A 243793-nucleotide genomic window follows, 5' to 3' on the forward strand; every position below is an offset into this window, starting at 1 on the left:
TGGAGTAACAGTGTCACCCACTAATAATACGATTTTATTTGGATTCATTCATTCATTCAAAACAAAACCTGCGTCCAAGATAATAACGTTACACTTTTGAGCGAGCTGAGAACGGTCTCTGCCTTCACAGTAGATCCTATAGGGGAAGATACTGAATAGACAATATAGAGAAAAATGCTACGATTTGGGAAGTCCAGTGTTTATCGAACCACTGGCAGGAATATCTAATTAAAGTACAGCAAGATTCAGGCACAATTTTCTTGGAAGAAGAGATATTTAAACTGAAACCTGAGGACTGAGTAGCTTTAAGCCAGAAAAAGAGGAGGGGTAAAGTTTTCCAGGTAGAAGGCCCAAATCAATATAGTGGGTGTATAAAGGGCCAAGAGGCAAGTGCCACAAGTGCCAACGTTGGATCTGTTGTTATGAAGGGCTAGTTTGGCCCTTAGGGCACTAGTCAGATTTGTATTGAAAGATCATTCTGGATAAACGAGGTAAAATGTGGGAGCAGAGGGAAGGAAGAGACAGATGGAGTCACACCATTTTGGAAGCTGTTTAGGACATCAGATTGGGAAATGGAAATGGTTGTAGCCTGGATAGCTCAGTATTCCATTTTGTTTAGCAGGATTTAAGAAAACAAAAGAGAAAGGTAATTTTCTGTACATTGGAGATAAAGAATTTGGGGGACTGAGTAAAGAGAAGATGAAAGAAAACGTAGCCAACAGTTAACAGTGAAGTGCTTGAAAAGTTCTTAAAAATGTGAAGATCTGGGAATATTTAATATTCAACTAATATGTTCTTTATGTTTCTATGATGTAAACTCTCTTCCATATCCCCCTCCAATCTTCACTAAACTCTTCTGCAAAGTCAGAGGACTTGGTGTGAGCAGTGGGTTTTGATTTTGTTTTTAATGGTATATGTGTGGAAAATAGAGGGAAGGAGCTGAGTTTCCCTTCTAGATTGATACTAGGCTAGATAAAAACAAAGAGCCATACCATTCAGAATGGAGATCCAGAATTCAGAAGTGCAAGTTGAAGATAGAGGTGATCATAAAATGGCAACTCCTGCATGTATTCACACACATTTTGTGTAGAACATTAGAACATTAGATTTTTCCAAGAGAAAGAGAGGACCAAGTCAATTTTGTGTATATCTTAAGGGGGTAGAGATGCCAGCAGTTAATTGGGTTATAGTTTGAAATTTAGGGCTAGGCTTTAAAAGTCTCTAATAGAATCTGATTAAACATGGTGAATTGAACACTGTCTTGAAATCCCACTAAAATAACAGAGTCAAAAATATTTTTTTGAAGTATAAACATACACACAAAAGAACAGGAAAGGAAGTGAGATAAGTTAATAAAATTTTGGAAGATGTATAGTGATCAGGCAAAGCAGAGTAAGCTGAAACCCAGGCCAGCAAAGGATGACGACAATAAGTCTGTTCCTGTCCCAGAACTCCAGTTAGTCTCAGGAATTAGTGTACAGGAACCTCTGAAGTCAGAAGAGGAGAATGGGACTGAGAACTGGAGAAATGGTCAAAGTCTGAAACAAGGAACAATTAGATCCTACATCTCTTGTCATACTTAGCATAATAGCAGGCGTTTACAAGGTGAACCAGAGGATTGAGACTCAACAGAGTAGAAATGAGAAGTCATACTGAGTTTGGGGGTGGGGGTGGAAGTGGAAGATTATGTGGGAGACTAGGAATTTTCTCTTGTTTGGCTCCCAGAGCACTGGCAACTAATCATTTATTTAAACACTTCTTCAGAGGACTGATCAGAAGATGAGGAGGCCCCAGTGGGAAAAGCCAGTTGATCTGTTGATCCACATTGAAACCTGCTAGCTGATAATCCCTGCCCCTGCAGGCAGACTTTCCAGTCAATTTTTGCTTCACCAAACTTGAATAAAGCCTCAACTCTGAAAGAGACAAAACAAATAGACCAGGAGCAAAAAGATTATGTAGGAACCAGAAGAAAATTTATTCTGAACTGTAATTACAAATACCTCAGAGATAAAGACTTTATGAAAGAAGGAATATAAAAAAGAATGTGGGTCATCAAGTTTAGATTTCTAAAGAAATAACTTAAAATTTTAATTTTTAAACAGCAGACTGCAGCATCAAGATATCAGCTGCACAGTTTTTTTCACCAATGATCTCATTTGTCAGCACAACAAATCAGAATGTCTTTATGTATTTCTTCCTCAGGAAGGTGACTGAGTTAAAAAATGTGAAATCATTTTTTCAAGTTTAATTATTTTTATATTCAAACAAGAGGTTTTTACCCAAACCATATTTTAGAAGATCAAATTCAAGAATACCAGTTCCTATGTTGCAAATTGAAATATAACTTAAATAGCTGCATAGATGTCAGTGAAAGATCTAGGTTAATCAACCAGGACCAGGTAGTTCTTGCGGACAAGTTAAGAGATATTTGCATTTGTTCCTAAATTTGGGAAACTCAATTAACTTTTGTTTTTATTGCCAGTCTTATGAAAAGCTTTATATTGATACTTTTGCTGTTTGAAAACATCCATTTTGTCTTTGGGTCTTCTTTTTTGAACAGTTCAGTTTAGTCAATGAACTCTGAGCGCCTACCTGTACCAGGAACATAGCGCCCAGGTATGTCCCTTACCCTTAAGATTCTAGTTGGGTAGAAGGAATCAGATAATTTCAATACTAAGGTGTTAAGTGCAAAGATAGAATTTACTGAGAACTGCTAGGACAAATACCATTTAGCTCAGGCTGGTGGGTAAGTGAGTAAGAGGGTGGGGTAGCAGAGTAAAGGCCATTCCAACTTTAAACGGTAGAGAACAGGGGTGGAGAAGGAATTTCAGGAAGAAAGTATGGTAATAAAACTGGGTGTGGTAATACAAAGTTTGGTGTTACTTAAATCTTAAGTGTAAGTAAGAATGATAGGAGAGGGACTTCCCTGGTAGTCCAGTGGTAAAGAATTCGCCTTACAATGCAGGGGATGCAGGTTCAATCCCTGGTCAAGAAACTAAGATCCCACATGCCATGGGCAACTAAGCCTGCATGCCACAATTACTAACCTCATATGCTGCAAACTACAGAGCACACGTGCCCCGAAGCCTGCACGCCACAACTAGAGAGAAGCCTGAGCACCATGTCGAAGAGCCTGCATGCTGCAACTAAGACCTGACACAGCCAAAAATAAATTAAATAAATAATAAATAAATCTTAAAAAAAAAAAGAATGATAGGAGATGGGTTGGGAGAAGTAAAGGCCAGGCTAAAGAACATAGAATTTATCCTCTGTGATGGAACGATTGAATAATTGATAGGAGTTTTATATTAATCACTAAAGAAAGATAAATTTGAGAGGAGCATGGGGTCTAGTTAGGAGGCTATCAAAGCAGTGTGGATATGAAGTAAGACATGAATTTGAGCTGTAGTAGTAAAAGTTGAGAGGAAATGATGGATTTGCAAAAAAAAGGCAAAGTCAGCAAGATTTGGAGACTGGTTATAGAGGTAAGGGAGAGGAAAGATATAATTCCCAGGTTTCTGGTTTGGTTGCTTGGGTATAAGTTCCCAATTGTGCTATGAAAGAGAGATTACAAATAGAGGGAAGGAGTAGAAGAATTGAGTTTAGCTTGAGGCATCTTGACTTTGAAGTGCCTGAGGGATATTCAAACATCCTGCAAACAGTTGGATATGAGTTTGAAATTCATTCAAGAGGTCAAGGCCGAGAGACAGAGAGAGAGAGAGAGAGAGAGAGAGAGAGAGAGAGAGAGATATCTAGGGGTCATTAGTGTATAGATTAAATCCAAAGGGGGAAAATTAAGAATTACCCAGAGATGTTGAGTACAGTAAGAAATTAAGTGAGATACTTCATCTTTTGAGGCAGGCAGCAAGGAGATGAGGATAGTTGCAGATATAGTTGTTCTTTGAAGTGGTAGGTGAAAGAGGAAATTAAAGAGTGTTCTAGCTTGATGACCTCCATTTTATGGAGGACGCAAGAGTTGAGGCTGCTGAGAAAGTGATACTTAAAGTGATAAAGCTTTGGGACAGAAACTGAAAGGAATAGAACTAGGGCAGGCCAAGAAGTACAAGGACCTCAAAGTGTTGGGGGCTTAAGTTTGGGGCCAGTGAAATTGTATTGATGCCCATAGTGTTCAATGGCCTGATTAAGGTATTAGAGAAGGCAAATTGCAACATTGATATAAAAGAATATTTTTTTAATGAAATGGATTACTGCCTTTCTTATATTGTCATTACTGTTTTATATATTTCTTTAGGAAAACATTCTTACTGAGTCAGTGGTTCTGGATGGAGGAAGGAAAGTTTAGGTATGAATGCCAGAAGATTGTCATAGGATTAAAGAGAGTCTTCAATGATGACTGCACATGAGAATTACCTGGGGAGCTTTTAAAACTACTGATGCTGGGCTTCCCTGGTGGTGCAGTGGTTAAGAATCCACCTGCCAATGCAGGGGACACAGGTTCGAGCCCTGGTCCAGGAAGATCCCACATGTCATGGAGCAACTAAGCCAGTGCACCACAGTTACTGAGCCTGCACTCTAGAGCCCGTGAGCCACAACTACTAAGCTCACGAACCACAGTGACTGAAGCCCACATGCCTACAGCCCATGCTCCACAACAAGAGAAGCCACCTCAATGAGAAGCCCACGCACTGCAACAAAGAGTAGCGCCCGCTCACCACAACTAGAGAAAGCCTGCATGCAGCAATGAAGACCCAACGCAGTCAAAAATAAAATAAATAAAATAAATTTACTTTAAAGAAAACAAACAAACTACTCATGCCATATCCCAATTCCAGAGGGTCTCAATGTGGCCTGTTCATCAGAATTTAAAAAAGAAATTCCCAGGGACTTCCCTGGTGGTCCAGTGGGTAAGACTCTGAGCTCCCAATGCAGGGCTCCTGGGTTTGATTCCTGGTTGGGGAACTAGATCCTGCATGCGTGCTGCAACTAAGAGTCCCCATGCCACAACCCTGCAGGCCACAGCAAAGATCCCGTGTGCTGCAACGAAGACCCGGTGCAGCCAAAAAAAAAAAAAAAAAAAAAAAATTCCCAGATGACTTTAATGTTCAGATAGGGGTGAAAACCACTGAGCTAGGGAGAATGAAAACTGGCAATAAATTTTTATCAGATATGAAGTGACCTAGATGCTATGCATTAAACACACACTTGATAGGGGTACAGTAGGTCTAGAATGTCAGTGGCAGATGCCTCAGCAAGTAATTTCTACTGAGATATATTTAAAGATATCAATTGATTTTAATCATGCTCAGGAAACAAAAGTGATTACCTCTTAGCGTCTAGGAATAAAAGAATATGGTAACCAGAAGCTATTTTATCTGCAGGATTTTCTTGAACCAGGGATAATGAGGCCTTCATAAATCACACACAAATTAGCAGTGAAAGATTTGGCAGAGTAAGCCCTAAAAAATGTGCACACAGTAATTCAAGTTCTGGGAAACTAGATATAGACTATAATCTTCGATTCAGAAATAATTTTACAGTGTGCATAACACCATTATTTGTAGCAGTTGATAATAAATTAATGTCTATAGATTTCTTAAAATCCTGTGATTAATCTTTTTGAATGTAATAGTGCTTTTTAGTTAAATTATACAGTGATTCAGAACATAAGATTGTACTGGTTAACATAACCTGTCATAAAAAAAAGTTTTCATCATTCAATGTGTACTAAACATTGTTCCCTAAGACAAAGTGCCAAAAGTGATTGGCCCTTCAAGTTTTAAAAGTCAGTACCACCCCTTTCTGATATAACATCTTGAACAAAACTAGGGCTGTTACCACAGATTATATCCATCCTATTTGGATTATGACCTAGGACCACAGTTAGACCTTTAGAGGCCCTAAACACAAAAGACTTTTATTTCTACCCTCTCCCATGTAGTTTAAAATAACATTAAATCATAAAATAATTTCAAGTAAGTCTAACAAAATACTGATTTCTTCCTAAGTTACCTGGCCACTTTTTTCCACGGTGGTTGGGAGGAAGGAAGTAAAATATTTTTAGGTTCTGTATTTTGGGAACCTCTTCTTTTTTTTTTTTTTTGCGGTACACGGGCCTCTCACTGTTGTGGCCTCTCCCGTTGCAGAGCACAGGCTCTGGACACGCAGGCTCAGCAGCCATGGCCCACGGGCCTAGCCGCTCCGCGGCATGTGGGATCTTCCCAGACCGGGGCACGAACCCGCGTCCCCTGCATCGGCAGGCGGACTCTCAACCACTGCGCCACCAGGGAAGCCCTGGGAGCCTCTTCTTAATTATGGTCTAAACCAGCTTTTCTCAATTGAGGTTCCTCATATGAACCACAGAAAGACTATTTTCTCATTTCTCCAGAGAATGGTACATAATTAAGGATAGTACACAATTAGAACCATTGTATATATGTAGGAGAAAAGTTTATTTATAACTATGGATACCTAGGGTATTAGGACTCAATTCTTTCATGGATTTAATTTGCCTGTTAGTTATCTAGCTCTACTGAGGTCAAATCTCCCCTTCCTTCCCAACTCCCACAGGGGCCTTGGCCTTGTGGGGATAGGGCAAGTGTACCAATAGCTGACAACAATCAACATTTTATGAAGCAGTATCTTGATAGTTAAGTGCATAAGTCTGTGAGCCTGAGTGTCTGGGTTCAATCTCAGCTCTACCATTTACTAGCTCTGTGACCTTGGACAGATGAACTTTCCTTTTCTTATAAAGGAAGAATAACTACTTATCAGACACTTGTATTAACTGAATATTGAATTGTGGCACTTTCATCAAAGTGTTTAGAACGGTGCCTGGCACATCCTAGCACTGAATAAATGTTGTTTTTGTTTAATACATCTTTGGACCATAAAGTATTGTGACCTGGACCAGACTTGTATGTGTGTGGAGGGATAGTACCTCCATTATCTTATTAATATTCACTATTTTATTACAGTACCTTAAAGTGACTTTCCCCTTTGTACTTTCTCTGTATTTTCTAAGGTTTTCAAAATGAGCAAGTAATACTTTCTTTTTTTGGCTGCACTGCATGGCATGCAGGATCTTACTTCCCCGACAGGGATCAAACCCACGCCTCCAGCAGTGGAAGTGTGGGGAATTAACCATGGGAATGCCAGGGAAGCCCCAAGTAATACATTTTTAATAAAAGGAAAATTGAAACTGTCAACTGGTAAAACTCATTCTTCCTAACTAATGCAGAACTAGAGTCGAGGAGAAAAAAACCAGGCTTGGTGAGTTGCCTTAAGCCACTCTTCTGGAACTGCTAATCTACACCAGCAATTTTGGATTAAGGCATAAGATATAAAAGAGAAAACAAAGTTTTGGTCCATCAATAAGGAATAATAGCCGTAAGGAACAGGTATAGAAGAGATTTTTCTAGGGAGTGCATGTAAAGGGAAGGGAAAAGGAGGCCTGGGGCTCAGCCCTTCATTAAACCCATATTCCAAGAGAAGGCTAAATAAAGTATTACCTTCAGAAAACACAATGTGGGAAAGAGTGAAAAGTTTATTGATTAGAGAACTAACTGCTGGTAAGACTGTCAGGAAAACAGGCACTTTCATACATTGCTGAAGAGTGTAAATTGTACTGTAATAATGATGGCTCCTCGTATAAGGACCCAGGAAAGAAAATTAGTCCTAACGTCTCAGTATTAGAAACAGTCGTGCTTCACCTGAGAAGTTGATTTGTTCTATCTTAAGGATATCTGAAAATCACATGACTAATCTATGCCTCTTTGTATTTGGCTGCTATAAAGTTCAGAGAGAAATTTGTATCTCAACAATAACATAAAAGTATGAACACATTTATGTATTAATTTCACACATGCCTACATGTTATTTCTTATTTTGGGTGCTATATGTAATTTTATATATTGCCTTAATTTTATAAATTTCCTTAATAGGGTATCATATAAATTAAAAAGTTCAGGGAGATAGGTTCAAGATGGCAGAGTAGAAGGACATGCACTCACTCCCTCTTGCGAGAGCACTGAAATCATAACTAACTGCTGAACAATCATCGACAGGAAGACACTGGAACTCACCAAAAAAGATACCCCATATCCAAAGATAAAGGAGAAGCTGCAGTAAGATGGTAGGAGGGGCACAATCACAATAACATCAAATCCCATAACCGCTGGGTGGGTGACTCACAAACTGGAGAACAATTATACCACAGAAGTCCATCCACTGGAATGAAAGTTCTGAGCCACACGTCAGGCTTCCCAACCTGGGGTCTGGCAATGGGAGGAGGAATTCCCAGAAAATCAGACTTTGAAGGCTAGTGGAATTTGATTGCAGGACTTTGACAGGACTGGGGAAAACAGAGACTCCACTCTTGGAGGGCACACACAAAGTAATGTGTACATCAGGACCCAGGGGGAAGGAGCAGTGACCCCATAGGAGACTGAACCAGACTTACCTGCTAGTACTGGAGGGTCTCTGCAGAGGTGGGGGACGGCTGTGGCTCACTGTGGGGACAAGGACACTGGCAGCAGAAGTTCTGGGAAGTACTCCTTGGCATGAGCCATCCCGCAGTCCACCATTAGCCCCACCAAAGAACCTGTATGTAGGCTCCAGTGCTGGGTCACCTCAGGCCAAACAACCAACAGGAAGGGAACTCAGCCCCACACATCAGCAGACAAGGGGATTTAAGTTTTACTGAGCTCTGCCCACCAGAGCAACATCCAGCTCTACCCACCACCAGTCCCTCCCACTAACAATCCTGCAGCCTGTGGAATGAAAACCACACTCACAGAAATATATACAAAATGAAAGGCAGATCACTATGTACCAGATGAAGAAACAAGATAAAACCCCAGACAAACAACTAAATGAAGTGGAGATAGGCAGCCTTCCAGAAAAAGAATTCAGAATAATGATAGTGAAGATGATCCAGGATCTCGGAAAAACAATGGAGGCAAAGATCGAGAAGATGCAAGAAATGTTTAACAAAGACCTAGAAGAATTAAAGGACAAAAAACCAGAGATGAACAATTCAATAACTGAAATGAAAACTACACTAGAAGGAATCAAGAGCAGAATAACTGAGGCAGAAGAACGGATAAGTGACCTGGAAGACAGAATGGTGGAAATCACTGCCGCAGAACAAAATAAAGAAAAAAGAATGAAAAGAAATTAAGACAGCCTAAGAAGCCTCTGGGACAACATTAAATGCACCAACACTCGCATTATAGGGGTCCCAGAAGAAGAGAGAGAAGAGAGAAAGGACCTGAGAAAATATTTGAAGAGATTACAGTCGAAAACTTCCCTAACATGGGAAAGGAAATAGCCATCCAAGTCCAGGAAGCACAGAGAGTCCCAGGCAGGATAAAGCCAAGGAGAAACACTCCGAGACACATAGCAATCAAACTGAAAAAAATTAAAGACAAAGAAAAATCATTAAAAGCAACAAGGGAAAAATGACAAATACATACAAGGGAACTCCCATAAGGTTAACAGCTGACTTCTCAGCAGAAACCCTACAAGACAGAAGGGAGTGGCAGGATATATTTACAGTGATGAAAAGGAAGAACCTACAACCAAGATTACTCTACCCAGCAAGGATCTCATTCAGATTCAATGGAGAAATCAAAAGCTTTTCAGACAAGCAAAAGCTAAAAGAATTCAGCACCACCAAACCAGCTCTACAACAAATGCTAAAGGAACGTCTCTAAGTGGGAAACAAGAGAAGAAAAGGACCTACAAAAACAAACCCAAAACAATTAAGAAAATGGTAATAGGAACATACATATCGATAATTACCTTAAACATGAATGGATTAAATACTCCAACCAAAAGACACAGACTGGCTGAATGGACACAAAAACAAGACCTGTATATATGCTGTCTACAAGAGACCTACTTCAGACCAAGGCACGCACACAGACTGAAAGTGAGGGGATGGAAAAATATATTCCATGCAAATGGAAATCAAAAGAAAGCTGGAGTAGCAATATTCATATCAGATAAAATAGACTTTAAAATAAAGAATATTACAAGAGACAACGAAGGATGCTATATAATGATCAAGGGATCAATCCAAGAAGAAGATATAACAACTGTAAATATATATGCACCCAACATAGAAGCACCTCAATACATATGGCAAATGCTAACAGCTATAAAAGAGGAAACTGACAGTAACACAATGATAGTGGGGGACTTTTACACCTAACTTACACCAATGGACAGATCAACCAGACAGAAAATAAGGAAACACAAGCTTTTAATGACACAATAGACCAGAGAGATTAGGTGATATATATAGGACATTCCATCCCAAAACAGCAGATTACACTTTCTTCTCAAGTGCACACGGAACATTCTTCAGGATAGATCACACATTGGGTCACAAACCAAGCATTGGTAAATTTAAGAAAATTGAACTCATATCAAGCATCTTTTCCAACCACAGCGCTATGAGATTACAAATAAATTACAGGGAAAAAAACCGTAAAAAACACAAACACATGGAGGTTAAACAATAGTTACTGTACTTCCATGTTAGCGCAGTGGTTAAGAATCCACTGCCAATGCAGGAGACATGGGTTCGAGCCCTGGTTCAGGAAGATCCCACATGCCATGGAGGAACTAAGCCCATGCGCCACAACAACAGAGCCTGCGCTCTAGAGACCGTGAGCCACAATTAGCGAGCCTGTGTGCCACAACTACTGAAACCCATGCACCTAGAGCACATGGTCTGCAACAAGAGAAGCCACTACAATGAGAGGCTCACTCACTGCAGCGAAGAGATTCCCCACTCGCCGCAACTAGAGAAAGCCCGTGTGCAGCAACAAAGACTCAATGCAGCCAAAAATAAATAAATTAATTTAAAAGAGATCTTGCAGCTTCTGCTTTAAAAACAAAAAACAATCTGTTACTAAATAACCAAGAGATCACTGAAGAAATCAAAAAATACCGGAGAAAAATGACAACAAAAACACGACAATTCAAAACCTATGCAATGCAGCAAAAGCAGTTCTAAGAGGGAAGTTTTTAGCAATACAATCCTACCTCAAGAAACAAGAAAAATCTCAAATAAACAATCTAACCTTACACCTAAAGGAACTAGAGAAAGAAGAACAAACAAAACACAAAGTTAGCAGAAGGAAAGAAATCATATGGATCAGAGAAGAAATAAATGAAATAGAAACAAAGGAAGCAATAGCAAACATCAATAAAACTAAAAGCTGGTTCTTTGAGAAGATAAACAAAATTGATAAACCATTAGCCAGACTCATCAAGAAAAAGAGGGAGAGGACTCAAATCAATAAAATTAGAAATGAAACAGGAGAAGTTACAACGGACACCACAGAAATACAAAGCATCCTAAGAGACTACAACAAGCAACTCTATGCCAATAAAATGGACAACCTGGAAGAAATGGACAAATTCTTAGAAAGGCATAACCTTCCAACACTGAACCAGGAAGAAATAGAAAATATGAACAGACCAATTGCATGTAATGATATTGAAACTGTGATTACAAAATTTCCAACAAACAAAAGTTCAGGACCAGATGGCTTTACAGGTGAATTCTATCAAACACGTAGAGAAGAGCTAACACCCATCCTTCTCAAACTCTTCCAAAAATTTGCAGAGGAAGGAAAACGCCCAAACTCATTCTATGAGGCCACTGTCACCCTGATAGCAAAATCAGACAAAGATACTGCAAAAAAAGAAAATTACAGACCAATATCACTGATGAATATAGATGCAAAAATCCTCAACAAAATACTCGCAAACAGAATCCAACAGCACATTAAAAGGATCATAAACCACAATCAAGTGGGATTTATTCCAGGGATGCAAGGATCCTTCAATATATGCAAATCAATCAATTTGATACACCATATTAACAAACTGAAGAATAAAAACGATATGACCATCTCAATAGATGCAGAAAAAGCTTTTGACAAAATTCAACACCCATTTATGATAAAAACTCTCCAGAAAGTGGGCAGAGAGGGAACCTACTTCAACATAATAAAGTCCATATATGACAAATGCATAGCAAACATCATTCTCAATGGTGAAAAACTGAAAGCACTACCTCTAAGATCAGGAACAAGACAAGGATGTCCACTCTCACCACTCTTATTCAACATAGTTTTGGAAATCCTAACCACAGCAATCAGAGAAGAAAAAGAAAAGGAATACAAATTGGAAAAGAAGTAAACCTGTCACTGCAGATGACATGATACTATACATACAGAATCCTAAAGATGCCACCAGAAAACTACTAGAGCTCATCAATGAATCTGGTAAAGTTGCAGCATACAAAATTAATGCACAGAAATCTCTTGCATTTCTATACATTAACAACAAAAGATCAGAAAGAGAAATTAAGGAAACACTCCCATTTATTACCATTGCAACAAAAAGAATAAAATACCTAGGAATAAACCTACCTAAGGAGGTAAAAGACCTGTACTCAGAAAACGAAGATGCTGATGAAAGGAATCAAAGATGACACAAACAGATGGAGAGATATACCACGTCCTTGGATTGGAAGAATCAAAATTGTGAAAGTGACTCTACCTCCCAAAGCAATCTACAGATTCAATGCAATCCCTATCAAATTACCAATGGCATTTTTTTACAGAACTAGAACAAAAAATCTTAAAATTTGTATGGAGACACAAAAGACCCCGAATAGCCAAAGCAATCTTGAGGGAAAAAAATGGAGCTGGAGGAATCAGACTCGCTGGCTTCAGACTATACTACAAAGCTACAGTAATCAAGACAATATGGTACTGGCACAAAAACAGAAATACAGATCAATGGAACAGGATAGGAAGCTCAGAGATAAACCCACGCACCTATGATCAATGATAAAGGAGGCAAGGATATACAATGGAGAAAAGAGTGTTTCTTCAATAACTGGTGCTGAGAAAACTGGACAGCTACAGGTAAAAGAAAGAAATTAGAACAGTCCCTAACACCATACACAAAAATAAACTCAAAATGGATTAAAGACCAGACATATAAAACCCTTAGGGGAAAACACAGGAAGAACACTCTTTGACATAAGTCACAGCAAGATCTCTTTTGACCCACCTTCTAGAGTAATGGAAATAAAAACAAAAATAAACAAATGGGACCTAATGAAACTTAAAAGCTTTTGCACAGCAAACTATAAACAAGACAAAAAGACAACCCAAGTATGGGAGAAAATATTTGCAAATGAATCAACAGACAAAGGATTAATCTCCAAAATATATAAACAGCTCATGCAGCTCAATATTAAAAAAACAAACAACCCAATCCCAAAATGGGCAGAAGACCTAAACAGACATTTCTCCAAAGAAGACTTACAGGTGGGCAAGAAGCACATGAAAAGCTGCTCAGCATCACTGATTATTAGAGAAATGCAAATCAAAACTACAATGAGGCATCACCTCACACAGGTTAGAATGGGTGTGCTGGAGAGGGTGTGGAGAAAAGGGAACCCTCTTGCACTGCTGGTGGGAATGTAAATTGATACAGCCACTATGGAGAAGAGTATGGAGGTTCCTTAAAAAACTAAGAATAGGGGCTTCCCTGGTGGCGCAGTGGTTGAGAATCCTCCTGCCGATGCATGGAGCAGCTAGGCCCGTGAGCCATGGCCGCTGAGCCTGTGTGTCCGGAGCCTGTGCTCTGCAACAGGAGAGGCCACAACAGTGAGAGGCCCACGTACCGCAAAAAAAAAAGAAAAAGAAAAAGAAAAAAACTAAGAATAGAACTACATATGACATATAACCCAGCAATCCCACTACTGGGCATATACCCTGAGAAAACCATAATTCAAAAAGACACATGTACCCCAATGTTCACTGCTGCGCTATTTACAATAGCCTGGTCATGGAAGCAACCTAAATGCCCATCGACGGACGAATGGATAAAGAAGATGTGGTACATATATACAATGGAACATTACTCAGCCATAAAAAGGAACGTAATTGGGTCATTTGCAGAGATGTGGATGGACCTAGAGACTGTCATACTGAGTGAAGTAAGTCAGAAAAACAAATATCGTATATTAACGCATATATGTGGAATCTAGAAAAATGGTACAGATGAACCGGTTTGCAAGGCAGAAATAGAGACAGAGATGTAGAGAACAAACGTATGGACACCAAGGGGGGGAAAGCGGGGGGTGGGGTGGGATGAATTGGGAGACTGGTATTGGGAGACACATTTACACTAATATGTATAAAATAGATAACTAATAAGAACCTGCTGTATTAGAAAAATAAAATTAAAAAGTAAGAAGTTCAGACATGCATAGATAAGATTGCATGCTTTGAAAAATGCAACGAAGGACAATTTTAAGCTATGAAACTTAGGTAGATATAAAATTAACTCCGGGAAATCCAGTCAAAAGCCAAATAAAGCTGTATTTTATACTGTACAAAAGAAAATGTACATTCTTAATATATCTAGATACATCTAGGGAAAAAGTACACATCTCTCAAGAAACACAATATTTAACATCTTAGATATGTTTCTGCATTGCAGACTGTTAATGAATTTTATACATCTTTATTTACAATAACTTAAAATATTTTTTCATCTCTGGCAGATATTTACAAGGTCAACAGTGACTACATTTCACATTTCAACAATCAACAGCATTAACCAGTTCAGTAAGACAGTTAAGATAATGGCTTACATGCACCAATAAATATGATCTTAAATGTACGGTTTTTTCTCTTCAGTTCTGGAAAAAAATGAATGTTTTCACTAGTCCTAGTTTGAAAGGACGTCAGTCAACAGAGATCATATTTTCTTCATGCCTAGCCTATTTAAATTTTAACCAGCACTATTCTCTGAATACTTGAGAAGTTTATACCAAGCAATAGGTTGATGCTCGTTAAAAGACAAACAAAAATGCAAGAGCTGACCTATACAATCTATATCCTTTTATGAAGCAAACATGTGCAAGTGGGATATTTCCTGTATACTTGTCCATTGTGACAGAGATCAGACTACCTAATGTTACAGCAGTAAAAACTTTTCAGAAATTGTAGCTCAGGAAAGCCAAATTATTATGAGAAAGTGGGGAAATAATCTGCATCATAAAAACTTTTCACTTAACCAGTTAAACTGAATGTAAAGCCAGCATTATTTTTAGAATAAGAATCCACTGTAGTTAATGAACTTACTACAAATATTTTAAAACCAACAAAGAATATTGAACATATCTCTCAATTCAGTTTGGATGATAAAACTTAAAAAACCCCACAAAAACCTACATCAGTAATTGTTAGAAAGCCAATCTTCTTTTCTAAGATAGCTGATCAACACATTCATTATTTTTTAATTACCACCTGATATGAAAAAAAAATAATACATATAGCCTGTTTGGAACATCAGTTAATATACTGTTTTATATTTTCCCCAAAAATCATTATTTAATAGTTTAAGTAAATCCATTAGTTCTTATTAAGCTATATATTTAAAAATGAGCGTTTCAGCTTTCTGAACCCAATCCTGTTTTTCTGCAAAGAAAAAAAAAACAATACCCAGAGTGATCATGTACATAAATATGTAAACATACTGTTTTAGCCAATATCATATTTACTAGATATAATTGACATTGCCCATTTAAAAAGATACATTTCCATAATTTACCCAATTTTATTTTTTAAAAGTCACAATATCATACAATATGCCAATTTTAGGAATTCCTCCCTCCTCCTTTTATTTAATACTGATGAGCAGAATCCTCAGTCTGAGTTAAGGAGACATGAAAATGTGCCATAAGAAATAATATTTGGACTTAACCTTTCACTGGTACTTTTGCTGGAAGTATAAATGTTGACATTTTACCAACATGATAAGAAAACCTCAAATGGAATCTTGTAAGTACTGTATATCTGTTCCAGATGGAAGGACATTTCCCCCAGGGCTAGAAATCAATCCTTTATGTTAATGGGGCCTCATTCCTTAACAGTTAGGTACTCCGAAATTCGTATTTGGTTAATACATTTTCTTTGGTAAATTTTGTAATTTATGAAGATGTGAAGAACTTCCTCTGATATAATTAACACGGCACTTTTGACACTCAAATACAGCAAACCAGATTGATATCAATTCTGTAGTTGGGGATGGATTGTCCAATTAACTTCATTTTCTTTGAAAACAAAAGACTTTCTTTTTACTAAACCTACCTCCAGGTATGCAATTATGAAAAAAAGACTCATTTATACTTTAAGCTACACCTAATTCTAATTTTGGGAGTAAAATCTATATTAAACACAATAGCATAATAGAAGACATCCGAATGTGACTTAATTTGTAAACAATTTCTTAAAATCCAGAAACAAAACATAGAACTTACATATCTGTACTATGCTGCCAGTTATTTCACATCATTCCCAGCTTTGTGCTAATGTCTATCCTGAACTGTTTGCTCTTGTGTGTATTTCTCATGTGACTAATGGCAAAGACTACAAAATACTGAAGAGATTGAAGTTAACCAAAATTCTGTTGTTGTGTGGTCAGGTTCAGAAGGAATGTACCTACATGGGTAGGGGAAGGTTGGATGATATGACTCCTCTAATTCTAATGGGTTGAGATCACCACACAAATTTCTGGCACCGCCAAAAATCTAATATAGTTTAAGTGCACATTGGTTGACTCTTTGAATAATATTTCCTATGTATGTTCAGTGCCAATGATATACCCATTAGGTACACAACACAGGTAATACTAAAATTTATGTCTTACATTTATCAACATGACCACCTTGGCAATGGAAAGTTGTAGCAATCTGGTGACTCATGATTTTTTTTTTAGCATGTTAACAGTTTTACACTGCATTTCATCTTCTTATAATCTGGCAAATATTCTAATATTTAGAGTTTAAGCTATCAATTATTTCTAATTGGTTTGCAAACAATTTGTTTCTAAAAAGCACTTTAAAAAAATTAAAGTATTACAAGTAAGTGTCTCAACCGACTTCGTGGTTTGAAACATGACAATAATCATTCAACTTGAAAGAGAAAAAGTCTCAGGTTCAGACTGTTTAACATAGCCATAGTATAGAAAAGTTGCTCTGAAATTCTTGTAGATTTTCTGACCACTGGCATGGCCTTTAAACATTTTTAAACTGAAAAACAAGTATGTAACTGAATACTGATTTAAAAAAAAAACAAAACCATAAACCTCACTTTGTAATCTAAGATCAGAAATGGAGAGATCTTCCTTGCCAGTGTTTGTATAAATAGTGTACTACCCACTAAAGACAGATACTAGTGTTTCTATTTACAAATGAATATGCAGAGAAGTAAATGAGACAACTGATTGTCAACAACTAAAGTACTCAAAAAATGGACCCATACTAACCTATCCAAGTGAGGCAGCAAAAACACCCCACTTCATTAAAATAGTCACAAAAATAGTGCAAACAAAACAATCTGAAAGAAGTTATTCTCAGTATTCCAGTGTCTAATAAATAATTATAATTACTTTAAAACTACTAAGTGGAGTTTGAGAATGTAGGTTGGAAATATTGAGCTTATATAGCTGAGACTACTGCAACTAAGATATTTTATCCTGTATATACACTTTAAATGACATGGTCACCATTCTGTTATGGAACCGTAAGCTTCACACTATATACCTTTTTCAATTACATAAGGAAATACTGCTGTTACCTATCTGCTCTGGGCACAAATAAGGTCCAATCTCTTTACATTAGAAATTGTGGAATCAAATTTATTTAATCTTTACTTTGTAATACTCCACTGTGCAATACAACTAACTTGCCATGTAGGTGACTGTGAAAGCTGGCTGATTCAAAAATTACTTAAGATAGCTAGAAACACTGATCAAAGTCATTTCATTGGGTTTATTTTTGCATTTAAATAAATCCCCAGAAATATAATCAACTATAAAATGGCAGCATTCAACTGCTATGTGGCAGAAAATAGTAAGGCATAAATTAGAATAAGAAAAATGTATCTATCCTTATATCTGTGGTATAGATACCTACATTTCCAACACTTCCCCATCTATGTTTACTACTCTACATTTTTTTCTGGATTTAATACCTTTCTTCACATGCTGTATTCACCAACTACTAGACCAGAACTGTAAAGAAGCTACAGAAGTGGAGAGTGTTACATTTACCATAGGACAAGTAAAAGGAGGCAGTGGGGTGTTAATACGCATTCAAAGGGAGACAGGAGTTTAATTCTGGCTCTGCTTCTTAGTTACGTGACTCTGATCACATTACAACCTTTCTGAGTCTCAGTTTCCTGAGGATGGATATGGAGGGGTGGGTGCTGGGAGACTGGCTAGATTATCTCTACAGGCTCTTTAGCACAAAAATTCTGATTCTATAATAAACAGGCACAGGAGCGTCATCAGGAGGGTAAGAATGGTGGTAGGGGTCAGGATTTCAAATTAGAACCATCAACCCCCTCCAGATTCTCAAAATATTTTTATATTTAAAAATCTTACTTCCAAGGTAGCTTTCACTTTACACTTGGTTTGTTCTAGAACACGTAAATGTTCTAGTAACATGATTTCAAATTAATGTCATAGGGAAGAGTTCCCAAAGCTTTCAGATATTTCTTTGTATTTTTAAATCAAACCTGGCATAGATGGCATCAATCAAATTGTTTTTTATAGAAAACAAGTATTTTCTCCCTAACTAGCTTGTCCATAAATGGAAGAACTTTTTAAAATGGAAATTAGGAAGTATAGAAACAAAAGGTTGTTAAAGGATAAAGCGTGAATATTGCTGGCATATATTTGTAACAGCTGTATATCTGAAAACTATTTTACATTAAATGCCAATAAATAATGCAAATGAATATCAAAAATCTCTTAGAAAATGTGACTATGGTTTATGACTGACTCATTCCATTTTAACTATATCTTGCACAGGAAATCTGTTCTAAGACCCCGAATGCAAAATTTGAACTAAATGAAATGTTTCTTCTTTGGGGCCAAATTATATCACTTAAAAGAATGGAACACAAATGTTAGAGGATCATGAAATATTAACAGCTATGTATATGTACAAAATATATACGAATACACATAGAAATAAATGAAATTCTCTAAGGTGAAAGTTTTTCAGAACCAACTTTTCAGGTATAATATAAGATTTCTAACAAACCAGAGGGAGAGCTTATTATATTTATTATAGCCTTTGTTGTAATCTGGTATTATTTGGTATTTTTTTGTGCTTTAACTAAAATCATGCTAGATTTAGATGCCAATAAATGCACAATGTGTTGAATTAAAAACAACCCTTCAGTCTCTTAAATCAACCAGACATTTCTGCCATAAAGTGAGTGATCTCCAGCCATGGCCAAGACCTCACCCCCTGGTAAGTACAATGCTCTTTTCCTTTCACACCTGAAACTCCGTATGTTACAGACCTTTACACCTCATTTATTTTGTTGCTTTTAATTCATTTACCTGACATCCCTTAAATTAAAAGAAGTAAGGGATATCTAAAATATTCTTTGTGATTTATACATATACACACTATACACACACACACACACACACACACACATATATATATATACACAATCAACAAATCTCTGTTTATCAACTTTTAGCTTTCCCCCGGACTTTGGCAATGTTGTAGGTAATAGTTCAGGTTCTAGTTTTCCATTTTCATGTGAGCTGAAAAATATTACACACCACCAAATTCAAACAAGCATCTCACTGTTCTTATAAAGATTCTAACAGAAAGTCCCTTACAAAAACCTCTTACAATAAAAGGTGGGGGGGGGGGATGGGTAGATTTTTAGGTGTGAAAAAAACAAGAGGCATTTTTCTGGTTATTTTATTTATCAAAATCTATTGTAATTTTAATCAGTAGAGATAATATTTTAAACTTTGTTAATTAGGAGAATACTTGCTTTCTATAAATTCAGTATATTTTTCTTTCACAACAATAAAATAAAAATGTCTAAATGTACAAAGCACTAATCACTCTGACATACTGTGTGGAAGAATGTATAGCAGTTCAAGTCACAATACACTGATTTTCAAAAACCAATATATTTTCTTCTATTTCAATCAAGCATTAGAGCCTGAGACCCAAAAAAGGTCATAAAGAAACCTTATCCAACCAAATCAGAACTAAAAAAAAAATTTTTTTAAACCAATAATGCACTTTTGTAGCCTCTTAGTACAGTTACCAAATGCTACTTACATACATTCAACATCTAGCTTACTGGCATGATTTTTTATAAAAATGAGAAACTTTTGCAGATATATGATTAGAAGGTACACAAATTGCATTACATTAAACACAAAGGCAGTGTGGTCCTTTTAGGAGAAATCAAGTCAGTACCCCCTGGTAGAAATGTTCTATAAAAATGTGTCACATTGAAGCGTCAGTGTTTTCAGCCAATTATCTGTCCCTGATGTATTTCCTTGGAGTATATGATCTATCAGGACTTCAGGTTTCTTAATCCAAAATATCTGACTGAATTTAGGTACATCTAGAAAGCAGCTGAAAGGGTTTCTCCAATAGTCTGACATCACAGAAAGTGGGTTGAGAAATCCCTCTCTTTACCTGAAGACGTACCTGTTCTACTTCAGTCATCAACAGCTCACAAAGGAAAAGAAAAAAAACAATCAAAACTTCCCCTCACACACAATCCCACACAAGCTAAACAAAAACTACCCCCTCCCCCCATAAAACCCCAGCACCAAAGTGTCAATCATTCCTGGGAAATAGAACATGCCCCTTGGATTCTCTGATTTATTAGCTGTTCAAACTTGAAGGACAGAAATGACCTTATGTCCTTGGGGGGAGGAGGGAAGACATGTTAATAATGACTATAGAGCCATTGAGAAAGTGCATTATCTATTACACAATCAACTTCGAGCCCTGTCCTCCAACAGAGGTGGCTACAACTTGATTTAAATGCCTCAGTAATTGAACATTGTGTCCTCGAGATAAAGGAGATGGGGGAAAAAAGAGCCACCCTCGTTTTAATGAAAAAGTGCAGCAGTCTACCACCTTTCCCCATGCTTCTCAAGAAAATAATTGCACAGACTCAGAGAAGTCCAAAGTCATAGCAGAATCTCTGAGGCACTCCTGGTTAAGAGAGAAAAAATATGACCCAGTAATCTTCATAGATTATGAGAACAAACCCGTTTTTTTTTTTTTTTAAACAAAAGCTGAAGAATCATTCATAGGGATCATATACACCATTTCCTCTAACATAACCTCAGTCTCACAGTGTTGAAATGGGACCGATCAGCCTACGATGGATTGCACTTCACCCAAGGAGAAAGGAAGGTGTGGAAAACACAAACATTTTCTACTGCTTCACAAACACATTTACAAGGAATAGGTGAAGAGAAGATATAGGAAGGAGGGAAAAGAAAACCTTATTGCTGTTTCCATACAAAATACAGTATGAAGATACCTAAACTAAATCAAATCTGTTTATGATGACCAATATTTTCACAAGTGGGATGAAGTGTCTTCTTGCACATGAAATGTTCAGTTTAGAAGGTAAGCAGAAAGATGAGAGAGGATGTCAAGACTACACCTGGGATATTAGCTGCATATTGAAACTTGGGGATCGAGACTGCTTGGTTAAGGGAGCCCCTGGGCTGAGGAGCTCTTTACCTTCTCCAGCTTGACCTAGCCGGTCTTCCTGCAGACTGACAGTTGAATATCGATTAGCATTGTTAGCTGCTAAATTAGTAACACCCTCAGTGCCAACCCCAATGCTGGTACTTGCTTGACTGCCATTTACATAGTCAAACGATTTACTTGAGGAAGCACTGGCTGTCCGGATTAGACTTATACTATTAGTTTTTGGCACCACCTGGCCAGCAGGCAGGCTCAGGTGTTTCTTCATCGGCGTCAGCTCAATTGAATCTACACTAAGATCAGTTGGTTGCTGTACATACTGCCTGCGAACTACTGAATCTCGAGGGCTCTCACTGGATTTGATAGCAGAAGTTGTTTCTTTATCCTTGGCTGAACGCCCAGTTGCTACTTTCCTTAAGTTTCCCCTCTGAGAAGAGGAGGATGGTTTGGTCCCAATTGGCTGGCTGCTGAGGGAAGCCCCTGATGAAAATCCTTCATCTGCATCATTCAGGTTTACCGACTCCTCTCCTCCATTTACACCCTCAGCACCTAAAAAACAAATCAGACAGACTCAGCAATAGCTAAATTAAATAAGAAGTAGCTGTGAATAACAACTCAACTGACCTTATCTCCTAGGTAATGTTTGCTATAGGTCAGCAATGGCCCTTGCTATCAACACTTCCCCTAAATAATTTAGGGGAAGAAACCTTAATCTAGAATTCTAATGTTATTCATTCTATTCATTTAGCTTTAATTAGGCTAGCTTTTGTAAAACTATCCACAAACAAACCTAGCATACTATCAATATTTAGACACACAAAACAACTTAGGGTAAAATACATTTTGTTACATAAATCTTTATGATACACCTTGTCAATTTGAGGTGACCATATCTATTTAAAAAAACAAAAATTTTTCCTCATATCTTCCTTAACCTATCATAAAATAGAACTTACAAATGAGACCCCCTTCTAATTTCAGTCACCCAGAATAATGTCAAAAACTCATCCCCAAACCCTTTTTAACTACAATGAAATTTTATATTTATTCAACAGCTAAGTGCTTCTAAATGGCTTTAAAACCTTTAACATGGAACTAGTACATTTTCTAACTCTAAACTAAAAACTCTAGATTGCTTCCAGTAACTTCATATTCACATTCTGTCTTATGAAAATCTCTACTCACTGGTTTCCATATTTTCTTGATCGATTAATGTGAAAATATTTGATTATCAGAGAGCAAGGGTAGGGAACCAGCAGGGATACTGAGGAAGAATTTTTACTATTTTATAATATATAAATAATATATACAATAATTTTTATATGATGTATTTCTATAATATTTTTTAGTATTTAGAGATATATTATTGTCGGGATCACAAAATACTATAGTGTCTCATTACGTTTCATGCAGAAACTGCAGTTAATGAAAGAATCCTTATCTTGGGATTTTGTAAGAAAGGAAGCATATATAATATATTTAGCTTGGGGTTTCCAGAAAGCCCAATTCTCTTACTGAAAGTATGATCAACATTCTCTTAGAAAGTAGAACATTTGTTTCTTTCAAAAACTGATAGCAGTTTGCTACCTTTTAAATATGTTTACCAGACTGTAAGAAAGTTAAATCTGAATCTACATACAGATATCAATATTATAGTTAAGGTAAAATGTTAGGAAAAAAATCTGAAAAAACATTACTTTGAGATACAAGTTACCTAAGTAAAATATACATGAAATAGTTAAACACAATCTTTATTTAACACAGTACCTGAAAAAAATAAAAATGTTTTCTCATATGGATTAGTTATTTCTTTGTTTCAAAAGAATAATGAACTAGGCTATCCTTAAAGCAAAAGGCATCTTGTTATTTCCAGCAGTTTAACAATCTTTATTCATCATGCAAAGCCATATGAAAATGCAGCTGACACCACTTCTCTCAACCCCTTCTTCAAAAGAACCGTATATAATATACAGCAAAACAAAACCTTTATATTTATATGACATAATCTTAGCAATTTATTTACAATTACTCTAAAGAACTCCACAATGCCCAAGAAAAGACAGTTACTGGTTCAGAATTAATATCAGTAAATATAAAACTAGGAGTGAACAGAAATGTATCATTGGGTATATATATGGTTAGGAAAGGAGACTGAGAGACTTAGTGCTAGCTTCTGAATCTTGCCACATGCAGATCTGACGCCCAAGCAATATGGCCATAAAGAGATGATGATAACATAAAAACCACCATGCAAGAGAATCTACTGATATTTTATATACTAAGAAATGCTATTTCAGTATAGTGGAACACTGAATATACTTTAATCATAAGCGTTGTCCTCAGTTTAGTAATAACTTTAAATTCAGCTTTTAAAAGTCACAACATAAAATGTTACTTCACAATCGGGATAAAGGTAGGTGATGGGCTCATATTCTCCCTTCAATTTCAACATATAATAAATACAACTTTAACTGTAAAACTATTTAAAACCATTAGAAAACATGTTTTCTTTTCCTTTTTCTTTCTTTCTTTTTTTGGCTGTGCCACACAGCTTGTGGGATTTTAGTTCCCTGTCCAGGGACTGAAATTGGGCCCTCGGCAGTGAGAGCACAGAGTCCTAACCACTGGACCACCAGGGAATTCCCTTCTTTTTCTTTTAGAAGACCAATTATTGATGCTAATCCAAAAGCTCCAGAAGACTTCAGAATTACCAAAACTTTTCATAGGTTTTAGCAATTTCCATATTTCTGTTTAAAAAACCTCAAGGAATAAAAAGGCAATTGTGTCTAACAACTTTTTTCCTTTCTAATTTTCCCCCTGGGTGATAATACTATTCATGATCCAAAGATGAGGCAACCAAAAAGGATTTTTAATGAACTTTTCTATTTATGTCTGCCTTTCCTTATAAATTAGCTTTTACTAATATTGATTTAAAGCTACAATTAAGCTAGATTAAAAGGGAAAATAATTTGAGAAATTTCAAACACACCAAAGGGACTCATTCCTCTTTCTTTGTGGCTACACCCCACCCTCACAAAGTGAAACTTTACCAGTAATAGGAGATATTAAAATAGGATGTTTTAACATTTAATAGGATATTTTAAAGGAATTCTATTTTGATTTCTTTTTCAAAGTGTATGACTTATGATTAACAGGAAGAAATGTTTCTACCTAATCCCATACTTTTTAGAATTTCATCAAGTGTTAATGTACTTCCGTTTAGCACAAATACTCCAATATTCTAACAATGGTAGTAGATACACGTCAAGTGTCTCATTTAGGCATCAAGAATGTGGAGAAATAGACTGTTGTTCAATTTAGGCCAACTCTGAATTCGACATCTATTCATATACTTATTTTTATGCATTATACAAGATAAAACTGACTCCCAGGGATAACATAAAGAGATACAGAAGAACGAAAAGGGAAGGCTGCGTCTTTCACACGATTCTTTTCATAGCACCAACTTCTTTGTGTCCCTAGATCATGCACATGCAACAATGTTAAATGAAGTAAGGCCAATCTGGGCAAATGGGCAAGGGAACAGAGGGTAGATTTAGATTCTTACTGAGCATGCTCAAATTTCTAATGCACCAAAAAGCAAGAGATTTCCCTAAGGTGGAAGGTAACTGCTTCATGTATGTTTGGTCTTTAAAATAAGTAAAAATATGTAACCTATTTTAAAACTTCTTGCTATATTTCATAAATTAGTGTATAGCTTCCACAGCAGCAATATATTAAATAATGAAAAACTATCAGGCCACAGTTCCCTCTTTCACAAAACCACCTTCTATGGCATCACATGTAAAACTGCAAATACTTTCCTATCAGAGAGAAGTATTCTTTTCCAGATAGTGGTCATGGGTGTGGTGGCAGGGGAGGGGTAAAAAAAATTCTCATTTGAGATACCCACACTGTAGAAAAAAGGATCTGCTAGGATTTATAACCTCTAAATAATACATTTCAATTCTGTTTGGGAGCTTTATAAGGCAATCATTATTTACAATAAATGATAAAATGTAGTGTGCACCAGGACAGCACATTTATAGAGGAAAGATGTAAGTAGTTCACTAGTTAGACCCAGGCAACCTGACTCAACGATTATAAAAAGCCAATCAATACTTGTTTATTCTGTCAAAGAGATAAGAAATTCTTGTTAATTGACCACCCTGGGACTAGAGACAAATCAGCTGGCTCCACTTTAGTCCAGTTTCTCAAAGATAATGTGTTAGTGCTTTACAACTCTCCTCACATATTTTCAAAAGAATACATTACTATATAAATGAAATTGATGCATACTGACTAATAAGGCTCATGTCCATTGGGTGCATTTTTCCTTTCCTGATGTTAGAATAAACATGCTCAGTAATGAAAAAATCCCAAGCATTTGCAGACCTTTTGGAGACAGGCCTCTCCCTTGTTAGTAGCCATGCCAAGCTGTTCTTTAGTTACACAGGGATGCAGACTCCAGGCCAGCACAAATGGTAACTAAAGATTGTACCTGACCTGGTGCTAGCCATATTGGGGGGGGGGGGGGGTGCACTTTGCAAGGAGGAGCTAATATACCCTGGGGTAGTGGAAACACACACTAGAATGGAAAGATGTTCTGCTTGGGGACAGAGAGCCAGGATCCTTCTCCAGCAACTGCCTCACTGACTTTTGCCTCCTCATCTCTGTCCTACCCTCTGTTGTGGCTGCTGCTGAGTTGGGCTCCGGTGAGCCGTGCTCAGGAGTCCTGCGCACCAGCACCTCCCCCTCTTGCACACGTTTGATCCCTAGGTCAGTGGAGCCGTGTTGGATCGGGGAGCCAGGAATACTCGAGTCAGCCTCGTTTGAGAAGTCAAAGCCATCTGGGATTCAACATATAAAATTTTAGTGCTTTTGTGCTGCTCTATTCTTTTCTGAGCATTTTGACCCAGGCAGATAAGAGAATGTATATATGGATATGATATAAACGCAAACATTACTTATATAGTTACATGTGTGTGCACAGCATGCACACACATAAGGTAGCAGATGAATAATGTGAGGTTTGCAAATGAATAGGAGAGAAAAATAGAGATCATTAAAACGGCAATTAATATCTCTTAGGCAAGACAGCTTGACTATTCAAGTACCATACGCCTATGAAATACTGCTGGACACAGCACTTATATGAAAAGAAAAAGAAAGATAAAAATCAATTCTTTTGTGGATGGCTGTATTATACCATTAGTTTGGCCAGTTATATAGTTTTCTCCCACAATTCTCATACAGGCACCTTTTTTCCCAGTATGGTAACAGGCTTACAGAAATTTCTTTCCTATTGTTATTACTAGTTCAAAAAAAGACAAAAATTAACTTGATCTTATTTTCTGTTTTAACATTCATAAAGCAGTCTAAATAACATCTTTCTGCTTTATAAAATATATATACATATTTATATTAAAATGAATTCAGGTATTTAAACCATTTTCTAGTGCTATTTTTAACAACTAAACAATTTTACTGTAATTACATAAAGTACTATAATATCATGTGCTAATATAGTCTGTAAAAACTTACTTTAATCCATGAGTGGGCTGCAGGGATTTCGTACTCACCTTCTCTCCTCCATCTATGGCGACGGATTGAAGCTGTTGTAATCGCAGTCCGAGAAATCCTCGGCACTGTTGGAGTGACTTCGACTTTAAGTACTTTCTGGCCTTCTTGTGAAGAATCAGGAGCATCAAATGGTAATGAGTTTTTCATGGCATTGGCAACCTAAAATGATAACATAAGTCTATATATATTTACACCCAATATACAATTTATGCTTATTTTACACTTCATGTTTCCCTACTTTTTAAAATATGTACTTAAAACATCTATTATAAAATATACAAGCATAATGTGTCAGAAATGTCTGTATCTCCACTGGTGTATATTCTTTTAGGCAGGCTTTAAAATGAGAATTCATTTAAAATAATGTGAGTCACACACCCCCATCGATTACTTGAAGTTGTTGACTTTCAAAGAGAAAAAACACTCCAAAGAAAGAAAAAGTGTTTTTAACATTTGAACCCTGATATAAGAAAATTTAGAATAAGTTTCTGATTATTCAGATGATAAATAACATGCAAAATTTAATCTATAATAAAAAAATTAGCTTTGTTTCCATGAGGAGAAATTTTCCCTAAACACGTCTGGCATTTTGTTCCACCACTTTCTGTTCTCCATGGAGGAGAGTGAGATATGTGCCTGGAGCGTAATCACCATTGGCTGCTCCATGTTTCCTGATTGGGTAGTCCTAATCTAGCAAAGACCTTAAGCTAGAGGACTGTTTGCTCCCTCCCTCTCCACTTGGAAAGGACAAGTGAAATGCAACAACCTGGATACCTGTGCCTGCTCTGCCAACTCTCTCCAGTGGGCTGTTCCAACATCCAGACGAAAGTGTAGGGAGTGAAGTCTTTCAATCTAGCCTTTATCAGCAATAAAGATGATGCTTGCTTTTCTATCTACCAACTATTTTATCTATATCACCGGGCTCTATTTTAGAGAAAAGGAGTGTTACTCACTGGGTCCCTTGGAGACCCCTAACAATAAAGGATTATTCTAGAACTACAGATTACTAATCTCTCTACTTATATTGCCTTGGAAATGCCACCTCTAGTTAATTTATAAGACTTACAAGGATAAAAGTATGAATTTAAAGAGGCTCACATGCATGGTGTTATTATCATGATATAATTTTTTATCTTGTTGTCCATTTGTTTTTTGGTGTTCTTTTTGGCTGCACCGTGCAGCTTGTGGGATCTTAGTTCCCCAACCAGGGGTCGAACCTGGGCCCTCGGCAGTGAGAGTGCAGAACCCTAACCACTGGACCACCAGGGAATTCCCTGTCCATTTGCTTTACAGTAACCTTTAGGGTTAAATTAGGGATGCTGACATGAGGAAAAAAAATTCAAATATGAAAGAATTAATGTAAATGTTACTTCAATAAATTTATATTTAGCTTAAGATATAAAAAATGATATGAAGAAAAGGCTTTAAAAATTGTACTCTTAAATTGCTGCAAGTAAAAATACATAAATAATATTTAAAAAATACCATTATAAAATACTACAAAAAGCTTAGAAAACACAGAAAATTGCAAAGAAATAAAAACTATCCATAGTTGAATCACCTAGACAATTATTAGCATTTGTTTTGTTTCCTTAGTCCTGTCTAGATTTAAAAAATAGTTGTATACTGCTTTACCACTTAACACAGCTAAAATGAATTTTCAAACATATAACTTCATCAAGTAAATAACATAACTTAATCATTCTCTGCTGTAAAATGTTTAGAGTTCTGATTCCTTTGCAGTTAAACTAACATTGATCTAGTGTTCACAACTCTTAAAAAAAAAATTTAAGTAGTTTCTTGGGAAATGTTGCTAGACATGGGAAAGAAAATACGCACACATTACCAAACTGCTTCTGCAAAGGGATGATCAGAGTTGTGTCATACTGTTACTGGTAACATAGAGAATGTCTTCCTTACTCTGCTACTGGATGTTCACATTTATTTTTTGATTGATCATTTATCCTTTGGAGACATATTTATTTTGTGGAAGAGTATGAAATTTTTATATAGAACAAAATATTAATTGGCTTTTTCGTCATGCCTGTTGATAATATTTTTCTCAATTTGTGTACCACATATTAATTTTGGTTTTAAAAAACTGATGGTTTAGGGAATATCCGGTGGTCTAGTGGTTAAGACTCCGCACTTCCATTGCAGGGGGACATGGGTTCAATCCCTGGTCAGGGAACTAAAATCCCAGATGCTGCATGGTGCGGCCAACAAATCAAAACAAAACAAACAAACAAACAAAAACTGATGGTTTAGAATTCAGATGTTTATGTAAGGAAAAAAAAATCAACCTTTTTTGGTGATGTGTCACCATCACTAAAGCTTAGAAAGTCCTTCCTTCTCTAGAAATTTGAGTAAATATTTATAACTTTTCTTCTTTCTTTTCTTAAAGGATTTTAAGACATTTAATTCTTTAATTTATCTGAACTTTATTTTGATATGTTATAAGAGGACAGGATCTAAACCAATTTTGTTTTCTCTCCAATTGTTACTATGGAATAAATCTCTTTCCCTCAATGATTTAAAATGCCTCATATATTACATATTGAATTTTAAACCTACTAGTGCCCTTTTCAGGCACAGGAATGTTTAATAAAAACTAAATATAACAACTTACCAATAACGGTTGAGAAAAGAGTTCTAGCTGAGCTCTATAAATGATGTCATCAAGGACTTCCTGGCCAAGGTCCCATTGTCCATTATACCTATGGAGAAGCAGATTATTTACTATCTTTAGAAAATATCTCTAATTTTCAACAACCATCTTTTCTATTCTTCTATTATTTTGGTTCTGTAACAAGATTTTCACGTTAATTTGTGCATCATTTCATTTCTTGGTTATAAGAACAAAATGAAGATTTCAATACTAACATTTAAAATATTTTACAGGACTTCCCTGGAGGCTCAGTGGTTAAGAATCCACCTGCCAATGCAGGGGACATGGGTTTGAGCCCTGGTCCGGGAAGATCCCACATGCCGCAGAGCAACTAAGCCCATGTGCCACAACCACTGAGCCTGCGCTCTAGAGCCTGCAAGCCACAACCACTGAAGCTGCATGCCACAACTACTGAAGCCCGCGCACCTAGAGCCCGTGCTCCGCAACAAGAGGAGCCACCACAATGAGAAGCCCGCTGCAACGAAGAGTAGCCCCCACTCGCCACAACTAGAGAAAAGCCAGTGCACAGCAATGAAGACTCAACACAGCCATAAATAAATAAATTCATTAATTAAAAAAAAGAAAGTCATGAAACTTTCTAAAAATAAAATATTTTACAGATGTCTCTACATATTAATTGGTTTTTATCATGTGTTGATATTTAGGGTGATCTATTTAATGCATTCATGAAAACCTGGGTTATGAACTACGTAGAAAGACATAGAGTTCCATACAGAAAACCTGACAGTTTTTAGTCTTCAATTTAAATGATTACTTATATTTTGGCTATTTTAAAAGTACTGAAAGGACTATGAACAATTATACATCAACAAACTGGACAACCTAGAAAATGGATAAATTCCTAGAAATATACAACCTACCACGACTGAGTCATGAAGAAATAAAAATCTGAACAGACCCATCACTGTACCCACAGGAGATTGAATCGGTAATCAAAAACCTCCCAATAAGCAAAAGTCTGGGGCCAGATGGCTTCATGGGTGAATTCTACCAAACATTTAAAGAAATAATACCAATCTTCAAATTCTTCCAAGAGTGAGCACTTCCATATTCATATCACAAGGCCAGCATCCCCCTTATACAAAAATCAGACAAGGACACTATAAGAAAATTACAAGCCAATATGCCTGATGAACATAGCATAAATGCAAAAATCCTCAACAAAATATTAGCAAACTAAACTCAACAATTCACTAAAAGGATCATACACCATGGTAAAGTGGGGTTTATCCCTGGGATGCAAGGATGGTTCAACATCTACAATTTAATCAATCGTGATACACCATATTAACAAAATGAAGGATAAAAATCACACAATCATATCAATAGATGTAGAATAAGCATTTGACAAAATTCGAAATCCATTCATGATTAAAAAACTCTCAAAAAAGTGGGTACAGAGGGGATGTAGCTCAACGTAATGAAGGCTATACATGATAAGCCCACAGTCAACAACAAACTCGACAGTGAAAAATGGAAAGCTTTTCCTCTAAGATCAAGAACAAGGATGGCCACTCTCGCAACTTTTATCCAACATAGTACTGGAAGTTCTAGCAAATCAGAAAAAAAGAAGTGAAACTGTCTCTATTTGCAGATGACATGATATATAATACAGGTGACCCTTGAACAACTTGGGCTTGAACTGCACAAGACCACTTATACGTGGATTCTTTTCAATAAATACCAACTACAGTAATACACAATCTGTGGTTGGTTGAAGTGTAGATATGGAAGGCTGACTTTAAAGTTATACTCATATTTTCAACTGTGCAACTGGCACCCCTAACCCCTTTGCTGTTCAAGAGTCAACTGTAGAAAACTCTTAAAACTACACCAGAAAACTGTTAGAATAAACAAATATGGTAAACTTGTAGGTATAAAAGCAATAACAAAAATCTACTGCATTTCTTTAAAAAAAAAAAGAGAATCCCCCAGTGGTCCATTGGTCAAGACTCTATGCTTTCATTACTGAGGGCGTGGGTTCAATCTCTGGTCGCGGAACTAAGATCCCACAAGCCACGCGGTATGGCCAAAAAAAAAACCAACAAAAAACTGCTTTCTATACATTAATAACAAACTATCAGAAAGGGAAATTAAGAAAATAATCCCATTAACAATTAAATTAAAAAATACCTAGTAATAAATTTAACTAAGGAGGTGAAAGATCTGAGCATTTTCTTAATTGTGCACTTATGATTTTTCATATAATACCTCAATGAAAGAAACTGAAGAACACACAAATAAATAGAAGGATATTCCACGCTCAAGGACTGAAAGAACTAATATTGTTAAAATGTCCATACTACCCAAAGCAATCTACAAATTCAGTGCAATGCCTATCAAAATTCTAGTGACATTTTTCATAGAAATAGAGCAAACAACTCTAGAATTTATATGGAACCACAAAGGACCCTGAATAGCCAAAGCAATCTTGAGAAATGACAAACCTGGAGGCATGATACTTACTAATTTCAAACCGTATCACAAAGCTTTAGGCCTAAAAACACACAGAGATCAATGGAACAGAATGGAGAGCTGAGAAATAAACATATGCATATATAGTCAATTAATTTAAACAAATATGAGAATATAAAATAGGGAATGGATAGTGTCTTTACTAAATGGTGCTGGGCCACGAAACCAGCTTTACAACAAATGCTAAAGGAACTTCTCTAGGCAGGAAAACACAAGAGAAGGAAAAGACCTACAAAAACAAACCCAAAACAATTAAGAAAATGGTAATAGGAATATACATAATGATAATTACCTTAAATGTACATGGATTAAATGCTCCAACCAAAAGTCATAGACTGGCTGAATGGATACAAAAACAAGACCCATATATATGCTGTCTACAAGAGACACACTTCAGACCTAGAGACACATACAGACTGAAAGTGAGGGGATGGAAAAAGATATTCCATGCAAATGGAAATCAAAAGAAAACTGGAGTAGCAATACTCATATCAGACAAAATAGACTTTAAAATAAAGACTATTACAAGAGACAAAGAAGGACACTACATATGATCAAGGGATCAAACCAAGAAGAAGATATAACAATTGGAAATATTTATGCACCCAACATAGGAGCACCTCAATACATAAGGCAAATGCTAAGAGCCATAAAAGGGGAAATCGACAGTAACACAATCATAGTAGGGGACTTTAACACCCCACTTTCACCAATGGACAGATCATCCAAAATGAAACTAAATAAGGAAACACAAGCTTTATGATATATTAAACAAGATGGACTTAATTGATATTTATAGGACATTCCAGCCAAAAACAACAGAATACACTTTCTTCTCAAGTGCTCATGGAACATTCTCCAGGATAGATCATATTTTTTTTTTTTTTTTTTTTTTTTTGCGGTACGTGGGCCTCTCACTGCTGTGGCCTCTCCCGCTGCGGAGCACAGGCTCCAGACGCGCAGGCTCAGCGGCCATGGCTCACGGGTCTAGCCGCTCTGCGGCATGTGGGATCCTCCCAGACTGGGGCATGAACCTGTGTCCCCTGCATCGGCAGGCGGACTCTCAACCACTGCGCCACCAGGGAAGCCCCATAGATCATATCTTGGGTCACAAATCAAGCCTTGGTAAATTTAAGAAAATTGAAATCGTATCAAGTATCTTTTCTGACCATAACACTATAAGACTAGATATCAATTACAGGAAAAAAAACTGTAAAAAATACAAACACATGGAGGTTAAACAATATGCCACGAAATAACCAAGAGATCACTGAAGAAATCAAAGAGGAAATAAAAAAATACCTAGAAACAAATGACAATGAAAACACGATGACACTACACCAAAAGCAGTTCTAAGAGGGAAGTTTACAGCAATACAATCCTACCTCAAGAAACAAGAAATATCTCGAATAAGCAACCTAACCTTACACCTAAAACAACGAGAGAAAGAACAAAAAAAAACCCCAAAGTTAGCAGAAGGAAAGAAATCATAAAGATCAGAACAGATATAAATGAAAAAGAAATGAAGGAAACAATTGCAAAGATCAATAAAACTAAAAGCTGGTTCTTTGAGAAGATAAACAAAATTGATAAACCATTAGCCAGACTTATCAAGAAAAAGAGGGAGAGGACTCAAATCAGTAAAATTAGAAATGAAAAAGGAGAAGTAACAACTGACACTGCAGCAATACAAAGGATCATGAGAGATTACTACAAGCAACTATATGCCAATAAAATGGACAACCTGGAAGAAATGGACAAATTCTTAGAAATGCACAACCTTCTGAGACTGAACCTGGAAGCAATAGAAAATATAAACAGACCAATCAGAAGCACTGAAATTGAAACTGTGATTAAAAATCTTCCAACAAACAAAAGCCCAGGACCAGATGGCTTCACAGGCGAATTCCATCAAACATTTAGAGAAGAGCTAACACCTATCCTTCTCAAACTCTTCCAAAATATAGCAGAGGGAGGAAGATTCCCAAACTCATTCTACGAGGCCACCAACACCTTAATGCCAAAACCAGACAAAGATGTCACAAAAAAAGAAAACTCCAGGCCAATGTCACTAATGAACATAGATGCAAAAATCCTCAACAAAATACTAGCAAACAGAATCCAGCAGCACATTAAAGGATCATACACCATGATCAAGTGGGGTTTATCCCAGGAATGCAAGAACTCTTCAATATACGCACAGCAATCAATGTGATACAACATATTAACAAACTGAAGAATAAAAACCATATGATAATCTCAATGGATGCAGAAAAAGCTTTTGACAAAATTCAACACCCATTTATGATCAAAACTCTCCAGAAAGTAGGCACAGAGGGAACCTACCTCAACATAATAAAGGCCGTATATGACAAACCCATAGCCAACATCATTCTCAGTGGTGGAAAACTGAAACCATTTCCTCTAGATCAGGAAGAAGACAAGGTTGCCCACTCTCACCACTATTATTCAACATAGTTTTGGAAGTTTTAGCCACAGCCATCAGAGGGAAAGAAAAGAAATAAAAGGAATCCAAATCAAAAAAGAAGTAAAACTATCACTCTTTGCAGATGACATGATACTATACATAGAGAATCCTAAAGATGCAACCAGAAAACTACTAGAGCTAATCAATGAACTTGGTAAAGTAGCAGGATACAAAATTAGCGCACAGAAATCTTGCATTCCTATATACTAATGATGAAAAATCTGAAAGAGAAATTAAGGAAACAATCCCATTTACCACTGCAACAAAGAGAATAAAATACCTAGGAATAAATCTACCTAAGGAGACAGAAGACCTGTATGCAGAAAACTATAAGACACTGATGAAAGAAATTAAAGATGATAGAAACAGATGGAGAGGTATACCATGTTCTTGGATTGGAAGAATCAACATTGTGAAAATGACTATACTACCCAAAGTAATCTACTGATTCAATGCAATCCCTATCAAACTACCACTGGCATTTTTCACAGAACTAGAACAAAAAATTTCACAATTTGTATGGAAACACAAAAGACCCCGAATAGCCAAAACAATCTTGAGAAAGAAAAACGGAGCTGGAGGAATCAGGCCCCCTGACTTCAGACTATACTACAAAGCTACAGTAATCAAGGCAGTATGGTACTGGCACAAAAACAGAAATATAGATCAATGGAACAGGATAGAAAGCCCAGAGATAAACCCACGCACATATGGTCACCTTATTTTTGATAAAGGAGGCAAGAATATACAACGGAGAAAAGACACGCTCTTCAATAAGCGGTGCTGGGAAAACTGGATAGCTACATGTAAAAGAAGGAAATTAGAACACTCCCTAACACCACACACAAAAATAAACTCAAGATGGATTAAAGACCTAAATGTCAGGCCAGACACTATAAACATAGGCAGAACACTCTATGAAATAAATCATAGCAAGATCCTTTTCGACCCACTTCCTAGAGAAATGGAAATAAAAACAAAAATAAACAAATGGGACCTAATGAAACTTCAAAGCTTTTGCACAGCAAAGGAAACCATAAACAAGATGTAAAGACAACCCTCAGAATGGGAGAAAATATTTGCAAATGAAGCAACTGACAAAGGATTAATCTCCAAAATATACAAGCAGCTCACGCAGCTCAATATCAAAAAAACAAACGACCCAATCCAAAAATGGGCAGAAGACCTAAACAGACATTTCTCCAAAGAAGATAGACAGATGGCCAACAAACACATGAAAGGATGCTCAACATCACTAATCACTAGAGAAATGCAAATCAAAACTACAATGAGGTATCACCTCACTTGGGTCAGAATGGCCATCATCAAAAAATCTACAAACAATATATGCTGGACAGGGTGTGGCGAAAAGGGAACCAGCAATTCTCCTTCTGTTATATATCTGAAGGAAACTAAATCACTATCTCAAAAGAATATCTGCACCCCCATGTTCACTGCAGCATATGTACAATAGCCAAGACATGGAGACAATCTAATTGTAAATGGACAGATATATAGATAAAGAAAATATGGTGTGTGTGTGTATATATGTAATGTATGTGTATATATAGTAATGTGTATACATACAATTATATACACATATGTGTAAGTATATGTACGTAAGTGTATACATACACATATATATACACACGCATATACATACACATACATACACACAATAGGATATCATTCAGTCATTAAAAAAAGGAAATCCTGGGACTTCCCTGGTGGTCCAGTAGTTAAGACTCCACGCTTCCAATGCAGGGGGCCTGGGTTCGATCCCTGGTTGGGGAACTCCCGCATGCCGCGCAGCACGATCAAAAAAAAAAAATAACAGAAAAAAGAAAAAAGAAAGGAAGGAAATCCTGCCATTTGTGACAACATGTATGGATCTTGCGGGCATTATGCTAAGTGAAATAAGTCAGACAGAGCAAGACAAATGCTGTATAATATCATACTTGTGGAATCTAAACAAAACAAAAAAAACCCAGTAACTGAACTCATAGATACAGAAAGATTGATGGTTGCCAGAGGCAGGGGCTGGGGGGTAGGCAAAAATCGTGAAGGTGGTCAAAAGGTACAAGCTTCCAGTTATAAGATAAAATCCTGCGATATGATGTACAGCATGGTAACTATAGTTAACAATCCAGTATTGTATATTTGAAAGTTGTTGAGAGAGCAGATACAGAAAGTTCTCATCAAAAGAAAAATATGTAACTATGTGTGGTGATGGATGTTAACTTGTGGTAATAATTTTGCAATATAACATATATCTAATCATTATGTTGTACACCTTTAACTAATTCAGTCTTACATTTTAATTATATCTCAATAAAACAATCGTCTGTTATTATATAGCTTTCAAATAAAATGTGTAATTCATTTTTTAAAAAGTACTAAAAAAGAGAGTTCGACTTGCAGACGAAGGCGGCAGCCACGCACCGCATCCACCCCTCCTGCAAGCCCGCAAGGCGGTGCGCCCAGCCCGCCTGCCCTACCCGCCGCCTGTGTTCTTTCGCCTGAGGAAGCCAGCCAAGAGTTCACTGATGCACCCATTCCAGTGGTGTAATGGGTTTTTCTGCGGCCTGGGACTGGTGAGCACCAACAAGTTCTGCTCGATGCCACCCATCAGTTTCCAAGACCTTCCCCTCAACATCTACATGGTCATCTTCAGCACAGACATCTTTGTCTTCATACTCAGCCTCATCTTCTGCTGCTATTTTATCAGCAAACTCTGGAACCAGGCACAGAGCAAACGATATGGATATAAAGTGGTGGTGCTTAAAGGTGACGCCAAGAAGTTACAGTTATATGGGCAGACCTGTACAGTCTGTCTGGAAGACTCCAAGGGGAAGGATGAGCAGGGTGTGCTCTCATGCCAACATGCCATTCACCACAAGTGTCTGGTGAAGTGGCTGGAAGTACGCTGTGTCTGCCCCATGTGTAACAAGTCCATTGCTGGTCCCTCAGAGGCCACCCAGAGCATCGGGATCCTATTGGATAAGCTGGTGTGAGTGCTGCCTCCATACCAAGGCCTGGGGAAGACCTCTAGCCTCATGGGTGCCTGGTCCTTCCACAAAGCCGCAGTGAACAAGACTGGTGGGTGGTGATGGGCATGCTCACCTGGAGGGGCGGGGGTGCAGGTCTGGTCTTCCAGCATCAGGGTGAGACTAGACTTGCCCACCTCTCTGCTTCCTGAAGCCTTCTTCCCTGCTACTCAGTTTTGATGGACTTGCCCATCAGGAACACTCTATCCTGGTACTGGACTATCTGCCTGCCTTGTCCCTGCTCTGGGAAAAGAAATCCATTCCTATTTGGCCAAGAACTTAGAGCTCTCTCCCTTGAGGGTTCTGCTGAGGAGGACAAGCTGCCCTGACCTAGAAGAAGGGATGAGGTGGGCTCTGCCCCACTTGTGACCTCCCCACCCCCTCCCCACTCCTTCCAGAGGAAGGTTAGAAGGGAAGGAAAGATGGAGGAACCAAGTGCCTCCAGTGGAAGCGAGGAAGGCTCTGTAGGAAATCGGGAAGAACAGAGATGAACAGAAGAAAAGTCAATGTTTACATGGGACCTATGGAAACAAAGGCTGCCTGGCCGGCCTGCTGACTACAGGTGGGTAGAGGGCAGCCCCCTCCCCCTCCTAGATCTGAGGTGCTATCCGTTCCCTGTTCTTTGGTTGATCTCAGAGCTTCCTATTCCTTGTTGGGGTTTGAGTATCCACCGCTCCAGAGGAAGGGTTTGGTCTACACTCAAATGGATTCCCAGGGTTTTTTCTAAAGGAGCAAAAAGGGGCCTGGGGATGGGGATGTCTGAATATTAAGGTCACAGTGGACACCCTCTTCCCCTTTGTAAATAGTATTTTTATACTTCACCCTCACCATCTCAGGCTTTATACATGGAATCCCCCAAATGGAAGGGGTAGGGGTTTTCTGTTCCTCCCCCAAGTGGGTGAGGGTGGGAAAAAGGTATGTATTTAAAGAAAATTAAATTTAATAACAAGTTTCTCTAAAAAAAAAAACAGTACTAAAAGAAATTCATATTAGAAAAACAAGATAATGGGTCCATAATGGAACAAAAAATTCAGTGTTGTGCAACTAATAAGGAAAAAAGAGAAACGTAAGTTTCCAAACACTAGAAAGAATTCACCCAATTTCACAGTACACCTACTTACATGGCATAATAAACTCCTGTGAGAAGTTGCACCATAAATTCGGGATCCAATACTATTCGACCACAGAGTTCTTTCCAGTGTTTTTCATGTTGCCGTGGAAACCCACTCACACAAACCCTAGGAAAATACATTATTTATCACATGTGATTTCCTGATACATTAAATAAAACATTTTTGTTTCCATAAATTCACTTATTCAACGACTCATTTCTCAAATATTTTTTGAGTACTTGCTATGTGTCAGTCACTATCCTGGGCCCATGCATACAGTTGTAAACAGGCAAAAAGATAAAAATAAAATCTGTGCCCTCATAAAACATACATTCTAGTGTACTAAATCAATAAAAGTAATAAGTTTTCTCAAATATGTATCTCTTTCATAATCATCCTTCTCCCTCTTCACAAAAGAAATGCATAACTTTCATTCATCCCAAATTGAATCAGGATGGAATTAGTGGAAGATACAGAAATCTCCAAACAAATAACCAAAGTATCATAAACAATTCTGTTTTCCATTTCATTAAGAGATGCTTCCAGAAAAGTTACCCTTAGTAATTATCAAAAACTGGTATGTACTTCTATTATTTTAAGAAATTAATTTATTAGAATAATTGTAATGGTGAGTTCAGAAGAAATTTTTTAGTGTTTCGTGCATTATGGTCAGGAAATATTTTAAAATTTTTAATTTACGCATTTTTTTGGTAGCAGAGACGTATAATTAGGAGATCAATAAAAGATCTGTAAGTATAATATGGCACGATATTAGGATAAAATTATGTGGATAAAGTGGAACAGAAATTCAATTTTAAGGAGATAAAGAATGTTAGACTATTAAAAGCTTGTTCATTTATTCCACACATGGGATGAGGGTGGTTATCAATCAGATCACTGTGTATTTACATTATATACATTTACAATAGTGATCAACAATTATTTATTATGTCAATATTTACCTACTGTAAATCATATAATTTACAACTATTTAAAACAGAATAAAAAATTTAAATGTTAACTTAGAAGTGTACAAAGGCTACACAGTTTTTCGAAATTCCTTAGGGGATATGTGAATAAAATTCTGAGGAATACTAAATTCTATCATCACTTTTGTTATTTTTTTTTTTGCGGTACGCGGGCCTCTCACTGTTGTGGCCTCTCCCGTTGCGGAGCACAGGCTCCAGACGCGCAGGCCCAGTGGCCATGGTTCATGGTCCGCGGTACGTGGGATCTTCCCGGACCAGGGCACGAACCCGTGTCCCCTGCATCGGCAGGCGGACTCTCAACCACTGTGCCACCAGGGAAGCCCCCACTTTTGTTATTAAGAAACTCTATTTCATGCCACAGTAATAATGTTACCAATTAGAGATATGGCAGATTTGTTTTAATGAGCCCAAAAATAGTCATTTATAAATAAATTTATCTGTAGATAGGCAGCAAGTGCTTAAACAGTATACTCTCTTGATAACAGTATCTAGGTTAGAGAATTTTTTTTTTTTTTTTTGCGGTACGTGGGCCTTTCACTGTTGTGGCCTCTCCCGTTGCAGAGCACAGGCTCTGGAGGCGCAGGCTCATCGGCCATGGCTCACGGACCTAGCCGCTCCGCAGCATGTGGGATCTTCCCGGACCAGGGCACGAACCCGTGTCCCCTTCAACGGCAGGCGGACTCTGAACCACTGCGTCACCAGGGAAGCCCGAGACAAGAATTTTGTTAGTCATTAATCATGTTATTATAGGCAAGTGAACTTTAAGATAATCTATAAATCAATCTCACAGCTAATTTAGATCGGCCTTCCTCCATTTAGCAAAACTGAGTTTTGGTCTCTTCCCAATAATACAACAGCATGAACTTGTGCAAAGCATTTGCAGTGGGCAGACTCTTTGGAGGGTGGGGTCAGGGGCCCTGATCCCTATGATCCCTCCTTCCTGGTGTTCACACCCTTGTGTCATCCTCTCCTCTTGAGTGTGGGTGGAACCTGTGATTTGCTTGTAACAAGGCAAAGGTGATAGGATTCTCATGCATACATGTACACATTATGTGATTATATTATGTAAGAAGAACTGACCACTGGCCTTCAGCAGACAGTCAACAAGAAAATGAAGCCCGTCCTACAACTATAGGAACTGAATTTTGCCAAGAGAAGTGTATAATTCCTCAAATGAACCACAGGTAAGACTGCAACTCCAGCCAACATCTTAACTGCAGCTTGTAATACCCTAAGCAGAGGGTCCACCTAAATGATACCTAGACTCCTAACCCCAAGAAACTGAAATAATAAATGCATACTATTTTAAGCTACTAAATTCATGGTGTAATTTGTTATGAGGCAATAGAAAAACTAAAATAGCATTTAACTTTTGTGGGGGCTTAGTTTCCTCAAATAAAAATCAACTGGGCAGGATAAACTGAGTGTTCCTTCTATAATTAAAATTCTGCTCCTCTGTCTCCAAACTCATTTATATTAATTTTTTTTCAACAGTGGAAATTTAAAATTTCAGCTCGGGTTTGTCCAAATTATTAGAAATTCTGATTTAGTAAAGATTAGAATATACAAATACAAATGAGACATACACATAATTAATGTCACTGCTAATCTTATCCAAAGCAGACAGTTATTTGTGAGATATATAAAGGAAAAAGTTCATGTTTCTTACGACTTTCTCTACATAGAGGACTATTTATTCAAATCACTCAAAGTGATTTATAAAAATTGGCATTCAGGCAGTGACTAGGTATATCACTAAACCACCCTAAACCTAAAACATCTTGGCTTAGCTCAATGTTGAGGTAGAAAATGCTTCTTTAGTAACTGAAATATTTTCAAGAAATCATGATGCATGAGGGATGATAGGATTCCTATAGGAATGTAAGTTCCCTGAGTTTTGTTTACTGCTATATCACCAGAAGTTAGAACAGTGCCTACCAGAGAGAACGTGCTCAATAAGTATATGTGAAGGTTAATGATAATTATTCTTCTTACCTGGAGCCCATTCGGCAAAGAGACTGGTAAGATGAAGCAGGCATATACACAATAGCAGAATTATAACATAACATAAGAAAACTCAGGACTTCAAACCTAGAAAAAACAAAAACAAGGAAAAAGGATTACAATTATTTCTACTTAGAGACTGTAGTAAATGATTTCTTCGTTTGATGGTTATAACAACAATGCCTTAATATTGACCTTCATAATTTCTCAATCAGATTACTGTAATATCCTCCTCAATAATTTCCCTATTTCCATTTGCCTTATTAAAGGTCACAGCTCTTGCTGCTATCTATATTTTCTTCCTCAGGAAAACCCCCATCATGCTTGAACAGATGACTCCTCTATGCTACATTAATCCACTATTCCTACTGACTGCATGATAAAGCCCAAACTCATCATGGCATACAAAGTCCTTTAAAATCCACCCTCAACCTACTTCTCCACCTCTACTTCCCTCTACTGTCTACCACATACACCACACTACATCAGTCTTATACCATTCCATGAATATGCCATAACCTTTCATAATTCCTTGCTTTTATGGATGCTACCCTTTCTTATTAGAACACACTTTCCACTTGGGAAACTCCTGCTAAGGTTTCAAATCCTGGCTCAAACTTTAATCTCAGACATAAAGCCATTCTTAATTCTTCTAACTAAAACAAACAAACACTGTTCCCTTTATCTGTGTAGCTCTAATACAGCATTTATCCCACTAAATCAACTCTGTCTTTACCTCTGTTTTATCTATTTAGTAATAAGCAACTTTAGGACACAGACCCTGATTTATTCATCTCTAACTCTAGTGTCCAGCATAGTGTTTAATACATTATTACTGCTCAATTAATTTTTATTGAATGAATAAATGAATGCTTTCCTAATCTTTATGATCACTAAGAAAGTGGCTCCTAAGCCTGGATGCACATTATACTTATTTAAGGACATTTTGGAATAATATATTCCTGTGTCTCAACCCAGACTGACCCAATTAGAATCTCTGAGGGCAGGACCCAGGAACATTGTTTGTCTAAAAAGCTTCCCATAGGTGGTGAAGAGTATATGGAAACTCACTGTACTATTTTTGAAACAAAAAAGCCAGAAATTATTTCAAAATGAAAAGGTAAAAAGTGAGTTGAAAGTCTGACATGGAAGCAGGCACATCTTCAGATCCTTTCTCCTTCTCTATGCTGCTAGGTTTATTGAAGATTTATTTTCTGAAATTGAAGATTTATTTTCTGAAAGGATAAAAGAGAAATTTCTACCTGGGAACCACCAGGCACAATTATGATTTGGGGTCAGGGCGGGGGGTGGGGGAGGAAGGGAAGACACTGAAAATAGAAAACTTAAGTGAAATAGGTCTTATTGGATATTGAGACCTCAAGTCCTCCTTCCCCATGTGGTCACAGAATGCTAGCAGCAAGCCCTCTGGTTAAGAGACTAGAAGAGTTTTCTTTGGGGAATTTGACCAACCTAAGAGGAAAGACTTAACGATATGGACTTGGGAAGTTCCCCAGCTGGATGGTCCAGTGAGAAGTTGTGAAGTTCACCGTCAATTAGCCCTACCAACATGGTCATAGCTTCTCATTTCTTTTATTCCCCTACTTTTAAACATAAGCAGGAAAAAAGGATTACCAGACACCTGAGGAACTTCACTAACATGAAAATGAGATCAAAATAAAGAAATGGGGGGTGGCGGGGGCACAATTTGGAGGACACAGAGAACACAGAAGAGGAAAAAATAAAGCTAATTATCATTAATATTCTAAAAGATGAGATGTTGTTTCAAAAAAAACCAAAAACACCAAAAAGGATCTATTTTAAAAGACCATTCAGAAAACAAGAACACCTTTTAGATATACAAAATATGATGACAGAAATTAAAAACTCAAGAAAAGGATTGGTGGATGAAGTTGAGGAAATACCACAGTAAGTGAAGCAAAAGGAAAAAGATATGGTGAATGGAAGAGGAAAGAGGACCACAATAGGAGTTCCCACATTCAAATAATAAAAGCTCCAGAAGAAAGATAATAAAAGACGAGATAGACAAAAGATAAATAGTAAAAGACCAGATAAAATGGGGAGCCTAAACTAACTAACAAAAATAATTCAAGAAAATTCCCAGTCTGAAGGACATGAGTTTCTAAATAGAAAAGGTCCACATAGTGCTCAGCACAAAGGAGAAAATAAACCCACACCAAGAAATACCACCATGGAATTTCAGAATACTAAGAACAAAGAATGAGGATATAGGGTGCAGGAAACAGTGGATCCATCCACAGAGGAAAAAGACAAAGAGAATTCCCAGGATAAGAGTGAGGGGAGATCCCAAGATAATGTGTACACCAGGCAAAGAGGGCAACACAGTCCAGATTGGAGTAAGTCAAAAGGTTCTGAGATAAAACTGAGAAAATAACTGGTGTAAATGAAGTCTTGGAAGGCTATATAGAAAACTGATAGAAAATTTGCAGGGTTGAGTTACAAAGCACATAGTAAACAAAGAAAACAAAAGGCCAACGATGAACTTCAAGGAAAACAAAAAGATATGCAGGAAAGGAAAAGTAATAAACTAATCACAAAGCTCAGCCTGAATAGCTCTGATGAACAATGATCATTCATAATGATGAGAAATCTAAATAATGAGTTCCCCATAATTACAACATAAGATAGGACAATGAGAGAGGTAACAACCTAAATTTTTATCTTTCCTAGAGATAAGTTATTAGATAATGCCCCAAAGTGAAACATTAAAAAGCAGTAAATTACTCAAAGAAGTGGAGGTAAATATTAAAAGCAAGATTTCTCAACCTCAGCACTATTGGCATTTGGGGCTAGATAAGTGTTTGCTGTGGGGGGCTGGCCCAGGCATGGCAGGATGTTGAGCAGCATCCCTGACCTTTACACTTGAGATGCCTGTAGCAGTCCTCCCTCCCACTCAGTTGTGACAACCAAACAAGTCTCCAGACATTGCCAAATGTTCCCTGGGGGGCAGAAGTGCCCTGGCTGAAAACCGCTGGTTAAAAGTTGTTACATCTGGGAAGGGAGAAGTGGAAGGGAGAGGGAGCTGGAGATTGCAGTTCTTCTTAATAAGCTCTGTAGGATTAATGCATATTTAACTGAAAAAAAAAAGGGTGTGTGTGTATGAGTATTACTGATACAGTCGGCTATACAAAAAAGTAAAATATACAGCAAAGACAAAACAATAGCACAATAATGAGATACCAATTGTCATACCCACTAGGATGGATATAATCAAAAAGATGGAAAATAAGTATTGGTGAGGATGCTGAGAAACTGGAACTATCATACACTGCTGGTGGGAATGCAAAATGGTATACCACTCTGGAAAACAATATGACAGTTCCTCAGAAAGTTAAGTATTAAGTTAAATACCATATAGGGACTTCCCTGGTGGTCCAGTGGTTAAGACACCGCACTTCCACTGAAGCGGGCACGGGTTCGATCCCTGGTCAGGGAAGTTCCTCATGCCATGTGGTGGAGCCAAAAAATAAAAATAAAATAAAAATAAAATAAAGTAAAATAAAATGAAATAAATACCATATAACCCAGCAATTCTACTAGGTATATGCTCAAAAGAACTGAAAATGTTTACACAAAAACTTGTAAACAAACAAATGTTGACAGCAGTATTATTCATAAATATTCCAAAACTGGAAATAACCCAAATATCCATCAATTGACGGATGGATGGATAAACAAAATGTATATTGTCATAATGGAATATTATTCAGTCATACAAAGGAACTACACACTACCACATAAACGAAACTTGAAAACATGTTAAGAAACCAGACACCACAAAAGGCCACATACTGTATAATTCCACTTATATGAAATGTCGAAAATATACAAAACCATAGAGATAGAAAGTGAGATACATGGTGGCCAGGGGCTGGGGAGAAAGGAAAGGGGAGTTCTTTTTAGTGTGATGAAAACATCCTGGAATTAGCTAGTGGTAGTGGATGCACAAGCTTGTGAATACACTAAATATCACTGAATTGTATACTGTAAAGGGGTGAATTTTATGGTATGTGAATTATATCTTAATTTAAAATAAATTTAAAAGTCAGTAATTAACTTAAAATGTACAAGTATAAAACACAGTGCAGTTTCCTCAATATTTAAAAAACTCTCGGGGAATTCCCTGGCGGTCCAGTGGTTAAGATTCCATGCTTCCACTACAGAGGGCACGGGTTCAATCCCTGGCTGGGGAACTAAGATCCCGCAAGCCTCTCGGTGCAAACAAACAAACTAAATAAATAAATAAACAAATAAAATCCTTGCCAATCACTAGAAAAAAAAATACACAGTTCAATAAAAAATATGAAAAAAAAAAGAAATATGGACATAGGACATGAATATGCAGTTCACAGGTCAAGAAAAATACTTAATGAATTAACATATTAAAAGCATTCAAGCCTAGTCATAATTAAAGGAATGCTAAGTAAAATAATGTGACATCAATTTTTAATGTTCAGATTAGCAAAGATTAAAAAATTTGAAAATATCCAGTACTGGGGGTTAGTATGAGGAAAGAGGCACTCTCAAACTACTTGTAGGAGATTCAATTAGTCCATTGGTTTAGGGGAGGGTAATTTGGCAATACTAACTCAAACTGAAAAAGCAAACATTCTTTAGCACAGCAATTTCACTGTTAGGAATTTATTTTACAGATACTTTGGTGCTCCCATGCAAATATTTATACAAAAAATATTGTGTTCCTTATAAGATTGTTTAAAAAAACTGGAAAAAAATCTAAATTTTAGTCAGAATGAGAGTGGTTAAAAACTGATAGTATGGGCACTTCCCTGATGGCCCAGTGGTTAAGACTTCATGCTTCCACTGCAGGGGGTGCGGGCTTAATCCCTGGTGGGGAAAACTAAAATCTCGCATGCCACGTGGCATGGCCAAAAAAAAAAAAAAAAAAAAAAGCAAGTTGTACAACATGTACAAATGAATCCAGTGTGTATGGGTCTGCAAGTGTTTAAGGCTGAATATATGCTTTTGCATGCATGAAAATTTTCTGGAAGGACACATAAAAAACTGCTAATAATTTAACTACTGAGAGTAGAAATGGGTGGTTAGAGGGAAGAGGACATATACTTTTCTCTTTGTACTCTTGCTTATTTTTACTTTATACTCTGTTCTATTTTAAATGTACCACAAGTATATATTGTTATACTTTAAAAAATTAAAATGAGAAAACAAAAAAGGAATCAGGTAACCAGATGATTTATGCAAACTAGTCTGCAAACAGTACTTATGAACCACTATTCTAATATACATTTTCTATTATTAAATGATTTGAGTACCCCAACATAACTGTATAGAAAAAATTAAGTTGTTACTTTAAGTTGGGATAAGGCCTTCTCCAGGTGTTATACAGCACCCTGCTGGCTAATAAAGAACAATCACTAAAGCTAATTCCAATATGTTAGGAAACAAGGGAAGCCACTGTGTTTTCTATCATATGTGTAATATTGGAAAGACCCTTAAGAAGAACTGGAATTCCAGACTGAAGCACTTGATCAAAGGTCAATAATTTAGAAATCTGCTTGATCCTATAGTCCTTCCATAACTCTAATATTATAACCAATAAGATAAGAGTACTATTTTACTATGAACATAAAATATTATATAACAAATAATAGTATCGGGACTTCCTCGGTGGTACAGTGGCTAAGACTCTGCACTCCCAATGCAGGGGGCCTGGGTTTGATCCCTAGCCAGGAAACTAATCCCACATGCCACAACTAAGAGTTCACATGCCGCAACTAAAGATCCCCACATGCCACGACGAAGATCCCAAAGATCCCGCAGGCCGCAACTAAGACTCAGTACAGCCAAATAAATAAATAAACAAACATTTTGTAAAAAAGAATAATAATAACAGTATCACTAACATATATTATGTTCCAGGCACTGTGCTAAGCATGTTTTAAGCATCATCTCATTTACTGCTCACAATAACCATGCAGGGCAATGTATGGTAAAAAATTTGGCCTTGCCCAAAGAAAGTTTTAGCCTTTGCCCTCAGCTTCTGGGAAGTAACCTATGTCATACCTGATAAGTTGTTTAGAGTGGAGGCTGGTGACACAGGCTCTCTTTGTTGGTAATGGCTAGATTGAAAGGCTATAAGACTGCGATGATTGATAGGATTAAGGTGAAAGTTTGGGTGAACTTTATGTGAAGTGACTGTGTCTCATTTACCTGAATGCATTATGGGAACAGATACTGTGTCTGTGTCTGAGGAACACTTCCCCTATCTAGTATTGTAAAACAGAAGCCATGTAAATCCATCCATCCTTCCTCTAATATTAATAGAACATGCTAAACTGGGATCAATAAGATTGTCCAAGCCTACAAGGTCATTAACTTGCTGAACAACAGCCCTGTGTGGAATACAGACTTGAGCTTATGGCAGAAGCCAGTAAGTGCCACCTAGCAACAACTTCTGGGATTTGGGACCAGAAAATTTCCATTTGAGAGACAACCTGCTTACTAATGGGTATGAAGTGAGACTGCCCCCATGACTGAAACATAAAATAATCCTGAAATGTGAAATACCCATAATATCTTGGGTAATGTCAGAAAAACACCAGAAAAGTTCCATAATAAGTGCCAGAAGAGTTCCATTATAAGTGCCAGAAGAGTTCCATAATAAGGTGCAAATGGTTTGTGCAGAAACATGCTACCAAGGGAATGGAAAGAAGTACTTATAGTACTCATAAGCAGGGAGGCAGGAAACCTCTTTTTCCCTAGGGCCAACTTTGGCACCACCTGATAATCTGCCAGATTCTATCTATCACCTAGATGGGCCCCTGTGAACAACTCTCTATTGATCAACAAAGAGCTGCTACGTTTATGGATGAGTATTTCACTGCTATGATGTATTTCACTAGTATGACATATTTAACTTTTGTCTTTTATCACACCAAACCTGAACCAAAGTAATTGTAGATAACTATTAAGCATAAATTAACAATTTTTACTGTCTACAGTTTGTTTTTGTTTTTTTTTTTGCGGTACGTGGGCCCCTCACTGTTGTGGCCTCTCCTGTTGCAGAGCACAGGCTCCGGATGCGCAGGCTCAGCGGCCATGGCTCACGGGCCCAGCCACTCTGCGGCATGTGGGATCTTCCCGGACTGGGGCACTAATCCGTGTCCCCTGCATCGGCAGGCGGACTCTCAACCACTGCGCCACCAGGGAAGCCCTACTGTCTACAGTTTTGACCATTACCGGTTTTGTGCAGTGAATGTTTCCCTCTGTGGATGAAGATCACTGTAAACAACCCTGATGAGATCATGCTGACACAATGCCCCTTCTGTCAAAGCCATGGATCCAATTGTTGAGGGCTACAAAAACAAGGTAAAGTATGAGACTGTGTCTCTAAAATGAAGTAAAAATCTGTATCACGTGAGGATATTTAATCCTGTCTCAACAAAAGACAGTTTCAGACCATTTCTTCCGTTTCAAAACCTCTTCCATTTTTCTATTATATACATTCTACAGCTCCTTTTGAAAAAGTATTTATACAATATATAAAACTAAAAATACAGTGCTTCGTTTTTTGAAATATTATGGAATGAATCTATATTTAGGACAGAATAAGAAAAGTCGCTGAAAAGAATAAAGGCTACAAATGAATCAACTTTAATTTGTTTGTTTTCAGAACTCAGAGCACTCTTGGGGACTATGCATTCAAACCTGGAGGTCTTTCTAACTTCAGGAAGGTTGGTGCTCTCATTAATCTCATTCCACACTGAAGGAAGCAAGGTGCAGAGAGTTATAATTATGGAACACAAACAAGAATACTATGATCAAATGTCTCTTTAATAGTGACATAATTGATTTCATGTTTCTAAAGTTAGAAGAACCATCCATTTGTAAACTTTTCACTACTTTCCATTTTATTTTGTAACTTGATACATGGAACACAGTTAAAATCTATTACTCAGAAATGTTCTATGCTAAAATCAGCCCTGGTTAAATAGGAGGCATTCTATTTTCAACACAAAACAAAGCCCCAGGAGAATTAATTAAGAAAATAAATAGTTGCACAGAGCTATGAGGCAACTGGATACTGTTTGTTGGTAGGAAAATGGATTTCAATTTTTAGACTACTGGTAAAGTTTCTTTAAGCGCTTTCCTCAAGTTTATGCACTGAAGGCCACTACAGACAAGAAGCTTGCTTCAAAGCCTATGTCCTTAAAGAGAGCAGGCAGAAGGAGTTCAGCTCAACAGGAGTCATCTACCTATATAATTATCAGTGTTCTCACAATCTTCAACCGAACAAATATAAGCAAAAATCAGAAGTGTAATTATTTTCCTAAAAAATAATGAAAATAAATCAATCTAACATAGATGATTTCTAATTAATATGGAAGACAAAAAAATTAAAAGAAGATTTTTGAAAATATTTTTGAAAAAAAAAGGTCAAAAATGATACTGGTAGAAGAATGAAAAAGAAATAAACCAGAACTAGAGGAAAATTTTCCATTAATTACATTCTCTCTCCCTTGACAACAGCTCAGCTTTATATCACTAATAACAAACATCTCCATTAAGAAACAAATCAGTAAAGATGTGTTAGGAATATTTATCTCTAGTAAGAAATTGACTTTTACTCAACATAATTTTTTAAAATTCTACCTTTCCAGTCTTACTTACCTCATGGTATATTGAAGGCTTGGATAAGGAAGGGATAGTAAAAGACAGAACTTTATTGTTCCCATCTTTATCAGCTATTTCCTATGGTTAAAATAAAAAAGCAGAGATAATGAAATAATCACAGGACTATATTAAAAGAAATAATAATTACTTTCTTAACAAATATATCACTGGCAATTGAGGAGAATGTTTAGAAATAGTAATATATAAAAATATTATTACCCTAGTGTATCTTTTCTAACCTATTAGCAGATTTTGTACACTTTGGTAGTTGAGTTATCCTTTGAGAGACACTGAAAGATATAATACTACAATCAATCAAATACACCATGACAACAAAGACATGAAGTAGGTGCACAAATTTCATGATAAATTTACATACAGGCTAGGGAGATTACAAGTGATCAGATCTTTTAGTTGAAACATGACTGAATTTAAAAGATTAAAATCACTGCTCGCTTCGGCAGCACATATACTAAAATTGTAATGATACAGAGAAGATTAGCATGGCCCCTGCACACGGATGACACGCAAATTCGTGAAGTGTTCCATATTTTTGGAATGGGAGAAAATATTTGCAAGTGATGCGACAGACAAGGGCTTAATCTCCAAAATATACAAACAGCTCATATAACTCAACAACAACAAAAACAACCCAATCGAAAAACGTGTAGAAGACCTTAATAGACATTTCTCCAAAGAAGACATACAGATGGCCAGTAGGCACATGAAAAGATGCTCAACATCATTAATTATTAGAGAAATTCAAATCAAAACTACGAGATACCATCTCACACTGGTCAGAGTGGCCATCATTAAAAAGTCTATAAATAACAAATGCTGGAGAGGGTGTGGAGAAAAGGGAACCCTCCTACACTGTTGGTAGGAAGGTAAGTTGGTATAGCCACCATGGAAAACAGTATGGAGGTTCCTCAGAAAGCTAAAGGTAGAATCACCACATAAAAAATTAAAATGAAAGGTTTTAGCCAAGAAATCCACACTTATTAAAATATGAAACACAGGGCTTTCCTGGTGGCACAGTGGTTAAGAATCTGCCTGCCAATGCAGGGGACACAGGTTCGAGCCCTGGTCAGGGAAGATCCCACATGCCATGGAGCAATTAAGCCCGTGAGCCACAACTACTGAAGCCTGTGCACCTAGAGCCCATGCTCTGCAACAGGAGAAGCCACCGAAATGTGAAGCCTGCACACCTCAACGAAGAGTAGCCCCCGCTCACCGCAACTAGAGAAAGCCTGCGGGCAGCAAAAATAAATAAATTCGTAGAAAAAAAAAAAAAAGGAAAAACACTGTTGTAACACAGGATGAATCTTAACTAAAAGAAAATCTTACAATTATTCAGCAATAAATTAATGACCTGAAATAAGCTACATATTAACATAATTAATAGTAGTCCAAGTGATTAATCATAAGTTCATACTTAAGTGGTTTTTACTGACTACAAAAACATTCCTGTGATTTTTAAAAGCACTTTATCTTTCACAGAAAAGGTCAACAGCATCTATTTCTACAGTCTCTGGCACCGCCAATCTTCTACAGGTATCAATGAAAATCTGCCTACAGACTTCCCTGGTGGTGCAGTGGTTGGGAATCCACCTGCCAATGCAGGGGACACGGGTTCAAGCCCAGGTCTGGGAAGATCCCACATGCCGCGGAGCAACTAAGCCGGTGCGCCATAGCTACTGAGCCTGCGCTCTAGAGCCCGTGAGCCACAAATACTGAGCCCACGCGCCACAAATACTGAAGCCCACATGCCTAGAGCCCGTGCTCCACAGCAAGAGAAGCCACCGTAATGAGAAGTCCGCGCACCACCAACGAAGAGTAGCCCCCTCTTGCCGCAACTAGAGAAAGCCTGCAGGCAGCAAGGAAAACCCAGTGCAGCACTCCCCACCAAAAGAATAGATATGAGATCCTATAAAAAAAAAAAGATCTAATAATGTTTAAAAAAAAAAAACTGCCTACAGACGCCAGCAATTAGAGAGGTGAAATGCTCCTCCTGCATCACTCCTTTTCTGTACTGTCTTTAGCCTGTTTCTTTTAAAACTCATATTAGTATACATAACTGGCATAAAATACAGACAGAGAAGACTGCCCTAGAAGGAAGGTAGTCAGAGAGAGACTGAGTAGTTGCACAGCATAAGAGGATGAAACAACAGGGAAAAAAACCAACTATCATCACCAAGACACAAACCCAAAAAAACTTCCCTATAGGGCTAGTTTTGGGGTTTACTATGTCACAGGAGAGTACCAATTACATGTGAACAATGGCCATACCTCTAATTTTGGCAGGAAAATGGTTTAAAAATCCCTAGAAAGATCATTTAACTACTCTGTAGGCAAAATAGTTACCACCACATCTGGGCCACTGTGCCTCAGAGAACATCTATGCTAAGATGAATGGGCCTGATTTAAGTTAGGCAATAAAATTTTAATTTTTACTCCTGAATTTCAAATTAAGCCAAATACTTTTTATTTATATCTGTGTATACATCTGTGGAGAAGGGTGTTATGAAATTTTTTTAAGTTGAGGGCAATATAAAACTCTCTCTTGGGCTAGTGAAGCAAGGGAGAAATGCTGGAGTGAGAAAAGAAGAACAAAAGAGAAATTAATATATAAAAGAAATCCAGTGTGGTAAGAAAAATCGAGAACCACAGAGAAGAGAGAACACAGGTATCAAGGGAATTAAAAGAAGACAGAAACCTGACGTTACATTTCTGATATATAATTGAGCATTTTTAAAACAGTACACTATTTTTTTTTTTTTTTTTTTGCGGTACACGGGCCTCTCACTGCTGTGGTCTCTCCCGTTGCGGAGCACAGGCTCCGGACGCACAGGCTCAGCGGCCATGGCTCACGGGCCCAGCTGCTCTGCGGCACGTGGGATCCTCTTGGACCAGGGCATGAACCCGTGTCCCCTGCATCGGCAGGCGGACTCTCAACCACTGCGCCACCAGGGAAGCCCAAAACAGTACACTATTTTTGAGATACCAAAAGATAATTAAACCATAGCACCAACAAGTACTGTCAAGAACTTGTCAGGCATCCCACTATACAAAATTTTTTGCTTCATTTGTCCCACTACTGAATTTTATTACATTAAACAAGACAAATGACAGCTTAATGTCAAACATAATCTAAAACACTAAACTCAATTTTTAAATCAACATTTACTAAGTGCCTTGCTAAGCACTAGAAACACAGTGATATGTGAAACAAATTTCTTACTTTAAAAGAAAAAATCAGTCAAGGTAGCAAAATAAAGAATTTTATACCTACACCAGCTTTTCATTAAAAAAACCCATCTTTAATTATGGTATACCTATTACTACTACTATTTATAATAATAGTGGTAAACATTCGATAAACACCTCAGGAAACATGTTGGGTTCTTCTAATTGCTTTCAATCCTACTAACAATGTTTTATTTCTGTTTTACAGGACGAGGCAACTGAAGTCAAGATATTAAGTAACCTGCTTAAATTTAAAACAGCCAGTAAGTGACAGTACCTGATTTTAAACAAAATACAAGTGATTCCACAGGCCAGGCCCCGTCCTTCAGATTCTAGTGATGGAAATGTTTTTTAATGATTTTTTTAAGGGATAATACTTAGAGGAATGAGCACTGGTGCAGAAGAATATTTATTTTTTGTGAGATTCAATGTTTTGTGAGGTACTTTGGTTGAGGTACCTCTCAACTACAAACTTAACTTTAATATGTGGAGCGTCTGTTTACAGGGAATACACAGAATATAAGAATTCAAAGGGCAGGAATTTCAATACCAATGTTCTAAACTGGGCACCAGGAGGAAAAAAAAAAAACAACAGAATAATAACGTTTAAGGTATTTAAGAATTCCTTAGAAGAAAAAAGTTTCATAAATAATGTATCAAATACATAATGTTTTATCAAATGATTAAAAATAAATTTAAAAAAATTAAATGTAAGGCATTCATAAATATCAATCAAATAAAATAATTAGAAAAATAAGCCATAAAATATTAATAATGCTATCAATTATAAGTTTCACCTACTTTATAAAATGCATTACCAGCAATTACTTATTAATTACTGTACTCAATTACTGTACTCAATTTAGTTAATTCAAATAAGTTATTCAAGAGACATTTAAATTTATTTTCCTCTAAATATTCTTCAAGTATTATTTCAGAGGACTTTAAAAAATACTTAAAATTTCCCAAACTATCATTTTCCACTTACCAAATTGTAAATTCCTAAAAGTAGTGCTTCAATGCAACCATTACTCTGTCTGTCTCGGCTAACTGTAAGCCGTAAATAAACCCACATCAATTCTGGCAAGAACTGCAGTGTGAACCTCTTAAGTCGAACTTCAGAGCTACGGTAGAGCTCAAACAGCTGGTGGCAGACAGGCTCCAGGAGCTAAGAAGAAAATAAAGTGCATCAGTTATTTCCATTCTTTTGGCTGTAACTGTAATTTTTTTTTTTAGGCACATATACTTGTATAATATTTTTAAAATAAATTCTCAACATTAATTTTTGCTTATTCTGAATCAATGCAACCAAAACCTCAATCTCTATTTATACTCAGAGACTACACATTAAACTGACCAATCCAGTAACTGCAAGAAGTACTTTGTGCCCAGATAATAACAACATATCTTTCAATACACTGTGCTATTAAACTTATTAGATAATTAGTTCTTTAACCAATGTACTACTTTATATTTAGTGAGTTTCCTTTTCTGTTATTACCAAACCTTACTATTCTCCATTTTTAAAAGTTTCTATTGGAAGAAAATAATTTCAAATAATCTTGTTGGAAATAAACTTTAAATCTCAACTTAAGACTATGATTTAAACAAATTATATACCACTCAGTAGATAAAGGGACTTGGCAATACATAATATTTGGACTTCCAAAATGCTAGTTAATATTTTAAATACATACAAGTAAAACAGATTACCTCTATGTTTTAAGACTGACAAATTCTACTAATTATATTTATTGGAAAGATTTTGAAAAGGAGGAAGTATAAGTATACAGAAATAGCTTTTCCAATGTTTAACTGGATAATTTTTCATATGATATCATACAATATGACTTATAAGGAACTTCATAATCTTAAAAACTGAAGAAAATGAGCAGTTTAAACAAACCTCCCCTTTTCCCCTAAACTTGTACTGCTAATTTAGACTGGTTTTGTTAGAATAACTGCAGACTTCACAAAACTGGCTATGATTTTAAAATGCAGATAAAACACTGAGAGGAAACTATAAAAAAATTTAACACTAGCTTTTGTTTTGTTTTGTTTTTTAAAAATTTTTATTGGAGTATAGTTGATTTACAATGTTGTGTTAGTTTCAGGTGTACAACACAGTGAATCAGTTATACATATACATATATCCACTCTTTTTAGATTCTTTTCCATATAGGTCATTACAGAGTATTGAGTAGAGTTCCCTGTGCTATTCAGTAGGTCTTTATTAGTTATCTACTTTATATATAATAGTGTAACACTAGCTTTTAAAAAAAAAGAACGATTCAGTAATTTATATGCTTACTTCTATTCTGAATGATTATAATAATATATATATACACTTGTATATCTGCTTGAATGTAGTTATATATGTCTGTAATAATCTAGCACTCTAGAATAAAGTCATTACTTTCAAAATTTTAAATTAAAAGTCAACAAATCCTATGTTGATTGTACAGTTAATATACTTAGATGACTTAAGCTTAGCTCTTAACAAACAACTTTAAAGCTAAAAAAATTTACACACCTAGTCTAGTAACTACTAAGCTCTTTATATGAAATCACTCTCATAGTATTTAAAGTATTAAAAAACATTCCAACTCTCCCCTTACACGGAAGTCTAGACCAGTCAGACAATTTGCCCAAGGTTACAGAAATTAGTAGCAGAGAAAGACACCAGAATTCAGATCTTCTGACACCAAGTTGATGTTCTCACTATACCGCATTTCTTATACCAGGATGGAAGTGGAGGAGGAGGTGAGCATTGTTTAATTACAAATAGTGTAGTCCATGTAGTGCCAATAACGAAGTAATAAACTTTTGAAAATGGTCAACTGCTGGCAACTTTGTAAAGTACTGACAACAATATTCAGCTCCTTAGGACAATTAAACATTGTTGCTCTCATAAATTTATGTATTAAAAATATATGTCCATGTTTCAAATCTACTTTCCTCTTTAGTAAAAGACTCTAAAATTGCCTTCTCTAAATTTCACTGGCCATGGTACAATTACAATTTGTCTACGTCATAAAGACCTTATTTTCCTTCCTCAACAGCAAGTACATTGGCATGTAGAGACTACACTTTAATAAGCATTGCAAAGATATACAGTTACCAAAATTATTACTCTGCTTTTTTTTAAAAGGAGGGAGGAGTGGCTGGCAATCCAGTAAATTTTCATCAACTCCACTGCAAAATAAGACTGTTAAAAACCTGCCAATGTGCTCTGTTAAAATCTTTAATTCTAAGCATATGTTATCATGCCATCATGTTCTCAATTTTTCAGTGTCAGAAATGACCTCCCCTAAATGGTGCTATCACCCACAGCAAAAGGTGTTAAAAATCATTATCTTCTCGTTAAATAAAAGCTTAAGAATAATTTACACCTTCCCCAAACTTAGCAAATAGTTTTGACATGATAATTACTAAGAGGCATGCCATATGATGAACGCATTGAGAGCAGTTTAGGTGGAATAATGGAGACTGAACCCAAATATGAGTGGGTCAAAGAAAAAATATGAGGTGAGGAAATTGGCACAAGTAGACAGAGACTATGAATAAGCAATACTTTATAAAGTTCATTGGGAAGAAGGACAGAAAAATGGGGTAGATAATAAAATAGGAGGCAAATCAAAGAAGGTTTTTTAAAAAATAGAATATGGTTGTTTATCATATTCCTTTCATCAGAAAGGAAAAAAAAATCAGTGACAGGAACTTCCCTGGTGGCACAGTGGTTAAGAATCCACCTGCCAATGCAGGGGACATGGGTTCGAGCCCTGGTCCGGGAAGATCCCATGTGCCACAGAGCAGCTAAGCCTGGGTGCCACAACTACTGAGCCTGCACTCTAGAGCCTGCGAGCCACAACTACTGAGCCCGCATGCCACAACTACTGAAGCCCGCACGCCTAGAGCCCATGCTCTGCAACAAGAGAAGCCACCATAATGAGAAGCCTGTGCACCACAATGAAGAGTAGTCCCTGCTCGCCACAACTAGAGAAAGCCCTCACGCAGCAATGAAGACCCAACGTAGCCACAAATAAATTAATTAATTAATTAAAAAAAAAACACTGCTGTTTTAAGAAAAAAGGAATCAGTGACATAGGAAAGGGAGGGGATAACTGCAGTAGCAATCTTTGAGGTAGTTAGAGAAGATGGGATTCAGGCCTAAGTGGAAGAGATGGCCTTTGATACAACCTGAGACACTTCATCTACCGAACAGCAGAAATGGCAGGAGAGTGTGGGTAGAGATGCTGGTAGAGTGGTAGATTTGAATGGGAGAATAGAGTTTCCAACTATTTTCTTCTTTTATAATGACACAGAAGGCAAACTGAAAATGAGGAGGAAGGGCAGTAAGTGTGAGGAAAGAGAAGGTATAAAATGAACACTGGGACAGTTGTACCAATGAAATATTATGTGCTCATTTATGATTTTTAGTCCTGCATTTAAATGGAAAAAGTTAACAAAATTGTGTTTTTTTCCAGGTACGTTCAGCCGCTCAGGTACAGGCATGAAGTGGATGGCTGGGTTTTATCCAGTGTTGAGATTTTGCCCAAAGAATATGAACTAAGGGAATGACAGGCAAAGGAGCTCAGAATGTTTGCAAGGGAATGACTGTAATGATGGATCAAGAAAATTTAGCTAAGAAAAGAGGCAAGTGAGACATTTGAAGGAAGTGAGACATTGAAGGGAGGCAAAAGGACAACCAAATCATAAAAAAGCAATAGGGTTAATGGTCTCCTTGAAGTGGAAGAACTGCTAGAGTGACTAAGGGATCTGGAAGGAGGGAAAGGAGAAAAATAAAGCAACATGTTGGTCTAGAGATTAAAACTTGAGCTGTAGTACAGGTTGGCCATGATATGTAATATTAAACTTCTTTGGGAATTCCCTTGCGGTCCAGCGGTTAGGACTCAGCGCTTTCACTGCCGTGGCCCGGGTTCGATCCCGGGTTGGGGAACTAAGATCTCTCTTGTGCAACATGGCACGGCCAAAAAACAAAACAAAACAAAACAACAAAAAAAGAACTTCTAGGAAATATACTTTCTTAAGAACTTTCATGGTGTTTAAGGCAAATTTGTTTCTTATTAAGTAAATAATACATTTATGTTTCAGAATATAACAAAATCAGGACTAAAAGCATTCTCCTTCTAGAACTGAAGTCCAGAATTGCTTTGAGATTCTACGGAACTTAACACTCTGTTTTTCTGAAGTATGAATGCATGGTTAGAATCTTATGACCTGACAGGAGAAAGGACGGAAAGACAGACCTTTTCTAGTAACTGGTTGATTATAATGACTGCTGGGTCTTGAGCTTGAGTCTCTCAAGTTGCAATTTTTCTATTTCTAGCCTTGACAAAGTCTCACACATTAGTATTATGAAGTATGACAATATACAGTGAGTTAATTCTTATAATATCACAGCTTCCAAAGCATAAAAGAAAAAATAGAAGCCAATACATTTCACATACTTGTGAGTCCTAATGAAAACGACAGCATTTTAGAATCTCATTTTGTATTTTACTACTCTTTTTTTTCCCCCCGGTGATTCTTTTTTGGCCGCGTGGCTTGCAGGATCTCACTTCCCCAACCAGAGACTGAAACCGTGCCCTTGGCAATGAAATCGTGGAGTTCCAACCACTGGACCGCCAGAGAATCCCATGTATTTCACTATTCTTCTAATCAATATTTATTAAGTGTTCATTATGCACATGATAAAATACTGGATTCTAGGGAATTAACAGATATATATGTTAACAGATATAGAATATACGACCACTGCCCATGAAGAGCTTACAATTTAAAGAGAAAGCATGAAACAAATGCATTTTAATAAGCAAAGCTTAATGTTAAGACAGTGCAAAACAAGGGATACATACATTCAATATTCACACAGAATTTTGAAAACTCCTGACCAAGAAGGATACGCATATATGTCCATTACCATACCTAAAGTTATAAAACATTCAAAAATACATAGCAAGAGAAAAAGAAGCAAATGAATCCTGCGGTTGCTGCTACAAATAGCAACAGATGCAAGCCCAACTGAGAGCCAATCCAAGTTTAGGAGATAGGAAAGAAAGAGGTCAATAAGCAAGCTTTTAGTGATAGTACAAAAATGAAGATGCACTTTAAGTTAAGCTGCTGGTTAGGAGATGATTACCTGAACTTCTTCAAACTCACTCCAGTACACAGCAGAGGCACTCTTGGAGGCTGTATCTGGGAAGATAAGAAGCTACTTTCCTGTGTGTTCCTTTCATTTCATTTTAAAGCATACATGAATCCAGTGGTGATAAAACTGTATGTCATACTATTGTGTTAATGGAAAGAAAATGTGTGTATTTTGTGTAAGTTAACACATAGAGCCAATAGCTGCACCTTTTTTCCCTTCTAGCACAGGCTAAATAATAGGAAACTGTTATTCTAAGTTTACTGATCCTGACTATTTAGGCTTTCTCTGATCATTTTCAAACTAAACTTACAGCAGCATCATTTCATGTTACCAGTTTGACTGAATTCACTAATTAGAGTGATTACCCATAGTTCTTTACCGTCAATAAAAGGACTGCAAACAATACTTAAAATTAATAAATCTCAATCAGTATATGGTTAAAATTTGGACTCCAGGAAAGGAAACATTCCAGAACAGGAAACAGAAAAGTTGCAAATTAAATAAATAATCTACTGAGATGGTGGTCACTCAAATCAAGAATCAAAACATACTGTCCTCAACAGGAACAAATTTAATCAAAACATTAAAAAATATGGAGAGGGAGGTCATGGGGAAAGCCAAAGCAACTATCAGAATGAAAAATAGCAGAAAGAAAGTTTTCCAGTCCCACTGGAAGGATTTAAAAAAAGAAGGAAAACTGCAAAACTTATATATATGTGTTTTAGTGCACATATTTCATTATGTACTACATTAAAATTACTTTTCTTATAAACTCTCCTACCTCATTATTCGAATCTTGAATAACTTTATACAGGGCTGGTACCAGTGTTTTTTTCCGGTGTAAAGTTGCTGCATAATTGGTGATCTGAGTGTCAGGTAATGCCTAAAAGAAAACATCAAAGGAAACCAAAAATGAACTTAATATTTGAGAAGTTAGAAACTTTATTTTATATGAGTTCCTCTTGAAAAGATTTATAATTGAGTCAACTAAGAAAAGTAAAAATAATTAATATAAGAAATAACCATGAGAGTTAATAAATCAAATTAGTTAGGATGTTATACAATTCTTCTAACTACTCAACAATGAGAAATGATTAGAAATCACACATTACACCAAGATATGCTGAAATGAGTCACCTTATAATCTAGTCTAAAAAATTAGTGTGCAATAAATACTTTTGTTTTTAATGAGATGTGCATTTTTTTAAGTCTTTTTATTGAATTTGGTACAATATTGCTTCAGTTTTGCATTTTGTTTTCTTGGCCGCGAGGCATGTGGGATCTTAGCTCCCCAACCAGGGATCAAACCCACACCCCCTGCATTGGAAGGCGAAGGCTTAACCACTGGACCGCCAGGGATGTCCCTGAGTGTGGGATATATTTCAATTCTTGTATTTTATGTTCACAAAACACTTATTTCCATAGTGTTTATAAATTATACAGTTTTCAATCAAATTAATGAGTGAATTTTTAATCACAGGAAATAAAAATATAAGGCACAAATCTCATTTCTGTGCCTTATTAAAACTTGGAGGCTTCCCCTCTTTTACTGAATATATCTTAAAATTTATATATCACCTTATCAATCCATTGATATCAATCCATATCAATTATACTCCAAAGTAGCAAAAACAAGTTTACTAGCTTCATTTTTACATTACCTTCTAGCCATTATTCACATTAGTGCCTAAAATTTTTAAAGAGGTGCAGCTATAGAAACATGTTATTTCATATTTTGCCATTCCTACTTCATAACTTTTGTTTCAGTTTTTCCATGAACATGTATAACTGAATTACTGATATATAGAATCATATGACACATTCTTATCCTCAATCCAATCTACCTTGAATTCTGATAACCATTCTTCCACAACGCCACGTTCAGATCCCAGCATCTTCTTCTACCTTCTATTCCTCTTTTCTCTCTGAAAGAAAAAGGCACTGAACTTGAGGACAGTGTTACTTACAGGAACTATCAAAGGTAAATGATGTGTGCCTTTCACTAAAGGAGAAACTCATCTAGTGTATATTTTAGATAAGGAGGCTTACTTTTAGACTAGTGTTCAATTAAAACAGAACTGTTTATAAGAAATAAGTTCTATTTTTAATGATACGTTTGAAATCTATTTTCCTAATGCTTTTCTATTTTCCAATTATACTCCAAAGTAGCAAAAACAAGTTTACTAAGTAAAATCAAACTGCACATTACCCAAGACAAATGCACAGTCTATGCCTAGAGCTTTTACCAAATATACAACTGGCACATACAACTGGAAAAAGTTATACATAATAGAACACTGTGACAGATTTTTACAAAGGTAAAAAAATTAGAAATCAAGGGTTATATGTACAGCTATAAACATATATATATATATTATATGAAATAAGGCCTTTGAAGTAGGTAGATTTATATGTTTTCTAAAAATGGAAAAATAGCCAGATAGAAAAAGCAAGTTGTACAACAGTATATAAGCTATAATAATTCCACTAAAAATTATATAAATGTGAAAAAGCTGGGAGGAAAAATATATATGCTAAACTATTAAGTGTTGGCCTCTGAAGGAAGGATTACTGAGGATATTCTAATTATGTAACTTTGAATTATAAAAAAAAATAAAAATTGGTATGTATTATTTTTTAAGTGAGACAAACAACAGAAGGTTTTTGGTTTTAAATTTAAGGCTCAAAAGGTAACCAAAAGAAAAAAGGAATTTCTTGGGCAGGGAGGGAAATGTCTCCAGAGCAAATGAAATGAAAGTTCCTTTATTAAAAAGACATATTTATCAAAAAGACGATATGTGTCATATTCCATAATAAATTTCTATCTAAAAAAAAGAAATGAGATTTTCTAAACCCCTTCCTTTCCCTAAATATCCATATATAATACACTATACCAAGTATTATATAAGCAAGGAGTACAAAAAGGAGTAAGAAATGCCCCTTATTCTCAAGTAGCAAATGCTCTTAAGATGGACTGGTGGATTTATTCAAATAAATTGCAAGAGGAAAAAAGAGACAGCAGATTAAAAGATATGTTAAGAAAAATCAAGAACCAAAGTATGAATCTTATTTGGATTGATTCAAACAATAAAAAAGAGCATAACACAATTGGAAAAGGTTAAACATGACTTATTGTATGACTTATTACTTAATATTGGATGACACTAATTCAAGGAATTATTATAGGTTACTTTTATATTTGATAATGGTATTATAATTAGGCTTTTTACTTATTTATTTTTTAAATACAATTTATTTATTATTTTGTCCACATCGTGTGGCACGTGGGATCTTAGTGCCCCAACCAGGGATCGAACTTGTCTCCCGCCCCACCCCACCCCGGCAGTGGAAGCGTAGAATCTTAGCAACTGGACAGCCATAGAGGTCCCTATAGTTAGGTTTTTTAAAATACTGTTTATCGCTTGCAAGATTCACACTGAAATATTTACTGGTGAAATGATATCTGGGATTTCCTTTTTTAAAAAATATATATATATTTAAATTTATTTATTTTTGGCTGCATTGGGTCTTCGTTGCTGTACGCGGGCTTTCTCTAGTTGCGGAGAGTGAGGGCTACTCTTTGTTGTGGTGCTCGGGTTTCTCATTGCGGTGCTTTCTTTTGTTGCGAAGCACAGGCTCTAGAGCGCAGGCTCAGTAGTTGTGGCGCACGGGCTTAGTTGCTCTGCGGCATGAGGGATCTTCCCAGATGAGGGCTCGAACCCGTGTCACCTGCATTGGCAGGCGGATTCCTAACCACTGCGCCACCAGGGAAGCCCTGGGATTTGCTTTAAAATAATCGGGATGAGGGTAGCCAAAGGAGGAGAGTGCATTGGGTATAGATAAAATATGACTGGCCGTAAGTTGATAACCACTGAAGCTAACTGGTATACAAGTTTCATTACACTACTCTACTTTGTTATAGGTTTGAAGTGTTCCATAATGAACTTCAAGGGGGAAAAATAAAGGATCGATGAACTAACTCTACATATAAATCATAATATACATGATATAAAACAACGGTTCTTAACCTTTTTTGGGGCGGGGCAAAAGCACAAAGTTACAGACCCCCTTTGATAGCTGAGCAAAACTATGTACTGATCCCTACTTCAGAAAAAGATAAATATGATGCCTGCACGTACATGATTTTACAAATAATTTCAGGAAGTTCACTGATTCACTAAAGCCCATTAATAGATATGGACTCCCAAGTTATAAACTCGTGAAGAAATGAGACTCTTAAAAACAACTTTATGAAATAGAGCACAACTACACTTCCTAATGATAATGTCCTTCAAAGAAGTCATTTTGTAAGGTTCCTATATTTACTACAATGATTGTTCAAATCAGTCAGAATTTTCTTTTTTTCTTTCAAGTACCAATTAGTTAAGTAGTACTAAGTACTCTGTATAACCTAGTACTTCACCTAAAAATGGACTCCATGACATAATTATCATTACTGTGTATCTTGCTCTATGCAAATTACACCTCTTTAAAAAAAATTTAACTATAAAAAATAAAATAACAAGCCTAGATCCATCATACATTATAACTTTCAGTTATAAATAATGGGCTAAATATCCTAAGGCAGTTGCCCCTGGAAGCTTCTCAGAAAGAACTCAAGGAGGCAACTGACCAAAAAGCAAAGGAATGATTCAGTCAGAAATTCATCAATCCATTCCATAAATATTTCTTTCTTTCTTAATAATAATTCATTATTATTTTTGGCTGTGTCGGATCTTAGTTGTGGCACGCGGGCTCTCTAGTTGTCCCGCAGCATGTGGGATCTTAGTTCCCTGACCAAGGATCGAACCCACATTCCCTGCATTGGAAGGCAGATTCTTAACCAGACCACCAGGGAAGTCCCCCATAAGTATTTCTTAAGCAAAAACTATATACCTGCCATTATGCTAGGAGCTGGAAGTACAATGGTAAACAGAATCAGATGTAGACTCACTCTAATGGGGCACTTCCCTAGTGGAGGAGGCTAAACACATTTTTGCAGAGACAAGGAGTAAGAAGGAAAGGTACACGAAAGCGTAAAAGTGCTGATGAAGGTTTCTCTGAGGTAGCACTTAAACTGAGATATCAAAGATCAGTAGGAATCAAGGGGAATAGTGAAGGAACATTCTAGAAAGAGGGAACAGCATATAAAAAGGTTCTGTGGGGGCTTCCCTGGTGGCGCAGTGGTTGGGAGTCCGCCTGCTGATGCAGGGGACACAGGTTTGTGCCCCGGTCCGGGAAGATACCACATGCCGTGGGGCGGCTGGGCCCGTGAGCCATGGCTGCTGAGCCTGCGAATCCGGAGCCTGTGCTCCGCAACAGGAGAGGCCACGACAGTGAGAGGCCCGCGTACCGCAAAAAAAAAATAAAATAAAAAATAAAAGGTCTGTGGCAAGAAAATAACATAGGAAGATGTAGAATCTGAAAGAATATCCAAGTGGTTAGGAGCACAGAGAGCAAGGGGCATGGTTGAGGGCAGAGAGAGAGAGGCATGGGCTGATGTTATAATAAACAAGATCTTCTAGTCTACATTAAGTATGGAAAGTGACTGAGGATAAGATTAAAGGTTTGAAAGGCTTACCTGGCTATGATGCAGAGAACACTCTTTCAAAGCTAGCTGCAAAATTCCCATTAGCAAGAAGACTAGGGGCTTCCCTGGTGGTGCAGTGGTTGGGAGTCCGCCTGCCAATGCAGGGGACACGCGTTCACGCCCTGGTCTGGGAGGATCGCACATGCCGCGGAGCAGCTAAGCCTGTGCGCCACAACTACTGAGCCTGCGCTCTAGAACCCACGAGCCACAACTACTGAAGCCCACGCACCTAGACCCCGTGCTCTGCAACAAGAGAAGCCACCGCAATAAGAAGTCCACGCACCGCAACCATGAGTAGCCCCCGCTCGCCACAACTAGAGAAAGCCCGCGCACAGCAACAAAGACCCAAGGCAACCAAAAATAAATTAAAAAAGAAAAAAAAAGAATTAGGTGAAGAATACAAACAAGAAATTCAAAAAAGAAAAAGAGAAAAAGAAGACTAAAAATATTCCAGGCTTGCTATATATAGCACTTGCTCTGAGAGTTCCTACTAAGTCAAGTCTCTGGAAGTTAAAAAAAAAAAAAAAAACAAAATAGCTACTGATAATAAAAATGGTTTTTATTTACAAAGTACCTGAAAAATAAAGTAGGTTCCATTTTTATTAAGCTTCAAATAAAGTATAAAAAGTAAAAGCAATGCCTACATTATTTTCTCTGGAAATAATTTTTTTAGGGATAAATTCTAACATCTGAATCTCCCTTTAATATTTCCCTTTTAACCCAAGTCTCTTATGAAAGTATAAACAAGAGGGGCTGTTTTGTTGATATTACTTACAACATCTCCTTCTACCACCTCATTATCACTAATGAGTTCAGCAGGCCACAAGACTGAGGAAAAATAGACTGAATTTTACGTCCTCTTTGAGAAGTACTCCAGAAAAGGAGGTAAATACTTTCAATAAATATACTACCATGTAAAGAAGAAAACCACAATTTCATTCTAGTGGTGACAGAAAGGACTTATTTTCCGAAATAAAGAAAATAGGAACTTAAAAAAAACACACAAAACTCCTTTATTTCCACGGCTGAATTTTAATAATGATTGATTTTTGCTTTTTATTTACTGGAAACTTAAAAAGCTATTCTTCCTCTGTACCACAACTATTACCTCTAATTTTACAAATATCCTTAGCTATAAATATGAATAGTTGATATTCAATTATTAAATAATTTTAAAATAGTTATTATAAATAGTATATGTCTATTAAAAAAAGGAACTTAACCTAACTACCTCCCCCACCCACAAAGATAAACAGAGTTAACCATTTGGTATGTATTTTTCTTCACATACATGTTTACGTATATGCATGTATGTATATGTGTGTGTATACAGTTTAAATATAGTTGTGTTCATTGTACATAGTATTCTATAATTGCTCTTTCAATTCTCAAAAATATATGAAAGACCTATAGTTCAAGCTCACTCTTTTTAATGGGTGTAACTAATTATAAGTATAATCCCATAACTTATTTATTTACTAATAAACAAATCTGTTTTCAACTTCCTTATATTACAAAAAAATGCTGCAATACACATCCTTGTACATACTTATGTTTTCTATTGTTATCTTCTGTAGTATAAATTCTAAAACTTGAATTTGAATTTTTTTTTTTTTTTTTTTTTTTTTGGTACGCGGGCCTCTCACCTCTCACTGTTGTGGCCTCTCCTGCCGCGGAGCACAGGCTCTGGACACGCAGGCCCAGCGGCCATGGCTCATGGGCCCAGCCACTCCGCGGCATGTGGGATCCTCCGGACTGGGGCACGAACCCGTGTCCCCTGCATCGGCAGGTGGACTCTCAACCACTGTGCCACCAGGGAAGCCCTTGAATTTGAATTTTTAAGGTCACAGGATATAAATATTATTAATAGCATATGCAAATACAAATAAATTCTCAAAACCATAATCCATCATATAATTTTAAAGAGCATACGATTGTTACATATACAAAATAATTTCTTCCTGCTCTATTTATAAAGTTAATACCTTAGCACTGAAATCTAAAAAAATCTAAATCTAAATAACTCAATTTTTCTACATTTGTTTATATGATGTATATGACTTTTAAAACTAGAACAACAAAAATCGGTATCAGAACATTCAAGTGAGTACTAGTTACCAAAACATTAAAAATTTAATACACAGAATGCTGTAATGTATTTGAAAGAGGCATGGCAAAAAAGATACCACAATATATTTTACTGTATTTTAAAAATCAGTCTGCTTGTTTAGTAAAGGCTTGAATCTTCTAAAGTTAAAAACCACATCTAGGGCTTCCCTGGTGGCGCAGTGGTTGAGAGTCTGCCTGCCGATGCAGGGGACACGGGTTCGTGCCCCGGTCTGGGAAGATCCCACATGCCGCGGAACGGCTGGGCCCGTGAGCCATGGCCGCTGAGCCTGCGCGTCCGGAGCCTGTGCTCCGCAATGGGAGAGGCCACAGCAGTGAAAGGCCCGCGTACCGCAAAAAAAAAAAAAAAAAAAAAAAAAAAAACCCAAAAAAACCCCACATCTATAGTTTACTCTTTAAACAACCTGAAAGTTATTTTAGAATGCAATATGAGATTAAGATCTAACAATGTTTTCTCCCAATAAAAACTGTTTTCTCAGTTGTTCTAACACCTTGTTTGCATGTCCATTTTTTTCTAACTTGCAACACTATTTTTATCATACACTAAAAGTCCCACGTATATTTGGAACTATTTCTGAGCTACTTTTCCCATTAATTTGGTACCAGGACTATAATATTTTAATTACTGTGGCTTTATAATGCACTTTATAATAGTACAAGTCCCATAATAATTCTTTTTCCTAAAAATGTATTTTATTATTATTGCCTGCTTATTCTTCCAGTTGATTAGACTTCTAATGATAAGTTTCTTTCCCATACTCTATCCTTATTGGAATTAAATTTACAAATTAATTTCAAGTGACATCTTCACCTAATTGAGTTATCCAATACAGAAGCATGGCACTGCTCTTTATTAAAAATCTTCTTTTAGGAATTCCTGGTGGTCCAGTGGTTGAGACTCCATGCTCCCAATGCAGGGGGCCCGGGTTTGATTCCTGGTCAGAGAACTAGATCCCACATGCCGCAACTAAAAGATCCTGCGTGTTGCAATGAAGACCCGGCATAGCCAAATAAATAAATATTTTTTTAATAAAAATCTTCTATATGTCTGTATAAATTTTGTGTTTTCTTCATATAGATCAACACATTCAAATTAAATTGATTCCTAAGTATAATCTTCTGTGGACAACTGGTTCCAGACCCATTGCAGATACCAAAATCCAACAATACTCAAGTCCCAGAGCTGGCCCTCCCTATCAGCAGATTCAACCAACCATGCATTGTGTAGCACTGCATGATTGATATTTATTGAAAAGAAATCTGAGTATAAATGTATCTGCACAGTTCAAACCAGTGTTGTTCAAGGGTTAAAAGTTTATATTTTCCTGCTGCGACTGTGATTCTTTTTCATTATTTCAAATTAGCTGTTGTTACACACATAAAAATAAACACTTTCTTAAAAAATCAAAACGAGGGCTTCCCTGCTGGTGCAGTGGTTGAGAGTCCGCCTGCCGATGCAGGGGACATGGGTTCGTGCCCCGGTCCGGGAAGATCCCACATGCCACAGAGCGGCTAGGCCCGTGAGTCATGGCCGCTGAGCCTGCGGGTCTGGAGTCTGGCTCCACAACGGGAGAGGTCACAACAGTGAGAGGCCCACGTACCACAAAAAAAAAAAAAAAAAAAAACAAACAAACAAGTTTTTAGATAAATATTTAAAATACTGAAAATCGCTTAAATTAAGACTTCTATGTTTTAGGAAAAATTTATAAACTAATAAGTTATCTTTTTACTAACTACAATGAATTAGAAGGTTTTTTAAAATGTTGACTACGTTATAGAAAGGGATAAGAAAAAGCAAGTACAATTAATCAAAAATGTTTTTCAAACTCTTTACAAAAAACATCAGCACAGATCTTAAAATAAAAAAGAAAACCAAACATTATTTTTTGAAAGAAACACAAAATTTTTAAATGTAATATATACTGCATCAGAATCCTTATCTGATATAGGGCCCAGAATATATATTTTGAAAAAGTTTTCCAAGTAATCCTGATGACCACCCTTCAGTTAAAAAAAAAAAAGTATCACATCCAGGTTAAATTTCTTACTTTAAATTCCTGTATGATCTCTCCTATAACCACAAATTTGGCACACCAAATCACTTTAGTTTCTACCAATACCATTTTTTAAATGACTGCAAGTTAATTAACTTTAGATAGAAGAACATAGTGGTGTTAATAATAATTATAACCAAAACACTAACGTATTTCCCCAATTTTAATGATACTAATTTTAAGACAGTAATTTATTAACAAATTTAAGTAGGAAGTAAGACACAATCCTTTATTAAAATGAAACAAAATGTTTAAAGGATAAGAGCATAAGCATATCCATATAATCACATAAGACTTTTAAAAATTATTCTTGGGCTTCCCTGGTGGCACAGTGGTTAAGAATCTGCCTGCCAATGCTGGGGACACGGGTTCTATCCCTGGTCCAGGAAGATCCCACATGCTACGGAGCAACTAAGCCCATGCACCACAACTACTGAGCCTGCATGCCACAACTACTGAGCCCACATGCCACAACTACTGTAGCCTGTGCGCCTAGAGCCCGTGCTCCGCAACGAGAAGCCAGTGCAATGAGAAGTCCGAGCATGGCAACGGAGAGTAGTCCCCGCTCCCCGTAACTAGAGAAAGCCCGTGTGCAGCAACAAAGACCCAAGGCAGCCATAAGTAAATAAAAAAACTAAACAAGACCAAAAACCCTTACTTTAAAAAAATAAATAAAATAAAATCTATGGTTGAAAAATGTAACGTGGTCCCTTTCTTACAGCTCATACTTCTCCCCTACCACAGTTTCCTATGTTCTGGCCATATTCTCATTTCAGTTCCTCTAGAGCTTCATGCACACCTTCACCCTAGGGATTCTGTGTGGACTGTTCCAGCCTGGAATGCTGTCCTACAATCGCTATTTAAATAACTGGCTCCTTCCAATCCTGTTAATCTCAGCAGGCCTTTCTTGATCACTTTATCTAAATAGGAGCCCTTTCTCCCTTCTCCAGTATTTTCCATTCCAACATATATGGTTCATTTCCTTCCTAGGGCTTTGGATTTTATACCTTGTATATTAAACCTTATTGTCTATCTTTCCCATCAGGTCACAAATTCCATGAGAACAGGGTCCTTTTCTGTTCTGCTAGCATTTGAGGGCTCACTATGGACTCAATGCTAACAAGTATATTATGGTATCTAGACATATGACAGATACTTAATGTATATTCATTGAATCAATGAACCACATAGCTTATATGACCTTGGACAAATCGCTTAAACCCTTTGGGCTTCAGGTCACTACAATGATAAATTACTTTCTAAATCTAAAATCCTATAAATATATTTTAGTACCTTCACTTGGAAAACAGAACAGTACTGGTTACAGAGAAATTTTTTAAATATATGTTTTCTAACTAGAATCAGCATCTTTTAGTATTTAGAGGTAGCTACAAACACAGTTATAAACATACTGCAAGCCCTCTTTTTATTTAAACAGACAATATGGAATTCTGAAAATCATTTCTTCTACTGTGTTACACCCATCCCATCATCTGATGTATAAAAGCTATATTTATTTATTTTATTTGTTTATTTATTTTAACATCTTTATTGGAGTATAATTGTTTTACAATGGTGTGTTAGTTTCTGCTTTAAAACAAAGTGAATCAGCTATACATATACATATATCCCCATATCTCCTCCCGCTTGCGTCTCCCTCCCACCCTCCCTATCCCATCCCTCTAGGTGGTCATAAGCACCGAGCTGATCTCCCTGTGCTATGCAGCTGCTTCCCACTAGCTATCTATTTTACATTTGTTAGTATATATAAGTCCATGCCACTCTCTCACTTCGCCCCAGCTTACCCTTCCCTGTCCCTATGTCCTCAAGTCCATTCTCTATGTCTGCGTCTTTATTCCTGCCCTACCCCTAGGTTCTTCAGAACCATTTTTTTTTTTAGATTCCATTTATATGTGTTAGCATACAGTATTTGTTTCTCTTTCTGACTTACTTCACTCTGTATGACAGTCTCTAGGTCCATCCACCTCACTACAAATAACTCAATTTCGTTTCTTTTTATGGCTGAGTAATATTCCATTGTATATATGTGCCACATCTTCTTTATCCATTCATCTGTTGATGGACACTTAGGTTGCTTCCATGTCCTGGCTATTGTAAATAGAGCTGCAATGAACATTGTGGTACATGACTCTTTTTGAATTACAGTTTTCTCAGGGTATATGCCCAGTAGTGGGATTGCTGGGTCATATGGTAGTTCTATTTTTAGTTTAAAACCTATATTTAAAAGCAAAAGTCAAGCTGATATTCTAGCATGCAGATCAATTCGGGCCCATATTGCCTCACTTCCAGAGTATGAAGCAAAATAAAGAGGATATCACAGAAAATGATTATCTTTTTGGTGACCATGGTAATGGCAACCTTTATTAGCAAGCCCTGAATAAAACATAATGAAAAAAATAATAAATTGCTGGAACATGATCTGAAAGAGGTCAATAACTACTTGCCAGGAAGCAAACTCACAGTACTTGCACAAGTACAGTAAGTTCTCCATTAACAACACTGGTAGAAATTGTGTCTTAGCTGATAGTCAGCATATATATTCTTTTTTAGGAATTGTCAATTTAGAGAGAAAAAGGATATAACAGGCAGTACGGCCTAATGGTTAAAGAAGACAGGCTCTTGCTCTAGACTGCCTGAGTTTGAATTCTACCTCCTTGACCTACAAGTTGTGTTTCCTTGGGAAAGTTACTTACCTAACCTGTGGCCTCAAATCCCTCATTTATAAAATGGGGATAATATAAGTACCTATGTCAAAGTTTTTTTTTTTTTTAAAGATTAAATAAATTAACACATCAGTGAGCAAAATTATAACTGCTCTCAAGGGTTTCTAATGGACCAAAATTATTGTATAAACAAACCTATACAATGATCAAGCAACATATGACAGTAAAAAAATGGCTATGCTACTGAAAATTTTCAAACTAGACCAAAAACTATCTAGATATTTCAAGGTATAAATCAAAAACAAAGCACTTAACATGTGCTATTACTGTACTGTAAATACCAAATTCCCTAAGGAAAAAACTAGAGCTGCACTGTCCAGTTAGTTTTAATTAATTAAAAAAAAATAAAATTTAAAAATCAATTCCTGGGAATTCCCTGGTGGGCCAGTGGTTAAGACTGCGTTTCCACTGCAGGAGGCCTGGGTTCAATCCCTGGTTGGGGAACTAAGATCCCATAAGCCGTGTGGCACAGCCAAAAAACTGAAAAAAAAAACCCTAACATTGTATTAAAAAAAAAAATCAATTCCTTAGTTGCACTAGCCACATTTCAAGCACTTAGTAGCTACATGTGGCTAGTGTCTCCCATATTGGACAGCACAGATGTAGAACACAGACATTATCAAAGAAATTCTATGATCAGCACTGATCTAGATGTAGCTAGATAATACAATTATGCTGAATAAACTCAGTAATTCAAGAGCTGTAATATTTAGGTAACAAAAAGTTAAAAGACACAACTATTAAAAAGGAAACACTTTCAAAAGTAAAATTCAAAGGCAATAATTAAGATGTGACTATTCTCCTAGGTAAAACTGCTTAATATATAGAAGCTACCCACAAAAAATTACCAAAAATTCTAACATGTCTGACTATGGGAACTTCATTCTTTACCCTTCACAAAGTTAAATTCTATAATTTTACCTCCGTTCTAAGATCAGTGTTCCAATGGAGGAGGTGGCACAGGAATGCGGCAGAGTTCAAGTGTGGAATTCATTTGTTGAGACTTAAATGTTTTCCAACTCTATAAAAAATGAAAACAAAAAACTGTGAAATAGAGAGAATATCCTCAAGAATGTAATATAAAGGAGAAAGAACAATTTTGAAAAGGCATTTATAATATAATCTAATTTTAAAAATAATTGGGATTATTTTTATATTTTCTATAATAACTAGGCTATACTTATGTACCATTATCAAACCTATTTTAGAAGACATTAGATTTGGAAAAAAGAAGTCTGAGTTTTAGTTTCAAATTTACCATTAAATATCTGTAAAGACTTCGAGTAAGTTAAATTTTCTGGAGCCTCACCTGAAAAATCTACAAAAATAAGTACTTCCCAGCCAAAAATTCTGAGTCCAACTTTTGAAACATATTACAGTGATCACACACACACATACACACACACACGCAACGATCATTAAAATTTTAATATGCACTATAAAACCAAGCTTAAATAAGTATCAATGGCTACATTATAATTTTGGATAAGTTTCACAGACTGAAAATTTTACCATTTTGAGAAAGAACATAGAAAATGCTGTTACTTGAACTTTTGGCACAAAAAATATTAAAAATCATTTTCAAATTGATAAAAGTATACTTTTCTCATAAAGTAATAACTATTATCATGTAGTTGTTGACCACATTATACTCTACTTCTTTGATTCAAAACTTATCACAACTTTAAAAGCTAAAACACCAAAAGAAAATTAGCATTTTAAAATATGTCCATTAACAAAACTTTTTTTTTTTTTTTTGCGGTACGTGGGCCTCTCACTGTTGTGGCCTCTCCCGTTGCGGAGCAACAGGCTCCGGACGCACAGGCTCAGCGTCTACAGCTCACGGGCCCAGCCGCTCCGCGGCATGTGGGATCTTCCCGGACCGGGGCACAAACCCGTGTCCCCTGCATCGGCAGGCGGACTCTCAACCACTGTGCCACCAGGGAAGCCCACAAAACATTTTTTAATACAAAGAATACTGCAATAATATTCTCTTGGAGTTAAACAACATTATCACTGTAAAGTCTCCAATGTTTTCCAAACTGAAGATGTGTCAGGACCTCCTACTCCAACCATCTCGTATATACTGGGCTATCGCATGGGATTTTTATTTCATGAGAAGTTCTGCAGTGGGGAAAAAACTTGAAAAGGACTAGCAAGTTTTCTCTGTTAGTCTCTGGAAAGATACACAAGAAATTGGTAACACTCTGGGAAGGGGCAGCTGGTGCCAAGGAGACTGTCTTTTTGTACCTTGGGAATTCGGAACCACCAAGACAATCACCAGATTTTGAAGCAGTGCAGGCAGGCAGACTTGAGAGCTATGCTGGGAAGACTGTCTCTGACAGTCTTTCAAGGCTAAGGATACAGATACTAGGCTCTCAATTGAGGAAAAAGCCAAAACAAAACAAGGAAACCCAACAGGGCAAATAACAGGAAAACTGAGCCATTCAGAGTATGTTCTTTAACCACAACCAAAGTAACCTAGAGATCATTAACAACAATTAATAAATAAAAACCTTAAAAAACCCCAACTACCTGGAAATTTTAAATTATACTTCTAAATAATCTATGGGTCAAAGAAGACAGTAAAACCAAAATTAGGGACTTCCCTGGCAGCCCCGTGGTTAAGACTCCACACTCCCAATGCAGGGGGCACAGATTTGATCCCTGGTCGGAAAACTAAGATCCCACATGCTGCACAGCACAGCCAAAAAAACCAAAAAAACAACCAGAATTAGTAAAAATGCCGAACTCAGTGCTAAGAAAGATATATTAAAGCTTGTGGGATGTAGTTGTAGCCTTATTTCATATGTAGAGAGTTCTTACTTTGCATGTATTAAGCAAAGACATAGTTCCTATATGCATTTAGGAGTTTCAGTTAACCTGGTACCTTGCAAAGCTAAGATTGCCTATATTAGCAGAGAGGCTGAAAAAAAAAATCAGTGGTTTTATCTATTGACAGATATCTATCTCTAGAGGTCAGAGAGGATAGCAAATGAGTGAAACAGAAAACAAGCACACAATAGAGGGAAAAAATCAACAAAGTCAAAAGTTGGTTTTTTGGAAAAAAAAAAAAGTTGGTTCTTTGGAACTTCCCTGGTGGTCCAATGGTTAAGAATCCGCCTTCCAATGCAGTAGATGTGGGTTCGATCCCTGGTCAAGGAACTAAGATCCCACAGGCCACAGGGCAACTAAGCCTGTGCGCTCTAGAGCCTGAGTGCCACAACCAGAGAGAAGCCTGTGCGCACCGCAACAGAAGACCCCGCATGCCGCAACAAAGACCCCGCATGCCGCAACTAAGACCTGACGCAGCCAAATAAATTATAAAATATTTTTTAAAAAGTTGGTTCTTTGAAAAGATTAATAAAATTGACAAACCCCTAGTAATACTTATTAGAGAAAACACAAATTACTATGAAATTTTTAGACATCAAAAAGACAAGAAGTTATGATAAACTTTATGCCAATAAATGTGACACTTGGCATGAAATGAACACATTTCTTGAAAAATACAAATAACCAACACCGAAAGATACAGAATATCCATACAGCATCATGGATATTAAAGAAATGTAATCTATCATTAAAAATCTTTCCATAAAGAAAATCTCAAGTGCAGATGGTTTCACCAGTGGATTTTTCCAAACAGTTAAGGAGGAAACAACACCAAGGTTGTACAAGTGTCACAGTCAATGATAAAATATTGAAAACTTACTTTCTGAGGTTGAAAACAAGAAAGAGGGACTTCACTAGAGGTCCAGTGGTTAAGACTCCACGCTTCCACTGCAGGGGGCGCTGGTTTGATCCCTGGTCAGGGAACTAATATCCCACATGTCGCAGAGTGACGCCAAAAAAAAAAAAAAAAAGAAGAAAGAGATAACCATTATCACCACTTCTATTCAACACTGTGCTGGAGGGCCTAGCTACTATAGCAAGTCAAGAAAAAGATATAAGAATAATAACCAGAAAAGAAAAAAGGTCATTATTTAGAGATGATATTATTAATAGACAATATAAATATGTACCAAGAAAATTCAGAAGATTCTACAGAATAATTATTAGAATTAATAAGTGAATTTATCTAGGTTTCTGGATAAAAGGCTAATATATAAAAATCAATTATATTTCTGTAAACTAGTGTTTTTTAAAAACACAACTTCAGGCTTCCCTGGTGCAGTGGTTAACAATTTGCCTGCCAATGCAGGGGACACGGGTTCCAGCCCTGGTCTGGGAAGATCCCATATGCCGTGGCGCAACTGAGCCCATGCACCACAACTACTGACTGTGCTCTAGAGCCCACGTGCCACAACTACTGAAGCCCACGCGCCTAGAGCCCGTACTCTGCAACAAGAGAAGCCACCACAATGAGAAGCCCGCGCACCACAACGAAGAGTGGCCGCCACTCGCCGCAACCAGAGAAAAGACCACGCACAGCAGCGAAGACCCAACACAGCCGAAAACAATAAGTAAATAAAATAAAATAATCAAATAAATAAAGAAAATAAAAACACAACTTCCAACAGCATTTTTTTTAAAAAAAGAAAGACATCTAACAAAAGATGTGCAAGACCACTACACTGAAAACAAGAAAACATTTTTGAGAGAATTTAAGGGTCTAAAAAAATTGAAGGACATACCATGTTCACAGGTTGAAGACTCATAGTAAAAATGTCAATTCTCCCCCAATTGATTTCTAGTTTCAAAGCTATCATAATCAAAATCCCACTCTTCTCCTTTTAAAGAGAAATTGACAAGCTGATTCTGAAATCCCTAGGGAACTACAAGGAGCCAAGAATAGTCAAAGCAACCTTGAAAAACAAAAAAAATTGGAGGACTATACTGTAAAATATTAAGATCTGTTATAAAGCCATAGTAATTAGCTGTACAAGTATAGTAACTAAAACTTATCAATGAAAAAATAGAGCCTAGAAAGTCACACACAAATAAGACTACTTTATTTATGACAAAGGCAAATTGCAGTGCAGTTGGGAAAAGACATTCTTTTAAACAAAAGACGCTTGGTCAACTGGATATCCCTATAGAAAATAATGAGTGTATCACGATCTCTAACTTTACACAACTCAACAAAAGTAAATTCCAAATAGAATGCAGGTCTAAATGTGAAAGTAAACAAACAAAAAACCATAGCAAAACATCTTTATGTCCTTGAAGCAGGCAAATATTTTTTAAGCAAACACAAAAAGCACTAACCATAACCATAACAACAACAACGATAAATTGGACTGTATCAAACCTGTCATCAAAAGAAACTGAGAGTGAAAAGGCAAGCCGAAGACCAGAAGAAATCAACAATACCTACGCCCGATACCTAGAGAGAGATGTGACTGCTTGGTGGGGGGGTAGGGCAGGAAAACTGTAAGATCCATAACTTCTCCAGGACAGGGAGGATGTCTCAGATGTATCTGTATTCCCAGTTCCTGGGACAGGGCTTAGCACAGTTAGCACTTAGTTCATGACTATTGAGTGAAGGGCCTAACAGCAACAAGCAGTCAGTCAGCGGCGGACTCAGCTGAGGAGACAGGCAGCAAGTATGGTAAAGACTACTAGTTCCCATCCGATAGAGAGCCACACCTCCACTTGCAATGATCTAGTCTATACAATCAGCTAAAGCCATTTCTGACTCTCACTTATAGCTAAGTATGGCCAAATGACTAAGTTCTGGTCAATGAGATCAGAGGAAATACGGTGTAGGGAATTCTAGAAAGGCTTCTTTCCTTCTTTTTTTTTTTTGTCATTCACATGTGGCTTGCAGGATCTTAATTCCCCAACCAGGGATTGAACTCAGGCTCACGGCAGTGAAAGCATGGAGTCCTAACCATTGGACTTCCAGGGAAGTCCCTAGAAAGTTTTCTTAAAAGATGGAAGGTATGCCCCTTTTGTCCTCTGCCTTTCTTCCTCCTTCCTTCTGCCTAGATCATGGATGGATATCCAGCAACCATTCTGTGATCTTCAGAATAGAAACCACATGCTAAGGATGGCAAAGGAAAGAGAGAAAGAGAATGGGTCCTTGACAAGTCTATGGAGTTGCCGTACCAGTCTTAGACTATTTCTGAATTTGTTTTTACAAGACAAAGAAATGAACTATTATCTTATTTAAGCAACGGTTATTTCTTATCTCTGTTTCTAGCAGCCAAACACTATTCCCACCTGATAAGGTAAGAAAGAGACTGCAGGAACAAATTTATGGTCTAAGATGCCAACAAGCCATCTCAGTTATGCTTCAATTTAATGCTAAGAATAAAGTGTTTAGGATATTCCACTGTAATTGGGATGGTGGGGAGTGTAGGAAGCAAGACTGACCAAAGAATGTACTCTGTGAGGGTGCACCACCATTACAGTTCAGACAGAGGGGTTTTTATAATAGTTCAGTACACGGACAAGATTTCATAATGCAGTACTATAATTTCTTGCCAACAGTTGGGAGTTATGTTCTAGAAAAGTAATGTGGCTTACTGTGACTGGCCAAAACCAAATTATATGAAAATGAGAGGTTAGGAAAAATAAACAGTTTAATGGAAGATGTTAAATCAGCTGTTTAAAACCTGTTCAAATAAAAACCCAGTGAACTTTCTACAGATTAACCTCCTTCAAGTTTTCAGGAAACACTACTGTAGCACAACAGTTAGATAAGGCTGATTCTCCCACATATTATGCACATTATTCTACTTCATGAAGATTTTGAACCTGTCCTTCTTGGCTTGCTATCTAATGTCTTTGGTACTTGTGTTTTTACTTTTGTTAGATCTCAGCAAACATTTTCAAATTCTTATAGTGACTGTGTCACTTTTTGGACTGTTGTTCATCCTTACATTAAGAAAACAGAAAATAATCTGATCTCTCTGTGGACTATTGTTATAGACTGAATTTTTGTGTCTCCCCAAAATATACTGAAATGCTAACCCCCAGTGTGATGGTATTAGGAGGTGGGGCCTTTGGGAGGTGATTAGGTCATGAGGGTAGTGCTCTCATGAATGGGATTAGTGTCCTTATAAAAGAGATCCCCAGAGAGCTCTCTCACATGTTATAACACAATGAGAATGTAGCCATCTCGGAAATAGGAAGTGGGTCCCTAGTTGACACAAAATTTTCTGGCACCTTGATCTTGGACTTCCCAAGTTCAAGAACTGTGAGAAATAGAAGTTTGTTGTTTAAACCACCCAGTCTATGGTACTTTATTATAGCAGCCTAAATTGTCTGCGACAAAGGTCCTTTTCCATTTTTCCACTCCCTTGAATTTGGGCTAGCTTGGTGAGTTGCTTTGATCATCAGAATATGGTGGAAGGGCTGTTATACAATTTCAAAGCCTAATCCTCAAAGAGGCCTTGCAGCCTTACAGCTTCCCCCTTCACCTTTATAGAATGCTACCCTGAGAATGCCATGTAAGGATGCCAGACTAGTCCACCAGATGAGAAGTCACACTGAGAAGAACTGAAGCACCTTAATGGACAGCCAGCACCATGTGCAAACATGTGGGTGGAGACATCTTGGACCTTCTAACTCAGTCAACCCTCCAGGTGGATTCAGCTACATGAGACAGCCAAGTGAAACCAATAAAGGAACAATTTAGCCAACCTACAGAATCATGAAAAATAACAATAAATCTTTTTGCCCTGAGTCATTTAATTTTGCAGTAGTGTTTCAGGCAGCAATATCAAATAAACTTTAAGATACCACTTAAAATAACAGCTTCTTGAAGGTGAGAACAATCACTTTAGATTTTTGTTTTTATCTTTAATTCATATGTTATAGCACCCTGGAAGCTATGCCGACTCCAATGCTGCTTTCCACTATGATTGAAAAAAAAGAAATTAATGTATGAAAATACAATGGGGAGCCATTAAAAAATTTTGTATGAAGTAATATGTAATAGGCACTTTAGAAAGAGAACTCTGGTTACACTGTAGAGTGGACCACAGGGAGGAAAGACCTGTGAGGGCAGAGTGACCAATATGAATACTGCTGGAATAGTCCTAGGGAGAGGCTTAGTAAGGTTAGAAGGCTAGACTATCATTACTACTGCTGCTGCTGCTACTATTATTTGCATTATATATTTATTTTATTTGTTTTAATAGAATGTCACCTTGGTGACTTTTTAAAAAATTATTTTTATTGAAGTATAATTGATTTACAAAGTTGTGTTAGTTTCAGGTATACAGCAAAGTTATTCAGTTTATATGTGTGTGTGTATATATACATATGTATATTCTTTTTCAGATTTTTTCCGTTATATGTTATTACAAGATATTGAGTATAGTTCCCTATGCTATACAGTAGGTTCTTGTTGGTTATCTATTTTATATATAGTAGAGGTATTATGTATTTATGATGAACCAAGCAAGTACTATAACTAGAACCTCATATGTATTTGCTCATTTAATCCTTAATACAACCCTTTTTAAAAACTTTTTATTTCGAAATAATTACAGACTCATAAGAAGTTCCCAGACTACATGCCAGGAGGTCCCATGTATCCTTTGCCCAGCTTCCCCCAATCGTTAACATCTTGCATAACTATAGTAAAATATCAAGATCAGGAAACTGACATTGGTATAGTGCACAAAGGGTTACTCAGATATCACCAGTTTTACAAGCACTCATTTGTCTGTGCATGTGTGTGTAGTTTTATACAATTTTATAACAGATGTAGATAATGTGTAACTACCATCACAATTAAGATATAGAACTGTTCTATCACCGAGAGGCTCCCTTGTAGCCACCCACTCCCTTCTCCCTGATCCTTAACTCCTGGCAAACACTACTCTGCTCTTCATCTCTATAATTTTGATATTTCAAGAGCGCTATATAGAGGAAATCATACAGTATGTAACCTTTTTTTTTTTTTTTTTCCTTTGCTGTACGCGGGCCTCTCACTGTTGTGGCCTCTCCCGCTGCGGAGCACAGGCTCCAGACGCGCAGGCTCAGCGGCCATGGCTCACGGGCCCAGCCGCTCCACGGCATGTGGGATCTTCCCGGACCGGGGCACGAACCCGCGTCCCCTGCATCGGCAGGCGGACTCCCAACCACCGCGCCACCAGGGAAGCCCCAGTATGTAACCTTTTGAGAGTGGCTTTTTTCACTTCAGATCCATCTTAGTTGTTACATGTATCAACAGCTCATTCTTTTTATTGCTGCATAGTATAAACGTGCCAGTTTGTTTAACCATTCACCTGTTGAAGAACATTTGGGTTGTTTCCAGTTTTTGACTATTAGGAATAAAACTGCTATGAACATTCAGGTACAGGTTTTTGTGTGAATGTAAGTTTCAATTTCTCTGGAATAAATGCTCAATAGTGCAACTGCTGGACTGTACAACTCTGTTTTTAAAGAAACTGAAGCTATAAATGGCGGAGCTGGGATTCTAATCTAGATATCTGCCTCTAGGTCCTAACTCTTCACACAATTTCCAGTGGTTGTAGAAATTGAGAGAAGTAAATACAAAGGTAGAGTCAACAGAATATAGCATCGCTCAGATGAGGGGTATATGAATAAAGTGTCAAAGATAACACCAGGTTCCAGCTTCAGCACATTAGACAGATGACAAAATACGAATTCACTTTTATATATACTGTATTTGAGGTATCTGTAGGTCATCCTCAACTAGTAGGCAATTAGATTTATAGAATAGGAACCAGAGATTAAGAAAAAGCTCTGGATTAGAGATTGATTTGAGTAAATAACATCAGACGGACAGGGTACAGAATGACAAAGAGATTTGACAACAGAACCATGAAGAACAGAAACATTCATTTCCTCTAGTTTTTTACCACAAACAATAAAACAGCAGGTACTGTGACAGACTGCAAATTCATATTAACTTTAGGTATTATAGCACATCATGTCTACCATATGAGTTTTACAATCATAGTATAAAGTATAAAGGGAGTAATATATGCTCCCCTCCCCACTCCCTTTTTCATTTAAAAAGAAAGAACTACAAAAGGAATACCTGCTGATTAAAAAGGCTTAATACTACTCCGTATGATACTATAGTGATTATATGTCATTATACATTTGTCCAAACCCATACAACGTACAACACCAAAACTGAATCCTAATGCAGACTATGAACTTTGGGTGACAATGTGTCAACGTAGGCTCATCAATTGTGACAAATGTACTATTCTGTGGGAGATATTAGTAATGGGGGGGTCTATGCATATGTGAGAGGGTTTATGGGAAATCTCTGTCCTTTCTACTCAATTTTGCTGTGAACCTAAAACCACTCTAAAACGTCCAGTAAACAAACAAACAAAAACAATTAAGCCTCAGTATAAAAGAATATGTAAAAAGCATAAGTTTCACTCCCCGCTCAGCATCCAACTCCCTCCACCCATTTTTCAAAAAAATACATGGGGAAAGGAATTTAAGGAGGTAAACTGACAAATCTTAGTAGCTAAATAAGAAGCAAGCAATATCAAGAGTCAAGGGATAGGGACATCACGGGTGGCACTGTGGTTAAGAATCTGCCTGCCAATGAAGGGGACACGGGTTCAAGCCCTGGTCCAGGAAGACCCCACATGCCACGGAGCAACTAAGCCCGTGCGCCACAACTACTGAGCCTGCACTCTAGAGCCTGCAAGCCACAAGTACTGAGCCCGCGAACCACAACTACTGAGCCTGTGTGCCACAACTACTGAAGCCGGTGCGCCTAGAGCCCGTGCTCCACAACGAGAAGCCACTGCAATGAGAAGCCCGCGCACCGCAATGAAGAGTAGCCCCCACTTGCCACAACTAGAGAAAACCCATGCAAATAAATAAATAAGGGCTTCTCTGGTGGTGCAGTGGTTGAGAGTCCGCCTGCCAATGCAGGGGACACGGGTTTGTGCCCCGGTCCGGGAAGATCCCACATGCCGCGGAACGGCTGGGCCTGTGAGCCATGGCCGCTGAGCCTGCGTGTCCGGAGCCTGTGCTCTGCAACGGGAGAGGCCACAACAGTGAGAGGCCCGCGTACCGCAAAAAGTAAGTAAGTAAATAAATAAATAAATAAAATTGAAGGGAAAAAAAAGAGTCAACGGATAATGTCAATTATACCTCAATGAAAAGAAGCCAAGGATTCCTAATGACAAAAGTGATAGATAAGTTTGATTCTAACCTTTTTTGAAGTTCAGTTTTTGGAATAGAACAAAATAACTATTATGTAATCCATGCTTTGCCATTTAATAATTTAAGTGCCACTTACCATATATATATATATTTTTTGCGGAACACGGGCCTCTCACTGTTGTGGCCTCTCCCATTGCGGAGCACAGGCTCTGGATGCGCAGGCTCAGCGGCCATGGCTCACGGACCCAGCCGCTCTGCGGCACGTGGGATCCTCCCGGACCGGGGCATGGACCCGTGTCCCCTGCAGCAGCAGGCAGACTCCCAACCACTGCGCCACCAGGGAAGCCCCCACTTACCATATTTTATGACCACATTTTTGGCAGCTGTATTTCAAACTTAGAAAGAACTATAATCCCATAAGTAATCAAAGTCACACCCTTAATATATTACATAATTGAGTTTTTTACTCCTTTCTCCAAAATTAAAGTCTACTCATTTACTTTTTCTCGTAATTGTCTCCATGGCAGACAAATACCCAAACAGAAAGTCTAGGATTCATAAGAATGAACCATGAATTTCTAAACAAGACCTGTGTCAAAGTCAACACATTCACAATTTCAAGTTTTAATATATATTATTTGTTTACAAAAAGATAAATGTATACCTTCATCATATCATAGCAATATTGCAAAAAAACCCTTTTATCAAGAAAACTTCCAATTCTTATTTTCCAATTCTAGTTTAATTTAGTACTAGATAGCTTTCAGAGACATTGAGAGAACAGGTACAAGTAAATATCTGTGCAAAGCACAGGTCTGAATTATGAAAGAAATTAGCTTGGTTTATGTAAAGCAGCTAAGTGCCAAGTAAAAAGTAATCCCAAACAAAACATTCAGCACAATTTTTATTTCTGGCAACTTTAGCTCCTGGTTAGAAAATCCATCATCTCAGCTATGACATTAAATGGTGAAAATTTATTGAGCTATAATATATTGATAGATTTAGAAGTCCTTTTTCTCGAGCTAAAACTACTGTTCTGGTTCACACCACAGTGTGAGAGCCTTGAATTAGATCAATGATTCTCAAGTAGAAGCCCATTATAAACCATATCATCCAGGGAATTTTTTTTCCTTCAAAATATATCTGCCTCCCTTCATATTCCCCCTACCACTAAGATTCCGCAGGGAAGTGGAGATGATATAATAGATATGCATGTGTGCCTTTTTTTTTTAACTCCTAGATTATTCTGATATACATGGAACTCTCTCAGAGTTACTCACTTTTATGGAGAATGCCTGAATTAGGTCCAACTCTATTTTTTAACATTGTATCAACAGCAGGCAAAAGGAGCAGAGCTACATAGTGATAAGAGCACAGCAGAAAGCTCTGCAGGTAAGGGGCTGTACTAATAGCAGCCGTAATCTTTCTGTGCCAGCTCCCTCCAGAATCCATTATATATTTTAGACAATGACAAATGTTCAGTTCATCATCCTGAGAAAAGCACACTGTCTACCAGTCAGATAAAAATGTAAAAAGAAGCTATTTGGGACATCAAAAAAACTAAGCCACAGAAAAAGAAAGACAAAAATTCCTCTATTCTTTAAAAGAACATAACAAAGCATTAAAAGAAAAATAACAAAGTATTATTTTGTGCAGCTGTTAATTTGTTTGGAGACTTTCTGCCCATATTTTATCATTTTAGTTTTTCATTATGTAGCATTGATTTTTCTATTACAAAATTCAGTCAAGCTGAAAATCTTAACCATTCTAGAACCTAATAAACTACAATTAGATGACAAAACTGTATTAAAAAACAATCAAACAATCCTAAATCCATATCGCATGTCAAGATAGCTTAAGAGTTGGATTAAAAAACAAGCTTTCAAAGCCCATTTTAGGGCAAACAATTACTTCTTTACAGTCATTGTTTCAAATTCCTTATAAACAATACTGAAATGTATCAGAAAAGAATTTCTAATGATGTATAAATAATCAGCCAATTATTATTATATTCTAATTTGGACTAGCATTCCTTAAATCACTTGGTAATTTCCTACTCAATGTTCAACTTTATTGCATTCTACAAGGACACCTACTGGCCATTCAAAATCAGCCATTAGTTCTCTAAGACAACTCTAGTAGGCTGGTTACATAATAAGAAGAAACACATACATACACACACAGAGACACATATACCCTACATGAAAGCAGAGATTTGTTCACAGGTACTCACACTACAGAACTGCACCTAAAACAGAAGCAGAACTGTTCTTTGGACTGAGAGTATTATTCTTGCCAAAAGATAAAACGACCAAGAATGAAACACCAAGTATCAAAATTTTTATCTGAAACACTGATAAATATCTCAGTATGCTAAACATTTCAGAACAAACTCTAATGATCCAGCTCTCTTTACCAAATGACATATAGAAAAAAATTTTTTTTTCAATTTAGTTTCTGGGATACACTAATATAAATCATCAATAACAGAAAAAAATCACATTTTAGAAAGTTTTTCTGACATGCAGTATTAAAATAAGCTCAGGAAAATGATACACTTGTTAATAAATACTACATGAGTCTTTATCTTCTAAGCTAAAGGCAACATTTCAATAAGCTCACATTTTAGAAATTTATAACACTTCCTTTAAAACTGCTTTCCAGTGAGCTATAAAATCAAGTTTTTAATGTAGTCTGTCATTCCATAATACACACTGAATGGAATTCCTATTTTAATTCTGTATTTCATTGTGCAAATAATGAATTATAAAAACTTAGAAAAAACATGATAATCTACAATTAATTATGTCTGTAAATACATTTTACCTCTACCGGAGAGATTCAAAGAACATACTTTTTAAATCTAAGAAATAAATAATTCAAACTGGTTTCTCAGACTCATAGAGCAAATTTCTTAAAAAGACGACTCTCCCCCCACCAAAACCAGACCACCACCTAATTTTCACAGTCTCTAACATCCACAATATTTAGGGGGTAAAAAAATCTACCAACTAATTTTCTAGTCATTTTCCAACTTGCACTTACCTCCTACTATAGATTTTTGAGGGTCTCCACTTTCCTGAAGATTAAAAGAAAAAAAAAAGATTTGTAGTCAGCCTTGACCATCAAAACAAATAAATTCACGAACTACAAAACGTGAACCTGGCCACGCTCATCTCAGACTAACACATCTCTCAACCCAAGTCCATATTTGGGATAAGCTCTTCGTGACTATCGTTCATGCTTCTTCGCCCACAGAGCCGGCCGGGGTACAAAACAGTCAAACAAACGAAAAAACTATCCTCACACATCAAGAGGTTGCAAGACCTCCGCTTCCAGGAGGGGCAACCTGATTGTTTGGGTAAATAACGGCCAAGGATTACATAATATACAGCTACGAAGACTTTCAACGATCTGGCCGCCAATAAATATCTTTCTTCTCCGCTTCCTCCGTTCCCACCCTGAGAAACGGCCCTAAGAAGAAGCAAGCCCTAGGATTTCTCTCAGGTGCCTGCAATGCCGCGCGTCCTCTTTTCTCTCGGAGCTCCGTGCAAGGAATTCTTCCAGCCCTCACGACGCCGTCTTGCTCCGGCCTCTCTCCCGTCTCCGCCGGCGCCACCGCAGCCCCCCACGCCTGAGGCCCCTACGTCGCCCCGCAGGGCTCAGCCTCCACCCGCCTCGGCTGTCTTCTCCTCACGACCCTCCCAAGCTGCTAGCTGGTCTCCTAGAGGTTCCGAAACCACCAACACCCAACACTCTGGCTACCGCCTTCCCAGACCACCCTCGTCAGATCCCCTCTATAGTTCCTGTAGCCGGAGAAGAAGAAAATCCCTCCTATCTGGCACTCCACGTCCCCCAGAGACAGCGCCGCTGCCTACCTGTCACCCCTCTGCCTCTAGCTTCTTACCGCCACCGCCTCCCGCAGCAGCCTGCCAACTGCAGCGCAACAACCGGCCCTCCCATTGGGTGAGTCCACGCTCCAACAACAGCACCGCTGATTGGCAGCAGTATGCCCGCGGCCCTCCCCCTGTGCAGAGTCTAAAGATTCCGGTCTCGAGGAAGGATCACGTTGCTTCTTCCCCGCCTTCTGTCCTCCACAGTTTCTCTTAGTTCGGTCAGACTCCGGATGCACAGATGTGCGGGGAAAAAGCCCACTTTCAGCCTCCTTCATGTCACCTCCACCTGGTCCAGGAATCTGTGACCCAGGACAAGAATGTTAAATTTCTCCTCTGCTTTCCTGCCGTAAGATACTCGAGGTGACAACTTCCGTTTCCGGTTGCCTCCGGCTGGTGGGTTGAATCTTGAGTGTCCTGAGAGGTCAGATTGCTGTCAGGTAAATAGGGGAGCTGGTGGTAGATCTCTTGATGGGAATGAGAATGAGACTCTACTCCGGGGATTGTCGGAAAGGAGAGACTAAATAGAGAAGGGTGATGAGAATGAGTAGCTCAAGAGGGAAGGAGATCGAAGAACTAGCAGGAGAGAACTATGAAGTCCTGGGGTAGTGAGGGGAGGTTGTAGAAGGATGCTGTGAGGATCACTGTGGTTGTTAAGTCCAGATGCTTTTTTTCCTCCTGTGTCACCCGCAACACCCCCCGCCCCCTGTTTTTTGGTTTATCTTTAGTGGAATGAAGGCACAACCGCACTCAAATCGAAAATTTGTAAAATAGGAAGACTTGTAATGCCTGTGTCACGAGCATTTATAGTACAGTTTTAAATAAGATTTTTCTGGTATGAAAGTTTATGACACAATGTTAAAAGGGTACAAAATCACATCAATTTTTAGTGTGATTACTATTAAATTGAATATACACGGATACAGGGACTGGAAGGGACACTAAAGGGGAAAACAGTTAATTTGTCTTTTATTTTCTAATGTTCTTATGGTACAGTTTTTTAAATGAGGAGAAATTGGAATATATACTTCAAAGTCTTCGGTAAACTGTGAAATTACATACAGTGTAAGCGGCATTACCCTTTTATTTCCTTCTTAGGGAAAGTATGCCAACACTGTTCCTGTACTAGAGCCAGCTCCCGTTAGTGGAGGTTGATATCCAACAAACTTGTAGGTTCACTCCAAACATAGGTAGATAGAAGGAGCTGAAAAAAAATTCATGATTACATACTTTTTCCTTGTTGAACTTATTTCCTTGCTGTTCTTGTTTGAAAAGCTCTGAAAGGGAAATAATCACCTCTTGTTGAGTCCTTGGCATGATTTAAGTCACTTTATCTAATTTTAGTTTTTATTGTGATGTATACATAACAGAAGGCTGTATAAAACATAAGTACATTTTTAAGAATTATAATTAAGCAAACACTTGATCACCACCCCTCAGGTTAGGAAATAAAGCATTGCCAAAAACTTAAATATGCATTCTCAGCAGAGGTGATTGCCTTTTAAGGAGGTAAAAAATCGTTCTTGTTGGGTGGGGGTGAGAGGGCAAAAAAACCCTTAGATAATACAATAGTTTGTGGCCCTCCAAAGAGCCATAGTACATAAACTGTGGTATTAAATTTTCATGTGGAGGGGTAGGGTGAGAACATGATTAGGGGAAAAAAAAGTCTTAAGAAAGCACCTTTGGGGTACAGTAATTACAATACGTTGAAAAACACTGCCTTAGAAGCTCCCTGAATGAGTTTCTGTGATTCCATCTCCTCCAGCAAGAGGTAACCAGCATCCTAACTTGTAATAATCAGTTACTTGTTTCACTTAAATTTTTTTCCTAGAAAATGAATTGTTAGGTTTTTCCATTTATATCAATGGGATTCAAAGTGTGTATTTTTTTCTGACTCACCCCTTGCTCAATCTTATATTTGTGAAATTCATTCATACTTTTGCATGTTGTTTTTCATTGTGTAATATTCCATAATTAATCCATTCCATAGTTGGACATTTGAGTTGTTTACAGTTTGGGGCTAGCATAAATAATATGGCTAGAAAGATTTTTTTTTTCATCGTGTGTTTGGCAGTTTTGTGGAATTTTTATTTTAACAGTTTTTCCACCTGATTCTCTTGCATTCTTTTTTTTTTTATTTATTTTTTATTTTTTTTGGCTGCGTTGTGTCCTCGTTGCTGCACGCGAGCTTTCTCCAGTTGTGGCGAGCCGGGGCCACCCTTTGTTGCGGTGTGTGGGCTTCTCATCGTGGTGGCTTCTCTTATTGTGGAGCGCGGGCTGTAGGTGCGTAGTTGCAGCACACAGGCTTCAGTAATTGTGGCTTGCAGACTCTAAAGCGCAGGCTCATTAGTTGTGGTGCACGGGCTTAGTTGCTCCGCGGCATGTGGGATCTTCCCGGACCAGGGCTCAAACCCGTGTCCCCTGCACTGGCAGGCAGATTCTTAACCACTGTGCCACCAGGGAAGTCCCTATATATTTGCCTGTTGATTATAAAATATATCTGTTATACAGATGCAAGAGTTTCTCTAGAGCAGTGCTGTCTAGTGCAAATATAATACAAACCGCATATGTTATTTAAAAATGTCTAGTAGCCATATTAAAAAGGTAAAAAGAAACATAAAATTAATTTTAATAATGTATTTTATCTAACCAAGTGTATTATTCAAAATATTATAATTTTAAGGTGTAATCAGTATTAAAAGTTATTAACGAAATATTTTACATTTTCTTCATGCTGTCTTCAAAAGTGATGTGTTTTACAGAATATGCTGTTTCCATAAATGCAAACACTTGATCTGCATTTATATTTCATAAAATTTACAGTTGATAAAGCAGCTTTGCATGCCCAGTTTGTACCAAACACACTTTAAAATTTTCCAATAACTGGCTTGAAAATCCGTTTTGAAATTTAAATTAATTAAAATTAAATTAAAATTTTTAGTTCCCCAGTTGCATAGGCCACATTTAGGGAGCTAGTGGCTACCATATTGGACAGTGCAGATCTAGAGTATATATGCAGTACCTATGACTGGAATTGCTAGGCCGTAAGATATTCAAATGTTTAACTTTTCTAGGTCATACCGAACAGTTTTTTATAGTGGTTTTGTTAAATCACATTCTCACCACCTGGGTGTGAAAGTGGAAGGCACATCATCACAATGTGTTTTCCCCAATTTTCACAATCTTGCAAGGTAGGTTTTAACCTCATGTTAGATGAAGAAACTGAAGTTGAGCAAGATATAAATGATTTGCACAGGATTTTACAGCTATTAATGGTGCATTCAGGGTTTGATGCCGGATCTGTACAGCACCAAAGTCTGCACTTCAGTAGGATTCCAAACTCTTCCTTCAAGTGATCAGGATATCATTGTTTGATTTATGGCTATTCTGAAGTAGAAATAATTTTTAGGAGAAAATGAAGCTTCCCTAAAAATAGTGTTGTTCAACTTTTTGTTCTTCTTGAAAAGTCATTAAAATATTTAGTAAATGCCTATGAAGGGACTCTTACTGAAATATTTTAATTAGAAGAGAAAATACATTGAATTTATTAAAGGAAATTTGTTTAGGAGAAATGAGTATAGGTATACTTTCATGGGTTTTTTTTCCAGAGATATATCTTCCAAATTACTTAATATTTTGAGCATAGTAGTATTGTAACTTTGAGATAGCCTTCATACCATGGTAATATTTCAATTTTCATTTTCAAAATCAAGCTATTTAATCAAAAATGTTTGACCTTTGTTTTGTATTCTCTTCCAAGTACATTGATACTCAAGTACGTTTAATGTTCTAGAATTGACATTTGCCAAAATAAGGGTTTTCTTGTAATCTAAAGATTCTTGGAATGAAACATTATTTTAAAAATATTTTTTGGAAAACATAGAAGCCAACACTTTATCATTATAATTAAATGCTTCTAGAAGTCTTTCTTTTGTGATAATGTATTGAATCTCAAAAGTCAGACTGAAATCTGAAACCATAATTTGTTTCCTTTATATTATTGAATCCACCAAATAATAATGAAATAATGGATTAAATGTTTCATTCAAAGTTGTGAATGTTGTAGTTTTAACTTGTGTTTGGTAGGTGTTCATTTTTATTCTCTTTTAAATGTGAAAATCATCAACATAATGTTTTTTGATATCTTAACATGTCTATAAATAAAAATATTAAATGTTGGCTAATTTGTCGGAATTACTATGTACAGTTTTGTCCCCCATATTCTGGGAACTATTGTTTAATGAAATGAGCACTTCACATAATGTGTCTTTAGTATAACTATCTAATAATTACCTCTGTCTTCTAAAATTCAGTGTAAGAATCCTGCCTTATTATTGGACTTGTTTATAGTTATAAATGCAGACAAAGTGGTAATAATTATTTGGTTTGGTTTTATTTCTGGAAAGCAGTGATTATAGAATTGCTACTGCTAACCTTATACAAATTACAGTATAGCATTATTAATTCATACCCTGTTAATTTGAAATTCATAACAATATAACGGGACTGAGCTCAAGTTTATTTTTGTATTATCTATAAAAATAACACTAGAAAACTGAAATCTTTATATACCCATTGGGGGCATATTTTATTAAAGCAAATTTATCGATTAAAAAGGGGTCCTAAGGACTCTGTTAATGGAAGAGAATGTTAAAAAAAAAGAATACCTACACTTAATATATGTATATCTGTATCAGTTTGCTGTACACATGAAACTAACACAACATTGTAGATCAACTATATTTCAATAAAAATTAAAAAAAAAGTCTCTGTTGATCTACATCAAGAGTTAGCAAACTAGGGACTTCCCTGGTGGCGCAGTGGTTAAGAATCCACCTGCTAATGCAGGGAACATGGGTTCGAGCCCTGGTCTAGGAAGATCCCACATGCCACGGAGCAGTTAAGCCTGTGAGCCACAACTACTGAGCCTGTGCTCTGGAGCCCGCGAGCCACAGCTACTGAAGCCCATGCACCTAGAGCCTGTGCTCTGCAAAAAGAGAAGCCACTGCAATGAAAAGCCCACACACTGCAACAAAGAGTAGCCCTTGCTCGCCGCAACTAGAGAAAGCCCGTGCACAACAATGAAGACCCAATGCAGCCAAAAATAAATAAATAAATTTATTTATTAAAAAAAAAAAAAGAGTTAGCAAACTACAGCCTGCTGGCCAAATTCAGCCCATTGCCTGTTTTTATGTGGCCAGTGAGTTGAGAAGGGTTTTTACAGATGAACATTTGCAATCAATTTGATACTAAGGAACACTAAACTTTGAGCTCCAGTTAAGCAAAATGTTATCCCCCCAAAAAGGAATTGCATTTTTTCATCAGAAGACTTGTATTATAAAAAATTATACTTAGTTGTTATATTTTGAATTTTATCAATAAATATTTATGGAAATTTTTTTCTCCTGTTATATAAAGTACCTACATAATAACCTTGATTTCACCTCTTGGCCAACAAAGCCTAAAATATTTACTATGTGACTCTTTACAGAAAAAGTTCATGTGATCCATATGTATTAACCACAGTAATACCGCATTTTTAAAGAATCATCTGAAGAAAGCACGTAACAAAACTATGTACAACATTTTTGTTATAGATATTCATGCATTACGAAAGACTGAAAAGAAGGAAACAGTATTGCTTAAAAGTTAGGAGCAAGGGCTCTGAAATGAAACTGCAGTGTTCAAAACCCAATTGTACCATTAACTATTTTTGTTGCCTTCAGAAAGTTACTCATTTTCTTGGAGCCTCATTGTCTTCATCTATAAAATGGGGATAATAATAGTAATTTAAGTTCAAAGAGTTGTTTTAGGAATAATGTGGAGTCAAGACAGTTAAAGCACTTTATCATAGTGCACCTGGCACATAGGGCATGGTAAATATTTGCTATTATTATAATGAAGAAAGAAACCAAATAGTAAATGGTTATCTCTTAGTGATGGGATTACCGATTATTTTTCTTTTTTATATTTTGCATATGTATATTTCCAAACTGTGAACATATACTAGTATGTAAAGAGACACCGTTTTATAAAATTTCTTAGCTTCGAATTTTCAAGTATTTATATTGCTTTTCTTTTTAAAACATTAAAATTTTACCTTAAAACATAAATAGTAAACTTGGGTATTTGATATCTACAATATATGTATTTCTCCCTTAAATTAATCTTTTCCTGTAGACATGGCCCATGGACATGGACATGAACATGGTCATAGTAAAATGGAACTTCCAGATTATAAACAATGGAATATAGAAGGGACACCGTTAGAAACTGTCCAGGAGAAGCTGGCTGCACGAGGGCTAAGGGATCCATGGGCCCGGTAAGAATAATTAAATAATTTAAATAGAACTTATCCTAGAGAAGCAGTATCTATGTTCCTTTTCAATGTATTCTCTTTTTTAAAAAATCATTAAAAATGGCCTTTTACATTTAAGTTTTAAAATCAGCTTTATTAAAATACCACTTATATACAGTAAAATTCACCCCACTTTAAGTGTATCATTCCATGAGTTTTGACAGATGTGTGCAGTTACCTGTGCAGTTATGTGACTACCACCACAATCATGGTGCAGAATATTTCTAGAATACCAAAAAGTTCCCTGATGATCCTTTGCACTCAGTGCTATCCTACCCCTGGTTCCTGGCAACCCTTGATCTGCTTTTTCAATTGTAATCATACAGTCTGTAGTTTTTGTTCTGGCCACTTTCACTTATCATAGTGCTTTTGAGACTTATGTACATTGTTAACTTATATCCATAGTCCCATCCTTTTTTATTGCTGAGTACTACTCCATTGTATGCATATACCTCATTTTGTTTACTGTTCACCAGTTGATGACCATCTGGCTTGTTTCCAGTTTTTGGCTATTATGAGTAAAGTTGCTTTAAACATTCAAGTACAAGTCTGTGTGAACATATGCTTTCATTTCTCTTGGGTAAATACCTAACAGTGGGATTTCTGAATCTTTTGAAAAGTGTATTTTTTTAAATAAAAAACTGCCAAACTGTTTTACAAAGTAGTTGTACCATTTTGCATTCCCACCAACAATGCATGAGAATTTCAGTTGCTCAATGTCCTCATCAATACTTAGTATTATCAGCCTTTTAATTTTAGCCATTCTAGTGAATGTGATAGAAATATTTCTTTGGGTTTTAATTTGCATTTCCATGAAGAATGAAGATGACAAGAATCTTTTCATATGCTTATTTGTCATTTGTATATTTTCTTTGGTTTAATGTTTATTCAGATCTTTTGCCCATTCTATTTATCACAGTGTTTGTCTTTTATTGAATTATAAGAGTTGTCTATATATTTTAAATATAAGTCCTTTATCAGATAAAAGTTTTGCAGATGTTTTTCCCAGAGTGTGGCTTATCTTTTCATTTTCTTTTTTTAAAATAAATTTATTTATTTGTTTGTTTGTTTATTTGGCTGCGTTGGGTCTTCGTTGCTGCACGCAGGCTTTCTCTAATTGCAGTGAGCGGGGGCTACTCTTCATTGTGGTGTGCAGGCTTCTCATTTCGGTGGCTTCTCTTGTTGCACAGCACAGGCTCTAGGTGCGCAGGCTTCAGTAGTTGTGGCATGCAGCCTCAATAGTTGTGGCTTGCAGGCTCTAGAGCACAGGCTCAGTAGCTGTGGCACACAGGCTTAGTTGCTCTGCAGCATGTGGGATCTTCCTGGACCAGGGATCAAACCCGTGTCCCCTGCATTGGCAGGCAGATTCTCAACCACTGTTCCACCAGGGAAGTCCCTCTTTTCATTTTCTTAGTGATGTCTTTAAAAGAGTTTAAAATTGTGCTGAAGTCCCAATTTAGCATTTTTTTCTTTTATGGTTTGTGCTTTTTGCATCCTAAGATTTTCTCCTAATCTTCTGGAAGCTTTTATAGTGTTCTTTCTTACATTGAGGCATATGATCCATTTGAGTTAATTTTTATGTCATATGAGGTAAGGATGAAGGTTAATGTTTTTGCATATGGACCTCCAGTTGTTCTAGCACCATATATTAAAAGACTGTCTTTCCCCATTAATTGACCTTGACACCATTGTCAAAAGTCAGTTGACAATATCTGTACAGTCTACTTCTGGATTCTTTTCTGTTACCCTGATCAATATATCTATTTTATGTCAATACCACACTGTCTTCAAATCAGGTCGTATAAAATAAGATGTCCAACTTTAAAAAAAAACTGTTTTAGCTATTCCAAGTTCTTGTATTTATATTTAAATTTTAGAATGAGCTTTTCAGTTTCTATAAAAAGCCTGCTTGGAATTTAATTGGGATCACCTTGAATCCTTAGCCTAATTGAGGATAACTGCTGTCTTAACAATATTGTCTTCCAGTCCATGAACAGTTTAGATCCTCTTTAATTTTCTCAGCAGTATTCTTACAGTCTTGTACATATTTTGTTCAATTTATCCTGACTTATTCCGTATTTTTTATGCTATTGTAAACAGTATTTTTAAACTTCAGTTTCCAGTTGTTCATTGCTAATATATAAAAATATAATTGCTTTTTATATATTGAATTTGTATCTTGTTACCTTGTTAAATTCACTTTTTAGTTCTAGCAGACGTTTCTTACAGATTCCTTAGAATTTACTTCATAGAAGATCATTTCGTCTACAAAGACGTTACTTTTTTTTCGATCTATAACCTTTTAATTTCTTTTTCTTGCATTATTGCATGGGCTAACATTACTAGTATAATGTTGAATAAAAGTGGTGTATTTGAACATCCTAGCTTTATTCCTAATTGGGGAAAGCATTCAACCTTTCATCATTAAGTGTAATGTTAGTTGTAGGATGTTCAGAGATGCCTTTCATCAAGTTGAGGAATTTCTCTTCTATTCCTGGGTTACTATGAGTTACTATTATTATTGTTACTAATAGGTGTTGAATTTTGTTAAATGCTTTTTCTACATCTATTAAGACGCTCACCTCTGTTTTTATTCTGTTAATATGGTGAGTTAATTTTATTCATTTTCAGGTGTTATACCAATCTTGCATTCTTTTGAGGTAAACCCTACTTCATCGTGATATATTATCCTTTTAAATATTGCTGCATTCAATTTTCTAAAATTTTGTTACGAATATTTGCATCTATGTTGATGAGGAATATTAATCTGTAGTTTTCTTCTAATGTCTTTGTCTGGTTTTGGTGTCTTAAATTAGATTTGATTAGCTTTCGTAAGTCAGATTTTTAGAGTTAAGTGGGTTTTGTTCTTTAAAACCTGATTTTTTTCCACTCATTTATCCTTACCTGCGAGAGAAGACTTTTTTTCACTAGAGCGCTCTGATTTGTTTCCTTCTCTGTTCAGGATACTCAAAAGAATGATTGCCAGAGCATGAAATTAGTCTACTAAAGTTCCGGCTTCTATGACAGGGAAAATCAATGATCCTCTTGAATAGTAGTAGTATTATCGAGTGTTACGTACTCTTTGTGCCAAAATACATCATACATTACTCTGTTTAATCTTTATAATAACGCTATAAGGTAAATAGTAATCGTTATTGAGTAGAAGAAACAGGCCTCCACAGGTTAAGTAACTTGCCGAGCCTAAGTTGTGTATCTAGTATGGCAGAGCAAAGATTAATACCCAGATCTCTTAACTTCCTCTTTCCATGAAGCTGTAATGACTAGTATGAGCAAAGCTACACAACTGACCTGTGATGGATAGGCCAAGGTGAGCCTTGCATTTGAGAATTCTGTAAAATCCTGAGTACTATGACTGTGAAATATGAAATCAAGTGTTTTTTCTTGTATTTCATGTACGAAATGTGGGCATATAGATCTAATTATCTTATGCCAAAGAAAGATTCCTATTGTGATCCACTTAGATTATCTTATATAAGGTTGCATTTAAGTCTGTTAGAAAGATGAAATCAAATATATTTTACTCAATGAATGTGTGTCATATGTGAATATAATTTTCCCCTTTTTTTTCCTCTAGCAATGAAGCTTGGAGATACACGGGTGGCTTTGCAAATAATGTTTCCTTTGTTGGTGCATTATTAAAAGGATTCAAATGGGGATTTGCTGCATTTGTGGTAGCTGTAGGGGCTGAATATTACCTGGAGTCCCAGAAAAAAGATAAGAAGCATCACTGAAGATAATACCTGGAATTATCTTTTAATGTCTTCTTAACTCTCTTATAAAAAGAAGATTTCTTCACTGTAGCCTACTCATCTGTGTGTTTGTTCCTTACTTGGTTCTAGTAAGATTTAATAAAGTAAGAGAACATGTACCAGTCTGCTTTGTCATTCTTTAAAAAAAAAAAAATGTCTCCAGCCATATCAGATTTGGTTTGGAATACTTGGGGGGTTGAGCACTGGCAGCAGTCCATTCTGCAAATAGCAGACAGCCAGCGTGTATTTGAACAAATGGGTATGTTCTAATAGTTTTTTTTTTCTTTAAGTTTTAAAATTGTGATAAAATTTGCCATCTTGTTTTTAAGTGAACAGTCAGTGACATTAAATATATTAATAATGTTATGCTACCATCACCACCATCCGTCTCCATAACTCTTCTCATCTTTTAAAACTGAAAGTCTATGCCCATTAATTAATAACCCCTCATTCTGCCTTCCCCTCAGCCTCTGGCAACCATCATTCTACTTTCTGTCTCTGTGATTTTTGACTACTCTAAGTACCTCATATAAGTAGAATCATTCAGAATCTGTCTTTTTGTGACTGGCTTATTTCATTTCACATAATGTCCTCAAGGTTCATCTGTGTTGCGTGGGTCAGAATTTCCTTTCTTTTTAAGGCTGAATAATATTCCATTTTATGTACATACCACACTTTGCTTATCCATTCATTCATTGATGGACACGTGGGTTGCTTCCACATTTTAGCTGTTGTGAATAATACTGCTATGAACATAGGTGTACTCTAACAGATTTTTTTTTTTTTGACTGCACCTTGCGGCATGTGGGATCTTAGTTTCCCGATCAGGGATTGAACCTGTGCCCCCTGCCATGGAAGCACGGAGTCTTAACAACTGGACCACCAAAGAAGTCCCCAGATTTTTATTTTTAATTTTTAAAATATTTTTAACAATATTTATTTATTTGGCTGCGTCAGGTCTTAGTTGCAGCATGTGAGATCTTCATTGCAGCATGCGGAATCTTTCCTTGCGGTGTGTGGGCTTCTCTCTAGTGTGGCGTTCAGACTCCAGAGCGTGTGGGCTCAGTATTTGTGGCACACGGGCTCTCTAGTTGTGGTGCATGGGCTCTAGAGCGCACAGGCCCAGTAGTTGCAGTGCACGGACTTAGTTGCCCTGTGGCATGTGGGATCTTCAGTTCCCTGACCAGGGATCGAAACTGCATCCCCTGCATTGGAAGGCTGGACCACCAAGGAAGTCCCCAGATTTTTTTTAAATAAATTTATTTATTTTTGGCTGCATTGGGTCTTCATTGCTGTGCGTGGGCTTTCTCTAGTTGCAGAGAGCCGGGGCTACTCTTCGTTGCCCCTGTTTTGATACACCTAATGAAACAAATTTAGACATTTTTTAAAGTAACAGAACTTTGGAGAGACAAGTTGGCACAGAAAATGTGTACAAAGACAAAACCATGGAAAGAATAAGAATTTATCCAAGTGGGCAATGAATATGATGGAAGAAACAAATTAGAAGAACATAAAAAAGGAAAAGAAGGGGTTGTAGGATTATGGACCTGATGAAAGCAGCAGAGACAAGCAGAACTTGCACAATAGGACGTATTTACAATCATCCACTCACTGCTTCAATCAAATATAGACCTTAATGATACTGTGAAAAGGAAGGTACTTTACATTGGGTTTTAACACAGTCAGTCTACATATTAACATAAATTTGTTTAAGTTTGGAGAGAGAGGTCATTGGCAAGGCTTGCTTGGTTAGGGACTAGATAAAACTATTCCAGTAGAAATAAATTGAGTCTTACCCTTCATTCTTCTCTTTCTCTTCCCTATCACTGATCATATTTGTCATTTTTCTGTTTAAAAATTTGGGTATCAGAGACTAGACAGACATTTTCTAACACGGTGGTTCCCCAAATGGGATACACACAACTCATGGGATGTGCGAGACTATGCATTGATGTGAGAAGAGAATAAACTTAAACATATTTATTTTCATGTTTAATAAAAATGAATTCAATTTTGCTAATGTTTAACGTACAGACAGTGGGGTTTCCCCTTATTTGGTGGCTACCAGGTGATCACATAGAATTGGTGGTAACTAAGGTATCCTGAGGGGAAAGTGGGAGTTCTGCCCTCCAAAGGGGAGAACAAAGGGACTTTTCAGTGGATTGCTACAGATTGTACTTTATGTGTACTTGGTTCTTGGAATGTATTATCTACTAGTTTTACTAAACTAAACTTCATGGAATGAGTACGTGCCTTAAAAAGATTTTTTACAAAGAAGCTGCTAATAGTGATATGCATGAACAAGCAAACAAGAAGAAAATAAGTTATGAACTCTTCATCAGTAACATTACCAGGTAAATTACAATGAGCTAACCATGAAAAAAAAGTCAACCAAAAAAAAAAAAAAGATCAAAATATGGATTGGACCCACTGTTAGTACAATAAACCTTGCCCTAAGAGTATATAAGTCTGATATATTAACTAATGATGGCATGTAGTCCTTTTTTTAAAATATGTATTTATTTATTTGGCTACTCGGGTCTTAGCTGAGGCACGCAGGATCTTCGTTATCACGTGTGGGATGTTTGTTGCAGCATGCGGGATCTTTACTTGTGGCATGTGGAATCTTTAGTTGCTGGCATGCTGGCTCTTAGTTGTGGCATGTGGAATCTAGTTCCCTGACCAGGAATCGAACTCGGGCCCCCTGCATTGGGAGTGCGGAGTCTTAACCTCTGGACCACCAGGGAAGTCCCCATGTAGTCTTCATGATTAGGAAAACATTTAAAATTATGTTTGACAAAAATTACTAAAATCGGGGACTTCCCTGGTGGTCCAGCTGTTAAGGCTCTGTGCTTCCACTGCAGGGGGCCTGGGTTCCGTCCCTGGTCTGAGAACTAAGATCCCACATGCCGAGCGGTAAGGCCAAAAAAATTACTAAAATTGACTGTAGTGATGGTACACATATCTGTGAATATAATAATAACCACTGAATTAAACACTTAAAAAATTGTGTTTAATCTTTGTGTTACCCTTAATTTCTATATTTGTGTATTCTTAATGTCGATGATAATAGTTACATATTACATATAAAATGTTAAGACAAAGACGGGGATTTAATGTACTTTCTCCTCAGAGTATTCAGCTGTCATTAAAAAATAGCATTCAGAGAACTCATCAGATTTTTAAATTTTTTTTATGTATAGTTTATTATATAAAGCCCGGGTAGTTTAGCAACAAAAATTAAATGTTATTGCACGATGGCCTCTCACTCAGTTGGCAACATGAGTTTCAAAATTTGATATAATCCTCATGGATCCTCAGAATCTCTAGAATTTCAAGTTATTCAAATTAAACAGCTATACTATTGAGAGTAGAATCGTCCACTTGTGTCCTAATTTGCCTCAATATCAGTTAGCAGAGAGAAATGGGGTGTTTTTTTTGCTTTCGTTTTTATTTTTGTTTGGGGTCGGAAAATCAGCTTCAGGAACTCAGAAACTAGACCACACAATGGAAATTGCATTGCCTGCCAATAATTATATTAAAAAGGATCTATTGCAGAGTGTTATTTTAACACATATGTTATATATAAAATATATATTATATACTTTATTTTTATATAGTATTACATTTATCATATATTATAAATATAATATTCAAAATGCTTAACTCATTAAATTATTAAATGCCATATATTGTATTAGATTGAATTAACTTTGACACATATAACAATTTAAAACTGGCTTTAGCTGTTCAAAAACAACAACAACAAAATTCCTTGTCTCAAGGTCTGTATATTTTTCTGTTGAATCTCACATAAAAAAAATTAAAAAAAAAAAAACTCTTGAAATGTGGCCCCAAGTTACAAAACTACCTAAAAAGGATTGCTAAAGACTTACGTTTCTGGAAATCCATTGCAAAATAAGAACATTAAGTACATTTAAGATGTAAATCAGAAGATTTTGTGCCATTTGGAAAAGTCATGTATTTTCATTTTGTGTTTTAAAACTGAAAGAATAATTCTTAATAATGTTCCAAAGAGTGCCCTGCAAAGCAAATTATGACTAGAAAGAAATATTTTACGTTTAGATTTTTACCAGAGTATTTGTAAATTATTAATTAAATCTCATTATAAATAAAGCATTTAATACCCCATGCAAATGTTCCACCTACTTTAATTTTAATTGCTCAGATCCCAAACTGAATTTGGAAATAATAACAGCATTTAACTTGCCTTTTCCTACTGACTTGATAATTAACCAAACATCTTTCTAAATGTACTTATTTTAAATACATTGGTCAGACATTTTTACTTATTGTAGAAGAGCAAAGGGATTTTTAAAAAATCTTTACACATTTGAATGAATGACACAGTTAAGTGAATGTTTTGTGATTATAGCTCTTCTTGTGTTATATGTATGATATATTTTATTTCATTTATTCTCTATTGCTACAAAATTTCCTGGGAAATACTGCTCAGGGACATAGTACTGAAGGCCAACTTTGTGGTTCACAGTAACCATGGCAATAGCTGTCCTAAAAATAAAGAGTCCCTGTATCAGCACAGATGGAATCATCTTACTGGGGAAGAATCAGGTTCACAGGCAGTGGTATCACCTGGACCTGGGAATCCCATGTGATAGTAACATGAGGGTTTAATACAGATAGAAAAGTTTAAAATTAGATCTTATATTTAGACCAGGATTTCTAGTGAAACAATTAAAAATTAAAACCGTATCTGTAGATGCTATATAAGTTCCAACAAGGAAACATGTCACAATTCATGTATTTAACAATACAGGGAGACTTCCCTGGTGGTCCAGTGGGTAAGACTCCGCACTCCCAATGCAGGGGGCCTGGGTTCAATCCCTGGTCGGGGAACTAGATCCCACATGCATGCCGCAACTAAAGATCTCACATGCCACAACTAAACATGCCGCAACGAAGATCCCACGTGCTGCAAGTAAGACCTGGCACAGCCAAAATAAATATAACAAATAAATAAATAAATATTAAAAAAAATACAGAGATTAAACTCAAGGTATTAATTCCTTCATTCATGGCTTATAAATGCTCCCTTATATTTGGCCTGGGTTTATCAGCAATTATAGTTCTAATAAATCAATTTCTACGTTTATAAGTAAATGAAAGAAATTTTTACAGCCTTAAACCCTAAACACATTTCTATTATAGCACTAATCATAATGTGTCTTAATTATTCACTCAGTGTCTGACTCCCTCATTAAATCATGGCCTTCTTGAAGACAGGGACTGTACCTTTGCGATAGGTGTTTAGGCAGTGTCTGTTGAATGAATGAATTCAAAATTAAAGATCTAGGGCTTCCCTGGTGGCACAGTGGTTAAGAATCCACCTGCCAATTCAGGGGACATGGGCTCCAGCCCTGGTCCGGGAAGATCGCACGTGCCAGGGAGAAACTAAGCCCGTGCGCCACAGCTACTGAGCCTGTGCTCTAGAGCCCATGGGCTACAGCTACTGAGCCTGCACGCCATAACTACTGAAGCCCACGTGCCTAGAGCCTGAGCTCTGCAACAAGAGAAGCCACTGCAATGAGAAGCCCGCGCATCACAACAAAGAGTAGGCCCCACTCGCTGCAACTAGAGAAAGCAACGAAGACCCAACGCAGTCAAAAATAAATGAATAAAGTAAATAAATGTATTAAAAAAATTTATATTAAGAAAACAAAATTAGAGATCTCAATATACAAGTGAGGTAATAGAGATGATTAGTCACAGATTAACACCTTATCTATGAATCAATAAAGGGTTAGTGGGAATGAAGGATTGGAGAGGGTCACATATTTTCCAATGTCTAAGAGGCTTCATTGGTTCCAATTGCCTACAAGAAAACAGATCACTTACAAAAGGCCTGTGATGGTAACCTGGGCACATTTTCCAGGACTGGGAGGCATTTCCCCAATCCCTTGGCGAGGATGTTAGAACTGAGCTAAGCCTAAGCTTTCTGACACATGCTATGTAACCTTCCCCTACTTGCTGATGAGTTGGTAATAAAAATACTAACCATCAGAGGTCAAGACTAATTTCTGGCAGCCGTTCCGCGGAGGGACGCGGCACAGCCGCGGAACCGCCGCCAGATTCGCTCTCTGTCCACGCCGCCTGTCGCACCGGCCGTTGCGCCGCCCGCCCGCGCACCAGCCCCGCATCCGCCGCCGCCGCCGCCGCCGCCGCCGCCACCGCCATGGGAGTGCAGGTGGAGACCATCTCCTCCGGAGACGGGCGCACCTTCCCGAAGCGCGGCCAGACCTGCGTGGTACACTACACCGGGATGCTTTAAGATGGAAAGAAATTCGATTCCTCCCGGGACAGAAACAAGCCCTTTAAGTTTGTGCTGGGTAAGCAGGAGGTGATCCGAGGCTGGGAAGAAGGGGTTGCCCAGATGAGCGTGGGCCAGAGAGCCAAGCTATCTCCCCAGACTATGCCTATGGCGCCACTGGGCACCCAGGCATCATCCCACCAAATGCCACTCTCGTCTTTGATGTGGAGCTTCTAAAACTGGAATGACAGGAATGGCCTCCTCCCTGATCTCCCCATTCTTGGATGTGCCATGGAAGGATCTGGCGCCTCCAGATGCGCACAGCGAGCCCGTAGGGAACTTTTCCTGATGTTCCACTACACTCTTCGTATAAACATCTTCCCTGACTGAATATGTTCTGTCACCGGCTTTGCTCTTCCCCTTTCTCCTCGTGTGTGTGTTGACCTGAACTATATGCCATAAACCTCAAGTTACCCATTTTAGTTTGTTTTCATTTTGGGGTGAAGATTGAGTTTCAGTCCTTTGGATCTAGGTTTCCAGTTAAGTACTAGTCAAGTATTAACAGCACAAATAATGGGTTAACTTTAGAATAGGAATTGGTGTTGGGGGGAGTGCAAGAATCTTTATTTTGTTTTATTTTTGGATGAAAGTTTTATCTATTATATATTAAACATTCTTGCTGCTGCGCTGCAAAGCCATAGCAGATTTGAGGCACTTTTGAGGGCCGAATTAGTCTCCAAGTTGAGAGATGTCCTCGGGTTGAATTAAAAGCCCTACCCAAAACTAAAGTGGGAAGGGGAGAGCCTTTGCCTCCACTGTCCCAGCCCCACCCTCCCCTTAACCCTCTGCCATTTGAAAGCAGATCATTTTCACTGAGATGTTGGACACTACAGGTGTGTGTCACTGGGCCAGCAGGGACCTCTGAAGCCTTCTTCATGGCCTGGCTTTTTTTTTTTTTTCCATCCTGTGGTTTTTCTAATGGATATTTAGGACTTTTGTAATCTCATAGCTATCCAGGTTCCACTTCCTAAATTTTAAGAACTTTAATCGAAAGTTAAATTGAAGGTGTTGTTTGTAGACACTTAACACCCATGAAAGCCCAGCCATCATGACAAATCCTTGAGTGTCGTCTTAAGAAAATGATGCTGGTCATCACAGCTTCAGCATCTCCTGTTTTTTGACGCTCAGCTCCCCCTGCTGATCTCAGAGTTTCCTGGCTTCTCCTTCCTCCCTCTCACCCTCTGCTGTCCTGTGTAGTGATTTGGTGGGAGAAATTGCTGCCTACTCGCCCACCCCTACCCCACCCCCTGCACTACATATGAGTTTCAAGTTTTATTATTGCAATAAAAGTGCTTTATGCTGGCTTTTCTCAAAAAAAAAAAAAGACTACTTTCTGCTAAATGCAACCAACCAATTACCCTATGGCTGTTGTATGCAATAAATATTTCTCATTCAATACATTGGTCATTTTTTGTTTTGTTTTCTCAAGATTACAAGGAACATAACCCCTGCATGCAAATAAGGCATGCTTGCCCAACCTTCCTCCAAAGTCCAAGTCAAGAAGCTTCAGGGAGTTACAACTAGAAAAAAGACATCTCAGCTCCTTTTCTTCGAATTTTATTCATTAACTTAAATATTTAGCGAGCACCTCCTAGGTACCAGGGATCTTTATGGCACAAAGTATACATCAATGAACAAAACAGACGAATATCTCTCCTCTTGGTACTTACATACAGGTGCAGGGTTATCATTACTAATAGTGGGTCTATTCTCTACCTGGCAGGCATGAGAGACATTTTGTCCACATGCAGTATATTTTGCCAACCAAACTTTTTTTTTCCTAAGACTATAAATCTGATATTGCAGTTTGTCGGTGAGTCTTGATTCTTGATAATGACCTTTCCCTCCCATAAACTGCTCAGAACTTTGTACCCTCCTAGTAAAATATATCTTGCCTTACCTTGTAACTCAGTTATTTTTATACTTGCTTTATTCTCTAGCACGTTTTAAATTCTTGAAAATCTTACCTTGTTTATTCTTTTATCTCCTACACAGTGCCTTACACATGATAAATGTTCAACAAATGTTTAATTTGGACTTAATTCTGGTTTTTAAAATGGAGGCATAGTTAACATACAACATTACATTAGTTTCAGGTGTACAACACAATGATTTGATATTTGTATATATTGTGAAGTGATCACCACAATGTCTAGTTCATATCCATCATCATACATAGACACAGAATTTTTTTTCTTATGATGAGAATGTTTAAGATTTACTCTCTTGTGGACTTCCCTGGTGGTGCAGTGGTTAAGACTCTGCGCTCCCAATGCAGGAACCTGGGTTTGATCCCTGGTCAGGCAACTAGATCCCACATGCATGCTGCAACTAAAAATTCACATGCCACAATTAAGGGGCTGGCGAACTGCAACTAAGGAGCCTGCCTGCTGCAACTAAGACCCAGTGCAACTAAATAAATTAAATAAATAAATAAATATTTAAAAATTTACTCTCTTAGCAGCTTTCAGATATACAATACAGTATTACTAACTCTAGTCACCATGCGGTACACCACATCCCCATGACTATTTATCTGATAACTGGAAGTTTGTATCTTTGACCCCCTTCACCCATTTTCCCCCATCCCCCCACCCTTTGCCTCTGGCAACCACTAATCTCTTCTCTGTATCTATGAGCTTGGCTGGTTTGTTTTTCTTTCCTTTTTGGATTGCACATGTAAGTGAGATCACATGGTATTTGTCTTTCTCTGTCTGACTTAATTCACTTAGCATAAAACCCTCAAGATCCATTTCTATTTCACAAATGGCAAGATTTCATTCTTTTTTTATGACTGAATAATGTTCCATTGTACATATACATACCACATTTTCTTTATTTATTCATCTGTCAATGGACACATATTATTTCTATATCTTGGCTTTTGCAAATAATGCTGCAATGAACATGGGGGTGCAGGTATCTTTTCAAGTTAATGTTTTTGTTTTCTTCGGATAAATACCCAGAAGTAGAATTGCTAGATGATAGAGTATTTCTATTTAAAAATTTCTGAGGAAACTCCACACTGTTTTCCATAGTGGCTGTACCAATTTACATTCCTACCATATGTGTAAGAGGGTTCCATTTTCTCTCCATCCTTGGCAACACTTGTTATTTCTTGGTTTTTTGTTTGTTTGTTTTTGATAATAGCCATTCTAACAAGTGTGAGTTGATGTCTCATTGTCTGATTTTCATTCCCCTGATGATTAGTGATATTGAGTATCCTTTCATGAACCTGTGGGCCATCTGTATGACTTCTCTGAAAAAACATCTATTCATTACTTCTGTTTTTTAACAAAGACTTTATCACAATTCTTATAATGAGTATAATTCTCATTTAAACTAGTTACACACAATTACACTACTTTCCTTTCACAGTGCTTTGTGAAAAGGAAACCTCAATAAATATTTGCCGAACAGAATTGAACATGTTTAAAGTAATTTTACTTACTTAAAATTTTTTAAATCAGTTCTTATGAGGACTGTAAATTCCTCTTTTGCCTAACCACCTAAAATCAATCCTTTAAAAAGGAAATAAAAGAGTGACTGAGGAAATAAAAACATAACCATCAGATTTTTTAAAATTGTGATGGTTGCTTTATAATGTTGTGTTAGTTTCTCCTGTACAACAAAGTGAATCAGTTATTTGTATGCATATATCCCCTCCTTCTTGGACCTCCCTGCCACCCACCTAGGTCACCACAGAGCACCAAGCTGAGCTCCCTGGGCTATACAGCAGGTTCCCACAAGCCATCTGTTTTATACATGGTAGTGTATATATGTCAGTCCCAATCTCCCAATTCATCCCAATTCCCCTTCCCCCCTCCCCCCTCTGTGTCCACACATCCATTCTTTACATCTGCGTCTCCATTCCTGCCCTGCAAATAGGTTCATCTGTACCAATTTTCCTAGATTTCACATATATGCGTCAATATATATTTGTTTTTCTCTTTCTGACTTACTTCACTCTGTATGACAGACTCTAGGTCCATCCACCTCACTACAAATGGCCTGATTTCATTCCTTTTTATGGCTGAGTAATATTCCTTTGTATATATGTGCCACATCTTCTTTATCCATTCATCTGTCGATGGACACTTAGGTTGCTTGCATGTTCTAGCTATTGTAAATAGAGCTGCAATAAGCATTGTGGTACATGACTCTTTTTGAATTATGGTTTTCTCAGGGTATATGCCCAGTAGTGGGATTGCTAGGTCATATGGTAGTTCTATTTTTAGGTTTTAAGGAACCTCCATACTGTTCTCCATAGTGGCTGTATCAATTTACATTCCCACCAACAGTGCAAGAGGGTTCCCTTTTCTTCACACCCTCTCCAGCATTTGTTGTTTGTAGATTTTCTGATGATGCCCATTCTAACTGGTGTGAGGTGATACCTCATTGTAGTTTTGATTTGCATTTCTCTAATAATTAGTGATATTGAGCAGCTTTTCTTGTGCTTCTTGGCCATCTGTACGTCTTCTTTGGAGAAATGTCTATTTAGGTCTTCTGCCTATTTTTTGATTGGGTTATTTATTTATTTTTTGATATTGAGCTGCATGAGCTGTTTGTGTATTTTGGAGATTAATCCCTTGTCAGTTTCTTCATTTGCAAATATTTTCTCCCATTCTGAGAGTTGTCTTTTTGTCTTATTTACAGTTTTCTTTGCTGTGCAAAAGCTTTTAAGTTTCATTAGGTCCTATTTTTTTGTTTTTGTTTTTACTTTCATTACTCTAGGAGATGGATCAAAAAAGATCTTGCTGTGATTTATGTCAAAGAGTGTTCTTCCTATGTTTTCCTCTAAGAGTTTTATAGTGTCTGGTCTTACATTTAGGTCTTGAATCCATTTTGAGTTTATTTTTGTGTATGGTGTTAGGGAGTGTTCTAATTTCATTCTTTTACATATAGCTGTCCAGTTTTCCCAGCACCACTTATTGAAGAGACTGTCTTTTCTCCATTGTATATCCTTGCCTCCTTTGTCATAGATTAGGTGACCACAGGTGCATGGGTTTATCTCTGGGCTTTCTGTTCCATTTATCTATATGTCTGTTTTTGTGCCAGTACCATACTGACTTGATTACTGTAGCTTTGTAGTATAGTCTGAAGTCAGGGGGCCTGATTCCTCCAGCTCTGTTTTTCTTTCTCAAGATTGTTTTAGCTATTTGGGGTCTTTTGTGTTTCCATATAAATTGTAAAATTTTGTGTTCTAATTCTGTGAAAAATGCCACTGGCAATTTGATAGGGATTCCATTGAATCTGTAGATTGGTTTGGGTAATAAAGTCATTTTCACAATACTGATTCTTCCAATCCAAGAACATGGTATATCTGTCCATCTGTTTGTGTCATCTTTGATTCTTTCATCAGTTTTTTTATAGTTTTCTGAGTACAGGTCTTTTGCCTCCTTAGGTAGGTTTATTCCTAGGTATATTATTTTTTTGTTGTTGCGATGGTAAATGGGATTGTTTCCTTAATTTCTCTTTCTGATATTTCATTGTTAGTGTATAGGAATGCAAAAGATTTCTGCGCATTAATTTTGTATCCTGCAATTTTACCAAACTCATTGATTAGCTCTAGTAGTTTTCTGGTGGCATTTTTAGGATTTTCTATGTATAGTATCATGTCATCTGCAAACAGTGACGATTTGGGTTTTTTTAGAGATTAGGAAAGTAAGTTTTGTTTTTTGTTTTTTGTGTTTTTTTGGCTGTGTTGGGTCTTCATTGCTGCATGCGGGCTTGCTCTAGTTGTAGCAAGTGGGGGCTACTCTTCATTGTGGTGCACAGGCTTCTCATTGTCGTGGCTTCTCCTGTTGAGGAGCATGGGCTCTAGGCACATGGGCTTCAGTAGTTGTGGCACGCAGGCTCAGTAATTGTGGCTCACGGGCTCTAGAGCTCAGGCTCAGTAGTTGTGGAGCACAGGTTTAGTTGCTCCACAGCATGTGGGATCTTCCCAGACCAGGGATTGAACCCAAGTCTCCTGCATTGGCAGGCAGATTCTTAACCACTGTGCCACCAGGGAAGTCCCAACAGTGACAATTTTACTTCTTCTTTTCCAATTTTTATTCCTTTTATTTCTTTTCCTTCTCTGATTGCTGTGGCTAGGACTTCCAAAACTATGTTGAATAATAGTGGCGAGAGTGGACATCCTTGTCTTGTTCCTGATCTTAGAGGAAATACTTTCAGTTTTTCACCATTGAGAATGATGTTTGCTGTGGGTTTGTCATATATGACCTTTATTATGTTGAGGTAGGTTGCCTCTATGCCTAATTTCTGGAGAGTTTTTATCATAAATTGGTGTTGAATTTTATCAAAAGCTTTTAACCATCAGATTTTGAAAGTTTCATAATATGTCAGAAATCTTCATCTTGATCAAACTAGAGAATTTCACCCAATTTATGCATTCATCTCCTCTCTCTTTTTTAATCTACTTAAGCATTTACCATGCTTGCTTCATATATTACGTCATTTCTTCCTTCTTTCCATTATCCTTCAAAGTCAATTGATTATTCTTGCTAAGTAATAATAAAGACTATAATAAAATGTATAATTCCAAAGAGTTACAAAAGCTAAAATAACAAAGTGGCCCACATTTGCAGATATGTAGTGGGTTTACGTGGCAGTCTGGGCTACATGAGAAGTGGCCTGAGTATGTCAATCTTAGAGTGGGGCTGACCTGGTCATGTGGGTTAATAGGAAGCATTCTTGTCTGTGCTCAAGGTCCTATGGTCACCATAGGCCACAGGAGACACTGAGACATCTGTTTGCTAAGCCATGAACCACAAAGATTTAGTTGCAATGCCACAAGCATTCCAAAGCTCAACATCTAACAACTGTTTGAAGCCCCAGGCTGTTTTCTCTGATGTCCCACATTCCTTTTCACTCCCTGTCTTACTTACTGGAACCTAATTCCTGCCACAAATGTAGTAAGTCCCATTTCTTCAAGCCCTCAGCACAATGCTTATACTCAATTTACAATTTATCTCATTCTACTTTGCATGACTCTTATCTTGCCTCTAGATTAACTCCTTGAGACTAAGACTAGGTATTTTCATCTTTATCTTCTCACTACTTCCCTGTCATCCCATTGTAGGTCCAGATGGTCCAGATGTTCACCAAAATAAAAATAAAGTTGTGTTCCAGAACTTCTTTGGTTTTATCCTCCTTTGGGACCACTAGAGCTGCACCACCCATTCTGGTTTATTTTAGGGTTGAGCACATAAGCCACATATGACTACATAGACATGTAAGCATTGTTTATACAGCAGAAGGGTGTCCACGTGTTTTTAACGAAGAGCAATATGATTAGAAATCCATGTATGTAGAAGGCTAATTTTTTAATGACAACTATAGAAGTCAGCACTTCCAAAAATTAATTTTTTCAGCAGCATAAAAGATGTCCAAAAATACTTTCTTCAACTTTATTTATACAAAAGTGCCCTGCTGTAGTTAGTATTTGTGCCAATAACATTAGCAGTTATTGCTCAATTGTGACTGAGGCAGCAAGAATAGTTATTTCTCATAAGGCATATTTGATGTGAGGATATTTCAATTCAGGTTCCAAATTTATATGGCAAATGCTACTGAAATTCTCAACTTTCAACTTGATGAAACTTTCACAGCACCCAGGTGGATCCCAACATTTCCTGCTTAGAGTTTGGTCAGATGGTTAGAAAGTTTAAATTAATTCTGTAAATAGTTTTATTGAGATATAATTGACATATAACATTGCATTTGTTTTAGGTGTACAATGTAATGATTTGGTATATGTATATATTACAAAATGATTACCAGAATAAGGTTAGTTAACATCCATCATCTCACATAGTTACACTTTTTTTTCCTTGTGATGAGAACTTTTAAGACCCATTCCCTTAAAATTTCCTGGAAATTTTTCACAGGAAAACTGGTGGGAATGGCGGGTGGCCTATCTAGTATAGCTCCTGAGGACTGGGGTAGAGGGCATTTACCAAGTCAGGTCTGAAGAGCGTGCTGAAAGCAAGAGGCAGAAAATCCTGTCCAAATGGATTGTGCAATTACAAAGAATGTGTGCATAAATTAAAATTCAAGGGGATTGTCAAGCCAGGCAGGCAAAGAAAGTAAATGGGACAATTCTGGACAGTAAATGACAGGCCATCTGAATGAAAGCTGGTGACAGCTGATATTGCCTGAGGCTGGATCTCACATTTTAGGGCTGATCTGATTCATTTAAAGAGTCTGGAATGGAGCAGACACTAAACTTCATATTCTGGCAAAGTTCCAGCAATACTGTGTCTGTAGTTCGGTCAGTTCCAGTCCAAATGGAAAGTTATGGGACAGATTGATCGGTCAGTCATTTCATATCAATGGTTTAAAGCAATTTATCATGTTATTTGGTATTATTTTATCCATCTTTCTTGCACTTGGGTTTCATTGAGTTTCTTTGCTCTATGGGTTATAGTTTTTATCTAATTTGAAGTTTTCAGTCATTTTTTTCTTCAAGTACTTTTTTCTGTCTCCCACACCCTTTTTTCAGAGACTCCAGTTACATGTATGTTAGGTTGCTTAAAGTTATATTACAGCTTCCCTGACACTGTTTTTTTTTTAATCTGTGTGTTTCATTTTAGATAGTTTCTATTGTTATGCCTTCAGATTCACTAATCTTTTCTTCTTGAGTATGTCATCTGCTGCTAACTTCATGCAATATATTTTTCACCTCAGACATTGTAGTTTGCATCTAGGACTTTAATGTAGGTCTTTTAATCTTTCATATATTGACTTAACATGCTCAATTTTTCCTCTGTCTTCTTGAACATATGGAATAGTATCTGTTTTAATATCCCTGTCTACTACTTCTATGATCTGTGGTATTTCTGAGTCTAATTTTAGTAATTGATTGTTGTCTTCATTATAGATTGTATTTTCCTGGTTCCTTGCATTTTTGTAATTTTCTGATTAAATGCCAGGCATTGGGAACTTTACCTTGTTGGGGCTGGATATTTTTGTATTCCTATAAATATTTTTGAGATTTGTTCTAGAAATGCAGTTAAATTATTTATAAACAGTTAAATCTTTTTGAGGCTTGCTCTTCAACTTTGTTATGTAGGATTAGAGTTGCCTTTAGTCTAGGGCTAATTTTCCTCTACTACTCAGAACCATGAATTATAAGATTTTCCATTCTGTCTGGTATGAACTTGAACTATTCTTGTCCTTGTATGAGCTTCGAGAATTGTTTCCTTTGCTCCTTTCAGGTAGTTCTTCTCCAGACTTGTATGGTTTCCTTCCTTGTATGCACTGATTAGTATTCAGCTGAAAACTTGAGGGAGACTCTCAGAAATTCCCTAGAGCAGTCTCTCTGTGCAGGTCTCTGACCTCCGAAACTTCACCCTGTGAACTTTAGCCACTGTGGCTCCCTGGACTCTGTCTCCTCAATTTAAAGAGACTGCCAGGCTCTGCTTGAGTTCCCTCTCCCTGTGTAATGACCTGGAAACTCTTTCTAGGCAGCATGCTAGGGTAATCATAGGGCTTACCTCTCTGGAGGATTACTGTCCTGCACTGCTTGATGTCCAATGTCTGAAAATTATTGTTTTTTACATTTTGTCCATCTGGTTTTTCAGTTGTCTCAGGCAGGAGGGTACTCCAGGCCTTGTTACTACATTTTGCCGGAGAACTTATGAAGTCAACAGAACCACCAGTGGTTGCATGGACTGCATCTGAGCTCCTCCACATCCTGAGATTTACATGGCATTACATTTGCAAAGAATACAGCAGACCTAGAAACTTTATCCATTCATTCAGCAAATATTTAAACACTGATAGAGATGGCTAGCTTTCCACTACAGTCTGCCACCTTTCTATCTTACAGGATTGTCCTTGGGAAGTGGCTGCCAGGCCAGGGACTATGGTTTTCCAGACACCCCCCCGCCACACACACACACCTTGCTTTCTCAGTGGCCATATGTCTAGTTTTCACCAATGAAATGTGAGTGGAAATGAGGTGTGTCATTTTTAGGGCAAGGATGTTAAGAAGCAGATATGTTTCTTCACACTCTTTCCCCTTCTGCTGACTGAATGCTGAGGATAACAAGTACCCTTGGAATGGTGAGGCCAAAATATGAAAGGAGTCTCAGTCCCTGAAATCACTGCATGGAGGGAAGCTGCCTGCCAGAAACACCTGTATTGATCAGCTAGGTGATGACAAAATAAACTTCCATTGTGTTAAGCTACGGCTATTTTGGGGTTACTTTGTTAAAGCAGTGAGTGTTATCCTACTAATACAGGGACCTACTGTGCACCAAGCAGTGTGTTAAATGCTGGATGGTCAATGAGAAACAAAAATGTAATGATCCCTAGCTCATGGATCTTAAAGGTTAGTCAAGAAAGATAAACAAGGAAAGAAACATATATATAGTTACACCCTGCAAAGCACCTCCTTAGTTCATGTGTTCCTAGTAGAATACATCTTGCTTTTAATACCCAAACTTCAAAGAATATATTTTCCTTTATACAGTGTTTTTGACTAACATTTATATAGGAAATGTTTATACTTGTATCCTCCCCAAAGTCAATACAACATTTTAAAACAAAATGATGTGTGTGAAAAATCTTGTATTGCATTTTGAATACAATTGGTAGGATATCAGAATCACAAATAGATATTTTCCCAGTGTTTTATTTTCAAACATTTCAAATATGTAAATCAGAAAGGTTTAAAGAATACACATATATCTTTCACCTAGAGTCACCAATTGATAATATTTAGCCACTTTGTTTCATTTTTCTTGAGACAGACATACACACACACACACACACACACACACAAACCTTGCTAAGCCATTTGAAAGTAACTTGCAGGCACCGTGATACTTTACCTCTAAATACTTCAGTATTTATCTCCTGTGAACAAGGACATTCTCCTACATAATAAAATTACCACTATTACACCCAAGAAATTTAAAATAAATACACAGTACTATCTAACACACAGTCTATGCTAAAATCTCCCCTTTGCCTGTAGCTGATTTTAATTAACTTATTTATTATCTTTTAATCTCCAAAATAACTCCTACTCCCCAATAGGTATAGGTCCTCTCCAGAACTAAACCAATCCCAACTTGATCTATAGATTCAGTGGATTCCCAACCAAAATACCAGAAAATTATTTTATGAATATCAGCAAACTGATTCTAAATTTCATGTGGAGAGGCAAAAGACCCAGAATACTCAACATAATATTGCAGAAGAACAAAGCTGGGGGACTGATGCTACCTGACTTCAAGACTTACTATAAAGCTCCAGTAATGAAGACAGTGTGGTATTGGCAAAAGAGTAGACAAATAGATCAATGGAATGGAATAGAGATCCCAGAAACAGACCTCCATAAATATAGTCAACTAATCTTTTTTTTTTTTTTTTTTTTTGTGGTACGCGGGCCTCTCACTGTTGTGGCCTCTCCCGTTGCGGAGCACAGGCTCCGGACGCGCAGGCTCAGCGGCCAGGGCTCACGGGCCCAGCCGTTCCGCAGCATGTGGAATCTTCCCGGACCGGGGCATGAACCCGTGTCCCCTGCATCGGCAGGCGGACTCTCAACCACTGCACCACCAGGGAAGCCCGTCAACTAATCTTTGACAAAGGGACAAAGATAATACAATGGGGCAAAAAATAGTCTCTTTAACAGGTGCTGCTGGAACAGTTGGACATACACATGCCAAAAATTAATACAGATACAGACCTTACATCTTTCACAAAAATTAACTCAAAGGATCACAGACTTAAATATAAAAAGTAAAACCATAAAACTCCTGGAAGATAACATCAGAGAAAACCTAAGTGACCTTGGATTTGGCAGTCACTTTTTAGGTACAACACTAAAGGCACATCTATGAAAGAAATCATTGATAAGCTGGACTTCATTAACATTTAAAGACTTCTGCTCTATAAAAGACAATATTAAGAGAATAAGAAGAGCAATCACAGACTGGGAGAAAATATTTGCAAAAGACACATATGATAAAGAACTATTATTCAAAATATAAAAAGAAATCTTAAAACCTAACAACAAGGAAACGATCTGATTTTAAAAAGGGCCAAAGATCTTTTTTAAAAAAATACTTAATTTATTTTGGTCATGCAGTTTGCAAGATATTAATTCCCCAGCCAGGGACTGAGCTCGGGCTACTGCAGTGAAAACATGAAAGCACCAAGTCCTAACCACTGGACCGCCAAAGAATTCCCATAAAAAGGGCCAAAGATCTTAGCAGACATCTCACCAAAGAAGACATACAGATGGAAAATAAGCATATGAAAAGATGCTCCAATATATACAATGGAATAATAAAAAAGAATGAGATAATGCCATTTACAGCAACATGGATGGACCTAGAGATTATCATACTAAGTGAAGTAAGTCAGAAAGAGAATGACAAATATTATATGATATCACTAATATGTGGAATCTAAAATGTGATACAAATGAACTTATTTACAAAACAAAAACAGATTCACGGACATGGAAAACAAACTTATGGTTACCAAGCGGGGAAAGGGGTGAGGGAGGATAAATTAGGAGTTTGGGATTAGCAGATACAAACTACTATATATAAAATAGATAAACAGGGACTTCCTTGGTGATGCAGTGGTTAAGAATCCACCTGCCAATGCAGGGGACACGGGTTCCATCCCTGGGCCGGGAGGATCCCACATGCCGTGGAGCAACTACTGCCGTGCACCATAACTACTGAGCCTGTGCTCCAGAGCCCACGAGCCACAACTATTGAGCCCAAGTGCCACAAATACAGAAGCCCGAGCGCCTAGAGCCAGTGCTCTGCAATAATAGAAGCCACCGCAATGAGAAGCCCACACACCGCAACGAAGAGTAGCCCCTGCTCGCTGCACTAGAGAAAGCCCGCGCACAGCAACAAAGACCCAATGCAGCCAAAAATAAAATAAATAAATACATAAATTTATAAAAAAATAGAATAAAATAGATAAACAACAAAGTCCTACTATATAGCACAGGGAACTATATTCAATATCCTGTAATAAACCATAATGGAAAAGACTTTTCAAAAAAGAAGAAAAAAGAAAACCTGCTCCACATCATATGTTGGGGAAAATGCAAATTGAAACAATAATACGATATCACTACATACCTATTAGAATGGCCAAAATCTGGGACACTGACAACACCAAATGCTGGTAAGGATGTGGAGCAAGAGGAATTCTCATACATTGCTGGTGAAAATGCAAAATGGTACTGATACTTTGAAAGACAGTTTAGGGGTTTCTTAAAAAATTCAACATACTCTTGCCATACCATCCAGCAATTGTGCTCCTTGGTAGTTACCCAAAGAAGTTGAAAACTATGCCCATACAAAAACCTGTACATAGATGTTTATAGCAGTTTTCATAATTGCCCAAACTTGGAAGCAGCCAAGATGTCCTTCAATAGGCGAATGGATAAACTGTGGTACAACCAGATAATGGAATATTATTCAGTGCTAAAAAGAAATGATCTATTAAGTCATGAAAAGACATGGAAGAACATTAGATGTAAATTACTAAGTGAAAGAAGCCAATCTGAAAAGGCTACATACTATATGATTCTAACTGTGTGACATCCTAGAAAAGACAATGGAGACAATAAAAAGATCAGTGGTAGTGGTATCTCTGTATGAGGTGGGAGTAGGTGGTACCTGCATTCCCAACATGGCCATCTCTTTGGTTAACAGCAGGCAATAGATCTCTCCTACAGCCTGGGCTTGAGAGTTAGACTCCCTGCTTGTGAACCCTAACTCTGCCAATTATTACCTGTATGACTTTAAACTCGTTACCTAATTATTTAGCCTCTCTAAGCCTAAGTTTCCCCATTAGTAAAGTGGACTCAATGGTCCATACCACAGAATTACATGAGTTGATGTACATAAATAGCATGTTAATAGGTCTAGGATAAAATAATAGCTACCACTTACTGCATGCCTACTTTCTTTTTTTAAAAAATAAATTTATTTATTTATTTGTTTGTTTTTATTTTTAGCTGCGTTGGGTCTTCGTTGCTGTGCATGGGCTTTCTCTAGTTGCGGCGAGCAGGTGCTACTCTTCGTTGTGGTGTGCGGGCTTCTCATTGCGGTGGCTTCTCTTGTTGCGGAGCACGGGCTCTAGGTGCACAAGCTTCAGTAGCTGTGGCTCGCGGGCTCTAGAGCGCAGGCTCAGTAGCTGTGGCACTGGGACTTAGTTGCTCCGTGGCACGTGGGATCCTCCCGGGCCAGGGCTTGAACCTGCGTCGCCTGCATTGGCAAGCGGATTCTTAACCATTGCGCTACCAGGGAAGCCCCTGCATTCCTACTTTCAAACGATGGTTCTCCTTGTCAATGTCTCCTTGCAGGCCCCAGGAGGGCATATGTGCATGACAGATTCTCCCCTGGAGTCTGTGCCCTGAGCTACACTTCATTTTAGGTATTGAAACAGTATGTATTCTTTGGTGTCTGACTTCTTGCACTTAGCCCAATGTTTTAACATTTTATTGTAAAATGTTCAGTCATCAAGAAGGGAAAACCAGGGTGCCCAAGCATTTATTTTGTGCTGGGAGAGGGCTCCTTGCTGTGGAGCAACAGCACAGAAATAGCTCATCACAAGTAAGGAACAGCAGCAGGATAACAGAGAAGTAATACATCTGTACCTAGGCTTGGCCTCCATCTGTGTCAGCATCTTCCTCCAAGCCTGGGACATTGCTGAACCAGCTGGTGGCCTTTGGGCTCTGATGATTTTTCTCTCCTCTGACCTCTCTCTGTCACATTCTGTACTCACACATTTCTTTAGTGCTTCACAAAGGCAGATGACAGATAGAACTCCAACAGACCATGGAGGAAATCAGATGTACGTGGAAACTAGAAAAACACAGTAGAGGGATGCATGATCATTAAAACAAAGATAATTAAATCCTGGTTGACAAAAAGAAGAGAGTCAAAGACAGAACCAATATTTAAGGGGCGAACAAAGGAAAGGAAGTCTGTAAAGAGACTGAGAAGGAAAGATCAGAGAAGTGGGAGATAAATCTGGAGAGAGCTGGATCCTAGAAGCAAGGGAAGTAAGGGTTTCAATAAGAGGGACGTGTGAAGAGTATCCAACTAAGATGAGGTATGCCTATTGGATTACCTCATCAATCTTCTCTCACTCCACTCCAGAAGCTCTCGCAACCAGGCCTTACCTCTGCAGGCAGGAGATTAGAAGAGTCATCTCTGCTAAATCTGACAAACTGAAAAGGAAAACTTTGAAACTACTGGCAATGGGGGTTCCCCAAGGACATAGCTCAGCCATATCATCCACTGAGACGCTCAGAATGGATTAGACCCACTTAGGAGCTCAGTGCTTCCAATTCACTTTGGCCTGTTTTATTTACTTATTTATTTAACATTTGTCTTTTTTAAAAGATTTATTTATTATTTATTTATTTTTGGCTCTGTCGGGTCTTAGTTGTGGTGCATGGTCTTCTCTCTAGTTGTGGCTTATGGGTTTTCTCTTCTCTAGGGCGCCTGGGTTCTGTAGTCTGCTCATGCAGGCTCTCTAGTTGAGGGGCGTGGCTTAGTTGCCCCACGGCATGTGGGATCTTAGTTCCCTGACCAGGGATCAAACCCGCATCCCTGATATTCTAAGGCGGATTCTTTACCACCGGACTGCCGGGGAAGTCCTTGTCTTTTTGTTTTAAAATCAACTTTATCAGGATTCTCTGGTGGTCCACTGGTTAGGACTCTGTGCTTTCCCTGCTGAGGACCCAGGTTTGATCCCTGCTCGGGGAACTAAGATCCCCGCAAGCTGTACCATGCGGCAAAAAAAAAAAAAAAAAAAAAAAAAAATCAAATTTATCAAAGTGTAATTTATATAAATAAATACTTTTTTTTTTTTTTTGGTACTTGGGCCTCTCCGGCTGCGGAGCACAGGCTCCGGACGCGCAGGCTCAGCGGCCATGGCTCACGGGCCCAGCCGCTCCGCGGCATGTGGGATCTTCCCAGACCGGGGCACGAACCCGTGTCCCCTGCATCGGCAGGCGGACTCCCAACCACTGCGCCACCAGGGAAGCCCAATAAATACGTTTTAAGGATACAGTTCAGTGACTTTTGACAAATATATATTCCCATGTAACTATCGTACAATCAATCTACAGAATATTTCCATTACTCCAAAATTTCCTCATGACTTTTTACAATCAACACTTCTCCCAGGCAACCACTGATGAACTTTCTGTCACTATAGATTTGTTTTGTCTGTTCTAAAATTTTCTTTTTATAAATAAACCATACAGTGTATACTTTTTGTGTACCTGGATTCTTTCACTCGCACAGTGTTTTCTGCACAAACCTTTTGTTATAAATTCATCAATCACAAAGCAAAGCTGCGAGAATTTTACAGTGACATATGTCTACAGTTACATATATCTACCACTAGATTAGACCATTACATCCTACAACACTTGCTTTAACACATCCATTTTTCCATGTGTCTGTCAATCCATCTTATTTTTGATGTATTTTAAAGACATCAGCACAATTCCCTTAAATACTTTAGCATGTATGTTGGGCATAATTATCCATGTTGTTGCATGGATCAGTTGTTTCTTCCTTTTTACTGCTGACTACTATTCCATTATATGAATATATTTAACATAGTTTATCCATTTGCCTGTTGTTGTTTTTTTAATATTTATTTATTTATTTGGTTACACCCAGTCTTAGCTGTGCAGGCAGGCTCCTTAGTTGTGGCATACAAACTCTTAGTTGCAGCATGCATGTGGGATCTAGTACCCTGACCAGGGATTGAACCCAGGCCCCCTGCATTGGGAGTGAGGAGTCTTAATCACTGCACCACCAGGGAAGTCCTTATCCATTTGCTTGTTGATGAATATTTAAGTTATTCCCAGTTTTGGGTTATTATTAGCAAAGCTGCTATAAACATTCATATGCAAGTCTTTGTATAGATATATGCTTTTATTTCTCTTGAGTAAGGACTTAAGAATGCTTTTGCTTGGTTATATGCTAAGTGTACTTTACAGCAAATAGCCAAACTGGTTTCCAAGTTGTATTATGTTACATTTCTGCCAGCAATGTATTAGAGTTGTTATTTCACATTCTCACTGATTCTTTGTATTGTCAGCTGTTTTGATTTTAGCCATTACTGTAGGCTTTTAATTTTTATTTCCCTGATAACTAATGATAATGAATAGATTTTCATGTACTTATTGGCCATTTTGTATCCTATTTTATGAGGTGTCTGTTCAAATCTTTTGCCCATTTATTTTATTTTATTATTTTAAAATATTTATTTATTTATTTATTGGCTGCGCCAGTTCTTAGTTGCAGCACGCAGGATCTTCGTTCAGCATGTTTAGTTGTGGCATATGGCCTTCTTAGTTGCAGCATGCATGTGGGGTCTAGTTCCCCAATGAGGGATAGAACCTGGGCCCCCTGCATTGGGAGCGTGGAGTCTTACCCAATGGACCACCAGAGAAGTCCCCTCTTTTGCCCATTTTAAAAATGGGTCATTTGTTTTATTATTCAGAGTAAGAATTCTTCATATATTCAAGCTTTATGTCCTTTGAGAGATATATATTGAAAATATATTCCCCTAGTCTATGGCTTGCCTTTTCATTTTCTTAATGAGGGTCTTTTTTTTTATGGACAGGAATTTTATTTTTTATTTTTAAATTTTTATTTCTTTTTATTTTTTGGCTGCACCGAGCAGCATGAGGGATCGTAGTTTCCCAACAAGGGATGGAACCAACCCTCTGCAGTGGAAGCACAGAGTCGTAAATACTGGACCACCAGGGAAGTCCTATTTTTATTTTTTTCATGAGGGTCTTTTGAAGAACAGATTTTTGATGGATACCAATTTGTAAATGTTTTCTTTCATGATTTGTGCTTCTTTATGTCCTAAGAAACCTCTGCCTACCCCCAAAATTTCAAATATTTTCTTCTAAGAATTTTGTAGTATACAGCAATGAAAATCAATTAACTATACAGACATACAGCACAATAAATCTCAATGAACATAATGTTGAGCATAAAAAGGAAGGCACAAAAGAATATGGTTTATTTTCATTCATATAGAGTGCAAAAATAGTCAAAACTAAGCTATACTGTTTAGAGATGCATATGTAAGTGGTAAAACTTGTAAAGTCAAGAAAATCATTATCTCCAAAGTTGGGATAGTGGTACCTCTAGGGGGAGGAAGTGGGTTATGATCAGGGAGGGACACACAGGGGACCTCTGAGATGTTTCTGTTTTGTGCCTTGGGTGGTGGTTACATGGATGTTTGATTTATAATTCTTTATTAATGTGTGTATTTGTTTCATACACTTTTCTGAATTCTTTTATATTTCACAGTTTTTAAAAATTCAAGGAGCCCTAACTTCATTATAATTCTTAACTCTGGGATTAAAAAAAGAAAAGAAAACCTCAATAGAAGGGTTAGAAAATAGAAGTGTCCCAAAAAGTAGAGGTAAAAGACAAAGAAAAAAGGAGAAAATAGAACAAAAAATACAGAGCAAGTTAAGGAGGGACAATATCAAGAAAGAAAGAAAGAAAGAGGAAAGGGAAAAGAAACAGAGAAGAAAGAGGGAAAGGGAAAAGAAACAGAGAAAAATGGGTAGGACAAATCACCAGCTAAATGCTTAAAGTCTTCTAGAACTGAAGGATGTATTTCCAGATTGAAGACTGAGTGCCCAGCACAGTGAATGCAAATTGTGGATGTACAGCATATACTGTGAAATTTCAGAATACTAAGAACAGTGAGAAGATGCTACACACTTCTTATTTTAGTTGGGGTTCTCCAGAGAAATAGAACCAATAGGGTATAAAGAGATTTAAAGAAAGAGATTTATTATGAAGGATCGGCTCATTGGTTATGGAATCTTCGTCCCACGATCTGCAAGCTAGAGGCCCAGGAAAGCCGGTGGTGTAAGTCCCAGTCCAAGTCTGAAGGCCCAAGAACTGGGAACACCAATGTTTGAGGGCAGGAGAAGGTGGACATCCCAGCTAAGGAAGAGATAGAACTCATACCTCCTCCGCCTTTTTGTTCTATTCAGATCCTCAAAAGATTGGATGATGCCCACCACTCTTCTTTACTGAATCTACCAATTCAAATGCTTATCTCTTTTAGAAACATTCTCACAAACACACCCAGAAATAATGTTTTGCCAGCTATCTGGGCTTCCCTTAGCCCAGTGAAATTGACACACAAAATTAACGATCACACTTCCAGAGAGGGGAGTGGGGGAAAAGTTCACATATAAAAATAGGAATGAAAATGTCTTTGGATGATTCAATAGCAAAACTGATAGAAGACAATGGGAGAAATGTTTTCCTCATTCTGAAAAAAACATATTCCCAGTTTAGAATGTCTATGCCCAGAATGAAGATAATAAAGACATTTACAGACTGTAAATTCTCACCCATTTTCAGGAGACTACGGTGGGATGCTGCTGAAGCATAATGAGGGAACAAACCAAGAAAGAGAAAGACATGGAGTCCATGATACAGAAGATACACATAAAAAGGAGATAAAAGGAATTTCCAGGCTGATGGTTAAGGGAGATCCCAGGATGACAGCTGGGTACTCTGTGTAGAGGGTAACAGCACAGACTAGAGCATATCCAACAGCTTTGGAAGTCACTTCTCCAGGAAACTGACATTAATTATATACCTTATGTGTCAATAAATTGAAGCAAGGTTTGGATAAGTGACAAAGAGTCTAAGGTTGAATTACTTAGAAAACAAAACAAAACAAGACAATTATTAACTCCAGGGGAAACTAAAAGAAATGCAGGGAAGGAAAAGTAATCATAGGTTCTTACCTGACTTTGCTGTGACTATCATTTGTATGATTATAATAGCGAAAAAAAATTAATATAATAGCGTAAGTACTAAAATTGACCTAATCAAAATCAGAATATAACTATCTTGGGAACATGGTGATATTAGAAAGGTTGGAGGGAACATTGAGTGGAGTTTATGGAAAAAGAGAGCTATAGTCTCATCTTGTATAATACGAAGTCAATAGGAAATACCAAAACCTAAAAAAATCGAGAAGTAACAATGTAAGCATGTTATTTAGAAACACAAATAAAATAATCATCTAAAAGAAGTGAAAGGTTGCCTCTGGAGAAAGGCTAACTAGATGCAGGAAAAGCACTTTATTAAGTTCAGCATTCATTCATGGTTAAAAAAATAAATTCTGTTCCTTCTTTTCTTCCCCTCTTCCTTCCTGATAATCCAGCCTTAAAGCCCCACTATGTGGGGCAGAGCAGAATAGTCATCCAAGCAGAGTGGCTGTCTGGTGTGCAGTACTAGAGCCCAAACAAGCTGTGGGGGTATCTATGGGGGGATAGAGGGGAGGCAGGAGTGGTTATCTCATATGTATTTTAGCCATTTATGCTTCCTCTTCTGGGAACTGTCTATTTATATATCTTTTCCACAGCCTCCATAATAAGCATTTCTCTTTTTAATTGTAAGAGTTTATATAAACTATACACACACACACACACACACACACACACACACACAATTAGCAGGATTTTTCAAGGTTCATCCATATTATGCCATGTATCAGTACTTTATTCTTTTTCATGACTGAATTATATTTCATTGTATGAATATAACATGTTTTGTTTAAATATTCATTAGTTGATGGACATTTGGGTTCTTCTTGGCTATAATACTATGATAAGCATTTGTGTATAAGTATTTGCATGGACATATGTTCATTTCTTTTGAGTTTATACCTAGGAGTAAAATTGCTGGTTCATATAGTAACTCTATGTTTAATCATTTGTGGAACTGCCTGGCTGTTTTCCAAAGTGATTGCTCCATTTCACATCCCCACTAGCAGTATATGAGGGTTCCAATTTCTCCACATCCTTACCAACACTTGTTATTATCTGACTTTTTGATTCTAGCCATCCCAGTGAGCATTAAATGGTATCTCATTGTGGTTTTGATTTGCATTTCCTTGATGACTAATGATGTTGAACATCTTTTCATGTGCTTATTGGCTATTTATATATTTTCCTTGGAGAAATATCTATTCAGATCCTTTGCCCATTTAAAAATTCTTTTATTTGTCGCTTTATTATTGAGTTGTAAGAGTTCTTTGTATATTCTGGATACAAGTCCCTTATTGATACAGGGTTTGCAAATATTTTTTCCCATTCTGTAGGTTGTATTTTCATTTTCTTGATTGTGTCATTTGAAGCACAAAAGGTTTTGATTTTGAGGAAGTCAAATTTGTCTATTTTTTCCCTTGTTGCTGAGGCTTTGGGGGTCATATCCAAGAATCCTTTGCCAAATCCAATATCATTAAGTTTTACTCCTATATTTTCTTCTAAGAATGTTATAGTTTTAGCTCTTACATTTAGGTCTTCGATTCATCTCAAATTGATTTTCATATATGGTATGAAGTAGTGGTCCAACTTTATTCTTTGGTATGTGGAAATCCATTTGTCCTAGCACCATTTGTTGAAAAGACTATTTCCCCCCATTGGATAATCTCAGTACTCTCATCTAAAATCAGTTGACCATACATATATGGGTTTATTTCTGGGCTCTTAATTCTGTTTCATTGATCTATATATCTATCCTTGTGCCAGTACCACACTACTTTATACTTCTTATGTTAAACTTATTCCTAAGTTTAGATGCCCTTTCTAAAGTTGTGGAGTCCCTTTCTGTCCCTAGTTTGTTGAGTGTTTTTATCATGAAACCATGCTGGAATTTGTCAGATGCTTTTTCTGTGTCTATTGCAATGATCATGTGAATTCTATTTTTTATTCTATTGATATAATGTATTACATTAATTGATTTTCAGACATTAAACCAATCTTGCACTCCTGGGATAAATCCCACTTGGTTATGGTGGATAATTATTTTTACATGTTGCTGGATTCAGTTTGCTAGTATTTTGTTGAGGGCTTTTGCATCCACATGCACAAGATATTGGTCTGCACTTTCCTTTGCCTGCGACATCTTTGTCTGGTTTTGGTATCATAGTAATAATGGCCTGATGAGTTGGGGAGGGTTCCTTTCTTGTTATGGGCTGACTTGTGTCCTACCCCTCTACCCCTACCCCCAGTTCATATGTTAAAGTCCTAACTCCTAGTACCTCACAATGTTACTGTAGTCATAGATAAGGTCTTTAAAGAGGCAAAGTTAAAATGAGGCTATTAGGGTTGGCCCTAATCCAATATGACTGGTGTCCTTATAAGAAGAGAACACATAGAAGGACACTAAGGATGTGTGCATACGGAGGAAAGACCATGTGAGGACACAGCAAGAAGACTGCTATCTAAAGTCCAGGGTAGAGGCCTCAGAAGAAACCAAACTTACTGATGTCTTGACTTTGAACTTCTAGCCTCCAGAATGGTGAGAAATAAATTTCTGTTGTTTAAGTCACCTAGTCTGTGGTATTTTGTTATGGCAACCCTAGCAAACTAACACACTCCTCTTCTGTTTTTTGAGAGTTTGTGAAGAATATTCTTCTGTAAAAGTTTGGTAGAATTTACAAATGAAGCTGTCTGGGCCTGGGCTTTTCTTTGTGGGTAGATCTTTAAATTTTTTCACTTTGTATAGGTCTACTCAAATTGTCTATTTCTTCTTGAGTCAGTTTTGATAGTTTGTGTCTTTCTAGGTATTTGTCCATCTAGGTTATCTAATTTGTTGTAGTACAATTATTCATAGCGTTCCTTTAAAGTCCTTTTTATTTCTGTAGGGTCAGTAGTAATGTACCCGCTTTCTTTTTCTTCTTTTTTTTAAATATATAATTTATTTTTTAAATTATATTTATTTATTTATTTATACAGCAGGTTCTTATTAGTTACCTATTTTATACATATTAGTGTATATATGTCAGTCCCAATCTCCCAATTCGTTCATTCTCTCTCTTTCATTTCTGATTCTAGTAATTTGAGTCTTCTTTTTCTCTTGGTCAATGTAGCAAAAGGTCTGCAATTTTGTTCACCTTTTCAAGAAATCAGCTTTTGGTTTAATTGATTTTCTCTATTGTTTTTCTATTCTATATTTTATTAATTTCCACTTTAATCCTTTAAAAAATTTTATTTATTTATTTTTGGCTGCACTGGGTCTTCTGTTGCTGTGAGTGGGCTTTCTCTAGTTGCAGTGAGTGGGGACTACTCTTCGTGCAGTGTGCTGGCTTCTCATCCTGGTGGCTTCTCTTGCTGCAGAGCACAGGTTCCAGGCGCGGGGGCTTCAGTAGTTGTAGCACGTGGGCTCAGTATTTGTGGCTCGTGGGCTCTAGAGCGAAGGCTCAAGTTGTGGCGCACAGGCTTAGTTGCTCCGCGGCATGTGGGATCTTCCTGGACCAGGGCTCGAACCCATGTCCCCTGCATTGGCAGGCGGATTCTTAACCACTGTGCCACCAGGGAAGCCCCTTCCACCTTAATCTTTATTATTTTCTTCCTTCTGGCTGCTTTAGGTTTAGTTTGCTCTCCTTTTACCAGTACACGTATATTAATTTCTATATGTTATAGGCACAAGAATCCATTATATTATTTTATACAATTGCTTTTAAAATCAGTTGAGTAGGAAAAATGTTCATTTATACTGTCTCATAATTATATAACTGCCTTTTCTTTTTTTTTAATTAATTTTTATTGGAGTATGGTTGCTTTACAATGTTGTGTTAGCCTCCACTGAACAACAAAATGAATCAGCCATACACATACAGATATCCCCTCCCTTTTGGACTTCCCTCCCGTTTAGGTTACCATAGTGCATTAGGTAGAGTTCCCTGTGCTGTACAGTATGTTCCCATCAGTTGTCTATTTTATATATAGTACCAATAATGTATATGTGTCAATCCCAGTCTATAACTGCCTTTTCTGATGTTCTTTTCTTTTTTTCGTGTGAATTTGAATTACTGTCTGGGGTTATTTGCTTTCAACCTGAGGAACATCCTTTAGTATTTCTTGTGAGGCAGGTCTGCTAGCACAAATTCACTCAGTTTTTGTTTATTTGGGAAAATTTCACCTTATTTCACCAACTTACTTTGATAACATTGTTTCTTGGATGGAGCACTTTGAATATGTTATCTCATTGCCTTCTGGTTTCTCTTGCTTTTCCTGAGAAGTCAGTTATTAATCTCACTGGCATTTATTTGTAAGTAATGAGTCATTTTTCTTTTGCTGCTTTCAAGATTTCTTCCTGTCTTTGACTCTCAGCATTTTTTTTTTTTTTTTTTTTGTGGTACGCGGGCCTCTCACCGTCGTGGCCTCTCCCGCTGCGGAGCACAGGCTCCGGACGCGCAGGCCCAGTGGCCACGGCCCACGGGCCCAGCCGCTCCGCGGCACGCGGGATCCTCCCGGACCAGGGCACGAACCCGCGCCCCCCGCATTGGCAGGCGGACTCCCAACCACTGCGCCACCAGGGAAGCCCGACTTTCAGCATTTTTTCTCTATTGTGTCTGTAGATCTCTCGCATTTATTTATCCTATTTGGAATTTGTTGAGCTTCCTGGATATGTAAGTTATAGTTTTCAATAAATTTGGAAAGTTTTCAGCCATTATTTCTTTGGATTTTTTCTGCTCCTTCTTCACTCTCCTCTCCTTCTAGCACTCCTATTATGCACATGTTCGTGTGCTTAGTGATGTCCCACATTTCTCTGAGGCTCCTTACATTTTTCTCTGTTCTTTGGCTTGCATAATCCCTATCCATCTACCTTCAAGTCAGCTTATTCTTTCTTCTGCCAGTTCAAGTCTCCTGTTAAGCCCCTAATGAACTTATTTCAGTTATTGTACTTTTCAACTCCAGAGTTTCTATTTAGATCATTTTTATGGTTTCTGAGTCACATCCCTGTTCTAGGGGCTGAATATCTATTGATATGTTCTATTTGGTATGACATTGTCATCATACTCTAACCATGTTTTTCTTTAGTTCTGTGAACATGTTTATAATACTTTGAATTTTTTTTTCTGATAAATCTAACATCCTGTTGCTCTTAAAGCAGTTTCTGTTGCCTGCTATTTTTCCAATGTATGGGTCATACTTTCCTATTTGCTTGCATGCCTCATAATTTTTTGTTGGAAACTGGACATTTTAGATAATGTATTGTAGCAACTCTGGGTACTTGTTTCCTCCCCACTCCCCACCCTCTCCACCCTCTCCACCCACCCCAACCTCCTTATCGTTATTTGCTTGTACATATATTGTTCTACAAATAAATCTAATCAAAATCTGGCCCCTTTGAAGCAAAAGTTTATGAGGTCAGTGTCTAATATTTGTCTTACCCCAGTAGGGCTTCCCTCAGCTGTCTTTATCTTTGATTCTTTCCTGCAAACTAGCCAGTTTACAATTTAGCTCATATCTTGAATCTCCTCCCAATTGCCTATCACCACAACCTCCAGGTTTTTGAGAGCACCCTTTGGCTTGTTATTTCTCCACGCTCTGTTGCAAATGAAGTCAGTGTCTATGGGAAGAGATTAAGAGCTATCTGTTTTATGGACCGATCCATAAAACATGGCGGGGGGGGGGGCACAATCACTGAGTCTGGGCTTTGGAGCAGGAGGTGGAACAATGGCAAGCTTCTCTCAGACTCACATCCCTGTTCTAGAGGCTGAATTCTAGGTGAGGATGCGTAGCAGCCCGAGGTTTTCTTGGCTTTCTTCTTCTGGCTTGAACCACTACTACAGCAGCTGAGGTAAGGGTGATTAGGACCCCAGTATTCTCAGCGCTCCAGCCCAAGGTAGAGCCTCTGGTGCATGAGTGGGGCTGGATGGAAGAAAGAATCCTCCATCTCTCAATCACATTTATACAGGACTTAGGCTCAGTATCAGGTAGCCAGGGCCAGGCAGGGTGAGAATTGTTGACATCTGCCCCTCCCACTGGGAGCCTGGGAAGAGGAGGCCCAGTGCTCCCGGTTTAAAGACAGAGTGGGGACTCCGCCTTGCAGTTGGGAGGGCAAAGAGAGGAAGAGGGCTTGGTTGAAATACCACAGACTCTCGCCTTTCTTACCAATTTTTCCTAGATTTTCTTGAATAGCTATTTATTTGCTCTTTTAGGAATATTTCCAAGGCTGTAAATGGTTGTTTTTGCTTGTCTTAAAACGATTTTCATCAGTTTCATTAGGGAGTGGGTCAGCAGAGCTCCTCATGCTGTCATGCGGTGGTGAATTTTTCTTGGTATTATTTTTGCAACTTTCCTGTAAGTTTAAATATATTTAAGAAAAGTTTAGAAACTTTAAAAAAATCACAAGAAAGTCGTCATGAGGAATGAAGCATAAAGCGCTTTTACATATGCTCTATTATTTTTCCAAGGCATCCGTAACAAACACTAGAAGTGCAGTAAAGAGCAGGACCCCATGGGGGCCTTCCCGTGGGACAGGCCTCCCCCGCCATGTCCTCTGCTGTAGCTCCTCTCTGAAAGTACCTAGATAATAGTATTTGACGCACATTTCCTGAGTTGTTTTGCAGATGCAAACCCCCCCCCACTTCAACAAACGGAAGATGTTAACGGACGACCATGAGCACAGAGCCCCAGGCCTCCTGAAGCCTAGAGACTGATCATGTTCACCTCTGTGACACCAGCCCACTACCTCACCATCAGCCAATCAAAGAATTGTGCAAGAGCTGATCACGTATCCCGCGACACCTCCACCCCCTACTTGGCTTTTAAAAGTGCTTTGCTGAACCAGGCTTTTTAGGGCACGGGCCACCTCCTCTTCTTGCACGGCCTCACCAAAAACCTTTCTCTGCTCCAAACTCCAAGGTTTCCGTTTGTTTGGCCTCACTGTGCTCTTGGGCACATAGAACTTGCGTCCACAGTTTGTTCTGTCCATAGTGACAAGTAGATCTGCGTATTTAGGCAAACACCCAGAGTTCACAGCAAGCCCAGTCAGAGCGGGTGTAAACAGGAAACAGCAGGCAGGCGGGTTGTTGAACAGCACGGCAGTGTTTCAATTCAAAGGGCTGGTGAGTGGGGAGGGGTCTCTGGGTCTAACACAGTGAATGTCAGACCGTCAACCTTTTAGAGGGTTAAAGCTTTTGTACGATACGAGAGAAGACCAAGGTGAGCAAGGCGAGCGCATGCGGGACTGGCCAGCAAAGCCACATCCGCTTTCAGGCTTTCGGTTTCTTTGCCTCCATCTTGCCTGCGATTTTCAGGTATCAGAGGAGTGAAGTCTTGACGGGTCGCAGCCAAAGGAGAGCCTAGCCGCGGGCAGGACGGTACGTGCCCGCGCGGGACCCCGCAGCTCCCCACCCTCCCCAGCTCCCCGCCGGACGCCAGGCCCCGTATCCTCTCGCGTTCCCGGATTGGCGCTTCCTTGCACTCGGCCTGGGCAGGGGGTGCCTGGCAGGGGCCAGGGGAGGGGTGGGACTTCTGGTAGGTGACTCAGTCCCGCCGATCTCTTACCTCCGATTTGCCCCGCGGGCACCAGGCGGGCCGGAGCGCCCCCGCCCCGATTCTCTGGAGGGGCGCTTGAGTCTTCCGGGATTCCGGTGCGGTCGGAGCGGCGGATCGCCCAGACCCAGTGACTCTCGCCCCAAACTGAAGCACTAGAAAACGGGCCGTGGGCTTTATGGCAGGTCCCCGGTGTCCTGCCTAAGGACACCGGGGACCTGCCTAAGAACATCCTGAGGGTTGCCCAGTTCCGGGGGTGACCTGCTCAAAAGATCTGGCAGCCTTCCTTTGGCAAAGTTGAGAACTAGGACATTTTGTGCAGTAGTGTGTCTTGGCGGAAGCAACAGGAGAGGCAAGAATTTTTTTACTCTCTCTCCTTCCCGCTGCCACCCTTTTCCCCTTCAAAGCGTCTGGGGAATGTCTGGTCAGGGCATATTCTTTTAAAATATTAACAGTGGAATGCAATAGAACAAAGACCATTGAAATTAAGAACAAATTTTTGGTTCAGGTAACAGGAAGTAAGTTCAAGGACTCTAAAGCTCTCGAATATTTTCATTTGTTGACATTTGAAATTTATTTACGAAACGAGAGGTAGTGCCAGTAGGGAACCTGTTGGACACCGACAGACCATGATAATCTAAAACTAAGACCAGACCGGTCTCTGGCAGGCTTGGCCTGCTTCAGATAAGAGATTTCAGATAAGAGAAACTGAATTTTTGGTAATTTCCCTCCGGTGGTTCCCCTAAATGATCGTTAAAAAGTTTCATGGGGAGAGGCTAAAAACTTGGGCCAACTCCAAAATTTAAAAAAAAAAAAAAGAGAGAGAGAGATTCGGGTTTGGACGGACTTTTTTTTTTTTTTTTTTTTTTTTTTGCGGTACGCGGGCCTCTCACTCTTGTGGCCTCTCCCGTTGCGGAGCACAGGCTCCGGACGCGCAGGCTCAGCGGCCATGGCTCACGGGCCCAGCCGCTCCGTGGCATGTGGGATCTTTGCGGACCGGGGCACGAACCTGTGTCCCCGGCATCGGCAGGCGGACTCTCAACCACTGCGCCACCAGGGAAGCCCTGGAGGGGACTTTTAAATGTGTCTGCCCTACAGAAGTTGCATTTTTAATATTAATACTTATTTTACTTACAGCTTCTGGGTTGGACGTCCTGATTAAAATGGCTTTTCCTAACGACTTCTTGTTTTACATTTGTTTGTAACTGACATTTACACTTCATTTAACAGTATTACTACCTGGCACCCGCTCTCGAAGGTGAATCCACCTGCAGGGCCGCAGGGGCTGGGTGCCCCTTGCTCCCTGCCCGCTGGGAATCTTGCGCGACTGGAGTGTCGGGAGGGTAGTCGACGGCAGTTTTTTTTGAGCGGTGGCCGAGGGCCGATTGGCAGCTGAAATGGAAGTAGGTTTGATCCCGGGGGGGCAGGCGGGTCCCAGCCCGGTTCTTAGTGGGGTGGAGGAGCGCAGCGGCCACGCCCGCTGGTTCCTGACCTGACGCAAGTAATTCCCCGCAATGCCAGGTGGGCTCTTTGCCCACACAAGGGAGAGTTTACTTTCTGGAGGGACACCCGTGTGTTCCTGTGGAGTTTTTAAGGTGTAGGGGCGGAGGGTTCTGGAGCAGGAAGTTTTGTTTGGGCTGTGCGTTCCTGGCGGGCTGCTGGGAGGAAGCGCACAGAGGCTTTATGCCTGGCTTGGAAGCCGCCTCTTGGCGCCTGCGATGCTCTCCTCCAGTTCCTGGTGCTGTCTGGAGTACAAGTAAGTCCCCCACATACAAACCGGAGCACGTTGGTTAAGTCCAGCATTAGCCTAGGTACCCAACTAACACAATTGGGTATATAGTACTGTACTGTAATAGGTTTATAATACTTTTAACATAAATAATACATAAGTACGATCGTGTCCGGCAAGGGTGGGCGAGGTTCCCGGCGGAAGCCATTCGGAAGAGCGGGCGGCTGCCCGGGGGTGAATGGACGGAGAACCCTTTCTCCCGACCTGCGCCCCCTGCTGGCGTCGCCCTCAGCTCTGGGGGCGTCGGGGCACTGTCCCCTGATCCCGGCAAAAAAGGCTTGAGTCTCCCGTTTTCAGCCCTTCCTTGAGCCTCCTTGGGACTCACCCACAGCACTCCAAGTCGCCAGGAGTGTCTTTCGCTTTTTACAATCTCAGGAATGAATTCTTTTTGGTTATTTCTTCCTTACAGGACGCCAAAGGCTAATTAAACTCGTGTTTATGGACTGAAATGCCTCCTTTCCTTTAATTCAGTATAATTCAGTATAAATATATATTGCACTCTTCAAGGCCAGGCAGAGTTCTGGGTGGTGGGAACATACAGATGGATCTGAACTTGTTTTTTTTTCCCCACACAGAAAAAAATCACGGAGTGGTTGGGGAGACCCAGCAAAATTACCTGCAAAGTTAACTTGGATTCAAGGCAGCCTAGAAAAGGGTCTAGAATCAACAGTCTAGAATGGGAGGAGGCCGGTTGGGGCAGGTTGGGGAAGTGGTAACGGATTACAGAGTAAATCGGTTATGTAAGAACACTATGATTGAAATGACCTATTTCTCCTTTATATTCGGCTACTGCCACCTCCTCAAGAAAAACTTCACAACCCTCCATAGAGGAAGTAAGGATTCCCTTCCTCTATACTTTACTATACTCAAGGGCTATCTTTGCACTTACCATAGGATTGCATTTAACGCTCTGTATTGTAATATTTTTTCTCTTAAAAAATTTTCAGTCAAATTGTATTATAATTATCTGGGTTAAAATACATGCAAAGTAAATAGAGAAAGCCTGCAGGGGTCCATTCCCTAAGATAACCAAAAGTTGCAGTTTATTGTCTTTTCCAGACATTTATGCACTTAAATACAGTCTAAGTATTTTTTTTAAATATGTAGTTTGCTCTCTTTTATTTTTCTTATTTTGTATGATGCTATCAGTAATCATGGGGATGTCAGAGGACTGTCCTACTTGAGGAAAAACTACTTTAAATTTTAGGCATTTTTGAGTCCATACTACACACAGAGGACTGGCCTGGAGGTTTGGCAAAATGAAAACTCTCACCCATAAATCTTAGAGTTTTAGAACTTGTGATAAGTGCAAAGGATACATTTTTAGCCACATGTACTGGGGAGATGTACCTTTTGCTAAAAGGCCAGGGGATGTCTGGTGAGCTTGGCTGGAGACATTGTATTCTGTCTGTTCATGATGAGGTCCTGTCTGCTCCCAGGAAGCCCTGCATGGTGCGTCACCCAGCTCTTAAGCAACAGCATTGTTACCCCCTAGAATTGCAAAAACTTCCTTTCACGAGCTTTGTTTCCTGGATCTAACAATCAGGTTCCAAGTACGGTTCTTACTCCATCACCAGCTCCATATTCATTGTAGATTATGAAAGGATGAGTAGGCGTTACACAAGTACAGGCCTGCTGGAGCTCTGTAATGATGACCAGTCTGTTCAAGACCTAGGAGGGTGAGCTTGGTGACCGTGATCAGCACCCACCACAGCCTAATGCAGATGAGTGGGAGCTTACCATATATGACAGTACTCAAGAAGAAAGTAAAATCAGTGATATGAAGCAGGAGGAGATGACCTGATTTAGGAATCAAGACAACTTTAGGAAGAGATGCCTTGAAAGATGGTATAGAATTTCAATAGGCAGAGACTGAAAAGAGGGAAGGGGCTTTCCAACTGGAGGCAAGTGCTTGAGCAAAGATGTTGGGACAGAAAAACACTGTCCAGGGAACACTGAGATAAGAGTCTTGAATTAGATTATGGGTTGGGCAGAGGAGGGGAGGTACTCTGAGGTGCTTGGGCTCTGTATGAGAAGTTTGCCTTAGTGAAAATAACTTTGATTCAGGAGGAGTGGGCCACTGCATGAAATGGATTTCTCTAGTGACTCTGCTCGTGTTTCTGTATCCATCTAGATGATTCATGATCTCCTTTCAATCTTGATCTTTTCTCCTTCTGGGGTTCTTTCATTCCTTCATTTTCTGCAGCCCGTATGTAGCTGTTACGAAACAGGGACGTTATTTGAGGTAATGTTATGCTGAAATTTGTGGAAGTTTCCCTGAGAGTCATGGGGCTGAGCCTCATCAAAGAACTTTATGCCATTTTATAATTGGGATCATCTATAGTTTGTGGGCAATTTGCTATAATTGAAATGCAGTGCTTGGGAAGCCAAATAATTTTTTAATGCATACTTTTAGCTGTTGATACATTATGTATCAGTAGCTAAAAGTGTGCATTAAAATTATTAAATATTAAATTTAAAAAACAGAAAAATATTAAATTAAAAACTACACATTAAATCTCAAATTGGAATGTGTTTACGCTTCAGCCTCAGTACCTGGTCTTCTAGACTGTGTTTCTGCAGCATTGCAGAAATCAGAACCTACATGATGATCTATTACTAAATACCTCATTTTAAATATTGGGGGAAAAGGGCACAAAGTGGTACTTTGTACACTATCTTAGGGTTAAAATGCCCACAGATGTAGTAAAGGGGGGTTCATTATTTCAGCTGCTCGAATTGCTACACACAGAGCCCACACCCACAGGTTCCGTACACGGATGGAGGAGGAGGAAGGTGGGTCCTGTTATGTTCAGGGATGCACTGAGCTCCTATGAGGTGGTCACATTCTTTTTGCCCAGGATCATGTAACCCCTTCTCCTTTATCTTTTTAGAAACTTCTGGGTGACTCCCTCAGGGCCGTCAACTTCATATCTCAGTGGGGATTTCCGGACACCTGAACGTTCCAGGTTTACATGCTGGTTTCTGCAGCTGGCAAGGCAGGCTTCTCCCCACTGCGGCTCAGTTTTGTAACGTTGCTGGGAAATTACATTTGCTTGCAGGCTGTGACTCAGTGAACATGACCTTGCTTTCAGGCATGCCATGACCAGAGCAGTACAAAGAATGGAATATTAAGTATGTCTATCCTTGGATAGGTTTAAGTATGATGGGAACCAGTCATGCTGGCAGCTATCTACTGGGAACGTTATGTGTTTTCAATACCAGATGGTTGGAGGCAAAGTTGACATTCTGTGAGAAAGGCTGAAAAGCCTGATTTAACCACATTTTACTGTCACCTATTGGAGCTATGCTGGGTGCCACGGAGCTAGGTACACAATATGGTGGTGGAACAAAGAAGCTACTAACCAAGTCTGGATGAGTTCTTCCCAGGAAAGCTTTACACTTAGGAGACACTTCAGCTGGCCCTGCAAACCGAGTACGGTTTTGCCAGGCAGGTAAGTGGAAGCGAGTAATCCAGGCAAATGTGCAGAGGCACGGGAAAGAACTCCTTGTTGAGGTTTGTTTGAATCCGAAAGTGCAACGTGTGTGTTAATGAGAGATGAATGCAGATGCTAGACCAGGAGGGGCCTTGAATACAAAGAAAATCGGAACCTGCAATGGGCGATGAGGAATCACTGAAAGGTCTGAATTTAGGAAAGTGATTTGGTTCAAGCAAGAGCTTCAGGAAGTTCATTCTGATAAGATGTGTTTGGAGAGGGTGAGGCCATAGGCAGAGGGAACAGAAAGGCCAGGGTGAGAGGTGGATGCTAGGTCACACCCTCATTTAAGAAGGAGGTGTAGGGGCTTCCCGGGTGGCACAGTGGTTAAGAATCTGCCTGCCAATGCAGGGGACATGGGTTTGAGCCCTGGTCCAGGAAGATCCCACATGCTGCAGAGCAACTAAGCTCGTGAGCCACAACTACTGAGCCCGCGTGCCACAACTACTGAAGCCTGCGTGCCTAGAGCCTGTGCTCCGCAACAAGAGAAGCCACAGCAATGAGAAGCCCGCACACTGCAACAAAGAGTAGCCCCTGCTCACCACAACTAGAGAAAGCCCGCGTGCAGCAACAAAGACCCAACGCAGCCAAAAATAAATAAATAAATAAATTTATTAAAAAAAAAAAAAAAGAAGCAGGTGCAGAAAGGGTGCTGAGGAGTCAGGGAAGGTTAGAGGGGGACCGTGTAGAATATAGTGGTGTGAGATCAGCTAAGGGAGAAGAGTTTCAAGGAACAGGTCAGAATGCTTGGGTAAAAGAAGACTTCCATGTGACCTTGGATGTGGCCACTAGGAGGTCACCAAGGCCTCTAGAAGAACACTGTCAGGTGAGGACACTAGGGTGAGGAGAGTTAGGCACTCACCTCAGGCACAACATTTAAGGGGGTGGGAAAATCAAGATAAATAATATTTTAATGCAAAATTTTGAAAAAATTGACATGAATGCAAAAGACCCATGATGAACAAAATATCAAAATTTTAAATAAAGACAGTATCCGCATTACTGATTCTTCCTTTGCCTCATGTTCCAATATGGCACTGAGTGTCATTGTGTAAAGGATGTGGGGCAGGGAGGATGCAGGTGAAGCCATATTGAGGAGGGAACTGAGAAGTTGAAGGAGTTGAAGTACACATTACAGTCTGCCTTTCTGAAATCCTAGCTTCACATGAAAGAGTGAAAGGCTGGTTGGTCTAGGGGATCTCAGGCTGAAGGGGTTTTTTGTTTTCTTTATTTTTAAAATGGAAGAGACTGAACATGTTTACAAGCTGAGGGGAGGAGTCCCTGAAGGTGGAGAAAGGTTGATGAAAGGGTAAGCGCAGGGGCTTATGGAGACAGGAGGGCACAGGGGAAGTGGATGGCCCTGGAGGATGAGGAACAGCAGGGGAAGGTAGCGGGCTGCCGGAGCTCACTCTCCCCGCCCCCCCCCCCCAACCCGGTATGCTGGCCTCTCACTGTTGCGGCCTCTCCCGCCGCGGAGCACAGGCTCCGGACGCGCAGGCTCAGCGGCCCTGGCCCCCCCGGCCCAGCCACTCCGCGGCATGTGGGATCTTCCCGGATCGGGGCACGAACCCGCGTCCCCTGCAGCGGCAGGCGGACTCTCAACCACTGCGCCACCAGGGAAGCCCCCGGAGCTCACTCTTGATTAGTGGCAAGCTCATCGATGAAAAGTGGCCCCAGTGCGTGGTGTTAGGATGGAAGAAAGCTGTGAGAGGGTGTTGAAAGGAGCTGACCGCAGTCCTGGAATAGCATGCCGAGCAGCAGTAAGGGGCCAGCTGAGGTTGAAGACTACAAGCGTGTGGGGTGATCTTTCCCCTGCGTTCAGCACGACTTCTCCTCTAGATGTATGAGTGGTGGAGGCTCACCATCTGAGGATGGGATGTGGAGGTGATCATCCCAGTTTGCCCGGGACTGAGGAGTTTCCTGGAACATGGGACTTTCAGTGCTCAAACTGGAAAGTTCTGGCACACCAAGGTGTTGCAGAGCTGGCAGTCAGGCGGCAAAAGGGCAAAAAAGAATTGAGGTGCTGGCCAGAAGAGGGTTTGTAGCACATGCTCTAGGTCCCATCTGGGGAGCAAAGGAAGTGAGGCCGTCACCTGGTAGCGACTTACAGAACTCCATTTATTCGTTCATTCAAATACTCATTGAGTGCTTACTAGGAGTCAGGCACTGGGGTCTGTGCAGAAGATCTAACCACAAAGAGGATAAAAATATTCTCATGGAATATCCTTCTCTGGTGGCTAAGGTCAGTTGGTGCCCCAGACCCACTCCCACTTCCGTCTAGAGGGTAGCAAACTACAAACTGCCTTTCCCAGACTCCTTTACAACCAGGATGTGAATTAAGGTGCATTTGGGCAAGATTTGTAAACAAGTGGGGTAGAGGCCAATAACTGGCTGCTTTTGTTCAATTATCTGCTGGCAAGCATGGTGGTGGTGACGTGGGGATTTGGGCAGCAGCATTATGAAGTCCAGTCACCCGCTTTGGAGGAGTGGAGGCAGATGGGGTGGCAGTTGGCCCTCTGATCTCGGGGTCACTGCCCGAGGTGTTCTTGAGCTCTGTGCTACCAATGATGGCCTCCTGCTTCCTCGCTGCCTTGGCTGAGACAAGATCTTTCTGGGAGCCCTGGGAGTCTTTCTCAGAAACTCACTCAAGGGCCCATTTCTCCAGCCCTTACAGCAGTTTTGTAAGCGCCTATTTCAATGTATTTCTACTCAAAATAACTGAAGTGGTTTCTGCTTCTAGCACCTGACACCCTTTCCATTAGCCAGTGGAAATGAACCCTGGTGACTTACATCTGCTTTGTTTGGTGTTTTCAGTGATCACTGGCAACTGCTAGAGAAATGAAACTGGAGCTGCTCTGGCTGTGAAGGTGGGGGACAGTTTGTACCATTGTGGAAATTCTGTGGGGGTGGAAAAGGAGAGACAGTCATTAAATTACAGTTTGCCAGTGAGGGGGTACAAGAACAGGGGAATTCCTTAAACATTCTAAACACACACAGCTGCCGGTTTCCCCCAGTTAGGGAAGATAGTGGGAGTGGAAGGACACTAACAGAAATAGCAGTCCATCTGAAGGACTGGGTGTTTGAAAGCAGGAAAGAGAAAGAATTGGGCTTGGACAGCTTCTTTGTCCCTGAGTGAGGTGAAGCCCTTGACTTCAGAGGAGGTGTGTGGTGCTGAACTAGGAAGTTCAGGTAGAATGGGGCTGGTAAGTGGTGGGCACTATCCTTTCACCAAACTCTAAAGAACTTATTCTACCTGCCCTCCCCCTCCCCACTCCTTCTACCCTATCTTTTGAACCATGTTAAGTAAAATCTGACTTGTTCTTTTTGATGATAACTTTGGGATGCCTCTAGGCTTTCTTGTTCTAAGGATTGTCTATATATACATCAAAAAAGCTCTAAAAGCATTTTGAATGCTGTGAGATAGTTTCTATATGGCATACTCCGGTTGTTTTTTTTTTAATGTAGTACTTGTTAACTGGACTGTAAATGCTGAGTGCAGAAGAGAGAGAGAGAAGTGCCTTTTTCAGTTCAAAAACTTACAGGGTTTCCTTTTGGCTAATTATCGTTTTCTAATTTTATTGTACTGTGGTCAGAAAATATGGTCAGAGGTATATTTATTTTACTATCTATAGACCTGTTGCTGAGTTTATGAAGTAAAATGTTACAAATTCAGTCATTTCCCCTTTGTATTTTTATCTAGTCACATTCTGTTAATCCCTCTTAATGTTTTCAGTATACACACACACACACACACACACACACACACACATATCCCTAAACAATATATGGTGTTATTATTAACATTTAGGGCCTTAATGTAAATTAATTATATGGTATGCATGCTTTAGCAACTTTTTGCCTTAGCAAAAATATTTGTTTTGTTGTTTGGTTTTTTGTTTGTTTGTGAGATTCATTCATGGTTTTTCATTTTCAGGGCTGTATAGTGTTTCGTCAAAGGACTGTGACATTTTATTCAGTCTCTTCTTGGTAGACTTTTAAGTGGTTTCCATTATTTTGCTATACCATCTATTGCTGCTTGGAACATTATGTACATGTCTTGGTATATCTGTGTAAGAGTTTTAAAAGGATATTCACTTAGGAATCAAATTTTCATGTCATGGAGTAATGAGTGCTTTCATCTTTACCAGGTATTGCCAAATTATTCTTCCAAGTGGCTATGTCAGTTTATAATTCCTCCAGCAATGTAAAAGGTTTCATATTTCACTGTATTTTCTCCAACATTTGGTAACAGATACTAGCATTTGGCCAATGTGAAATAATATCTCACTGTAGTTTAAATTTGCATTTCTCTGAATACTGTTTTGGTTTGAATATCTTTTCATATGGTTTATGGCTGTTTGGAGCTTTCTTTTTTTCTGGGAACTGCCTATTGCCTATTCTTCCCTTGAGTTGCTTGTCTTACGCTTATTGATTTGCAGAAATGCTTTCTACATTGTGGATACTAGTTCTTTGTTAATTAAATATGACGCGTTTGTCTTCTGAGTCTGCTCTTTATCTTTTTTTCATTTTTAAAAGGATGTATGCTTTTTATGTCTTACAAATTCATTTTTGTAATTGTAGGTTATAATAATATTCTTGGAGAATCTCTTCTAGAAATTTTATGTCCAGGACTTTAGTACATGTGGAACTGACTTGTAAATGGTGTGAGGAAAGGATACCAGTTTATCCTCTCTATATGTATGGATACCCAGTTGTCTCAGCACTATTTCTGGACATTAATGTCCTTTCCCTGTTGATTTACAGGAACACCTAGACATCTGTGTGTGGATTAATTCCTGAGCTCTCATCTGTGTATTAGTTGTTTTATTATCTATTCCTTGTCATATTACTATACATTTGTATTAAATCTTGATATCTGCTAAGGCAACTTCCTCCAACTGGTTGTTCTTAAAACTTATACTGGTTATTCTTGGCCTTTCTCCTTCATATCAATTCAAAATTAGCTTGCCACAGTCCATGGCAAAAGTTTTTGGATTTGGATTTTTGATTGGGCTTAAATTTATAAATTCATTTGAGAATTGATATCTTGATGATACTGAGTCTTCTGTTCATGATTATTGTTCATTTCTTCAATTATCTGTCTTAACTGAAGTCTTCAATAAAGTTTTATAATTTCTTCTTTAATGTCTCATGTATCTTTTGTTAGATTTATTCTGCATACCTTACAGGTTTTGTTGCTGTTGTAAATAGTATCATTTTTTCTTTGAAATATACATTTTCTTCCTGTTTTTTGCTAATGTACAGAGATATAATTGACTTTTATTTATTAATCATATATCTCAAAACCTTAACCTCTTATGAATTCTAACATTTTGTCTGTTGGTATACTTGGGTTTCCTATCCAAGTAGAAAATCTTATTGCATGTGAAGAATGATAGTTGCTTCTTTGGTTCCGATGCTTATACTCTGACTAACCTTTTTTTCTTATTTTAGTGCTAAGCTCTGTCCTCTAGTACAATGTTGAATAGAAGGGATGATCATACATATACTTGTCTTGAGCCTCATTTTTAAAGGAATGCTTCTAACATGTCACCATTAAGTACAATATTTGCAGTGGACTTTTCTCTTTTTCTCATAATTACTATTGGACTGTGTATAGATTGCTGCCTCATAAGTCCCTTGCTTTTAATCCATAGAGCATCGTTTTTAGAGAACTCATGTCTTTATTATATCGAATCTCCCTATTCATGAGCAAGGTAAAGCTCTCCATTTATCTAGATCTTTATTAATGTCTTTCCAATAATATTTTATAGTTTTTTTTCCTGTTAATGTCTTGCATATCTTTGTTAGAATAATTCCTACATGTTTTAATGCTATTGTATATGGCAAATCTTAAAGAACCAGCACTGTGGTTTTGAGTTGTTTTTTCTTTTTGCCCTCCTACAAGTTTGCTTACTTTCTTAAATGCTAAACTATATATTTGAGCAAATGTTTTTTATGTTTTATTTAGCATTTCAGTGTGTATTATAGGCATTTTTCTTTTTCAGATTGTCTCATGCAGCGTTTCTCAGTTTTGGCACTATTGCCACTTAGGGTTGGGTAATTCTTTGTTGAGGGGAATATGCATTGTGTAATGTTCAGCAGCATCCCTAGCTTCTGTTCTCTAGATGCCAGTAGCACCACCTGGTTATGATGACCAAAAATATCTCAAATTTAACCCAAAATTGTCAAATGTCCCCTGAGGGGCAAAATTGCCCCTGATTAAGAACCATTGATTTGGCCTGTCACGTTTCAGAAATTGCCCTTATCGTCTTGAAATTTTTTTTTTAATTTATTTTTTTTGGCGGCATTGGGTCTTTGTTGCTGCACGTGGGCTTTCTCTAGCTGCGGCAAGCGGGGGCTACTCTTCGTTGTGGTGCACGGGCTTCTCATTGCGGTGATTTCTCTTGTTGGGAGCATGGGCTCTAGGTGTGTGGGCTTCAGTAGTTGTGGCACACGGGCTCAGTAGTTGTGGCTCACAGGCTCTAGAGCGCAGGCTCAGTTGTTGTGGCCCATGGGCTCAGTTGCTCCGCGGCATGTGGGATCTTCCCGGACCAGGGATTGAACCCGTGTCCCCTGTATTGGCAGGCGTATTCTTAACCACTGTGCCACCAGGGAAGTCCCTTGAAACTTTTAAGATGCTTATTTTAAACTCTTTCAGGTGTAGGTTCCTAGGATGTGAGTTTTGTTTTGTCTACTGTCGTGGTGATTTTTATGTTTATGCATGGTGATTTTTAATCATGAGCTCACCTCCAGCAGAATAGATGTTTCATATACCCTGGGTTGGGAAGTTGACCTTATAGGGTGGTTTGGAGTTTGCCTCTCAAGACCTTATGGGCTTGACTTCTAGTAAAAATATTGCAAGGCTTTTATAAAGGATATAACTTATATTACTGGAACCATAACAGATAATAAAATAAAGCTATAAACAAAATTATGAATAAAATGTATGTAATGAAGACATATACTTACATGATGGTTATATGTAAATTATATATTTTAAATCTTTTTGTATTGTTTTTGCAATATTTATTTTTTGCTATTTATGGTATCTGAATTGTTAAAAGCACCTCAAAAAAAATTTTGTATTCAAAAAAAAAAAAAAAAGACCCTTAGTCTGAGAGTAATTTTTACGTTAATTTCTTGGTTTGGGCTTAAAAGAAACCCCAACAAAGTAGTGATTATTTGGACTGTAACCCTACTTCTTCCTTTCATGCTCCCCTCTCTCAAGTGCCTATCACCTCTAGTCCCAATTAACTGTCCCCAACACCACCCCAACATATAAGCACTGGTATTTTGCTGCATCTGGTTGGCCTGGGTCAGCACAGGATCTGTAGTTTTCCTTTTGATATTTTCTTTGACTATGCCAGATGCTACCACCGAGTAATTTGGATTTTACTGCCAAACTATACCTTTGTTAGTACAGAGGGAAGACAGCATGCCTGTTCTCTTGCTGATTGTGCGTGACTGGCAGAAGGCAGCCTTGGGTATAATGGCTGGAGGAAATGAACTGAGCAGATGATATATTTGGCTCTCACTGTTGTGGCCTCTCCCAGCCACTCCGCGGCATGGATTTATTTTAAAGTCAAATATTTAAAATTTTTAAAGACCAAAATTTAAAATAAATATAATTTTGTTAATTTCAGACATTAAAGTACTCACTAATATTTTCATTGATGGGGAACTCTGGGACTCTAGGGAAATTATGCTTCCTCTAAGAATCTTTGAATTTTTCTTTCTTTTTTTTTTTTTTGCGGTACGCGGGCCTCTCACTGTTGTGGTCTCTCCCGTTGCGGAGCACAGGCTCCGGACGCGCAGGCTCAGCGGCCATGGCTCACGGGCCCAGCCGCTCCACGGCATGTGGGATTCTCCCGGACCGGGGCAGGAACCCGTGTCCTCTGCCTCGGCAGGTGGACTCTCAACCACTGCGCCACCAGGGAAGCCCAATTTTTCTTATTTTTGACAGCAAGAGCTGTTTAACATCCCCTATATCCCTTTCTGCTTTGACTGCCAGGAAGCTCGGGACAAATTCAAGGTCTACTAAAATCTGTTTAGGTCTTTCTGGCCTGCATATTTGCATTGTATTCTTTATCCCTCCATCTCATTTTGACTTTCTACCTGATATTTTTCCCCCTTGTTCTCATATAAATTTTTTTCTACTTACATGTTTTTATTGTAAGATGCCTCATCTTTTGTGAACTGAGATTGTATATAAATATATAAAATAGATTCAGTGTTCCTTTGAGTAAATCCTGATATATAAATACATAAATATGCTTGTACACAAATATGTAGCAACAGTTAGCAACTTACAGTTAGGTTCTTTTCCTTTATTTTCCTTTATTTATCTTTTTATCTATTTATCTTTTTATCTATTTATCTTTATCTATTTATCTATTTATCTTTTCCTTTATTTCCTTTATTTTCCTTTATTTATCTTTTGCTAAGATTAGCTTTTAACCTGAAATGCTGTCTGATAGAAACAGATAGGGTACTCTCCTAGAACATAAGAGCTTATTTAACATAAAATATAGCTATGAAACTTTAGAGTAGACAGTGACTCCCATTTGCAACTTAAATTTTGAAAGAAAATAGGTTGAGTTCCAATGCAAGAAGTTAAGAATAGACCCATGGCATGAACTCCCCACCGTTCCCACCCAATTCCCAGGTCTTTCTGCAGATCTGCTCAACCTCCTTCCTTCCACTGATACCATCAGGAACTCTAGTGATACTTGCTGTCCAGCAGTGTGTTGTGAGTGCAGACTTCTGACTCTTCCAAGGGGCTCAAGGTCCAAAGAGGTGATCAAAACTTGACAAGGCCTAAGTTCAGCTATGGTGGCAGGTCCTATGAGCATTCATGATGATGCTGTGTAAAGGGCCTGGGTTTTGGGAGGATGGCAGCAGGTGTGAATGAAGGGTTTCAAAGTAGAACAACTGGAAAAAAGGGATGGGGTAGGGACAGAAACCTGTTTTCTCCCATCATTTTTGACACCTTGCAGAGGGTTCCCTTTGCTAAGATTTGTATTTGTTCAAGCCTACCGGGTGGTCACCGAAAAGGAGTTAACCCCTGTGACCTCAGTTTCTGTCATCCAGAAAGCAGCTTAGTCATTGGGCTTTTCCTCTGCCCCCACCAAGGTCAGTCATTTGCCACTTCATCATTAATTCCCTAGCAGTGATTTCCCCCTTACCACACTTTACATTCTGATAAGTTCTGATAAAGCACATGGGGTTTTTGGGAAATAATTTGTCTCTGGTCTCATTTCCTTTAAAATGTAGGTTATCTTCTTTGTCATCTTGAATTTGGGGTCAGTCTCTTTGTCTACTGAGAGGATCGCTTTCTGTAGACTTAACAATATGAATTTAATCTGCTAGTTTAGAGAGACCATCAAGAAAGGAAGAGCCTATACCTAGAGTTTTAGGCAAAAGTTACTTTGATAGAAGGATTTAAAAAAATTCCCTTTTAACCACAGAACTCCTCCATTGGAAAGGATTCTGAAAGAAATGAAGAAAACCATCAGAAATGCAATCGGTAGCTTCATGGCCTTCTGTTGACTGGACTAGACTTTTCTTACCGCTGTTCCTTGGAATGACACTGTACAGGATGTCTGCTGAGGTTATCCATCAGGTGGAAGAAGCACTTGATGAAGATGAGAAGGAGCTGCTTCTTTTTCTGTGCCGAGACGTTGCTGCAGATGTGGTTCCACTTAATGTCAGGGACCTTCTGGATGTTTTAAGAGAGAGAGGAAAGCTGTCTTTTGTGAGCTTGGCTGAGCTGCTCTACAGAGTAAGGCGGTTTGACTTGCTCAAGAGGGTCTTGAAGATGGACAGACCGACAGCGGAGGCCCTCCTGCGCAGGCACCCACATCTTATTTCGGACTATAGGTAATTCATCAGGCCCTCCTGAGGCTGGACTGGTGGGAGGGAGGGAGGAGGTCTAGACTTCAGAATCACAGAAATGAGGACAGTAAGAAAAGCAGCCTCATTACTTTCTCTACCCACTGATCCTCTTGCCACATCGATGTTACTTCATTCCTCTGAACTCTGAATTCTTAGAACATGTCTGCTTAAAGTAACTGCGTAGAAGATCAGAATGAAAGTGGAAGAGTTGGATGGTGTGTGTTTGCCTGATGGGTAGAATGAGAGAGAGAGGAGTGACTAAGAGCTAGTACTCTTGCAGGCCTCTCTGAGTGTGAGATCTGCTGTGTTCTTTGCTAGCCTGTGATGTCAGAGCCTGGTAATTTCCGGTTACTGAGAAAGGAAATAACAAGCCTGACAGCAATCTTCCTGACCTTTGTAGAGCTCTGTGATCCTTCCTGAACCCCCTCCGGTCTTTCCCCTGCTGAGGAAACTAGTGGGGTGGGCTTGCTTTCTGTGAGGTCCCTGCTCCCGGAGGCTCTGGGGAGCCCAGATTGAACGTTTCTTCAATTAACCATCTCTAGACCCCCTTCAGTTCAGGAGAGGAATGGCCACTGGAGTCCCCTCTAGTTCAGACAGCCTTTGAGTTGTTCCTCCTGTTCACATAATATTCTCTTGGAGATTCAGAGGAGCACAGAAACCAGGCGAAAGGCTGCGTTTCTGGGGAAAGAAAGATAATTTGTAACCTTAAATCAGTGATTCCTTTTTCTCCAGACCAGCAGCCTTTAGTTATATTGATAATATATATTTGGAGGGGATGTACATGATTAAAAACTATATTAAAGAGAGTTGCAAGCAGTGTGGCCCTTGGAACGTATATGAGATTTGAGGTCTAAAGTCCTGTTTGAAGCCTCAGAATTGTCAGTTACAAGCCACGTAGGCTGAGCCAGCCACTGACATCAGTTTTTCTACTTCGTTTTTCTACTTGTGAAGCTAAAAATAATAATATCTGATTTCACAAGTGTGTTTGTGAGGATCGATTGTGATCGCTTAGTATGTGAAGTACTTTTTAAAAATTATTATTATTTTAAATTATGTGAAGTACGTTTTAAAACTGGGCAGCACTCTACAAATATAAGGGTTTAGTATTGTTGTTGCTGTTATTCTTGATCATCTTCCACCTCTCCAACCATCATGATGTCATAATCTTCTTAAAACTTTTCGGCAGGCACTGACTGGGTTTTTGTGAATAAGTCAGGGGACTCTCTCCATCTCTTGTTTCCTTGCTGTGGTGAATGGAGGTGGTTCCTTTGGGCCTCTGAGTAGAGAGGCCCGGGAGTGCTAGATTCATTGATTCTTCTGTTGAGTGGGCTTTATTGTGGGTTGACTTATGCCAGGCGTTTGGTAAGCCCTAAAGCAAAAGGAATGAAGACTCTTCCATCCTCAAGAATATTAGAGTCTAATTGGGAAAACAGGCTTCTAAGTAACGACGGCAATGTCAAGGTAATGATGACAATCGTGAGGTGTCCCTGGGAGCCCTGATAAAGCATGATGGTAACTCCAACTGGAACAGAGGTGGCTAAGTCAGAAGGGGCTTTCTGGACAGAGATATTTACAGTCACAATCCCCGGGATCTAGATGCCTTTTAACCTTCGAGTTCGGGCGTGGACCAATAGCCCAGGTGTTACTTGGCTTCACAATCTTGTGACTCAAAGTATTGTCCCTGGCTTAACAGCATCCGTATCACTGGGGGTTTGTTAAACAGAGAAGACAAGATCACTTTGAATTCTATTTACATCTTGCGTCTTAGTCATTTAGGTTCTTCATTTATTTCATTATTACTTCTGGGGGAGCTAGCGGATTCTTTGGGGAAGTTTTTACTCTCTTTTTCTTTTCATAGCAGTTGTAAAAAGAGGTACCATCTCCTATTGAAAACTGGGGAAAGGATAAATTTGGTTTTTGACTTCCCTTAAGATCTCCTCCTGGGGTGATCTAAGCTTTCTGTTTTCTTGGGGGCGCATTCAAATGGGGGCAAGAATTAATCTTTTAACCAATTATTGGCATAGAGGAGGCCTAGGCTCTTGGTGTTCTCAGTAGGACTGATCTCTGAATTTACTGAAGAAACTTATCTGGTTTACAGGGTGCTGTTGATGGAAATCGGTGAGGGTTTGGATAAATCGGATGTGTCCTCATTAATATTCCTCATGAGAGATTATATGGGCCGAGGCAAGATAGCCAAGGATAAGGTGAGTTTTCTTTCTTTTTCTTCATTCATGTTCCCAAGAGCCTATCGGAAGTTGGAGGGGTGCTCTCTATGGTGTGACGAGAGGGAAACAGGTACTTAAGCAGGGAGGACCAAGTCGGGGGTGAAGGTGGGAAGGGAGAAGAGTATGGGTTTTATTTTTCATAGTAACATTGATAGGAAGAAAATTGGTTCATATATTGAGAGGCAATAGAGTGATATCGGCTGGTGTGGCCCTGGGTGTTTCTTTCATCTTTGTATTTTATCCTTTATTTGCGTAAAATTCATAGGCCTGGCTTATACATCAGCTTCTCTCCCTGGTTTGACAGATCATCTGGGAGGGTTAGGGAGTCCCTTCTGCTCATGCTGAGTAGAAACAGGAGGAAATGCCGGTCCACTCCCATCTTGCTCTCTGACTGTCATCTATTTCTCCTCAGCGAGCTCAGGGTCAGTGTGGAGTCATTAGGCTACAGGGTAGCTGGGCAGGGGTAGGTCCTTGAGACTGATGTATCCAGGGATGGCAAAAGTACAGATTTGGGGTTGAAATGAGGTAGGGGTGAAGATCTTAGGGATGCTGTGATTGCTGGAAAAGTATATAAATTCCAGCTGGCCTTATATGGTACCTCTGACCTATGGACAGGCCAGGGAAAGCTTGGGTCTCTAGTATGTGACAGTATGTCCCAAGGACCTGCTTCTGAGGACTCTGGTAAATCATTGCTTAAGAATTTCCTCATGTTCCTTAATGATTGTTGTTTCATTTCTGAAATTTGGAAATATAGGGTGACTGTATGCCCCCACCATCAAATGCAAAATCGGAAGGAAAATGAAAAAATACAACTCCTTTTATGGTGTCCCCTAATCAACTTATTTCCCAATCATTTATGTAGATTTAATTAGCATTATTAATTTAAAAATAAAGCTAGCACATTAGTAACCAAATGTTAAACAGAAAGGAAATAACACCAAAAGCAGTGCCTATTTCTGAAATATAGTTCTTTCACAATCCCTATGGTCCAGGGTGAATGAGTAGCAAAATACCCTAACCGTGTAATTTCACCACCTCATGTCTGCTGTGTCAGAATGAGTTGGAATTTCCAGCATTGATTAAAATATTTTAGGGACTTCAAAACTGTATCATGAGAATTTTTCTAGTAAAAACTTTTCCCCAGCTACCTTCTCACTTCCTTTTTTCAGTAAAGCCCTCAGAGTTTTTCAGTATAACACCAACCTGGCTTTTGGGGAGAGACTGAACTTGGGAGGATTTTATTTTCAGGCCTGCTCTCTCAATCCTTCATGACACAAATGGCCCATGTATCTATCCCCAACCTAGGTACAGGTTGGCCCCCCAAAGACTTACCTCTTTTCTGAGTAAATTCCAGGAGCGTAATTTGCTCATGGCTTTGGAGGGACTATAAAACAGAGAGGTCTGGTTTAGGATCACTGGAGGTCACTGAAAGGGCTCCTCTGGTCACATGTTCTTGCTCTAATAAATTACACAACCTGAGGTTTGCATATGAGGCCTAATAGTCAGCCCTACTGACATTTGTTTCTTGTTGGTGGTTCTCTTAGAGTTTCTTGGATCTTGTGATTGAATTGGAGAAGCTAAACCTGGTTGCTCCAGATCACTTGGATTTATTAGAAAAATGCCTAAGGAACATCCACAGAATAGACCTGAAGACAAAAATCCAGAAATACAAGCAGTCTGGTAAGCAGCATTTTGGCCTCTCTGTGGCCTAAGGAAGTATCTGTGCACTGTGGGTTTCATTGGTAGAGACCCATGTGTTGGACGAGTGGATGGAATAGAACCCGAAGGTCCACAGCTCCCACCAGCCTGTGGCTAGAGATCAGAACCGTTTATATCCTCCATACCCCCCCATCTGCTAACTTCATCACCCAGCACCCCTGACCACACAGTCTTGGCCCTCTGCAAAATGCCGCCAAGCAGTTCTTAACATTTTGGTCTTCAGGAAAGAGTCTGCACCCCCACTTTCTGTACTGGCTGGTGGCGCTGTGGGCACTCAGGGCTTTTGAGTCTATGCTGAGCCCTGCTGCCTTGCTCCAGAGTTTGGCCTGACTTGGGATGATATCCTATCGCTGGGGTCCTATAACTGCCCTGCATATGTCTCCAGTTGCACAAAACCTCCTCATGCAAAAGGGCATCTTTTCTGCTGAGAACCTCTCCTCCCATAAAGGGGACCAGCTCACCCTGGCCTTCTCTCTCATGGCACCCCTACCCGTTGTCTATTAGACTCACACTCAACGTGGGCTCTGCTAGCAGTCTACTACCACCACAGGGCATGGCTGATACTCAGTGATCTACACACAGCCCTGCCCCCATCCCCCCAATGGCTGATTCAAGATCAAGAACAGGAGTAGAATTTTTAGTCTGTTCTTAATGACGTTGATAGAAGAGTCATCTGATCTGATATTTTGAATTCAGTAAGGGGGCTGGAAAGTTTAGGGTATTTTGAAAGATCATGATTGACCATGAACTGAGCCACTGTTGAAGATTCATTTGATGATAGTTTGTAAATCTTAACTCAGAGCCTGTCTTCTGCTTGCAGCTCAAGGAGTGGAAACAAATTATGTAAATGCTCTCCAGGCATCTCTGCCAAACTTGAGTGTTAAGGATCCTTCATATAACCTAAGGGTGAGTCTGGAGCAAATGTGTGGAATCCCAGCATGAAACAGTTTAAGAACTTTGATAAAAATGTACATATTCTCCCAGCATGTACTTTGTTTAATATCTGAAAAAAATTGTGACAGAAATGTGCATTTGTTTTAAAATGTGTATAAATTCTTATAATTTCAAAGCTAACATGTGTTCATTGAAATAATTTGGAAAATACAGAGAAATATATATAAAGGGAAGAAAATAAATCACCTCCATGTTAACAGTTATTCCCTTCTAGTCTTTTTGTTTTCCTGTGTGTGTATCTACATATACAAACATTTTTTTCATTGTTCACTTGTCCCTTTGAAAATCTAACTTCTTAAGTAAAAATAGGTAGGATATGCCCATGGACAAAGAATTCAAAATGTGCTAAAAGAATTTTTAGAGTATATTTCCTCTTACCCCAGTTCCTTTCCCCAGAGGCAGCTATTGTTAACCATTTTCTTCTATCCAAAGATAGTCTATACACATATCATATTTAATTTGTATTTTTTTCTTCTGTACAAATGCTAATACACTATGTCCACTTCCTGATCTGAGAATTCTTAGAAATTGTTTCGTATGAATCATACGGGACTGCCTTTATTTAATCATTGTTTTTAATGATGGAACATAGTTTCACTTCCTAGATGTATCAATATGTTTAGCCTTTTCTTGTATATGTGGACTTTTAGATTATCCCCAATCTTTTGTTATGAAACAATACTTCAAAATAAATAACCTTGTATTTACCTCTCTGTGCATTTGCTTTTCATTGAGCTTATTTTAATGATTTCAACAAATGTGTTTTTGTTACTGGGTGATGTTACTGAGTGATCGATTTGTGACCATAAATAATATGTAGTCACTTCTGGTTGTTGTGTTAGTCAGTGGTGCAAGGTTATCATCAGAATTGTGCTTTGGTTAATCTTTTATCTTGAGAAGTTAACCTTAGTGTAATCTCATCCTCATCCTAATTCCATATAAGGATATGTGGAATTTGTAGTCAGGACTTAGACCACAGTTTATAATCTGTGATTAAATCATCAGCACTTTCATAAAAGTGTGTGATGAACATATTGACTATACCTGTAATAAAAATAGTTTTGTGGAGAATATAATCTGTAAGAGATACCACTAAGCAATAGAATTTCAGAGCTCAGATGGATGGTAAGCATTATACTGTCCAACACCCTCATTAAATGAATAAGGACATTCAGGCCTAAGGAACATTAAGTGACTGCCCACTGCTACCTACCGCCAGATCTGGGCCAGTCCATACTCCTTTCTCTACACCATGGTGTATTTAATAAACTACATGGTATCAAGTCATAGCTTAGATATATCTGTCATGCTTTTCAAGAATTAAATATGCTTTTTTTTTGTCCTTCTGAATCTCTATGATACCAAATCATGAGAGAAAACTGATTTAGGCTTCAGATCCAGATTTTCTGGGCTTTCTCTGCTATTGTCTATCTAACATAAATTATACTGTCATTCTTAGTTAAAAGCCTGCCATATTTTTGTTATTGTCTTTCTATTTTGTTAATGCAAGTAATTGTATTCACTGTCCATGTAGCCTATTAGGAACCCACATGCTCTGTGTGTAAATTTTTCTTTAAATTTGCTATATTAATCTGTGACCCTGATCATTCATTCATTTAGTTAGCAGGCACTGTGGCATATGGATTCGGTGAATTCCTCACAAGATTTGGGAACTGAATACCTGCATGTTAACTCATACAAGGCTGCAAAAGTGCTTTAAAAATTACGGTGGCATTAAATAACACATGATACCAACATACTATAGAATAAAGAAGTTGTGGGAATTCCTTGGCGGTCCAGTGGTTAGGACTCCGTGCTTCCACTGCAGAGGGCACGGATTTGATCCCTGGTTGGGGAACTAAGATCCCTCAAGCCGCGCTGTGCAGCCAAAAAAAAGAAAGTTGTGACTCTGTAATATAACGCTTTTTATATTTATCTGCAATAAATCTAGCTTTGATTTCATGTTATATCTCTTTAATAGTATGTAAAAGTGAACGCACACCTATGTGGGGTTCCAAATTCTATCTAATATCATTATCCTCTGGATAAGTCATTGGTTATTAGTGATAAAAGCAACTTATATGTTTTTCTTTCATTTAGATGCACAGACTTAGCTACAGACAGAGCTTAATAAATAGTGTACTTCTCTCTTTTGGCTAGGATAGCTTCAGAGGAGAACTGTCATTTGAAAGCTGAGCGTATCAGATGGTTGACAGTGTATGCTATGTGTACCTTACACAGGACCTGTCATCTGAGAAGAGAAAGGGTCTGTTCAATCTTTCATTCTCTGATTCATCCCATTCTGGCCCTCAGAAAGGGTAGCTAATTTTCAAGAACCACTCCCACATGTGGCTTTTGTGTAGCTAGGCATTATAGAAAAAGAATAACTGGACATTTATTAAGCACTTCCGTGTGCTTAAAAGTCACTGTGCTGAGTGCTTTGTGTACATTTCATCTTCAAAAAAATTATCAGGTAAGCACTATTATTATCCTCATTTTGAAGATAAAGAAACAGACATATAGTTAAAGAACTTGCCCAAAGTTACATAGCTAGTAAGTGGCAGAATCCCACTCCCACTCTTAACCATACTGTACCTTGCCTCTGTGTTAAAGACCAGGTTGAATGTCACCTGCATGTTCCAACAGCTTGTTCTAACTTGGAGCTATTGTAGCAACTCTCCTATACCATGTTCTAAATGCTAGTTGAGCATATTTACACATTCATTGTATTTTCACTTTGAATTGCTACTTTGGCCATAGAATATGGATTTATGGAGTTAATGGCTCTTGCTAGCCTTCTTTAGATAATTTAACAGTGAATGTGATATTTTTATTTTTTCCTGGGTAAGAATGCTATCGAGATATTTAAAGAGGTGTAATATAATATCTCTGAAAAATGAACAGGGAGTGTGACCTTGTTTTTTATATTTGAAGTTCCAGAATGGGAGGAGTAAAGAACACAGACTCATGACGGGACAACCTGACATTCAGAGTAAGACCAGCTTTTCTTTATAGTCATTCTTTATAATTGATTGATAATTCAAGTACAGAATGTTGCATTTTTAGAGTTGCCTTTCTTTTATCTACATATTTTAAGTTCTCAAAATAAAATGTATTCATTGGCATTTCTAGTTATCCATCAAATTAGCTTATTTGAATTTAAACACCTCTTACTTCATCAGCTTCATCATCTTGACTATATTTTTTAAGAGATATAACATTTATACCTGAAATAGAACTATATAACCAGGCCATGTTAAACATTAATCTAGCCATGGTAATGAGCCATGTTAAACCAAATATCTAGCAGCAGGAAGAAGAAAGGTTACTAGGATCTTGTTTTATAGCCCATTTAATAAATCTAGATACTGTACAGATGACATTCCCCACCCCTACAAAGAAAGGAAGAAAAAAAAAACACCTAGTCATTTCAACCATAAGATTTAAGGGATTTAAGATCTCTCTCATCGCTCTTAAAACATCAGTACTTGATCCCATCATTTTCAAGAAGTGTATTTTTTGCTTGTCTTGAGTCCTCCTTGAAGTGAGGGCTGAGGGTCAGTCTCTTACTGTAGTACTTAAGAACTCCCGGAGGTGGGGCTGCAGAGACAGGTAAGGAGGACTCAGTCTTCCCTGAGGAGCTTGGAATTTGTGTGCAGGGGCGATCCTGAAGGTAGAGAGCAGGGCAGTGGCCTGATGGAAACCTCCTCTGTATGGCAACACCTCATGACTCAGCCGACATGCTGTCTGTGTGCACCTGCAAGCATTCTGCCCAGCTCAGCCAGATGGAGCAGCTCATGCCCAGCCTTTCCTATGGAAAGGTCAGCTCTCCAGCAAAAGCTGTTGAGGAGCAAATTAATTTCTGAGGTGACAGTATGTTTCTTAAAACACTGGTGAGGTGGTGAGAATTAGCTGTTTAAAATGGGAGACCTGGTAGATTTGGATAGGAATTTAAAATAATCAGTGTTTTTTCCATTGGGTTCCCTGATGACAGGTTTACCCTTGATGGTAATTAAACAGGTGAGGTAAGTGAGGCTCCCAACAGCCCTGCAGGTCCTTAGGAGAGCTAGTTGCCTGCTTTGGCCCGGATGTGGTTCATTTGCTAGTAAAAGAGAAAAGCATCCTGATAACTTGACCTTAATCTAATAGAAGTTTAAAATAATCAAACCAAGTATTCATATTATTTTGGACTTCCAAATAGATTTCAATTGGATGATGATGATAATAACTACAGTTTATTAAGCACTTTTAGTAAGGGCTAAGTGCCCTGAACTGAGATGGACATATTACATATATTATTTTGTGTGTTTTTTAAATTCTGTTAAGCCATGATTGCTAAAATACAAAAAGATAAAGTGAAATTTCCTCTTAATTCTGAGTATCAGACATAGCCACCGTTAATATTTGATCTGTGTACCTCTAGTAAGTATATGTAGGCGTACGCACACAAACACATGTAAAATTTTTAAGTACGTTGGCTCCATATTATACACATTATTCAGTAATCTGTTTTTCACTTAATACATCCTGCATATCTTTTCTTATCAAATACATAAAGATTTCTCATATCCTTTTTAACATTGCGTAGTATTCCACTGTATGTATCATAGTTTATTTAACCAATTTCATGTTGGTAGACTTCTAGTTTCTTTCTAGCTTAGGGCCATTACAAACAGTCCTTCAGTACATCTCCTTGACATTTTTGCACACGTGCTCTATTATTTCCTTAGGATAAACTTCTAGAAGCAGAATGTTGGTTTAAAGGGTATTGCTAATTGTCCTTTAAAAAGACTGTTTCAGGGCTTCCCTGGTGGCACAGTGGTTGAGAGTCCGCCTGCTGATGCAGGGGACACGGGTTCGTGCCCCGGTCCGGGAAGATCCCACATGCTGTGGAGCGGCTAGACCCATGAGCCATGGCCGCGGAGCCTGCGCGTGCGGAGCCTGTGCTCTGCAATGGGAGAGGCCACAGCAGTGAGAGTCCTGCGTACCGCAAAAAGAAAGAAAGAAAAAAAAAAGACTGTTTTCAACTTATACAGCATTACCATTTGAAAGTATTCATTTCCCCCAAACCTTACCAAATATTGGCATTTTCTTTTCCTGTCTTTAGACGTTATTTCTCATTTTTGCAGCAGTCATAAATTAGATGCTCATCTCCGAGATTAAAAAACAAAACAAAGCAAAACAAAACCCAACACACCCTGAGACTTCAGAAACTTGCCCAAGATCACAGGACTTGTTAGTGATGGTGCTAGGGTTTCAGCCAGCCCTTTATGGCTTCAAAACTGGTGGTTTCTCCACCTCCCTGGGACTAGTAAAGTCATTTTTTATCTACAGAGTTTGCTCTAGGTTCATCTATATTTGCTAAGCCCACTGTCCCCTATCTTACCATTGACATTTTATTTTGTGATCTCCCAATATCACTGGACTAAGAAAACATGGCCATCTGTTCTATAAGTGGCAAACCCACAAAAGCTTTCCCTTCTCTGTGTCTCTAAGGTTGTTCCCTTGAGGCACTGTGCACAATTTCAGCACATGCAGTAAAGCTATTGATATTGTTGGGTGGTTAGTTTATTAAATTCTCCCTATCAGGTTAAAACCTCACCGGTCACTGGGTCCTTACCTGGAGAAGGGCAAGGGAGAGCCTTCTTTTACTTCTATTTAAGCAGTTTTTCTACATAACCCCTGTTTAGCATGGGGACTTGTGTTTTCTTATCAGTTAGGTTTTTCAGTGTGAGGTTAGAAGCTTGGGGCTGAGTATAGCTGGGGAAAGAAAAGACAGTAGGGGGAAGAAAATAGGGAAAGAAAAATGGTGTGACATAAAGAAACGCAGCCCGCAGGAACTAGGATTAGGGCTAGTTCTCCTTCAGCTTTGTAAATGATTTCTCTCTCATCCCCCAGGAGAACCAGTGAAGACATCCATTCAGGAATCAGAAGCATTTTTACCTCAGGTACAGAATTAAATGATCTGATTTGGTATTGTATTGTAAGCACAGTATCTGTGGAGAACACTGATGGCTTTAAAAATATCTGTCCATTAAGAATTCTTTGTAACAATAGGATGCTGAGGGTGTGCTATTCTGAGAACTCTTCTGTTCTAAAGGGGAACCTTGGATGTAGCAAAGAGAAAGATGTTGAAATGGATTGCATTAGTGAACTTTGCAGGAAAATTCCAAAGTGGCATTTCTCTTCTCAGCTGAGTGATTGCTGAATATATAAGTAAGCAGTGACACTGAACCTTGACTTGTTCTGACTTTTTCTACGCTGATACCTCTTCTCCGTAATAGAAAGGCCTCCTTTTGTATTGGTTTGGAAAGATATCACTTGTACAATCTCAGGTTACTGTGGAAACATATGACCCATCTTTTCTCTGTGTTTTAAATTATCTTTATCCCACAAAGCTAAGACATGCGTAAAGAGACTGCAATTTTTATTAAAATTAAATAGAAACTGAAATAACGTGTTGATATTGAAGGGAAATGTCAGCTGTGATGACTTCAGCCTGTGTCTATTGAGTGAGTCACCTGCCAAAAGGAAATTTAAGGAAATCCAAAAGAAAAGATCATATGGGTGGAACCTTGAGGAAAAGAACAATGTTTAGGGTCTTTAACAATCCCTGCTTTCCTTTCCAGCACATACTGGAAGAGAGATACAAGATGCAGAGCAAGCCCCTGGGAATCTGCCTGATAATTGATTGCATTGGCAATGACACAGGTAGGTGTGAATGCTCCAGATGAACTGGTGCTCCCACAGTGAGATCACAGTGAGATCACGGCACACACAAGCTGTATCCATCGAGCGAGCCACGCTAGCTGCTGTAACAAACCGATGCCAGCATGTGGTTTCACACATGAAGGGTAGTTTCTCACTCTTGTTGCAGTCTGGTGCGGGTGGTACTGTAGAGCTTTGTTCCATGTGCTCGTGAGTAGCGTCATCATCTGAGGGCTTTGAGTTTTCCTCAGGATCCTCTCTATCTGGCTGGTGGAGGAAGGAAGCGAGTGGAAGATCTCACAAGAGACTTTAGGGACAGGCCTGAAAGTGATAGGCATCATTTCCACCCTCATTCCTTTGGTTAGAACTCATGTGCCCCATCCAACCACAGTAGACAAGTTGTGTGTCAGGAAGAAAATGAAAGGAGGTTGGGGGAACACATAGCGTTGTCTCTGGCACAAAGGCAAACTTTGTGAAAGCTGGTGAGCTTCAGTCTTGTCTTTCCAGGCTGGATGCTGTGGCGGGGAGGGGTCCTGGGATCCAAAGGGGGGTTTAAAATGGAACGTTTTCTGGGCTTCAGTATTATCAGATACCCCATCATTTCACCTAGATAGACTCTGAAAGCGCTTCTGGGGAACATTAAAAATAGGCTAACTTTGTGTTCACTTAGAGGCAATGTGTTCCTCAGTTCTGTCACCCTGGACTTTGGTCATTGGCCTGAGTGTGTACTACCTGTGTGTCAACTTTGGATCTGAATCGATTCTTTTGTTCAGTTTTTGGATGTCTGATTCGAACTGAATTAGTCACTGATGATGCATCAAAAAAGAAGGAGAAGAGCCTAGATAAGTACAATAACATTCAGTTTAATTATTTATCTCTTTCTTTTCAAAAAAATTAATTTATTTTAAATAAATAAATTTATTTATTTTTGGCTGCGTTGGGTTTTCTTTGCTGCATGCAGGCTTTCTCTAATTGCAGCGAGCGGGGGCTACTCTTGATTGCGGTGCGTGGGCTTCTCATGGCGGTGGCTTCTCTTGTTGAGGAGCACGGGCTCTAGGAGCACAGGCTTCCGTAGTTGTGGCTCGCGGGCTCTAGAGCGCAGGCTCAGTAGCTGTGGATCACGGGCCCAATTGCTCTGCGGCATGTGGAATCCATCCGGACCAGGGCTTGAACCCGTGCCCCCCGGCACTGGCAGGCGGATTCTCAACCGCTGTGCCACCAGGGAAATCCTTCTCTCTTTCTTGAAAGGATTGCTCGTTCTATTTCCACAGTTGTCCAGCTTCTCAATATTCTCTTAGAATGAGTCAGAACTGTCTTCTAGGCTCACTTAGAATGTTACCGTGGGGGGCTTCCCTGGTGGCACAGTGGTTGAGAGTCCGCCTGCCAATGCAGGGGACACGGGTTCGTGCGCCGGTCCGCCAAGATCCCACATGCCGCGGAGCGGCTGGGCCCGTGAGCCATGGCTGCTGAGCCTGCGCGTCTGGAGCCTGTGCTCCGCAACGGAAAAGGCCGCAACAGTGAGAGGCCCGCGTACCGCAAAAAAAAAAAGAATGTTACCATGGTGAGCTTTATGGGAGGAGAATCCAACAGAAGATCAAGTTAGCAAATATTAGGCTGAATTTCCCAGGATTTCAGGTATGATCTCACTTTCTCATGTCCTATATTTGGTTGGATGTGAGAAATGCTATCTCCTGAGCTATAGATGTGTCCTTTATTTATTTATTTAATTTTATTTTTCTTAAATTGAGGTGTAGTTGATGTACAAGATGTGTTCTTTCTGTTTTAGCCATTAGTATTCACATAAGAATGAGAAAATATTTTCTCAGTGAGTAACTTCCTGCTTTAAAAGAGATTGTGTAATTGTCCTCTTTTGGTTGTAATCAGTTCTGCTTCATGCGTTAGCAGGAAGTTCCCCACTGGACTTGGTGCAGGATGTGTAGCTGTTGTATGAGGAGAATCACAAAGATAAAGCCATGACTTGTGAATTTGTGGCTATAATCCACTGTCTGCTTCCCTTGCTGAGTTAGGGGCCTCTTTTAGGCAGGGACTGAGTGTATATTTGTATTTTTCTGTATTATAGGATTGAGATCAGAGTTGAGCCCTGGAATACGACTGTGTGGGTATGAATCATGGCTTTGCCATGGCCTAGCTTGTTACCTGTGGCAGTTTTTCTAGCCTCTCTGTAGCTCAGTTTTTCATCTGTAAAATGCGTTAATAACAGGACCCACCTCATAGGGAGGTTGGGAGGAATGAATGAGTCCTACCTGTAAAGAACTTTGGGCAGTGCCGGACACACACACTGTAAGCACGTACTAAATGCCAGTTAATGTTATTTGTCCATTTTGTTTGTTTAATTTTAGTTGCAAACCACTGAGCTAGAACTTGCCATGGCTTTGTGCTTGGTACATGGAGCCTGACCCAGACAAGTGAGGGACCAGAGAACTGGAGTCCTGAGGCCTGCTCTGGGCTCATGGGGGAGTGGCGCAGGTCCCCATAGCCTGGGGCTAACTGGAATAGAAGGGGTAACCCCAAGAGGGGGTAACTTTTGGGGACATACGCAGGTGGATAGCTGGGGAGACTACTACTAGTCATGGTATGAGCGGGCATGACAGAGAAAGAGAATCTGAACACAAACGCCAGGGGGAGGGAGGGCAGAGAGTGGCAAGGCCTGATGCGAGAGAAAAATGGAAAGGAGAGTAGAATCAGAATCTCTAGGAGCTGGAGCAGCGGCATCTTTGATGAGGTAAGAACAGGTATTGGCCTGAGGTGCATTTGTACATCTGCTTCCTTGACTCAAGCTCTCCCTGCCTCTGGGAACAATACAAATAACTGGGCTTGAGGCCACATCTAGATGATTGTCTAGATGATTCGTCTAGACAATTCGTCTAGACACCAGTTCGTCTAGATGATCCTGTGGGGTTTCCTTTGTCTCTTCCCTAGTTAACTTTCTCACTTGGTTAACGCTGAACATTTGGAAGGAGTGCAGGAGTCTGGCAATAAACATTATTACTAGAAATGAGGGCTCTCACTTCTTGTAATAAATCTCTTATACATATCACTGTATTATCTTATTGGTTCTTTTCTCTGGAGAACCCTGACTAATACAAGTTTTTGTGTGGACATATATTTTCAATTCTCCTGAGTGGGATTGCTGGTAAATACCACCCCTTTCACCACCTTTTTTTAAAACTGTCTCAAATTCTCTTCCTCTTCACAGCTTCTTGCCCAGGTTCACTTCACCAGCCCACTAATTGTTCTCTCTTCCTAAGGATCTAACTCTCTCAAACCCATTTAAAAAAAAGAAAGAAAGAAAGAAAGAAACTAACAGTAATATGGTAAGACTAACTTGAGGGTGGTAGTGATCAGGGTGTAAATTTTTTTTTTTGCTGTGTTGGGTCTTCGTTGCTGCGCGCGGGCTTTCTCTAGTTGTGGTGAGTGCGGGCTACTCTTCGTTGTGGCATGTGGGCTTCTCATTGTGGTGGCTTCTCTTGTTGTGGAGCACGGACTCTAGGGCACGCCGTCTTCAGTAGTTGTGGTGCTTGGGTTCAGTAGTTGTAGCTCTCGGGCTCTAGAGCGCAGGCTCAGTAGTTGTGGCGCATGGGTTTAGTTGCTCCACAGCATGTGGGATCTTCCCGGACCAGGGATCAAACCCATGTCCCTTGCATTGACAGGCAGATTCTTAACCATTGCGCCACCAGGGAAGTCCCAGGGTGTAAAATTTATTAAAAATATACTATGTGTCAGGTGCTTTGCTAATTCCTTTACAGGGATTCTCACTTAATTTTCATAAGTATTACTGCAAGATAGGTACTATTATCCCCATTTTCAAGGTGAGCAAGTAGAGCACAATAAACTCCCTTTCTAACTTCTCTAGTTAAGTAATAGAGCTGGGATTTGAAAGCTTGACTGCAAAGCCTCTGCTTTTAGCTGCTTTGCTGTAAGTTCCATGCGGGTGGGGGGCTTTTCCTATGTGTCTCCAGAACCTGGAACCATGCCTGGTACGTGGGAGCTCAGTACATATTTGTTGGGTGAATGAATGAAGGAGTAAGCTCTACTGGTCTTGGTGTGTTTCTAAAACCATTCCTTTGTACCTGTAGAATTTGGAAGACTCCCTTATACCTATCTTTTCCTGTCCTCAAAAAAAAAAAAAAAAAAAATCAGACTTTTATCCAGAATATGTAATTTCCCCAAACCTTTATAGATTTATACTTCCTTTATCCCATAAATGTTTATTGCACCCCTGCTATTGCAGAACACCATGCTTAGGACTTCCCTGGTTGCCCAGTGGTAAAGAATCCGCCTTCCAATGCAGGGGTTGTGGGTTTGATCCCTGGTCGGGGAACTAAGAAAAACAAATACTGTATGCTAACACATATATATGGAATCTAAAAAAAAAATACATGGTTCTGAAGAACCTAGGGGCAGGACAGGAATAAAGACGCACACGTAGAGAATGGACTTGAGGACGTAGGGAGGGGGGACTAAGCTGGGACTAAGTGAGAGAATAGCATTGACATATATACACTACCAAATGTAAAATAGATAGCTAGTGGGAAGCAGCCGCATAGCACAGGGAGATCAGCTTGGTGCTCTGAGACCACCTAGAGTGGTAGGATAGGGAGGGTAGGAGGGAGACACAAGAGGGAGGGGATATAGGGACATAAGTATACGTTTAGCTGATTCACTTTGTTATACAGCAGAAACTAACACACCACTGTAAAGCAATTATACTCCAATAAAGATGTTAAAAAATCATTTAAATATAAAAAGCAGTGAATGGTATAGTTGATACACCAAATCATGTTACTGCAGTAAAAGATAAGTTTGGTAGAGTACTGAAGCAAAAAGAAGTAAGTTCATATTAAAGTTTGGACACATTAATTATTCAAATTAAAAACAAAAACAAAAACACCCCACCATGCTTGGCCCTTGTGAAGCAGGTATGGAGGCCATGAAATAGAGTCTGGCCTCAGAGCCACATTGTGAACAAAGATAAGGTTATAAGGTTATTGCTTGGTGGCTCATTCTTGAGAAGAATCCTTGGAGAAGTCAGTAACCTCTTCTTGGAGGAGACATGGAGACTTAAGGTTTTGAGGCTAATTAGTTCAGTAACTTTGTGCTTGGTGTCCTCAGTGTTGCGTCACCTGTGTCAGAGACCTAGCAAAGCTAGACCTATGCGAGGCCCTGCTTTGAGGTGCCCTGACATAGCACTGGACTTTTGCTCTTGTTTGGAGCCGAGAAGCGAAAGCCTCACATCACAGACACTTGGACTCTGGACCTTGACCTAGGGCTCTGGCTGGTTTTTAGGCTGCTGAATGAAAGCTGGTGTTTGCAGATTTTCAGAGGACGTGTTTATTCCTCTCTTCTCCCTGCTCGTTCTGAAAAGCTCGAAGATTTTTCTATACTTTTAACCAGACTAAGGCTTAGATTCTTCTAGCAGATGCTGTGTGTTTCCCTGGGAAACCTTGCATAAGTAACCTTCCTCTTCTAACAGAGCAGCAGTAGTCCTGAAAGCCCGGAGTTGATCGTAGAGAGCTTTGCACTGGTGTTGATTGCAGCTTGGCTGCTCGTTGGGATTTCCCAGCCTCCTTTCCTCATTTTCCCTTAGTGGAATGGGCAACAACCCAAATCAGTAGCATTTTCCTGCGCTGATGGATGTAAACAAATCTCAGCAAGGGGGATCGGAGCAGCCCCTGTGGCCTCTGCTCCTGAGCTTTGAAGACACGTGGTAAGTGACGCATGAGATGGTGGATGGAGGCTTTGTTCCCATGGAGCGGCTACTGCTGCCTGCCAGCTCGAGTGCCAAGGAAGTGGGGTCTCCCCTCTTAACTCCTGTGGGATTAGCAGACTATTAGAGATAGCTTCCCTGTGGGCAAAAGACCAGGAAGTCTGTGGTGGTCTGCTTTTTTTTCTGGGCATTCTTATCCTCTGAGATTAAGCAGCCATTCAGTTGGAAACCTAGCATCACTAATGAAATTTCCCTTTAAATCAGTGCTACACAGCAAACCCTTTTTTCACAGACAGCATAAAGCTAGGGTATAAAGAATCACAGGTCCACGATCCCTTATTGGAGACCCTTGCATTTCAAAATTTTAAAGTTTTAAGAGTTTAGAAAGATGACATGGCCCACATACCGTAATTTATAGAACATTCCAGTGGGGTCTAGGGCAGTACCCCATAATCAAATATGTGACTATTTCTACAGCAAAAGGAATGGATATTTACACTAAGTAGAATAAAGACTATAAATAGCTTCTTATCAGTTCAGGAAAGGTTTTGCCACAAAATGAGTCAGGGAAAAGAACCTAAGTTTTTCAGAGCTTTTGGGGCCTTGGAATTGTGGATAGGAGCGGTGGGTATGTGGAAAAGCAGAGGACTTTTAGGCCACCTGAGGGACCACAGAAGCCTCTCTTGACATGTTTATTATTGATAGTGTTTTCTCCTAAGAAAAGCTAGTCCAGAAGGAATTACTAGTGATCATTTGTGCTTAAAAAAAAAAAAGACATTTATAAAGTAGTTTATAATTTTGAGTGTATATGGATTGTCCAGTAACACCCCTGATTGTTGGTGTCCCTGAACAAGTGGAAAGTCAGATTTATACAAACCCCACTCCCCACAACCCTGCTTCCTCCCTCACTCTTTATTCTGTCTATATTCACCATCATCCTTCCACTTGGGGGCCTTTCCTTTGCCCTGTTTTTTTGGAGCCGCAGCTGAATTGCACCTTTCCCATAATCTTCTCTCCAGGTGTCTTAGACCACACTGATCTTCCCTACTCTGATTTCCTATTTTACCTAAAATCCTACTGTTCTATGTGACATGTCAGTCATTGTTTTGTGCACATTTATACACTTTGCTTCTCTAGCAAGATTATGGGCTCCTTGAAGAACAGGAACTGCATTGTATACTTCATCTGTATCCCCTCATCACAGTGTTTCTGTAACACAGGAAGAGGAACTTTGTAAAACATGAGTTTTGGGGTCAAGTGAGTTTAAGAAATAATTTGTTGGGCTTCCCTGGTGGCGCAGTGGTTGAGAGTCCGCCTGCCGATGCAGGGGACACGGGTTCGTGCCCCGGTCCGGGAGGATCCCACATGCCGCAGAGCGGCTGGGCCCGTGAGCCATGGCCGCTGAGCCTGCGCGTCCAGAGCCTGTGCTCCGCAACGGGAAAGGCCACAACAGTGAGAGGCCCGCGTACCGCAAAAAAAAAAAAAAAAAGAATTTGTTCCTCTTTAGGAGATTTGCAGTGCATGTTGGCCTTAAAGTTTCCGATCAGTGTTCCTGTAACGAAACCTGGTTAAGTCTTGTCAACCTTGCATTTCTCATTCACATTTGACCTCAAAACTCCCCTTTCCACTAAGAATATCCTGCCCGCTTGTGTTCCATTCATGCGCCTTATAGTAACTTGAGCTGGGCTTATTAAAGGTACTCAATAAGTGATCATAAATAGACTGATGAAGCATCCCCTCTTTTTTATTTATTCTATACATTTATTTAATGAATCCTTTTTTTTAGATAGTGTCAAGATAAATGTGAGCTCATTTTCGGTCAAAACACATTCTAAATGAATGAGATCATGACATTTTATTTAGTTCTTTGGATTTCATCTCAGTAGTCCCCAAACGGGTGGGTAATGCTGATCCTAGCCCTTCACTAACAGCCCTGTACTAATTTCAAGGCCAGAAGAAATCCCTCGTCATTTCAGGAAGTTAATAAAGGAACAGCTGAATTTTAGAGAGATAGGGCTGGGTCAGGAGTGGGGTTTCCAGGGTGGGTAGAAGGAGAAGTGGGATTAATGCAGTTGGTTGAAGCTTTATTTTCCAAACTCAACACCCATGTTTTTCTTCCCCTATTTGCAAGTAAGGACAAGGAAGTTACTGTTGATACATGGGACATAGAATCTGGCTGCTCTGAGTCCGTTTTAGTTTAGACTGTAGAGACCTCCCTCTGGTTTCTAAGGAGGTATATTCCATGCAAGAGACGCATCGCAGGCAGGCTCCATGATTTGTGGTGCAGTGGCTGCCTCTATATTCTTTGAAACTAATATATTTGAATAAGCACTCACAGTTTGCAAAGCATCTTGACAGAAATCTCAATGGGTCCTCTCTGCCACCTTCTGGAGGACACGGTATAGGCATTGGTATTGATCCATTTTATATATGAATAAACTACAGATGTACTTTGTTCAAAGTCACACTGTCACAACCCCCTTGATCCTATAAATTAGACTGGGCTATATCTGTGTTCTTGCTGGCCCGAGAAAGAACAACAGCTAGCATCAGTCCTCACCAACTGATAGAGGAAAGATGTGCTGTTATTGGGAAGTGCCAGCTGTGATGACTTCAGGCTGTGTCCATCGAGTGACTGTTGCCACAGGGATATTTAAGGGATGCTCCATCTTGGTCTGAGGCCCATCCAGATTTGGTGCTCTGATTGGCCTTGGGGACCTGTATGGCTTTTGGGTTCCCCTCCAGCTTTTAGCCCTTTTCCTTCTGTTCTATTAGGTAAGGACTTCCTGCCCTAGACCTCAGATTCCCATCTCCTTCTTAGCTCTTCTACTAATATAAGTTAGTTTTTTTTCAGGACCAGGCAAGGTTCAGACCAGTAAGTGGGTGGAAGAGCCAGGACTGAAACTCAGATCTTGTGATTCCAAGACTGTTCCTCTTTCACCCGTATCACGCAGCTGCCTGCTGACTGCCTTGTGGCAGCCCAGCTGCTGCTCCAGCCAGAACCTGTGGGGAGGCCAGATAAAGAAAAGAGATTAAGGCACAGGACAGCATGTGTTCTGTCCAGACCTCTGCATATCAGGATGGAAAGGGAGACTGTGGCTTTCTTTCAAGGACTTTGATAAGGGACTAAATCTATCAGTGAAAAGAGGCTTTTGAGGGGAGCAAGCCAGTCTGAGATAACAAGTAAACAAAAGAGCTTTGCGTCTGGTGTTTCTCTGTTTGCTTCTGCCCCCTAGAGGAGAGAATGCTCCATGACTGGAGAGTGTGACTCCTGAAAGGGAGTTTGGACTAAAGCAGTGGGGATGGCATTGGGGTCCTAATCCAGGTTCTCTCACATGGTACAGCGCTTTGTTTCATCCCGAGCACAGAACTGGGTACTGAAGCCTTGCCTACACCCTCAGAAGCCATGCCTAGTGGGCGGTGCTGCTACGCCTTTTCTACCACTCTGAGATCCTGTGTGGACAAGTGAGGTATTTAATAGGTTTTCAGCAACTGTCATTTCCTGATAATACTTACTTATCACAGGGTTTTAAGGAGGTTGGCACCTTCTTTATATCTCTTCATTATGACGTGACATATATATATACACAAATTCATTTTTTCACCCTTACCTACGGGCCAGGCAGAAGGAGAAAAGTAAGTAGCCTAACTACATTCTTAGGGAATGGTTATTATCATTCCCTTTTGTTGACTTACCTGGTGAAATATTTATCTGATAATGTGTACAAATCACTCCAAAATTTAGTAGCTTAAAACAACAGTATTAATTTATTTATATCTCTCACAGTTTCTGTGGGTCTGGAATTTAGGAATGGCTTAGCCAGGTTGTTCTGGCCCTGAGTCTCTTGGGAGATTGTGGTCAGATGTCAGCTGGGGTCATCTGAAGGCTTGATTGGCTTTGGAGGGGCTTCTCAGGTACTCAGTCACGTGGCTGGTTGGTGCGAGGCCTAAGTTCTTCTCCATGGAGGCCTCTCCACGTGGCATTGGGGACCTGTATTGAGTGTTCTCAAGACATGGCAACTGGCTTCCCCCAGAGTGAGTTGTTCCACAGTGACCTGGCTTTGGAAGTCACGTTGTATCTCTTCTGCCACATTCCATTCATTAGAAACGAGTTACCAAGTTGGTCCACATTCAAGGGGAGGGGAATTACACTCTATCTTTTTAAGGGAGGAGTGTCAAAGAATCATGGACTTATTTAAAACCGCCATATCTGGCAGGATGTGGGTCTCCTGGGTGGAATGTTCTACAAGACTCTATGTGATTGTGTCCAGATACTGCTCATAGGCTGGGTGAATTAAATTAAGAGCACACAAGCCAGCTCTTATTTGTCCAGTGGCTGCTTAGATTCCAGATTTTTGTTAACCCAAGGCTGTGTTTCTTTTCCAACTTTTAATCTTCTTCCTGTTTCCTGCTGAGAAGCCGGAAGAGAAATTGTGATTGCTTACTTTTACTTTTATAGTTTACTAGTGGTTGGTAAAGTTGGCAAGACAAGACAGTTGAAACTATTGGTTGAAGCTGTGAGTCTCTGAATTATTTGTCTATCCATACTTCATATTGTTCCCATTTAGTGTCGAGAATTGAGAATTTGTAGTAAACTGTTATATGTACCTTCAGTTATTTATCTCCCCTTGACCCCTTTGTGTGATGCCTAAACTGGTATGAGATAGGACCCCTCTGTTCCTTGGTGGAAGTTATAGGTACTCTGATTACTACCATGTTTGGTTTGGAGTGAATGCAGTCGTAGACTTCTGGAAGGTCATACCCCAGGGGAGGAACAGAAGTGGGTACATAGTCATGAGACAGGGAAGCAAATCCAGAGAAGTGGCTAATAGTTTGGATGACAGCCTGAATTAGGAGATTCTTGTTTAGCCTCTGGGCTTAGGACAGAATGGTTTTTCTGCTCTGAAAATGGACTAAGAACTGGAGGCATCCCTCAGACAAGGAGTAGAAACTTAATGGGTAGCTCAATAGGATGTGGACTTTTTGAATGAGGAAGAGAAAGATGTCTCTCTTTGCTATTAGAAAGATGAAACAATTCGGTACCTACTTCTCCAATGAAGGCAAACTGAGCAGATGGGAACAAAGTAGATGGGTAGGATTTCTAGGGTTCCAAGGCCATAGAAACTTCTAGAAGATGAACAAAAAGATTTTTAAAAAGAGAACAAGGAATATTTTTATTGAGCACCAGGAGCTTTATTTGTATTATCTCATTTAATCTTCATAGCATCCTCATGGGGTGGGTATCTTCACTTCCACTTAAAGCTAGGGAGACCCACTTCCTTAAAGCAATGCAACCTGTAGGTGTGGTGAGGTCAGTGTTAGAAGGCAGGCTTGTCTGCTTTTTCCACTGCTTTACACTGCTTCTCGAGGCAAGGTCAACCCAGGATTCCTGGAAACTAGGAGAAGAATCTCTGGGGGCCCTGTAGGGCTGGGGTCCCCAACCCTCCAACCACTGACTGGTACCGGTCCGGGGCCACACAGCAGGAGGTGAGTGACGGGTGAGCAAGCGAAGCTTCATCTGTATTTACAGCCGCTCCCCATCGCTCGCATTATTGCCTGAGCTCCGCCTCCTGTCAGATCAGTGGCGGCATTAGATTTTCATAGGAGCGCGAACTCTGCTGTGAACTGCGCATGTGAGGGATCTAGGTTGCGTGCTCCTTATGAGAATCTAATGCCTGATGATCTGAGGTGGAGCTGAGGCAGTGATGCTAGCGCTGGGGAGCGGCTGCAAATACCGATTATCATTAGCAGAGAGGTTTGACTGCACAGTGACCATAATAAATCAATTGCTCGCAGACTCATATCAAAACCCTATCAGTGAGGGGCAAGTGACAGTTAAGCTGCATCTGGTGGCAGGCTTTAAGTCAGAATCCAACACTTACTTTAGTCCATGCGTGGCCCACCCATTATTTTATTTACCGTTTCCGTCCATACCTCTTTCCCGTACTGCACACTTGTCTCAGTCACAGTTTTGGTAAGCCCTCAAGCTAACCCTAGCCAAAATAGGTAAAAAACAAACAGTGCTGGAGAGCTTCTTTGAAAAGAGGAAGGGCTTCCCTGGTGGCGCAGTGGTTGAGAATCTGCCTGCCAATGCAGGGGACACAGGTTCGAGCCGTGGTCCGGGAAGATCCCACATGCCGCGGAGAAGCTGGGCCCATGAGCCACAACTACTAAGCCTGCGCGTCTGGAGCCTGTGCTCTGCAACAAGAGGGGCTGCGACAATGAGAGGCCCGCGCACCGCGATGAAGAGTGGCCCCCGCTTGCCGCACCTAGATAAAGCCCTAGCACAGAAACGAAGACCCAACGCAGCCAAAAATAAATAAATTAATTAATTTTTTTAAAAAAGAGGGAAAGACCCAATGATGAGACAGCAGAAGACTCTAAGACTGCCAACAAAAAGAAAGCTTCATTTTAAAGGAAATACCAAGAGTCCTACTTAAATTATGGGTTCATTGCAACAGGTGATTCACATTCTCCAAACCTGCTTTGTATAATTTGTGGCGACTGGCTATCCAACAGAGCCATGAAACCTTCAAAACTGCTTCGCTACATGGAGACCAAGCACCCTGCGTTAAAAGACAAGCCTTTGGGGACTTCCCTGGTGGTGCAGTGGTTAAGAACACACCTGCCAATGCAGGGGACACGGGTTCGAGCCCTGGCCTGGGAAGATCCCACATGCCGCGGAGCAACTAAGCCCACAACTACTGAGCCTGCGCTCTAGAGCCCGCGAGCCACAACTACTGAGCCCGCGCACCTAGAGCCCCTGCTCTGCAACAAGAGAAGCCCGCGCACCGAAATGAAGAGTAGCTGCCTCTCGCTGCAACTGGAGAAAACCCGTTCGCAGCAACGAAGACCCAATGCAGCCAAAAATAAATAAAGAAATAAATTTATATATAAAAAAAACCCCACAAGCCTTTGGAGTTTTTCAAAAGAAAAAAACGTGAACACGAAGAACAGAGACAATCATTGAAGGCTACCACTTCATCAAATGTGTCTGCATTGAGAGCATCATTCTTAGTGGCTAACTGCATTGCTAAAGCTAAGAAGCCCTTTACTATTGGTGAAGAGTTGATCCTGCCTACTGCTAAGGACATGTGTCGTTAGCTTTCAGGAGTGGCTGCAGTTCAAAAGGTGGCACGTGTTCCTCTTTCGGCTAGCACCGTAACTAGACGAATTGATGAAATAGCAGAAGATATTGAGGCACAGTTGTTAGAGAGGATTAATGAGTCACCGTGGTACTCAATCCAGGTTGACGAGTCTACCGATGTTGACAACAAGGCAACAATGCTTGTTTTTGTGCAATATATTTTTCAGGAGGATGTGCATGAGGATATATTATGAGCACTTTTGTTGCCAACCAACACCACAGCTGCAGAACTATTCAAGTCTTTGAATGATTACATATCAGGAAAACTGAATTGGTCATTTTGTGTTGGTATATGCACAGATGGAGCAGCTGCCATGACTGGACGGCTTTCTGGTTTCACTACGGGTCAAAGAGGTCGCTTCTGAATGTGTGTCTACGCACTGTGTCATCCACATAGCAAAATGCTGGCTAGCCGAAAAATGGTACCTGAACTTAACAATGTTTTGCAGGACATGGTTAAAATTATCAACGACATTAAAGTACATGCCCTTAACTCACATCGGTTCGTGCCCCTCTGTGAGGAGATGGACCCAGAGCACACACGTCTTCTCTTATAGACAGAAGTGAGATAGCTTCTAAAGGTGGATCACCGGCCAGAGTTTTTGAGTTATGAGAGCCACTCCAGGGATTTCTTGTAGAAAAACAGTCACCACTGGCAGCACATTTCAGTGACACAGAATGGGTTGCAAAACTTGCTTACTTGTGTGACATATTCAACCTGCTCGACGAACTCAGTCTGTCACTTCAGGGGAGAACGACAACTGTGTTCAAGTCGGCAGATAAAGTGACTGCATTCAAAGCCAAACTGGAATTATGGGGGTGACGAGTGAACATTGGGATTTTTGACATGTTTCAAACATTAGCAGAGATTTTGAAAGAGACTGAACTGGGGCCTTCTTTCTCCCAGCTGATGCATGATCACCTATCTCAGCTTTCAAAAGAGTTTGAGCATTGCTTCCCAACCACAAAAGACTCCCGAACTGGGAAGGAATGGATCTGCCACCCATTTGTGAATAAGCTGGGTGAATCGACTTTGTCTGCGCTAGAAGAGGATCAATTGCTTGAGATCGCAAATGATGGTGGCCTTAAAAGTATGTTTGAGACAACTTCAGACCTCCATACATTCTGGATTAAAGTCAAGGTGGAATATCCTGAGATTGCCACAAAAGCATGGAAAAGCCTGCTTTCATTTCCAACATCCTATCTTTGTGGAGCAGGGTTTTCTGCAGTGACAGCAACCAAAATGAGATCATGGAGTAGACTGGACATAAACAACACACTTTCGGGCTTCCCTGGTGGCGCAGTGGTTGAGAGTCCGCCTGCCGATGCAGGGGACACGGGTTCGTGCCCTGATCTGGGAAGATCCCACATGCCGCAGGGCGGCTGGGCCTGTGAGCCATGGCCACTGAGCCTGCGCGTCCGGAGCCTGTGCTCCGCAACGGGAGAGGCCACAACAGTGAGAGGCCCGCGTACTGCAAAAAAACCAAACCAAAACAAAAAAACACACTTTGGGTGTCACTGTCTCCCGTCACCCCCAGATGGGACCATCTAGTTGCAGGAAAACAAGCTCAGGGCTCCCACTGATTCTGCATTATGGTGAGTTGTAGAATTATTTCATTATATATTACAATGTAATAATAACAGAAATAAAGTGCACAATAAATGTAAAGCGCTTGAATCGTCCCAAAACTTCACCCCACCCCACCCCCAGTCTGTGGAAAAAGGGTCTTCCACGAAACTGTTCCCTGGTGCCAAAAAGTTTGGGGACCGCTGCTGTAGGGCATCTTGGCCAAGGGCCCTCCCTTGCTCAGTCAGAGGCTACACTGGGAAGTAGGTCATCAGAGGAGCTGGGGAGTCTGGGAATGGTCCCAGCTTAAATCCAGGGGCCTCCGGATCAGCTCACAGCAGGTGGAGGTGAGGGAACTCATGACCTGGGTCACCCTTTCTGCGGCCATTGGATCTAGGTTTAGATCTCCGTGCTGCAAATGCACCCATTCCTATGAACTTGTGAGTTATTGTAAGAAAGAGCCCTTTGAACAATCCCCAACTTTGGTTTGGCTAAAAGGAAAAAGTATTTCCTCTCTTGGTTCGTTTAGACTAGAGGTGGACTCAGTCTCTGCCCGTGGCCAGATGCGGTGGTGGCCTCAGGCAGGGGAAGTGGTATAACAGGGGACAGACCATAACTGGGAACCTGGGACATGAAAGTCACACATTTCATGTTTTAGGCTGATTCTATCCCTCCTGCCCTGTTCTTAGGTCCTTTAAAGCCTCAAACTATGACACAAAAGCAGAAACAGACAAGTAATTAGACCATGTTTAGGATTGCTACCCAGTGTTTCTTGAGCTTTTCTTACTCCTGTGGGTTTTTTTGTTAATTTCTGGCCGCGCTGGGTCTTCTTTGCTGCGCACATGATTTCTCTAGTTGCGGCGAGCAGGGGCCACTCTTTGTTGTGGCGTGCGGGCTTCTCATTGCAGTGGCTTCTCTTGTTGCAGAGCACGGGCTCTAGGCACATGGGCTTCAGTAGTTGTGGCTCGCAGGCCCTAGAGCGCGGGCTCAGTAGTTGTGGCGCACGGGCTTAGTTGCTCCGCGGCATGTGGGATCGTCCCGGACCAGGGCGCGAACCCATGTCCCCTGCATTGGCAGGTGGATTCTTAACCACTGCGCCACCAGGGAAGTCCCTCCTGTGTTGTTTTTCATGTTTGTTTGTTTTTTCCAGACATTCTTGAGGAAACCTTCACTGCCCTGGGCTATGAAGTCAAGCGTTTCTTACATCTCACTGTGGAAAATATAATGCACATTCTTGGCCAAGTTGCGCACATGCCCCAACACCAAGACTACGACAGCTTCGTGTGTATCCTGGTGAGCCGAGGGGACTCCCAGAGCGTGTTTGGCGTGGATCAGACTCACTCAGGGGTCCCTTTGGATCATATCAGAAGGATGTTCATGGCAGATGCATGCCCCTCTCTCTCAGGGAAGCCAAAGGTCTTTTTTATTCAGAACTATGTGACGTCAGAGGGCCAGCTAGAGGACAGCAGCTTCCTGGAGGTGGATAGGCCATCAGTGAAAAGTGCAGAATCCAAGGCCAGGCAGCCCGGGGCCTGCGTGATTCACCGAGAAGCTGACTTCTTCTGGAGCCTGTGCAAAGCGGACGTGTCCCTGCTGGAGCGGTCCTCCCCTTCACCGTCACTGTACCTGAAGTGCCTCTCCCAGAAGCTGGGGAAGGAAAGGTGAGCCACCCAAGCTGTGGCGGATCCTGGCCCCAGTTGTTTATTTTCTGCTACCAGGATGGAAGTGCCACTGTGCCATATTTGATGCCCTTTTCTTCAGGGGGAGGGATTTTTCATTCCTTGTTGGGGTTGCCTTAGGAGTATGATAATAGACTCTGCACAGTTTATGAATGCTTTGTACTTCAGAAGGTCATATAGTAGTCAGCTTGTGGTTTGGATATTTTCCTTCAAAATTAAGAAATGGTTTTTTTTTCTTATTACAAAAGCAATACATACTCCTTACTGAACATAGATCATGAGATATAGATGCTGAAAGCAGAACATAACAAGCAGTTATAATCCTACTTAGTGGAACTAATCTGTTAACCAAATCTTGGTGTGTTGCCTCCCAGATCTTTTTTGGATACCGATACAATCATATATAAAGATGTTTTTTAAGCCAAAATAAAATCATAATCTACTGTTACTTTATAACCTGCTTTTAGTTTGTGCAACAGTATATTTTTACATGTCAGGAATCACATTTTTATGGCATCATTTTATTTTATTTATTTGCTTAAAAATTTATTTAATTATTTATTTATTTTTGGCTGAGTTGGGTCTTCGTTGCCGTGTGCAGACTTTTTCTCTAGTTGCAACGAGCGGGGGCTACTCATTGTGCAGGTTTCTCTTGTTGCGGAGTACCGGCTCTAGGCATGCGGGCTTCAGTAGTTGTGGCATGCGGGCTCAGTAGTTGTGGCTCGCGGGCTCTAGAGCGCAGGCGCAGTAGTTGTGGTGCACGGGCTTTGTTGCTCCACGGCATGTGGGATCTTCCCGGACCGGGGCTCGAACTCATGTGCCCTGCATTGGCAGGCAGATTCTTAACCACTGAGCCACCAGGGAAGTCCCTATAGTATCATTTTAATGTCTACAGAGCAGTCCCTAATATGGCTATAGCATAATTTACTTGGCCAGTCTTTAGTTGTTGGGCAATGTTTTACTTTCACAAAAAAGAAAGTGTTCAACGTCTTTGTAGCTCAGTATTTGTGCTTATTCTTAATTGTTTTCTTGAAGGGAAAATTCCCAGAAGTGGAATCACTGTGTTGAACGACAAGCATTTTTAAAGCCTCTGATGCATCTTGTCAGATTGTCCTCTAGGACAGTTAGACCAGCTTTTTGTTTTTTGACCACGCCATGCAGCTTGCAGGACTTCAGTTCCCAGACCAAGGATTGAGCCCGGGCCCCTGGGAGTGAGAGCGCCGAGTCCTAACCACTGGACCCCAGGGAATTCCCATAGATCAGCTTTTATGAGAGAGTCTGCATCCCTGAATTCTCACTGATACCGTGTGCTCGTTTATTTCCCCAAGTCTTGAGGTTGATAGGTGAAAAATGGTACCTAGCTATGCAGGTCTGCAAGTCTTTGTAACTTAGACATTTTTTTTTTTTTTTTTTTCTGCCGCACGCGGGCCTCTCACTGCTGTGGCCTCTCCCGTTGCGGAGCACAGGCTCCGGACGCGCAGGCTCAGCGGCCACGGCTCGCGGGCCCAGCCGCTCCGCGGCATGCGGGATCCTCCCGGACCGGGGCACGAACCCACGTCCCCTGCATCGGCAGGCGGACTCTCAACAACTGCGCCACCAGGGAAGCCCACTTAGACATTTTTGATGTTTATTGGCAAGGATACTTTTCTAAGGGAAACGTTGGTGACCTGGTGTCCATCTGGGATGAGGGAAGCCTTACTGTACCTCAAATGTAAGATTAGCAGTCCCTTTTCTGTTGCCCCCTAATTACAATTTAGAATTTCTCTGAGTCACCTGTGAAAGGCATCTGTTGTAGCTTGGGGGACCCCAGGAATAAATCTCAGGGCCTGGGACCCCTAGCCTCCTCAGGGATGGCAGAGCAAAAAGGGAGGGCTAGAGCAGGGGCAACTCAGCCTTCCAAGGTACATACGCCATGGGCCAACGGTATTATTGGCCTTTTACATCCATCCTGCATTTGCATGGATGATCCAGATGGGTTATCATCTGGCTGGTGTGTACCCAGTCTAAAACTCAGTTGCCCCTGTGGGTGGGGACTGTGGTCATTGGGTCAGAGTGCTGCGAACCTGTTTGGATCACTTGCTAAGCAGCTTGTAGAATATTTAGAAAGGAACAATTTTAAAGCACTTTCATATCTGTTAGCTGATTTCAACCTAATGCTAATCTGTCTCCTCATTGATATTTGCGTGGAATTAATTTTTGCCTTTCTCATTCCCTCCAGAAAACACTCACTCCTGGAACTCCACATTGAACTCAACAGCAAGGTGGAAGATTGGAACAGCAGAGTGTCTGCTAAGGAGAGGTATTGTGTCTGGCTGCAGCACACTCTGAGAAAGAAACTCATCCTGTCTTGCAAATGAAAAGCCAAAGACCCTTCCTAGCTTTGCAGTCTCCATCGCTAGCAGAAAGACAAACATTTATTTCTCACAGTTCTAGAGACTGGGAAGTCCAAGATCAAGGTGCTTATAGATCAGGTGTCTGGTGAGAACCCGCCTCCAGGTTGGCAGATGACCCTCTTGTTGTATCTTCACATGGCAAAGAGAACAGAGAGAAAGCAGGCTGTCTTGTGTCTCTTCTTATCAGGGCACTGATCTTATTCATAGGGGCTGCCCTGTCATGAACTAATCACCTCCCAAAGGCCCACCATCTAATACTATCATATTGGGGGACAGGATTTCAACCTATAAATCTGGGGGTGGACACAAACATTCAATTTAAAACAGTGGCTTTCTGATCTGAGGTTGCTTCTCTGTCTAGGACTCACATGGCATTCTACAGTAATCAGTATACCTTTCCTCCTTGGATTTGAAAGCATGACCTAAAAGAATATTATTGTTTAAAATGTTATTTAAAGGGACTTCCCGGGTGGGCCAGTGGTTAAGACTCCATGCTTCCACTGCAGGGGGAATGAGTTCAATCCCTGATTGGGGAACTAAGATCCCACATGCTGAGGCACGGCCAAAAAAAATCACTTGACGTTAAAAGAAAACTTATTTATATATTTTTAAGTTGGTTTTAAGTGGTATGTATCTGTGTGGGTATGTTTATATGTGTTTTCACATGATCACTCAACAAAGGCTGAAAAGTATGAAAGGAACAGTTTTCAGACACTTCATACACTTATTTCTACTTTAAAGGTAATTTTCTATCCTTGTATTAATGAATGTGGGACTCCTGAGGGCGTCTTTGAATTTCACATTGCTGGGGTCACCAGCAGGAACAATGTATATGCCTGGACTCGTGAACCAGAACCCTGTGTTAAGTATTAGAGAGGGAAACTGTTTGTGAGGGATCTTAATGACCTGGCAGCTTTTGCATCCTTCTCTGTCCCATCCTGACCGGGTGACAGGCATTTTCCATATTCTGTTTCCTATCATGGATGGGAATTGCACCTTTTCTTTTACCTTGGGAATGGGATCACCACCCCTCTTGAAAAATGTCATTTATCTTCTTTGACTCACAAAAAACTGAAAACATAAAACAGAAGCATAGTATTTATTTATATTACTTTTTAGTTTTATATATTTTTATATATTATTAAGATAACTTATATTTGCATTAAATATAAAAATAAGAGGGACCTTGAAGTCATTATGCTAAGTGAAATAAAAGACAAATACCAAGCATTATATGCTCTCATTTATATGTGGAATCTATAAAACAAAAACATAAACAAAACAAGCCAAACTCATAGAAAAAGAGATCAGGCAGTGGTTACCGGAGGTGGGGGAAGGGAGTAATTGGAGGAAGGTGGTCAAAAGGCACAAACTTCCAAAAAAAAGAAAAAAAAAAAAAAGACTCTCTAAGCACAGGTAAGCACCTGCAGTGCATTGTCCAATGTGAGGCTGAAATATCAGATTCTTGATGTAGGCCCTGATTTCTCCCACACCTAAGCTATGTTTTACAAAAACTGAACATGATGAATATGAGAGTTTTAGTTAGAGAGGGTTTAGGAGCAGCTACAGTCTGTAATCCCATGAGCTATAACCTGTGAAATTGATAGAGAATATGGTAGAGGTAAACCAGAGATGGAAGAAAGGCTTTAGAAATGGAATGAGAGAGAACAAAAGACAGTCAGCTATGTGATATACAATAATAAGACCTACAAGACGGGTGTGATGGATGGAATGCAAGCAGGTTTAGTGTGTAAGTGTGATTGACGGTGAAGAATTAAAGTTTAGGATATGGCATATTGTGACATTAGGTTTTCAATAAGTAATATAATGACACCTGACAGCTATAATCTCTCGAAAATTCACATCAAATGATGTTCATTCCAATAATTAAAAATAAATTAAAAATTTACAAAAAGAAAAGGGGACAAACTTCCAGTTGTAAGATAAATAAGTACTAGGGGTATAATGTACAACATGATGACTAGAGGTAACACTGCCTTGTGACACGTAGGGAATTTGTTAAGAGAGTAAGTCCTAAGGGTTCTCATTACAAGGAGAAAAAATTTTTTTCCTTTTTTCTTTTCTTTTTAGTGTATACATATGAGACAGTGAATGTTAGCTGACCCTATTGTGGTAATCATTTCACAATATATGTAATCATCACCTTGTATACCTTAAACTCATACAGTGATGTATATCAATTATTTCTCAGTAAAATGGGGAAAAAAAGATTTGAAAAACGCAATCATATCAAAATGTTTTAGACGCAAGTAACAGAAGACCTAACTTAAAACAAAAAGTTTTTAAAAAATTTGTTTACTCTTATTAAGCAACAGGTTCAGAGGTAGGGAGGTAGTTGCTGGCTTGGTTAATTCATTGGTTCAACAATGTCCTCAAGGGTTTGATGCTTTCCACCTTTCTTCTCTGTAGTCTCAGGGTTTGGGCTTTTATTTTCAAATTTGTCATCTAAAGGTCACAAGAGGGCCACAGGTCCAAGTATCATACCCAAACACACAAGAGAAAACATCTCTTCCTTGTGTGGCTTCTTAAGATCAAAGGAAAAATCTCCCAGAAGCTCTCCTCCCCAAGAGTTCCCTTCCCTCGCTTCTCATTGGCTAGAATCACATGATATGTTCTTCCTTAAACCAACCATTGGCAGAGGGAATGGGATTACCATGGTTGGTTTATACCAGCCCAGACTCAGTCCCCTGGGACTGGGGTTCAGTGGCTTCAGCTCCCTTGGGCACATGGTCTCCAAAAGCTGGGGTTCTTTTAGGGAAAAATGGGGCATGGAGCTTCCCTGGGGAGTAGTTAACCATAACGTATGCCAAAAAGAATGAGAACCTCCATTTTATGATTGAAGAAACTGAGGCACACAGCTTTTAAGTGAGCTTTTCCCAAATCTCAGAGAAAATCATTGGTAGTGCCAGGTCTAGAATGTTAACAACCAGCCTTACGATCTGGTGTCCTCCAGAAATTAGAACAAACTTCGGAAGATGTGTAGCATGCATTCCAGGGAAGGCATCATATTCCTCTCTCAGCTGTTTGTGAGAGTCATTACCCTACCTTTCCAGCCCCACCCTTTCCCCCCCCCGCAGAGAGGCAGCATGGCTACATAGCTTTCCGTATCCCATCTGATGGACACGGTGAAAATACAGAGCCTGTTAAATCACCATCTTTTCTTTCCTCCTCTTTTAAAAAGCGGTTATTTATTGGGACTTCCCTGGCGGTCCAGTAGTTAAGACTCCGCGCTTCCACCACAGGGGGTTCAAGTTCAATCTCTGGTCCCTGGTCAGAGAACTAAGATCCCACATGCGCCCCCCCCCCCAAAAAAACCCCCAAACAAAACAAACACACAAAAACAAAAAATATATATTTATTAAATTATATTGTGCTGTTTACTTTTGTCACTTTTCTGTCTTTAGATTACATTATTTTTATTAATACCATTCATCAGTCAACCCGCAGGTGCCAAGGAAAAAGAGTGCTAAGGGTTTCTTGTGTGTTTTGCTCACTGGCAAGGGGTATGGGGTGGAGTAAAGAGGGACTTTGATTCCAGGAGCAGGCCAACAAGATGGGAGGAATAAAGCCTTGCCTTCCCTTGCCTACTTCGCAGAATTGTTCTGAGGATGAAATGAGAGAGGCTTTATGGTCATACCCAATGAGAGTTTTTATGACTGCATTGGTGATGCCATGCGAACATAGCTGTTATTATTATAGCACACTGTGGAGGAGTTATTTTGAAAAGGTTGAATCAAACCTTGAAAATTGGTAGGATTTTGGCAGGTTGAGGTGGAGAAGAGAATACATTGCAGGAGAAGAAACAAAGCAAACGAAGGGTCAGATAAGGGAAATGTAAGGCATGTTTTAAAAACCATGAGTGTAACTTTTATCTGGAGCAGAGAGAATGTGAGCAATGGTGAGTGATAAGCCAGGAGGTGCCTGTGGTTTGGCATGTGAAGAGCTGTAAAGACCCCCATCTCTGTCTTTTAGTCAGCTCTCATGTAAGTTATTTTGTGAGTTATTTTTCTCACTTTAATAGTGGAGTCTACAGCTACTTCTTTGACATTTTTGTGTATATGAGCAATTTGATTACTAAATGCCTTATTCTTTTTCACTGAGTATAGTTTTTAAATGAAATATTTAAGGCATGCTAAAGGAGAATTATATTAGGCAACAATATAATGAATACATACCCACAACCCAGCTTAAATGAAATGTTCTAAAATCTATATGAAGACTCTGAAGATACTGCTTTAAGTCATAGCCCTAAATATAAAAGAGATAAATGTATTAAAATATTTAAAACTTTATAATAGCCCCCAACTGAAAATTCGTCAAGTGTTTAGTAACAGGAGCATGGTTATGATAAAACATCCACTGGTTGGAATTTTATGTAACCGCTAAACTTATATATACAAATAATAAAGGCTTACATAAGCTGTTCTTAGCTCATTACATGAATTATCTCATTTAATCCTCAAAACAGCTCTTTGAGGTAGGTATTATTTCTTCCCATTTTATAGATGAGGAAAGTGAGCAAAGGGATGCTAAGTAGCTTGTCCTTGGTCACCCCAGCCTAGGATAGAAACTCAAGCCATAAACAGAGCCTTTATTTTTATAGCTAAGTACGTTTAAAGCAAAACAGGACTTCCCCGGAGGTCCATTGGTTAAGTCTGTGCGCTTACAATGCAGGGGACATGCGTTCGATCCCTGGTTGGGGAAGATCCCACATGCCGTGTGGTGTGGCCAAAAACAAACAAACAAACAAACAAAAAAACCCCAAAAAATATGTCTCACAGGAAAACAAAAGGCTGGAAAGAAATATTCCAAAATATGGATGACGGAACTATGGCTGGTATCTTTTCTTTCTGTGTTCCAAATCCTCTTTTCTGTCTCTGTATATTTAAGCATACTGGTTTCTAAAGTAACGTCTAGGTAATTCCTCCAACTTTTTTAAAAAAACATTTATTTATTTATTTATGTATTTGGCTGTGCCAGGTCTTAGTTGCGGCATGAGGGATTTTTAGCTGTGGCATGCATGCAGGATCTAGTTCCCTGACCAGGGATCAAATCCAGGTCCCCTGCATTGGGAGCGTGGAATCTTAACCACGGGACCACCAGGGAAGTCCCTCTATCAGCTTTTGACTAGCTAGTTCTTTGGTGCTGAAGAGATTACTCTTTCCTATAGTTCTGCCTTCACTTCTCTGTCTCATCTCTAGCCCTTCTTTTCAGTAGCAGGACCCGTGGTCTCAGGGCTGCTTTTCTGGGCCACTGGTTAGGAGGACTGTCTCGTCAACCCCAGTTCCATTCCAGTCCCCAACGCCTTCCATCCTCTTCCATGAATAGGCCATGGTAGGGGTCACTTGACAGCTTTTTCTGTCTGCAGTGTTTGAAATGGGAATCTCTTCTTCCATATTCTAGGAGCAAGTTTTCAGGATTAAGCATGTTACTTATGCCACCAAGAGGTCACAATTTGAGGCCAGCCTTGTCAATTTGTCTGTGTGGCAGACCCTGCTCACTGTCCCAAATATCCATTCTCTTTTTCTCTAGTAATAGAAGTCTTAACTTGAAACTGGGCACACAGCCTCACAGAATACAGTCTAGCTGTCCAAGCCTTAACTTGTAGCAAGATGTGGTCATGTGTCTAGTCCTGGAAAATAATATGTAAGCAGTGGTATTGTTTGGCAATTGCTGAGAATTTTTCTTAAAAGGCAACTGTTTTTTGCCCTTCACCTCTTTGTCCCTTTTTCTGTCTTAGTGACTGGACTGCATATGTGATGGCTGGAGCTCTAGCTGCCATCTTGAATTGTGAGGGTAAGAGCCACACTGTAGGGATGACCAAGTGGTGAACAGGAAGGAGCCTTGTTGGGTGAAGACATTAAGAAGCAGAGTCACCATACCAACCCTAGATTACCTACATCTGGACATTTATGTGAGAGAAAAAAATGTGGGGTTTATATTTCTTTTAACCTAACCTAGTCTGACTGGTACATTGTTATTTGATTAAAGTGTTTTTTTATGTTTATGCATGTTGTAAGTTTAAAATAAATATTTGCCTAGGCGATCATTTTAATTTTTTAATTATTGTTTAAAAATGTATGTATGTATTGTTAAAAAATGTAATGTTAACACCTGAGCTGACCTAAGTTTTTAGTATGTATGATGCTCTCATTTATTTCCTTTTATAGTTTTGTGGTTTCTGTTGGAGAGATGGAGACGCTTTATTAAGACAAGTAGGATTTGGACACTGTCCTCATAAGAGATGTAATCCACAAGGAAAAGTTCTGACTGAATCATCAGTATAGACCAGCTTTTGGACCTGGTTTACAGTGAATAAGAGTTTGAAAGATACATACACAAAACTGAATATAAAGAAAAAACAGTAGCACTTCCCTGGTGGTGCAGTGGTTAAGAATCCACCTGCCAAGGCAGGGGACACAGGTTCGAGCCCCAGTCTGGGAAGATCCCACATACCGCAGAGCAACTGAGCCTGTGCACCACAACTACTGAGCCTGCGCTCTACAGCTTGCGAGCCACAACTACTGAAGCCCGGGCACCTAGAGTCCGTGCTTCACACAGGAGAAGCCACTGCAATGAGCAGCCCATGCACTGCAACTAGAGAAAGCCCACGCACAGCAGTGAAGACCCAACACAGCCAAAAATAAATAAATATTTTAAAAAAACCAACAACAACAAAAAAAGAAGAAACAGTAACTCTGCACATATGTTTAGGATCGCCACAGATAATGACTCCAAAGGACTCACTGCTTGTAAATCCACAATTTCTTGTTTCCCAGCCAGACCCTTCCTTGCCTACAGTAGCCCCAGAGATGGAAATGTAGGATTCAGTCAAGGCCATTAAACGTAATGACTGATTTTTCAAGAACCTGCCCTCTCTATTCCAAGCAACACTTCCTCTGCTTCTCCTTCTTGTGCCGTACCAAAGCTGCAAGACCCATGGGTCCAGGCTTTTCCACTTTGGCTCTATCACACGCTTAATAAGCAAACATTCAAGAAATACAAATTCTTTTCAATAAATGCCTCTGCAATATCGGCTGGTATACACTGAGTATCACAGATTAATCCAACTCCCCACAAGGGTCACCTAAAAGGTAGATTACAGGTGAACAAGTAGTCCTATATACATGCTCATAGCCGTAGGCACAGCAGACAAAAAGTGGAAACAACGCAAATGTCCATCGGATGAATGGATAAACCAAATACGGTATATCCGTACAATGGAAAGTTACTTATCTATAAGAAGGAATTAAGTACTGATATAGGCTACAATGCAGATGAACCTCAAAAACGCTATGCTAAGTGAAAGAAGTCAGACACAAAAGGTCACATATTGTATGACAGTATTTATATGAAATGTCCAGAATAGGTAAATCTATAGAGACAAATAGCAGATTGGTGGTTGCCAGGGACTGGGGTGAGAGGGGATTGGGGAGAGACTGCTTAAGGGGGACAAGGTCTCTTTTGAGGTTCTTGAAATGTTTTGGAACTAGATAGACGTAATGGTTGCACAACATTGTAAATGTACTAAAAGCCACTGAATTGTACACTTTAAAATAGTACATTTTATGTGGATTTCACCTCAGTTTTTTAAAAAAGGGAAAAAAAGAGAAGATTAAGATAATTTATTAATTGCTCCACAAACATTTCTCCCCAACCTTTTTTCTTTTTAATAAACATTATGTTTAAGAGTAACTAGGTTTGCAGAAAATTTGTGCAGAAAGTACAGAGTTTCCGTATAGTCCCCCATGCCCCACAATTCTCCTCCTATTAACACTTTGCATTATTGCAGTACATTTTTACAGTTGATGAACAATATTGATACATTAGTATTAAATGAAAGTCTACTAGGGTTTACATTAGGGCTCATTCCATGTTGTATAGTTCCTGGTTTTGACAACTGCATAATGTCATGTATGCGCCATTACTGTATCATACAGAATAGTTTCACTGCCCTAAAAATCCTTTGTGCTCCTCATATTCATCCTTCTCTCTCCCTAAGCCCCTGGCAACTGCAGATCTTTTTATTTTCTCTATAGTTTTGCCTTTTCCGGAATGCCATACATTCTATAGCCTTTTCAGACTGACTTCTTTCACTTAGTGATATGTGTTTAAAATTCCTCCATGTTGGGTTTCCCTGGTGGCACAGTGGTTAAGAATCCACCTGCCAACGCAGGGGACACGGGTTCGAGCCCTGGTCCAGGAAGATCTCACATGCCGTGGAGCAACTAAACCCGTGAGCCACAACTACTGAGGCCCACGTGCCTAGAGCCTGTGCTCTGCAGCAAGAGAAGCCACCGCAACGAAGAGTAGCCCCCGCTCACCGCAACTAGAGGAGGTCTGTGTGCAGCAATGAAGACCCAATACAGCCAAAAGTAAATAAATAAAATAAGTTAATTTAAAAAAATTCCTCTATGTCTTTTTATATCTTGATAACTCATTCCTTTTTATTGCTGAATAATACTTCATTATATAGATACACCAGAGATTGTTCATTCACCTACTGAAGGCCATCTTGGTGGTTTCCAAGTTTTGGCATTTTGAATAAAGCTGTTACAAACACATTTGTGTGCTGATTTTTTTTTTTTTTTTTTTTTTTTTTTTTGTGCTGTACGCGGGCCTCTCACTGTTGTGGCCTCTCCCGTTGTGGAGCACAGGCTCCGGACGCACAGGCTCAGTGGCCATGGCTCACGGGCCCAGCCGCTCCGCAGCATGTGGGATCTTCCCAGACCGGGGCACGAACCCGCGTCCCCTGCATCGGCAGGCGGACTCTCAACCACTGCGCCACCAGGGAAGCCCTGTGTGCTGATTTTTGTGTAGATGTAAATGTTAAACTCATTTGAGTGAATACCTAGGAGAGCAATTTCTATATTGTATGGTAAGCCTATGTGTGTGTAACTTTGGAAAAAACTGAAAGCGTGTATTCCTGAGCGGCTGCACCATTTTGTAGAGTTCCTTTGCTCCACATCCTTGCCAACGTTTGGTGGTGTTAGTGGTTTGTATTTCAGCTATTTTAGTAGCTATGTAGCGATATCATATATTTTTTATTCTTTTTTTTTTTTTTTTTTTTGTGGTACGCGGGCCTCTCACCGTTGTGGCCTCTCCCGTTGCGGAGCACAGGCTCCGGACGCACAGGCTCAGCGGCCACGGCTCATGGGCCCAGCCGCTCCGCGGCATGTGGTATCTTCCCGGACCGGGGCACGAACCCGTGTCCCCTGCATTGGCAGGCGGACTCTCAACCACTGCGCCACCAGGGAAGCCCGGAAAGTCAGTGATTTTGAATAAACACATCTGTATTCTTTGTTTCATTTTATACAGAGCACATATTATTGTAACTTTAAAATGTAAAATAAAAATTACTTATTGTTAAAAATGTTCATTCTCTTTTAATATATATAAACACAATATGTTCATTTTAAACATAAATGGCATAATATTTTAACACTGTTTTCTCTCTTTTCATTTATGTGGTCATGCCTATACCTATATGTCTCTGTATGATAAGTCATTCCCAGTTTTTCACTATTTGAATGATGATATAAGAAACATCTTTTCTTCTTTATTTGGTAAGGACTTCCTGCCCCAGACGTCCGATTCTTAGTCCCGCTGTTGGCATAGGTCAGTCCTCTTCCAAGACTGAACATTATTTCAAGTCTCTTGTATCTTTAATCTCTTCCTCTCTCTTTGAGCCTTCAGTCTGAAAACAAGCTCTGCTTCCCCCTTCAAATAAAGTCCCTCTCTTTCAAGCCACTGTCTTATGTGAATTTTAGGCTAGTCTACACCCTCTCCATTTCACCTTTCCCATTCACTCCATACTTCCCTGCCATCTGGATTTCACCTTAATCATTTTACCAAATCTACAAGATCCATGGATCACATGAACCAAGATCACATGAACCATAGTTACCAAACCAGTGGTCCTTGGACCCTGGCGTCATAGTTTTCTTACTTCTCCAGGGTGTTCCACTGTGAAGTTCTATCAAGGACTTCCTGGCCAAGTCTTCCTGGTATCTTTCTCCTCCTCATCCTTAAATGTGGATATCCCCAAGGATCACTCTATTGTTTTCTCTTTATATATTTTTCTTTTGACAACCTTGTAGCTTCAATTACTGCTTCTATGCCAATAACAAGAGGGATGTTCAAGCCCAGACTCTTCAAGTTCAAATCTCACCCTCAACCTCCTGGTAGACTTTTCCACTTGATTTTCCCTCTGGTACCTCAAACTCAGTATATGGCAAACATAAAAAAAAACCTCCATTCCCAATCTGCTCTTTTACCTGCGTCTCCAGTTTTAGGTAACAGCATCACCCCAACATCAGTTTCATCCTGGTCTCCCCTCTCCTGTGTTTCTACATCTGGCTAAATCTAAATCAGGTTAGTTCTGCAACTACAAGGTCTTTTCCATCTATCCCCATCATTACACTTCCTCTGCGCGCTCATTACTCCTCCACTGAACTATGACGACAGCTTTCTCACTGATATTGCCCCCAGCCTATGATCCTATGATCATGTCATACACAGCAACCCAAAGAATCTTTCTCAACATATCTTTATCATTTTCCTCCTTAGAAGCCTTCAAGATTCTCCAATGCATACACAATAAGATTGTGGCTGGAGGTTGGGATGAGGGACAGGATGGGGGAGTGGGGTGTTGCTGGTGGAAGTCCTGGAGTCCAAAGGCCCAGAGAACCAGGAACTCCAAAGTCTGAGAGCAGAAGAGGATGTCCCAGCTCAAGAAGAGAGAGAGAGAAAATTCACCCTTTCTCCTCCTTTTTTGTTCTATTCAGACCTCAGTGGCTTGGATGTGATGCCCACCCACTTTGGTGAGGACAGATCTTCTTTACTTAGTCTACTGATTCAAATGCTAATCTCTTCTAAAAAAACATCCTTACAGACGCACCCCAAAATAAGGTTCACTTGATCTCTGGGCATCCTTTAGCTTAATCAAGTTGACACATGAAACTAACCATCAGAAAGTTGTTTGTGACATATCCTAGATCTTCCTTTTTTTTTCTTATTGAACTATAATTCACATTTCATAAAACTTCATCCTTTTAAAGTGTACAATTCTTTGGTTTTTAATGTATTCACAGTTGTGCAGTCATCACCATGACCTAATTTCAGAACATTTTCATCTACCTACAAAAGAAATTCTAGGACTTTCCTGGTGGTCCATGGGTAAGATTCCACGCTCCCAATGCAGAGAGCCCGGGTTCGAACCCTGGTCGGGGAACAAGATCCTGCATGCGTGCCGTGACTAAGAGATCACATGCCGCAACTTAGAAGCCGGCATGCCGCAACAATGAGCCCACATGCCGCAACTAAAAGATCCCGCGTGCCACAACGAAGATCCCGTGTGCCGCAACTAAGACCCCGTGCAGCCTAAATAAATAAATAATAATAAAAAAAGAAATCCCGTACCTATTAGCCATCATTCCATATTCCTCCCTGCCTCCTAGCCCCTGGATTACCACTTTCTGTTTCTACACATTTTCCTACTCTGGATATTTCATATAAACAGATCATTCAATACACGGCCTTCTGACTTCTTTCATTTAGCATAATGTTTTCAAGGTTCATCTATGTTGTAGAATATGTAAGTACTTCATTTTGTTTTATGCCTGAATAATATTTCATTGTATGGTTATACCATATTTTGTGTATCCATCATTTGATGGACATTTAGATGGCTTCTACTTTTTGTCTATTATGAACGAAGCTGCTATGAGTATTCATGTATAAGTTTCTGTGTGGATATATGTTTTCAATTCTCTTGGGTATAGACGTAAAAGTGGAATTGTTGGGTCATAAAGTCAGAATTGAATTGCTGGTAACTCTATGTTTACCTTTTTGAGGACTGCCAAACTGTTTTTCTCAGTGGCTATACCACTTTACATTCCCACCAGCAGGGTATGAGGGTTCCAATTTCTCTACACCCTCTCCAACACTTGTTATTTTTTGTCTTTTTTATTATAAACATCCTAGTGGGGATGAATTAGTATCTCATTGTGGTTATGATTTGTATTTTCCTACTGACTAATGATATTGAGCATCTTTTCATGTGTGTATTGGCCATTTTTACATTGTTTTTGAAGAAACATCTATTCAGTACTTTCCCATTTAAAAATTGTCTTTTGGAACTTCCCTGGCAGTTCAGTGGTTAAGACTTCGCCTTCCAATGCAGCGGGTGCGGGTTTAATCCCTGGTCGGTGAGATAAGATCCCACATGCCTCATAGCCAAAAAAAAAAAAAACAAAAAACCCCAAAACATAAAACAGAAGCAATATTGTAACAGATTCAATAAAGACTTTAAGGACAGTCCACATCAAAAAAAAAAATCTTTAAAAATTGTCTTTCTGTTGTTGAATTGTAAGTATGTTTATATATCCTGGATACTAGTCTCTTATCAGATAAAGATCTGCAAAATTTGTCACCTATTCTATGGGTTGTCTTTTCATTTTTTGTATAGTATCCTTTCCAGCACAAAACTTTATATTTTGATAAAGTCCAATTGATCTGTTTTCTTCTTTGTTGCTTATGCTTTTGGCATCATATGTAAGAAACCATTGCCTAATCCAAGGTTATGAAGAGTTACACCTATATTTTCTTATAAGGTTTTATGATTTTAACTCTTACATTTCAGTCTTTGATCAAATTTGAGTAATTTTTTGTATATGGTATGAATTATGGGTTCAACCTCATTCTTTTGCTAATGGATATCCTGCACCATTTGTTGAAAAGACTATTTTTCCCCCATTGAATTGTTTGTCATCCTTGTTGAAAATCAACTGACTGTGAATGTGAGGGTTTATTTCTGGACTCTCAATTCTATTCCACGGAACTGTCTATCCTTATGGCAGTACTACATTGTCTTGATTATTGTACTTTGTAGTAAGTTTTAAAATTGGGGAGTGTGAGTGTTCCAACTTTGGTTTTCTTTCTCAAGATTATTTTGCCTCTCCCAAGTCCCTTACATGTCCATGACTTTTAGGATCAGCTTGTCAATTTCTGTAAAAAGGGCAGTGAGGGGACTTCCCTGGTGGTCCAGTGATTAAGACTCTGTGCTTCCACTGCAGTGGGCGAAGGTTCAATCGGTGGTCAGGGAACTAAGATCCCACATGCCGTGGGGCACAGCCAGAAAAATAAATAAATAACATTTTTTTTAAAAAAAGGGCAGTGAGGATTTTGACAGTGATTTCACTGAATATGAAGACCAATTTGGGGAATACTGCCATCTTAACTGGACTCTTTTTGCACACATTGATATCAGGGACATTTTATGTCACTTGCCTCATTGTAAATTTTTTTTTTTTTTTTTTTTGCGGTACGCGGCCCTCTCACTGTTGGGGCCTCTCCCGTTGCGGAGCACAGGCTCCGGACGCGCAGGCTCAGCGGCCATGGCTCACGGGCCCAGCCGCTCCGCGGCAAGTGGGATCTTCGCGGACCGGGGCACGAACCCGGGTCTCCTAAGTCGGCAGGCGGACTCTCAACCACTGCGCCACCAGGGAAGCCCTGTAAATTTTTATCAACATGGCTGTCTTGTGCTGCCTTTTCGAAAAATTAGTGAATCAAAGGTCAAAGCAGCTTTCTCTCTATTTTTCTTCTTTTAAACGACAAACTCTCCTCTAAATGGAAGACCTTTCAGCTTCTTTTGATTCTTTCTTTTTTCTTTTTGCAGCATTAAAACTCTTTTACCCCTTTAACCACATCCGCCTAGTTCCCTAACCAATCTAATGCTAGTCTGTTGGACTCTTTTAGGAAATATCACCATCTTGTGGAACTTGGAGGTTTTGTCACCCCCGAATTCCCTGGCTTCTTGCTTCAAACCCAACGGATAAGAAAGTGGGATGCAAGACCTTTGGGGTTCACAGAATGGGGAAGGGTGAATTTAAAGATTAGCTTGCTAATTCTACATTGGGTTTCATCCTAAGGAAATCATTATAAATACGTTCAGAGATCTATTTGTAAGAATCTTCAATGCAGCACTGTTCACAATAGTAAAAAATTGGAAATGAGTTAAATGTCCAATAACTATAAATTAGTTAAATAAATATGGTATATCCAGGGAAGAGAATCTCATCTAACCACTAAGCATCATGTTGTCAAAGACTATTTAATGATATGAAAAAAAAGGTATATGTGTTGTTAAGTGAAAAAAGCAAACTGTACAGCTTATTCCAATTTTTGAAAAATAATTACACAGAGAAAAGTGAAAGGATATACACTAAAATTTAAAAAATTGAGATATAATTGACATATATACAACATTGTATAAGTTTAAGGTGTACAACATATTGACTTGATAAAAATTTAACAGTATAGGTTATAAATGACTCTGTGTGTTTCCCTATTTTCCAGCCTTTCTACATTAAATATTGGAAGTTTCTCACCTCTTTTTTTTTTTTAAACTGCTTTTTTATTAAGGAAAGAGACACGTTAAAATAGATCAGTCTGGGGACTTGGCTGGTGGTCCAGTGGTTGAGACTCTGCGCTTCCACTTCAGGGGGCATGGGTTCGATCCCTGGTCGGGGAACTAAATCCCACATGCCGTGCAGCAAGGCCAAAAAATGTCTTAAAAATAGATCAGTCTGTAGTATAACGAATACAAAATGGGTCACATTTTACTCATCTAGCTATAGTCTCCTGCCAGTGCACCATTTGGAGACCTCTACTGGGATCCTTACCACAAAAAACATTCTCCTTTAGAACTTAGCTTCATCATGCTCCCATATACCTAGATAAAGACCAGTTCTGAGAAGGTCTGAAGTGTGTGAATAAAGGTATGGAGCGAGGAAGGGAGGGAGTCCTAGAAGTTGGGGATGGGATAGCTAATCAAAAGAACCTGCTACCATAGGAACAGGAGTTGGAATGAAAGTTTCAGGGCACCAGGGTTTTTTCCAGCTCCTACATCTATCTTCCCCATCACTGTGTCCATTCTTTAGTTCACGAGTTTTTACTTTGGCGGGGGGTGGGAACTTGGACCAGACCCTGGATGTAAAGGAAAGCCAATTACTGACACCACCGCCCCCTCCCAAGGCCGAACTAAATAGGAACCATCTGGTGTTTCCCCTTTGTCACCAGGGCCGTGGTAGGTTTTGATTGGCTCTTCATATGGACCAAGTTGACTGCAACCAATCAGGAAAGAGGCTGTAAGACATGTTTATTCTTTCCACTACTATCAACTCACCATCAGCATGCCCTCAGTAATTGTGTTCTGAATGGGAAGTATGAAATGCCGAATGCAAATAACATAGCACACGATCTCCCCCCTTTAACTTGATTCAAGCGTTTCCCTTGAGTACTGGGAGTCCTAGGATAAAAGTTCAAGTTTTACTTCAGGTGTCTCTATTCTACTTCTGCCTTTCAGGCTTAGCTCAGATACCTCCAAGGCATCACCATCTGGATTCCTGCCTTGCTCTGTGGGGCTCCTGTGGCGCTTAGGTGAGCCCCACTGCAGCCTCACCCTGCCCAATAGTTACAGAAATTACATTACCTCATATGGAGTTAGTGGCAGTAGCAGCCTTGAGATCAGGAGCATAGGATTTGGAATTAGAGAGACCTAGGTGTCAGTCCTGAACTCCCAACTCTTCCTAGGGTTGGGATGATGGCAAAATACTTTTCCTCTCTGAACTTTGATTTCCTCATCTATTGAATATGGATAATAACACTGACCTTAGAGAGTTCATGCTTTACACATAGGAAGAGCTTGCTAAACATTTAATATTATTGAACAAAAGTTGAAAAAGTTAATATATTTTATGAACAAGGTGAGAAGCGATAGTTTCATCAAATTGGCTTCCCAGATGGTCCAGGGAGTGAAATATGTATAATTGAAGAAATGAATAGAAGACCAACACTTAGAGCTTCTCTGTCTTATCGTTATCTTTTTTAAAAAAAAATTGTGGTAAAATATACATAACATAAAATTTACTACTTTAACCATTTTCAGGTGTACAATTCAGTGGCATTAATATAGTCACATTGTTGTGCAACCATCACCACTCAGGCTTGTCTTTTTTTTTTTTTGCTGTACGCGGGCCTCTCACTCTTGTGGCCTCTCCCGTTGCGGAGCACAGGCTCCGGACGCGCAGGCTCAGCGGCCATGGCTCACGGGCCCAGCCGCTCTGCGGCACGTGGGATCTTCCCGGACCGGGGCACAAACCCGTGTCCCCTACATCGGCAGGCGGACTCTCAACCACTGCGCCACCAGGGAAGCCCTGGGCTTGTCTTTCTTAAACACAGAATTTCATGCCTAGGATATGGAAATGGCACTGTAATACGTTTGCTAATAAGGCATCCTAAATCTTTTTTTTAGAAATAACTTTTTCAATGACCAAATTTATATATGTATGTATGTATTTGGCTGTGCCAGGTCTCAGTTGCAGCAGGCAGGCTCCTTAGCAACTCTTAGTTGCAGAATGCATGTGGGATCTAGTTCCCTGACCAGGGATCTAACCTGGGCCCCCTGCACTGGGAGCGTGAGTCACCAGTGAAGTCCCCCATAAATCTTTTTTTTTCAGAGATAAAATATCTTTCTAAGATTCTGTACTTCTTTCAGCCCTGTGCATTTGAATTAGCTGAATTATAGTGTAGTGGCTTAAAGCTAAACTTATTGGTTTAAATCTTGGCTCTCCCACCAGCTCCCTGTGTGATCTTGGGCAAATTACTTAACCTTTTGTGTTTTAATTTTCACGTCTTAAAAGAGGGGTCATAGTAATAGTATTTTTTTAGAGAGTTGTTGGGATGATTAAATGAGTAAATAGTACCTGGCACATGGTAGTTGGGATACAAGTGTTAGGTATTGTTTTTATTATGTGAAATAATGTCTTTGAAGTCTTTTTCCTGCTGGACTGAATGTGCTGGAAGGGCAGAGACTTCACCAGTTTTGCCTACTGTTAACTCAGTTCCTTGCAAATACTTCCAAATGGGCTTAGAGCCCAGCCCCCTCCTTTTTTTTTTTGCCTTAGATTTTTTAATTGTTTATTTGCACATGTACTTACTTGAGAAAGAGTTAAGATGGCCGACTAATATTTCAGGAACATTTTGAGTTTTATTTTAAAGGTTAGTGTGTTTGGGGAAGGAGATGGTTAGGAAGAATCGACACTTCCTTTTTTAACTTACGAGGGGAGTGACCCCAGGGAAACACTAGAGCACTTAGTGCCTTCCAGGAGTTCCTCTGTTAGCCCTCGGCTTTACGTGGGAGTCCTGAGCTCTACAGTGGGAAGGTTAGGCATCTGCCTTTAGCAGACGCTGTTTGTCAGCATTGTCCTAACCCCAGGAAAGGGGAGGAGGCAAGGCGAGTGAGTCAATGATGACATCATCAATTAGCATAAGTTTCCCAAATCGGCTGACCGAGTTTTCATTTGCTAGGCCAAGGCAATTTGAGTTCTCTTACCGCGCAAACGGGAGATTTCTTGGAACTTGGACTTGGAGCACGAAGAGGATTCTAATTTCTTTAAAGCTCTGTTTTCAGGAAATTTTTCTGAGAACTTTTTACCTCCAGAGGATCAGTGGAATTTGATCTGAAGGTATGTAATTAACACCTTTTCTCTGCTGGGGACTCAGGCACCAGCCTTTTTTTCCCCTTGCTTTACTTCCTGGATACTTGCACAATCTCACATTGTCAGCAATGGCACTGTTTCGCCTGGATTTACTAGGTCTAACATGGAAAAAGAAAGGTTAGACCAAGGAAAACTCCCACACAGCCCTTTCCTGGTAGAAATATGCTAGCCCATAAATAGAGACAAAGTCTGGCAGACTTGCCAGAGCTAGAGATCAGAATTTTCAGGAAACTGCAAGACAAATGTATGATGTTGGAATAAGATATCTCCAGGAATCCAGTCATACTGTTTCTAGTATCACAGAGCTACTAGAAGGTAAGACCCAATAGATACTCACATTAAAGATGACATTTTTCTTCTTTTTCTAACTATAAAAGTACTATACGTTCATTGCATAAAATTTGAGAAACTCAGACAGGAGCCCAGAATAAAATTTATGGTATCTGTAATTATACCACTTATATATAACCACTCTTTGTTATTTTTTTGTTGTTGGTATGTTCGCCTTCCCTTAGAAAGTAGTTTCTTGTTTCTAAATAGCTCAGTGTTGCATAGTGAATATATACCTCAAGTCCTTAAAGAATGAATAATTACATTGAAAAAATATTATCGATTCATTGCTCCTCTGATTAGAATGAAATTTAGTGTGGAAATACATTTAGTGTGGAAATACTGACTTCGGTAATTTGTCAGTTCCTACGTTGATTTGAGCAAATGTCGTCTGAAACCACTCTTTCTGGGGTCTGGGATTGGGACTTTTCTTTCTGTGAGATAAAGAAAGGCCTGCCCTGGTATGGTTAGCAATGTTACCTTGTTGTCCTTGGGTTGGTAGATACTTCAGAAATGTACCCCCCCCATTACTTTATTTCTAAAATGTAAAAGTGTTACTTCTGCCATTTGGTGGGAATGATTTAAGAGCTCCAGGCGGGAGAAATTGTGCTGTGTCGTCCTCCCTCTTGACTAGCTCCCAATGGGGGCATTTTGATTTGGGGGAACTCGGGGTCAATTGAGTTTCAATAAAAGCTCTCTTCAGACCTCCTAAAAGGTTAACATGCCGGTGTTGGGGTCACGTTTTCTGGGCTATAGGTTTTTGAAGTGACCTCGCAGTGAATTTCATTTTTCAGCATTTCTAGAAACATCTAAGGCCTGGAACAGAGGAGGCTGGAACTGGAGGAGGGCCTGGGAAGATGGGGTGCCCTGTTGTCCTCACTCTCTAAGCTGTGGCCCCCATATCCGTATCTCTTTCAGGCTGGCCATGACATCGCAAGGCCAAAGTCTGAATTCCACTTTAGATGATAACTGTCAAGGGAACTTTCGAGGGACACTTCTGACTATTGATTCGTACCTGGGGGATCAAGACGTGGAGCGCCTGAAGTTCCTCTGCCGAGACTCCATCGCCCCCAAGAACCTGGAGAAGTGCGGCTCAGCCTTGGATATATTTGAGTACCTGTTGGCAGAGGAATGGCTGAGTGAGGAAGACCCCTTCTTCCTAGCGGAGCTCCTCTACACCATCAAGCAGAAGGTCCTCCTTCGGCACCTCCGCTACACCAAGGAGCAGGTGGAGAACTGCCTGCCTTTCCGCCGGAAGGTCTCTCTGTTCAGGTGATCGACACGGCAGGGCCATTGGGCTTTGAAAAGAGGCTGCGATTCATGATGAATTAATTTTTAAGGTTGTTTTTCTTTACCGCCCCGCCCCCATCTACCTCCTTGGCTGGTATGGTGATTCTAAAGCAGGAGATTTCTTAACTTCAGGTGCTAATGAGAATGGAGGCTGGGAGGTCAGCAAAGTTTCAAAACCCAGTCCTGTGCCTGGGGGTGGCTTCCCTTTGTTTTGCTTCTCACTGAGGAAGGAGGCCCAGCTCCGTGTGCAGCAGGCCAGCGCCTTCCTCATTGCCAGCCTCCACGCTCTCAGCCTCCTGCCTCCAGTGAGTCACTGGTGTGTCAGCCTATACCTAGCCATTTGAGAAGAGAGAAATGAATACTTGGACCCAAGTGAGCAAAATAAAAAAGGAGATGTGCCTTTGGGGTAGGGAGGGACATCATTTATGCCATGTCCAGTTTGTCCAGTTTTGGGGTGAAACCCAGACAGGTAAAATATAGGTATTTTGCCCAAAGAGGTAGCATAAAGGCATCAGACCTTAAGCAACGCTGTTTTAAACGGTCCACTAACATAGTATCTACATCAAACAGCCTCACGAAGTGGAGCCTTCGTAATACTATTTTACAGCCTGGACGGTTAGAATCCTTCAGGCCTTAACACTTGAACTGGCTCCTACAACCTGAGCTGCCCTTGGGTCAGTGAGGGAATTCTGGAGATCATTATTTCCACTCTGCTGGTTAGACAGCTGAGGAATGGTCTCAGGCATGCAGAGCTATTAACCTGTGAATGAAGTATTCAGTTTTTCTTTTCTGTTTTTTTTTTTTGCTTGTGCCGCATGGCATGTGGGATCTTAGTTCCCCAACCAGGGATCGAACCCTCGCCCAACCACTGGACCGCCAGGGAAGTCCCCATATTCAGTTATTCTAATTGTCGACTGTATGGCTCTCCAGAATTTGGGATAGTTTCCTTTCTTTTTCAACAGTGAACTCCTTTTCAACGGTGAACTTTATACTCACTGGCATTGAGTCCTTCCTGATGAGGGCCCATAAAGTAAGCCTGATTTCTAGAATGGAGTCTGGAGGAGGGCAGGCATGCCGACATTTTGTTTCATGCCTTCTTAGTGGAATTTGAAACAGCACTGGACTTGGAATCAGAAGGCCTGCTCCTACTGCTTACTGTGTTGCTGTCATTTAATAGGTCACTTTGAAGCTCAAAGTTTTTGTTTTTAAATCTATGGGATTAATAGTTGTCTACTCACAGGGTTGTGGTCATTCAAACGAGAAATAACGTACGATAAAAGCACTCAATTTCCTGCCCATCCTCTGCAAATGCGAAACTTTAATTTGTCTCTTGGGTGTATGTCTTAGAAACCTGCTCTATGAACTGTCAGAAGACATCAGCTCAGAGAACTTAAAGAGCATGATCTTCCTTCTGAGGGAGTCGGTTCCGAAAGTCCAGATGGTGAGTGGGCCCTATAGGATGGGGTCTTTGTGAACATTGCCTTAATCAGTGTTTGGGAAGATGTTAGAAAGGGATTTCAGGAGGGCTCATTTTTTTTTGCAGGAGACAATATCAGACAAGGGTTAGCAACATTGACTTTTAATGGGCCTGGAGTCTAGTCCTAGACTAACTCCTGGATGTGGGGCAAGTGATTGAATGTTTCTGAGCCTCCATTTTCTAATGTGTCATATTATAGACAATTATACTACTTCCTTCCAGGACTGTTAAGAGGATTAGATGAAATAATATACATCAACTATTAGCTGGGGCCTGTATTTTGCACATAGTAACCATGCAGTAAACAAGTGCTATTGACATCCACTGTGTTTTATGATACAGAAATGTGCAGGGCACCACAAAGAAATGAGGAGGTGGTAGCTAATGGCAGAATGGGAATTAGTTGTTCCTCACATCCATTAGTTGAGGTTTCTGAGGGAGCCGTGTCCTTTTCAGTGGACGTTGCAGTGTCTCCCATGTAGAGTTTTGTGAAAATCAAATGAGACAAATGTTTGAGGATGTGCTTTCTAAAGGGCTATACAAGTGCTTGGAACTAATAGTAATGTTTTTAATATTAACATAATGCTGTCGGCTGATATTCTTGCTAGATTGGTCACAATTAAGCGCAGGAAAGTAGCTGCACATCTCTCTTCCAGGCCTCAAAACTTTATATTTTTTCTTTTGATTCTCATAACAGCTTGTGACAAGCAAGTTAGTTAATTTGGGAAGGGGCCAATTTTCAAATTTTACCCTATAACATTAATTTTGTTATTCGACAGCTATCTTTATTAAGTTATATAATGTTTGATAACACCAAAAAAGACATGTAACATGTATGGAAGTTATAAATGTAGAACTAAGTGAACAGCCATGGATCCCCCGTCCAACTTACAGATGAGCACATCACCAGTACAAAGAGCTTACATGTGTAGCCCTCCCATATCACATTCTCCCCAGACTAACTGATTTTATTGACAAATAAATTCTTTTTTTTTGTTGAGATACGCGGGCCTCTCACCGCTGTGGCCCCTCCCGTTGCGGAGCACAGGTTCCGGACGCGCAGGCCCCGGACGCGCAGGCCCAGCGGCCATGGCTCACAGGCCCAGCCGCTCCACGGCATGTGGGATCCTCCCGGATCCGGGGCACGAACCCGTGCCCCCCGCATAGGCAGGCGGACTCCCAACCACTGCGCCACCAGGGAAGCCCCAAATAAATTCTTTTTGAAAGAAAAATCACTGAGGAGTAGGAAGCTGTTTTACATGTGGTAGGTCTTATGAGGACCATGTTTAACAATTCATTAAACATATTTCCTGGTGTCAGACCTGTAGGTTAATTAACCTGCAGGTTAATTCTCTGTTTTGGTTACAATCTTTGAGTCCTTTTTTTCTCCTTTTCAGAGCCCCCAGGGATTTTAGCCTCTTGCGTCTTTCCATTGGTTCTCTCTCCAGGCTCCTTTATCCTAAGGATTGGTTGTGGGATCCTTGGGAATGGGGACTGAGTCTTACTTATCATTATAGCCCCAGAACATTGCAGAATTACATAATGGTGCTCCGAATGAAAGCATGAATGAATGGGATGATGCAATCTCGAGTTTATGTTGGTGCAAAGTGGTTATATACTCAAATGACAGCATTTTGCTTTAAATGTAGAATTTCTCAACATCAGAAGAGATTCTTGTAGTTTGAAAAACCCTCCAGCATATTCGGATAAAATTATCTCCCAGCTTTGGGCATCTTCTCATAATTTTTCCAGTCTCTGGGTTTATAAATAAAAAGAGACCCCTTTCTATTGTTACACCTATTGTCATGCACAGAAGTCCTCACTCCCCACAGTGTGGTGGAGGATGAGAGGGGCATTTGATATGCTCAACACTGAGCCATGATTTCCCACTAAGAAAAGCTGGGGAATGTATTTCTTCCTCTGGGCCTTTCCACAGGTCCTAGACCTCTGCTTAAAGGCATCTGTGGCTTCAGAAACATTTTCATTGTTCAGGATCATTCCAAACATTTCTCCCTCCTGCTAAATTAGCTTTTAAATCATCAAAGGCCCGTGCCCAAGTAGCCAAATGATTTTATGCTTTTCTCACTCCGTACAACAGTAAATAAGAAGTTACTGTGTTTAGCTGTGGCATAAAACTGTGGAATGTCCTGGACAGATGCATGAAAACTGCACTTCCTTCTTGGATTCCAAATGATCTCACTGTATTCTGAAGGAGATCTAACTATTTACGCCAGAACTGTGGCTGAGTTACACACCTGATAATCCAGGTTGATCTCTACTAGGCTTTGTGATCAGGCCAGCCTTCTCGAGTGCGTAAAGGACAAACTCTAAGCAACCCAGATGTGTTTCCATACCAGGGCTTAATGGGGCTGCATTACCTGCAATTGCAATTGCAAAAGACTTTATCCCGGAAATAAATTCTTTACCAGCCAGTGGAGGAGGGCCTGAATTCCTCTCAGCCAAAAAGGAAGAATTGTGAATTCACGTGATCTCTCTGGATGAACAGAAAGGACCTTTGCAGGGTGTTCTAGGTTTCCTCTTTGATAGCTTTCACAAACTTAGAGCAAACATAGCTGCCTTCACACATCCTGAGTGACCCAAACAACTGTCAGGATATCCGTTCTCAATGTAGCAATCAACATAGAACGTTAGTTGTAAAGGAAACCACACCCAAACTTATCTTTTTAACAAAGATGCAGAGCAAGAGAGTTTCAGAATTTCTGCTAATATTTGCCAGGGTGGTGTTCTTAAACTAATGTGCAGACTCCATTTATATTGTGGGTGTTCGTGTGTGTGTGTGTGTGTGTGTGTGTGTGTGTGTGTGTGTGTGTGTGTATGGAGGGTGTCATTTACTCAACATCTAATACACTTTGTACAAAGTATAATGGGTTTCCAAAATTGCTTCTGGAAACATGCTTTAGCCCTTTTTCTTCCTCCTGGTAGGATGCAGTCAAGATAGGAGTTTCTGTTTTGAGCTTCAGCGGGAGCTCATTTGCACATAAACCGACTGTAGAACCTTGTTCGGGGATTCCCTCTGACCCCTTTGCCCAGCTGATCAGCTCTGGTTGAATCTTCCTTTACCCCCTCCTCCCTCCTGCTTTATTTCCTGGGCAGATTGTTGGTGTGCTGGCGCTGCAGGTGAGGACACACACATTTCTTTGCCTTTTTGGTTCTCTTATGTGTCTCTGGAATGTCTTGAAAATTTATAATCTCTTTTTTGATCAGATTAGTACAGAACTCAGTTAAGACTTTGTAACTCTGGCCTTTCCCTTGGTTATTGGCATTTTGAGTACCTTGTTTGAAAACACATTTCGCGCGCGCGCGCGCACACACACACACACACACACACACTCTTCCATTAACCCTTTTTCATCCTTCTGTTACTGCTCTATCTTCTTTCTCTTTACTGCCAGACTTCTTTTTTTAAAAAATTTTATTTATTTGTCTTTATTTTATTTATTTATTTATGGCTGAGTTGGGTCCTCGTTGCTGTGCGGGCTTTCTCTGGTTGTGGTGAGCAGGGGCTACTCTTCGTTGCAGTGCGTGGGCTTCTCATTGCAGTGGCTTCTCTTGTTGCGGAGCACGGGCTCTAGGCGTGTGGGCTCAGTAGTTGTGGCTCGCAGGCTCTAGAGCGCAGGTTCAGTAGTTGTGGCACACAGGCTCAGTAGTTGTGGCGTGCAGGCTCAGTAGTTGTGATGCACGGGCTTAGCTGCTCCGCGGCATGTGGGATCTTCCTGGACCAGGGCTCGAACCCGTGTCCCCTGCGTTGGCAGGCAGATTCTTAACCACTGCGCCACCAGGGAAGTCCTACTGCCAGACTTCTCGAAAGAATTGTCCACACACACTCTCTCTCCACTGACGCGACTCTTAGTCACACTCCAACGCATTCCAAGATGGCTTCAGCCTCCTTCATTCCCACGAAACTATTCTTGCCGAAACTACCACGAGCCTGCTCACAGCCAGATTTTTAGTTTCTCATTTTCCCTATCTGATTTTCTTTGCTTGGAAGGCCCTTCTGCATGTCGGAAGTGAAGGCGTGGTGATCTTTCGAGACGCGATTCACGTTATCACCTCCCATGTGCAGCTCGTGTGACACCTGCTCTGTGGAGCCCGTGAGTCATGCAGAAACGAGGGGCATCAGCATTTGAAGTCATCTTCGACTTGTCCTTCCTTTCTTCACCCACTCCAGTTGACCTCCCAACTCACCAAATTATACCTCAGAAAAGTCGCCCAAATCCAGTGCCTCCTCTGCGTTTCCACCACCAGCTTTAGACCAGGCCGTGCTGATCTCTTCACTGGAGCATTTAATCTTCCTGCTGATATTTTCTCTCTAGCCCACTTCCTCCTCTAACCTATCCCCAAGACTTCTATTTAAAAACAAACCTGTTCATGTCACTGTTCTCCTTAAAAATTCCTGCTGGAACCCCTTCATCCATGGGATACTTGCCCAAACCCCTCGGTGTTCGTTCATGGCCTGATACCAGCCTGCTGTTCCAGCTGTGGCCTAGCTTTCACTCGGAGTTTGTACTCAGGTCTCCTCCTCAATATTCCTGACCATACAGTCCCTTTTCAACTGGCCAGCATGTCTGGAGACTCCCCAGCCCCCTTTTTCCATCCTGCTGATGCTTATGTATGCAGTTAGCAAGTGTTTAGCTGTTCACTTTCTGATTAGTTATTTTATTTATTTATTTTTTGGCCGCTCTGCGCAGCATGTGGGATCTTACTTAGGTCCTCGACCAGGGATCGAACCCGTGTCCCCTGCAGTGGAAGCATGAGGGTCTTAACCACTGGACCTCCAGGGAAGTCCCTCTGATTAGTTATTCTTTTCTGTGGGCTCTAACACAATTTTATTCATATACATATTTTCATAACCAGGTTAATACATTGGTTGAGAAGTCCTTATCACTGAAAAGATTATGGTGACTTCCACCTCATACGTAATTCAATATTAAAATAATACTAGCCAATTTGCAGTTTTTCCCAGGAGTGCTTAAGATATGTTTTTCTTTTAAAATACCAAATATAAAATTCTTTCAAAGCATTTTCTTCTCTTTTCTTTGGTACTCCTGTTTTGCTGCTGCCCTAATCTGTTAATGAGACAGACTTTGGCATCAGGCTGCCAGGACTCAAATACCAGCTCTGCCACTTATTGGCTCTGTGACCTTGGACGACTTACTGAACCTCCCTGTGCCTCAGTTATTTCATCTTTAAAATGGGGATATAATAGCATCTGCTCATCGGATTGTTTCTGAGTAGTTAATAAGTGATGTGTGTTTGGTATCTGGTATTAATATAGATTGTATAGAGATTTACAATCTCTATAATGCCTCTTCCCCCCTACTATCGAAGTCTTCCTGCATGGACTCTCCACCTAATTTATTACTGCAGCGGGTAATCAGTAGGCAAGTAAATGTGACTCCATTGATTCTCTTGCAGACCTCTCTAAGTTTCCTGGCATATCTGGAGAAACAAGAGAAAATAGATGAAGATAATCTGACATTACTGGAGGATCTCTGCAAAAAAATTGTACCTAATCTTATGAGAAAGATAGACAAATATAAAAGAGAGAAAGGTAACTAGCTTATGCTTGCTTGCTTGAATCAGACCATGGGAATTCTTAAACCAATTGGCCATGTATGATGTTTACTTATCACTCTGATAATATTCTTTTGAAATCTCTCCATTTGTTCATTCAACACATGTTTATTGAATGCATACTTTGTACTAGGCACAGTTTTAGAAGTTGGAGCTACAGCAAGGTATAGGGCAAATCTTCTACCTTCTTGGAGCTTATATTCTAATGAGGGAAAGTGGCTTTAGACAAACGTCTTCTTCTGATTCTTACATGGAAGTGATTGTAAAAGAAATTGTTTTGAATGAAATAACATCAAAAAGAAGGAGGCAGGATGGCACAGGAATTATGAGTGGGATCCATGGAGTCAGATTGCCAGCACTCCACTTAATGGTGCAGTGGCCCTTTCCTCAGCTGTTCTGTGTCTCACTTTTCCCATCTTTAAAGTGGGGCTAATCATAGTACCTACTTCATAATTTTTTTGAGGAGTGAATGAGGTAATTCCTATAAAATGCATGTCTGGTACAGAGTAAGCATTCAATACACATTGCTATGAATACGTTTGTTAGAGAGGAAAGTCATGAAAACTTTCATATGCTCGTAAAGTACTATCAGAGAAGAATTTTCTTTTTCCTTCTCCTTTGTTTTTAATCAGGCTTGTAAAGGTAGTATTGCTGTGGTACTATGTAGAAGTAGCTGCATAGGGCAGAAACCAAACTTGGCTGCCTTACCGTGTGTCAATATGCTGAATATTTATGGTTTATTGAGTCCATTTCTCCACTATTAGACAAAAGCTAAAAGTAAACACTCAGGATCGTATTCATGAAGCTTGTATGCCGCACCCATATTTTAGTTCAGAGACTCAACATAGTGTGCAAATTTATCTGGTTGAAAACAAAACTAGGCAACAGGAAACTTTCTCTAAGAATTCTATTAACACAAAATGAGTCGAGGAACAAAATGTACTGTTGTTAATTTGATAAAATCTCAAACAATAACCAAATCAATGGATAATGTAATGTATACTTTAAGTAAAAATTCTGAAGACTAAAAACAGCTCTTCTAACCATCAAGTCATCAAGTGAGAAATAAAAACAGGGAGTTGATATTGAAAGTATATTTGAAATCCTCACTTGAACTTTGAATGCTGAGATTTTTTTTTTTCTGGTCACATCATCGTTTTTCTGTAATGCAGTACTCCACACAGAATAAACAGAGGGCAGGTGGCCAGATTATTTTGGCTGTTTGGACTCTGGGGAAGGCTCTCTAGTTTCTATGCAGTAAATGTTTACATTTGCCTCAGTGAGTCTTGAAGACGGAGCTTTATCATCAGAAGAATTCTTTTTTTTTTTTGATTTACAATCTTGTATTAGTTTCAGGTGTACAACAAAGTGATTCAGTTACACACACACGCACATTCTTTTCAGATTCTTTTCAATTATAGGTTATTACAAGATATTGAATATAGTTCCCTGTCAGAAGAATTCTAATTTTGATTTTTCTTTTCTATAATCTACATGCTGTATGATCATTTATTGGATGTTGAAAGAAAAAACTTGTTTTCCTTTACTAATACTCACAACAACATCTGGAACACTTCTGAACCCAGGGGTGTGGGTTTTTCCACACCAAGCAATTCTCCAACTCTGCAGACACCAACTGGGTGTCCTGTGTTTTAATTCAGTTCTGACACTCATCAGTTATCGCAGATCCCACAGGTTAAGGGTTCAGTCCGCCAAGACTCCCCCCACCACTTCAGCCACCAATCTCAGGTAGTGGGTCCCCAGATTACCCACAGCTTCTGTTCAACTTGGTTACAAACCAGAGGTTCCCATGACCCCTTCCTCAGGTTTGATAATTTGCTAGAACTGTTCAAAGAACTTAGGAAAATAGTTTACTTACTAGGTTACTGATTTATTACAAAGTATACAACTCAGAGATGCAAAGGGCAAGGCGTGGGGGAAGGAGCATGGAAGTTCCATGCCCCCTCCAGGTGGATCACCCTCCCAACACCTCCACTTGTTCACCAACCCAGAAGCTTTCTGAACCCCCTCAGGTAGGGTTTTTTCTTTTTCTTTTTTGGCCACACTGCCTGGCAGCGGGATCCCAATTCCCTGACCAGGCACGGAACCCGTGCCCCCACTGCAGTGGAAGCGCAGAATTTTAACCCCTGGACCGCCAGAGAAGTCCCTCAGTTAGGGTTTTTTTTTTTTTTTTTTTTTTTTTTTCCGGTACGCGGGCCTCTCACCGCTGCGGCCCCTCCCGCTGCGGAGCACAGGCTCCGAACACACAGACTCAGCGGCCATGGCTCACGGGCGCAGCCGCTCCGCGGCACGTGGGGTCCTCCCGGACAGGGGCACGAACCCGCGTCCCCTGCCTCGGCAGGCGGACTCCCAACCACTGCGCCACCAGGGAAGCCCTAAGTTAGGGTTTTTAATGGAGGCTTTGTTACGTAGGCATGATTGATTAAATCATTGGCCACTGTAATTAATTTAACCTTAGCCCCTGTCCCCTTTCCAGAGTTCTGGGAGTAAAGCTGAAAGTTCCAACCCTCTAATCATTTGATTGGGTCCCCTGGCAACCAGCCCCCATCCTGAGGCTATCAGGATGTCCTCAACCACCAGTCATGTCATTAGCATACAAAAAGACACTTAATCACTTAAGAGAGTGTAGGGTTTTAGGAACTGTGTGCCAGGAAAAGGGGCAGAGACCACATGGATATATATTATTATATCATAGGTCTCGGTATTTTAATACTGACTTTCTACAGTCCTCTGAGAGTTTGGGCATAATTCTGCCATTTAGGATGAAGGACTAAAGGACTGAAAAGATAGTAGGTATGCAGATTTTAGGCTTCTGTAAGTGAGGTGAGTGGAAAGACTAAGCCCACTGTATCTGATTAGGACACAAGCTCTGTTTAAGGACCACCTGGATATCTTTCTGAGTTTTCCTGAGCCTTGGTGTTTGTTTTAATATTTTAAATTCATTATTAAAAATAATGTATAATAAAATTAAATAGAAATTCAAATAATGACAACAATACAGAGTGTAGGAGGTAAAGTCTTTCTCTTCTTTTTCTTCCACTGCTGGTCCATTCCCCAGAGAGAACCCCTGTTTGGAGTATATTTTTGTAGCTTTCTTCTATATAGAGATAAGTGCATGTGTGTATGCATGTATGGAGAGATAGATACCTATAATATATATTTAACTAAGATCATGCTAATCATATTCCATAACTTGCTTTTTTCCCACCTAATATATCTGGCATTTTCCCATGTATATAACACAGATACAGCTTATTTTTATTAATGGTTCCATAGAGACATATTTTATGTATATAACATGTATTTAATCAACATTTTTAAATGGTTTTTCTTTTCCTTTCCTTCTCTTCCTACCTTCTTTTGCTTCTTTCTTTCATTTTCTTTTTGCTATTACAGTCTGAGTTCTGGTTTTATTTCTTGAGGTAACGTTTTTGTAATCTTTATTTGGTAGTTACCTGACACACTGAGCACCATAAGCTCTGAAATGGTATTTAGTAAAGTATACAGTAATTTTAAGGAACTAATTAACTTACAAAAATAATAGAAATAGTAAGGAACAAAATACCATAATATAAGGAATGAAAATATAATGATAAAAATAATTTATAAATTCACATTTTTCTCGGTATCTACATGTAGGCCTCTTTAAGCAAATGCCACTACAAATCTACAGGTCCCTGTAACATAATTTCTTATGATGATGGGTTATTTCGGATTGCCACTAGTCAGAAGGTGATTGTTTTGTTTTTCTATCTGATTCTATTCCCAGCCTCCCAGGTAGGGGCACCTCCTGTAGCCAAGGAAACTGAGTCATTGCATCAAGGAGAGAAAGAACTATTTTGCAGCTCGGACATTAACCAATTGCTTGGAGCCTTGCCGGTAGGTTCATTGGTGTGTTGGTAAATGTGTAACCACCAGCTTCACTGCAAATGAGAGAGAGAGAGAGAGAGAGAGAGAGAGAGAGAGAATGATTTGTAGCATTTGTTGTAAATACTCCTACCATGGCTGATTTCAAGTTACCAACTTGATATTAACTGTATTGCAGAATTTCTGAAAATCTAATGATTGGCTCTCACTAGCTGTTTAGAGCTGACTCCAGTACACCACTGGGTTGCTTTGAAATGGTTCTGTTCTTATCTGTGGGATTCGATCACGGACGGCTTCATGGGCGTACAGCCTGTTCAATCGCACAGGGCCCATACTTTTTGAATGCTCAGCTGTCATTATTTTGAAATTCTTGATAATGTGTGAACAAGGGGCCTCACAGTTTTACTTTGCACTGGGTCCCAGAGGACAAGAACTGGATTCCTGTAGTACCCAGCAAAGGTAGGGTAGGTAGAGGGGGAAACACTGGGAGAATTTGCAATCCATTCTTCACAACATGATCATGGTTCTTGGAAGACACATGACATTCTTCCCTGGGATTTATGTTTATTCCCATCTTGCTTGGCAGTTCTATTTTGCTGACGTCTGTCAGCATCAATGAAGTTAGGTTGTCCCTGGAATTTTTTGTTTTTGGTTTTGTTTTCTAATTGTGGTAAAATACACATAACATAAAATTGACCATCTTAACCATACAAAAAATATTTTTTTAAGTTGTTGTAAAATACAAATAACATAAAATGTACCATGTTAGCCATTTTTAAGTGTACAGTTTAGTATTGTTAAGTACAGTCACATTGTTGTGTAAACAATTTCCAGAACTCATTTCATCTTGAAAACTGAAACTATATCCGTTAAACACTAACTCCCCATTCCCCCTCCCACCAGCCCCTGGCGCACACCATTCTAGTTCCTGTCTATGAATTTGACCATTCTGGGTACCTCATATAAGTGGAAGCATACAGTATTTGTCTTTTTGTGACTGGCTTATTTCACTTAGCATAATGTCCTCAAGGTTCATCCATGTCAGACTTTTCTTCATTTTTAAGGCTCAGTAATATTCCAGTGTGTGTATATACCACACCTTGTTTATCCATTCATCCATGGATGGACACTTGAATAACTTCTACCTTTTCCCTATTGTGAATAATACTGCTTATGAACATGGGTGTACAAATATCTCTTTGAGACTCTGCTTTCAATTCTTTTGGGGTACCCAGAAGTGGAATTGCTGGATCATATATCATTCTATATTTCTTTTCTTTTTTCTTTTCTTTTTTTTTTTTTTTTTGGCAGTGCCTCGGAGCTTGAGGGATCTTAGTTCCCCGACCAGGGTTTCAACCTGGGCCTGGGCAGTGAAAGTGCTGAGTCCTAACCACTGGACTGCCAGGGAATTCCCTATATTTCATTTTTTGAGAAACCACCATACTGTTTTCCTGCATCATTTTGCATTTTCACAAACAAGGCACAAAGGTTCTCTACACCCTTGCTAACATTTGTTATTTTCTTGGTTTTTGATAGTAGCCAACCTAATGGCTGTGAGGTGGTATTTCATTGTAGTTTTGACTTGCATTTCCCTAATGATTAGTGATGTTGATCTTTTCATGTGCTTGTTGGCTATTTGTATATCTTTGGAGAAATGTTTATTCAAGTCCTTCGCCCATTTTTTAATTGGGCTGTTTTGGAAGTTTTTTATTTTTATTTATTTTTTAAACATCTTTATTGGAGTATAATTGCTTTACAATGTTGTGCTAGTTTCTGCTATACAACAGAGTGAATCAGCTATATGTATACATATATCTCCATATACCCTCCCTCTTGCGTCTCCCTCCCACCTTGGAAGTTTTATTTTTTAATTCTTAAAAAATTCTTTCATAGCTTCTTTACTATTTTCATGGTGTCATATATTTACAGTTATAATTATTATTTTAAAATTTGGAAGTATGTTTAATCTTATAGAAAAGTTGAAAAAAATGTGAATAATACAAAATTTGTTTGCCCAGATTCACCTACCTGTTGTCTCTTTTGTCCCATTTGCCTTATCATTTGTGTGCTCTCTCTTTATTTGTATACGCACACACATAATTTTTTCTGAACTTTTTAAGAGTAAGTTGCATACATTATGGCTCTTTACCCCTAAATACTTCAGTGTATATTTCATAATAATAAGGATATTGTTTTACAGATTATAGTACAGTTAAATTAAATTATATAAAAGTTTCACCAAGTCAGTGGTCCATATTTCAATTTTATCTATTAACCCAATAATAACTTTTACAGGTTTTATAGCTTTTTTCCCTCCAGTACATAATTCAGTCTAGGATCATATATTGCATTTAGTTGTCATGTCCCTTTAGTCTCCTTAAATCTTTTCATCTCCACAACTTTCTTCCTCTTTTATGACATGGACACTTTTGAAGACTATAGTCACCACCACCACCACCTTTTATTAAAAAAATAGAATTTTCCTCTTTGTGTGTGCGCGCGTGTGTGTGTGTGTGTGTGTGTGTGCGCGTGTGTGTGTGAGTGGTGTTACCTCATGATTAGATTCAAGCTGTATATTCTGGCCAGAATATTACATCAATGATGCCATATCTTTCTCAGGGCATCCCATCTGCAGGCATGTGGTGTTCATTGGCTCCCTATTCATGATTTACATTTTGATTATTTGGTCCAGATGTTGCCTGATTTCTTCACTATATAGTTAATTTTATGAAGTTACTATTTTTTCCCTTGAAATGAATTAAAATGTCACCTTAGATTGAGCATCCATTGATGACTCTTGCATGATTGAAAAGCAATGATTTTCAAACGCCAGTATTCTCTCCACATTTGTTGCCACTCAGCATTTTACTGTAAGCAGGAGTTCTCTTTTCTCCCTCAAAAGTTGTTTTGCCTACTCAGCTTAATTCCGTCCCTTGCCCACATTTTTACCTGGTTTTGTGCTCAGAGACTGATTTGCAAGTGGAAAACACACATACGCGCGCGCGCACACACACACGCGCACGCGCACGCACACACGCACACGTGCGCGCGCACACACACACAGGAGTTTCCCCTTTGCCTCCTAGAACCTGAGTAGTTTCTAAGGCGTGTGGCTCAGCCTTAACCTCTGAAGTGCTGCTGTTTTGTTGCTGTTGGGTGATTCTGGTCATGGCCAGATGAAGACGGAGAATAGCCGTGGTGGTGCTGGGAGTGCAGGAGGCTTTGGAGGACAGAACCTCACGTTACACACATGCTTATAGGTTCTCAGCGTTGAAAGGTGTCTTAAAAGTTATCTAGGCCACGAGTCTCTCCATGAAGTGACAGATAAACTAAAACTTGTTAAATTATCTCATGTTTCATATGTACCTGAAAGGTTTTCTTATATAAAAGAGTACTGCCAACAATTGCATTTAATGAGAAGAAACTATTGACAACAACAACAAATCAATAAAGAGTCTACAACAGGAATAGAAAAGGGTTTTATTTGATCCAAACTGAGGACTATAGCCTGGAAGACAGTTTCTCAGATAACTCTGAGGAACTGTTCCAGAGAAACATGGTTTTCAGCAGTTTTATGTCTTGTCAGAGCAAAGAACATCAAAAAAGTCAGAGAAACCTTCCTTCAAGGTTTCAAAAACAAAAGCAAAAAGAGATCAGCACGTACACAGCAAGTCGGTATGGCCTTGGCACCTAAGTCGGTATGGTCTTATCATCAAAGGAGGACCAGCATTGGTGTCCCAGGAAGGGAAGCATTTAATCTTTATAACTATGGGCATTTTTTACTTCTGGTCAGTGCACCCTTTTCTTTAATAATTAAAGCAGATGTACAGTGTATGCTTGATGGGCCACAAACGGGCTGTTGTAGTTAGCATAAAATTCAAGTTAACTCATGGATAAGCCAGGATGACTTCCCTGTTCCCCAATATGTGAAAATTTCTTTTATCAAAACTGTATTTCACTCCAATAAAGAAGTTAAAAAACAAAAAAAGATCCACCCTCTTAGCAAGTGTCAAGTATACAATACACTATGTTAACTACAGTCACCATGTTGTACATTAGATCCCCAGAACTTATTCATCCCGTATACCTAAGCTTTGTACGCTTTGACCAATATCTCCCCACTTTTTCACCTGCACCCCTCCACCCCACCAAACCTCTGACAACCCCATTCTACCCTGTGAGTTCAACTAGTTTAGATTCCACATGTAAGTGAGAGCATACGTTTTTTTCTTTCTGTGTCTGGATTATTTCACTTGGCCTAACATCTGCCAGGTTCATCCACGTTTTTGCAAATGGCAAAGGATTTCCTTCTTTCTTGGGGCTGAATGATATTCCTTTGTACAAATATATACTCCATTTTTTTGTCCATTCATCTGTCGATGGACAGTTAGGTTGTAAAACAAAACAAAACAAAAAGAAACTGCATTCCAAGCAGCATCCTCTAATTTGTTTAAAAACCAAATCAATATTTCTTAGTGTGTCCTAGCCTTTTCTTAAAGGCATGCATGCCCTCTAACGAGGAGACATAACAACAGCTATTCTTTAAGGCCTTACTGGACCCCTCTGGAAAACACTGGAAAGAAGACCAAGTGTGGCCAGGCAATGGGTCATTCATTCATTCCTCTCTGACACAGCTACTTGGGAGGTATCAACAGGGGATGCAACATTCTCAGACAAAGAGAGCCAGACAGACCCTAAAGCTTATTCCCAGTCCTTTTTCTGGCTGATTTTTTCAGCACAAGGGAAGAGACAAACCAAAGAAACCTGGGGCCTGGAGATGCCTGGGCTGAGCCCACTGCTGTATCTGTGATGCCCTTAATCCCAGAAAATTCACTCAGCTGCTTTCAAAACCAACTGTGCAAACCCAGAAAACAGCCTGCCTGGTCCTTGGATGCTCTTGAGGAGGACTCTAGGGTGCAGAAGAAAGGGAAACGTGTCTTGCAAAAAGAAAGGCAGGAAGTCTTCTGGAAAGTGAAACTAAACTTCTTTGCCTTTGTTCCCTCAGAGCCCGGAACGGCAGCACTTCAGAGATTAAGGCTGAGCCACACCCCTTAGAAACGACTTCTGTTTCTCACAGGCAGCTTGGGAGTCAGGCAGTGCAGTTCCGGTCTGGCTCGCCCTCCTGCAGTCAGAAGCCTGGTGGGCTCCACCAGGGAGGCGCCCCCAGTGACTTGGGGGTGACTTGCCTGTCACGTCAAACAGATGTCCTGGTACTTCCCACCACACAGCCAGTGGCAGAGTCAGTCCTTCCCCAAAACGTCGTGGTCATGTTCCCTTTGGGGCTTTCAGCTGCAGGCTAAGGGCTGGGGGTGGTGGGAGTGGAGTGGATGGGGAGTGGCTGCAGAAAACACAAGGGCCCTACACTGTGCTTCAATTTTGTATTTAATTTTATAAAACTAAAAGGAAAAACCATTGAGTACACTCAGAGAAGTCTGCATTGCATCCCTGCCTTGCTTCTCCTCCCCCCATAGTTTACCATTTTTATTAGTTTTTTGTTTTATCCTATTGAAAAAACCCACTCGTATCTCTCCTTTTTTATGAAAGAGGGAGCACACTAAATACCAATCTTCACATCACTTCTTTCATGTCACAGTATCTCCTGGGGAGATGGTCTTCCGCCTTCTACCACACTGTGTGATGAACCGTTGTTCTTTCGACCACTCCCTGTTGGTCAACATTAGGGTTATTTCCAGTCTTCAGTTATTCCAAATACTGTTGCAATGAATAAATATCTTTGTGTATGTGTCATATGCTTTTGCCGCTGTGTCTCTGTGAACCTTCCCGTTTGGAAGGACGAAGTTGATTCTTTTCTTGTTCCCTGCTAGTGACTTTTTCTATGGCTGGGGATCAGGTATTTTTTCTTCTCTGAATCAAGCCTAGATTTTCAGCCCTTACCCAAACTGTGTGAATTTCCTGCAATTCATGAATTTCCTCTTGCCTCAACAGGAGGTGTCCTGGCGAGATGAGCATGCACAGAGTAATGGTAGGTGTTTCTAATACACTTTTTTTTTTTTTTTTTTTTTTGCCACGCTGCTGCGTGGCTTGCAGGATCTTAGTTCCCTGACCAGGGATTGAATCTGGGTTCCCCTGCAGTGAAAGTGCTGAGTCCTAACCACTGGACAGGCAGGGAATTCCCTCTAATACACTTTTTATAACTTGGATCAGTATGCCAGTAATAGATATATTTGATACCTACCAAGCAATTTGGGGTGACTTGGGAGAAGGCTTACACATTAGTGGAGAATTCAGGTCTGGTTCTAATTCAGGGCAAGCCACTGAATGCGTGGATTATACCAGGCTTTTCCATGGGGGCGGATGTCGAGGGCTGGGTGGTCTCTACTTGGAAAGCCTAGCCTACCAGCACCTGGGGAATGCAGAGCTGGTCTCCCTCCACCCTTCAGAATGAGGTCACCCTCTGTGGGGAGGGACGGAGCCCTTGGCGGGCAGAAACCCTCAGGCCAGCAGCTGCAGCGGCAGGAGCAGAATGTAGACTCTGTAGAATAGTATGGCTCCAGATGCTGCTTGTATTTTTCAGAGGGAACGAGGCGGTCAGAGGGAGGGACTTGGCAACAGTGTGTTTAATGCTCTGAATCCTTGCCCAGAAACCATGACCTTGAAAAACCACTGGGCTAAACTGCTTACAAACAATCAGGGTTCTGGTGTTCTCTCTGTGATGTGTCCATTCTTCATTTCTTTTTTTCCTGGAAATTTAAACTTCAGAGTCCAATACACCCCACTTTCCTAGGGACTTTTGTCTCTCTGCCTATCTGGGAGGCTGCATGATATGATGTGGATGCGAATTATTGTTACTGAGCTCTTGTCATGTGCCAGCCACTGTCCTAAGACCTTCCTAGGACTTATCTCCTTTAATAATCCAGTCACCTGGAGATAGGTACCACTGTTATTCCCATTTAATGATGAGGAAACTGAGACCCAAGAGGTCTGGTGCTTTGCTGAAGGTCACGCAGCTAGAATGGAGTGCAGCTGGGATTTGAAACTGGCGGTCTGACTCCAGAGCACACCCTCTGAGGACCTGGCTCTAACCCCTTGCAGCTACAAGAGCTCAGGCAGTGGTTTCACTTCTGAAAAACAAGCAGGTTTCCTTCAGTGCTGCAGTTCTGCCGTTTCAAAGTTGAGACCTGTCTTTGCTGGAGAGTTACCTTCTCCCGCGTGGAGGGAGAATTTACAGGTGCGCGGGAGGACTGCAGCGGGGGTCCCATTTGGTAGGTTCTCTGGTCTGGAGGATCCTGGACTTAGCCTGAGCTGAGTGCCCAGGACTGACCCTTAACCGTGTTAATAGCTAACTCAGGCCTCACAGACAAGGGCAGAGCTTCCGGATTCTACTGAAAACTTGCCAGGCGTGTGTGGGAGAAGAAAAGCTTCAAGTCACATTTTCCCTTCACTGTCATCTGACAACTCATCTTTGGCTTCCTCTCTCTATGAAGGATTCTTATCCGGAGGAACCAGAGAGTGTGCAGGTGCACTTCAAAGCAGTGCAGTCCGCAGCCAATGCCAAAGCCGTGACTAAATTGATCCCAGGGCTGTGGTGATTTTTGCTCTGCCCAAATTGGGTCGCTGGGCCTTCCCCCCCCGCCCCCCACCACCCCGCTCTTTCTTTTTGGTGTCTGCCCAGCCTCTCTCTACCCAGTGACAGATAAATGTTGACTCAACCCAATCAAACTTTTAACCAGAAACACTTGAGCTGATTCCAACCCATCCTCTGTAAGGAAATCTAAGTGTTTGGGGAAAGATAATGTGAAGAGTCTGAGTACTTGTCTTTCTAGGTGACAGAGCAACCCCGGTCTCCGTGGAGATGTTGGGAGCATCTGTTGACACTCTAACTTCTGAAACCAGCACAAAGGTTTGCGCTGTTTCCTCAGGTCTTCTCCAACTAGGGTCCAGCCCTTAAGGACTCTGTGGGCTCAGATTTTTGTTTCTATCTTGGTTCTTCTTCCTGTCTCTGTGTGATTGTCTCTGTTCTTTTCGCCTTTTTCTGTAATAATCAGCAGTGTGTTGACCTTTGCCTATGGAGGTGATGTTATCGCCCTTTCAGTCATGCATATCCTTTGAAATATGCAGAGAGGGGAATTTCTTTTTCATCGACTGAAGCCACTTCTTTTCTGCTTGGATCAAAGCTGTACTATGTTTTCAGGAGATCATTATAGCCACAGAGAGGCCCTGCTGAAGCCAACTCAGCTAATTTGTAATCAAATGCTATTTACAGTAATCTTCAAAAACAATTGCACATATTTTAAAATTCACACTGTGATCTCTACAAAAGAGATTTCTCAGTTTTTGGAGGAATCAGATCACTCCAGAATCCTACCATTTTAATAAACAAATTACCATTTGATATTTTTGTTATCTCGTTAGATCCTTACCTATACTTTCTTCACTTTGCTAATCCAACAAGAAAGATGCTTTTGCATAAACCCTGGGTTTGCCAAAGTTAAAAATACATATTTTATTATTTAACACTGCGAATTCACATTCTGAAGGCAAGACAGGTGAAGTTTGAATTTTAATGAGGACCTGGCATTCTACCTTGGAATTAATTGTTAATTCCAGATCAGGACCAGGGTCTTGAGAACTCTCTGTCTTTGGTACTGATAAACGGAGTGGTTGGTTAGAAACATTAAACCCTTAAAATGAGCATTCCCTAATAAGTGGTTCCTATCTCTTCTTCTTTCAAGGAGACAGCTGTGTACAGGATGGATCGGAAACACAGAGGGTATTGTGTTGTTGTCAATAATCACAGTTTTACCTCACTGTCAGAAAGACCAGGGACCAATAAAGATGCTGGTAAGAAAGTCTGGAAGTGCATGAAATGCAAGTTAGAAATCTTAAAATCACTTTTTATTTTCACATTTTCTTTCTGTAGTTTTTTTTCGTTTGGGTTTTTTTTTTTTTTTTTTTTTTTTTTTTTGCTGTACGCGGGCCTCTCACTGTTGTGGCCTGTCCCGCTGCGGAGCACAGGCTCCGGATGCGCAGGCTCAGCGGCCATGGCTCACGGGCCCAGCCGCTCCGCGGCATGTGGGATCTTCCCAGACCGGGGCACGAACCCGTGTCTCCTGCATCGGCAGGCGGACTCTTAACCACTGCGCTGCCAGAGAAGCCCTCTTTCTGTAGTTTTTATCTTCCATGTAAATATAAGGATGATATCAGAAATGTTTCTAAGCTTCCTGTATATTCCTGGTGTCTTAGTCCATCCGATGGCATCTAATACCGTTAGATGCCTTTTAAACAGCAAACATTTATTTCTCACAGTTCTGGAGACTGGGAAGTCCAAGATCAAGGCTCTGGCATTTCGGTATCCGGTGAGAGCCCACTTCCCAGATGGCCGTCTTCTCTCTGTAACCTTATTCAGCGGCCAGGGCAAGATTGCTCTTTGGGGTCTTCTTAACGGGTTCCACCCTGATGACCTAAGCACCTCCCAAAGGCTCCACTTCCTAATACCTTCACCTTGGGGGTTGAGGGGGAACACAGACTTTCACACCATAGCTCCTGAAGTCACTGACCTGCTTAAAGAGTGACCAGAGTCCCTGACCATTTACGACTCTGGTTGGGAGAGAGCACCTGGGTCAGATGAGACAACCTGGGTTAGAGTTGTGCCTCCACCACTAACCAGGTTTGTGATCATGTGGGAGATTCTTGGGACCTCAGCTTCCTCATCTGTGAAATAAGATAAAATTCTGCCCTCTGCTGACTCACAGGATCGTTGTGATAGCACTGTGGCTACTATAAAAAGTCAGGTGAATTGTAAAATTTTATTGTTGAAAGTAGAAAAAACATCCAAAGCTTCAGCCTGTTTGCTATGCAGATTTTTATAACTACTAGCATCCGTTTTGTTTTATTTCCCTCCATTTCACTACTTCCCCTTTCTCTCCTTTTTCACAGAGTGCCTGAGGCGCGTGTTTCAGTGGCTTGGGTTCAGCGTGTGTATTTATGTCAATGTGACTAAAGACCACCTAGAGCAGGTTCTGCAGTATTTTCAGACTCATCCAGGCCATGCTGATGGAGACTGCTTTGTGTTCTGTGTTCTGACCCATGGGAAATTTGGAGCCGTCTACTCTTCTGATGGGAACCTCATTCCCATCCGGCAGATCATGTCTCACTTCACGGCTCAGCAGTGTCCTGCTCTGGCTCACAAACCCAAACTCTTTTTCATCCAGGCCTGTCAAGGTGAAGAAATACAACCTTCCATATCCATTGAAGCAGATGCAGTAAATCCTGAGCACGTGCCCCCTTCCCTTCAAGACAGTGTTCCCGTTGAGGCGGATTTCCTTCTTGGCCTGGCCACTGTCCCCGGCTACGTGTCCTTTCGGCACGTGGAGGAAGGTAGCTGGTATATCCAATCTCTGTATAATCATCTGAAGGACTTGGTCCCAAGGTGAGAGTTTTGAGTTGTTCCATTCACCTACCTATGCATTCATTCATCTATCCACCTACCTGTTCATCCATCTATCCACCCACCCATGCCTCCATCCATGCGTCCATTCATCCATCCATCCATCCATCCAGCACACCTGTATTGAGCACTGGCACGTAACTGGAAAGGAAGATACAGAATTTAACAAAAGACACAGTCCCTGTCCTCAAGTTGCACACAATCTGGAAAGACAGACAAGTATATGGGGAAGATCATTCCCTATGGTAAATATACATTGTAAAGCATACGTGTTATGGGAACATATAGAACTAGCACCTCACCCAGATTTGGAGGATCAGGGGAAGCTTCTAGAGATGCCAAATAGATGTTAGGTGAATAATCAGGGTGAAAGACATTCTGGGGAGAGGGAACAGCATCAGTGTAGGCAGGGAGGCCTTTTATTCGTTCCTTCCTTTATTTAGTATCAATCGCTTACATTTACTGGATGTCCGTGTGCTGCCTTTGGCATTATAATACCCGCGGTTTCCTGCCACTGCTCTGACAACTTTCCTTCTGTCTCTGTCACATGCTCTTTACCTGGCACAATGGAAATGGGCATTCACCAAGGTTCTGCCCCAGCCCCTCTCCTTTGCTGTCTCTCTATAGCCCCTTTTGGCAGCTTTAGCTATACCTGGCGGCCACTGGCAACTCCATGAAAACATGTCCCAAATTGCCATCTCTGAGTTTCTGAAAGGCAGAGATGTTTCACTTAGCCTTATATCCTCGGCACCCGACATAGTACCTGATACATTGTTGAGGTTGATAAGCATTTGCTGGACCAGTGAGTGCTGGGTTGAGTCAACCTCATTCTTCGGGTCAGTCCCATGCATTTCTCACAGCCTGCTAGACATCCCACGCCTCTGTTGCCTTTGGGCCTCACATTCAGTATGCACAGTGCTGAATTCATCTTCTTAGCCCTCTCCAGGGGTTCCTACTCCTGAATCCCCATTGCTAGGAACGGTTCCAATTCTGGGAATTCAGGATTGGGAACCAGGATGGGAGCCTTGAGTCACCTTGGCTTTTCCTTCTTCTTTACCAACCTCTCCATCAAAGACCAATTCCTATGGCATCAGGGAAAATGCACTATTTATCAAGGGCCTGCTATGTGCCTACTGTACTGGGTACTGAGCTGGGGGTTCGGGGTATTGTTGTGAGCAAGAGAGACAAAATTTCTTCTCCATGGGACTTACCGTTTAGTGACAGGAAGACAGATAATAAAAATGTAAGTAAATGAACATATGAATTAGTGAGATAATTTTGGGAAGTAATACCTGCTATGAAAAGCAAAACAGGATAACGATATAGAGTGTGGAGCAGGGAGCTACCTAAGAAGGCTTCCTGGTAGAGGCGATATTTCAAGTAAGACTGAATGAAGAGTCAGCCACAGGGAGATCTGGGGACAGAGAGAACAGCTAGTGTGATGCAGGATGCAGGTCCTGAGAACCAGTCATGAAGGCATGATTCAAACTTGAGTTCTGTCTCCAGAGCCTATGCCTTGCTTCCAGTGATATGTATTGCCCACCCCCAGAACATTCTGGTAAATGCACACAAGCCCTGGATCAAATGCTGCCTCCTCTATGGAGTCTTCTCTTCTTCTCCCAGCCAGAGGCACTGTCTTCTCCTCAGAATTTGCAGGGGAACTTTGACCTACTTTTCATGCGGTGTTGATCACATTCTGCCTTGTATTATGGAGTTTGTCTCTATGCTATCCTTGGTACATGTTTCATGTCTGTATTCTAAGTGTTTAAGTTCAGGAATTGTGTCATGTTTGCCCTTTATCCCTCCCAAAACCTAGAATAGAGAGGGTATTATTAATAGTAGGCTCTCTCTATGTGTATTTCTATCACCTCCTATTCTATCTCTCTCTCTATCTATCTATCTACCTACCTACCTACCAGCTTCAAGGAAGAACACAGAAAAATAATTATATGCAAAATGTCTTTGTGGACTAAGTGCATTAAAATTCAAGGTGTGATTATTATTATGTTGTTCTTAAATACTGACTGTAGAATTGAAAAATTTTATATAATTTAGCATTTCTTTTTTAATTTCAGAAAAAATGTTTCTTTATATTTGGTAAAATTCCAGTTAGAATCTTGGCATGCTAGACTGGGAAGAAGCCACGTATTTTAAAATCTGTTTTCTAAGACCTGGTATGTGATTTCTATCTCCTGGTTGAAAATATATTTTCTTTTCTGCCTGCAGACGGGAAGATATCTTATCCATTCTCACTGCTGTCAACGATGATGTGAGTCGACAAGCGGACAGACACGGAACAAAAAAACAGATGCCTCAGCCTGCTTTCACACTACGTAAAAAAGTAGTATTCCCTGTGCCACAGGAAGAACTTTTACTATAGTAGAAAGTTTTGATCGACGCTTAAACTTGAAAGGACCCTTTGGGCATTGCTTCCAACCTCCCACCCGTCATAGAAATCAGTGACAGGTAGTGAGCTGGCCTCCGCCTGTCTTTCTAGTAGAAGAACATGCCCTATTTTCTGACACAATAAAATCTGTTTGTTTTTTTGGGATAAGTCTAAATGGTAGAAAACTTTCTTTGTTGAAGCCTTGGACTGTAGTCTTGAATTCAGTTGTGCACCCCGAGATAAAGGTGATTAGCCTCGGCTTGTGCATCTGTGAAGTAAAAGGTGGGACCTGGTGTATTTTAAGGTTCCTTTTAGCTCAGAACCACTGTTCGTGGCCCTGACTGCGCTTAGATTTCCCTTCTGTATATGCTCACCCCTTGTTAAAATTCTGTGTCCCCTCTGCATGGTCTTGTTTTGGACACTTGATAATGACGTGATCATGGTTCAATGACCTTCTCCTTGTTCTCCCCTAAAATTTGATCTATGCCACACCCATTTCCTGCTTTAGTGTAAGGAAGGTGTTTCTGCAGGCAATGTTTCTCTTGGGCTGGGAACAGGGTTGGCTCTCGGAAGATGACAGCTCAGCGTGAAGACAGACACGTTCAGCTGCTCTGGGAGCACAAACTTTACAACCTTCTATTAAATTCCATGTTGGTCACGACCTTTCAGACATCGCTGACAGAACACCCACCTCACACTAACTAAAGCAAAAAAGAAAATTGGTTGCTTCTTTCACCTGAAAACACATGAACGTGGAGAGTGGCTTCAGGTGAGGCTTGAATCAGGACTAAACCTGCACACAGCATCTCTCTTGGTCAGAGTCCTCAGGGTTGGCAGCTGACCGTGGTCAACAGCCCCTGCCTTAGCTCTAACATGCTCTGCTCCCCTGACCCAAAGTGATGAAGAGAGGGGCGGCCTCAGGGACTGAAGGTTTTCACAGGGCTTGTTCTTCTCTCTGGCCAGGCAGTGTCTGGCTATGCCTTCTGGAGGGGGAGGCTCTGTATGGAAGCCTTGATACTTTAAAAATTAAGTTTGTCAACACTCCTATGTACTGAACTTTTTTTTTTTTAATTTCAAGAGGGATTTTTAATTCTTGGAAGGAATTAAATGTTAGTTCCCGGAAGGAGGGAGATTGAAAGTCCTGTGGTTAATGACTTCATTTATAGGTGAAGAAACTAAAGCCCAAGGAGACAGAGTGATTTGCTACAACGTCCAGCCAGCTATCGTTTACAGGATTTTATTTCCCACTTAACTGAACTGGAATGTCATGGGGCATAACAGGACTTTAGGAACATTTCTTGGATATGTAGGTGCTCATGAAAGATGTCAGAGAATGAAGAGAAAATAACTCAGTGATGCTTGATTTTATAATTATTTTTATGAAAGTCAGATTAATGTCTGGCAAATTTGCAATGAGAAATATTCATAAGAACCTTGTTATAATGTAGCTGGTAATTACATGGATTTGAATGTAGATTGAACAAGGAAACAAATCTCATATATATGCCAGGATGATCTTCCAAAATCATTGTTCTTACAAGTCAAAGCTAACAGCGGGGGGGGGGGGGTACCGTCTTTGTCCCATTGGATATACACAGCTTTTGGCCATTGAACAGTCCTTTGCTAGTTGAAGGATGATTTGGTACAAAGGAAAGCACAAAGGGTCTGGAGAGAGAAGCCTCGGGTTTCTGTTGTATGCTGTGATTTCCTTGCTCTGAGACACTAAGTCAAGCTAGTTTTTTGAGCCTTATCTGTAAAGCAGAGAAGTATTATCTGTTGGGAGGATTAAGGTTTAAATCTAATTGTGGCGTGGTGCCTACAAGGCCCATGGTAGCAGCATTCTGGTAGTAACCTTAATGGAAGTAGCAGAGTTTGAGTTCCTTTGCATCTAATTCCTGCTGACTTTTAGCTTCAAATCAACAGTAGCAACAGCCGCTGATATTCTCTGACTGAGGAACAACCAGGCCAGCTCTTGGTTCTGAGTCCGGCTGGGCAACACAGGTGATGAATTCTCCTGCGTCAGAAATATGTGGGGCTTGATGTTGCAGTCCTGGGCCTGTGGTCTATTTTATATTTCTGTTTCACTGGAACTTAGTGCTTGTGCAGGGTTAAACTCTAGAATCAGGAAACTTGCCATGAACTTTCTTTACAGAGGCCTCCAGCAAGCATGTGAGGAATCACTAGACATGTACGCCTGTGAGTCATGGGTCTATACAGACAGCAGGAGTGCAATCGTTCTGGGCTTATTTTTCCTAAATGGAGCATACACACACTTGGCCCTTGTCTGTATTTGTGTGTGTGTGTGTGAATGTAGAGTCCAGAGACAAAAGGCAGTGACTGATTACAACCATTTGGCAGTGCCTACAGCCGTTGTCTGTCCAGACATTTGTGATGGAAATGGCAGATGGAATAAGCTTTCTGTATATTTTGCTTAGTTTTGTTCAATCTACAAGAGCTGTAGTTCATTTTTTCTTTTCTTTTCTCTTTATTGCTCAAAAGTTTGGCTTCTACCAAACAAAATGAAAGACATGAAAACTTTTGATAGAGTATTATGCAACTATTAGTTATTTAATAATGATAGTACCGGTGTATAGCATTATTAGGACTATTAGTCACTATAGCATCCTACTGGCATCTGCTTCAGGGACTCACCGTGGTGGTGGGCAGGTTTGATATCGTGGCATTTCCCTTAGCAGTATAATTACTCCCCCAGTACTCAGGTAATTTAAACATATACGCAACTAGTACATTGTGGTTACTGACCAATCAGACCAGACTGATCAGTTTAACACAACAGTGAATAGGCTGAGTGGCAGCCGAAGATCAGTGATCAAGTCTCCGCTGAGGTGAACCGAGTAGACGTTGACCTCATTTTATAGACGACTTGTGTGCCATATCGGATTAACAAAGTTTTCCAGGTCGGATACTTTCTGAGTGACAGAGTCCAGTTCTCAACCTGAAATTCTTGGGCCCTTAGGTTTTTGTGGATTTATCTTCAGGGTCTGAGAGTCCTCCACCTTCATTTTTAAATGTTGTCATTTTTAAATGTTGTCATTCCTTGTGGGGGTAATCTTTAAAAATTAATACAAGTGCCCTTCATTTTTAAATGTTGTCATTTTTAAATGTTGTCATTCCTTGTGGGGGTAATCTTTAAAAATTAATACAAGTGCCCTTCTCTTCCGTATGACCACCTCGTATTTGAGTACCGCCACATAACTTCTGTGCTCACATCCGGGTGCCCACAGAAAGTGATGAACTTTACATTGCACTTTTAAATGTAGCATAGATTAGGAAATACAAGAACACACAAAGAAGAAGAGTTCATTCGCTTATAATTCTATTTTGGCATACACTTTCGCATTATTTCACTCTGCATTTATCCCTGATCTACCCCACCCCCTTTAAGTGAGCCCAACCTCCATGTCCGCTCAGTCACGAATCCAGTACGCTTTGTCATTACCAATATCTGTACTTCCACCCGAGTCTCAGCTTCAAGTGTGCCCCTCTCTGACAACCACCTCCTACAATTACATCTCACTTCCTCTAGGACCCTCCCTTCAGCTGTCTTCAGAGCCACAGGGGCCTCTAGTCAGTCCACTGACCCTATCTGCCATCTTTCCAACGTCAGCATCACCCCTCACTCCCTTACTCCCTCTTTACCCAGCTAGAGTCCGTGTGTCATCGTTAAACTCACTCTCTTGCCCCAACCCTCAACACCCTTGCCTTTCCTTCGGTCCTAGAATCCAGACTGGTTAATCGTATATGTCTGCTTCCTCCACGTTTGTACTGGAATCCTTGGTTAGGGCTGGTGTAAAACCTCAATGTTGCAGGCTGGGCTCACTTGAAGCCGATGACCACAAACCTCAAATAGGTGTTCAGTGTTTCCTGGAAATTGTGTGACATTTCCCTAGTTCTGTCACCCTTTTGCTTTCTCAGACTATTTTATTTTTTTTTTTATTTTTTATTTTATTTTTTTTTGCGGTACGTGGGCCTCTCACCGCTGTGGCCTCTCCCACTGCGAAGCACAGGCTCCGGACACGCAGGTTCAGCGGCCATGGCTCACGGGCCTAGCCGCTCCGCGGCATGCGGGATCTTCCCGGACCGGGGCACGAACCCACGTCACCTGCATCCGCAGGCGGACTCTCAACCACTGCGCCACCAGGGAAGTCCGTCTCAGACTATTTTAAACCTTCTTTTGTCTGCTCAGACCACTATGATCCTCCACACCCCTCACTTTCATTTGATGGTCTGTCTCACTCATTTCTCTAAGCAAAGTGATCAGAAGAGACTTCCACCTTCCATCACCAAGTCTCCCCACCCACAGGCACCTTAACCCTCATTCACTGGTTTCTCTCCCATCAACAGTGGGTGAGCTGCCCGTGTTACTCCGAAGAGTCAGTGCCTTGTGCAGGAAACATGCCATCCTGCTTACTCAAAGATGTCACCTGCACAGCCCTCCCTCTATCTCCTTTCTTCTCTGTTATCCTTCCCCTCTCTCCCATGTCATCCCCCTGAGCATACAAAACACGCTGTAATTTCTCCTTCCTTCAAAACAGAAAACAAAACAAAACTGAAACCCTCCAAAGCCTATCTTCCATCAGATGTTCAGAAGCAAACTCTGAGAGGAGGTTCTTGTGCCAGTGATTTGTTCAGGAGTGCTCTGGGGAGAAACCAGCAGGGAGTAGGAAGCAGGACAGGGGAAGGGAGGAGACAGGCAAGGCTGAGGCCACACCAATGCTATCTCTGCAGCAAAATCATCCATGGAGGGGCTTCCCTGGTGGCACAGTGGTTAAGAATCCGCCTGCCAATGCAGGGGACACGGGTTCGAGCCCTGGTCCGGGAAGATCTCACATGCCGCAGAGCAACTAAGCCTGTGCGCCACAACTACTGAGCCTGAGCTCTAGAGCCCGTGCGCCACAACAAGAGAAGCCACTGCAATGAGAAGCCCGTGCACCGCAATGAATAGTAGGCCCCGCTCCCCGCAACTAGAGAAAGCCCACACGCAGCAAGGACGACCCAGCACAGCCAAAAATAAAAACAAATAAATTAATTAATTAAAAAAAAATCTTCCTTGGAACCCCTCTACCAGAGGCCAGGAAGCGAGGCTTTCTTCTTCCCTCAGCACCCCATCCTTGGCTAAGAGCTGCCCCAGGTGGGGGACCCTCCCAGCTGGCAAGCTGCTGGGGGTAGCAGTGGGGAGGGGCAGGGTGGGGAGCACAGGGGGATTTCAGAAGGTGGGAGGAGATCTGTGAGGAGGACTGGCATCACCCCCTGTGTTCCTCTTGACCCCACGTCATTTTGTCTTCCCATCCTCAGGTCTGTCCAATATTTGCATGGCCTGGGAAACAGGAAAATCTGAGGCCTATAAATCACATGTACGAATACAAATAGCCAATAAACTGTTCTGCTTGGGACTTCCCTGGTGGCGCAGTGGTTAAGAATCCACCTGCCAATGCAGGGGACATGGGTTCGAACCCCAGTCCAGGAAGATCCCACATGCCGCGGAGCAACTAAGCCCGTGTGCCACAACTACTGAGCCTGCACTCTAGAGCCCGCGAGTCACAACTACTGAGCCCGTGTGCTACAACTACTGTAGGCCGCTCTCCCTAGAGCCCGTGCTCCGCAACAAGAGAAGCCACCACAATGAGAAGCTCGTGCACCACAACAAAGAGTAGCCCCCCAACTTGCTGCAACTAGAGAAAGCCCACGGGGCTTCCGTGGTTAAGAATTCGCCTGCCAATGCAGGGGACATGGGTTTGAGCCCTGGTCGGGGAAGATCCCACATGCTGCGGAGCAGCTAAGCCCGTGCATCACAACTACTGAGCCTGTGCTCTAGGGCCCGTGAACCACAGCTACTGAGCCTGCGTGCTACAACTACTGAAGCCCGTGCACCTAGAGCTTGTGCTCCGCAACAAGCGAAGCCACCGCAATGAGAAGCCTGCGCAACACAACGAAGAGTAGCCCCGGCTCACCACAACTAGAGAAAGCCCGCGTGCAGCAACGAAGACAGAACGCAGACAAAAATAAATAAATAAATTTATTTAAAAAAAAAAAGCTCAATAGTACATCTGATCCCTACATTGCTGCTTATTTCACCACTTGAAAGACTCTTCACCACCCCCACCCTTTCCCCACTCATGCCCTTCCCCACTCACACCCCAGCTCTGGCCACCATGCCAGGAGACAGTTAGTTGGTTTTGGCTAGAGGCTCCTTGTGCTGCCAAATTAGTAACTCCAGCCCTTGGGTCTAGCCACGTGCTGAGGCTGGAAATGATGACTCGGTGAGAGTGACAGAGACGTGTTACCCTTCCCATTTTAGAGATAAGAAAATCAAGGCTCATAGATGCTAAGCAATGAACAAGGTCACACTGCTAGAAAGTGGGAAGGACCAGACTTGAACTCTATTTAGTTGAGCTCCAAGTCCACAATCCTGACCTTCCTGTCTTCACCACATTGCCCTTGTGAAAATATTCCTGAGGGACAGAAGCCTACATAGGGTAATTTGCACCCTATCTCGGTTCCTGGAGATGGGAGCCTGACCTCTCCACTCGAGTTATCACCATGAAATGTCTAGGACAAGCCAATATAATCCACAGTTTCAGGCCTGTGAGAAATGGACGTTGCCCAGCTTAAAGATAGAATGAAAACGGGCAGTTTTATTACTTACAAGAAACATGATTCATTCTGCCAGTAATTGGAAGCACAGCTGTCTGGTAGAAGAGTTAGGCTGATTCAACTCCTCCTCAGGCTCCAGCACTGCCTCCTTAGGTCCAAGGTCCCTGTGAGTAATAAATCCATTTGCCCCTTTTTGCTCTTCGTGTTCAGTAGGAAGTTACAGGTTCTGGGAAGGACAATGAAAATAATTCCGCGGCTGGAAGAGAACACATGTGAGGGCACTGAACAGGCTCTCAGATCTCAACAACCTCCACTCCCAGCTCCACCCTGGCTCTGACACCAGACACTCTGTGCACAGGCAGGGCAGCATTTAATAGTCCTGTCCGGAGCCCACGGCACCTGAGAGGCACCGTGCCCTGAAGCAAGATGACAGCCTGACCCCTTGCCGCAAGCACCACTGTTCTATTTTGGAACCACAGAGTTTACAATTCTCAACGTATCACCCCTCTACACTCTCTCTTATTGTTCCTACTTTTGTTACATGTGTATATGTGCTCATCTCTTTCCTTTCACCATCAACATCTTTTAGAAATTCCTATTTTCTTTATTTGGAAAATATGATACAAACAAGTAGTAAACAATTTAAACACTACAGAAGGATACACAGGAAAAAGTAAACTTCACACTGACCCCTGTCCCGCAAGCCCCCAGTTCCTTCCACAGAGGTAATTACTGTTTCCAATATTTTGAATATTCTTTCTGAGACGTTTTATTCTTATAGAAGCGTGTGTCTGTGTCCTTCCCTCATTTCCTTGCCTCCCAAATGTTAACAGACTCTTCTGCACCTTGGTTTTCTAATTGAACATATCTCAGAGGCTGTTCTATATCAGAACATATAGGTCGCTCTGATCTTTTTTTCTTTGAAAGGGCAAATAAGACATTTTTTAACTTTTTATTTTATATTAGAGTATAGTTGATTAACAATGTGTTGGCTTCAGGTATACAGCAAAGTGATTCAGTTATACATATCCATGTATCTATTCTTTTTCAAATTCTTTTCCCATTTAGGTTGTTATAGAATGTTGAGCAGAGTTCCCTGTGCTACACAGTAGGTCCTTTTCGGTTATCCATTTTAAATATAGGAGTCTTTACATGTCCATCCCAAACTCCGTAACTATGCCTCCCCCCACCCTTCCCCCCTGGTAACCATAAGCTCATTCTCTAAGTCTGTGAGTCTGTTTCTGTTTTGTAAATAAGTTTGTGTCATTTCTTTTTGGATTCCACAATATTTCTCTTTCTCTGTCTGACTTACTTCACTCAGTATGACAATTTCTAAGTCCATCCATGTTGCTGCAAATGGCGTTATTGCATTCTTTTTAATGGCTAAGTAATATTCTTGTATATATATGTACCACATCTTCTTTATCCATTCCTCTGACAGTGGACATTTAGGTTGCTTCCATGTCTTGGCTATTGTAAACAGTGCTGCAATGGACCTTGGGGTATATATATCCTTTTTTTTTTTTGTACTGTGACTATTCCATCCTGTTTATGATTTAATTAGCCCCCTATAGGGATTGCAAATTTCATAAGGGCAGAAATCAGATCTTATTTATCCTTTGTTTCCTATACTCCAACCTAAGGCAGTGCTTTGCACAAAGGGATAAGCCAGAATGAACATAAACCACAAACACATCCATTCATGAAAACTGGGGAAACAGCTCTTATTTATTCCTAGTTCTGAGTTCTGACACCTGATGCTTTGCTGTACTTAAAATGGGCTAGTTCTCATTCAGCTTCCCTCTCAGCCACACCACCATCCAACATATACTAAGCTCTGCCATGTATCAGGCAGTTAGAAGACCTATGGATGCAAGAAATGTCCCTGCCCTCTAGTAAATTGTAATCTGACTGGGGAGAGAAGAAAGGTATATATATATATATATATATATATATATATGTATTTTGGGGGGTGGGTGGGGCAAAAGTGAAATAACAAAGTAATCAAAAAAGAATGGGTAAATTTAAAAAATGGTCTTAGGACAACTGGCTCTCCTCCTGCAAGGAAACAAAATTAAATGTCTACCTCAGACCATGCACACAAACACAAAAATTCCAAGGATATAAATGTTAAAACAAAAGTATAAAGGTATTAAAAGAAATATAGGAAATAAAAAATCAGAGAAAGTTTCACTAAGCAAGACATAAAAGCCAGAAATCATAAATGAAAAGATTGATACATTTGACTTCATAAAAATATAAAACTTTTTTTAAATTTTATTTTATTTATTTATTTTTGCTGTGTTGAGTCTTTGTTTCTGTGCGAGGGCTTTCTCTAGTTGTGGCAAGCGGGGGCCACTCTTTTTTTTTTTTTTTTTACATCTTTATTGGAGTATAATTGCTTTACAATGGTGTGTTAGTTTCTGCTTTATAATAAAGTGAATCAGTTATACATATGTTCCCATATCTCTTCCCTCTTGCGTCTCCCTCCCTCCCACCCTCCCTATCCCACCCCTCTAGGTGGTCACAAACCACCTAGCTGATCTCCCCGTGCTACGCAGCTGCTTCCCACTAGCTATCTATTTTACGTTTGGTACTGTATATATGTCCATGCCACTCTCTCACTTTGTCACAGCTTACCCTTCCCCCCCCCCCCATATCCTCAAGTCCATTCTCTAGTAGGTCTGTGTCTTTATTCCTGTCTTACCCCTAGGTTCTTCATGACGTTTTGTTTTCTTACATTCCATATATATGTGTTAGCATACGGCGGGGGCCACTCTTCATCTTGGTGCATGGGCCTCTCACTATTGCGGCCTCTCTTGTTGTGGAGCACGGCTCTAGATGCGCAGGCTCAGTAGTTGTGGCGCACGGGCCTATTTGCTCCGCGGCATGTGGGATCTTCCCAGACCAGGGCTCGAACCTATGTCCCCTGCATTAGCAGGCAGATTCTCAACCACTGCGCCACCAGGGAAGCCCTAAAACTTCTTATAATCAAAGACACGAAGACTGCATTAAAAGATGGGCAATGGGAGGAGCTTCAAGATGGTGAAAGAGTAAGATGCGGAGATCACCTTCCTCCCCACAAATACATCAGAAATACATCTACATGTGGAACAACTCCTAAAGAACACCTACAGATGAATGGATAAAGAAGATGTGGTACATATACACAATGGAATATTACTCAGCTATAAAAAGGAATGAAATTGGGTCATTTGTAGAGATATGGATGGCCCTAGAGTCTGTCATACAAAGTGAAGCAAGTCAGAAAGAGAAAAACAAATATCATATATTAACACATGTATGTGGAATCTAGAAAAAGAGTACAGACGAACCTATTTCCAGGGCAGGAATAGGGATGCGGATATAGAGAACAGAAGTGTGGACACGGGGGAAAGGGGAGGGTGGGATGAATTGGGAGACTAGATTTGACATAAATACACTACCATGTGTAAAACAGATAGCTAGTGGGAACATGTGGCCTAGAACAGAGAGCTCAGCTTGGTGCTCTGTGATGACCTAGATGGGCAGGATGGGAGGGAGGTCCAAGAGGGAGGGGATATATGTATACATACAGCTGATTCACTTCCTTGTACAGCAGAAACTAATACAACATTGTAAAGCAGCTATACTCCAATAAAAAACAGTTTTCTCCAAAGGAAAAAAAAAAAAAAAAAGATGGGCAATGAAGTTTGGGAAGATGAAAAAGTTTGGAGATGGACAGTGCGTGGTTGCACAACAGTGTTAATGTACTTAATGCCACTGAACTGTACATTTAAAAACGGTTTAAATGGCAAATTTTATGTTACATATATTTTACCACAATAAAAAAAGACATGCAATAAATGAGGAGAAAATATTTGCTATTTAAATAACTAAGGATGAAGGTTTCTAATAAAATTTGTAAAACTAAACATACTTTTAGGAATGAACTGAGGAGGAATTTCTATGAATCAGAAAGAAAGTGACAAAAAGTTCAACCGTATGTGATTAAAGGCTGGAATCCTGCCAATCTATGTGGTTGTGTTAAGAAAGATTTACCAGGCAGAAGTATACTTTTGTTAACATCTTTCTCCATGATCACAAGTTCTAAACTAGCTACAGCGAAAATAATAGTTTTATGTTTAAGTTAAAATTCTATCTACAGATTTGATTTATCAATGAGATATTTTGGCAGTATTTTCTTTTTCATTATTAAAAATTCACCTGTATCGTTATCATGAAAAAAAAGTTCAACTGCAAAATGAATAAAGCATATGAACAAGTATTTCATAGAAGAAATAAAAATGAACAATAAAGTTATGAAAAGTTCAATCTCCCTAGTAGTTGCACAAAATGAACTAAAACAATGAGATACTACCCGTCAGATTAATAAAAGTTAAAGAAAAAAAAAGATTGGAAAGGGTGTAAGGAAATGGGCACTTTTATGTGTTGGAAATATAAATTAGTGCAGCCTTTTAGGGAAATCAATTTCACCATATCTTTCAAAAATTTAATTGTACAATTCTACGACAGAGCAATTCATTCCTCTTCCAGGAATTTTCCCAGAAACAGTCATGTTCAAAAAATACATGTTCAGTACAGCACCCTGTGTAATAGCCCAAATTGGAAACTACCCACAAACTACCCAAAATGAAAACTATTCCTTACATAGAGGAATAGCTAAGTAAATTTTACAAGTATATGATGATGTACTAGGCATGAATTAAAAGAATGAATTAGGATTTTATGTACAGACCTGGAATGATGCCCATTATATCTTGATAAGCAAAAAGAAAGGAAGCTATAATAAGTAGTATAACCCCTAACTGAATATATATACTATATATATATATATATATATATATATATATATTAGAGTCCAGTCAGAGATGGAAACCACATCTGTAATTTCATTTGAAAGGGAAAATTTAATTGGAAGAATGATTAACCAGTTAAATAAGGTTAACTGCTCAAGGTAAAATATCTCTAGAGCTGAGGACGAGTACCCAAAGAAGGAAGAAGTTTGGAAGACTTCTCCCCAAGACCCCAAGTTTGGGAATCAGAACTGGTAAAAGAAGGGACTTCCCTGGCAGTCCAGGGGTTAAGACTCCATGCTTCCACTGTAGGGGCCATGGGTTTGATCCCTGGTAGGGGGACTAAGATCCTGCATGCTGAGGGGCAAAAAAAAAAAAAAAAAAAGAACTGGTTGAAGATGTGGCTGAGCCCACAGACGTTAGAGAAGTTCCCGAGGGGGATCACGGGCCAGAGCTCGTCTGCAGTCAGCAAGCGGGGCTGGTGAGCAGGGGGCTGCCCACTGGGGCCGATACAGTTCTCAGCAGCGGGCCCCAGGAGGAGCAGCCCCAGCCAGGAAGAGAAGTCTCTCCCTCCGCTCTCGCTCACCCTGGTCCTCCAGTGCCCTCTACCTACAAAGCCTAAGAGTGTGCCAGCTGGCAAAAGAGATATTTTACACGATGTAGCTACAGTGTCACCACGCCAGACTAAGAAGAGGAGATTTGAGCTGAGAGGCAATACATTGATTGACTCTGGCATGGTATACTGACCCTGCTTCTGTAAACGAAATGGTATATATGGCATATATAATGGCATAGCATCTATGGTATGTGCATAGATGCTATAATAATGTTTGTTTACACTTATTATGTATTTACTCAGCATGCCAGGAACTGTTCTAAATATTTTGCAAGTATTTCATTTCCATAATCACCCTCAAATGCAGGAGTTGTTAATATCGCTACTCTATGAATGAGGAAACTGAAGCACTGAGCTGTTAAATAATTTGCCCAAGGTCACACAGCTAGCAAGTAGCAGAGCAAGAGTCATGATGGCTGTACAAACATAGAAAAGAGACTGAAAGAATCAAAATGTTAACAGTGGTGACCTCTCAAGGTGGCATCGAAGAGGCCATAGGAGAGGTTTTCACTTATTTTTTTGGCCACATGCACGGCTTGTGGGATCTCAGTTCCCCCACCAGGGATAGAACCCAGCCCCTGCAGTGAAAGCGCAGAGTCCTAACCACTGGACCACCAGGGAATTCCTGGTTTTCACGTTTTTATCGGTGCTTTAAATAAATAAATAAGTACAGTGATAAACTACTGCTTTTTATTTTGTTTTTGTATCTGTGGGAGGGATTTTTTGGGGGGGGGAATGTTGTATTTTTCAAAGAAGTAACTAAAATAATTGATAAATGACAACTCTTGGTGCCAGACAGTAAGAAACAAGTGAATCAGCTGAACTGCAGGCAGCGTGGGAGGGAGGGGGCGGCAGTGGCCCGAGCGAAGGATGGGAAGAGGTTGAGTCACCGTGGGCGCTGGTTTCTGGTTCCCATTGTGTCTGGTGTGATCTGTCACTGGTTATCCGTGCTGAGCTTCCTGCCTGCCCTCCCGACCCCAAGAGCTTCAGAGTGTAGGTGACTGTGGCTGCCTGAGGGAATTAGCATTTATGGAGCTCTTGTAAGAGAACATCCGTAAGCGCAACTCCCCAGGGCAACCTTATCAGGTAGTCATTTTTTATCTCTATTTCCCACGTGAAAAGACCAAGACTCAGGAGAGCAAAGGAAGGTGTCCAGGTCCTCGGCAACAGGCAGAGCTGAACGCAGCTCTGCCTAATTCCAGAGTCCACGCTCACCCAGCTGCTTTCAATATGCACAGTAAAAGACTAGGCTTCTTTCCCCAACTGCCTGCTTTTAGAAGGCTGACCCTGGTGGCTGACATAGCAACTTTAGATCCTTCCCCAGAGACTGAGGGCTGCAGGTCAAGTTGTCAGTAGAGGGAGAGCCAGGCCAGAGGTGCTGACATTGGCTTTCAACGCACCGTCCCCCCTCCTTCCTTCTAGGAGCAGCCACTGGGCATGCCCGTTATATCTTGATAAGTCCACGTTCAGGCTGTGTGGGGTTGGGCCCCGGCAGACTGCGCGCAGCTGGCCACTTGAACTTTGGGAGCGTTGACATGAGCCTGGAATTTCCAGAGGAAACTGTGGGGGATGAGACGTGGTGGAGGCCGCTGCTGTGCTCAGTCCAGACATGGAGGCACTGACTAGAGTTGGTGCCGACGGGAACCCACCCACCCACTAATAACTAGAGTGGTTATTAGTCCACTCTAGTTACCAGCCTGCTGTGTATGCATGGTGGAGGGTGGCGTTTAGCCAAGTTCTTGTAGGAACTGGTGCCCTGAAGCGTGGGACCCAACAACAGAAGAGGGACCACCAATGATACTGGGTGGTGCACAGTCATTATGCATTAAACACCAGTGGGTTGCACAGTGAAAAGTTATCCTCTTTATAATTCTCTTACATCATCAGGAAAAAAATCCACTGTCACAGCCAATATATCTATTATGTCTCAGAATATGCTCCTTTCCCTTTTTGACCAAGGAGAGAGTAGGCAATAGTATCTAGCTAGAGCTTAGTAAACAGCGTTACATTTTCATTCTGTTTATTTTTACAGCTCATTTTCTGTAGCAAATGTAATGTTTTTCCATTTCTGGTAGTGATGTAAAATTTCCTTTTTTTTTTTTTTTAGATTTATTTATTTAGGCCACGCCACTTGGCATGTGGGATCTTACTTCCCTGACCAGGGATCAAACCTGTGCCCCCTGCATTGGGAGTGTGGAGTCTCAACCACTGGACTGCCAGGGAAGTCCCCCAATTTCCTTTTTAATAACATTTATTTGTCAATTTTTATTTAAGTAAAGAAAGGGAACCAGTTAAAAATTAGATAAATAAAAGAACGAGTAAATGGAAAATATGAAAAAAGTTGTTGAAGTCATTCAGGAATGACTGAAGTGGGCAACTTGGTGCCTGCCATTCATGATAAAGCCAGGCTGCTCTGCGAGGAAGCACCTAAATGGCCCAGCTGATGATTTAGCTGTGGAAGCCCAGAATCTTTAGGGGAAAGTTCTGGAATGAGCCTTGGTTAGAGAGCAGTGATTTTAGGATAATATCAAGGAGTTCTTATTTTATTTTTTTGGCCGCACTGCACAGCATGTGGGAATCTTAGTTCACCCCACCAGGTGTCAAACCCATGCCCCCTGCAGTGGAAGCACGGAGTCTTAACCACTGGACCTCCAGGGAGGTCCCAAGGAGTTCTTTTATATCTGAGTCTCACTGCACATGTTCTTTTTCAGTCTGGGAGACTGTAAAATATGGGAACAGAGCAGACTACCAACAATTGACAGGAAGTCTGGCTGATCTAGTTGAGTGCAAAGAAGTGGCTGGTAGCCGAGGAGGCATTTGTTTACCAGTGGGAGACCCCAAAGTCCCCACTTAACTGGTCCTTTTCCCCATGGTACCACTTGGGACATTTAAAGCTCTTTCTTCTGGTATAATTCTACATTTACATCTAGCATGTTTATACTTCTATCTCTTAATTAATCAACTTTGTCACATAGGTCAAGATCATTGTGTTATTTGAATCTCCTATAGCTCCACTGCTTTTTCTCTCTGTCTTGTCAGTTACTGAGAGAGGTGCATAAATATCACATACGATGACTGTGGACTGTCTACTTCTCATTTTAGTTCTGACCACTTTTGCTTTGTGTCTACTTGTTTGATGTTAGTATAATACTATCCTGATATTTTCAGTGTTTCAGTGTCTTTACACTTGAACTGTCTGTTGTAAGCAGTGTATTGTCAGTTTTGTTTTGTTTTTTTTTGTTTGTTTTGTTTTGTTTTGTTTTACAAAATCCAGTCCCATAAGTCTTTTCTTAAAATTAGAATTTTAGTCCATCTTTGTTTAATGTAATTATTTATATAATTATTTAAATAATGTATACGATTTGTATAATTTATATGTAGTTTTACAGTTTTACTTGTGTCTGATCCATAAACTTTTTTTGCTTATATCCATGTACAAGAGCTATAAGTGTAAAGCATTTATATGTAGATTTATGTTTACATATACTTAAATAACATTATAATACATGAAATAAAATTTGGAAAAAATACAGAAGCAATACAAAACAAAGAAGAAGAATGGTGTGACATGATTTTTTCAATGAAAGAATAAATTGAGCTGAAAAAGTGTCCGTTATTTCTACCCTCCACTTAAATCTTCATAGTCTTTGACTTTCTTCATCAGATTCCTAACCATTTGGAGTCTTTTCAATGTGTCTCAGTTTCTTTTCTCTGGTAGGGTCGTTTTCTCTATCTTTATGAAAACATCCAGCAAGGTCTAGGAGGAAAAACAGAAAATCAGGAGACCAGAAATGTCATATTTTTTTAAATGAAAACTTTTAATTGAAATATTATACAGATACTGAGGAATGCACAAGAATTATAAATGTACAGCTTAGATCATTTTCGTTTTTAGACAGTTTTTTTTTTAACTTCCTTTTTTCTTTTCCAAACCAAGGATTTCACTACTTAAAAAAAAAATAAAGTTTCAGGGCTTCCCTGGTGGTGCAGTGGTTGAGAATCTGCCTGCCAATGCAGGGGACACGGGTTCGAGCCCTGGTCTGGGAAGATCCCACATGCCTCGGAGCAACTGGGCCCGTGAGCCACAACTACTGAGCCTGCGCGTCTGGAGCTTGTGCTCCGCAACAAGAGAGGCCACGACAGTGAGAGGCCCTCACACTGCGATGAAGAGTGGTCCCCGCTCGCCGCAACTAGAGAAAGCCCTCGCACAGAAACGAAGACAAAACACAGCCAAAAATAATAAATAAATTTATTAAAAAAACTAAGTTTCAGGCGTCTATCTAGAACCTCTGCCCATTCTTCAATAGGGTTGTTTTGCTGTTGTTGTTGAGTTGCATGAGTTCTTTATATAGTATTGATATTACCTCTTTATCAGACATAAGATTTACAGATATCTTCTCCTATTCAGTAAGTTGCCTTTTCATTTTGATGAGGTTTCCTTTGCTGTCCAGAATTTTTAGCTTGATTCTGGTCTTTTCTTTCTCTCTTCTCCTTCTGGGACCCATACAACAAGAACGTTATTCTGCTTGATGTTGTCCCAACAGTCCTTAAAGGTTTTTTTTCTTTAAGCTGCACCTTGTGGCTTGTGAGATCTCAGTTCCTCAACCAGGGATCGAACCCGAGCCCTTGGCAGTGAAGGCACAGAGTCCTAACAACTGCACCGCCAGGGAATTTCCAAAGGTATATTCACTTTATAAAATTCCTTTTTCGTTTTGCTGCTCTGAATGAGTTCCATTGCTTTGTCTTCCAGCTCACTGATTCATTCTACCTCACCCAGCCTACTGTTAAACCCCTCTAGTGTATTTTCCAGTTCAGTTATAACTTCCATTTAGTACTTTCTTACACATCTTATCACTTTGTTGAAGCTCTCACTGTGTTCATCCGTTATTCTCCCAAATGTGGTGAACATTTGGATGGCAAGTGCACCACATACCAGCCAGGTAGAAGTTAACCAGGAGGAACCATCATGAACCAAGCCCCTGGGTGGTCCAAGAGGTCTTTATACCCGGGCCCCCATCGGGCTGGTGGAGGTGACGGCAAGATGCCTGGTAGGCGGAGGGGCATTCCTGATACCTTTTCAAGGAGCTGTGAGAGCCCAGCTGGGCGAGGTTTGTCCATTCCAGTATGTCTCCTGCCTGCCCACTCTTGTATCTCTATTTTACTATGGATGGTCTTGAGTCACTCCCACCCAGGAATTTGAGGCCTCTGCTCAGCCCCACAACATGACTGGGATTTCTGGTCTCAAGATTACTTCACGGCCATGGATCATAGACTTAGTATCCACCAATGCCCAATAATAGGCCAACAGTTGTCCCTCCAAGGGTGTGTACATTCCAGTTGACTCCAGGAGCTTATGTGTCCAAAAGCCCAACAGGAACCTATGACCTGTGGCCCTGTCCTTCTGCCATAGGCTCCAATTTGCAAACAGGGAGATTGCTGAGACTTGTAACTCAAATGGCAGATGTGGTTCTGTGTGGCCCAGGGGAAGGACAGCCTGGGTAGCCCATTGGAGGGTTTCCAGGGCATCCTGTTTGTCGGAAGTCTCACTCACACGTAGTGACCTTCCTGTTAAACTGATAGGTGCGTGCTGTCAAGATCCCACAGGGGGAATGTGAGCGAGTGAGTAGCTGAATAGTCCCACCAGTCACTGGGCCTTCTTTCTATTTGTTGGGGGCAGAGAGGACCAAAAGCTTGGCAATTGTCTCCTCTGAAATGAGAAGCCACGCCCCTTCCCAGATTCTGTTCAGGGATTTCAGTTAGGTATTAGGACTCTGTGATGTGTCTGTGTTCATAGCCTAGTTGTGTTGCTGCATGTGGACCAACAGAGGGTCCAGTCCTTGCTGGGTTGTGCTGGTCTGAGCCCACCAGGAGGAGGCGTTAACAGCCTCCAGGAGCAGAGCTTTTCCACAGTAAGGATCCACCTGATGGCAGATAGCCCAGGAACTTAGGTTGCCTTGCGGAAGGATGTTAAAGGTACGTTGTAACCCATTTCACATAGAGGAAAACTGATCCTGATGATTGAGTGAGAAGGATGCTGAAAAAGGCATTTGCAATGTGAACTGTCACATATCAAGTTCCCTCAGCTTGGGCAAGAGCGTCTGTGATAGTCACAATGTCAGGTACCACCAGCACAAGGGCAGCAGCACAGCGTTGAGCCCCCTGTAATCGATGGGAAGTTTCGGCACCCGAAGTTTTGTGCACTAGGCAAACAGGAGTGCTGGACAGAGTCTCACACAGCACTGTGGCTTCCTTGGGCTCAGCAGTGAGGACAGTTATTTCCTTTTCTTCCCTATGCTGCTGATACTGTTTTGGGGGTCCAAGAGCACTAAGTACTTGTAGTCAGGCAGGTTCAAGGTCTTCCACGTGCCCCAGGAAGATGACCCTAACTGCAGCAGTTCCCATCAGAGGTAGAGGGTGAAGGTGATTGGGGGTCCACATAGACAAATCCTCAATACCATGAACACATTCAGTGGGGGGGGCCATAATAAAGGAGGTTTACAGGGACTTGAAGGGATCTATCCATACTCAGGTTTGGGCAAAGGTCCTGGTAAAGGGGGTGGCCTCAGCCCCCAAACCAGAGCACATTGTCTGTTCGGTGCTCATCTTGGTGCCGGGGGTTGGAAGACCACAGTCACTGGTGCATCAATATCTAGAAAGGCCCAAGAAGTGCAATACTTCCCCCACCATTGAAATCTAACCTCAGCATCTGGCCTCTTGTCCCCACTGGGGACAGAGAGACCTCAGCCTAACCCCCAGTCTTGTTTACTTTTGAAAGCTGAGAGGTCTGGGTAAAATTGTCTGGGGCTCTCTGATTTATCTCTAGTTCATGAGGAGGGGTGAAAAGAATAGCACCTGCATTAGCCAAAAATCAGTCACTGTGCAGATCCAGCGAGCCGCCGGTCAAACCCCCCATGGCCTGGTACCTGCATGAATTCCTTGGTGGGGAGCCCATCAATTTCCTCTTCTGAGACCTACTCATTGAGTAACTGGACTCAGAGTTACTGGACTCTTGGGGGAAGGCCCTTTTCTGATTGTCCAGGAGACCATTTTATTTTTTTATTATTTTTATTTTTTTTTGCGGTACGCGGGCCTCTCACTGTTGTGGCCTCTCCCGTTGCGGAGCACAGGCTCCGGACGCGCAGGCTCAGCAGCCATGGCTCACAGGCCCAGCCGCTCCGCGGCATGTGGGATCTTCCTGGACCGGGGCACGAACCCGTGTCCCCTGCATCGGCAGGCGGACTCTCAACCACTGCGCCACCAGGGAAGCCCCAGGAGACCATTTTTGCCTCACACTTTCTGTTGATCTTCCTGTGATGCTATTTGGTGGTAGCCACTTTTTTCTGTGCCTGGGGAGTTTTTAGTTAAGAACTGGACCTCATGAGGAGATTTACTTGCATTTAATAACTAGCAGGAGAAGCATCAACAAACCTAGAATTCTGAGTCTGGTTAACAATCTCATCATCTACTGTTCACAGTTCCTCAGTATAGACCCAAGGGACCACCAGGATATCCTGGCACAGCTCTGGGTTTGGAGTGAGGCATGGGTCCCAGGCTGGTCCTGCTGACCCAGCAGCTGCCCCCAGTGTTGGGTGGGGGATTCATCGCTGACACCTCCCTGTACTCGAATCAAGGGCAGTTCCCCCACTAGCTTTCTGCTTGGCCACTCTCTTCCCAGTCCTGCTAGAGAGAGAGCAGGCTTTTCTTTTCTTGTTGTTTTCTTTTACTTTGTTCTTTTTAATCTTTGCCTTTTGGCAGCTCTATGTTGTAGACCTCTCTAGTTCTCAGTCTGGCATATATGGGAGATGAAAAGAAAGCCAAGGGGACAAAACAGGGTGTCTTTCCTCAAATCTTCAGATCCCTCCCCAGTCTGCTTCTTCTTGGCACCCCTGAGAGCTCTTGTGTGATTGTGGAATTATTTTCAGGGTATTTAGTTGTACTTAGAGGGAAGGAATCTGTGACATTGTGTCTCAGAACTAAAAGTTCTCCCCTCATTTAAAAAATTTCATTTTTATTTTTTAATTTTTATTTTATATTGGAGTATAGTTGATTTACAATGTTGTGTTAGTTTCAGGTGTACAGCAAAGTGATTTAGTTATACATGCACATGTATCTATTCTTTTTCAAATTCTTTTCCCATTTAGGTTATTACAGAATATTGAGCAGAGTTCCCTGTGCTATACAGTAGGCCCTTGTTGGTTATCTGTTTTAAATATAGTAGTGTGTATATGTCAATCTCAAACTCCCAATTTATCTCTCTACCTGACTTTTCCCTTTGGTAACCATGCTTGTTTTCGTTTTTTAAAAATAATTTTTATAAATTTATTTATTTATTTTTGGCTGAGTTGGGTTTCGTTGCTGCGCACGGGCTCTCTCTAGTTGTGGTGAGTGCGGGCTACTCTTCTTCGTTATGGTACATGGGTTTCTCATTGTGGTGCCTTCTCTTGTTGAGGAGCACGGGCTCTAGGTGCGTGGGCTTTCGTAGTTATGGCTCGCAGGCTCTAGAGCGCAGGCTCAGTAGTTGTGGAGCACAGGCTTAGTTGCTCCGAGGCATGTGGGATCTTCCCAGACCAGGCCTTGAACCTGTGTCCCCTGCATTGGCAGGCGGATTCTTAAACACTGTGCCACCAGGAAAGCCCAACCATGTTTGTTTTCTAAGTCTGTGAGTCTGTTTCTGTTTTTTAAATAAGTTCATTTGTATCATTTTTTTTTTTAGATTCTGCATATAAGCGATATCATATGATATTATTTGTCTTTCTCTCTCTGACTTACCTCACTTAGTATGATAATCTCCAGGTCCATCCATGTTGCTGCAAATGGCATTATTTTATTCTTTTAAATGACTGAGTAATATTCCATTGAATACGACCTTATCTTTATTCATTCTTCTGTCAACAGACATTTAGGTTGCTTCCATGTCTTGGCTATTGTAAACAGTACTGCAGTGAACACTGGGGTGCATGTGTCCTTTTGAACCATGTTTTTCTCCAGATATATGCCCAGGAGTGGGATTGCTGGATCATATGGTAGCTCTATTTTTAGTGTTTTAAGGAATCGCCATACTGTTCTCCGTAGTGTCAGTACCAATTTACATTCCCACCAACAGTGTAGGAGGGTTCCTTTTTCTCCATGCCCTCTTCAGCATTTATTATTTGTAGATTTTTTGATGATGGTCATTCTGAACAGTGTGAGGTGGTACCTAGTTGTAGTTTTGATTTGCATTTCTCTAATAATTAGTAATGTTGAGCATCTTTTCATGTGCCTATTGCCCATCACCCCCATCATTTTAATATAAGAAAAAATCCAAACTGAATCACATCATGAGGGCTAGAACTTTTTCTGTTCCTTTTGCTGCTTTATGCCAGAACAGTATCTGGCTCAAAATAGGGTCTCTCTCTCCCCCTGCCCCTGTGTGTGTGTGTGTATAGACATATAAACATACATATAGACATATATATATATATGCTCTCTCTCTATATATATTTAAATGAATGAATGTCTTAACTTACTAGAGTCCTAGAAGAAAAACAGTTGAGTCCCTGAATGAAAAAAAGAACATATTAAATGCACTCATTAAATGTTTGAACTGAAAGTGTTCTTAGAGATTATCTAGCCTAACTCCCTCCTTTTGGAATGTAGAAATTGGACTGAGACCTAAATTGACCAGCCCAGACTCCAGTTTGGGTACCTCACTTCCCTGGCATATTCTCTCTCCTCTCCTCTGCATGACCAGTCATGAAGCCAAGACATGGAAGAGGGCGTGTCTCATTTCCTGCTCTCCTCCCCACCCTCTCACGCTGATTTGCTGAGTCTGTTCTGCCTGTGGAAATTCCAGCAGTTGTGTTCACAGGAACGCTAGCAATATATTCTTCATTTGACTTTCATTATATTTTTGAGGCGTTTCTTGGCAAGAACACATCCCAGAAAGAAGCACCTCTATTGGCCTTCTGGTAAGATTTACCTGGAATTTTAGGAAGGAACTGATTTGTTTCTGGAACGGTCTAGGCTGGTGGCCCCAGGGACGCCCAGGCGATACTTTCTTTTAATTGAATATACATACACACACACACACACACACACACACACACACACACACACGCACGCACACACACATATATATATATATATATGTGTGTATGTATTACAACTTTCTTCTGAAATCAACTGAGAGCCCATCTGGGGTTGGTTGTACGTTTGGGGTTGGAGATCCTTTATCCTGGCTCTGTCTTTCCCCTCAGCTCTGCTTTGCCCCAGGGGTTGCAGGATTTCTTAGAATTCTCCTTGGCCCAACCAGTTAATGAATAACAGCCTCAATTTTTGAGGTCCAAACACCCTACTTCCTCAGTCATGGTGATTAATTCTCTCTCTTTTTCCACTGCTTAAATAATTCACAAGACAAAGAAAAGTATCCAGAACAATATAATAGGAAATGTAGGGCAAGAAAATCATGGGGAAGTTGCCAAGTTGTATGAAGGTCCTGCTTAAGGGACTCTGGTGTGTAACCAGCTTGTGCGCTGAATGAACATCCAACCAGATCTGGTGGGGATGCGGCTGACAGAAGTGGCCCGTAACGGACGATCCCAAGTGGCAAAATCATCAGTTTAGGTTTTCAGCTTGAGTGTGTTTTTCAGTTAATACTCATTTCAAAACAAGATGCAAATTTTCCTTCAGAAAATCATTTGAAGGATTTCCATTTTGGAGGTGTTGATCCACAGTATCGTAGGGGCTGGGACGCAGAGGAGGCACCGTTATGATGTCTAGCGGTGGCCCTGTGTGCATCTGTTTATCATTCTAGTCATGCTGTTCTACAATACCCCTTCTTACTAACCAGCACATCTTAGAGATTGCTCCGTATCATAACTTCTCCTGTTCCCTGCCTGCCTTTTTACTCTCTTAATGGCATCCTCTTCTGAACAGAAACTCTTAATTCTGAAACAGTCCAGCTGACCCTTTTTTTCCCCTATGGTTAGCACTTTTGGTGTCCTATTTGAGTCCATCATGAAGACATTCTCTTAGGGTTTGTTATAAAAGCATTGTTGCTTTGCTTTTCATATTTAGATTTATGATCCTCTAGATTTTGTCAAATGTTATTTCTGCACTTATTGATATAATCACACAATTTTAAAAAATCTTGTTGATACGTTGGCTTACATTAATTGATTTTCAAATGTTGAACCAGCTTGCACACCTAGAATAAATCTCTGCTGGTTTGGTGTAGAAATCTTTATACAATGTTGGATTCAATTTGCTAATATTTCGTTCAAGATTTTTGCATTCTATGTTCATGAGAGATATCGGTCTATAGTTTTACTTTGTTGTAATGCTTTTGTCTGGTTTTGCTATTAGGGTAATACTGACCTCATAAACTGAGTTAAGAAGTAACCTCTCTGCTTCTACATCTGGAACAGATCATGAGAATTGATGTAATTGGTTTCTTCCTTAAATGTCTGGTAGAATTTGACAGTGAACCTGTCTGGGCTTGGTGCTTTCTTTTTTAGCAAATTATTGATTCAATTTCTTTAAAGGAGACCAAGGTGGTAGATAAAATGGTGCTTAAAAAAATAATAATAATACCAAAAACCCAAAATGAACTAGTATTTATTTTACTGTTTGGGCTGAACTCATTGGCCTACCAATAGAAAGTGCATTTATTTTTTTCCCTATCGCTATTTTCAATGATGGTGTGAGAAATCTTCTGTGATGGCCTGACTAGACATTGGGCAGATCCCACAGCTTTCAGCGCTTTTGGTTATAAGAAGGCTATAATATTATGACTCATTTCACCTGTTAAAAATTTAGTTCAGATATTTACAAGTTTCCATCTCAACTGAAGTCAAAGGATCCCATTACCCTCAGCTCAGGAATGAATCTTAGCTAGGGAAACATCAGTTGAGGAGGGGACTGTTGTTTCTTCTTTGTCATTTCTCTTTACTCGCTCCATGTCTTCTGCTTCCCCCAGGCAGGCACAGGGTAGGAGGTAAAGAAGAAAAGATCTTTCTGCTCAGCTGCAGATCTCTCTTGGCAGTTGGTGCCTACTGCCATGGCAGGCATCCAAGTCCTGACACATTCACCCAGATATGTGGGGAATTCCAACCTTCCCCAGCACACTTACAGTGGAGTTTTTGAGAATTAG

At 39.9% G+C, this 243793-nt stretch overlaps 5 protein-coding genes and 1 pseudogene across 16 annotated transcripts; 5 read left to right on the forward strand and 1 right to left on the reverse strand.

Moving 5' to 3' along the window:
* Nucleotides 1–19575: 19575 nt before the first annotated feature.
* Nucleotides 19576–87610, reverse strand: HYCC2 (hyccin PI4KA lipid kinase complex subunit 2). Of its 3 annotated transcripts, XM_082841867.1 has the most exons (14): nucleotides 87522–87610; nucleotides 86689–86722; nucleotides 76295–76398; nucleotides 73501–73600; nucleotides 61909–61989; nucleotides 60846–60947; nucleotides 54881–55060; nucleotides 50644–50724; nucleotides 49213–49328; nucleotides 41947–42042; nucleotides 38972–39088; nucleotides 29781–29868; nucleotides 27151–27310; nucleotides 19576–22117 (listed from the first exon to the last, which is right to left on the reverse strand). In XM_082841867.1, exons 5-14 carry the CDS (start codon nucleotides 61957–61959, stop codon nucleotides 21516–21518), a joined length of 1593 nt encoding a protein of 530 aa, XP_082697993.1. In that variant the 5' UTR covers nucleotides 61960–61989; nucleotides 73501–73600; nucleotides 76295–76398; nucleotides 86689–86722; nucleotides 87522–87610; the 3' UTR covers nucleotides 19576–21515. The 3 variants fall into 3 exon arrangements, with proteins under 3 accessions (XP_082697993.1, XP_082697995.1, XP_082697994.1); XM_082841869.1 differs by lacking the exons at nucleotides 86689–86722; nucleotides 87522–87610 and adding an exon at nucleotides 26251–26418 and having other exon boundaries at nucleotides 76295–77375; XM_082841868.1 differs by lacking the exons at nucleotides 61909–61989; nucleotides 73501–73600; nucleotides 76295–76398; nucleotides 86689–86722; nucleotides 87522–87610 and adding an exon at nucleotides 60056–60111 and having other exon boundaries at nucleotides 60846–60949.
* On the forward strand, nucleotides 37341–37930 carry LOC309963468 (RING finger protein 122-like). The gene has a single exon (XM_082841870.1). It carries the CDS (start codon nucleotides 37350–37352, stop codon nucleotides 37815–37817), a length of 468 nt encoding a protein of 155 aa, XP_082697996.1. The 5' UTR covers nucleotides 37341–37349; the 3' UTR covers nucleotides 37818–37930.
* Nucleotides 87611–87774: 164 nt separating the features above from the next.
* NDUFB3 (NADH:ubiquinone oxidoreductase subunit B3) lies at nucleotides 87775–97771 on the forward strand. Of its 2 annotated transcripts, none has more exons than XM_082840858.1 (3): nucleotides 87775–87976; nucleotides 93717–93858; nucleotides 97490–97771. In XM_082840858.1, the coding sequence occupies exons 2-3, from the start codon at nucleotides 93719–93721 to the stop codon at nucleotides 97644–97646; spliced, it is 297 nt and encodes a 98-aa protein (XP_082696984.1). In that variant the 5' UTR covers nucleotides 87775–87976; nucleotides 93717–93718; the 3' UTR covers nucleotides 97647–97771. The 2 variants fall into 2 exon arrangements, with proteins under 2 accessions (XP_082696984.1, XP_082696985.1); XM_082840859.1 differs by lacking the exon at nucleotides 87775–87976 and adding an exon at nucleotides 89219–89307.
* A 6107-nt stretch (nucleotides 97772–103878) lies between these two features.
* Nucleotides 103879–104272, forward strand: LOC309963007 (peptidyl-prolyl cis-trans isomerase FKBP1A-like; annotated as a pseudogene). Its single transcript has one exon. The product of its transcript is annotated as a peptidyl-prolyl cis-trans isomerase FKBP1A-like (transcript).
* A 26526-nt stretch (nucleotides 104273–130798) lies between these two features.
* On the forward strand, nucleotides 130799–184132 carry CFLAR (CASP8 and FADD like apoptosis regulator). 8 transcript variants are annotated; one of them, XM_082841011.1, is made up of 12 exons: nucleotides 130799–131202; nucleotides 139478–139530; nucleotides 146134–146545; nucleotides 148659–148764; nucleotides 150330–150465; nucleotides 151325–151410; nucleotides 154393–154450; nucleotides 157357–157406; nucleotides 158088–158169; nucleotides 173759–174269; nucleotides 176506–176586; nucleotides 182442–184132. In XM_082841011.1, exons 3-12 carry the CDS (start codon nucleotides 146184–146186, stop codon nucleotides 182530–182532), a joined length of 1563 nt encoding a protein of 520 aa, XP_082697137.1. In that variant the 5' UTR covers nucleotides 130799–131202; nucleotides 139478–139530; nucleotides 146134–146183; the 3' UTR covers nucleotides 182533–184132. The 8 variants fall into 8 exon arrangements, with proteins under 8 accessions (XP_082697137.1, XP_082697136.1, XP_082697138.1 ...); XM_082841010.1 differs by lacking the exon at nucleotides 139478–139530; XM_082841012.1 differs by lacking the exon at nucleotides 139478–139530 and having other exon boundaries at nucleotides 130799–131044.
* An 11385-nt stretch (nucleotides 184133–195517) lies between these two features.
* Nucleotides 195518–219785, forward strand: CASP10 (caspase 10; the record flags this gene model as incomplete). Its single annotated transcript, XM_082841018.1, has 9 exons — nucleotides 195518–195864; nucleotides 197230–197323; nucleotides 202796–202931; nucleotides 206745–206854; nucleotides 212789–212825; nucleotides 214627–214703; nucleotides 215536–215644; nucleotides 216740–217232; nucleotides 219477–219785. 9 exons carry the CDS (start codon nucleotides 195518–195520, stop codon nucleotides 219628–219630), a joined length of 1557 nt encoding a protein of 518 aa, XP_082697144.1. The 3' UTR covers nucleotides 219631–219785.
* Nucleotides 219786–243793: the final 24008 nt, after the last annotated feature.

The sequence above is a fragment of the Leucopleurus acutus genome, assembly GCF_964270905.1.
Source record: "Leucopleurus acutus genome assembly, chromosome: 6".
Classification (NCBI taxonomy): Eukaryota; Metazoa; Chordata; class Mammalia; order Artiodactyla; family Delphinidae; genus Leucopleurus; species Leucopleurus acutus.

Bases quoted from the DNA above. Each gene is read 5' to 3' on its own strand.
- HYCC2 (XM_082841869.1), bottom strand. From the start codon at position 61,959: ATGCTGGGATCTGAACGTGGCGTTGTGGAAGAATGGTTATCAGAATTC. The intron at 42,043-49,212 runs GTAATGGTCAAA...TGTTTTTTCTAG, and splicing joins ACATTCACTGCACAAAACCG to GTTTGAAGTCCTGAGTTTTC. The intron at 22,118-26,250 runs GTAGGACAGAGA...TTTGTTTTTTAG, and splicing joins AGCAGCAGCCACAACAGAGG to GTGCTGAGGGTGTAAATGGA.
- NDUFB3 (XM_082840858.1), top strand. From the start codon at position 93,719: ATGGCCCATGGACATGGACATGAACATGGTCATAGTAAAATGGAACTT. The intron at 93,859-97,489 runs GTAAGAATAATT...TTTTTCCTCTAG, and splicing joins CTAAGGGATCCATGGGCCCG to CAATGAAGCTTGGAGATACA.
- CFLAR (XM_082841011.1), top strand. From the start codon at position 146,184: ATGCAATCGGTAGCTTCATGGCCTTCTGTTGACTGGACTAGACTTTTC. The intron at 146,546-148,658 runs GTAATTCATCAG...TCTGGTTTACAG, and splicing joins CATCTTATTTCGGACTATAG to GGTGCTGTTGATGGAAATCG. The intron at 176,587-182,441 runs GTATTGTGTCTG...TTTCTGTCTTAG, and splicing joins AGAGTGTCTGCTAAGGAGAG to TGACTGGACTGCATATGTGA.
- LOC309963468 (XM_082841870.1), top strand. From the start codon at position 37,350: ATGCACCCATTCCAGTGGTGTAATGGGTTTTTCTGCGGCCTGGGACTG.